Source organism: Onychomys torridus, chromosome 10, assembly GCF_903995425.1.
Source record: "Onychomys torridus chromosome 10, mOncTor1.1, whole genome shotgun sequence".
NCBI classification, from domain to species: domain Eukaryota; kingdom Metazoa; phylum Chordata; class Mammalia; order Rodentia; family Cricetidae; genus Onychomys; species Onychomys torridus.
Window position 1 is genome coordinate 61,260,137 of NC_050452.1, and position 288,358 is coordinate 61,548,494.

At 37.6% G+C, this 288,358-nt stretch overlaps 1 protein-coding gene across 11 annotated transcripts in view; it reads right to left on the reverse strand.

Moving 5' to 3' along the window:
• The window catches only part of Slit2 (slit guidance ligand 2), a 344,297-nt gene extending 330,201 nt beyond the window's left edge, over positions 1-14,096 (reverse strand). For all 11 annotated transcript variants that reach the window (XM_036200674.1, XM_036200672.1, XM_036200673.1 and 8 more), the window contains exons 1-3: positions 12,037-14,096; positions 9,301-9,372; positions 8,068-8,139 (exon numbers count right to left, since the gene is read on the reverse strand). In XM_036200674.1, the coding sequence (XP_036056567.1) occupies positions 8,068-8,139; positions 9,301-9,372; positions 12,037-12,215 (323 nt within the window). In that variant the 5' untranslated portion in view covers positions 12,216-14,096. The remainder of the gene's footprint in view (positions 1-8,067; positions 8,140-9,300; positions 9,373-12,036) is intronic.
• Between the last annotated feature and the right edge of the window lie 274,262 nt (positions 14,097-288,358).

A 288,358-nucleotide genomic window follows, 5' to 3' on the forward strand; every position in this document is an offset into this window, starting at 1 on the left:
ACACACACACACACACACACACACACACTCACACTAATTATATTTTTTCTGAATTTAGTTATTTCTTCATGAAAGTGAATGTGTCTAAAATCATGATGTATTTTGTTTTGAACATGAGGCAAGGCAATATCACAAAAATGGCAGGTATACTAAAGGAAGAGGAAAAAATTGAAAATTTGCTTTTCTTCCTCCATCAAAAACATGGATACACACACACACACACACACACACACACACACACACACACACATAATAAGGTTAATAGAAGGAAGCCCTTTTCAATAAAAGGATACCAGATTCCTTCAATTTCAATGAAATATTTAACTGTAAAAGTTCTTGTCGATGCCCGAAATTATATCCCTAAACATTATGTTTTTAATCTATAATTGCTTTAAAGACTAGTAAGATACAAAACAATCACACTGGAGAAAAGGCAGTCCTATTTCTAATACCACAAAGAAAACATTATAGGGACTTAAAAAGGGGAGTGTCATAATGTGAACTCTAATGTAAATGAGATGGCATTTAAAGTGATGGTCCCAGGAAAGGACAACAGTGAAAGGCTGTTGATTAGGATTATTGATGGGAGACCACACAAGGTACTCAGTAAAAAGCCTTAGTTGTGCCCAAAGACAGAATATAGTCACACCACTTCTGTGTCATCACTCTGGGATATAGTCTGCCCACATGATCCGGGGACAATTTGAGGATTCTATGAATGATGATTCATGTTTTCAGAAAGATGTGTGCCATGTGTTTCTCTGAGATAGCTTTTTTAAGACCAGAGATAATTAAATCTCCTAGATCTATGCAACCTGCTGTTTCTGAGTGTGACTTTCAGATGAACAAATGATCTCAGAGCTATCAGAACACTACAGGCCTCTGAAATGCTGATTAACAACTACCTGGATCATGAGTGAGATGCTTTTTCCTAAATATTATCTTCCATCTGCCCCAGTGATTTATCATTTGATGAACACTAGAGTATCTTACTTTTCTCAACTTTCATATCAGCTCAATTAATATTTTAACTCAAGATAACCTTCAATCTAATTCAAAATGCAAACTTAAAACAGTTTTAACAAAGTCCATGAGAAAATTGTGTTTCATATCCACAAATCAATGCAACTATACTTCAGTATACATACCTGGTCTGAAATTCAGTAAATGTTACCTTAAAATGTATCATTGCTCTCCTACTCTTCATACATAAATAATGAATGCTAAGGCAAATATTCTCTCTTTTGACTCTTCAAGTGAAATTTCTACTTGCCCATTTAAAGCAATGTTTTCTGACATTTGTAAAGCAAATGCTTATATCTTACATAAAACGAAAGTTTAAATTTTCAGCAGTTTTATCATATAGCTTGTTTGAAATAGTTGAAGGTTGGGTTTTTTTTTTTTTTTTTGTAGTTGTTTGGTTTGGTTTGAGCAGCAATCTCAATGATGATTTCATCCTCTGTGACACATGTTAGAGAAGCCAATACTTTTTAATAAAAATGCTGTTTCTTGCTAATATCCTTCAGTTAATGTTACTCTACATGTTAAGAGAGAATATAAAATACTCTTAAAAAATCATAAGGAGAAGTATGCACTTTCTTCGTATCTTCTGATCCCATGAAGAAACTTAAAGTGAAAATAACAAATATAGATGAACAATATATTCATATTTTAAGTACAAAATACCCTTAAATTCAACTTTGGAAAAGAAGTTGTGTTAAAATCTATAAGTGCAGTTTTGTAAGCACAGTGTACCTACCATGTGTTCCTAGAAACTGTGTACCTTATCTCACTAATGCCAGCATTAGTAATTAGGTATTACTATCCCTATTTTAAAGGTGAGCAAACTGCTGATTTTAAAGATGATGCAAAGTAATCAAGGTTGCACATGGGTGTTAAAATTTAGGGTTTTCTGAAGTCTCTCTTTTGAATGTTTTCAAATTTAGGACGGAGGAGAGTTCATACTTAGCTAGACAACACCAGCAGCAATACAAGGGATGAGTACTTTGCATTGGTGATCTAGCAGATGATATTACAAGGCACCACAAAGAAAGAATGGCTAGATAGTCCACATGAATACCATTATCATCACAATCTGAAATATTGTGGCATAACTTCTGCACTAGAGCAGTCTTCCTGAATCCCAGGGTGGATGGATGCTATAAAGAGGAAAGGCAACAGATTGTGTAGAAGGCATTTTAAAATGATACTCAGCACCCATAACTTGAAGTCAACCTTTTTGTCCCAAAGATTGCATTATTACTAATGTCCCCTGCTGTCCAGCAGATATAACTTGTTTTGAAAACAGGACAATTCGTATAACATCCATAAAGAAAAAGAAAGAAAGAAAGAAAGAAAGAAAGAAAGAAAGAAAGAAAGAAAGAAAGAAAGAAAGAAAGAGAAAGAAAAAGCTCCCCTTCTATGCAAGATTGTGAAACACACTCTGGAAGGCATAATTCAAGCAGAAAGGTATCCAAAAGCAATGAAAGACAGAACTAAATGGAAAATATTTGACATTCACTGCTTCCGCAAATACACTGAAACAGTGCAAACTAAACTCCTCATTTCAAGGAAGCATAAAGGAAACAGCGTCCAGCAAACTGTGTCACAAAGGAGGAGCCCAAAACAGATGTGGGAAAAATAAACACCCTTTGCTGCTTTGGAATTTATAAAGTAATCCACAGTGGCAAAGTGTCTTCTTAGCACCCTTTGACTTCAGTGCCCATAAAAACACATTGCAGTGATTGTTCCTCTAAACTTATAGCAGCACCCTCTCATGAAAGCTTCGTAAGATCACAGTCAGTAGCACAATTTAAAATAGTCCATGTATTTCTTAGACATGCATCAGAACTGAGGCATTTCACAACTATCAGTCATTTAGCATATTTTTACTTTATGGGATGTGCATACTCCAGTTCTGATGTATTTCTTTAAGGAAAAAATGTCTATGAAGTTAACAACAGGGATTTTAAACTAAGGTGTAACATACCAGAGAAGAGTCCCTTGAGATGAACTTGGATTCTTTGCCACAGAGATTAGCGTAGTGAGATTCTCTTTACAATAACAAGTATGTATGTGTTTGGTTGCATATAAGCTTTCAGGATTAGAGGGAAGAGGGGTCCTCTATAGCCTAGACAAACAGGATAAACAGTGCTATCCTTCAGACCTGTTCTACAACATTTTCTCCACTTGAACTCATGTGTTACAACCTACAATACAACCACTGTGTATGACACAGCTTTCAGCCTCACATTGTGACTTGTTTATAAATGATATGTTCATGTCAAAAAGAAAAATTCAGTACCGTAATATAGGAAAACATATCTTTTAAGTATTTGTTCATGAAATACAGTGTTTGCTCAAATAGAACCTTTATCCTAAAGGGATCTAAATTTCTATGTTAAAAAGTGAGGAGTTTCATGATTATGAATTTGGTGGAAACTTCAAAATATTTAAGTTATCAGATTTATTTCCCAGGATTCCTCCATTGCTACATCACAATATTATAGAATTATATTCTTTAAGCAAACCATCCAGTGGCAAAACCACTAGAACTAAAAATGTTACTTAAATATGAAGAGAAGAAAAGCAGGAGTATTTGAATGAAGTATTTGTCCAAAAAACAGACAGTTGTAGTATTGATGGAAGAGATGGGTCTTAATAACTATCCCTATTTTGAAGAAAAGTAAACAGAAGATTTTTAAAGAGGAAGTTGTGTTATAAAGATCACACAGGAGAACTGAAATTCACTGTCTGTGGGAGTCTCTCTTGTCCAATGTTTCTGAGTTTAGAATGGAGTTGAGTTTATATGTGGCTAGAGAAACAACCAACAACACAAGTGATGAGAATTTTTCAGTTGATCCATCAGAGGATATTAAAAAGGTGCCACAATCCCTGGATGGCTAGAGAATTCATTCAGACCCACTCCCCTCTCTTTTTCTGTCTCTCTGTCCTACCCTCATCAGCACAGTCTAAAACAGCATCATATAGCCCACACTCTGAAACTGTCTACCCATCCACAGTGCCTTCCCACTTCTGTAATTACTGTAGGATGAGGATTTGGTACTTAGGATGTCCACACAAAGCCACAATTTCCCGTTCCTGGCTGCTGCTGCCCCAGGAACATAAGCTAGACAAATGTGTATTTTATTTTGACAGTTTCAGTGTATCAAAATTTCCAATATTATTCCACTCATGTTTTAAGAAAATTTTCAAGATGAGAGGAGTTGATTTTAACAGTAGAATACTGAAGTCCCCACAGACAGCCATAAGAAGCCAAAGAGCAGAACTCAATGGGTACAGCATGACCATAGCTGTGAATAGATAGCCAGTGAGCAGCACAGGTTTCAGCAGCCTGTGGAATTTCTGTGTTGGAAAAACAAAAAAAGAAAAAGAGGGACAGAGGGACAGAGGGAGGGATAGAGGGAAGAAGAGAGAAAGAGACAGAGACAGAAAGAAAGGAAGGAAGGGAGGGAGGGGAGGGGAGGGAGGGAGGGAGGGAGGAAAGAAGGAAGGAAGGAAGGAAGGAAGGAAGGAAGGAAGGAAGGAAGGAAGGAAGGAAGGAAAAAAGGAAGGAAGGAAGGAAGGAAGGAAGGAAGGAAGGAAGGAAAGAAGGAAAGAAAACTAAGACATTATATACCTTGAATAAACAGCTTTTAAAATAAGACTGAAGTCTTCCGTGAAGTATAAGAAATAGCACACTTCAAGTATCCTAACTTCCTGCTGTAACTTACTTGTATGTACTTTGGTTTTTGCTTAATTGATTTTGATTGGGTGAGCTGGTCAAATAATTTCATTATATTCCTCTATAACTTTCTTATCAAACAATAGGAAGATGCTGTATTGCAGTGTGCATGATGACTATTCTCCATAACCCCCACCCCCAGATAAATAATACTACTGACAAAACAAAGCATTCCATTCACCCACCCTGGCATGGCGCATGTCAGGCCTGGGAGTATGGCAGCAACTGTGCCAACATGTGCTGATAGGGGGGCAAATTCCATTAAAAACTATCCCATTCACAGTGATCCATAACCACATGCTGATGAAATCTTCATCATCAGATGCTGTTTTCCCCATAGCAAAAGGAAGTGATTTGAAAGGAAGGAAGGAACAGGAGGAAGAGAAAAGTTTTCAGAAGGTAAGAAAGTAAAGGAATAAGGACAGGAGGAAGGAGGAAGCAGGGAGCAAGGAGGAAGGAAGGGCATCTTAACATTTTGACTGACACTTTTTTTTAACCACATCTATTTAATTAAGTGAAGAATATCTATTTTGCACTGACAGTGCTTTGATTTACAAGTATGTCTTTCTAATCTCACAACATTTAATTTAAAATGGCCTCCTCTTTTTACAAATTTAAAACCAAATGCAGAAAAATGTGTAGATGTTATTTACAATTTTCAGATCTGTCTTTTCCTCATCCAGTTAAAACTTCACCAACATTATGCAAAATGCCTAACTCTGAAGTTTTCACAAAATACCTTCACACTGGCAAAAGCTATTATTGTTATCATTTTAAAATGAAAACAACTCAGAACCATAACTTGTAAGTGAATAAAGATGACGTTTTTTATTCTGTTTTGTTTTACATACAAAGAAAAAAAACACTGAGGTCATGCTCTACTTCATGAATGGCTGTTACAACATAAACTATTTCTATTGCATCTTTTCACAATTTGGAGTTCAATTTGCAATTCTGCATCCAATTTATTGACAAACATGTAGATTATACAATCCAATGTTTAACATTAATCCATTGATTATTTTCTGTTTCTTACATTGCCCCTTGAAATTTTGTGAGAAAACAATTTGTGTGACAATAATAATGACTCTATATAAAATAAGGATAGATGCTATAAGCCATAGTAATTAGAATAGGAAACTCACAAACTAAGGTGGGGTTTTTATATTTTTATTTCTTAAAAAATAAACTGAATGAAAATTAAAATAGTCTTTTTCACAATGATTTTGAATGCCTTTCTTAGCAAAACTTCTTTGGCATTTAATATATTTAAAAATAAATATTTGAAAAGTGTATCCACAATGTTCCTAAGAAATGGCTTAGAATTCCAGAGTCCCAAGGAGATGAATTGGCTGTCAGATAACAAAGCGCTTCCATCTGATGGACTTGGCAGTTGTAAACAAATGGAATTTTCTCAGCTTTCCCTCACAAATATGAAATATTTGCTCTCAGCCAACAGCTGGGGTGATTTAAAGAAGTCTTGCATATATATTAGTTTTCATTCAAAATTACAAGGCCTCCTCCCACCCTGCAACATCTGACTTAGTCTTTGTAGAATAGAAAATTGTTCTGAGATGAAGTGACATTCTCGGGGGAAGTAAAAGTCAAAAATAGTATCCGCTTACAACTCTAATCAAATTTCAGATTATATGGCATCTGTAAGATTTTTTGGGAAGAGCTAATTTATTTCAGATGAGAGTTCATATGAAATTCTGAGGTGGCTTTAAAAAATAAGAAAAAGTGTGCATTGCTGGTATGTTCCTAAAGATTTAAAATTACAATCCAAGTGAAGGTGAGCTGCAGAAAACACCAAAGAATCCTGTGATTTAAATCAATTTTAGAACCATAATATGACTAGAAGACACTCAACAAAATTGCTAATGTTCCAATAAACATTTATATATCTACTCATCTAAATTGTTTCAATACATTTAAAACATATGTAGTTTAAAATATCTTTGAGAGTTACTCACTAGGTTTATCAGCTATGGACAAACATCTAGGAAGTAGCTGAAGAATAAATGCTTTCAGAGTACGTTTATATATTCAACATAGGTCACAAACATAAGAACTTGGGTGTGGATTCCATTAAATATTTATCTTGATTTCACTTCCTCAGAAAATATCTCAGTGTACCTAAATCAATTTATGTATTATTCCACAGTTACAGTGTAATGGACAGATTTTTATAGTAAAATATAGTAGACATGATGATGCTTTGCTTGAGGCAATAAAAACTTAGGCTGAATAGTCACAAATCTATCACAAAATTACAGGCCAATTTTCCACTTTTAAACAACGACAGAATTAACCTTTGCTCTTGGGCCCAGTGAATCTGAATATATGCTATGTCAAAAATTGACGTATTTAGATAGAAGTATAAATTTTATTTTTGCCAAAGTGACTATTAGGGCAGGCATGGAAACTTTTTAAAATAATTATTAGTGCTTTTAATACAGATTTTTGCTTGCCCTAAAAATGAAAACATACTGAACTTGAATAATCAAGACACCGGAAATCTGTAAATCATATTTAATTTTACAGAGTCTATAATTTCTCTGATTTCAGATATAAATTTCCTATATTATACATACATACATATATATAATGTGAATAATATATATTCTGTGAACACAATAACAGTTAACACTTATATCTATAAGATTTTGTGTCTAAATATTTTTTAAAGTGCAAAATCTACTCTCAAACTTCATGAAAAAAAAAAAAACGTGATGAATGTGATGAATGACCACACATCCCTATCTTAATAATCTGTAGCTTACCTTTCCCAGCTGTATCATTTTAGAAGCTATTAGAAAACATTTAAATAGAATTGGAAGTAGCAAGTATTATCAAGGTTCACTGGAAGTATTAAATATCAAAAACGTAAATCATTCAAAAATCCCTTTTTTAAATATTCTAAAGCTTCAACAACAGTGCACACTGTAACAACATGGATGTTTACAAGGCTCTTAGCCAAGCCTCTCTTTCCATAAAAGACCATGAATGCAAATACAATTTCCAGCCATTCTTTCTGCAAAAACCACAGATAACAGAGATGAACACATGTACCCATTTTAGTGCTAAAACAATGATTATGAAGGAAATAAGTATCTTAGGAAAGCCCTGAACTTTTATGCTTTAATACAAGTTCATGTTCTTTACCCAGGGATTTTCGCTTTGACGTTGGAAAACACTTATTTGTGCCCTTTCTTCTTAAACGTTAAAAGCTAAGCCATGAAACTGAAGACATAATCCTTGAAACTCAAGTGGTTTTAAACGTACAGACATGCTGTCATAGGTTTGGAACTAAAAAGACTTACAATCTCTCCAGCTCCTTAAGATCCTGGAATGCTCCCCTCTCGATGGTGCTGATCTTGTTCTCCATGAGCTGGCTGCAATGCAAAATATAACAGGCTTCTTAATGTTGCCCTCTGAGGAGGCTGTGACCTAGCAGCCAAAAACCGACAGACTCCCTCACTTTCCCAGTATATTTTGCTCTGTACTGAGTCACTAGCAAATGTGAGAGAACCCAGAGAGGGAAAGCAGCTTCCATACCACAGGAGTTGATTTTTAAAAATTACTAAAGAAGTTTCTCACACGTTACTAATGAAAAGTAAAATCTACACCTTAAACTCCAACGTACGTTGATAGTGGAAACTATCCTTTGAGAGCTTTTTTCTTCTACTGATTTCACTGGTGTCCCTAATTAAGAAATTTAGTAGCTCAGCACATGCATGGTTTAATTCTGACTTGTGGATCCACATCACCAATTGGCACATGTCATAAAGATCAAAATAAGCCCTTAAAAGGTAACATGGTATGCACAGTAGTCAAAAATATATGGCCACTGGGTATAAATATTTACAAACCTGTGGAGTAATGCAAATTTACATAATATTGACTCAACTAATGGTTAACTCACAGCTAATTTAAACCACTAATTAGTGCATTAATCGTGTAGTAACAATGAATATCAGTTACAAAACGTCAAAGTAAGGACGACAACCCAAATGAGAACAATATAGTTGATACTTAAACACTCCACAAAACCTGCTGAAAAGGGGGTTGCATGATTTTAGTGTTAAAGTGTTTCTCTACTTTTTCTTAGCAGAAGAGAAATCTGGATACTTTTACTTCTGTAAGAAGAGAAAGCAATCTACTGACACACACACACCCCAGTCAAATCTAAGTCCTCGAAGCATCAGATTTCTTGCATTATTTGGTTGTATAGTGAAAATAGTGATTCTACATTTCTGTGTGTAATGAATGCCCTGAAAGTGGAGATCTGAGGTCCTTTCTACTGTTACTCCCATCACTCATCCACTCTCAAAAGCACAAGTTTCACTAAAAGTTCTACAGTGGAGAACAAAAAGAAATACAAGATGACCTTCAGTTGGTGGTGGTGGTGATGGTGTTTTATTTTTATTTTATTTTATTTTTTTAATGCTCCTGTCTTCAGGAAAGTTTTAAAATCTCCGAACATTGAGTGATTATAACTAAGTAAGCCATCTTAGAAACAAAACTCTCAGGACTCGGAGGGAGAAGACACTTACAGAACTCTGAGGTGCCTGAGACCAGCAAAATCTGTCTTCGTGATCCTTGTGATGTTATTTCCGTTCAGATCCCTAAGAGACAACCAAAAAAAAAAAAAAAAAAATGAAAGTTCCTTTTGATTTGTATCATATTTGGTCTAACAAAGTAAAGCTTAAAGCATGTTGGAGCTTTACGGAAAACAAAACCCTTAATTCAATTAGTGTGGCTTAAAAAGTAAGCTGGAGAGCAAAGGGAACAAAGTCTTTGAAATAATAGTTTATAAATGTCTCATGTTTACAGAATTCTTGCTGACATACGACAAGAAAATGAAGTGATGATGTCATCACAAGCCGTAGCTTTTGTTGTGTGTTTGTGGCGTGTGTGTGTGTGTGTGTGTGTGTGTGTGTGTGTGCCTTCTATTTAGGTTTCCCAAAGCTTGTGGGTATTTATTTACTGAGGTATTGCACAGTTTGGTTTTTATTTTTAGCACAGCCCCCAAGAATTTTCTTACAGGAAGATTAATGAAAGAAAAAAAAATGTACTATTCTGAGAGAGATTTTTAAAATTAGAACACTTTGAGGTAGCATTGTCACCAGAATTCCTGAGGCAAAGAAAAGCGTGTGTCAGGGAGAGTGCAGCACCTCAAAGACCTTCATCTCCCCACAATTCTAAGTCGCTGGGGGGCTGAACTCTTTATTGCGTCCCCAGTCCCCACACTGTGACTGTAGATTCAACCACAGGTGGGAAGAATGGTGGAAGTAGGATTTGGCATGTTTGTTCCGTTTCAGCACCACTTTTTCTTCAGTCACAACCTTCTTTTCTGGCCAACGACTAAATTTGCATGGTCTCATTCATTCCCAATAAAACTAGCCTTTGGGAGGTTTCACTGTGTCCCTTTCTGGAAGTTCTCTTACTTTGGACTTCCAAACTTCCTGCTAAAATCTGTATTTAAAGTGTTTACTTTGCTAACGATAGAATTTTATAAACAAGCACTGAGTATGTGGTTTCCTGAAAACGCCACAAATCTCTCCTAAGGACTTTTTCTCAACCACTAGGTACTCCACAGCCATTTCTGGAAACCCAGTGCTTTGACAAGTTAGTGTTTACACTGTTCTGAAGGGCGTGCAATGAGGAGAGCTAAATTAGCCTTTCTCATCTTCCCTAGCCCCCTCCCCCTTCTCCCCAACCAACCGCTTGGAATTGTCTCTAAAGTCGTGGGGGTCCTTCTAGGACTATTTGTTATCTCTGGCGATCCCGACCCCAACAGCACATAAATGTGCTGGATCACATCCTGATGAGACACCAGCGCGGGGAAAGGCCCCAACTAGCTGGGCACCGACGGATTAGAGAAATAATCAAGGGGGAGCCCCAGTGGAGCTGGGGTTTGGCAAACCTTTCCTAAAAAAGAAAGTGCTGGACTTAGACCCTAAGGCTGGGGGAAGCGGGGGGGGGGGGGGGGGGCATGAACCAAGAGGAGGGCAAGTGTTGGCATTGATGACTTTGAGTACAGAGGTCCTGTCCTAGGGTCTCCCCTTAAGGCACCTTAACTCAGTTTTAGCAAAGAACCCGAGTCTCTGCGCAATCACCAAGGCACACCAGCCCAAGCCACCCGCGCCTGCCTGACCCATGCGCAACCGGGAGAGCCTGGCGCATCCCGGGCTCGTGGCAGAGGGCTCCGCTTCACAAAGAGAGTGGCTTCCGCGCTTCGCTTCCCTAACTCGGGAAGTGTCCCACCAGGAGCGCGTGGGCAGTCATCCCCGGATCTGCGTTTATTTCTTCATTAAAGACTGGCGCAGACAGGGAGGCGGGGATGTCTGCGGGCGGCAGAGCGCGAAGAGGGGTAGGCAGAGCAGCTGCCACCACGTGAAGGAGCTCACAGACTGCCAGCAAGGTGCCCGAGGGCACACAGCCGCAGCGGGGAGAGCTGGAGGGGGCAGCCCAGGGCCACAGGGTCACTAAAGCAGTTGGACCCGGCCCAGTGGGTTCCAGAAAGAGGAGCAATGCTAACTTTACTTAAGCCCTGGGACGCAGTCCTCCCTTAAGTCTCCTAAGTGGATTCGCTTAAGGACGCTACTGTTGCCGCCTCCTCCCTGTAAATAAGAGGGGCTTTAGAAAGTCGTAGCGGGGAGATGAGGCGTGTTGCTACCGAGCCTACTCTTGTTGTACTGGGACACTCATCCTTCACAGACTATGCAAAGATCCCCAGGACACCCCAAGACTCCACCTCCCCTCGGTATTTAGAAGGGTACACAAAGCCCGAGAGAGAAAGCTTCTCTCTTTTGAGCAGCCTGCCACCTCCCTTTGCCCCAGTCTGAAGCAACAAGGTCCTCAGATAACCCATGTTTGCAACACTGCAAGGTGACTCGTTTTGCAGAGTCTGGGAAACAGTCACACCTCCCTTGCCCCGGGCATCCTTGAATTCTAGTCCCAGGCGCCTCTCTCTCCAGCCAGAAAGAACTGGCCCACAGTCCACAGGCAGTCGCAAGTGGCAGGGGGAGGGGGCGGGAGGGTGGGAAGGACACGTAGCTGCCAGTGATCCGCCCTTCCTTGGCAAAGGCTCCTCCCAGTTAAGTGCCCGCCAATCTTTCACCTTTTCAGAGGGCCCACCCCTGGGATGTGCTTGCTGGAGAGCCTCTGAGAGCTGCCCCCAGAACTGGTTTCAACCGCACGTGGACTTTCCAGGCTGGACGCTTGGGGATATGCTACCGCGATGGGGAGTGAAGGAGAATCGGGGTGGGCGAAGCGCCCGTACTCACAGTCTCTCGGTGTTGCGGGGGATATTCCTGGGCACGCTGCGCAGTGCCAGCCCATGACAGTCCACCGTGCTGCCTGAACAGGAGCACTGGGCCGGGCAAGCCTGCGGCGCTACCTTGTTCAAAATTGACAACACTAACCCCAGCGACAGGGACAGTGTTTGCCAGCCAATGCTGCTCATCTTCCCCAGCAGGCTCTTTGCTTTGAGGGACTTCTCTTTAGCTCTCTGTTGGGTGAGAACTGGGCAGTGTCCAAGGCCCGGTGCCTGACGCTGGGCACACACAGTAATACGGAACAGTAATATAAGGCAGTAGAGCTGGCAGAAGCACACGCCTTTCCCCTGATTTCCACGCTTTTCGAGCAGAGCAGAAGATCCGTGGGCAACTTCAGATCCTGAATCTCAGTAGGCCCAGATCAGACTGCGAGGAGACCCCAAGCAGCTGTGAGGACGGAGTGCGTCTTCAACTTGGCGGTAAAAAAGCTCCTACTCGAAATGACGGCAAAGATGCAGGGGCCGGTTGCTTGAGGACAAGCGAGGGCTTCTGACCCCACGGACCGGACCGGACCCTCTAGCAAATCCGATTCCAGTTGGAAGAGTGCAAGGCTGAGGAGGGGGCTTCAATAGTAATGGTGGCCCTGATCAAATTGGGCTCCCTGAAGCTAGAAGGCGAAAGGGCCTGGCAGGTCCAAAGCAGAGCCCTCGGAGACACTGGGCATGGCGCGCGCGCGGGGGCGCACCGGGTGTTCACGCAGCTCTGGGGGCGCCGGGCGGCGCTGCGGGGCGCAGGGCTCTGCTCACAGGGCCTCTTCACTCCTGCGGCACAGCAGCAGCCCCAACCCGTCTTCGCCGCCTCCCGACTGCCAAGGATGTCTTGCACACACACACATGCACTTCACTGGAGGATATCTAGGCAATCCCGCCTCCCTCCTGGCGTCCTTGGCGACGCTCTGCACCAGGGCCTGCCCCTGAGGTCACACAGAGAGACAAAAGGGCAATCGGACCGCTGCAGCCCTGCAGAAATATCCAACTAGTCCGCACCTCTGCAGGGGAAAGAAAAAAAAAAAAAATCCAGGAAGCCAAGTTTAGTAGGAGAGCGAGAGCTCCTAGAAAGATTGAGTGGGAACTGGCTGGGGCAAGACTCGCAGACAGGCAAGCCAGGAGAAGCAAAGCAAAGGCTAGGTGTCCGCGCTCCTAGTTCTGCTAGTATGCCCGGGTGGGTATACTAGGTGATAGGCGGGAGAATGGGATCTGCTACCCAGGTAGATCACAGGCGACAGCCGACTGGCAGTCGGGTGTCCGCGCTCTTGTCAGCCCCCTCTGGTCTCCGGGATACGCCGCCGCAGCTCCACCGCACACACCTGACGGCACAGGTAGAAGAAACAGCAGCGATGTCCTGAGGTGCGCAGCCTCTCAGCCACCCGCCAGACAGCCCCTGCAAGTGGGTCCTCAACCTCAAAGTGCAGGAAGTTTCCCCAGGCGTTGGATCCGGTCTCCCACTGTCACGGGAGGAGTCCAACCGCGGACGCTGAGATGCTGCTTTGGCCCCGGACGCTGCACCTGACTCGGAGACCGCAGTCCAGGCAGCGCTTAGCTTCTAGCCCCTTCCCCTCTCGGGGAAGCTTTCGGCGCCGGCGGCTCCCGGGAGGAAGGTGGGAGGGGGAGAGAAGGCGGAGACAGAGAGCAGGGACTGGCGCTCCGGAGCCCCAGGCAAGTGTCTAAACAATAGGACGGACGCGGCTGCCTAAGTCTCGCTGGGCTGCTGGAAGGTGGGTTGTTGTTGTAACTCGAGTTGTCCGCTTTGGCTGCTGGGCGCTGAGCGCAGCCGAACAAAAAGACCCCAGCCCGGGCCTCTGGAGTCGCCTGTGGGCCCCCGGGACGTTCCCCTTCCTCCTCAGTACTCCCGCAGCCCCTGAAAAGCTCGGCAGCTCTGGCCTGCGCCCCGAAGCCTGGGCGCTCCCATCCCTCGCCGCCGCCGCCGCCTCCTCCTCCTTTTTTTAACCACCGTCTGCGGCAGCCACAGCCGCCGCCTCCAGCAACCTCCGCCGTCCAGGCGCTCCGCAAATAAATAAACCCAAGTCCGAAGTTAACGCCGTGGCCGGCCTTTATATAGCAGCGGGAAGCACCCACCCTTGGCTCCGCCCCCGCGAGCCCCGCCCCGCCCCCTGGACGCGCGCGGAAAGCCCGCACCTCGCCAGCCCGGGAGAGGTGAGGCCCAAGCTGCTAGCGCCCGGAGGAGGCGGCGGCGCGCGTCCCGGGCGTCCCCTGATCGAGCCCAGACTCCCTCTCTGGGGCAAAGTTTGTCTCAAGAAGGAGGCTCCGGGGTCCCCGCCCCTCAACTCCTTGGCCCCAAAGGTGACCCGAGCCCCCCTCCAGCCCCCCCCCCCCCCCCCCCCACTCGAGACCGAGGTTCCCAGGAAGAGAAAGCCGAGAAGGGCGGCTTTGAACGCAGCTCGTAAATAAATGGAGCCGACAGCGCCTATGCTGCAGGCTTTGGAGGCGCGATCCTGAAGGGGATCGCTCTGGGCTTGCCACGCTGCAAGAGAGAAACAGCGAGATTATGATTTTAAATTAAAACACACACACACAAAATATCCTACTGAAATAGATCTGCCTGCGCGAGTGCGCACACTTTCTCTCTTTCCCTTCCTCCCTCCCTTCCCTCTTGCCCTTCTTCCTTTCTTCTCTCTCTTCTCTCTTCTCTTCTCTCTTCTCTCTCTCTCTCTCTCTCTCTCTCTCTCTCTCTCTCTCTCTCTCTCTCTCTCTCACACACACACACACACACACACACACGTGTATTTTGGGAAGCTTAAAAGTTCAGAGTTTTAGCAAGTTAGAAATAATGTTTTCCAACTTTCCTGCTAGCCATCCTAGCCACCCTCTTCCGTAAACCCTTTCTTTACTGTCACTTACTGGAAAACACCACACCAAGGGGGTAGTTTGTATATGGAACCCTACAACTCCAAAGGTTTGAATGTGTCGCTGTGGTAAAGGAAAGGGGAAATAAATCCTAGCAACACCCATTCTGCTGAAAGATTCCCCTTATTTCAATGCGTCTCTGGATTACCCCCTCCCCCAACACACACACACACACACACACACACACACACACACACACACACACACACACACTGTTTGGAAAGTGAAATTTCCTGATTTCTTCTTGTCTCTTCAGTGTGATGTCTGAGCCACCATCTCCGGCTCTCTCAGCAAAAACCAATGCCTCTATAGGTTGGAGATAACATCTAAATGAGACAGCCTCTTCACTTAATTTTAAATTCCTCATCTTCTTTTCCTCCAGTCACAGTCCACCATGGAATTCTTCCGGGGTGTGGGTGGGTGGGAATTTGTGCAAACCCCTACCATAAAGCCGTTTTTGTAGAAAATTATCATTTGTATAATGTCTGCTACCTCCTGACTACAAAGTCTGTCCAGTTCAGTTTAGCATTTTTGGTATTTAACAATTTACCTGTCACTTAGTACGTCCCCTCATAAGTATTTTAATTCAAGAATATGAAACCTGAAATCTCTCCAACATCTTTACTTTGGCCTGTTTAAAATTTTCAGGATATCTTTTTCAGGTCATTTTGCCTGCACTGAGATCCAAAAACCCTTCGGAGGACATTTTCATAAACAAGGTGTCCCCTCATAAACTAAATTGGAACTCTTGGGATTATTCATTTAAATGTCATTTGTTTGTATGGTACCATTCTTTTAAAGCTTCAGAACATTTGACATCCATGCATTCATTTGTCCTTCTAGATTTTAGCTTAAAGGTCTGTTACATAACTTCCCTGAGGAGAAAAGAAACGCCGTAGTCACAATTCCTTATGACTTGAGACATAGAACACATGTCAGTTGGAAAAGAAATTGTCACTGAAGGATTCCAACCACCAGTGAATTCTCTTTATAATAATAAATTATGTGGTTGAGGCATGCTTTCAGATACACTAATTTATTTACTGTCACACCTTGACACTTCATTGGTAGCAAGATAAATTTTGTGCGAATTTATCCACCATACGTGATTCACTGTTCTATGTGCATTTTAATTACAAGAATATTAATCTGCATTCAGAATATTATCACTGGAATTAGATGCAACAACATGAATACAAGTTTGATTCTCTCCCCCTCCCTCTGGCCCCTGGCTTGCTTTTTATTCTGCATAAAACCTAGAGTAGGTTGAATAACATTCACACAGAAATATGCCTATGGAAACATTTTAATTAAATGAAAATTTACATAAGAAGATGTTGCCAATGAATTTCATCAAGAAAATGGATTGTAAGTAATTCTTGAAGTTTGGGACTAGTGAATGTTTTTGTGTATCAACTACTTTCAGTTAAGAAAAAAAAATGAGGGACAAAGTTTCTCATTTTTAAAAACATTACTACATCCTTTTTACAGTACTACTTCAGGATGTTTGCTAAAGGCCTTGCATGCATCCCTAACATTAACTTTCAAGGCTCAGTTCTTCCTAGGTTTTGTTGCTCCCAAATGAGTTCTGAGTTTCTCTTTGATTGTTGAAGCCAGCCTCAAGAAAGCCCTCTGTGGTGCCTCTTGTCACCACACGAGGTCTCCATAAATCCTGACCTGGATTAAGTAAGTGGAATCCACTACAGTCAGCATGCCTGTTTCTATTATTTTTAAGAGGAAATCCCATTGGTGGAAGATTGTAGGGATAATTTAGATACTTAAAAAAAAAAAAAAGCATACAGTCAAAAAACTGCAGTGTAAAATTAAAGCTTTGTGATATTAGGGCATATGGGAAAGGGGAGTAAGGAAAGAAAATTGTTAGAAAAAGGAGGTAAATACTAGTAAGACTTCTGCTCTCTTCTAACAAAGGTAAGCAGTATTAATTGCGTTGACCAACTTTGTAAAACTCCATAGAACCATTCTTTGATTTTAACTGGTTTGGCACTACTATTTTCTTTTGCTGTAAAATGTGCATAAGTTTCTAATTTTCTTCCAGTAATTTTATTGGAAATGTGAATATGAAACACAAATACCACATAGACTATAACTGGACTAAAGTGTGTCACATGCTCACTCACTGCCAAGCTACTTGATGGAGTATGGCTATGCCCACTTGCTGTTTTCCTCTCTTGCTCCAAGATAATGCTTTTTCAGTGAGGGCAGAGTGCATTGAATGTTGAGAGGTGGCTAGGACCTGAATTCTCTATCTGCAGCCTCAACTGCTTCTCTTTCACCCAAATATGTGTATCCCCTGAAACTCTAAGGTACAAGGACTGTCTAATGCTTTGAGAAAGAAAACCATCCAAAATGAGTCCCCCCCCCCCCCCCCCCCCGTAAACTCTATGGTCCTCTGAGGATGTGGTAGAAAGCTCTGGTTTAAAGCATTCCAGCCATCTTGAAAACTACCCTGTTTACCACAGGAGCTTCTGCTTGGAGATGGTTCTAAACTTCCATGGTTCTCAGAACATGGTCCTCTAATGAGCAGCCGTATAATCTTCAGGAGTAGTTGTATTTGTGAATTGAAAAAGTCAGTACAGAGACTCAGGATCAGAAACTTGGAGGCGGCAGAGCAGAAGCCTGTACACTAACAAACCCTAAAACTGATTTTGATGCTTGCTAACGTTAGAGAATCTCTGGTCTAGAGATGTGCACTACAGTATCTGGATCATCTAAGCATGGAATGGAAAAGAGGCAAGGGCAATAGCTCCTGCTAAATGGCCTTCCATCTCCAGGGATTGACAGGTGCACATCCCTGATCACCTCTAGAGGGCACCAAAATATTTTCCTCTCCAGCCCCACAGAAACCACAGAATCTAGTTTCATTTCATTATCTAAGGACATGGCTTTTAGAATTGGAAAGACCTTGTTAGCAACCTCCCTTAATTTTGATGTCCCAACTAATTAGCTACATTATATTTATATATTTATCCTGTTTATTGTTACCTATCACGAGAATAGTGGTCTCTAATTTTCTTGTGAAGATCACGATAATACCGACCAAACAACATGGGCTTCTTGCAGTTGAGTACTTACTAAATAAATGGTCATAATTCTGTTATCCTATTAATATTTATACATGAAATATTTGTATCAGAAGAATAGATATCTACTCCCGGGGCAAGTTTTAAAATTTTGTCGTTTGGGGAGGTTTTTTGTTTGTTTGTTTGTTTGTTTTGTTTTAGTTTTTTTGTTGTTGTTTTTCGAGACAGAGTTTCTCTGTGTAGCTTTACACCTGGCCTGGATCTGCCTCTGTAGCCCAGGCTGGCCTGAAACTCACAGAGATGCGCCTGTATTTGCCTCCTGTGTACTGGAATTAAAGGTGTGCACCACCACTGCCCAGCTTTGTTTTTTGATACAAGGTGTTGCTGTGTAGCCTTGACTGGTATTGAATTTACACAGATGCAACTACCTCTGTCTTCCAAGTGCTAGGATTAAAGGTATGTGCTGCCATGCCAAGCTCTTGTAGTATTCTTTTACTGAGCCCTTAATGTGCCTGCTCTGTAGGGACCCTTAAGGAACCTCAGATATTGCCAACTGGAATTTCTATTTTCAGCTAATTTATTTGTAATAATGTTGTTTTAATGTTGAGATGAGACCAGTGGAACCAGAAATTCTTCCCAGTTACCACAATAATATAACTACTGAGAGATACCTGCGTTTCAAACACTGGATTGACCACATTGTACGTATTAGCTCTTTCCAATCTCACAATAATGATATTACTTAAAGACATTTTTCTTAATTATAACTGAACACTGGAGAAAACTGATACTCATGGGCATCCGTTCAATTGTTCACATTTCTGGAGACAAAGAGCAGCAGGAAATTGGAGTTCTAATTTGATGCCAAAAATCACTCTTCAAATTTGTCCTAATGTTCTGCCTCTCAAATTCTAAGATGTGAGTATATTTTAATGATGTGTTCTACATGTAAAATTATGTCTATACATATATATATATATATATATATATATATATATATATATACATATATATATACTGGGAGAGAGGACTGTGAGATAGATCTAAGAGTAAATGCATATGCTGTATAAACCTGAAACCTTGAGCTTGATTGTTTTCTGATAAAGAACAGCCATTAACACAAAGTTATCCTCTGGCGTCCAAATCCACACTATAGCAGACATTCAGATACATCACACACACACACACACACACACACACACACACACACACACACCAGAATAATATTGTATGAAAAATTTCCTGGAGAAAGGCATGATGAAAATACTTGAGCAAGAACAAAAGAAAACATGTTTGATAGAAAAATATGCAATGAAAATAATAAAAAGAAAGATACTTAAAGTAAATCCCGTGTGGTAGTGCACCACATATTTAATCCTAGCACTTGAGAAACAAAGACAGGGGAATCCCTGAGTTTGAGGCTATCATGGTCTACAGAATGAGTTCCAGAATAGCCAGGGCTACACAGAGAAAGCCTGCTAGACAGACAGACAGACACACACACACACACACACACACACACACACACACACACACACACACACAGAGAGAGAGAGAGAGAGAGAGAGAGAGAGAGAGAGAGAGAGACAGAGAGAGAGAGAGAGAGAGATACTTAATACCCCAAGATTCAAGGTTAAAAAACACATTGACATTTAAAAATCCCAAGGGAGAAAATACAGCAGAAGTTTCAAGATTTTTACTATTGAGGAAAATGAGATACAGTGTTGCAAATAGCTTTAAATTGCTTAATCTTTTGACTCTGCTAGGTTAATCATGTCTCTTGCCTGTTCAAGGAAGACATAAATCTTTATGAGTTAGCAAGGAAAGGATTGGAACCCTTTGTACCTCCTGGGGCAGTCTTATGCTAGTCTGAAAAATGCTGATCTTCCTCATGGAGGATCATAATACACAGCTACAATTACAAAGAAATTCATTCTTATCAAACACAAGCTCAAAATCAATATTTTGTTTTAAATTCCAAAGATAATATTATATGTTTTAGATAAAAAACACACAGATTAACAAAGTCAGTTTATAACCACTATTGGAAAAATCAAGTTCAAAGTGAATGTCTACTTGATGGCCAAAATGACATTATTCATTAAATGGTCACCTTTATGTCTTAGTGCAAGAGTTGACAAGCTTTTTGTGTCAAGAGACAACTAGTATTTTAAGCTTTTCATGCAAGCAGGCAAAATCAGGGGCATCCTGTAGTCGTATGAGAAAACACATTTCCACATATGCCTTATTAATGAAATTAAAATATAATGATTGATCATTTGTTTTGTAGCAAATGCATTTTAGTTAGATTTATGTAATGTTTCTTTGTAAAGTTGACAGAATTATGCAAATAGGGTTCAAAAGAGGCATTTCCTGTCAAGTTAATAATAAAGCAACAGTTACTAACAATTCCTTTTGAGATCAGGAGCAAAAGCAAAAGTAGGGGACAAGTATGATTTGGCTAGCTGCCCACAGTTTATGGACCTTCATCTTAATCCAAAGAGGTGATTATCAATAGATTGGATTATGTTTTCCTATGTTAATATAGAAAGATTGTTTTGAAAATAGGTTTCAAGCCTCCAAAGTGGCCTCTCCGTGGCCAAGAACTAAACATCTTCCTCACTATTATCTACCAGTGTTCCATTTCTTTGTCTCTGAAATGCAATTCTTCAAAGCATTTTTCAATTAATAAATTTATTTTATTTAAATACAAAATACAATACTGTAAGATATGTGGAATATCCATTTCCTGTGTATAGCCTATGATTATCTATTGAACCAGATGGGCTTCCTGTAAACCAAAGTTTAACAATAAGAAACATAAGTATTTTTTTATGTATCAATTATTACTAGAGTATGGACTTTACTTTCTCTTTAATGTACTTTAAAAACTGTATGTCCTTGTTGATAAGGAAGAAAAGAGACAGAGAAGAATGAAGGTAAATCAAGTCACATAGAAAGAACAGAGGTAAGAGGATCCTAACTCATGAAGAGTGGACCAGAGAACTGAAACTTTCTAACTCATGAATCATCATTGGAATTTTATGATAACAAAAGAAATTTACATACACATTTGTGTATATGTGAAATACTCTCTCTTATTTTAACTAGAATTTATGGTTATTATTTTTAATTTATTATATTTGTGTTTTAATTTTACAGATCAGAAATGGGTTCCCCTGTCCTCCCCCCTGCCACCCCCACTCCCACCTTCCCCCCAGCCCCTCCCCTCCATTCCCATCTCCTCCAGGGCCAAGACTCCCCTGGGGATTCATTTAAACCTGGTGGATTCAGTACAGGCAGGTCCAGTCCCCTCCTCCCAGGCTGAGCAAAGTGTCCCTGTGTAAACCGAAGGTTCCAAACAGCCAGCTCATGCACAAAGAACAGGTCCGGGTCCCACTGCCTGGTTGCTTCCCAAACAGTTCAAGCTATTCAGTTGTCTCACTTATCCAGAGTGCCTGATCCAGTTGGGGGCTCCACAGCCTTTGGTTCATAATTCATGTGTTTCCATTAGTTTGGCTATTTGTCCCTGTGCTTTTTCCAATCTTGGTCTCAATAATTAATAATTGAACTCCTGGAGCTCCACCTGGGGCCTGGCCATGGATCTCTGCATCCACTTCCATCAGTTATTGGATGAGAGTTCTAGCACAACTGTTAGGGTGTTTGGCCATCTGATCACCAGACTAGGTCAGATCAAGCTTTCTCTCGACCATTGCCAGCAGTTTACAGTGGGTGTATCATTGTGGATTTCTGGGGACCTCTCTAGCACTTTGCTTCTTGCTGTTCTCAAGTAGTCTTCATTTATCATGATCCATTATTCCTTGTTCTCCCTTTCTGTTCTTGATCCAGCTGGGATCTCCTGCTCCCCTAAGCTCTCTTTCTCTCGAACCTTGCCCTTCATTACTCCCACTCTCATCTAGGTTGTTCATGTAGATCTCATCCATTTCTCTGTCATTGGATGATCCCTGTGTCTTTCTTAGGGTCCTGTTTTTTAGGTAGCATTCCTGGAGTCGTGAGTAGCAGTCTAGTCATCTTTGTTTTACATCTAGTATCCTCCTATGAGTGAGTACATACCATGTTTGTCCTTCTGAGTCTGGGTTACCTCACTCAGGATGATTTTTTTTCTAGATCCATCCCTTTGCCTGCAAGCCTCATGATGTCATTGTTTTTCTCTGCTGAGTAGTACTCCATTGTGTATATTACCATATTTTCTTTATCCATTCTTCAGTTGAAGGGCATCTAGGTTGTTTCCAGGTTCTGGCTCTTACAAACACTGCTGATGTGAACATAGCTGAGTAAATGCCCTTGTGGTATGATTGAGCATTCCTTGGGTATATGCTCAAGAGTGGTATAGCTGGGTCTTGGTTGAGATGGATTCCCAATTTTCTAAGGAAGCACCATATTGATTTCCAAAGTGGCTGTACAAGCTTGCATTCCCACCAGCAGTGGAGGAGAGTTCCCCTTGCTCCACATCCTCTCCAGCATAAGCTGTCTTCTGTGTTTTTGATCTTAGCTATTCTGACAGGTGTGAGGTGGTATCTCAGAGTCATTTTGATTTGCATTTCCCAGATAATTAGGTATGTTGAGCAATTCCTTAAATGTCTTTCAGCCATTGAGCTTTCTCTGTTGAGAATTCTCTGTTTAGTTCTATGGCCCATTTCTTAATTGGACTGTTGGGCATTTTGATGTCTAATTTCTTGAGTTCTTTATATATTCTGGATATCAGCCCTCTGTCAGATGTGGGGTTGGTGATGACCTTTTCCCATTCTGTAGGCTGTCGTTTTGTCTTGTTGACCGTGTCCTTTGCTCTACAAAAGCTTCTCAGTTCCAACAGGTCCCATTGATTGATTGTTTCTCTCAGTGTCTGTGCTACTGGTGTTTCCTTCTATGAGGCTACAAATATTCTGCTTCCTAAACCAAACAAAGACACAACAAAGAAAGAGAACTATAGACCGATCTCCCTCATGAACATTGATGCAAAAATACTCAATAAAATGCTGGCAAACAGACTCCAAGAATACGTCAAAACCATTATCCACCATGATCAAGTAGGCTTCATCCCAGGGATGCAAGGGTGGTTCAACATACAAAAGTCCATCAATGTAATACACCATATAAACAAACTCAAAGGGAAAAAAAAAAAACCCACATGATCATCTCACTAGATGCAGAAAAGGCATTTGACAAAATCCAACACCCCTTCATGATAAAGGTCTTGGAGCAATCAGGAATACAGGGAACATACCTAAACATAATAAAGGCAATTTACAGCAAGCCAACAGCCAACATCAAATTAAATGGAGAGAAACTCAAAGCAATACTACTAAAATCACAAACAAGGCAAGGCTGTTCCCTCTCCCCATACTTATTCAATGTAGTACTTGAAGTTCTAGCCAGAGTAATAAGACAACATAAGGAGATTAAGGGGATACAAATTGGAAAGGAAGAAATCAAGCTTTCCCTATTTGCAGATGACATGATAGTATACATGAGTGACCCCAAAAATTCAACCAAGGAACTGATAGAGCTTATAAACACCTTCAGCAACATAGCAGGATACAAGATCAACTCAAAAAAATCAGTAGCCCTCCTATATACAATAGACAAACAGGCTGAGAAGGAAATCAGAGATACATCACCCTTTAAAATAGCCACAAATGATATAAAATACCTTGGGGTTACTCTAACTAAGCATGTGAAGGACCTATATTACAAAAACTTTAAGTCCCTGAAAAAAAGAAATTGAAGATGTCAGAAAATGGAAAGATCTCCCATGCTCATGGATAGGCAGGATTAACATAGTAAATATGGAGATCTTACCAAAAGCAATCTACAGATTCAGTGCAATCCCCATCAAATTACCAACAAAATTCTTCACAGACCTGGAAAGAATAATACTCAACTTCATATGGAAATACAAAAAAACCAGGATAGCCAAAAGAATCCTGTACAATAAAACAACCTCTGGAGGCATCATGATCCCTGACCTCAAGCTCTACTATAGAGCTACCGTAATAAAAACAGCTTGGTACTGGCATAAAAACCGACATGTGGACCAATGGAATTGAACTGAAGACCCTGACATTAAGCCGCACACCTATGAACATATCATTTTTGACAAAGAAGCCAAAACTGTACAATGGAAAAAAGAAAGCATCTTCAACAAATGGTGCTGGCATAACTGGATGTCAACGTGTAGAAGGCTGCAAATAGATCCCTATCTGTCATAATGTACAAAACTTAAGTCCAAGTGGATCAAAGACCTCAACATAAACCCAGTTACTCTGAACCTGATAGAAGAGAAAGCAGGGATTAGTCTTGAACGCATTGGCACAGGAGATCACTTCTGAAATTTGACTTCTTAATAAAACCATTGTCCAAAGACACAGAAATCATCTGAGTCTCTTGTGCAAGAATAATCAAATTACAGCTTTAGCCTATACAAGTAGACCTGGAACCCTCCTGCTAAACCTATCATGCTGCCTGAGAGCTTTTAAAAAAAAAAAAAAAAGCCTTGGGTTGGAGTAGATCTATAGGCACCAGAATCTTCTAATAAAATCACCAGAGTACCAAGGATATAAGAATCACTCAATAAAGGGGGACCCAAGTAAACCACAATGAGAAAAGACGTTCAATTAGTGCCAACCATGGCCAAATAGATGTTGGAATAGAATAGCAAGGATTCTTAGATGAGATAAACAGTAAAGCAAAAATGATTAGACTTGCTAGTATACCCACCCTAATGGCTAAAGGATTTTCTTTGAGAAAAAGGAAGCGAAAGAAGGAATCTTGGGACTTCAGGAATGTAGAAAAACAATGGAAAGAGGAATGGCATTAGTAAAGACAACAGATCTCATTTCCTTCTGCTTTCTAACTTACGTTTTTATGGCTGAATCATAGTTAAGTCTTATGTGATCATCAATGCCTGTGGAGAAAAGATTGAAGACAGCTATTATAAATGCAAGGGAAAATGAGATAAAAATGGAGGTGAAATGTCACCACCAGCAGCCTATGACAAATTATGAATCTATAGTGTAACAACCACAAAATGGTGTATAAAAAGAGACACTCAAAAGCACTAGAGGGAAATCAAGCAGAAATCTAAAAGATGCTCAAATAACCTATAGGATGCCAGAAAAACTAAAATAGCAAATGAAAAACCGCAGAAAAGAAAACAAATCAAAAGGCAGAACTAGGTTCTAGTGTATCTATTATTCTATTATGTGCAAGGGTTGTAGATGTGCCAGTGATGAGACTAATAGAATGGACTGAAAAACAAGAAACTCACATGAATTGTAACCATGTAGATAGATAGAAAACAAAGTGAAAGAAGTGATGTGTTTTGTGCAGTTCTCTGTATGGTCTACTTTGGATGTTACTATCAAAGGAAACCAATAGTGGTTCTGTGAATATCAGATATAGTGGATTTTCATAACACAGACAACTGCAAGACGCAGATATGCCATTGTTGTTAAAAGAAAAAGACCAAATGGGTGAGTCCATGAAGAAGACATGGTATTTTAAAATATATAAGTGAAATTATGGAGATGGAAATGGATTAGTGCCCTCAAATGGACTACGTGTTAGCATTTAGGCATCTGTACTGGCCTGCCCTTAGGGGCCTGACAGGATGTTGTGGTGGTATTGTGTTCCCTGAAATATTGTGCACCCTAATAAACTTATCTGGGGTCAGAGACAGAACAAACACAATATTAAACTTAGAGGATAGGCAGTGGTAGCACACGCCTTTAATCCTAGCATTCCAGAGACAGGAATCCATCTGTTAAGGATACATCCAAGCATGGTGACTCATGCCTTTAATCCCAGAAAGTCAGCCTTTAATTCCAGGGAGTGATGGTAGAAAACAGAAAGGTATATAAGGTGTGAGGACCAGAAACTAGAAGCATTTGGCTGGCTAAGCTTTTAGGCCTTGGAGCAGCAGTTCAGCTGAGAGCCATTGGGGCGAGGACTGAGGAAACAGGATCAGCTGAGAAGTTGGCCATGTGAGGCAGCTGTGGCTTTTTCTGCTTCTCTGATCTTTCAGCATTCACCCCAATAACTGGCCTCAGGTTTGATTTTATTAATAAGAACTTTTAAGATTCCTGCTACAGGATGTACCTCAGCTGCAGCCACTAAGTTATCGCCTGTGTACATTCGCTGCTTTTCCTTATAAACCCCTCCCCCTGCCCCACCCCCCCACATACCTGTGTAGGGGTTGTGAAAGGAGAGAGACATTGTGGGGAGGAAAAGAAAGGATGAAGGGTAAGGAAAGGGAAGAGGAAGGGAAAGACTAGCAAGGACAGATTTAGACAGAGCAGAAAGGACATTCATTGGCTTTTTTGAATGAAAACAAAAGAACTGGGGTCACACAGTGGAGACCTGAGGGATATATGTACCCCAAAAGAATAGCACTAAATAGAAATGTGTAGTGATGTGGGGAGGAGAATTGTACAAATGGACCCAACACACCTGTTCTTAATGAGCTCTGGGACTTCATCAGGCCATTTGAGTAGCTAGCTGAATTTTGGATTCAGTCTGTAGTGATGACTGACTAGATGGTTCCTGATGTCTTTCAAGCTATTAACATCTATGACTCATTTTCACAATATGATTAAATAAGCCATTTTTTTCTTTCTTTATATGAATGTTGATAATAACAACTGCTAGAAATAATGTATATTTAATGGTTTAAGGTTTTTTACTTCAGAGAAATCAAAAAGTAGGCAAATGATTAGTAAAAAAAAAAACAAAAAACAAAAAAAAACCCTCCTGTTAATAATAAAAAGAAAAGGAGTGTGAATAATCATAAATTCCTAAATATTTTAAAAGTTTTCTCTGCATTAAAAACAATGGTTTTATGTTGCAAAAATAATAAACGCACTGTCTTATGTGTCTCATTACTTTGTTGGTCTTGTAATGAGGGCATAAAATGGTCATTCTTACTTGTTGGGTAACTGTTTCATACAAATTGAAACTTCTTTCCAGGAAGAAGGAACACTCACACAATTCAGGAGGCTCAGAAAACCTGCCAAACAATTAGGAGACCCACAAGGCCTCTCGTGAAGGTTGTATAAGCAGCATAATTGACTTGGGAGAAGAGAATCTTCAATGTAGCTGCTTGTAAGCTGTACACAGAATGTCACTGACACAGCTTTAGTTAGTCGTCATTGATGCTGGGATGGCCTTTTCAGTAATGCAGCCCCCTCATAGCTCACCTGATCCTGCCAGGAACCTGAAGAAAGTCCTCTGCGCAGCATTCTGGAATCAGATGCTATTTCTTTGTTCAGCCTTTGGTGTCCTCTCTGATATAGACAATTGTTGATGTCATCTTGGGAAAAATTATGCAACAATAATAGTATTCAGTGAGGAAAACTGAGAATTTCTTTCACAAGTTGTGGGTATGAATTAGAGTTCAGAATCAATTATAAGTGAACCCAGGATTGCTATGCAGGTTTATTAATTTATGGAATTACTTAAACAACTCCCAAACAAACAGGAATGAATAGACACAATGCCAGTCCATTCCAGGGTATCACTATATTGTATAACAGCCAAAATAAGAGTAGTAACAATAAATGTTTTGATAATTATGTGAAAACTGGATAAAATATGCCTAGTTTGAGAAACTATAGAAAGGTACAGTTACTGTGAAAAAGTTTATTGTTATCATAAAGCAATAGCAATAAGTATACACTATCCAAACATTTCAGTAATCACATTCTTTAATATTTATCCCTGGAAAAATGAGAACTTAGGTTCACACCAAAAGCTATAAACACACACACACACACACACACACACACACACACACACACACACACACACACTACACACAAACACACACATATATACATATAGTTTTATTCATAATAGTCAAACTGTAAACAAACACAATTCTCTACAACAGATGTCAAGTTTAATAAACTGAGATACATCAACACTATGGATGATAATCAACAGTGAAAAAGGAAAAATGATTGACATGACAACTTCGATGAATATCAAAGATATTAAACTGAGTAGCAAAGAAAAAAGTAAGCATCATAAAAATCATATATTTTTGCTACTGCACTTCAATGACATTAACCAAATAACAAAATTATAGTGACTGAACACATTGGTTGTTGCCAAAGATGTGATGATTAGAGTTGGGACACACAATTAAATGGTTATAAAGGCATATTACACACAGCAAATTTACAGTGATGTGTAGTTCTGTGTGTGATTTTAAATGGTGGTTTTACAAAGCAGTGACAATGAACTATAAACACTCAGTATATGAAATGTATCATGTAAACTTCCTGACTCTCTTAATAACAGTGTCTGTTAGTTTAAATAATCAATGTAAGGAGAAAAATGGTCAATTTTCTTCCACCACTTTCAGAGTCTATGGGGAGTAAGTGAAGTAGGTAGGTCATGGGGAAATATAGAAATCCATACACTATTAAACAATAAAAAGAGCATGTTCAATAAGACTTCACTTGATCATGATTTTCTTTCAGTTCAATATGGAACTTAAATCTGGGAGCACAGCTGGAAACAAATAAGAAAGCTTTACTGCATAGCTGGTTAAGTGAGTACACATTGCTTGCTTGCCCCATTCATAAGAAAACAGGGACAGTACAATAATTTGGTTGACTAAGACTGGCCATCAAACTGTGTATGGTTTCAGGATTGTTTTTTTTTTAAAAATAAACAAACATACCTCCAAATATCTGCCTGTAGGTATGTGCACCATGTGCATGCCTGATATGCTGAGGTCAGAGGAGCATGTCATATCCTCTAGCCTGGGAGTCACACCCTGAAATCAAATGGGTTATCCCATTTCTAGCCGCTGTCTATTGCTGAAGCTCCTTAGCTAAGGGTTGGGACTTCATGCTCTCTCCTTGTTGATTTTGTGCAATCTGTCACAATGTCTGTAAGTTTATACTTGCAACTGCCATGCTGCCTAAGGAAGACCAGCCCACCAGAAATTTACTTTTTCTTTCTTTTTGAAAGTAATATTGCAGTTTGAGAATTTCACATGTTGCTTATATGTTCATCTACTTGGTATATACTTATATAAATTTACATAACTGTGTATATGCATATATGGAGCACTATATATAATTATGATATAGTAGTCCCCGTTATTAGTGGGGTATTACTGGAAACCATGAAATGGTGATCGATAATTCGATAATGTAATATTATTCTTCATTTTAGTTAATTACCTTTCATAGTATCATAATTTTTGTTGTATTTAAAGGATCACAATAAAACAAGTACAAATTGCACTTTCCTTTTTCCCAATAACATGGACAGAAGTTTCATTCTCACCACAGGTCTTTGAAAATTCAGCTAATGATTTTGTTTATTACAAAATCAAAAGCTTCCAATTTCTCATTTAAAGGCAGCTTTCGCTTGTGAACTATTTTTATTTTCACTTGCCAGCATCGTTATTCATGTGCCTTGAGGCCATTATTGAATAAATTAAGAAAAGACATGGACACAGGCACTAGGATATGTCCAGGATAGTGACTAAGTTGCTCAGAAATTATTTGTGTAACCAATGCAAACACATTGGACAAGAGGGCAACTGAGTCCTGTGGAGTAGACAATAGCATGGGGACAGCTCCCATCATGTTATTCAGACTGTGTATAACTTACAACTTTTGAATTACTTCTGTGTTTTTATTTTTTTTCCCAAGATTGGGTTTCTCTGTGTATACTTGGCTGTTCTAGAACTACCTCTGTAGACCAGGTTGGCCTCAAACTCACAGAGATCTGCCTGCCTCTGCCTCCCGAGTGCTGGGATTAAAGGTATGTGCCACCACCGCCCAGATTCTGTGTTTTTCTAATTGAAAAAGTTCACACTGTTTTACTGAAGGAGAATGAAATCATAAAAAAATGAAGCAGACAATAATAAATCTTTGTATTTGTGTTTTTCCTCATTATCTGTTCATTAACTTACAGTGGTATTATTTCAAGGAATTATCTGCCAGATATCTCTATAAACTTAATGTAGTATAGTTAAATTTCCACCAATACGAGATATAACTACACATTGTATTTATTTCGAGCAGTTACATGAAAACACTTTTATTTATAGCTGTAAATTATAACCTATTAATCCTAGAAAGTCAGAAAAGGAATATAGAATAGCAGCTTCATAGTGTTTAAAATCTTTTCTAAAACTCTAATCACAGATTTGGTGGCTTCATAAATTGAAACCTGGTTAATTGGCAATTAAAAGCTGTAGGACAATGTTGTCTCTCTGTATTTTCAGAATTAAGTTCCAGCTGTTTTGAGAAAGCAACTAGAAGATTGAGAGAAACTGCCAAGAATCCTGGGGAGAAATTGGGTGTAAAGAGCCACATTAGCTTCCATTATTTTCCCTCCACCCTGCCACCTGCCATAGCTGTGAACACTGTAGGTGGAGTGAAAGATCGTGGGTTTAAGAGCCAGTTGCTTTTGCACATGGCAAACAAAGCCATTTTTTCAGGTCTGAACTTCACCATGGGGTCAACAAAATCAGCTCAAAACGAGATTTGTACTTTTGAAGTGACTTTGCTAATTTTACAATGAAGCATTTCTAATATTCATTTTTTTTTTGGAGAACTGCTCTGTTTTCATCAAAGAAGCTGATGGATTCACTGCAGTCAGGGAAGTCTTGGTTATAGTTTCAGTAAACAACTCCTATCTCCACAGAACTCATGATCACAAACATTTCTCACTTAACAGTCTGTTGGAGGTGGGCTTTGATTTTGTGATTTTTATGGATTTGTGCTGATGGACTAACCACTGTGGGAATGGTTGCTGGTCACCATGCAATCTGAACCACCCTGAAAGTAACATCCCATTTTAAGTGTGAATCCCTGGCCAGAGCTTGCCCCAAGGTCATTCACATGAAAAGAAGAACAGACATATCATATGGCCAGAAGGCTAAAAGATAGAAGCATTCAGTGAAGTGCATTAAGGTTTAATACTTTGTACTACTGATGCCATCAAACACTTACCTCACTCTGTCTCTCCTCTGTGAAGTCAATTGCAATGTTCACTTCAGGTAGGACACATGAGATTCCACAAAATATTTCAATGTGATTTCCCTTGCTAAGTAAGGACAGCAAATCACTTAAAAGTCAAGTCACCTTTCCTTCCCTCCCAAATACACTGTAGTAGAAAAGGAATGGGATGACTAGATTTCTTAAACACTCTATCTGCAAAGAAGACCATTCAAAAATGCTTTGAAGACTTGAAGCTGAAGCTAACTCAGTTCAGAAATCTCATTAGGAAAGCATGGGGAGAACCTTCTACCGTAGCAGAAAGGAGTGGTTATATGCAACCTGGTAGTGGAATAATAATATTTTAGGGTGTGTTATTTTTGTTTATATTGTATTTGTTTAACTCTATGAAGCTATGTTATTGTGCCTTTGTAAAACACCTTATGGTTTAATAAGAAACTGACCAATAGCAAGGCAGGAGAGAGGATGATGGGGCTGGCAGGCATAGAGTATATATAGAGAGGGAGAAAACTGGGAAGGGAGACCAAGGAGCCAGAGAAGGGAGAGAACTCCAGTGGCCAGCCAGCCAGCTACACAACCATCAAGCCACAGACTAAGATTTACAGAGGTAAAAGAACAGGAAAAGCCCAGAGGCTAAAGGTAGATGGGATAATTTAAGGTTAAAGAATGCTGGCTAAAAACTAAGCCAAGCTAAGGCTGGGCATTTATAATTAAGAATAAGCCTCCTTGTGTGAATTTATTTGGAAGCTGGATGCCAGGCCCCCCAGAAGAGCAAAAACCCCAACAACATAACCTGACTTTGTTTCACAAATTCGGTTAGGGAAAGTTTCAAATTCCTTCTATTCATTCTCCCTTTTGCAGTTGGGTTCTGCCCTGATTTCTCCATGTGCAGTCAGTGAAGGATAAGGAAACATCTTCCTCTGGGGCCTGAGTAGCTTTCTATATTTTCTTTGTGCCTGTAATACAACAGGAGGAGTTATTTAAACTCTTTCATACTCTCAGAATTTATTCTTTGAATTTATATTGTATCTGGCTGTCTATGTTTTTTAGAGATACTCTTTGATTTCTAACAATTTTTTTCAGTGAACGGCTTGTGAAGATGGATTCTTACATCTCTAGATCCCCATTTTAGATGGGATATATCGTTTTGCATGCTTATACTCATTTCCCTCCTTTTCAACATAACTGTAGTTAACATGGGCTTTCCGGGAGTAGGATAGAGAAACTCTTAATTTGCTTCTTAGTTTTTATTGTATAATCATAAGATACAAATGCAAACTACTACCATCCACTCAGAAATTTTAACAAGAGATATAAAAGGCTGACCGAAGATAAGAGAATATGTAAGTATATTTAGATACTTAAAAATTGTAAAGTTAATAAATTGTTTAATGGATATGCTGTATTATTATATTTTATACATGACAAGAAAAGAGTAAAATGATTGAAAGATATGTATGAAACAATGCATTTTCTTTTGTAGAAAGAAGAAACGTGTCAAGCATAACCACAATGTCCAAGATTACTGATATATAAAGAAAAGACTTTCTCTAAGATTCCATAGGTTATAAGAAGCACATGAGTTGGGGATTTAACTCAGTGGTAGAGCACTTGCTTAGCAAGCACAAGGCCCTGGGTTTGATCCTCAGCTCCAAAAAAAAAAAAAAAAAAGACCCCCAGCATTTGGGAGACAGAGGCAGGTGGATAGGTGGATCTCTATGAGTTCAAGGCCAGCCTGGTCTACAAATCGAGTTCCAGGAAAGGCGCAAAGCTACAAAGCTACACAGAGAAACCCTGTCTCGAAAAACCAAAAAAAAAAAAAAAAAAAAAAAGGAAGCACATGAGATAAACACTGAAGGTATATAGAATCTATTCACTGGAATTATAGCAGAAAATGTCCAGAATCTCGAGCTAGAAAAAAATAAATAAATAAGAAGAGGCAGATGAAGGTGAATATTTTTCTTTCCAAGTCTGTGAAGAACTGTGTTGGGATTTTGATGGGGATTGCGTTGAATCTGTAGATTGCTTTTGGTAGGATTATCATTTTACTGTGTTAATCCTACCTATCCATGAGCATGGGAGATCCTTCCATTTTTCTGATATCTTCTTCAATTACTTTCTTTAGAGATTTAAAGTTCTTGTCAAAAAGGTCCTTCACTTGTTTAGTTAGTGTTATCCCAAGGAATTTTATATTATTTGTGGCTATTGTAAAGGGTGATGTTTCTCTGACTTCTTTCTCAGCCCTTGACTTCTTTCTTAGCCCTTTTATCATTTGTGTATAGGAGGGCTACTGATTTTTTTGAGTTAATCTTGTATCTTGCCACTTTACTGAAGGAGTTTATCAGCTGTAGGAGTCCCCTGGTAGAATATTTGGGGTTATTTATGTATATTATCATATCATCTGCAAATAGTGAAAGTTTGACTTCTTCCTTTCCAATTTGTATCCCTTTGATCTCCTTTTGTTGTCTTATTGCTCTAGCTAGACCTTCAAGTACTATATTGAATAAATATGGGGAGAGTGGACAGCCTTGTCTTGTTCCTGATTTTAGTGGTATCACTTTGAGTTTCTCTCTATTTAATTTGATGGTGGCTGTTGGCTTACTGTAAATTGCCTTTATTATATTTAGGAATGTTCCTTATATTCCTGATCTCTCTAAGACCTTTATTATGAAGGGAAGATACATGCTCAACTATGTTCATAGAAGCACTATTTGTAATAGCCAGAACCTGGAAACAACCTAGATGCCTGTCAACTGAAGAATGGATTAAGAAAATGTGGTAAATATACACAATGGAGTACTACTCAGCAGAGAAAAACAATGACAACATGAAATTTGCAGGCAAATGGATGGAACTAGAAAAAAATCATCCTGAGTGAGGTAACCCAAACCCAAAAGGACAAACATGGTATGTACTCACTCATAAGTGGATTCTAGATATAAAGCAAAGAACTATCAGACTGCAACCCACAGAACCAGGAAGGTTATATATATAACAGGGGGGAACCTAGGATAATTGTGGCTTATAATAAGTTTTGGTTTTATTCAATTACTGAGCAAGCCTCAATGAAACATTTTACTATTAAGATAAGAATTTATACTGTATCAAGCTGATAATAGAAAAATAAGTAAATAAATAGATAGATAAATAAATAAATAAGAGAATGCAGAAAGAGAAAACTGGAATTGGGGAGTAGAATTGGTTGTAGAAACCTAGTCAGTGAAAACTTCTTGAAATCCGAGTGTTACCCTAGTGAGGACTCCTAGTTAAGGAAGATGCAGAGTATGACCTAGCTGTCTTTTGTAGTTGGACCGGGCTTCTTTCAGTAATGGGACTGGGTAACATTCCTTTGAGTTGTTGGGTCAAGGGTTCCCTTGGAGAAGCCAGAACAACTCACGCTGCTGCTAGGACAGAAGATTGCTCTCTGAAAACTGGCAGCTGGGCCCCATTGCTGAGGATAACATTCACACAGTTCACTGAATGTAGAGAGGTTGAGCTGGTGCCTGCATGGAGCCTTCACACCTACATTCTAGACTCTTTGGCAGGAGAAGATACTCCCATGGCTATGGAAAGAAAAATCTGACACCAACTTAATCACAAAACCCTCCACCTACAATCTGTCCTGCCTGAAAGATGTGCTGGGACAATGGTGGCCCAGAATGTGTGAGAGTGGCTAACCAGTGTTTGGTTTAACTTGAGGCTCACTGCACCTAAGGGAGTCCACACCCTATACTGTATGGATGGCCAGGACCTGGCAACTTGATAGATCAGAGAACTCGGATTGATGTCTGTCCACTTGTCATCAGAGAGGCTTCCTCTGGTAGCAGATGAGAGCAGATGCAAAGACCCACAGCCAGATTTTATGCAGAGGGAGTCTAAAATGGTGGTCTCCATCAGGTCCTTCCACTCAGAGATCTGGGAATGCCCCCCTCCAAGAAGAGGGAGAGGAAAAATTGTAGGAGTCAGAGGCTAATGAGGAAACCAGGAGAACATGGCTCACTGAATCAACTAAGCAGAGCTCACGTGGGTCAGAGACTGAAGTGGCAAGCATGGGGGCATACATGGGTCTGTGCCAGGTCCTCTGTTAGGGCTTTTAGCTTCGTGTTTTTGTGGAAGTCCTAAAGGGGAACAACATTTATCTGATTCTTTTGCCTACTCTTTAGTAGGAGCTGGTGTTTATCTTATTCTTTTGCCTACTCATGAGATTCTTTTCCTCCTATTAGGTTGCCTTGTTCAGCATTGATAGCAGAAGGAGGGGTTTTGCCTTGTCTTAATATATTTTGATTTTCCCTGTTTGGCTGTCCTCTCTTGGAGACCTGCTCTTTTCTGAAGAGGAGGCAGAGGGGGAGTGAGCCTAGAAGTGAGGGGAAGAGGGCAGGAGCTGGGAGGAGGGCAGTAAGGGGAAACTGTGCTCAGGATATATTGTGGTATTGTGTTTCCCAAAATATTGTGCAGTTAATAACTTTATCTGGGGTCAGAGAACAGACAGCCACTAGAACAAAGCCAAAAATGGTGGCTAGAAAATGGGTCAGAGCAAGCCATAGCAGAAGTTGGGCAGTGGTGGTGCACGCCTTTAATCCCATCACTTGGAAGGCAGAGCTAGGTGGACCTCTGTGAGTTCAAAGGCCACATTGGAAACAGCTGGGCATGGTGACACGCCTTTAATCCCAGGGAGTGGGGGCAGAAAGAGAAGGATTATATAAGGAGTGAAGACCAGAAACTAGAAGCATTTAGCTAGTTAAGCATTTTGGCTGGTTAAGCTTTTAGGCTTTGGAGCAGCACAGTTCAGCTGAGATTCATGTGGAGGAGGACTCAGAAGCTTCCAGCCTAAGGAAAAAGGATCAACTGAGGAACTGGTAAGGTGAGGTAGCTGTGGTCTGTTCTGCTTCTCTGATCTTCCAGGATTCACCCCAATAACTGGCCTCAGATTTGATTTTATTAATAAGAACTTTTAAGATTCCTGCTACAATAGATTGTATGAGAACATACTATATTTTCAATTTTAAAAGGTATGTAGGTCCCAATTAGACATGACCAGACAAGAACCTCTCCACTATATAGCATAGTCTAAATGCCAAAGAAGAAGATAAATAATGATGATGACGATGATGATAAAATGCTGTAAGAGGAAAGCAACTCTTAGTTCACTAAAGCAAAACCAACAGAACATTACCAGTTCTCTCTGCAGCCTGCAAAGTGACACAAAAATGGAATGATCTAGTAACTTCCACCTACAATCTGTCCTGCTTGAAAAGTTATATTTTAAAACTGGTGTGGACCAAAACTAGCCCAGGTCTAAAACTGACTTCAGTTTTTTTTTTTTTAATTCCAAATTAAAAACAACAACAAAACCAAAAACAGACGTAAAATTGTTGTAACAATAATCCTATATCAAGACAAACACAAATTAAGATAACACATAACCACTAAGTTAGCAGTGCAGATATGAGAGAAATGCCCTACACAGAAGAAAGATGGTCTCAATCACCAGATCATGGGAAAGAATCAAATCTTGAGAGGACGTAGCTGAATGAGAGAGACCAGAAATCAGAAAACCTGATAGTAAGTGAAGAAGCAGATAATAAAAAATAAGGCAACCAATGAGGGAATTGGCCAAAAAAAAAAAAAAAAAGAATTAGTAACATCACACAGTTATGACCTTAAATAGCAACAGCACAAGTAAAGAGCTGTAGACTGACAGCCTTGACTAAAAAACTTGACCCAATCACCTGTTTTCTCAGAAACACAACCCCTCCCCCAACACATCACTGATAAAATTGCTCAATGATTAAAACTCAAAGGAAAAAAAACAATCATTCAAACACTCAGAAACTGAAAATGTGTAAGTATATTTGTATATGAAGACACATATATATGTATATATAATATATAATAAAGTAAATTTTAAAACATAATTAGTCCCAAGAGATAAAGGAGGCCAGTGTGTGTTAATAAAGTAGCAATATATTAATAAGTTGGTACATATGCATTGAATTTTGGTGCTTCAAATTTTATAAAACAAACACCAATGCACATAAAAAGTCATATCTGCCTTAGAAAATAATAGTGGGTGATTTCCATTCTCTCCTCTTAGCTCTGGGTAGCTCACCCAGACTGAATTAGAATATAAATTCACACTACACATCAATCAAATAAAATACACACACACACTCACACACAAGGATACCATATTCTACCCAAAAGGTATAGAGTATGCATTCTTCTCAGCTGCACATGGAACTTTCACTAAGACAAACTACTTTCTAGAAAACAGCTATTTATTAGTATATACAGGTAAAATTGAAATAAATTCTCTTATCAGGTTACAATGCAATAAAATGAAAAATAAATACCAAGAATCACTTCAGAAATAACACCAAAACTTGAAGACTGAATGATGCACTCTTCAATGATCAATAAGTAGTTGAACAAATCAGGGACATAATTGAAAATTCCTAGAATCAAGTGGAAACAAAATTTCAACTTATCAGAACACTTTATGTCCAGTCTCAAACAAACAACCTAATGATACATGCCAAGGTTCAAGGAAAACAAAAATAATCCAAACACCAAAATAGTAGATGGCACAAAAATAATAAAAATCAGGGCAGAAATTAATGAACCTTAAAGAACAGTGAATAGAACTGAGCAGATAGTTGGTTCTTTGAAAAAGTAAACAAGATTGATTAATGCATAGTCAAACTCTTCAGAAGAAAGAGAAGACATACTTAAAAAATAGAAATGAAAGGTTGGATAGATACAATAGATTCTAATTAAGTAGGGTCATTAGAAAGTACTTTGAAATCTTTTGTTCCCCAAATCTGGAAAACCTAGAAAAAAAGTTTGAATTCCTAGATACATTTGTGTTGGGTGCTCAGTTTTGGGGTTCAGCCCTAACCTGTTGAAAGCTCTCTTGAAGGGTGTATTTGTAAGGAATTGAGAAGTGATAAATAGAAATATAGGTGCAAAGACAGCACAGGATAGCTTCAGGAGGGCCTGGGTCAATACCCAGCAGCCTTGAGTTTATTCATGATGGCCATTTTATACGTCCCCCTTTCAAGATTGAAGTACAAAGTACCAACAAGTGTGAACCCTTCAAAACACCTGGTAACCATGCTCCACTACAAAAGCATTTTGTGATTAGGTCTTGAAGTAAAAGACACCTGGTAACTGTGCATTTGCACCTTATTATGCATCCTTGGAAAGCAACATAAACTCTGACTCTCTGACCTTGAGTCAAACTATAATTTGGAATCTTTGTGGTCTTCCACACATTTGACCTTCGAAAATTAGATCAAGAAGATATAAATAACTTAAACAGCTCCATAGCAATCAACATGATTGAAATAGTAATAAAAAAAAAAATCTCCCAACAGAGAAAGCCCAGAACCTTTGGAACTTGCTGGAGAATTCTTTCAGTCTTTCAGAGAAGAGTTAATATTAATATTCCTCAAAAAGTTCCATGAAATTGAAAGAGAAAGGACACTAAGAGTCTCAAGCAATGAAGCCACAATTAACTGACATAGACACCAAAATTAGAAAATAAAATGATAAAGGAAAACTAGTGACCAATTGCTACAGTGAATACACACACACACACACACACACACACACACACACACACACACACACACACACTTCAATAAAATACTTGCAAGCCCAATTTTAGAACACATTAAGAAAATCATACACCATCACTACATTTGTTTCAATCCAGGATTGCAGATTAGTTAAACACATACAAATTGATGAGTGTAATTCAGAACATAAAAATCCTTAAGGGCGGAAATTACCTGATATCCTTAAGCAGCACAGAAAAAAACTTTGATAAATTTTAACATTTTAAAGTACTAGAACCTAAAAGAAATTAGCAATAGAAAAACACATCTAAATATAAGAAGGAATGTATATGCCAACCTACGGCAGACATAAAGTAGGGAAATATTCTGAATATTTATTCTAAAATCTGGAATGAGACAGAAGTGCACACTCCCAATGTTTTTTTTTTTTTAAATTTAGCTAGAACAGTAGACAAAAGAAAGAAATACACAGAAACCCTGTCTTAAAAAAATAAAAGAAAGAAAGAAGAAGAAAAGAAGTAGGAAAACAGCAACAACATGATCTTATACTTCCAAAGACCCTAAAATTTCTACCAGAAAACTCTGATACCTAGTGATTACTTTCAGAAATGTAGCAGTACACAAAGCCAACATAGAAAAATCAATAAGTAGTTTCTATATTTATCAAGAAAAATCTAGCAAAGGATCCCATTCACAGTAACTACAAAAAGATACAAGGAATAACCACTGAGATGAAAACTTTTAGGACACAGAGGAAAGAGACTGAAGAAGATAGAGAAGATACTCACATATCAGGGATCTAAGCATGTGAAAATGTAAATATTACCAAATGTGATATGCAAATTCAATGCATGTTGGAACAGAGTCCAGGAAAAGAGTCCTAAGAGGAGAATTATGAGGGCTTGTGAGAACACGCCAAGAACCCAAAACAAGATCACTGTGAGCTGGGTGATGGTAGCACATGCCTTTAATCCTATCACTTGAGAGGCAGAGCCAGGTGGATCTCTGTGAGTTTGAGGCCAGTGTGGTCTACACACTGAGACTCAGGATTGGCACCAAAACTATACAGAGAAACTCTGTCCTGAAAAAACAAAATATATACATATATATTTTGATATATATATATCAAAACACAAAAATTGTTCTTGGAATGTGTTTCCATGGTCCTCCAAGGTGCAGTAGATAGGATTGAATTTTCTTCAGATTACTTGTTATTGCTCACTGGTATAGTAGGAATCTTAAATAGTCTTATTAATAAAATCAAATCTGAGGCCAGTTATTGGGGTGAACGCTGGAAGATCAGAGAAGTAGAACAAGCCACGGCTATCTCACCTTGCTAGTTCCTCAGGTGATCCTGTTTCCTCAGGCTGGAAGCTTCTGAGTCCTCCTCCACATGAATCTCAGCTGAACTGTGCTGCTCCAAAACCTGAATGATAAACCAGCCAAATGCTTAACTAACTTAGTTCCTGGTCCTCACGCTTTGTATACCTTTGTGCTTTCTGCTATCACACTGGTGTTATTCAATTAAATGTTTAAGCTATTTTTATATTCGTTTATGGAAAAGCATGTTTTGCCATGTGTGGTTTGTCATTGTGATTGTGTACAGCTTGAACTCATGAGAATTTTACTCAGGTGTCCTTTCTTAACTCTGGGAGTACAAATTGTCTGAGGCTTTAAATAAAGTTGGCTATTGAAGGAAACTTTAGTCTGCCTCATTATCAGCTCCCTTCTCCCAGGTCCCACCCCTTCTAGAGCAGTGATAAATGGTCTCCTCATAAAAATCCCAAAGGCATTCTTCAAATTTTCTGATAAATTATTAATACTAAGGAATCATCTACATTAAATAACTTAAAGACACATATCTGATATTAGCTGCACATTTAATTTGAAATCATAATTTTTTACCAGTTTATTTAGGACCCTCAGTTAGGTTTTTGGCCTCTTAAAGCTGTCATACCATTCACTAGTGCTTGTTCATTAAGCATATTTTATTTCTATTTAATATTTTTAATTAATTAATTTTTTTTGAATGTCGAATGCCATTTATTGAAGGAAGGAGGAGGTCTTAAATACAGGTTTTCAGTACAATGGGAGAACCCTAGGCAGAAGTTCACTACAATGTTTTACACTCTTGCATTTAAGCTGTTAAAGCCCAATATGCAGGATACACAGACAAAGAACTTCCCTTAAGCATTCAAGAGGGTGGAACCTGGCAGGGAATTAGCATAGGGAGGATATCAAGATCAAGGTCAGCAAGCAAGTCAACAGTTTCCCAAAATGGGGCCAGGGCCCTACAGGTTCCCCCTTTTACTAAAAAATGAGCTTCTGACGTAGGTTGCATGGACTTCAGCAGGTCACCTTACCTATCATGGAGACACCTGCCCAGGCACACAGGCTCTCTGTCTTAGGTTGGTGAGCAACCCAATATTTAATTTTCTAGATGTATTTTAGTGTTTTTATGTGTATGGGAGTTTAGCCTGCATGTATGTATGTGCACCAAGTACATAATTGGTGACTGTAGAGGCAAAAAGAGGGTGAGGGATACCCAGGGATTGGAGTTAGAGGTGGTTCTGAGTTTTGCCATGTGGGTGCTGTGAATTAATCAAGAATCCTGTAAAAGAGCAACAATTGTTCTTAACCATTATGCCAACTCTAAAGACTTCCATATTGACTTTTTCAATTGTTACTTTTGCTTCACTCTTTTATAATATTTCATATCTTGTCTGATATTAAATTGTTTTAGTGGTGTTTAATTTATAATCACATATCCAAGTGTGCTCAGTAGATCAATATTTTAACTTGTTTTATCAAATGTCCAATCTTTAAGTAGATGGTAAAAAGTAAAAAATGAACAAAAAGAATAAAACTCCCAATCTAAAAAGCCTGTATGTCATCAATTTTTCTAATCAGTCTTATTTGAGTTAGCATATGTTGATATATCTTCAAACAACAGGATCTCATTATGTTCTATCTATGTTTTTGATCAGGTTTCATATTCTGACTGTAGACATTTAAATATTGCACATGGTAACAGCATGGTCATAGCTATGGAAAATCTTTTTATACTAGGGCTGAAGACTGAAAATTGTCTCTGTTATTAAGTCAAAAATTACACATTTTCTAACAGATACAAAACCAATAAAACCAACTTTATTTATTTCTTTTAAGAATTCAGCCATGCTTATAAGAAATATAATAAATCTCCCTTCTCAACATGGCCTTGTTACCAGGCATAATAAAATTGAAAAACAATTTTATCTTGGGTCTTCCGCTTCTTCCTCCACCCTGCCTTGTGGGCGTGACCATTACCGAAGCCTCAATGGGGGTTGGAACTTCTAGGCCAATGCTGGGATGGCTATCCACTACATCTCCCCCTTTTGTCTAAATAAGAAAGTTCTAACCTAATACAAGAGTATAAACAAAGAGATGGTTATCAAATATTGTCCAGGAGTAATGAAGGATAATGACCTAGATAAGTTGGAATTACAATAGGTGCAAACAAATATCAAGCAAAAAACATATAGTGAAATCCAGGGAAGTCTAGAGCATGGGTAGGTGGCATGTTACAAAGATCATTCCAAAAGGTGTTCTATCCTAAAGAACCTGAGTCTAATACTTAATATATTCTATCTAAGATATTATATATGTATATATACTAAATTGTAACTATAACTGTTAATCTTCAACCTCATCCAGGTTTTCATTCTGAGGTCAACACATCTTTGAAATAAACCGGTTGGTTTAGCTCAGGAGTTTTGTCTGTTGTCCAATGTCTCTCTGTAGCTGTTGTTCCTTTCTCATCAGCATTGAGAAAATTTAAGGTTAATAAAGCACTATGTAATCTATTTCTAGGAGTCATTGTTACCTGTTGTTGTTTATTTAGCATATCCTTTAAAGTTCTATTGACTTTCTATGACTGCTTGGCCTGTGGGATTGTGTGGTATACCTGTAACATGCTTTATATTGTAATAAGCAAAGAACTGTCTCATTTTATTGGAGACATATGTTAGGGCATTGTAGAGAGCTGCATGTAGCCGCACCCTAAAGATGGCTCTGGCTTCTACCCTCTGCCTTCCCGATGGCAAACACTCTTTATGGTAAACAGCTCCTTATTTGGCTATGGCTGGATTCGTGTGCTGCTGGCATATGAGTGAACCTGTGGACAGTGCCCACGTGGCTGCTTGGGATTGGCAGCCCAGCCCTACTTAGGTACTGGGAGAGGCTTGCCCCAGGCGAGAGAGACACAATGCAATTAATCAAAGGTCTGATTAAACTGTAATAAGAATGATCCCGGTATCGCGTCTTCCTTGCTGGTCGAGGCGGGCATGACAGGGCATTGTCTGTCTTAATTTGTACAGGTATTCCCATGATGGCCATAACTTCTAATAAGTGTGTAATCACAGAATCAGCCTTTTCTGAACTCATAGGAGTTGCCCACTGAAATCCTGAATAGGTGTCAATGGTATGGTGCACATACTTTAATCTTCCAAATTCTGCAAAATGAAACACATCCGTCTGCCAAATTTCACTTTTTGTATACCTTTTGGATTGCTCCCTGCAGGCAATGGAGTTTGGTTATAGAAGGAACAAGTAGGACATTTTTTCACAATATCCTTAGCTTGTTGCCAAGTAATAGAGAAATCCTTCTTCAAACCTTTGCTACTTACATGGTGTTTCTTATGAAATTCTGAGGCTTCTCGCACATTACCTATTAGTAACTGATCAATCTCATCATTACCTTGTGCTAGAGGTCCTGGCAGACCTGTATGGGATCTAATATGTGTTATATATATATATATATATATAGGATGTTCCCTTTTTCTGATGATTTCCTGCAATTGTATGAATAATGAAGTTAATTCTGTATTATCAGGAATAAATTCAGCAGTTTCAATGTGTAAAACAACTCTCTCTGCATATTGACAGTTAGTGACTATATTGAGGGATTCTGTGAAGTCCATCAGTACCATAAGAACGGCATACAGTTCTGCCTTTTGTACAGAGCTGTATGGACTTTGTACCACTTTACTTAAGTCTCCTGATTTGTATCCTGCTTTCCCTGATTTATTTGCTTCAGTATAGAATGTGAGGACTCCAGAAATTGGCTTGTGTCATACAATGTGAGGAAGGACCCATCCAATCTTCTTTATGAATTCTATCCTCTTGCTTTTGGGATAATGGTTGTTAATCTCTCCCAAAAAGTTACTGTAGGCTCTCTGCCAGTATTCATTATCTTTCCATAGTGATGAAATTTCCTCATTAGTTAATGGTACTACAATTTCTGCTGGGTCCATTCCTGTCAACTGACAAAGTCTTAATTTACCTTTTTGAATCAAATCAGAGATCTTTTCTATATGTCTTTAATTTCTTATTTGGTTTACGTGGTAGGAATATCCATTTTAATATAATATCTTCCCTCTGCATCAAAATACCTGTGGGGGAATGTCTGGAGGAGAATATGACAAGAATGCACTTAAGTTCTGGATCCACAAGATCCACATGTGCTTTGTGAATTGTCTCTTCTACTAGAGCCAATTCCTTCTTAGCTTTGGCTGATAATTCTCTTGGACCATTTAATTCTTTGTCCCCTTCTAGAGTATTAGTCAAATTTTGTAGTCCATTTTTGGGTATTCCCATGATACCCCATAAGTTGAAAATGCTTCCTAACAACTTTTGAAAATCATTAAGTGTCTTTAATTGATCTCTCCTCAGTTGTACCTTTTGGGTCTAATTTTTTGTAACTCTATCTTATATCCTAAGTAATTAATAGAATCTCCTCTTTGTATTTTTTCAGAAGCAATTTGCAGTCCCCAGCAAGGCAAAACTTTTTTATTTCTTCAAACATGCTTTCTAGTGTGTCTAACTTTGGATCAGCTAATAGGATATCATCCATATAGTGATAAATTATGGATTGTGGAAACTTTACACGAATTATCTCCAATGGTTTTTGCACAAAGTATTGGCATAAGGTAGGGCTGTTTAACATTCCCTGTGGGAGAACCTTCCATTGATATCTCTTGACTGGCTGAGAATTGTTATAATTAGGAACTGTGAAGGCAAATTTTTCTCTATCATTTTCTTGTAATGGTATGGTAAAGAAACAGTCTTTTAAGTCAATAACTATTATAGGCCATTCTTTGGGTAGCAGAGAGGGCAAAGGCATCCCAGTCTGTAGGGAGCCCATTGGCTGAATTACTTTATTAATAGCTCTCAGATCTGTCAGCATTCTCCAATTACCAGATTTTTTTTTTTAAATAACAAATACAGGAGAATTCCAAAGGCTGGAGAGATGGCTCAGAGGTTAAAAGCGCTGACTGCTCTTCCAGAGGTCCTGAGTTCAATTCCCAGCAACCACATGGTGGCTCACAACCATCTGTAATGAGATCTGGCACCCTCTTTATCTTGGGTCTTCTGCTTCCTCCTCCGCCCCGCCTTGTGGGCATGGCCATTACTGAAGCCTCAATGGGGGTTGGAACTTCCAGGCCAATGCTGGGATGGCTATCCACCACAAATTTATGTATAATTTCTTATTTTATATTATTACTCGTTAAACTAGTAACTTCGTCTTTATTTTGCTATCCCAAACAGAAAACATTTAATTTGTCAATTTTTATCCATTTTATATGAGCATCTAGGCCTGCTAAAAATTATTAAATACTTTCAAATAAACTGATCATTAGGTTTTTATTTTCTTTTTGCTCTTTCCTTTTTGGAGGAGGAAAGGGTTTATTTGGCTTACACTTTCAGTTAACTATAGTATGTTACTGACATGTGTCAGGGCAGGAACCTGGAAATTGGAAGCAGGAACTAGCTTCCTGAAGAGGCTGCAGAGGAATGCTGCTTATTGGCTTGATGCCTCTGCCACATACTCACCCTGCTTTCTTACATAACATAGGATCACTTTTTTCAAGGGTAGCACTGCCCTCAGTAGGCTTGGCCCTCCCACATCAATCAATTGGCATTTCTTTCTTTAACTGTTTTTTAACTGTCATGAAAATATCATTATGCTATCGTTATTTTCTACATTGGTATTTAACTTTATTGATGATTCCTCTTAGTTTATCAAATAAGAAACTTTTGAGATATTATCAATTCTACTTGTGATTCATTGTTACCGTGTGTGTGTGTGTGTGTGTGTGTGTGTGTGTGTGTGTGTGTGTTGTATATGAACAAGTGAACATGTTCATACTGAGATCAGAAGTAAATGTTACTTGTTTTAACAAACATGTTTCACTTTATTTCTGAGGCAGAGTCTCTCACTGAATCTACAGCTTATTAATTTGACTAGGCTGCCTGTCGATGAACAACATGGTCTACCTGCTCTCTTTCCCAGTGCTGGAAATACAGGAGCATGATAATAGCTTCGCTTTTGCATAGCTGCTGGGGATCTAAACTCAGGTCCCCTTGCTCACACAGTGTGAGCTCTACCATTTAAACCAACTCTCTAGCAGCTGTTAATATTTTATATTCTCTAACATCTGTTAATATGTTATATTAGAATGTGACATTTGTGGGGTTTTTGTTTGTTTGTTTTGTTTTTTGTTTTTTTGTTTTTTTTGAGACAGGGTTTTTCTGTGTAACTTTGCGCCTTTTTCCTGGAACTCACTTGGTAGCGCAGGCTGGCCTCGAACTCACAGAGATCTGCCTAGCTCTGCCTCCTGAGTGCTGGGATTAAAGGCATGTGCCACCACCATCCGGCCTTTTTAAAAAAAAATTATTTATTTATTTATTTATTTTTATTATGTATATAGTGTTCTGCCTGCATGTATGCCTGCACACCAGAAGAGGGCACCAGATCTCATTACAGATGGTTGTGAGCCACCATGTGGTTGTTGGGAATTGAACTCAGGACTTCTGGAAGAGCAGTCAGTGCTCTTAACCTCTGAGCCATCTCTCCAGCCCCAATTTGTGGTTTCTTTTAACAAACATTTAAGGTATTTCTAGGCTTGGTGCTTTCATGAGCCAAATCTGGTCTTTAATATCAGTGTAGAAGTATGCAAATATATTAACACCCTGTTTTGCCTTCAATTGAAAATACAAATGCCAATGTCTGAAACTTTCTAAATTTAAAATCATTTTAATTAAAATTAAATAGTAATTTTTCCACCATGTATATCTGATGAAAATGCATTGTCATTTAATTGAGTCAGACTGTGTTTTGGTGCAAACATCTTGCTTTTGTCAGAGGATAAGACAGCCATTTTCCAAGACAAGAATCTGTAAAACACAGTATTCACCCCTTTTGTTGCTTTATTTTCATCACTCTGCAGTGGGGAGGGCAGAGAGCCATTGGTTTTATCCAGGGTGTGAATGTGATGTAAATAATTCTTTTTGCATTCTTATTGTTTTTGCTGTGCATTTTCAGTATTTAAAGAATAGAAAACTTAGAATTAAGCTGACTGTTTAAATTCCTACTGAATGGAGGGAATTATTTACCAATTATAGATCTGATGGAGGGTTAGTATCTAGAATATATAAGGAACTATAAAAACTGAACATCAAGGAAACAAATAACCCAATTTAAAAATAGGGTATAGAACTAAACAGAGAGTTATTAAACAATGGCTAAGAAACGCATAGAAAAATGTTCAACATCCTTAACCAATTAATTATGCAAATTAAAATTATTTTGAGATTTCATCTTACTACATACAGTCAGAATGTCCAAAATTAATAAAAATAATAGCTGTAGATGCTGGCAAGGACTATGGAGAAAGGGGAAAACTTGTTTGTTGATCATGGCAATGATGGGAGAGCAAAGTGGCACAGCCCCTATGGAAATCAATGTGGAAGTTTCTTAAAAATCTGAAAATAAATCTATCACAAAATCCGGCTATACCACTCTTCAACATATACCCAAAGGACTCTGCATCTTACTAGAGAGATAGCTCATCCTTCTTCGCTGCTCTATTCATAATAACCATAAATTAGAAACAGCTTACATCAGCTGAGAAACAAATGGATAATGAACACGTGGTACATTTATACAAGGGAATATTATCCAGCTCTTAAGAAAAATCAGATTTGCATGTGAATGGGTTATGCTAGATGCAATTATCCTGAGTAGTGTAACAGAGACTCAGAAAGACAAACATTCCATGTTTTCTCTTATATGGGGGAAGTTATCTTTTAAGCTTTAGATATGTGTGTTTCAATTAGAACAATCACAGAGGTTAGGTAGCTAGTAAGGGTGGTGGGAGGGGAGGGAAGCAGTGTGCAGGAGATAATGTTTCAAGGAAGGGGGAATAGGATATAGAGGTATAAATGGAAGGAGAAACTAGAGTAGAGTTAAATAGGCAGGGAAATGGGACACTCAGGGAAAGGAGGAATACAGGACGAACAACTAACTCTATAGGCATTTTGAAAAGCCACCAGAAAAACTAATAATGTAAAGCTTCCTAAAATATAAACATATATGAAAGGAACTTAAATGGAGTCACCAAATAATTGGGGAGACAATGTCCAAAATAGACTCCCCCATTTCAGGAATGAGTTAATTTTGTTGAGTTGCTGGAAAAGGGGTTCCACAGAGCACTCCCAAATATCACAGGTTGTTGCTAATGGTATTTGTTACTCACAACCACCTGACAGTAGTTAGGGCCATATTGTTGAAGGCACCACTTGTTGGTGTCATGAAACTGAGCTGATGCACAACTAAAAGCTTCACGCCCACAGACTGTCATTCATGGTGCTGGAAAGTACTGTCTTAGCCACTCTCCTACAGCTGTGAACAGACAGCATGGTCAAGTCAACTTATAGAAGAAAGTGTTGATTGGGGGCTCATGATTTCAAAGGTAAGTCTAAGAACATTATAATGAATACAGCAGCAAGCAGGCAGGTGGCCAGGCATGGAATTGGAGTAGTAGCTGAGAGCTTTCATCTCATATACAAACACAAGGTAGAGAGAGCTAATTGGAAATCCCATGGGTTTTTGAAACCCCAAGGCCTGCTCCAAGTGATACCTCCTCCAAGGTTACACAGTTCTAATCCTTCCCAAACACTGACTATTTGGGAACCAAGTATTCAAATATATGAACCTATGGGGGTCATTTTTATTTAAGCCATCATAGTTAATATATACTACCAGAAGAGAAAGTAACCTTTGGTATCACCCAGCTATGAACCATGGAGCCTACAAAATAGCTACCTGCCCACAAGATATACTGGTGCAATAGTGCTACACATTTTATGGGAATGTCGGATCCCTTTTGGATTGACTTTATGGCCCATTCTGTAAGATAGAACCCATATCTGATACTGCTAAAGTGACCAATAGACTGAAACTAGATATCTCATGGACTCTAGGGGAAAACCCATTACAGTTATTATTTTGCTAAAGGAGCAGAGCAATAAAATAACTCTTATATGGCATATTCACATGCCCATAGAGAAGAACAACCATCAGCCCTCATCAGAGAGGTTTCTTCTTGCAGTAGATCAAATTAGCACAAAGACTGACAACTAGACAAAGTGCAGAGAATGGGAGACTTCGGTGCACACAGCCTTAAATAGGATGTCTGTATCAGACCCTCCCCTTAAGGTTCTATATGGATAAGCTGAAGGAAAGACTGCAAGAACAAAATGTGGTGGATGACTTCAAGGAAACAGTATCTTCCAGGCCCAACAGGGCTGATAACATATATAAAATCAAAGAGACTATGACAGCACGCATAAAATCTGGACAAGTTCAAGTCAGACAAAATTCCAGCATGGAGAGGTACACAATAGTCTATCCCTATTCAAGAAGCTACTTGTGGTTGATAACTGCTAGAAAAAGAGTTTTATACAGTAGAGTGACACTTAGTATACTAATCCCACTCCAAGGCTGGCCCAGTGCCCTGGAGTAGTTAGCCAACACAAAATGAAATTCATGTTTGTGTGTGTCTGTGTATGTGTGTGCTTTGTTTGTTTGTTTGTAATTTTTGTCATTTTTTAAACTTATTTGTTTTGATCTTTTTTTGAGAGAGAAAGAGATAAAGAGTGAGAGAGTGCATGATTTTGGGTAGATAGGAAGGTGGGGTAGGGGATGGTGGAGTGGAAAAATCATGATCAAATTATCTTGTATGAATAAAATCAAGAATAATAATGTTAAGGGAAAAATGGCAACTGCACTATTCAGTGCTCATCCAGTGACCAACATGTAAGATAAGCACAATATTTAGTATGTTGTGTAAATGTTTCCATATGTATATTTAAAGTATGCATTTATTTATTTATTTGTGTGATTGAGCATATAGACATCATCATCTAATGGTGTGCATACAGACATCAGTAGACAGCTTACAGAGGTCCTTCTTTCACTATTTGGGTTCTAGGGATAGAACTCAGGTTATCAGATTGCATGACTAGCACCTTCATCACCTGACATATCTCACTGGTCCCTAGAGATAAGTTTTAAGTAATATAAATTTTTATATATTGTGTAGTATTTCTGATATATAAGGGCTTTATTCAAATGTGATTATCCTTGTTTCATTCAATATTACTTATTTTCTTCTACCAATATCTGACATCATACATTCATACATGTTTATAGGTTTTTGATCATATGTGATTGGTTGAGATCACTGAATGATGGAATGATTCCAGTGAATTTAAAATGATAGACCTATTTCCAGGTTAGATTGATATTAATATATTTCCTCTTTTCCTTCATTCTCCCCTGTCCTATTTCAAAATATACTCATTCATGTGGGATTGTGAGAAATGAGCACCACCAGCTTTAGGAAGGGTATCTATTAATCCCCAATCATCAACATTTTCTAAATTTTATTTAGGATTCACTCTAAGAATGATGTGGCAGATTATTTCCTTTGAGTGAAATGCAAACATCTTAGATGTACTTACACATTTAACCACAGCAAAGATGACAGCCAATTCTACAAAATTCAGCCCCACACTCCATAAAATGAAGTTTACACTTCATCTTAAATTGTAAACAAGAAAGACAAAATGGAAGAAGATGATAGTCATATGCTTATGCCTGGGTATCTAACTTAGGGAGCACCACATGGCCTAAATTAAGCCAGATTTGCTTTTCATGAAACTTTAAATTTGACCAGAAAGCCACAAAGACAAAAATATTTGGTGCTCAATGACAGAGAGGCAGTATATACAGAGTCAGTCTTTGGTTGCTACAACCTAAAGTTGCAAACTTCAAATTTGACCAGAAAGCCACAGACAAAAATATTTGGTGCTCAATGACAGAGAGGCAGTGTCTAGAGAGTCAGACTTTGCTTGTTCCTACTTTTTGGTTGCACATGGTTTTCTTTATATGCATATCTTTTTGAGCTTTCTCTTCTGATCACTTAAGCTATGCTCTGTTAGTCGGTCCTTAATGGATGTGATACTAATTTAGTCAGTATTTTCCTTTGCCTCCTCCCATGATGGCCAGTCATTTCATTGATACTCTATTGATATTACTCTGCTCATTGAGAAGGCAGACATAGGGGATTTGTTACAAGCAGAATGTGTTTTAAATGTGCTTGGATGCTAATACTTTGTGCCTCTTGTGCTCTTAAAAATTTCCAACATGAAGTCGACCAAGACTCAATTTGTTACTTTGAAGCAAACCCAGCCAAGACTATCATAGACCATTTCAGTGATCAGTTGACCTGCAAATGCAATGGCCAGGATGCATGACTGGTGTTCTGAGAAGGAACACTGGGCTGGCATAATAAAAACCATTATTGAATTAAAACCTGACAGTTACAATCTATGTTGCTTGAAAATAACTTACATTGCAATTTCTTCTGAAAAACCAGTACTGCAGAGGCATCTAAGTCTTGAAAGCTATGTTTTACATTTGAAACAAAGCTTTAAACCACACTGTGAAACAGTCTTAGGTTCTGTAATGATTTGAAAAAGAATGGCTTTCATAGGCTTGTCTGAATACTTGGTCTCCATTTGGCGGAACTATTTGGAAAGGCTTAGGTGGTATGGTTTTGTAAAAGTTGTGTCAATGGAGGCAGGCTTTGATATTTCAAAAGCTCATAACATTCCCAGTCTTAGTCTTTTGGGCTCCTGCTTGTGAATCAAGATGCAAATCCTGAGCTATTGTTCCTGCTCCATGCCATCCTGCATGTGGCCATGCTCCTCATCATGATGGTCATAGATCCTCTGGAACAGTGGGTCTAAATTAAATGATTTCATTTATGGACATGCTGTCTTAACGCAGCAAAGAAAAAATTAAGACAGGTTCAAATTATTCTTATGTGTCTAAGACAACTAGTGAACTCAAAAGATTTGATTAAACAAAACATTTTATTGATAAATCTCCTTTTAGATCACAATCCCACCTCTCACTTCCAGAGTCCCATTACTGTGCTGTGAGAAAGTAACGTGAGTCTAAGAGCAATGTCACCCTTAAAGAGTTCTACACGGAAAGCTCATTTAGATCCATCTTCTAGAGCAAAACTTGACTCTGGTGTATCTTGGAAAAAGAGGTCAGTAGAGACTTTAATTTTTTTTTTTAAATGTGTTTATGGCATCATTTAGCTAGAGTAATCACATGCTGTTTCTATTGCTACATTATTAGTGCCCTATAATGTTCAGAAACTTTCAAACTTCAAAAGCTCTGACTGCTTTTAAATAGACCTGTCATGCCTGCTTTCTAAAGCAGCAACTCTCAGACTTTCAATCACAGCAATACTCTAAAAATGACGATGTATGCTCCTTTTATTTGCATAAACTTCATCATAAACTCAGTGGTTTGAAACATTTCTGATTATTATCTTATAGTTCCCTAGGTCAGAAATACTAAAACAAAATGATTGGTAAAATTGCATTGTCTATGGAGGCTACAGAGGAGTCCATTTCACTGACTGGAACACTTCTGTTGGCCACTTGTGTTTGTTGACTTGTGCCCCTGTCCTTCATCTTTAGAGGTAACAAGATAACAAGGTACCATCTTCAAGTCTCTCTCTCTTTCTCTCTCTCTCTCTCTCTCTCTCTCTCTCTCTCTCTCTCTCTCTCTCTCTCCTCTCTCCCTTCCCACATGAGTGTATGTGTGTACACATGTGTATGCTTTTGTGTGCCCGTGAGCACATGTGCAGGTCAGAGGATAATTTGTAGGAGTTAGCTCCTTCTGCTACCCAGGAATCCAACTTAGGTTGCCAGCCAGTGCCTTTACCCACAGAGCCATCTCACTAGCTCTCCATCTGTTTTTCAGAACGGGAGTTCCCACTGAAGCCAGAACTCATTGATTGGCTAGATTGTCTGGCCCAAGGACCACCCTGGGATCTTTTTGTCTCCTCCCTCTCTCCTCCCAGTCCTTGGTTATGGGTGAATGCCACTCTGCTCAGCTTTTTGCTTGAATACTGTGATCAGAGCTTTGGCGCAGTGTTTAAGCAGCTAACACTCTAATAACTTGCTATCTTATGAACTCCCAACTTTTACTTAAAATGAAGATTTAGAAAGGATGTATCAGTCATATTTTCAGGAATTTTGTTGCCAGAAATATTCATAAATAACTTATTCCTAAATAAGAAAATTGTTATACATTGTATGCCATGAATCCTTATAACAAATTAAAATTTCTTGACTGGTATTTATTGAGAGATAGACTATCACTGATATTAGCTGATAATAGATTTGGGGGTACTTCCATAGGCAATTCCAGTTATATGTTCCTGAAACAAAGAACTGAGCACACATACCCTATCATCATTTAAGTAAAGGTAAACTCCCAAAAGGAGGAAGCCGACCAGAGGCAAGAAAAAGTTTGACAACTCACACAGCTAATGGAGGCTTTTAGGCAACACAATACAGCTTTTTTGCATCATACCATGGGTTTTATTGTGCTTGTTCTATCTAGAACATAGACAAACAACTGCAGATGTTGTTACCATCCCTTTCCGCGTGACCTCAAAGTCCCTGCCTTCGTTCCTTTTCTATTGCTGCTGTAAGGCATCATGTCCAAGGCAACTCATAAGAAGATGTGTTTACTCTCCTTTCTCCCAAGAAGTAGAACAAAAGACACTCAATTTACCCATGCTTAATATTTCTCACGGATCCCTGAGCATGCCAAACATATTTGTTACTCTGGTTCTTAGGCTTGTTTTCTTAGTAAGAGCCTTCTTTCTCCAAAGGAGCTGAATAACCTGTTTTTCCATTTTTTCTAGTCTATTCTACTTTTGCTGCTTTTTCTAACCCTACTGAATACAGTTAGCTACCTCTCCTCTCCTTTCCTCTATATATGTATGAATGCTCATGTACACAAGTGCATTGGCACACAGATCTGCGCACATGCCTTTATCAACCTTATTTTGTTCTATAGTACTTATGTGGAACATTCTCAGTTTTTATCATTTGGTTTATGTATATATCTTCCCAAGAGAACAAAAGAAGGACTTACAGTATGCTCAGTTTATTTTTTATGTATATTTCAAAATCCACAAGAGTACCTGGCACCTTGTAGACACTCAGGAAATAATAAATTGAAGAATAAGTCAACGAGTCATGGAGCAGAATTCACAAAATGACTTAAGCGCTCTGTAACACTCTCTTGGGATAGCTTGAAGGTCAAACCTAGCAAGCTGTTGATGCAAAGGAAATAATGAGTAGCAAATCTGGAGAGGAACCCTTTTACAGGAGCTATCCATCACCATTCAAGCTTAGGCAGAAGATGAAGCAATTTATGTAGATTACATGGTTTGCAGTATGCTGGGGTATCCTGGGTTAGATTCCCAAAATTTCATGGAGAAGCATTCTTTCAAACCCAGAACTCACGAAGTGGAGGAGGGAGAATCATACATTCAAGGTTATTGTAAGTCACGTAGTGAATTCTACTCTAGCTTGGGGTGTATGGAATGGGAGAGGGAAGGGAGGAGGAGAAGGAGAAGGGGAGGGAGAAGAAATAATAAGAGAAGATAAAGAAGGGATAAATGGAAGAAGCAAGCATGGAGGGCAAGCTCGTATACAACAGCTTAGAAAGAGATGAACACTAAAATCACAAGATAGTACTGATATTTTAAAAAAAGTAACTATTCATAGAATAGTGATCACAGAAACGAACAATTGAGTCCTTCTGAGAAGGCAATAATAAGCTTTTAACTTACTGAATCTGTACATTATTTTACAAAAATTTAACTTTTTTCAAAGATTTTAGAAACATCCTATACTTGAGAAACAAAGTCAGATTATCTGGCAGACATTGAAAACTGAGTTACAACCATATACTTTTTGCTTGTTTCTTTGATTTAGACTTCACTCTCTAACCAATTTGGCTGGATGTAAGCAATGATGTAAACTATTACAGTATCTAAGATGCAGTACCAATCCCTCGGTTTTCAAAGAATAGCATCAAACATTCAGAAAGTGGAATAATGTCTTAAAGCAAACAGGCTTTCAGAACAGTGTCCTACTGCCTTCTTAACTTTCAATTCATTCTTTAGGTCAACTAAGTTGGCATTTGTGTCTTTGGTCAGTAAGATAATTTGGAAAATTTTGGAATCAGATATTTTCCTTTATTTGTGCATTTATTTGTTTGTTTGTTTGTTTTGGTGCAGAGTTTGAAGCCCTGGCATTTTCCCTTGTGTATGTTTAAATCATTGTAAATCATAGGGTCTAGGTGTTAATGGTTAGCTGTGTGGTCAACCACAGGGAGAAAGTTTTACCATTTCACAAAATGTTTCTCAGAAAATGGTGTGTGTTTGCATGTGCGTGTGTGTGTGCATGCATGTGTGTGTGTGTGTGTGTGTGTGTGTGTGTCTGTGTCTGTGTCTATGTCTGTCTGTGTCTGTGTGTTTGTTTGTCTGTTTGTCCATCTCTCTGTGTGTGCCTGTCTCTATGTGTGTGTTTATGTGTGTGTTTACATGCATACAACTATACCCTATATGGAGTTGTGGTAACATTATCACAAAATATCTCCTTGTCCACGAACCAGCTGTCAGGAACTAAATTTCTGAATTACCTCAGACCTTCAAGTTCCTAGAACTCATAAATACATTCATTAACACATGACTATCATGAAGATTTGTGTGCAGCAGGTCACCAGACATGTGTACAGCTTCTTTATGAACACGGAAGCTAGAAACTTGTCCTACTATACCATACATTATACAATTTTTTTGTCTTATGCAAATATTTCAGAGCCTTCTCAGAAAAAAATGAGCAGACAATTTTAGAGCTCTCAATCTATACATACAGCAAATTGATACTTCTTATTAAGAGGAAAGGTTTTTTGTTTGTTTGTTTTTGTTTTTGTTTTTTTGTTTGTTTTTGGCAGTACCTTCTAGAAAACCATTGAATATATATATAAATATATATTTTGTATGTGGAGTTGAGTATCGAACCCAGGGCCTTGCGCTTGCTAGGCAAGCACTCTACCACTGAGCTAAATCCCCAACCCCTAAAGTTGTTTTTTTGTTTGTTTGTTTGTTTGTTTTCAAGACAGGGTTTCTCTGTGTTGCTTTGTGCCTTTCCTGGAATTTGCTTTGGAGACCAGGCTGGCCTCGAACTCACAGAGATCCGCCTGCCTCTGCCTCTCAAGTGCTGGGATTAAAGGCATGTGACACCACCGCCTGGCTTCATTGAATATATTTTGGAGAGCAGCTCTCTGAGTTTCCTGCTGAAATTTACTTTTACAAAATATGTTCTCATCTCTATTTAAAGTTAAGTATTCTGAGGATCTAACAGAAAAATCTACATTTTTTTTTCACATGAAGATTCTTTTTGGAAAACAGAATTATAAATAAAGTTTGATATAAATACGTGCTTAAAATTGTGTTTACTTAGCCAAAATGGCTTTGGTAAATTGTGCTCAATTTTAGCTTAGGGAAAAGTTACATAACATTCTTGAGATTGGGTGGCCTCTTTTGTTGAGATATACTAGCCCTGATTGTGAAAACCATTTAGCAAATGTAACAAAGCAATCAACCGCTGTCAGCACTTGTCAACTAACTAGAAACATCAAGTGCCTTTGCTGTTGATGGTCCTTATCCCATGAAAATCTCTCTTCTCTTTTTTATACAGTCCAATTTCTAACAAGTAAGACCTATTTCAACATATTTCATACAACTTCATTCTCTCTCTCTCTCTCTCTCTCTCTCTCTCTCTCTCTCTCTCTCTCTGCACCACCTGTGTGTGTGTGTGTGTGTGTGTGTGTGTGTGTGTGTGTGTGTGTGTGTGTGTGTGTGTTTCAGGTCAAAGAAAATCAAACACATTTTTCAGATGCATAAATATCCATTTCTGCTTTAAAGCCTTTTTATTAATGACAGAAATCTAATAAGCTGACATATTCATTGGGTTGAATTCTTATATAATTTAATTTTTTTTGGAGATTAAGCACCAATTTCTCATCCTGACATTATAACAGATGAGTTCTTCTAAAATCTCCTCCTACTAAAAAATATGTAACAGAAATGTGTTTTAAAGAAACTCTTAAACTTGCAGAAATGATCTGTCAAGAAAGTAAAGGAGTTTCTATAAGGGCAAAGGGGTATTAAGAAAACACAAACAAATCACATTATAAAGCATTATTCTGTAGCAGCTACTCCAAAAATGCTAAGGACGCACTCCCACTGGAGAGCTAAAGGTCAGGACCCTAGCTTGGACTTTTGGAGGATGGACAATCACACCCCAGAAGACAATGAACAGCTAGCAGTCCATGATGCTAAGTCCTCACCTGGGAGCTGCTTGGAAGAAAAATGAGAGGAGTCATGGTGGGAATACACTGGAAAGATGGAGGGGCCTTGTCCAATCTATCTGAGAGGCATGAGTTATCTCTGTCATTGACCAATTTATGAACCACATCTTTACTAGCGAAAAATGGTAGTCAGTGTTTTCTACATTTATTTTTGTTTTGTGTTTGAGGCAGGATCTCACCAGGCTTGCCTGCAATGCAATTTGTAGACCAGGCTGTCTTTGAACTCAAAAATACTCCTATAGCTGACACCATCACCCTGGGCACACGTGCTGAGCTTATAGGCATGTGCCACCATGCTCTGCTTTCTTAGGTTTTCTTAATAGAGGAATATGCCTCATTTGTTGCATTAAAAAAAAAAAACTGTTATAAACATGCACGGTTTCAAATGCATCAGCACAACATACAAAAACATAACATGCTCTGGATGAAAATCTGTAGGGACAAAATGCAGAGATTCATGAGAGAGGAAGTTGTTAGACATTAATGAGTAAGTTAGCAGAGTTTATTGATACTTGTTCTCAAGTTAAGATAAAAATGAAAACATCTCAGAGGAGAGTGGGAAGACAATGAGAAAAGCTATTCAAAAATTATTAAAGTTTTGAATCTTTGTAGTCCTACAAATAGCTGATCAGATTTGTAGAGAGTGAAAATAGAAATGATTGTCAGTTGAACTAGAAGTAATATTTATAGATACATTTAATATTTCCTGGGAAATGTTGCTGCAGTGTAATATTGATATTATTATTGTTGTTGTTATCTCATTTTATACACAAGGAAACCGAAGCAGGAATCAGTTAGGTAAATTCTCATCAATGTCATACTGAAGTTAGAAGGTGCAGTCTGATATTGGAACATAGACTTTTATTTATTTACTTAATTAATCACAAAAATTAAAAATTGAGAATTTTAAATTTGAAAATACTTAATTGATTTATGCTTTTAACAATTTATATTTAAATGATAACTGCCAAGAATATTCAGATTTGTGAACAATAATATTTGAAGGGGGATAAATAAGAAACATATGCTTAAACTAATTAGAAAAACATCCTGCTAAACTCCAAGACACAGACACAGAAATATGACAGAACAAGGAAGAAAAATAATATATTTTTTTATTTCAATTTTTTACTTTGTTTTAATTTTAAATAAATTTATGTATTTATTTATTTTACATCCCACCCTCAGTTCCCCCCCTCTCTTCCCAGTCTATCTCCCTGCCCCACCTCTGTTCTCACCCTCCAACCTACTCCTCTTCTGTTTCTGTTCAGGACAGGGCAGGTCTCCTATGAGCATCAACAAAACATGGCAAATCAAGTTGCAGTAAGACTTAGCACTTCCCCTTGTATTAAGGCTGATTAGCACTTCCCCTTGTATTAAGGCTGGGCAAGGCTACCCAGTATGAGGAGTAGGGTCCCAAAAGCCAGTAAAAGAGTCTCAGGCAGCCAGGGGGTGGTCTGCCTTCAATCCCAGGTGGATCTCTGTGAGTTCGAGGCCAGCCTGGTCTCCAAAGCGAGTTCCAGGAAAGGCACAAATCTACACAGAGAAACCCTGTCTTGAAAAACGGGAAAAAAAAAAAAAAAAGTCTCAGGCAGCTACTATTTCCTCTGTTAGGAGTACCACAAAGGACCAAGCTATACAACTGTAACATATATGCAGTGTCTAAGTCAATCCTGTGTGGGCTTCATGTTTGTCTGTTCAGTCTCTGTGAGCCCCTATGAGTGCAGATTAGTCAATTCCCTTGAGTTTTCTTGAGGTGTTATTGACACCTCTGGCTCCTACAATCCTTTCTCCTTCTCTTATGCAGAATTCTCTGAGCTTTGGCTGTGGGTCTGCATCTGTTTCCATCAGTTGCTAGATGAAGCTTCTCTGATGACAACTGGGCTAGGCACCAATTTTGTCACAGGAGATGGCCAGTTCAGGCTACTATCCTCAGGGAAATAGAAGAGATTTGGTGAGTGGACTGAGACAGGTGAGGATGGGAACACAAGAGATCGTGTTGGAGATGTGGGGACTAAGGGGAAGAGTACTGGAAACGGGGGAGGGGGGTGTATTTTGGGCTTAGGTAAAAACCTGTCACAAGGGAATCTCCCAGGAATCTACAAAGGTGACCCCAGCTAAGACCCCGAGCAAGATAAAAAAAAAAAAAAGTATTCTTAAAGCAGACTAGCAAGATGGTTCAGAGAGTAAGAGTGCTTGCTGCCATTTCTGAAGACCGGGGTTTGAATTTTGGAAACTGCAGGGTCATTTAAACTTTCATCAGGGAGCTGGGGCTTGGTTCTGTTGGTACAGTGTTAGTATCACATGAATGAAAGAAGCCTCCATCACTGAATAAACAGGCAAGATGACTCAGGCCTGTAATCTCAGTTCTGAGGAGGTCATAGCAGAAGGAGCAAGAGTTCAAGGTCAGACTCAAATATCCTAGACTTCTTGATAGCCACTAATAAATAAATAATATGATAGAACCCTCATCCAGTGACTGATGGAAGCAGATGCAGAGATCCACCGCCATGGCCCAGACAGAGCTATGGAGTCCAATTGATGAGAGAGAAGGGATTCTATGAGCAAGAGATATTGAGAACATGATTGGAAGAAGTACAAAGACAACTAGCCAAACTAGTGGAAACAAATGAACTGTGAACCATGTGTGGACCTGAGGAGCCCCCATGGTACTGGACTAGGCCCTCTGGATAAGTGAGACAATTGTTTAGCTTGAACTGTTTAGGGGCCCCCCAGGCAGTTTGGAACCTAGTGCCTATGCTGAGACACTTTGCTCAGCCTTGGTGCAGGGAGGAGGGGCTTGGACCTGCCTCAACTGAATGTACCAGGCCCTGCTGACTCCCCAAGGGAGACCTTGCCTTGAAGGAGATGGGAATGGGGGGTGGGTTGGGGGGAAAGGCTGAGTGGTGGGAGGAGGGAGAACAGGGGAATCTGACATTGATATGTAAAATGAATAGAAAATCTCTTAAAAAAAAGAAAATTAAAAAAAAATCAGATGCCAAAAAATTTACTAATTATTGAAGCAGGTTATTTCTGACAAAGAATTTAATTTCTTTACATGTTAGTTATAGAGTTCTTGATGAGAACATTAGTAATATGATTCTTTCTAAAGAAATTAAAGTATTCCTTATAAAATAAAAAAGAAAGTTTAAATGTATGTGTCTTTTGTTTTTGAGGAGGACAATTATCTTAATTTGCTTTAGGTTAAACAGATAAATTTGCAAGTTTAAAATCCAAACAGAAAAGAAATAAGAAAGGAGCACAGTAAAAGCATGTTGAAGTAGAATATAAGATGCTAAAAATATGTTCATAGATATTAGTGTTTACAAGAACATAAATTTGAGATCTCACCCATGTAAAAGTTAGAACAACATTATTAAAATTTGAATGGAATTAATCATTTAGTTTTAAGGACCTTTTCCAATATTTCTGATGTAATAATATTCCATTTAATATGTGCACATCTTTAACCATAGCCTCAAAATGGTTATAAGAGAAGTAATATAAAATGATGTACTAGACAAGTGCTAAATGAGATAAAGCTGGTATGGCTTGTTAATGATACAAGGGTCAAGTTACCAGAAAGACACAAGAAACAGGAAGTAATATATCTATGTAACTGGAAGTCCAAACATACTTCTTTCAGAACTGTACTGATCAAGGAGATAAAAACAGGAGCCAATAAGCTTAATCAGGTGCATAGCCATGGGCATGTTTAATTCAACACAACACATCTGGACAAGACTTACTCTTTTCAGGCTCATAGAAATATTTATGATATTGACCATGCTCATGGGGATAGGCTGCAGATCAAGTCTCAAATAATTCATGTTATTAGTGTCCTTTAAGCCCCCACTCTCTATTCACAACATGACTAGTTTAAAAAATGGCAAACTGAATATGAGAACATTGAACTCCTACATATTTGAAAACTGACAGCTTACTACTAAAACGAAGGTATAACAGGGCACTTTAGAGAAAACAGGACTAACCAACAAGCACATGAAAATCTGGCTACTGTGTTACAATTAGGAAATGCAAATGAAATTCCCCAAGAATACTCACTTAGTCTCTGTAGATGGGCTTATTAGAAGAGGCCTGAAAATACCAAGAGTGATGGAAAAAGGACCTACTTAATGGGACCTGTGGGCTGGTGTGATTATTGGTATAAATGCTTTGGAAACTAATCAGTGCCATGAGATAAGGCTGAGGACACTCCTGGGTTCTCCTTTACACCTGTAAAGGAGACACAATGAGTGCCCAAACCACATCATTTCAAACCATCTGTCCACTAGTAGCAGAATGGATAAATCACAGCATTAATAGGATATAGTCATAATTCATGTGTTTCCATTAGTTTGGTTATTTGTCCCCGTGCTTTTCCAATCTTGGTCTCAATTCATACTCTTACAGTCCCTCCTCTTTCTCGACAGTTGGACACCTGGAGCTCCACCTGGGGCCTAGCTGAGGATCTCTGCGTCCACTTCCATCAGTTATTGGATGAGAGTTCCAGCACGACCATTGGGGTATTTGGCCATCTGATCACCAGACTAGGTCAGATCAGGCTTTCTCTCGACCATTGCCAGCAGTCTACAGAGGATGTATCATTGTGGATTTCTGGGGACCTCTCCAGCACTCTGCCCCTTCCTGTTCTCATGTGGTCTTCATTTATCATGGTCTGTTATTCCTTGTTCTCCCTTTCTGTTCTTGATCCAGCTGGGATCTCCTGTTCCCCTAAGCTTTCTTTCCCTCAAACCTTGCCCTTCATTACTCCCACTGTCATCCAGGTTGTTCATGTAGATCTCATTCATTTCTCTGTCATTGGGCAATCCCTGTGTCTTTCCTAGGATCCCATTTTCTAGATAGCCTCCCTGGAGTTGTGTAGCAGTCTAGTCATCTTTGTTTTACATCTAGTATCCTCCTATGAGTGAGTACATACCATGTTTGTCCTTCTGAGTCTGGGTTACCTCACTCAGGATGATTTTTTTCTAGATCCATCCATTTGCCTGCAAACCTCATGATGTCATTGTTTTTCTCTGCTGAGTAGTAGTACTTCATTGTGTATATGTACCATATTTTCTTGATCCATTCTTTAGTTGAAGGCCATCTAGGTTGTTTCCAGGTTCTGGTTATTACAAACAATGCTGATATGAACATAGCTGAGCAAATGCCCTTGGGGTATGATTGAGCATTCCTTGGGTATATGCCCAAGAGTGCTATAGCTGGGTCTTGGGGGAGATGGATTCCCAATTTTCTATGGAAGCGCCATATTGATTTCCAAAGTGGCTGTACAAGCTTGCATTCCCACCAGCAGTGGAGGAGAGTTCCCCTTGCTCCACATCCTCTCCAGCATAAGCTGTCTTCTGTGTTTTTGATCTTAGCCATTCTGACAGGTGTAAGGTGGTATCTCAGAGTTGTTTTGATTTGCATTTCCCAGATAATTAGGGATGTTGAGCAATTCCTTAAATGTCTTTCAGCCATTGAGCTTTCTCTGTTGAGAATTCTCTGTTTAGTTCTATATCCCATTTCTTAATTGGACTATTGGGCATTTCTACTATTTTGAACAAGTCAATGAGTAATAGGAAAAATGCATTACTGGTATAGTTACTTTGTGTTGATTTTTCTTCATATCCACAATGCATTAAAAATTGAGTTCCCACTAGTTCATTTCATAGTAAGATAATTTTCTATAGAATTGCCAAAATAGTTTAGACTAGAATTATGTATTAGAGCATTTGTATCTCAACCTTTAAGGTTTATTTAGGCCATTGACACAATGTTAGATCTTTCTCAGTCCCAAGATTTTCTTAGTATTTGCCAATATTTTCTTTCCTTCAAGCTTGTGGGGTCTGTTCCCATGCCATTGTTACTGTTGTTTACAAGCAAAAATATGATAGATGTGCTTGTGTGTTTATGCGTGTTCATGTTTGTATATATGTTCACTGTGAGTGCAAGTGTTTGTGCATGTGTATTTTTGGGTGCATATATGAGTATGTGCACATGTATGTATGTATATATGAGTGTGTGTGCATGCGTAGCTGTGTATTTGTGTACAGCATTAGTTTGTGTGTATATGTGTGCATATGTATGTGTGTTTGTTTGCCTCTATGCATGTGTAAATTTGTGTGCATGTGTTTGTAGGTATGTTTGTGCATGTGCTCCTGTTGTTGCTACTTTAAAAAAATTTTTTTAGACAAGGTCTGTGTATCTCAGGTTGGCTTGAAATTCATGATCCCCCACCTCAACCCCCTGAGAGCTATATTACAGGCATGGACCTTCATACTTGGCTCTAGAATATACTCTTAAATAAAGAATAAAAGAGAAATCTAACTCTACTTCCTTTCTCTAAGAAAAAGTACATTCTTTTCCAACAAGTTGCCTGTCATACTATTTAGTTTTAAAAATTTATTTTTTATAGTTACATAAGGCTTTAAAAATATTTAAACAAAAATCATCTCAAAATAGTTTTTGTCAAAATATATGTATCTGTTCTCATATTCATCCTTACAAATGAACTCTTAAAATGATTTGTCAACTTACAAACATATTTGTGGGGTTTTCTCTTATATTAAGTTACATTTGAACAGAACATACGTTTGTGTATTTTATTGTATTGACTATTTAACAAAAAAATAAGTCTTTCATTCATTGAAATTTTGTTTATATTGTCTTTTTCAAGAGATTTATATACATTTTCCTTTCAAGAAACCATCTACTCTTATTAAATTCATCACCAGATATATTTTTACCTTTTTGCTATTATAAGCAGCCTATTATTTCATTATGTTTTTTGATTTGGTATTAAAAAAAACCACTTATATTATCTTGTTTTCCATCCATCATGTTTTTAATTTCAACAAGCCTTCAATTGTCTGTACTGATATCTTTTGGTAATTGTATTGCTGGCAAGTTATGACTCTTATTTTCAACTTCAATATGTAACAGCATCAGGAAAAGGCCTACATGGAAATGACTGAACCTGTTAGCTACTTATCTCCTCATTGGGAACACAATGATTTTCTGATTTCTTTTATTTAGCTCTGTTCCATTGTGCCACTCACTGCCTGCTAGTTTAAGTTTGTAATGTGCAAAAAGTATTTGTATTCTCTCCAGAGCGTCCAATGAATGATGCAATGTGCACTATTCTGACTTGTTTTATGCTGATCTACTGTCAGCTTCAATTGTATACAGAGTCACTTAAGAAGAAGGAATCTCAACTAAAAAATTGCTCTGATCAGATTGGTCTGCACCCACATATATGAAGCATTTTCTTAATCATTCATGGGTGTAGGAGGACCTACACAAGCGCATTGTATTTACTTCATGACATTTCTGCACTAGACTCCAACTTTGGCCTCCTGATATTCAGGTTTTCTTGCATCTGTTACTTGTAATCATGAAATTAGCCCTGGCATTTTTGCCTTCTGGAGTTTTTGCTTTCTGGTTTTGAATAAGACATCTTTCAGGAAGACTATAATTTACCCAAAAGTTCTGCCTTGTGTTTGGGATAAAAAAAAAAATTAGTTAAGGAAGAAAATCTCTCCTGCTTGAGTCCTCCTTCTTGGTCTTGGGATATGCACTCTTTTGTGTCTGTTTCTCAGTTACTTATGTAGCTGACATTATAGGAAACATCTGAGCCTCCTGATTTAGTAGCATGTTTCCCAGCAATTTGCACCGGTTGTTGTCTGTCCATCTGTGAAGCCTTTTCTGGGAACTGCCCTGGTCCAAATGTACCTATAGTTAGACTCTACTGAAAAGTGGCCCATGCTTGATAATCATTCCAGCTTTAAAGCTTTACCTGCATAGAGGCCTCCTTCGATTCAGCTTCATAGAGTTGCTAGCTGCTGTCTAGATCCCTTCTTTAATGTGCTGCTGTACTATCACATTTTTTAGTTAGGATTGTTGTGATCTTCAAGACCTCATGAGAGAGTCTTGTGGTTTGTGTTTGCATTACAGTATGTTGTTTCTCCATGCATGAAGTAGAAATTATTATTGTTCTCATATTCAGAAGAAATGGAACCATAGGATAAATAGCCTGTCTGTATTCACGTATAACCTTCATATTAGTCTTCTATTGAGAAATGGGTCAAGATATAAGAAATGGGGGCTTAGGCATTCATCCCTCAAATAGCTCAAGAAGGCCAGAAAGTCACAGATGCTGTATCTGATTATGTTTAATCCACTGGAAAAAAAAATCCCAAGTAGCTGTCCACATTACTCATGCAGCAAACTCTTGACTGTAAACCTTGTTTCTCTGGATGAGGGATGGCTATGATGTGGTGCCAGAATTTTTTAATACTTCCTGCCATTCTGCATCATTTTCTTGGAAAGAGTACCATAAGTCTGTCTTTCAATCTGTCTCCATCTGTAGTACACCCGTCAAAATTCCTTGACATTTGTGTCTAACACTGTTCTTTCATTTCCCTGCTGATTAAAATGTCCTGCACCTTCTCTGTCTTTGGCTCCTTTGTTTTATTTATTTATTTTTTTTTGTTGGGGTATGGGGTGGAGCAACTTGGAAAGGTTTGAATTTGCTGTTGAAGCCTCATATTTGTGACTGAGGAGGAAACTCAATGGTAGAGCACTTACTGAGCATGCTTACAAAACTGAACTCTATTCCTAGCCCTTTAGAAAATGACAGGAAGAAAAATGATCTAAGATTTAGAAACTTTGATTTTTGTGAGCATTTCCTAATGCTACTATTATGAAAATAAAGTTCTTATATTAATTGAAGCTCTTTTCTGGTGAACAAAATGGCACTTATTTTTTCTCTCTTTTAACTCTCACATACTTGCTCTGTTGTACTTTACTAATGATGCTCATATACTTAGAGAAATGTTTATTTTGCATCTCTTTATATTTTATTCATTATGTTTATTTATAGGTCATGTTCTTGGAAATGGAATTACTGTACCAAAAGTTATCAGCCCTTTAGTTCTTAGATAAATAATGTTACATTTCTTTTCAAGGAGATACCTTTTTTTTTTCAAGGAGATGTCTTATTGTATTATCACTAAGTTTATTCCTGACATCAGTATATGAAAACAACACTGTTGTGTTTTAATTTTTCTAAGTACTGTTTGTTTTTTTATTGTTAGCTTTTGGGGATTGCATTGAGAATACTTACCTACAATGTGTCACCCTAGCCTCCAATGTGATTTTTCACTTTGCAGTGTGCCTTTTCTGTGAATTTTGATTATAATTTCTATGTATGTTTTCATTGATCTGCCTCTCTTCTTCAGTACTATGCCATTTGAACTCTTAAACTCTTACAAATTTAGAGGATACTTTAGTATCTTGGAGATAAAGATTCTCAGACTTAGAAAATTATTCCCAGTGATTAACTACCACTTAAACTTCCCTATAAGCTTCAAAATAATTTTTGCAAATTATAAATTAATAAAATTGGGATATTTTAATATATTTATAAGTATGTATATTACATCAATAAAATAGTGGAGAAAAAAAGCAGTATCATCATAGTGTCCATCAGTAGGGTATTGGAGACTAAGACATGAATGTAGTAAGGTGTTTTATAAATAGATGTATTAAAAATAATGTAGTATTTTTGGCACAGTGGATGGCTATCATAGGAAGACATGGCTTTTACCCTTAGGTCCTCAGAATTAGAATATGAATTTTCATGAAGTTTTAGATTTTTTTGTGTATTGTAAGAAGTCTTGAAAACTATGAAAGTCTTTGAAAAATGACTGATGTGGTAATGCTGATATCATCAGCAATATTTAGTAGGAGTAAGAGTCAACCTTGGTTGTGTATTACTGAATGTCAGAATCTCCTTCAAATATTTCTCAGTCAATCAAACTCATGCAAGGACTCCATGTGGTTGCTACCACTTGGGCAGCTCAGCCTCCCAAGAAGCAGTGATTCATTGAAATTCTTTTTTTTAAAGAATTGCAGAGTTGAAAAGTGGCCAACAGACTATAGAGTTTACATTCTTATCATTAGCTTAATCGTGCAGAAACACACAGAAATGATCCTCCTTTCCCATTATTCTCTATCACAGACAAGCTAAATAACAAAACTAAAGAAGCAAAACTAGTCAAAGCAATATTTTTCTATTGAGAATTTTGTGGTGGTATCGTGTTCCCCAAAATATTGTACACCCTAATAAATTTATCTTGGGTCAGAGAACAGACAGCCACTAGATACAGAGCCAAAAATGGTGGCTAGAAAATGAGTCGGTGGTGCATGCCTTTAATCCCAGCATTTGGGAGGCAGAGCCAGGCGGATCTCTGTGAGTTCAAGGCCACATTGGAAATGGCCAGGCATGGTGACTCACACCTTTAATCCCAGGGAGTGGGGGCAGAAAGAGAAAGATTATACAAGGTGTGAAGACCAGAAACTAGAAGCATTTGGCTAGTTTAGTGTTTGGCTGGGTAAGCATTTCAGGATTTCGAGCAGCAGTTCAGCTGATAGCCATTGGGATGAGGACACAGAAGCTTGCAGTCTGAGGAAACAAGACCAGCTGAGGAACTAACTGGTGAGGTGAGGTTGCTGTGGCTTGTTCTGCTTCTCTGACCTTCCAGCATTCACCCCAATAACTGGCCTCAGGTTTGATTTTATTAATAAGACATTTTAAGATTCATGCTACAGAATTTCTTTTGTTCCTGTTTCTAATCTTTTATATATATATATATATATATATATATATATATATATATATATAAATTATTAAGAAATTTTCTATTTATTTTACATACCAACCACTGATCCCTCCCCTCCCTCTTCCTACCCCTATCCTTTCTCCCCATCCCATTCCCAATTCCCACTTCCTCCAAGGCAAGGCCTCCAGTAGGGAGTAGCAGAGCCTGGTATATTCAGTAGAGGCAGGTCCAAACACCTCCCCCTGCACCAAGGCTTTGTTAGGTGTCCTACCATAGGTAGTGGGCTCCAAAAAGCCCACTATGCCCTAGGGATAGGTCTGATCCTACTGCCAGGGGCCCCTGAAGCAGATCAAGCTACATAACTGTCTTTCTTATGCAGAGGGCTAGTCCAGTCCCATGGAGGCTTCACAGCTATTGATCCACTATCAAGAATTTCTATGGAAAAGAACAGAGACAGACTGCATGGGAATACTTTTTAATCTCATCTGTTACATCTTCAAAGTTATAGATGTTTACATTATCGTATCTCTGCAAAGTGACAGTAACTCTATTTATATGGTTCTGAATGGTTCAGTAGCTTGACTTTCTACATTACTCAGTGCTCAGCGTAAGCTGTTTCACAATGAGAGAGCACCATGTGGTTACTCTTGCTTCACAGAACTCTAACATATGTTTATAAACGAACTAGAAGAATAGATTTTATAGACCTTTTCAAGTGGTTCATCTAAGCAGTTTTGTTTCCCTAGGACTGGTTTGTTAGAAAGACTCTATTTTTTAAAGATGTATAAAATTTTCTATTATTATTCAAACAAACTGTCTGCTTGTATTAGTAAAATCTCTCAAAAATCAAATAATGTTTTTAAATTTTGTTAGTTGAAAAAAATTGCAAAAAAATAAAAACTACATCTATTAATTTGAAGAGTAAATCGAACCCTAAAGATTTGGCTTCTGAATTTGTATCCTGTAATAATAATAACATATATTTCTGAATAATAATTAATACTCTTGAATTCCATTGTGTACAAAATAAGAAATGAAATGACTGAGATTTTATTGATCAATTAACACTAAGTGGTAGACAAACGAAGTCTATTCATGGGAGACACATTGTACAATGTACCAGCCCGATGGTACATAAATGATATGTTCCAGATGAATTTCCAGTCTTGGACAGAATATTCAGTTGCTGAAGGGAACAAAAGAGAAAGTTTTACCACACTTATTAGAGAATCTAATGTATAAAACCTGTAAGACTGAGGGTCTCTGCAACATTGACAAGGAGTATTCAGCATTGCCTTCCCCAGTTCCACGGGCCACAGTGTCAAAATAACTATCACATTCTCTTACAGGTCTGACTTTGACATACTGGACACTGCTTGTTTTTACAATGTCTTGTAGATGTGCTTTTCCAGTGTTCTTCATTAGTATTGTCAGTTATCTAATTATTATTACAAGCCTATAGTTTTCATCCACTCCCTTACTTCCAAATTACTGTTTCCAAAACCAAGTACTGACATTCACTCATTAGATTTCTGTCCACCATCAATTTGTCAGACATGCAAACACAGATGCAGTACCAGGAACCCTGGCTGGTTCTCTAAATTGGTTCTCTCTAATATTATCCACATGAACTCAAATGGTGTGTTTATGTTCTATATCCTTGTATATAATAGCAAAATAATCAAATCATGTTTGTGGAGTTGCTTTGGGCATTAAAGAAAAAAAATGCAATAATGTTTATTATAGTGGTTGGCATTAGAGTAAAACTAAAAAAAAGTAGCTAGCTTTCATTCATTCAAATTGTAATCATGTGCCTATTATGGACTGAACACTCTTTTGGGCACTTAAAATGTGATAAGGAAGAAAATGAAAATACCTTAGAATCCAATAAGTTCATAGCCTAGAGAAGGATACAGTTTTTATTCAAATAATCACAAAAATAAATAAGAAATACTAACAGTGTTAAGTGTTTCAAGGAGTTATAACTAGTACAATAAGATCTTATAAGGAGAATTTCATTAGATCAGCAAGTCAAATGATGGTTCATTAATGTATTTATTATCAGAAAAGCTGAACAATGAGCTAACATCATCACATTCAAAGAGGATGGGAAATTAAATAAAGGTCATGTGTTGAGAGTAGTGGGGTGAATACAGGTAGCCCCAGAATCTCAGTGGGGTTTCATGTACACTTTGTAATGAGGATGGGGACACAGAAGAGGATTGATGAGAACGGTCTTGGCAGTACAAAGTTTTAAGCAGCTTGTCCATTTTTATCAGGGGTTTGTGATAATATACTGAATTGATGAGTGGTCTGTTTTACTGAGGGTAGAGACATTGACCATGAGAAAGACAATAAATAGTTGAATTACAGTTGTTGTGGTAGAGATGAAGAGACCTGGGTGGCTTTTATAATTGCCAGCCCTTGAATAATATGGGAGAGGAGGAGAGGAAAAGTCTGCATGTGTGGGAAGGGGTTGACTTGTGGAATTCAAACAGAGCTGAATGTAAAGATGGAAGCACATGTGCATGATGGGAAATAATTGAGCATCATTGGTACCCCTTTTCCCTCCACAAAATCCTGAGGAATATTTTTTTTTTTCTAATCCAGAATTCCATGGATGAGCAGAGTTATTGTTTCTGTCCCCATCTAGGAGTTTCCCCAGTTTTGCTTTTCTACAGTTAGTTAAGATGATTTAACCACTGAACATTGAACTTGTTTTCTCTCTTTCTCATGTCTTCCTTATTTCCTTTCCTTTTGAAATGTGCCTAAAATTAATCATCATTTTGGCTTGCGCTTGAGTGGGGAAGTCTCCTCCCACTTTTGGCTGGCACAACCTTTTAGCTCTTAAATTACATGCTACCTTGCACTCACTAACACCAGGTTTTAGAAAACCTTTATATCTTTAGTATATGTGCATATTTTCCTCTTACTTGATGTATGCAATGGCTCAGATGAAGGAACAAGTCCTGTATGTATTTTCTATTTTTCTTTTATTTCTTAGAACTATGAAGAGTTACTGGGAATAAAAGAAAATACTTTATTGTCTCTCCAAAATTTCTAAGTTGGGTGGGAAAAGGGAAAGCGGCTGACTAATGTATGATTTGTCCATTGTCTTAAAGCCACAAAAATGTGTCAGCATTCTTCTACACCCAGTGCCCACTCCAACAGTCTTTTCAATGGAAGAATTCATGCAGAAATTCCAAAATGTGAAGTCAGTGTGTGGTGATAGAGTAGATATCAGTGTTGAGAACTGACAACAGATTTTATTCATCTCCTTATGGCCTCAGACATGTCATTCAACCTCTCTGAATCTAAATCTCCTCATCTTTTTGGAGCCTTGGGCTTATGAGGGGACACTTTGCTCTGCCTGGGAGGGGGGCGGGACTGTACCTGCCTGTGCTGAGTCCACCAGGTTGAATTGGGTCCCTGGTGGAGTCTTGGCACTGGAGGGGATGGGAGTGGAGGGTGGGGGCTGGGGGGAGGGTGGAGACAGGGGCGGGAGGGGGGAGGACGGGAGAACCCATGGCTGATGTGTGGAATTGAAACACAAATGTAATAAATAAAAAAAGGAGAGAAAAAAAAAACAACCAGAGTTGTTGAGACAATGTACATACTCTTTCTTGGTCAAGTTGATCTTTTCTGACCCTTGTTTAGTTACATTTCTATATATAGGACGGGAACCCACATACATTCTATGTATTGCCAATTGAATTTGTGACTGTTTCTTATATTGGTATCTGCAGAAAGCAAAATTCTAAACGAAGTTTAACTCAAAGATGTTGGGAAATACCGCTAAAACACGATAGCTATTTCAAAACTTGCTATAAAGGTCAGACAGGCATTGAAACTGCCAACACATTCTGGGATCAGGAAGTGACAAAGCTATCAGAACACCCACAGAGAAACCTTTGTAGTAAATATTTTTTCCCCTCACAAAAAGCTTGTTGCACCGAATAGAAGAAAACTGCCAAAAGTTAGAGGAAGTTAAGTACCATTGGTACTCAATTAAAACAAATCAGTCAGAGTGATGGTGAAGAAAGGGGATTTCCATACTGCCCTTGAGAAATCCTAGGCAACTAGGACTTTCTAAAAAGGATCTTAGCAGGATGACGGCACTCCACAATGACAATTGGATAACCTATAAATCTAGACACTCTGTGTGTCTATTACCAAATCATCAGTGCTGGGAAGTCTAGAATATTTTGAGTTAAATATATCGTCCAGATTTGAAATATTTTACTGCCAAAGCAATGCAATGATTGAAACAAGATTTCTTTAAACCACCTAAGTAGCAATTTCCCTTATACAGATACTGTATTCCAAATGTACTTTATGGTCCTAAGGAAAAATTTAAAGGGTGAGAATAGGGTTTTAACTTTTAAAAAACAGCTGAAACGTATCATCTGTGTGAGGTTTGTTGAAATCCAAAAAGTTTAAGAGTTTCTTTTGTGAATTTCTCCTGATAATCCAGGGGGAGTGTTCAGTGCTTTTATCTGGGGCAGAAAGTAAAGAAAATTGCCTCCATCCCTCAGTTACCAGGAATGTAGCCTGTGCTTGCTGTTCCCATAAAACCTCATCTGAAGTCTCATCACTTAGAGCATGTCCTGGGAGATGGATCATTTCACTTTTATGCTGCTCCAGTCCTGAAGGTCATTAACAACCAATGCGTTAAACTCTTAGGTTCTACTATCTACTATTGTTCTTTCCCTAAGCCTTGGCACCATACATTGCTGGCTGACCATCCAGGAGGAAGAATTTGAAAATACCAGAAGTAGGGGAAGCTGAACTATGAAGCCCCAAAGAAGGTAACAGAAAAGTTACTGAGATCTTGAGCAACTGAAGGAGTGCTGTTTGAAAAATGGATAGATGTCTCTTTCGATGAGATAAAAGACAAGTTATGAATATAGTCAAGAAGAGGCAGATAATAACTGCAAAGACTTCTTTTCTCATCACTTCTGCTTTTACTCTAAACTGAAGTGATTCCCAGCTGAGAACTGGATGAAGGAGGGGGATGAGTGGAGACGAGAGCAGATAAAGTGGAAGAGTGTAAGCTAAAGGAGGATGAAATTTGGTGATCTCTGGGAGAAAATGAAGGACACAATAGAAGAACTTGCCAAGAAGATCTGAAGAATCCATAAAGAACCTGGGACATAAAAATTTGAAATGAGATTTACCTCTCTGGCCTGTAGAAAGAAAGTTGGAATCTATTAATGACTGCAAATTCATAATTGATAATGAAAGACATAGAAGGCTTCTGTGACAATCTCCTCCCATGCCCCTCTTCAAAAGAAACAATCTAGAAAGGAAGTCATTGAAGAGAACTCTTAAAAGTTGAGATAGGAATTCTGAAAAGTATCTCTCCACAGTTGATGGCTTCTGGCAGGGATGGGGAAAGACTCAAATTTTCTTTAAGAGGTAGACCAATGGGAGTTTGACCATGTTCTAATGAGTATGTGGCCATAAATATTTGGTAATATAGTGTCTGTAGGTATTTTGCAATATTTCAGGGACTGTGTTTGCAAGACAATCATAATAAGGAATGCTCAGAAAGTGTTCCTTGACTCTCATTGCTTCCTGAAGTTGAACTCTCCTTTGCAGTTTTACCAGGTAATCTTTGCCATCGTCTGTTTTCTAGAGCAACTAGGCTCACATATTTGTCATTCCTCATAAGAGGATTTGAGTCAGCTCATGTTTTCTTTTATTTCTTTATTTTTATGTGTGTATGGAGGGTAATTGTGTGTACACATAAGTGCAGATATCTGACAATATTAAAAAAGGGCATCAGATCTCTGGGAACTGGAGTTAGAGGAGACACCAGATGTAGGTGCTGGGAATTGAGCTTGGGTCCTCTAAGAGAGCACACTTTTAACTGCTGAGCCATCTCTCCACCCCCTCACTCTCAAGCTCATATTTTAAATCTCATCTCAGCCACAGTTTGATGGCAAGAAGAAGAAAAAAAAAGTAGAAGCTGCTGAGGAATCAATGCAATGTTCCTGATGAAAGGTAATTTAGAAAATAAGACCGGGTTCATTGACAGAAAAAAAAAAATCATTTGCGATTTGCCTTCTGATTCCTGCCAGTCCTTTACATGTAGACACTGCATGCTTAGTGTAGTATGCTTTAGTGACACATGTGTGGCTGATACATAAGACACAAAAATAATTCCAGTCATTCAGAATAGTGCTGTAATGGGTTTTTTAAAGTTTGTATGGACTTACTACATACAAACTATGTGAATATATCACTCCATTCACTCCATACAAACTATATGAATATATCACTCCATTCACCTATGTGAATGTATTTGGTGATCAAGAGAATACTTTGAGTTATTTATTGCTGTGCCAATACAAGAGTAAATCAATAATGCTCTCAACAAACTTGGATGTTCATATATATTCTTTCTCTGTAGCAGATGGCTTGCTTGAAAGTTAAAAGTGGTAGTAGTCCATCAATCTTTTGACTTACCAAGGATACCTCTAAGAAAATCTATGCTTGGCATGATTTTATTAGTATACTGGTCACAGTGCTCTAGTGAAACAGAACCAATGGGGAACAGGCTTACATGATTATGAAGGCCAAGTCACAGGGTCAACAAGTAGAAAATTGGGCAACTAGAAAACACAATGTTATATTCTGTAATGTGAACTAGGGATGACAATGGGGGTAAATCCTAGATCAAGGTCAGGAGAAAACATGTGCACTTTTCCAAGCAGGCATCCTGGGATGAAATGAGTAAGCACCTTCCCCATTAATGTGTCAAGGATTAGAAGATGTTTACTTGAACTCGGGAGTTATCAGCTTTACTTAGTCTCCTGATTCAAGTATCATTTCTTCAATAGCATCCAGAATTAGCCTCACAGACACACTTTTACTCAGGGAACTTCCTGTTTTAAGTTAATATGCAGTAACTATTAACCCTGTATACATAATAATATATGATTTCTACAAAATATTTTTATGATAAAAGAAGAAAATATTGGAACAAATAGAACTGAAATAGTTTCAAGTCTTTCTGGCTCAGCAATTTAAAACCAATGGAGTTTAGCTTTTAGGAACTGGGGAGTCACAAAGAATGTGGGTTTTATACCTCAATACACCCACTAGGTACTTCATTTTCTTTTCTTTTCTTTTTTTTCCCTATCTAAGATTTTCTTTGTTGTTGTTTTTTTTAAAAGAAATTTATTTTACGCACTTTACATACCAATCAAATATCATCCTCTTTCCTCCTCCCACCCCTCCAGTGTTCCCCACCCAACCCACTTCCATTCCCTCCTACAAGAAGTTAAGGCCTCCCATGGGGAGGTACAGTTAGTAAAGGCAAGTCCAAGTCCCTCTACCTGCCTCAAGGCTGTGTGAAGTGTCCCTTTTTGGATCCCAAAGCCTGCTCATGCCCCAGGGATGGATTCTGATCCTACTGCCAGAGGGCCCCTTAAGCAGATCAAGTTACATTACTGTCTCCCTATGCAGAAGGCTAGTCCAGTCCCATGCAGGGTCCATAGCTGTTGATCCAAATTTCATTAGTTCCCACTTGTTTGGTTTGCAGGTTGCCACATCATGGTCTTGATGCCCTTGCTCATAGAATCCCTCTTCTCTCTTTCTGACTGGACTCTTGGAGCTCTGCCTGGTATTTGACTATGAATCTTCCCTAGCACCTGGTTCCTCTCTATTCCAGGATGTCTCCTCTATCATGATATCTCTTTCATTGGTTTCCCACTCCATCCCTGTTCCAGCAGGACTATCCCTTTCCCTTATGTTTCACCCCCCTCCCTGAACCTCCATTGCCCACCCCTCAATCCTAGTTTACTCTTGGAGATCTCATCTATTTCCCCCTCCCAGGGGATCTATGCATCCCTATTTAGTACATACAAGCAAAACAAAAACAGCAAAAGAATTTGTTAATTTTTCTGTTGTGTTATGTACTCTTTCATTTACCAAACACTTGCTGACTCTTCACTATATGATAGGATAGATGTGCTTCTCTATGGCATTATCAACAGAAAAGGAAACACAACTTCTGCCCATCACAAGAGTTTTGAGGAAGAGGCAAGGGAATTGCCCATAAGAATCAGGCATATTGACTGAAGCCATGTTGATGTCCATAGGCTGTGCTGCCACATGGGGCCATATTGTCCCAGGAGGCTATGTGGATTTCTGTGATCTGTGCTGCCTTCTGAAGCCACATTGATATCCTTGGGCCAACTGCACCACCAACCATATTGGTATTTGTGGCCAGTGCCCTGGATGCTATGTTGATGTCTGTGGCCTGTGCTGTGGCCAGCCAAGGGCTGTGTTGATGTCCATGATCTGTATCACCACTGAAGACCATGCTGAAGTCCATGGTCCATCCTGACAACAGGACCATGTAGATGTCCATGGTCTGTGCTGTTGGTAGAAACCATATGTGTGGAAGTCTGTGGTCTGTGCAGCAGCTGACTGTAAAGGCAAGGAAGTTTCTTTTTCAGTGGTATTGATGGTGAAAGACATAGAAGGCTTCTGTGACAATCTCCTCCCCTGCCCCTCTTCAAAAGAAACAATCTAGAAAGGAAGCCATTGAAGAGAACTCTTAAAAGTTGAGATAAGAATTCTGAAAAGTATCTCTCCACAGTTGATGGCTTCTGGCAGGGATGGGGAAGGACTCAAATTTTCTTTAAGAGGTAGACCAATGGGAGTTTGACCATGTTCTAATGAGTATATGGGCAACACCAATTGGACTTAATAGTTTTTGATCTTTCTGTTTTTTATCTTTTTATTTTTTTGAGGAATAGAAAGTCACAAGGTTTGGGGGATGGACCTGGGAGAACCTTGGAAGTGAATGTGATTGGGGTGCAATATTTGAATTTCCCAAATAATCAATAAAAATATATATTGGGAAAAACTGAGTTATTATAAAATGGTGGCTTTTGAAATTAGCAATGACATTTCATCAAATGTAAGGGTAGATTATGAAAAAAAAAAAACCCACTTCTTTCTGAGAGTGTCAGGAAGCATATTTCTGAGAAGTTGATATTTGAGCAGAAATCTTAAGATAATGGAGTAGGGGGTCATGAAGAAACTCCAAGAAGTGTTATTCCAGGAAGAACACTGCAAATACTAACACCTCGGTGAAGATTATTTTTATTTCTTCAAAGTAAGATGAAGCTTCAGAGGAGTTAGCCAGGGAGAATCAACTCTAGGAAGGCAATATCTGAATGGTTTGGCTCAGGATAGTGATGTTCTTAAACTGCTTTCCCCTCTATCTCTAAATATAGCATGAATGGCTGAATGTGTAAAATAATAGTACTCCATTACATTGTGAGAATCATATGACTTCTGTAATCATTCTACTATTACAGAGTCAAAGGAAAGACTGACTAACACAGCCATTTGTGCGTATTCTTAGTTTAGGTTGTAATTTGATAAGCCCATTTATTTACTTTTATAAATATACTTGTTATCCATTCTTTCATAATTTCATCCATGCATTCAATATACATATTCTTTTTCTCTCCTTTAGACACTCCCAATTATCCCTTTCTGCTTTATACCCCACTATGTCCAATGGGTGACATTCCTATCTTCACAAATGCTGGGCTGCTATGCACTGGAGCATGGTCAATCTAACAGGAATCATAGTCCTACAGAAAACTGGCTCACTCCTCCTGGAGCATCTGTCAGCTACCAATAGCTCCTTAGCTAAGTTGATGAGCCCCTCTATCCTCCATTCTCCACTCTCTTCACTTCACTGTCAGTTCTCCATGCTACAATGTTGACTGGCTTGATCTCATGTAGATCTCATTCAGACAAACCACAGTAAATAATGGCATCGATCCTCTAACATCTAGTCAACAATGGTTTACCTTTGTCCTCTGCAGTCTTACCTCTTACAATATTTTTTTTGCCCTCTTTTCAGTGATTTTTCTCTGAACCCATGTTACAGAACATGTTATATGACCCATTTATGCTGGAGTTCTTCATAGAAAATTATTCTGTGTACATTAACCTGTTGTAAGTATCCACATTAACCTCCAAATAGGGCACAAAGAAGTTTCCCTGATGAGGACTGAAAGGTGCACTAATTTATCCGCATAATATTAATATATATATAACCAGAGGACAGTGGAAGGCTATGTCACCATAGCAAAATAATTTTAATTAGTTCATGTGTTTTGATCATATTCACTCTTATTACTCTCCCTAACTCCTCGCCCTAAGAACACTTTCTCCCCTTAGCACCCCTCCCTGACTTCATATCTTTGTTTCTAATTTACACCCTACTGAGTGCTTCACAGCTATGGGTTCTTTCTCCAGAGTAAATCATACCATGTTGGTTGCTCTATAACATTTGTGTTATTATTGTACCCACATGTATACCTTCAGATGCTCATTAGTGTAACTCACAGGGTTAATACTTGGGTAAGATTATTGATACATTTTTTTTTCTTCCAACAGCCAACATAGCACAGTCCCATACTTTGAAATTAGCCAGCAGGGAGGAAGCTTCTCATTCAACACACCTATCAACAAATATTTTATATGTAGCTCTTTAAAAAAAATGATTATCAAATGTTTTCTTTGGTGAATTCTTCATTAAATAATTTTACAATATTTTTAAGCTTCTAGAATAAAATAACTTTCTATTATTATAGACAGTGCCAGATGAGCCCAACCAGTCTGGCAGTAGGAAAGATTCTGGTGTCCAGATATTGCTAACTTCAGTAGCTCTTATTGGTAGCAGGGAAATCATCATACTGATTTTAATTTGAAGAGCACCTGACATAGTACAGTTGTCATAGCAGAATATGGATATGGGTTTAAAAATCTTCTTGTCTCAAGTCCCCAAACCCATAGTCCAGTAACAGGAAGGCAGAAACAAAGGGGATTCTTTAAGCTCTCTGGCCAGTTAGTCCTAGTCAAATAGGCAAGCTCTAGTTTCAGTGGAAAAAAACATGTCTTAAAAAATGTAGAGAATAATTGAGGAAGATATGTAATGATGATGCCCAAATTCATACACTCAAATGAACACCCACACCCATACATACTTACATATATGAACACACAATATTCAGAAAAGTAATCCCATGTGTAATATAGTTAATAAAAATTAATCAGCCAGGCAGTGGTGGCACATGCCTGTAATCCCAGCACTCGGGAGGCAGAGGCAGGCAGATCTCTGTGAGTTCGACGTCAGCCTGGTCTACCAAGTGAGTTCCAGGAAAGGCGCAAAGCTACACAGAGAAACCCTGTCTTGAAAAACAAAAAAAGAAAAAAAAATTAATCAAGTGAAAAGCTCTTCTGACTTGTTGGGTATTACCAACATTTATTTTTAGTTAAAGATAAAAATTTGTCTTATAGGCCTTAAGATATGTGACTCCATTGTAACTGTCAACATTTAATTAAGGAAGATGGAGTATGAGAACAAAGCAATTCTAAATTCTATCATGGGAAGCCTAATGTGTTGGTGTTCTGCTTACCAGTTCCATTCCCCTGCTTCCAAGTTGTACCAAACCTGGCTTGTAGATGAAGTTAACATATTTTATGCCTTGTAATATTTTTATATAAGCAGTATTTACCAATATCTTAAAAGACACATTTTTCTGCAAAAAGCAATTAAAATATTTTCCTTCAAGTAAACACAAATGCTGAGTAGTTAAACCATTTAAACCATGTCTGTAGTTTAGAAAATTGGCTTTTACACAGTGGTTTGGCACAAAAGCCACATTTCCAGATTTGGGATTCAAAACAATTCTTTGTGCTCATGTTTTTACTTCTTCTCACTCCTCATATATCATGGCAATTATCTAAGAAGTTTAAAAATAAGAATGCCTCTACCATGGCATTGGTAGTGTGAGATACTTTTTGCTAGATATTGAAGATCTTTAAGAAACAACACACAGATAATGGCCAGAGAGAGGACAACTTCCTATGTAGATGTAGACAGATTTCTTAGCAAAAGATAAGACAAATACTTTTGAAGACAGCCTTGAGAATAAGAAGAGCAAGGGAAGAACCCAGCATGGTGACTCATGCTTGAAATCTGAGCACTTGGAGGACTGAGCAGAGAAGAGCTTAGGCTGGCCTCATCTCCAGGGTGAGTTCTGAGTTCTAAGCCAGTCTGAGTTTCAATGTCTCAGAAGAAGACACAAAAAGGGGAAGAAGTGAGTGATGATTTGGAGATGAGCAATGTTATTTCCAAGGCTCACGGAATACCTCTGGAGTTTTTTCTACACTCCTCTTGTGTCAACACTGAGACACAAGGAAACTGCATGGATCCCCATAGTAAGCAATTTTCCTAATAGCTTCGCACTATGGGAATCTTTACCTTTCAATATGAGCATGAAATTCAGAAGCAATTATTGAGCACCCAATACACAATAAAATGGGCTATAAATATGCCACCTGCTCTGTCTTTGTTCATGGGAGGAAGTGCAGGAAAAAATGCAACTTTTCATATGCTCCTGCCCATGTGGATCTCCATTCTAACATAATCAAACTATATAAAATGTAAGCTTTCTTTTCCTCTTTGGCAGAAGATTAAAAACTTAAACATGATGTTTGTAAAATAAACCAAAAGTTATCTTGCCAGACAAGCAAAGCTCTCTGTTTAACAAAATCATCAAGTGAATGAAGAAATTCAGGAGTCCAGAGAAGACTTGCTGGAAAGACTCAGCAGATACAATCCTGAGAAATGGACTCCTTGAAACAACTAAGCAAAACAACCAGAAATTCGTCTGTATTTATGGTCACATCAAAACCATCTGGATCATTACAGACCCTTCTATGATCATGTAATTCTGTTTCTGAGAAAATAAAAAAAAAGAACCTTACTGCTACCTTTTAAAAATAAACCTTCAGATAAAGAAGGAATATAATGGGCAACTGAGTTAAGCTGGAAAATAAACTAGTGACATTTGCCTGAAAATACATTAGAAATGGAAGAAGAAAGATAGCTGCTTATGATACAATTTTACGAAACGTGATGTTTATAATAAACATTGTAGAGAGTAAAGTAGAAATGATTAAAGAGAAATAACCAAGAAATAATAGTAAAAAATTTCTTTAAAGGAAGAAAATAAACAATTTTAGAAGCTTAATATGTAATAAAAGTGTAAAGCGAGACATGAGAGGTGGCTAGGATATAAAAAATTCTTGTTAAAAAGTGTTGATGAATGTGGATCCCTTGTAGCTATAGAAAAAAAATGGAGCACAACAATATGCACGTATGTTCCCAATGCTAGGAAGGATGAGGGAGGTGGATCGGTGGGGCTGGCTAGCCATGCAGTCTACACAAATTGGTGAGCTCCAGAATCAATGAGAGATCTTGTCTAAAAATGTAGGTTGGAGAGCAATTGAGGAAGATATGTGGCTTTGCTCTCTGGTCTCCTCATGCACATGTATATGTGTGCACATGCACTTGTACACGTACATGCATTCACACACATATACAAAGGAATCTGCAAGGAAATGAAATAGTTTCATAAAGTTAAAAGCTAGAAAAATATTAAAATTTATTAAGTAAGAAAAGAGGGATTCATGATGCAGAAAGACAATTATAAAAGCTATGCTTGGAGACAATGAAATACACAAAAGCAGTAGTATCCAATTGTATGTATGCATATATATGTATATAATAGTAAAAAGATGTACATACACTTTAAAAGATCATCCAAAATATACAAGAATGATGTTCAAAAGTAATAACAACTTAGAATATCATGACCAACCATCCCCAAAGGATTCTCATGTCTGGTACTAGATTTTTTTATTTTATTTTGTTGAATTGGTCTATGGTTCTTATGGGGGAGCATTTTCAGGTCATGTGGCAAAACTTCGTTTAGATATTTATTCCTTATCTTGCATACAGGGTTCATAACACTCTTGATGTAGGGACCTATGGAATGTTGCAACTCAAAATTCAGCAGCAATATTCTAGTCTAGTACACCAGTAATATCAGATACATTAGAACTGCTGAAATAGATTTAAAAGAGAAGTCAAAGGTTAGTGTAAAGACACCAGAATACAAAACAAGTTAATAAAAATATCCCATTTTATCATATTTCTTTCATGTCTTTCTACTATTATTCCTCTTTTTTTTTTTTGGTCAGGGTTTCTATTACTGTGATGAAACACCATGACCAAAGCAAATTGTTGAATAAGGGTTTATTTCAACTCAATACTTCTCAGGTCACATTCCACCACTGAAGGAAGTCAGGACAGGAACTCAAGGCAGGAACTTGAAGGCAGGAACTTGAAGGCAGGACCTGAAGCAGAAGATATGGAGGAATGCTGCTCACTGGCTTCCTTCATATAGCTTGCTCAGCCTGCGTTCCTTTTTTTTTTTTTTTTTTCAGCCTTCATTCTTATACCACCCAGGAACACAAGTCCAGAATAGCACAACCTCCAGGGTGATGCTCCTCCCACATCAATAATTAACCAATAAACCACCACAAGACAGTCTGATGAAGGCATTTTCTCAACTGAGGTTTTAGAGCTACTTTTATGTCAAGTTAACTAGCAAGCAAATAAAAACCAAGCAGAACAGTCCTATTCTTTCTTGTCTTCTCAGTCCCCTCTTGTGTTATAACAAGGTAGAGAAATTTCTCACAGTTTGGCTTCTCTGAAACTTTGACTTGCCTATTGATTGCATTTACTTGTACTCTTTCTGACAATTAAATATACTATTAACAGCCAGCATGAGGAATGAGAAAGAATAATGTTTTCTCACTCTTGGTCATAAGCAAAGCTTCAGATCATTTTCTAGGAACACTAAAAAGCATTTGTGGCAAGTAGTAAACACTTTTAAAATGTAGAAGCCATAGAAAAGTTGCTAGTAACAATTCAAACAGCTCTTTATATTCTGTATTTTCAGTAAGGAATGAAATAATTGAATTAATAATGAGAATTGTTGTCTCTGTAGGTTTCTCCATCATGATCTTGATCCCCCTTGCTCATACAATCCCTCTTCTCTCTCTTTGACTGGACTCCTGGGGCTCGGCCTGGTGTTTGTCTGTGGATCTCTGCATCTGCTTTCATCAGTTACTGGAGAAAGGCTCTGTGATGACAGTTAGGGTATTTACTGATCTGATTGGACTGGTCTAGGCCCTCTGCATAATTGAGACAGTTGTGTAGCTTGATCTACTTAGCCCGCCCCTCCCCCCATAGTAGGATCAAGATCCATCCCTGGTCCGAGGACACCTTACACAGCCTTGAGGCAGGGAGAGGGGCTTTGACCCACCTCTACTGAATGTGTCAGTCTATGCTGACTCCCCATGGGAGGCCTTACCTTCTTTTTTTTTTTTTTTTTTTTTTTTTGGTTTTTCGAAGCAGGGTTTCTCTGTGTAGTTTTGTGCCTTTCCTGGAACTTGCTTTGTAGACCAGGCTGCCCTCGAACTCACAAAGAGCCGCCTGGCTCTGCCTCCCGAGTGCTGGGATTAAAGGTGTGCGCCACCACCGCCCAGCGCCCTTACCTTCTTGTAGGGAGGAATTAGGGTTGGCTTGAGGGGGAGAGACTGGAGGGAAGGGATGAAGGAAGAAAGGGATCTGTGATTGGTATGCAAAATGAATAAAATTTTTCTTAATTAAAAAAATGAGAATTGTAATGAGTCAGAATTTTAATTTGGCAGAAATTCTGCTCAATTTTATATTTTTTTCATAGAGTAAATATTTATAAACATATTTCAGATGCGACAGTCATCAGCTGCTCTGCACAAGGCTCTTCACGATGTAGTCATCATAGACTTCTTTATACTCGCCTTTTGTCAACTTGTCATTTGACTTCAATTCCAAGTAAAGACTGGGAAGAAATATCCCCTTTTCAAGTCTCTATATCTTTGTTAGTAGCAAATTCAGAAGTTTGGGTCTTTATTTCCTTTTCTGGACATAAGGACATTCTTTAGCAGATACCAGTCAACAGCAGAGAAGGATAAACTCTGAAGAAAGCACTATTACTAAACTGCTCTTTTAAATATTTTTCTATCTGCAGTTTGTAGATTGTATTTCAATTTGATCACCATTGAAAACAGCTAAGACACAGCTAGTTTAATCCACATGAGATGCTTGAGTAAGGGAGTTCATTAAGAAGGAACACAATGAACTAAAAATGTATGGTAGCAAAAATGATAAGGCTTAAAATCAAGTAGTATTGGAGAATAACCAAGGGAGCCTTAGCAATGGTACCCAGATTGAAAGGTGCAATAAACCGAGCAGAAAAGTCCTCATCCACAAAGGAATATGGAGGTAGGAAAAATTTGACGCTTGTCAGTTGGTAACAAATTAGCTTATTTTGGCAAATACTTTTAGTATCTAATAGTTATGTGTAGAATTGCTGGTGTTTTTTACTTAATATTGTTCCTAAGTTAAGAGAAAGTGTTCTCAGGCAAATACTGTCTTACCTAAAGGCATTTGTTATCTAGCAAGCTAAAAACCAAACAGATTTTTTTTTTTTAAAGCATACAACCTATTTGGGAAGAGCCCATAATACTTTTAGGGATTCATAGAGTAGCTCACATGAGGGATTCTCTTGAAGAAAATGGAATTCTATTCTAGTGGCAGGATTTAGCTAGTCATGCAGATTAGGAATGTGCCTAGGAAAGTTTGAAAAGGCTGCTGGATGTTTTACAGGAGCACTCTTCCTAGAAGTGCAGATTATCAAGTCTCTCTAGCTTCCTAGATTGTGTTTTAGCCTCTCTACACAACTTGCACATCATTAATTTCATCAAGATAATCTCCTCCCTGATGTTCATTGTGCTAATTAACACTACTTCTGGCACTATTTAGAAAGAATGATAGTTGATTCACTTGAGGCAGGCAGTTCTGGATAAGTGAGACAATTGAATAGCTTGAACTGTTTGGGAGGCATCCAGGCAGTGGGACTGGGACCTGTCCTTAGTGCATGAGCTGGCTGTTTGGAACCTTGGGCTTACACAGGGACACTTTGCTCAGCCTAGAAGGAGGGGACTGGACCTGCCTGTACTGAATCCACCAGGTTTAAATGAATCCCCAGGGGAGTCTTGGCCCTGGAGGAGATGGGAATGGAGGGAAGGGGATGGGGAAAAGGTGGGGATGGGTGCGGGAAGGGGGAGGACAGGGTAACCCATGGGTGATGTGTAAAATTAAAACACAAATATAATAATAATAAAAAATATATGTATTGAAAAATAAATAAATCCAACAATCTACTGTCGCGCCCGCCTCAACTAGCAAGGAAGACGCGACACCGGAATCCTTCTCATCACAGTTTATTTAGACCTTTGATTAATTGCATTGTGTCTCTCTCCCTGGGGCAAGCCTCTCCCAGCACCTAAGTAGGGCTGGGCTGCCAACCCCAAGCAGCCATGTGGGCACTGTCCACAGGTTCACGCATATGCCAGCAACACACGAATCCAGCCATAGCCAAATAAGGAGCTGTTTACCATAAAGAGTGTTTGCCATCGGGAAGGCAGAGGGTAGAAGCCAGAGCCATCTTTAGGGTGCGGCTACACGCGGCTCTCTACAGTTTCCCCCTTTTTGTTTTACAAAGCAACAGGCAAGAGTAGAGGTCTGATCTCTGCTAAAATGGAACATGTACTAATGTTTGTCCAGGCGTCGTCCACCCAGAGAATGCTAGACCCGTCCGATACCCTTTTCACAGAGGTGGGAGTTAGGGTACCAACCCACATGTAATCAGACTTGTTCTTCTTAAGGTCAGCGTATCATAACCTCAAGTGCAGTGTGCAGGCCTTGCATCCTGTGCCTAAATATCTTTTAAAGTAGCCAACCAGGCTTGGGGAGACTGTCCTGCATCAATGGCCATAAAGGCTTGGACAATCATGGCTGCATGCCGACGCTGTGAGATCCTAATGCGACAAATGCACCACAAGCATACTAGGGAGGTGAGCACCAGTAAACCTACTAGGGCTCCTATTCCCGCCCACTCCTTCATGTGATCCATGGCTGTAGCAATCCAGGAAGACAATCCCTCCACCAGTCCGGTATCCACTCGAGTCGAATTCACCGTGACAATAGCCACTCTCAGCTGGTCCATCAGGTTATCAAACTCTCCGGTCCAATTACCTAAAAGATAACTAGACAACTTTTTAGATAAATCTGTAGCATAACAATTGGAAGCATCCAAATTCAAAAAATTCAGAGTAAATAATGTAAGAGAAAGTCTGTCCTTAGGGGTACGGCCATAGCCTATTCCCCCATTTTGCTTTTGAAGCAATTTTTTTAAGGAGTGATGAGTATGTTTTATAATGTTTTGACCTTGTGGATTATATGGTAGGCCATGTATAAGTTGTATATTTATTTGTTGATAGAAGGAAGTGAACTTTTGTTTAGTATATGTAGGACCATTGTTTGTCTTTAATTGTTGAGGCTTATCTTATGTTGTTTAAGTTTTTAAGTAATGAGTAATAATATGAGAGGCTTTTTTTTTTTTATTGGGGTGGCATGAATGATTTTAGAACAGGTATTAACAGATATATGTATATATTTGACATGTTTAAATTTAGAGATATGTGTAACATCTATTTGTTATATTTTTAGGGGGAGTAAATCATGAGGGATAACTCTTAAGTTAGAAGGATGATGAAAAATGACATGTTGGGAACAATTTAGTATTATCTTTTGTGTTTTTGTATGTGAGATAGAAAATTTTTGTTGTAATGTTTTTGTATTAATATGAAATTTTTTGTGGAAAGTATGTGTTTGTTGTATGGCAGAAGTTATAAATATTTATTTTTGTTTAGTATATTGATCTATTATATTATTGTCTTTAGTTAATGGACCTGGTAGACTGGTATGTGTATGGATGTGTTGTATAAAAAAGGGATTTTTATGTTGTTAGATTAGTTTTTGTAATTGGTTAAATAATGAGCTAACCGGGCTAGAAGATTTGATGGGCCCTGTATATTTAAGGCTTTTTAAAGCATTAATAACATAACTAGAATCTGACATTAAATTAAATGTAAATGGACAAGCCTTGAAAACTTTAAGAACTATTGAAAGTTTTATTTGTTGAGGTGTATCTGGTAAGAATTGATGTTTTATAGGTTTATTAGAATTTATCATATAAGTATTATAGTTTGTCTTAGACCCATTTGTAAATATAACATTTGTTTTTGGAATGGGCTTTGAAGTAGTTATTTTAGGGAAAACTATAGGATGTTTTTTAAAGAAAGTTAATAGTGGATGTTTAGGATAATGGCAATCTATGTGTTTTGGATAGGTATAACGTAGAATTGTCCGATCATTTATGGAAGTACATAATATCTTGACTTGAGTAGAATCATAAGGAACAACTAGTGTTTGTGGTGATGTTTTAAAATATTGTAAATATTGTTGAATATCTTGTTGTGTAAGTAAGGCCATAGTAGTAGGATAATATTTAATTGATTTTGTAGGTGAGATTTTAGTATAAATCTATAACAAGGGTCTTTTTTGTCATAAAATTTTTATAGGTTGTAACTGGGTAGGTAGAATATATAGGGTAATATCATTATTATTTTGTATTTTTTGAAGAAAAGTTCTTTGTAGTTTATTTTTTAATTTTGTTAAGGCTTTTTGGGCTGTATTGGTTAATTGTCTTGGTGAATCTAAGGCTGTATCTTTAATTAAAATATCATATAATGGTTAACTCATAATTGGCCATTTTTAAGCTTTTTTTATTTAATTTATATCTTTTAATAATTTTTGAAAATCATTTAATGTGTAAAGATGATTTTTTTTTAACTTTATTTTTTTGTGGCATGATATGATGTTTAGTTATTTTAGAGTCAAGATAATTGACAACTTTGTTTTGTTGTACCTTTTTAGGGGCAATACAGAGTCCCTTTTGTTTTAGCAGTTTTATAAGTGAGTTATATGTTTTTTGAAGAATGTTTTTTTTTTTTTAGCTGTTAACAGTATATCATTTATATAATGGAGGCATTTTAAGCCTGGAAAACGTATTTTCAAAGGTTTTAAAGTAGTTGTTATAAATAATTGACATATTGTAGGACTGTTGGCCATGCCTTGTGGCAATATAACCTATTGATATCTTTTATCAGGTTTTTTATGATTAGTGGACGGTAAAGTGAAAGCGAATCTCTTATTGTTTTTGTTATTTAGTGGAATGGAAAAGAAGCAGTCCTTAATATCTATCATAATAATAGGCCAATTTTTAGGCAAGGCTGACAGCAATGGCAGACCATGTTGTACAGGTCTTATAATTTTTATTTGTTTATTTATAGTTTTAAGATCATGTAATAATTTTTATTTTTTTGATTTTTTTTTTGATGACAAATATGGGTGTATTTTAGGGAGAAAGAGAGGGTTTAATGTGTTCTTTTTTTAATTGTTTTTTTATTAATTGATATGTAGTATGTAATTTTTTAGAGGAGAGTGGCCATTGAGGAACCCAAACTGGCTCCTCCGTTACCCAGGTTATGGGAATGTCCTCCTTAGCGGCCCCTAGGAAAAACCCAACCCTTGTTTGGGTTTTCTAGGTACTGTTTGTATTGGCTCTTTTTTGTCTTGTAAAAATTTTTTTAGGCCAAAATTAGGATGACATCTCATGTTTTTTATAATATTTTTAGATTTTTTGGAGTATTTATTACTTAACTGAAAGCCCATGGATTTTATAAGATCCCTCCCCCAGAGGGACATTGGAAGCTCAAGGACATAGGGTTGCATAACGCCAGAGTGACCTTTGGAATCTTGTTAATTTAACGAATTTGTACTAACATTTGGAACATTGGCATAACCCAGTCCCTGTAATGTTTGTGAGGAAGCCTGTATAGGCCAACCTCAAGGCCAATCTTTGTTAGCTATGATACTGTGATCTGTACCTGTGTTTTGTTCCAGTATCCAAATCTAGGTCTCTTTTCAATTTTTCCCAGGAAGGCATTGTGAGGCTTTTTGAAATTGTAAACTAAGGAGCAATTACATTACATTGTTGTAAAAATCGTTTTAAGGTGTGTTTTTTTATTTTTAGTTTCTTAGAGAGAAGCAGTTCGTTAAGAGCCAAAAAAATTGGGTGTGAGGAGGAGGCGCCCATGTTAGTATATATATATATATTTTTTTTTTTTTTTTTTAATTTGAAAAGTTTTTTGGAGGTTTCTTAGAGCCTTTGTAGAATTGTTCCAGCCCTCCGGTTTCCCTGTTTGTTTTGTCTAATTATCCGTTTTTTATCACGGCTCTAGAATTACCCGTCTGCTTTTATCGCAGCTCTGTTATCCCGTTCTCCCTTCTATAGGTGAGCGTTACCCGCTTTTGTCGGGGATCCCCAGTTTTTTCTGAGGACTTACCGGTATACCTCCTGACTGTAAATGAGTTCTGAATCCGGAGAGAGACGTGGTGATTGTCCCCGTACGTTCGTTTCTCTGTTTTCCCCGTACGGGCCACCACTTGTCGCACCCGCCTCGGCCAGCAAGGAAGACGAGACACCGGGATCCTTCTCATCACAGTTTATTTAGACCTTTGATTAATTGCATTGTGTCTCTCTCCCTGGGGCAAGCCTCTCCCAGTACCTAAGTAGGGCTGGGCTGCCAACCCCAAGCAGCCACGTGGGCACTGTCCACAGGTTCACGCATATGCCAGCAACACACGAATCCAGCCATAGCCAAATAAGGAGCTGTTTACAATAAAGAGTGTTTGCCATCGAAAAGACAGAGGGTAGAAGCCAGAGCCATCTTTAGGGTGTGGCTACACGCGGCTCTCTACAATCTACCCTTAGAGTATTTTCAAGATTAGGGCAACTGGATAGCCCTAGGGTGTGGCTAAAAACCAGCACACACACACACACACACACACACACACACACACACACACACACACACATGTCCCACTGGCAATGTTGAAATGATTTCAGAAAACATAACAGAGAAGTGATGTGTTTAGTTTAGCACAGATTTAATTGGAGGTGAAAAGAGGAGACAGCTCAGTAAGTATTCATATACACAAATCTGATTTTGGAGAAAAAGACTGCACATTCAATTTTGACATTACTAGTATGTAAATCTTTTTATTATTCATGAACACAAAAAAGATGTTATATAAATCCATTATTTATTTTTTATTTTATTCAGCAATTGTTTAGTAAATGTTTGTTGGGTATTTTGTGGAAGCTGGGATCACACACCATGAATTTGAGATGTCACACTTAAGAAGAGATATAAGGATGTAAGTATGAATGAAAGTACAACATACTTTACTGTGTTAAAGTTTAGTAGAGTAAATCCACGGAAGCCCCTCTTTATGATTACTAACTCAAGTGAAGAACAGACTCATTTCTTAGAATTTAACTCTTTCAGAAATGGACACAAATGTTGATCATGTTGGAAAGACTGAAAAATACAGTGGCATTTAAAATACGTCCTAGAGTACTTTGTAGAAAAGTTGCCTGAAGAATTGATTAAGATGTTCCATAAAAGGCATATTTGGAGAGCCTTAAGTACAATCTATGATATTCCATAAGCTATGGAACAGAGCCTCCTGGAATTCTAACACACAAATCATGTTTATAACAGAGGAATTTCACTTGCTGTGGGAGTGAACACTTGGAGATTAGCATCTAGGTGTCACAATATAGGAGTTGTTTGGGAAGCAACTATTTTTCCATATTTTAAAACTTCTCCCACAAATTAACTGAAGTATGATTTAAGCAATGGGACCAGGTGTACAGAACTAAGTTCTAAAAAGGGTAGGGAAATAGAAGTGAAAACTTGCTGTGTAAAATTGTAAAATTCAGCACACAAGTGAATTCACTCAAATATGCACACACATTTTCCTTCTCCATGTGTACATATTTATTATGCTTTTTAAAAATTTGAATGGAAGAACCTAGCCTGTTTCAAGTTCTGAAAAACATCTTGAATGCCTTTCAAATGTTACAAAATTTCCAAAACTGTTTTGCCAATCACTGTTTCTTAATTTTATAACTTAAGTGGATGTCAAGGGAAATTTAATCCTTATGTTTCTGGCTCTTTTATATTTGGCCCATCCAAGTATTTCATAACAACCATTTGACGTCGAAAAAGTCTTACAGGCTTTTTGTTTCAAGTATGTTCAAGATAGTTTATTCAGAGCAAAGGAGTATGTATCAGGATCATGGGGGTAGAAAACTCAAAAAGCCTTAAATTGTTTAAAAAGATTGAAGACTAGTAAACATCATCAATATCTATTTAACATTTGAAAGTATACTCTGGTCAAAATGTAAACACATCAATGAAGTCTTAAGCCTCTTTACTGTATTTATAAGATGTTAATATTTTTCCATTCTGAGAATATTACAGAAATTAGGGCAAACATCCCTTTGAATACACATCAGACTGTACCTTATGTGGTCATATAATTATCTGATATTATGAGTAAATATGTTTGTATTGGTGTTTGAGGTTGTCCTTATATTCCCTAAGCAGGAACATCCTAAGAGGTTTCCAAGGGAAGCAAGCTGAGAAGAACTGTAGATAGTAAATGATCCAACTATGAGAGCATGATACTTTGTTCTTCAAATCCAACATACAACTCTGTAACCCAAGACAATTTCATGACTCCTGCTTTTTGTGTGGAAAGCCAGTTTTGTATCACATGGATTCTGGGTTCACAATGTCTGGGTTGAATCATTTTGCTGTTTATTAACTAATAGTAGTTAGGTGACACTGAGAAACCTGCAAAATCTGTAGAGCAACATAGGGATGATCACAATTTCTATTTGTTATGATGTCTATAATTTAGCTTGAGGGCTTTAGGGTTAGTGTCATTAATATGGTTAGTAATAATATACATCAGGGAGCCATATTGGGAGGTGACCATTGTATTTTTCTGTTGCTAGTGTCTTACTGTGGAGAATGTAAGAAATTGCTCAATATTTGTAATGTGTTATTTACTCTGTAAGGGTTTCTTTTTATTATTTTATATTGTGTGTATGTGTAAATATGTTCAAGTAAGGTGTCAGATAACTCTGGAAGTAGAGGTGGTTGTAAGTCACATGATTTGAGTGTTCAGAACTAAACTCTGATGAAAAGATGCATTTCTTAACCATTGAGGTATATTTCCAACTCCATATTTCATTCTTTCATATAACAGGAAACTCTGAATGTAGGTTGAGTATTAACTAGGGTTCAGAAGGTTAAAAGGAGGATGCCTCCCGAAAGTAGAGAAAAACTATCAAATAGAAGTTACTTCTTTCTTTCAAATACTGGACCAATATATAAACTGTCTAGATGAATTGGGAGAAGGCTGATAGGCCCAGATCTTACTCATTATTAATGTTTAACTTTGAGCAGTTTTACAAAGGCAAGATGATATTTTAAGGTCAGATAATGTGTGCTTTTCATAAGCAGAAAAGGTACTGCATATCTGTTCCAAGCTATATTTTGGAAGCATTTATTCTTCTTGAAAGCTCGCCCCCCCCCCATGGCATTTCATGGAAAACAGTTGTTGCAGCCAATAAGTTATAGATTCATTTTCTTAGATTGAAAAGTCATTTATTACATGTGAGCTAATGAAGCCATGGGAATAAACACAATTAAGACTTTCTGGTTTATAATACAATCATGAAGTTGGAAGAATCTTGAAAAATCTTCTACTTTAATCCTCCCCTCTTTGCTAAAGAAGACCTCACTCCCACTCCTAATATATGGGTACTTGTCTGGTTTCAAAGCTATTTGAGAAACATTAGACAAGCCCACCAGACACATCCTCCATTCTAGTAGTTACTATGATTTTGAAGGTATTTTTTAGAATATATTTGAATATGCTTTGTGGTAAATTAAAAATATGTATATATAAGTCATTTATTATTACTCTTGCTTTTCATTTGTGATATGGCTCTTTACTATTAAAAATACATGTATATATTTTATCTGAATGTAAGGATGTAGTACACATGTGCTGATGTTGAGCTGTATCAGTGTGACCATGGTGAGTTATATTTCCCCAAAGATTTTTCTTTTCTTTCTTTTTTTCTTCTCCTTCTTTCTTTGTCTCTTTCTTTCTTTCCTTCTTTCTTTCTTTTTTTGGACATGTCACATGTTTCATCAAGGTGGAATACAAGGATAATTGTCATTGTCCGCAGAGTCAGGTGTGAGAAGACAGAGTTGCTTTGTGGCAAAGTCTGCCAATGCTGCTTTGCTGCTTCATCTCCTTGGCATCAAGTAAACCTGGCTCTGCAGTTGCTCACTTTAATAATCAGATCTTTAATTTATCTGATTTACCATGTGCAGAGTCTTGAAGAAAGGCCTGAGCTTTCATATAGTAAGCTTTCCCCATTGTCATTCACAAGAGTCAACAAGGACTGCAGATTGCCCCTGTGAAATTCCATGTTGGACTCAAGGATCTTCCAGTATCCTGAAGATTTTCACTTTTGACTGCCTGCACTGGCTTCTAGCAAGAGATGTAGCAATACATATTGAGAATTCTCAGCCAGTACCCCAAATTGAGATAGTATATACAGTGTGATAAATCTCTTTAGTGTGTATCGACAAACACATGGATTCTGCTTCTTTGCATGAGCTCTGACTTATATGTGTAGGAAAATCACCAGTAGCCAATGAATAAAGCCTTTAGAAATCAGTCTGTTTTCACGTCCTCAGTCTTGCTTCAAGCGCTTTCCAGAGGCATGCACATTTTGTGGTGGATAAAGCACTGCATCAGAGAGAAAGATGTCTGCAATAGGTGCCTTACTGGTTCCATGCTTGTAGTGGGTCAGATTTGGTAACAGACCCCCAGCTTCTTGGCTGAGGGATGGGCACTGGAGAGCCAGGCAGGCCACCAATGCAAAGCTGGGCCCTGAAGCTCCAGGGAGCCACAGGAAGATCTGTCTACATTGCTTCTTGCAGCAGGACCTACTTTAGAGCTACACCAGCAACACCTGCTGGCTGAAAAGCACTACTAGACCCAAAAACCATTGAAATGATGATAAGACAAGCAAGTCAGTGTTTTGTTTCAGGTAAGAGTGCTTGATAATTTAACACATTGAAACTTGCTAACAAATTTAGAGTAAATTCTTAAAATAAGGCTGAAAACATTACTTCACAAGAATTTAGAAACTTTTTTTTCCCATATAATGAATGACATTTTCCTGGAAATATACGACATTCCTAAGGAATATCTGGCCCGTACCATTTTGGCATTTACTGTAATAATTCACACAGCATTCAAATACTGGTTTAATAATAACAACAAAGATGAGTCATTTTTGGGACTGATACAGGCTTTAAAAGATAGCAATGAAGGCTTACATAAAAAGATTCTTTCTCTGGGCTCTGCTAACAAGGATTTACAAGATACTAATAAAGATTTACAAAAACAGGCTTCTTAGTTTGGAATCCGCTAACCTAATACAAGAACTTCAGTCCATTAATAATAAATACATAGCCAAAATTGATTTTATTGATAATAAATATGAATACTTACAGGATAGAACAATAACTCTCCCTGGAGACATTGTCGCTTTATATATATACTCAGACACTTTATAAGGAAGAAAGATTAACTGATAAAATAAGGTCCGTGGAATCATGTGTTTCAGAAGAACATAAAAAGTTGCATGATTCCATGAGAAATCTGGAATCCCTTGCAAGAGGGGAGGTTTACTCCCTAGAACAGACCCTAGGTGCTTGTTTGCAAACTCTGGAAGAAAGAAACTCTCAGTAAACATGACAAGGGACTTAATAAGCAGAAGTGCAAGACCATACAGATTGTAACATCTCCAGATGACTCTCATATAATGGCTTACCCTGTCATCATCCATGTGAGGCCAGCCAGTGATAGACACCCTGAGCCATATGTGGAATTTATATTACAACCGATTTTGATGAGGGATTTAAAAAATATGAAGGAAGTGATAATTACGTATGAAATACACTTAACATATGTAAGACAGATGTTAAATTCATGTTCTACCTCACATAGAATCATTCCAGATGACTGGCATCAGTTAATTTTAGCTGATCTAGAATATAGCCAGCAGTTACAATGGAAAAGCTGGTTGAGAGAAGAGGCAAGAAATTTAGAGTAACAAAGTAAACTCAGAGGTTTTGAGATCTCCCAGGATCAAATTCTTGGTGAGGGATGTTTTGCTGATAGGAATATACAAGTCACTTATGATGAACATACAGTATTCCTATGCCATACAGATGCTCTTAAATGCTTGGGAAAAAATTCAGAACCAGGACCAACTGAGGTATACACAAAGATATTTCAGGGACCATAAGAACCTTTCACTGATTTTTTTTTTTTTTTTAACAAAGGCTGACCACAGCTATGATGAAAGCTATTTCAGATAAAGAATTAAAACAAGTAATGACTGAGTCCTTTGCATTCAACAATGCTAATACAGAATGCACAAGAATACTTACACAATTAAAGGTCAGATCAGCTCCTTTGGAAGAATGGATTCAGTATATTAATGGTATTGAGTCTCTTAACTATAGTAATGAGGCTTGGATAGGAAAGGCAATTCCCAGACATGGAGGAAGGCCCTAAGATACCAAATGTTTTAAATGTGGTGCACCCGGACATATAAGTAAAAACTGTACATGGGGTGCTTCTAGAAGTAATACTCCCTCTAGAAATAACCCAAACAGGAGACCCCAGTCTTCTGGATTATGCAGAATATGTGACAAAGACTGACGTTGGACCAATGCAGATCAACAAGAGACTTATGAAGCAACCCTTTAACAGTGGGAAATGCCTCAGGGGGGCTCTTGTAGGCCCCCGAATTGAACACAGTACAAACATTTCCAATCACTGTAGAGGAAATTCCTCCCTAGGACAATTAAATGACCCAGTGCCTAATGGAAAGAATGATACTGCACTGGATTATAGAACAACTTTGATAGACTGATAAAAATTTCCAAAAACTAGGGTTGGGGATTTAGCTCAGTGGTAGCACACTTGTCTAGCAAGGCCCTAGGTTTGGTCCTCAGCTCTGACAAAAGAAATCTAAACAACAACATGAAAGAATATTTTGGCACACTTACATAAATGAACAAATACAAAAGCTTATAACATTATCCTTGAAGAAATAGTGGACACAGGTGCAGATGTGACTAAAATTACACCAAAATCATGGCATCTGGATTGACCTCTTCAAAAGGTCTCAAATAAAATGAGACATTCTTTTGCTTATTACAATATAAAGCATGTTATAGGTATACCACACAATCCCACAGGCCAAACAGTCATAGAATGATCCAATAGAACTTAAAAGGATATGATAAATAAACAGAAACAGGTAACAATGACTCCTAGAAATAGATTACATAATGCTTTATTAAAATAGAATTTTCTCAGTGTTGATGAGAAAGGAACAACAGCTGCTGAGAGACATTGGATAACAGAAAAACCTCCTGAGGTAAATCAACCAGTTTACTTTGAAGATGTGTTGAGCTTGGAATGAAAACCAGGATATGTCCTATACTGGGAAAGAGGTTTTGCTTTTGTTTCTGCAGGACAGGAAAAGCTATGGATACCAAAAATTTAATAAAAATTTGCTTCAAACAGGATAATCCTCTTAGTGAGAAATAATAGCTTATCCACCAATGTGACAACTCTACAAGTTGTAAGAAAAACTCAAGAAACAAGGGTTGAGGCAGGGTTCTGTTTTTTGTCTTTGCAAGACAATAGAAATACCCATCTTCAAGAAATCATAAGGCTTTGGACACCTAGACATCTACCACATAAAGGAAGGACATATTGGCACCAATATACTCTACAGGGTATTATCTCACTGCCTAACCTCAAGTATCTTTAACTGTAGAATAGTTGTGCTTCCAACTCAATGATAAAGCAAGCTGGCTTTGGAGTTGGAATGTGGCTCTCTTCTTCTCTAAACCCAAGCATATTACTAAAAGAAAAAGTAGGAGATTCTGTCTCATATCAGAAGAGCCAACTGGTGTGAGACAGAAGAAAACCAATAATCTAGGAACCATAGTTGTCAAGATTCTATTTCTTTCCATGCTTATCCTTGATTTCTGGAAATCCTTTCTCTAATTACCCTAAATCCAAACTTGCCATTTTGATATTGATAATGTTCTAGTTTTCCACAGTGAAAATAAGTCTTTCCAATAGCAATCTCTGAAATCTCCGGAAGGAAGATGGGGCCTCACATCAATGACTACTCAGTCCAGAAAGATGCTATTGTACCTAAGAATATTACTGAATGATTATCTGTGGACTGAAAACTCTTCAGGATGGTTCTAAGATGATATGGTCCATCATAGTACACTTCTAGACAGAATCTCAGACAATCTTATCCACTACTCTGAGGCTGGCTGCAGAACCTACAGCTAGTCCTATTGAGACCTAACTATCTAAGCTTTCTTATAGGACCCCACAGAGATACTTTTGGCCGCTAAATAGCAGGAACACTTCTAAGAAAATGATGCCTCTCTCCCAAAGGTTTCATTTTTCTTAGGGTTATGAATAGATGTTTATAGGTTTGGGAGTGGAACAATAAAGTTTAGATTCAGTATTCTCCTTTGCAGAAGAAAAAGGGGGATGGATAGGTATAATAATTAAGCTAGATTATTGTATCTACTAGTAAACTGTTTTAGCCTTGGATAATTTGCACTGATATGGATTCTTATATATTTGATACAGATATGTACTATTCTTGTATTCCTATTTAAGATAATTTGTATATTGATACAAATAAAAAACTATATTTGTGTATTGTACATATATTTCCAATCCTGTTTGAAATATTTGTGTATTGAAACATATTAAGGATATTGTTGTCATATTGCATATTGTACTATGCATTCCTACCTCTGTAGCAGGAATCTTAATGGTTCTTATTAATAAAATCAAAACTGAGGCCAGTTATTGGGGTGAATGCTGGGAGATCAGAGAAGCAGAACAAGCCACAGCTATCTCACCTTGCTAGTTCCTCAGGTGATCCTGTTTCCTCAGGCTGGAAGCTTCTGAGTCCTCCTCCACATGAATCTCAGCTGAACTGTGTTGCTCCAAAGCCTGAACGCTTAACCAACCAAATGCTTAACTACATGCTTTTCTCCTCTAGTTCCTGGTCCTCATGCCTTATATACCTTTCTCTTTCTGCCCCCACTCCCTGGGATTAAAGGTTACGTTTTCTGGGATTAAAGGCATGGGTCACCATGCTTAGCTGTTTCTAAAGTGGCCTTGAACTCAGAGATCCACCTGGCTCTGCCTCCCAAGTGCTGGGATTAAGGTGTGTACCACCACCGCCCAACTTCTGTTAGGGCTTATTCTTCCTATTTTCTAGCCACCATTTTTGGCTTTGTTCTAGTGGCTGTCTGTTCTCTGACCCCAGATATGTTTATTTCGGGGAACACACAATATTTCAGGGAACACAATACCCACCACATACCTCTGTTTAAGATATTTTGTGTATTGTCACAATTTTGAGGTTATTGTCCTTATACAATACATCTGTTTACAGACTGTTTATCTTGTTAATGTGAAGCCATAGCCCTTAGGTTATTTAAGTAGATAAGACGTACAGAACTATAGTCACCAATACTTTTCATTTCTATAATTATGTTGGCTAGGTTCTCCAGATTTACAGAAACATATTTCAGATGGATAGATAATCTTCAAATACTTCATAGACCTAGAGAATATGGCATTTAAATGTTTTGATAACTTAGAATTCTATTGACATGAGATACAATTGCTCCTGGAAGCACCGATATGATCCAGAGTGAATGCTGGGTTTCTAGACATTTCTGTTTGGAAGTTTGTCTTCTTCCTGGCACAAAACAGCCTGCTGGGCAAAAAACTTCCCTTGCCTCAACTCATGACAGTATGAATGCTGTCATTTCCAGATGAGCAGTACACAAGGAAAATTGACTATTGAACTCTGCCAAGACAAGTTAAGATGGTCTTTCAAAATTCCTGCTTCTGAAAATGGTCAGTCAGATATTCTAGGCCTGTAGGCAAATTGGATGCCCCAATGATGCTGAGAAACCTTAGGTAACATCCAGGCTGCCAGCTGTCTCTGTGTATTCTCGCACGAAATTCGGAAATTGCTTGCTTGTATTCCATTTTCTCAGGTATTATTATTTTCCTTTTCAGGTCTTTGATGGAGTTGAAGACTAGACAGTTACAGTTACAATCTTCTTGTATCTTAGCTAGAACATGTTAGTACTGGTGTTAGAATCTTCGAGACAGGACAGCTATTGGAGTAATCTGGGTAATTTGCCATTTACTTATGATCTGGACATTTCTGGACATTTAACATGTCTTATTTGTTTGATGTTATTCTTGTTGGTTGCAGTTCCATTTTTGTTTATGTTATTACCCTGGACAATACTTGATAATCATTCTTATTGTATCCTGTTTACATTAAGGTTAGAACCTTCTTCTTTAGACAAAAAGGGGAAATGTAGTGGTGTTTGCTACCCCCATGACCTTACACTATAGGGCCTGAGGGAGGCAGTGCTTCCTGCCCTTGTATGTGACTTCTTAAAAGAAGAGGGAGAAGAGTCACATGCCCCTTCTCCTTGCTCCTGCTGGTGATGTGGATTCGCTCCCAGTCAGATCAGAGGACAACTTCAGCTGTGTACTCCATTTTGTATTAGTGAGTATATTTCTTCATTTTACATTTCCCTAATACTTCTTAAACATCTCCTGTGGATGTATTGCTTTAAGAGAGATGAACAATTCTATTTTAGGTAAAGAAAACGTTAGGCTCAGAGTAACTTAAACCTGTTGTATTTTTGTTCTATCATTTACTGGGGTTGGTTCTTTTTTTTCCTGTTTAATTTTACAAGACAATAAAACATATATAATACACTTGAATTTCAATAACTAACAATCTAAATGATTCAGGGTCCATTTATTTATCATTCTGGTATATATTTTCAGGTATACTATTGATAGGACGATTCTGAGAAATTTTTAAAAAATGATAGAATATGAAAATACATAGTAGTAGAGCATACACTTATTTTTAATTTTACTGGGGAATTCTAAATAAGTAAATTTCTAAAAATCACATATATTGGATTTTTAAAATACATTTTCAGGAGTTCATATCATATTTCTTCTTTTTTTAGTTTGGCCATTAATCTGACCACTGTTGTGAGAAGATTTCTAAATATTTAACCATCTTTACATTTATGGCTTTAGTCATGCTTGATTTATTTATTCTCCTGGATTTAATTTACCAGAAATTTATTTTATTTTAAATCTATATCTAGTGAGTATGAATCTTGATGCACTAGCTCAATTGTGAAAGAAATATCACCATTTTATTATCTTTAAATCAATTTAATTCCATCTTTAATTATGCAAGCTTCTGGGTTGGCAGAAAACTCAATGCCAATTATTCTGGAGTCTCTTTCCTATGCCTAAGGATAGTCTAAAGTTTCAATAGTTTTACAAAGTACTATGCCATGGGTTGCAACCTCTTCTATTTAGTAGTCTTTGATTCTCACATGAGACCAAGTACCACTGCTCAGTCCCAGCTGTCCATGCTGCCATTTTTCTCAAAGGTTTTGCTGTTTCTTAGACCATCCCAGAGCAAGAAGCCCAGGTTCCTGATGTTTTAATGGATTGTACTCTCTCCTGTGTCACCAGTATGAAGGAAATTCTGCCCCTGAGTGAGAGCTGACCTTCTCTATAAAAAACACTTCATTTAATCTCTCCAATGACATTTTGTAAAAGAGAAAGGAGATTGGTTTCAACAAATGCTTGAGGCAGTGAATTACAAATTCTAACAGTTTAGGGCTGAGTGTGGGAGGGCATATAGAGAAACAGCAAGCTAATCGAGTAAGACAAAGCATGACAGTTTCCATTTCTCCCATGCTTTGTAAATGTTTAAACAATCCAAAAGTATTCTTTGCTAGAATTTCTTGCTCAAACACCTCATTTCCAAAAATTGCCCGTATCTGAGTAATTCCATTTCTAACACATTTACTGCTTTATTCAAATTTTCTATTTCATCTGAAGTCTTCTTGGGTAATGTCAATTTTTCTAGGGAAAAATACTCATTTCACTGAGTTTATGGAGTGCAGCAGAGAGAATTATATGGCTATTGTAATTTAAAAAATAAATCTTACCTGTTTGAGATGCTATATATTTTACTTATTTCTAATTTTAATAATTTTAATTTTACTAGAGTGTATTGCTTGGATGTTGTTTAGTTACTTCTCACAAGATGAGATCTTGGCTTTATTCACTGTTCTTTTTTTCTAGTTTTAAATTTATTCATTGACTCAATCTTCTTCTTTCCACACTTTTTCTTTTCCAACTCATTCCAGTTGTTAGTTTTTCAATAATAAATGACTGGCTGTCATCCAGAAAATTTGTCACATCTTATGTTTGATGGAACTTATTATTGAAATTGTGTAATCAGGGAATAGTTCAGTTTTCCTCTTGTTGGTGAGTTGTGAGATTTAAATAGATCTTTGCATATTTTGGTTTTGTTAATGAACTCGTTTTTAATATTAATACTATCTTTAATAATAATATTAATGGGTCCAGTAGTTACTTACATCTTTCTCAAGATAGACACTATCTACCCAGGGTCTGAAATCCAGGCACCAGGGGTCTATATGGTACATGTTTTAGCTAAAGCAGTTAGGGAAATCAATGAACTATTCCTCACAATTTTGTACCTCTCCTTTAGTTGTGGGCTGGAAGATGTGCACTCAAACTGGGAAAGAAAACTGTGTTACTGTGCCCTGTTAATTTACATGCTTACTCCTTCCTGAAATACACTCATTGACAACTCTAGAAATAATATTTATCTGGGCAGTGGTGGCACATGCCTTCAATCCCAGCACTTGGGAGGCAGAGGCAGGCAGATCTCTGTGAGTTAGAGGCCAGCCCGGACTATAGAGTGAGATCCAGGAAAGGTACAAAGCTACATAGAGAAACCCTGTCTCAAAAAACCAAAAAAAAAAAAAAAAAAAAAGAAATAATATTTAAAAAGATATCTGAGCAGCCCATAACTCAATCAAGTTGATTAGCCATTATAAATTCATGTTTTGTCATACATAATTTTCAAGCAGTATTTATCATCTAAACAAGGGAAATATAACACTTTTAGTTTTGACTAAATTGATATAACTATCCTAAATACAACTAAAAACATATTTAGTGCTTCTCAGATTAAAAAATTAATCTTTAAGTGATGTTTAGTCTTTTCTTTGACATTCTGTAATTTAAATAATATGATGTAAAATTAAAAATACCTATGTAATTTATTTATATCATTCTATATGATATTAGGATAGAGAACACAGAAGTATCTGCATATCCATGACCTCATGGCAATAATCATAATAGACATGAAATAGAATCAGTTTTGATGTTCATCACAGTAGAATGCACAAAGACGTTTCCTTCAGCCATAAGAAGAAGTAAAATTATATGAAGAAATTTGTTAGTAATAAGAATTGGATTAGAATTTTGAGATGTCATTGTTCTTTCATAAAATCAGAAGTATCAGGATGAATATTGATTTCAATGAAAAAGAAAGATATTGTCAGAAAAGATACAGGACTCTATCTAGAATGTTAAGTTAACAACTTAGTGTACATGAGTTTAAGAATACCATATATTTGTCTTTTATTGTGAAATGTATGCCATATTTCTCTTTAGAATTTCCCTTCTGATGAGCTTACCAAGAGGGGCTCAGATGATAGATATAAGAGTTATAAATAGTCTACAATGATAATGAGGGAAATAAGACAGAACTTGAATCCTTGTTGCATTAACTGGACCTGCTTCTCACTTCAGTGTCTGATAGCAATAAATACCTTCTCACTCCCCCAAATTATATAGTTATGCATTTAGACCATTATACATACTTTTATAGAAAATCCATTAAAAATACTAATTTACTTTATTAAGTTCTATTATGTAGGGTAGCTGTGTAAAGCATAGTATCAAAAGTTAAAGAACACTATCAGCAACTATAATTCTCAGTTGTTTGACATCTTGTTTGCTTTTATTGCTTTACTTAACTCATATGCTCTAAACTAATTAATTAGAAGAAATTTTTAAATAATTCAAAGAAGCATTTTAGCAAAATTACATTTCCCAGCTGCTTATATTGTATGATAATTAATGGTGAGACAATATTTGAAGGATTTTCCTGCTTTCATAAAAATTCTATATAATAAGTTTTTTTTTTTACTAGAAATGAAGCTATTAATAGCAATTACCTTTTTCAAAGATGTCATTGTATAGATATAAAGGAATATACACTAGTATTCATTTATTTTGTATGGAAGCTCAAATATAACATGTCCTGCAGGATCAAGAGGCAACAGGAACCAAAGAAGTGCTCTTCTAGCTAGCTGCTTGAAACCTTTCTGTGAATCACAGAATCCTTGTTGTTGATCTTGCTTTGTTTTTAATTTTTTCAAAGAGTTCTTTTCTAAATTATTAATTTTATTTATGTCATTCTATCTAGTATTTTGCTTTTAATGCTCATCAAACAAGCCTATGAAAAGTTATTTCTTACTGTGTTCATTTATTCATGCAAGTGTGCATCCATGTGTATGTGTGCACATGTATGTGGAGAACAGAGGTTGACACTGGGAATCTTCCTCAGTTACTCTCCACTTAGATTTTATTTTAAATTATCTGTTTGTGTGTGATCTTTCTCAGGGTATGTGCACATGATTGTGGGGGTTCACAGAGGCCATAAGTGGGTGCCCAATGCCCGGGAGCTGGAATTACAGGCCATTGTGAAATGCATACATGGAATTTAACTGGGGTCCGATGCAAGATCAGTATGCCCTCTCAAATGCTGCATCATGTCTCCTCCACAAACTTCTATCTTACTTTTAAGAAAATATTTGTTACCAAATCTGAAACTTGTTGATTGTGTAGACTGGTTAACAGTAGCTATGGATCCTCCTGTTTCCTCATTTGCTGGTGCTGAGGTTACAGATGCACAGTGTCATGCCTGATTTTTTTTTTTAACATGTGGGTTGGGAATCTGAACACAAGACTTCATGCCGGAGTGCCAAAAACCTTTACTGAATTAGCCATTTCCTCAGAAAAATCACCTTGTATGGCCCCAGATCAAGCATTTAAAGATCTCTTTTCTGCTGTCTAGACTTGCTGTCTGTCCTGGAACCCTTACTTTGGTAGATGGCAGTAGTATTTGGTTCCTTAGTTTCTTAAGTGCTAGTTTTTATATTAGTTAGAAGAGCAGCAGGAAATAGGAAGGGAAAGAGTAGGTAGATAGAGAGACAGGTTGATAGATCTAGAAATACATAGATGATAGATAGACAGACAGACAGACAGACAGATAGATGTTAGAGAGAGGCATTATCTATTCTTTCTTTCTAATAATCCATGTGCCAATAAAAGGGCTGGCTTGTCACCCTTAACTGGAGTCAGTTTTTATGGAATTAGTGGTGGGGATTTTATAGTATCTTCCCTATTGGCCCCAGGATTTAATCATGGCTTTCTACTATTACCAGTACATGAATGCTTCTTGGTCTCTCACAACTTTATTATTATTTTTTTAATCTCTGACCACATATTGTAAATTGCCCTTTCACTAAACTGCAGTTAGTTAGCTCCTTTTAGGTAAATCATATGTTTTTCCTTAGGATATTGAAAACTGTAAGACATTTACATGAAAGCAACTTTCTTTTCTAGAAAATGAAAATAAAAAAAGTGTCATTGTGCTACATAGCAATCTTCTGAATGCTTTACATACATGTGTTCTGCCTGTCCTTCAACTTTCCTGTCAATCCATGACCTTATTTGAAAGAAGAAGAGGAGTAAATGATTTTGCAGCTCTTCTCCTGCCTTCTAGCTCTTAGGTGATAGCAGCTCTCACTGAATCTCTGCAGCTAGAGGTTAATGAAACGAATGGTTTCAGTCTAGGATGGGTATCAGGAGAAGAGGATGCCTCAGATTTCAAGAGAAAAACGAAGCATAGTCTACACAACCCACATCTGCGATGCCTCAGAACTCAGGAGTTGTTTTTCTAGTCTAGATCAGGAATGCTCAACATCAAAACACAGTGTGCAAGCAACATATGTCCCAAGATAACTATGCATGCTGACTAAGGCAATATCATAATTTACTTAAAACATTGTGAGGTTTCCCTCTCTCTCTCTCTCTCTCTCTCTGAGACTTGACTGCAGAATCCCCAAGAATGAGCTTTGTAGATGACAATTCTTGTCACAATGTTACACAAAATAAACACACACATATAATATAAATTATACTCTCTTTATTTGTATAATTTGAGGGCATTGTACTAAAAAACATTACAAAATTCACTGTGCATTAAGGGCTGTGGCATAAAGACAAAACAGCTAAACTGGAAAACAAAACAAACAAAAGGAAGTCATTCTTCTCTACAACAGAATTTTTCCTTTGAAGTTAAAACTCAGACAACTTCTTTTGTAAAAGCGAATTATGTAGCTGCATGCTTCACAGTAAAAAGTTAAAATCCTTTTTGGATGGTGAGGTTAGGATGGCAGATACAATATGCCATGAATAGAAAAAAGATATTTCTACAATAGATTTGCCTCATCAGGTCACAGCTAGCCAAAATGAAAAACTGCAGCAAATTCTGTCAAAAGCAATTTGGGGAGAAGAGATGCTTATTTTAAATTGTATGCTTTGTTAATTGATGACAATACTGATCTTACAAACATGGCTCATTTTGCCATATTTGCTCTATGTGCTGATGGCCAATACAATGCCACTGTAAAAAGGGATTCTTATGTGCCATTGAAAGATACAACTAAATCAAGAGATTTAAACAATGCACTGGAAATATGTTGAAGTGATATTGCTTTCATGGTAGGTAAGGCACATATTTAATGAAGTATCATTTCATAGCATATCTAAACAATTTATGCACAGAAAAACATTAACATGGGTACCATAATGGTAATTATCACCAAGACCATAAATTTCACAAGAGCCAAGGGATTAAATTCTCAAGAATTCCAGGAACACTTTCAAAGCTTTAATGCTGACTATGGTATCATTTACCTTTTAAAAGATTTCTAAATCAACACCAAACGCTGAAAAATGTTATAATTTGTGACATTTTATGAAGTCTTTTATGGTTCAGAAACCAAATTTGTGCCAGTATTTCATGATGAAAACTGGCATATAGATTAAGCATTTTTAGTGGATTCAATGATTTATTTATTCTATAAAATGTTTTGTTTTTTGTTTTGTTTTGTTTTTTGAGCTGAGCCTCGAACCCAGGGCCTTGTGCTTGCTAGGCAAGCACTCTACCACTGAGCTAAATCCCCAACCCTATAAAATGTTTTAATAGTCACACTAATATTGATTATTACTGACATTTTGAAGGGTTTTGATAGGTCCTCCTTCCCCCACATTTCCACTGCCTGCCTCCCCCAATTCACCGCCGTTAGGTCCTATCTTTGCTTCTTTCATGTACTCAGCCTCCTTTTCCCCACTACCCTTCCCCATTTCCTGTTTTTTTCCTCTCTTGTCTCTTTTCTAGTTTTTTAGGTTTTTCTCACATATAGACCTATTTTATAAATAATTTGTAAATTCTAGGCTAAGATCTACATATGAGAAAGAGTGTGTTTTTGTCTTCTTGGGTTTGGGTAACCTTATTTAATATGATACTTTCCAGATTTATCAATTTTTCCAAAAAGGTTCATAATTTATTTTTTTCTTTACAACTGAATAAAATTCCATTGTGTATATGTATTATGTTTTCATTTGTTTGTAAGCATCTTTACCAGTTCCATTTTCTTGCTCTCATGAACAGTAAATATGGATGTCCAAGTATCTCTATGATAAGACTAGGGGTCCTTTGAGAAATTTCCAGAAGTACTGTAGTTGAATGTGATGGTAATTCAAATTTTGTTTGTATGTTTGTTGTTGTTTTGTTTTGTTTGTTTGTTTTCAAGACAGTGTTTCTCTGTGTAGCTTTGTGCCTTTCCTGGAACTCACTCTGTAGCCCAGGCTTGCCTCAAACTCAGAGATCCACCTGCCTCTACCTCCAGAGTGCTGGGATTAAAGGCATGCGCCACCACAGTCTGGCTGGTAATTCTAGTTTTAATTTATTGAGAAACAAGCATACTGATTTTCATGATGGCTATACTAGTTTTTATGCCTATCAGAGTGAGTAAGGATTTCTTTTGTCCCCACATGCTTGCCATTATTTGTTGTTACTTGATTTCTTGATGATAAACATTCTGAATGGGTGGTATTCCAAAGCAGTTTTAAATTTTATTATAATGATGACAGGGGATGTTGAATATTTAAAAAATTATTTACTGGCCAATTGTTTTTATTTTCTTTTTTGATAATTATTCATTACCTCAGCACACTTGTTGCTTAGAGGGCTTGTTATATGATGTTTAATTTTTGGCAGTTGTTAATTAGGAATTTTACCCCCATTTCTGACATTATCTGGTAAAGTTTTGCCACCATGCTGTGGGCTGTTTTCTCTATTAACAGCTTTCTTTGCTGTGTAGAAACTTTCAGATTTCATATAGTCACTTCTGTGCTATTGAAGTTCTGTATGAAAAGTTTCTTTCCTAAACCTGTCTATTGAAGTGTATCTCCTTTGTTTACATGGAGCATTTGTGGGATTTCAGTTACATGTTCATCTAAATGAGTTAACCATGGGTCTTCAAGGGAAAGACCAATTCATCAATACAATGTAGTAAAATAATATAACAGCTTTCCAATGAAACTAAAATCACAAGTTCAATTTAAAGCAAACACAATTATTGACACATTGGCTAAACACATTTCTGTGGAGAACAAAAACCACGTAGCCTTGATTTTTTTATTTGATGCAAAAATTTGAAAGATTTCAAGATAAAAAATAATCATTTGGGGTATTTAGGACTTTAGTAGTCCATGTAAATATTGTACCTGCCAATCTTCAAATGGAGTGCATAGAGCTATAATCTGACATGTAACTTAAAAAAAAAGTTTGAGGATGTCTTCATGGAGTTTATCTGACTCTTTCTATCCAGGAGCAAATAAATCTTGCTTCACAGTCATAGTTTAATTATGTCATAGCTTTTGTCATCTCCATGGGAGACCAGCCCGCACACTTATTTACCGTAGGAACTCTTGAAGAATGAGGAATAAGAGATTTAGTTAGAAATAGAGAGAAGAGAAACAGAGAGAAAAGACAGGATAGACTCAGGTGGGCCAGGATCCTTGTCCACCAGCCCAGAACTTTATTCCAAAGGTCTATTTATAACAATGCTAAGGGGTGGAGCATAAGACCTCCCCTTGCTAGTTACAGTCACCTGGTACCCAGGCCCATGGTCCAATCAACCTGTTATGTGGGCATGCTGGGTACAGTCACTAGGAAATCTAATGTGCTCCAACACATCTTCTACAGTTGTGAGCAACTATTCTCCAGAGTGAAGCACAGGAAGTGGAAAATCAGAAGCAAGATCCAATGAGCATCTTGGGAACTCTGAGAATCAGAGTTCCTTCCATAGACTTCAATGCGAAAGCATTAAAGTCTTACATGCAATGTAAAATAACCAACTAGTTTTATGTTGTCCTCTTTTAATTTTAGAATAAATGTATAGAAATAAATCAATGTAGTTTGCCTCTTAATATACATTCTTTTTCTATGTCTGTGAGGGTCCTACATACACTGTCCACTACTCAATCATAGTCGTATACCTGATCTTCTGAAATGTGGTAGGATATCTAGAAAGGGAATCAGAATATTGTATTCAGCAGGACACCTTCTCTACAAAATCACTGAGCTTTCAGGGAATACCTGTAGTACGAATCTAAAAAGGTCTTATTAATGAAATCAAACCTAAGGCCAGTTATTGGGGTGAATGCTGGAAGATCAGAGAAGCAGAACAAGCCACAGCTATCTCACCTTGCTAGTTCCTCAGGTGATCCTGTTTCCTCAGGCTGGAAGCTTCTAAGTCCTCATCCCAATGGCTCTCAGCTGAACTGTGCTGCTCCAAAACCTAAATGCTTATCCAGCCAAAATGCTTAACCAAATGCTTAACTAACTACATGCTTTACTCCTCTAGTTCCTGGTCCTCATGCCTTATATACCTTTCTTTTTCTGCCCCCACTCCCTGGGATTAAAGGTTACGTTTTTTTTCTGGGATTAAAGGCGTGGGTCACCATGCTTAGCTGTTTCTAAAGTGGCCTTGAACTCAGAGATCCGGCTAGCTCTGCCTCCCAAGTGTTGGGTTTAAAGGCGTGCACCACCACCGCCCAACTTCTGTTATCGCTTACTCTTCCCATTTTCTAGCCACTATTTCTGGCTCTGTTCTAGAGGCTGTCTGTTCTCTGCCCCCAGATAAATTTATTAGGGTACACAATATTGTTGGGAACACAATACCCACCCCAGATACCTTTTGTGAACTTATATATAACACACACATATCTATATCCTAACATCATGTCAGTATCTCCCTATTTATTTTTAGCCACTGCTAAGTGACTCACAGTGAATCCATTCCTGAGACCATTAGAAATTCTTCCCAATTAAGAAATTTTCCTTAATTATTGTTTTTGAAGACTTCTAGATGTCCTTATAATGCAGCAGCAATTTACTTCCAGCTGGTGTGGCTTATTGTACTAATCCATCCATAAAGATAGCTTGATATTCACTTCCTCTGCTAATGGGTTATAGAGAAGATCCCACGGGGCCACTGGATAGAAATTGGGGAAAGTACAAGGAAGGACTAAATATTCTCTGGGGGTGTGTGAACCATCTGACTGTTCATATAATTTACTTGATTTGGGGGCTTCCTCAAGTCAGATATGATGTTTTCACAAGTTCATTAGATTCTACTAAAAATATTTTTAAAGCAGCTTTATAATGGTCTATTTGATATAAAATATATTATTGGCAAACAATAAAGTATATATATTTTCAGGTCTTTGTTACTTATGAATATTAACCCTATGTCTGATAATGTCTGGTAAGGATTTGCCCCCATACTGTGGGCTGTTTTCTCAATTGATAGCTTGCTTTGCTGTGTAGAGATACTTTCAAATTCCATTTAGTGATATTTGTTGAATCTTGGAACAAGTTCCTATGTTATTGGAGTCCTGTTCAGAAAGTTCTTTCCTAAACCTGTCTGTTGAAGTATATCCCCCTTTGTTTTCATTTCATTCTCAGTATTTCAGTCAAGTATTCATTTAAATAAATTAATCATGAGTTCTCAAGCCAATCATTAATATAGTATATTAATATATGTGTAATTTATTAATATAAACATCACACACACAAACATCCTCTGAGACAACCACCATAATACAGAAAATGAATATATCTGTCACCTCAAAATTTCCTTGTTCTATGTACTGCCTCTAACTTGATGATTGGGTTTCATCTTTACCTACAGATAAATTTGGATGTTTTTACAGTTTTTAAAATAAAATTGTGCAGCTTTTCTGTGTCATGTTTTTTTCACTAGATGTAATTATTTTACAAATCACCTAGGTTTTCATATGCCTCAGTGGCTTGTTCTTTTTTGTTAATCATTGAATAATATTACATTGCAAGGAACTATAACATCCTTTGCTTCATTTCCCACTTTCGTTCACTAACATTAATAGTGGCCTTAGTATTGCACTATGACAATTAGGGTGGTGTCTTAGAAAGAAAATTTTCCCAGTAATATTCACATTATCTTTGATGACACTTTTGGTCCTGTTACCTTATGTTTCAAAACCATGTTGCAGATGTGACGAAATTAAGAGTCTTAGACATGGAAGATTATCCTTTGTAGATGGAAATTTCTCTGGTCCTGCCTTGTCCAACAGTTGGGACAAATCTCTCCTACCTGTGGTCCCATAGCCGCTTATAAAATAATCACTCAGAAGCTTAATATTAATGACAAACTTCATGGCCTGTGGCTTCAGCTTCTTGCTAGCTAGCTATTTTATCTTAAATTAACCCATTCCTATTAATCTATATGTTGCCATATGGGCGTGGCCTTACCTGTCTACTGCCATCTTGTTGCTCCTTTGGTGGTGGCTGGCTTCTTTCCCCTCTCTGCCCTTCTTCTCCTTTGTATCTCTGCTTGGATTTTCTGCCTTGTTGTAAGCTTTCTTGCCATAGGCCCAAATAGCTTTATTTATTATCCAATGGGAGCCACACATATTCACAGCACACAGAAAAACATCCCACAGCACTTTCTCTTTTCTGTCTAATCAAAAAGGAACATTTTTAACTTTAACAGAGTAAAATTATATATAACAAAACAGTTATCAAGCAACAATTTACAGTTACAATATCTAGTCTATTCATATTTGGCAAAATTAAAGAAAATATTCTATCACCTATTCTGTTTTTGTGAGTCTGAAGTTTCATATCTAATTTATCTTTTATTGTCACTAAGGAAAACTATAATTGTAACTATCTAGTCCTCAACTCAATCAAAGACTCCAGAAGGTTATTGTTTGTTTTTTCTCTTTTGGGGGGCTCACAACCCAGCTCCCAATAAATCACACTCAGAGCTTTACTCTTAATTATGAATGCCCAGCTTTAGTTTGGCTTATTTTCTAACCAACTTTTCTTAACTTTAAGTTACCCTGACTACTTTTTGTCTCTGGGCTTTTACCTTTCTATTCCTAAATATCTTTATTTCTTACTCCATGGCTGGCTATGTAGCTGGGTGGCTGGCCCATTGAGTCCTCCTCCTTCACTGGCTGCTAACTCCTAGATCTTTCCTCCCAGTTTTCTCTTTCTATCCTCTCTGCCTGCCAGCCCTGCCTATCCTTTCTCCTGCCTTGCCTTTGACTATTTAATTCTTTATTGGACCATTAGGTGTTTGAAACAGACACAGTAACACAGCTTCACAGAGTTAAACAAATGCATCATAAGCAAAAGTAACATAGCTTAAAATAATATTCTACTACAGGGTATAATATTACCTGAATAAACAGGAAGTGCATTGCAAGCAACTTCCATAATTCTAGAAATGACAGAGACATTTGGCTGCCTGGACAGTCATCCAAACTTGCTCTGTAACATTGGGGCATCTATCTTCAGCCTACGGGCTTATAATCTCTGGCATAACTTTCCGTGAAGCAGGCAATTTTAAGGACTCTTCCACCCATTCAGGCATAGTTCCTCAGACACTTCTCCCAGTGTCTTGTAGATGTCTGGCAGTTTCTTCAGCTAAGCAAGAACCTGAAGGACCACCTTATCTTGAAAAGTTCAGTGGTCACCTTCCTATACATCCTGCATGTCTAGTTTCTACAGCATTCTGTCAAGTAGTTGAGGCAAGGGCACTTTTTTTGCCCAGTGGCTATCTTTTGCCACAAGGAAAACAAACTCCATAATGAATCTCTTCAATGGCCATAATTCTCTTTGAAGTAATTGGTGCTGCCAGGAGAAGATGTGTCTAACTGTCCAGAAAAGTCTAAATTCCTAAAACATTTTTAATGCCATATTCTGTAGGTCTTTGAAGTATTTGAAGATTACCTATCTAATAGAAATATACTTTTGTATACTAACTAACATGACTGTAAGTTTGATGATCATAGATGACTATTAATCTGTATTTTTAATTACATTTTACAATTTAAATGAATTGTGTAAACATAATACCTTAAACAAGAGTAGAAATATACACACAGAATAGAATAATGAAATTAACTTTAAATTTATATCAATAAGCTAAAATCTATAACAATGTAAACTATTTCAGAGTTGTTGCTTTTTAAAAGTAGATTCAATAATCTACCCTTTTACCCTGTCATATCTATAGCCTACATTTCTACATCATATCCCTGTTTCTTCTTTTAGAAAGAGATTGACAATGATCAATAACAAATTGTAACCAACCTCTAAAACAAAGACAAACATCCATAATCCGTTTTCTCTGTTTGGAAATGTGGGCATAGTCCTCTAGGATACTTCCTGTTTACTGGGGACATTGTTAATCTTATGTGGATCCTGAGAAAATTCGAGATAATAGTCAAGTCCTGGGAAGATCAGTTGAAACCTTTGCTGATAGATAACACCTGTCAAGGTTCAGGATGTCTCCCTTGATTAAATCTGACCCGTCTTAACCTGGAACAAATCACAGCCTCTTGGTTCCTGTGGAAATAAATACAAAGTCTCCTTTCCAAAACAACATATCATTAGACCCAAATTTTGAAGTCAAGTTACTTTTAAATACATATTTTGGTTTAACTTAGCAGCCTTTACAATCAAATGTCTCTCTCCAGTTAAAAAAAACAAAGACAACATAATTCAGATTCTCCGTGTAATTTCTGTCTTTATGTGGCTTATTATATTTTTATATATTATTTTATTTTTAAGACTTTATTTTTATGACTATATCCTTTCTCTTCTCTCTCTCTCAAGCCTATGTATCTTTTACATACATTGTAAACCATTTAGAGGTTTATTCCTTCTGAATCTGTCTTATTGTGTACCTGTAATCTATTTTTGGCCAGGAGAAATTTTAAACTGTTATGCTGCATGGTTCTGAGATACCTCTGTGTACCACAGCAAGAATCCACCATGCTGTGCTCAAGCTTGAATGCTGCAACATCTCTGTATGGCAGCATCTCTGTACTGTGGCCCCTATGAGACATATGAACTAGGAAGCTGCTTTTAGCCCTATTTTAATAAGTTCTCTCAGGTTTAGGTAGAAAGTCTTGCCATCACATTTTGGTGCCAAATGTAGACATAAATTTCTCTGATGCTGCCTTTTCCAGCAGTCCTGATGAATCTCTCTCACTTACATTCCCACAGCTGCTTATAAAAAAATCACTCAGAGGCATAATATTAATTACAAACTGTATGACCTATGGCTCAAGCTTTTTGTTATCTAGCTCTTTCATCTTAAATTAACCCATTCCTATTAATCTATATGTTGCCATGTAACTATGGTATTACTGGTCTGCTGGAATCTTGCTACCCCTTTGGTGGTGGCTGGTGTCTCTCACCACTCTTTCTAGGGGATGCCTTTCTCTAAGCTGTATGTGTTGCTATGATTAGTCAATAAAGAAGCTGCTCTGGCCTATGGTGAGTCAGATTATAGCCAGGCAGAAAATCCAAGAAAGACAGGAAGAAAAAAAGGCAGAAGCAGAGGAGATGCCAGCTTGGCACCCAAGGAGCAGCATATTGGCAGACTGGTAACACTATGGCACAAGGCAATACATAGATTAATAGAAATGGATTAATTTAAGATGAAAGAGCTAGCTAGCAAGAATTCATAGCTATAGGCCATGAAGCTTGTCATTAATATTAAGCCTCTGAGTGATTATTTTATAAGTGGCTGGGGGACTGTGGATGAGAGAGACTTGCTCTGACTGTGGGCCAGGCAGGACACAGGAAGTCTTTTGACTACACACTCTGCCCTTTGTCTCCTATGTATCTCTGCTTGGATTTCCCATCTGACTGTACACGTTCTTACCATAGGCCCAAACAGCTTTATTTATTATCCAATGGGAGGCATATATATTCACAGCATACAGAAAGACAAACCACAACAATCCTTGATTTTCCAGCACGGCCCAAGGAATCTCATAAAAGGAAAAGAGAATGGGGAAGTTAGGTTAAAATTTGACTGTTTTTCATATATTTCTGGGTGTCCATTCGGCAAGTAGCCAGTTGTCCCTACAAAGTTGTTTTTCAATGGAAATACATTGTTAGTAGGGAATACTAAAGTAATCTTACACAAATGGAAGAGTTCTGCAGTAATGCTCCTTTAGATAATTCCCAGAATCTCCTTCCATGTAACTTCTTTGTCTTCCTGAACAACTTCTGATCATAAGACTCAATGTGGATCATATTTTGCCTGGAGCCCAGACATACTGCAGAGTCTGTTTTAACTCATGCCCCAAGACAACCTGAATGTTTTATGGATAAGCTGGTATGTGAACCAGACGATCATACTTATGTGAAGTAAAGTCGGTTTCAGTCATTTTAAAAGGTCCAACAAGTTTTACATCTCTTAAAAGGGGGAGGGGTGAGGTTTGATTCAGCTTAAGGACCACACAGTGTGGGGGAATTTTACAACTCTTGGCAGGAGCTGCAAAACTAGGGGAGGACAAGATAGAATCTAGGGCCTGGGATGCTTTAGAACCGAAACTTCATAGGAGCGGTCAGTGAAGGGCTTCATAATTGGTCAAGATACTTATGTATAAGAGACTGAGTACTCATCTCTAAACGAAACATCTTTACCAAAACCAATTCTGCTCTTTTAAGCTCAAGGCTTAGGGGGATCACTTCAGAAGAGTTAGAAATAATACAAGAGCAGAAGGATGGGAAAAAGTGATACGCTGTTTTCTGGAAACGAATTGGCTGTTGGCTACAGGCACAGAATCTGCACAAGATAAAACCCGCCAAATTCCCAGCATAGATGGGAAGTATTAAACAGGACCTACCCTTACCTAAGAACTCAAGGCATGTGATTGCTGCTGAAGAAGGGATAGTCATTGTTCTTTTTTGTATGGCTACTGGTAGGTTTCTCATGTTGTAATGAATGGCTCCACCTCCATGTCCCCAAACCAGTACTTATTGAAATTAGTAAGTTATTTATACAAATTAGCAAAAAGAAAAGGCATGGAGTTGTACTTAGTAAGGAGGTGTGTCAGAGGTGATGTGGAGGTTTTGGATGGGATAATTGGGTGGAAATGAATATATTTCATTGTATAAGTGTATGGATTTTCAAGGAATAAAAAATATTATAATAATATTAAGTACATCTTTCAGTAATTCCTCTTTTAACTTTACATAAAATATTCTGTTTTTTTTTTCTTTTTTATATACTTCCACGGACTATTTGTTTGGTTGTCTCAGGCTTTTGAACTTTCAAAGAGTTTATCTCTCTATATTGAACCTATTATATCTTAATCAGGCATCTAATGCTGGTTTCCTCTTATATATTCAACATAAGGCTACCAGTGTCAAAATCAGTGTGATGTTTTATGAGACAAGAATAGACTTAAGTTCTAAGTTTATATAATGAAGGAAAATACTATAGATTAATTTCTAACCACATTTTTTTTCATATTTGTTTTTCCTTGATGGAATTGGGGAGGGGAAGAATTTTATAAAATTGTGATGGAAAGCATGGAGTACATTGAATGTTAGTTAAAATAGCAATTTAGAACTTCACATCTAGAGTTTCTGATGGTGTCTGTGTGTGGCGGGGGATGAGAGAGAGAGAGAGTGTGTGTGTGTTTAAACACCTCTCTCCAGAAGTACCAGACTAAGGAAGGAGAGTTATTTCCTCATTAGTTTAGATAGGAATAAAGGGTTTTTCCATGTAGATTCTGATGGCATCATGTTTGGTTACCTCAAACTGTTATATCTGTGTGTGAGTTTAGGATCTTCAGTAGTTGTCATGGCTACATATGTCCATATGGTAGTAAAATAGATATTTCTTTGTAGCCCCTATTATCCTGGAACTTACTTCATATACTGTGCTGGCCTCAAACTCACAGAGCTCTAACTCTGCCTTCTAAGTGCCATGATTAGCTATATTCCAGTAGACTGAATACCTCTTTCATTCTTAGGGAGTACAGACCGGGAAGCTACTGACACAGGTTAATGTGGGTCAAAATATTGATGGCTAGTTCTCCAAATGACTTACTAATGTGATTTTAAGCACCTTGTGTCTTTTATTGGGGCCCTTTTATCTGACCTCTACTTTTCTGACACAGCATTATTCCTCCTGAATCATGGAGACCATTCTATTGTACTAACAATCATGTTTGGTTTGTAAAACAAATAAATACCTCCAAGAAATTCAGAGATACTTTATTAAGGGAAGTGTCTTGCAGGCCCCTTCCTGGAAAATAGAAAGAAACTGAAGAGAAATAGTAAATCTACTTTAATATTCTCATCTTCTAAATCTTTTTGATTCTTTTTATTATCCCCAGTTATTTCCAGACTTGGCTCTACTATAGAGTCACCTAGGGAGCTTCAAAACCCAATGCCCAGAAGTCTTTCAGAGAAACAAACTAATATTCTCCCCATGAGTGGGCTTTATACAGGGATGTTTTTCAAAGTCTCCTTGGTGATTCTGATGTCAACTAGGTTGAGAGTCACACTACTATATCATGTTAACTTCAGGATACCCTTGAGCTCAGGCTCCTATTATCTTTGCTTTTGCATATGAATCCCATCCCCCAGGTGCTTAAATATATGCATCACCTTTCAGATCTCAGGTGAAACACTTGGATTTGGAAGTTCAAAATTCTTACCTTTTCCTCTGTATGGCCAAGTGTTTAAGGTCATATTCTTTTCCTACGAGTACCTTTATTTTGGCATTGAGATAGCTGGCTGTCTTTTCAGATAGTTGGACTTCACAGCTGTGCAATTATCTTCAACCCTTGGACTTGATTTTTCTCATTCATATCTGCTCCATGGCTACTGGAGATAAAGCACCCTTTTAAAGCTTTCATAGAAGCTTCCTGATTTTTCATTCACATTCGGAGGCAGACCTTTATTTTGTCTCCTCCTGCTACAGTCTTTATAATAGCCATTGTTGCCATAGTGACTAAGTGCCACAGCCACTTGATCTCCCAACGCCTTCATTGCATCTGCACTTTATCTTATGCCACCACCAGTGATTATTATACCAATCACGATGTCACAACATGCCTGAGATTATCAGTGTTCCATTTCCCAAAGCAAAAAATGTTCTCTGTGAGTGCCTCAAATATGGGAGCTGCCCAACCCCAGAACCTATTTTAAGGATGTTTCCTCTGACCACTTTTGTCAATTACCAAATCACTTAAGATCCTGACAGGAAACAGAAGATACACTCAGAAGGCCCAATTAAGTAGCATTTTATAATGAAACTATTTAAAGAGGTGTGAATGGGGATAAGGGAACCCTAAAAGAGGTGGTAAATCACCATGCTGCTAGAAAATGCTAGGAGCATTTATCTTTGCTCAGCATGAACTTTATTCTACTTTCTTATGCTGTACCCCAGGGGATAGAACCCACCAGAACTAACCTGACTAGAAGTAAGAATGGGAGTTTGTTCTTACTACATTTATGGAATTGTTGTTGGTTGTTTTTTACTCTTTTGGTTCTTTGCTTTTTGGAGTCCTACCTCCCAGCTTTCAAATAAATCACAGTCTTATTATTACTTATAAATATCGGCCTTACCTTGGCTTGTTTCATTTTCTTTTCTTTCTTTCTTTTTTTTTTTTTTTTTTTTTTTGGTTTCTCGAGACAGGGTCTCTCTGTGTAGCTTTGGAGCCTGTCCTGGAACTCACTCTGTAACCCAGGCAGCCCTCAAACTCACAGAGATCCACCTGCCTCTGCCTCCCGAGTGCTGGGATTAAAGACATGTGCCACCACCATCTGGCTCAGATTTTCTTAACTTCAATTATCCAGTTTTTTGCCTCTGGGTTTTTATCTTTATTTCTGTATACCTTTCTTTACTTTTTACTCCTTGCCTTGCTTGGGTGGCTGGCCTCTGGAGTCCTTATCCTGCTCCTGATTCCTTCCCAGATTTCTCCTCCTATTTATTCTCTCTGTCTGCCAGTCCCACCTATCCTTTCTCCCGCCTGGCTATTAGCTGTTCAGCTCTTTATTAGACCAATCAGGTACTTTAGTCAGGCAAAATAACACAGCTTCACAGAATTAAACAAATTCAACATTAAGGAATGCAACATATTTTTGCATCATTTAACAAATGTCCCACAGCATAAACAAATGTAACACATCTTAAATTGTTATTTCACAACATTTCCCCTATTTGTCTAAATAAAAGTAAGGGTTTTTAACTTAAACATGGTAAGACTATATACAATAAGAACAATTAGCAAGTAAGGATTACATTCACAACATCCAATCCATTTGTGTTTGGCAAATTTAAAGAAAACACTCCAATATCTACCCTATGTAAAATATCTATCCTATCCTGTCCAAAGTTTTATACCTAGTTTATTTTCTATCATAACTGAGGAAAACTGCAACTATAACCACCTAGTCTTCAACTCCCTCAAAGACCCCAGAAGGACCTAATATTACCTGAGTAAACAGGAAATGCATTGCAAGCAACTTCCAAACCTATACAACGGACTGTCTGAACAGTTACCCAAATTTCCTTTGCAGTGTGCGGGGATCTATCTTTAGCCTGCAGGTCTACAGTATCTGGCAGAGTTTTCAGTGAAGCAGGAAATCTGAAGGACTGTCCTGCACTGGCAAAGTTAATCAGTTGCTTTCCTCTCTGTCCTGCAGAAAATCTGGCAGATTCTTCTGAACCAGGAACCATGAAGGAAACTACTTTGTTTTGAAAAAGTTCAGCAGTCACTTTCCTGTGGGTCTTGCATGTCCAGTTTATGTAGCATACTGTGAGACACTCCAGGCAAAGTAGTTTTTTGTCCAAATGGATAGCCTTGCCACATTGAAAGCAAACTCCATATGGTGTTTTTTCTAGGCTCATCATCCTTTTTTTTTTTTTTTTTTTTTTTTGCCAGAGCTGAGGACCGAAACCCAGGCCTTGCACTTGCTAGGCAAGCGCTCTATCACTGAACTAAATCCCCAACCCTGCTCATCATCCTTTTATGAAGAAGATTGGTACTTCCAAAAGCAGATGTGTCTCATTGTCATGAAAATCTCTACATTAATAAAACATTTTAAATGCCATATTCTGTAGGTACTGTAGGTCTTTGAAGTGTTGAAAATCATCTCTGTCTAAAATACACCTTTTTAATCTTGAAAATATACCTAATGTGACTATAAGTTTAATTATTATAAATTAACTACTAACCTCATTTCTTAATTATATATTGCATTTTAAAATGAGCTGCATAAGTACAATACCCCAAACAAGAGTAGAAACATATAAATATGAATAGAAAATATAAAAATATATACAAAAATAACTTTAAATTTGTATAAAATAAGCAAAAAGCCATGCCAATGCAAAATATCTGGGATTAATAGTGGTCTCTTTATCCTATATTCCTATATTCCCCTAAATGATAACAAACATCCATAACCCACCAAATAACCAAAGACTAACCAACCTATCTCTTGGAGATGTGGGTGTTGTATTCTCCAGATTGTTTTCTGTTGTCTGTGGGCAAAGATATCTTTAAGAGTCCCCAGGAAAATTTGAGATATAGGCCAAATCCTGGGAAGACTAACTATAACCTTTGGTGATACGTATCACTTGTCAAATTTCAGGAGGTCTCCCTTGGTTAAACTTCATTTATATTCACCTGGAATGAATCCATAGCCTCTTGTTTCTTGTGGAAACGAAAGCAAAACCTCTTCTCTAAACCACTTTTTTTTTTTTTTTTTTTGAGCTGAGGATCGAACCCTGGGCCTTGTGCTTGCTAGGCAAATGCTCTACCACTGAGCTAAATCCCCAACCCCCTCTAAACCACTTTTGACTTTCATTTGACAAATATATTTTTTTACTTCTCTTTTATATATAGTGCTAAAGTATCTACATCGGTTCTGTTTTGCAGCTGTTCACAAGACCATGTCTCCTAGCAACTGTCTTTTGTTCATCAGCATTCAAAACATTCATTCAAAATCAATTCAGCAATATACAAGATCCAGACTTTCTGTGTATTACCAATCTCTATGTGGTTTATTCTTTTTTTTTTTCTTTTTTGCTTCTCTCTTTAAAGACTTCATTATTTTTCAACTATTTCTTTCTATGACTGTCCATATCCTTTTTCTTTTTTTTTTTTCTTAAGCCTACACACATTGTAAAATGCACTGGAAACTTTAGAGTTTTTTTCCATTTGGACCTCTTTTACTGCATATCTTTTTTTAGCTTTTTTTGACCATGTGAGCAAACTTTAAACTGCTAAGTTGCAACTGGGTCCTCCCCATGGCTCTGTTGCTTGGCTCTGCCCTACTCTAGTGTCAGGAAAGCCAAGCCTAAAGCTTGAGGTCTGGTCAGAGGTGGTTTTGACCAGGGACTGCATTCAGCACCCCAGCTATGGAATGCTGGTATCCTGCACTGTGGCAGGCATTTTTGACTTAGTTTTTTGTTCTGTTTAGTGTGAAAAAGACTGTTTAAGTGCTCCTCTGTAAGGCAGAACTTCTTAAAGGAACCATATACATATTTTGTTTGTTTATTTTTATTGTTGTTTTTCAGCTTTCTCAGGCTCTAGCTAGGTGCATATTTGAGCCTCACATTGGCATTCCAAAATGTTGTTGGTTATTTTTCACTTCTCTGCTGTTTACTTTTTGGGGGCCCAGCATCCAGCTCCCAAATAAATGACACAGTCTTATTATTACTTACAAATAAATACCCAGCCTTAGCTTGGCTTATTTCTATCCAGCTTTTCTTAAATTATTCTGTCTATCTTTTGCCTCTGGGCTTTTATCTTTCTCCATTTCTGCATACCTTTCTTTATTTCTTACCTGGTCACTTCCTGTGTAGCTGGGTAGCTGGAACTTGGAGTCCTCCTTATCCTGTTCCTAGCTGTCTTCCCAGATGTCTCCTCCTATTTATTCTTTCTGTTTGCCAGTCCCATCTATCCTTTCTCCTGCCTGGCTATTAGATGTTCAGCTCTTTATTAGATCAATCAGATGTTTTAGATAAGTAAAGTAACACAGCTTCACAGAATTAAACAAATGCAACATTAAAAAATGCAACACATCTTTGCATCATTAAACAAATATTCTAAAGCATAAACAAATGTAACACATCTCAAATTAGTACTTCACAACACAGAACAGTCTCATTTAGGTATACTGAGAAGGGAAGAAAGAACCAGGGTAAACATATGTGAATATAGAAACAGGATATCCTAATAGATGAATCTTTGACTCTTTTGAGCTTCAGCATGCAGATAACCAACTATTTGATAACCTTAGTTGGGGTGCTTTAAGATTTCTTAGAGCCAATGTTTTGGAAAACTTACCAGTTATCACCTGCTTAAATCAAACCTGTTTGTTGTGAAAACAAAACAAAACAAAACAAAAACATCAATTAACAAAGCTAAGATGGTAGTTGTGGTGATATCTTATTTGTGATTTAACAAATAAAGATTAGCTGAAGATTGGAGTACAGAACTAAGCTACTAGTTAGCTATAGAGTCCAGGCAGTGGTGGCACACACTTTTGATCCTAGCACTTGGGATCTCATGCCTTTAATCCCAGCACCAGGGAGGTGGAGACAGGAAGTGACATGGCTGGGTGGAGAGAGGACTATAAGGTGGGTGGAGAGAGGAGCTTGAGCTCCTTTCAGCTGAGAATTTCATAAAGGTAAGAACTACTGGTTTGTTGCTCTGCATCTCTGATCTTTCAGCATTTACCCTGAAATCTGGCTCTGGGTTTTTATTAAGACCAATTAGAACTTGTGCAACATCCGACACCCAGTGTGGAGTGTAGTAGGCATAGTGGCATGTGCCTTTAATCTCAGCATGTGGGAGGCAGAAGCAGATAGACCTCTGAGTTCCTAGCCAGCCTGGTCTACAGCACAAACTCTAAGACAGTCAGGGCTACACAGGAAAACCCTGTGTCTAAAAACCAGAGATAGAAAGAGAGAGAGAAGCTAAAAGTAATCCTATCACATATTCCCTTCCAATTTACTTCAAAGTCTTTAAAAGATTGTTTTAAATTTATTTTTGAGAATTGTATGTATGAGTACTATATTTACTTCTTTGTCTCCCTTCCTCTTCTTTCTCCAACTCTTCCTGCAGCCCCTGCTTCTTCTCAAATTCATTATCTCATTAATTGTTATTGGTTTAAACACACACACACACACACACACACACACACACACACACAGAGAGAGAGAGAGAGAGAGAGAGAGAGAGAGAGAGAGAGAGAGAATTTACAAATGCAATCTGCTGAGTTCATTTAATGTTGCTCATATGTATATGTGTTTATAGCTAATTGCTTGGGAATAGGAAAACTATCTGAATCTGGTCCCTGGAAAAGACTGGTTTTTCCTGTCTTAGCTGTCATTAACTACCCATAGTTCTTTATCTAGGGCTGATGCCTTGTCAGATTTCTCCCATTTTTGATGCTTTGTCAACTATTGTTTTAGCTCAGGTCTTGGTTAGGCAGCCATATTATTGGGATTTCCTAGGTGTCATATATGGAAGACAGGATCTTGCTGCAGATGTCTGGTTATTCTGTCTTTTGCAGTCTTTCCACATCCTTTTCTGAAATGATCCCTGAGACTTAGGGTATAGGGGTTGTGTTGTAGATATGTTATCCCCGACTGAGTACCTCATGATCTGTTGTTTTCTTCCTTTTGTGCAGTTGTAGCTCTCTGTAACAGTCTCCATCTGCTGCAAAAAGAAGTTTCTTAGATAAAAGTGAGAAACCACACCTATCTGTCAGTATTTGGGGGTAAATATTTAGTAGGAAATTATAAATATACTGGTTTAGGGAAGAATCAGTGGTTGTTTCTCCTCTAGTGTCAGTAGCCTCACCAACCTCAGGTGGTGGGCTAGATTTATAGTACTAGGCATGAATTCCTCCTATTGAGTGAGCCTTATGTCCAATCTCAACAGCTTTTGACCACTGCCAGGGTATAAGTGCTGCTACACTTCTCCGGAGATCTTACTATCCTGGTCATGGTTGTGGTTCACAGGCAGGACAGCAGATTGCATAGCTCCTTCTTGAGCTAGTCCTCAGCAGGGAGACTTCCATGTCAGTTCCAGCTCCATTCCTCCAAGTTCTCTGTCTCAAGTGTACGGACAACAATCACCAATACAGTGTTGGAGGGCTGTGAGATTCTTCTAACCAACAACTGGAAAGTAAGTTTGTCATGTCTGCTTCTGTGATTTTTATCATATGGTTGATGACTTTTATGAGAACATTATCACCCTATATGGTATAACTTCATTCAAAAACTATGTGTATATACATGTACCTATATATATACATAATTTCCTATGAATGTAACTATAACCCTCATGGCTTTACTATTACTATTACTTATTCTACTTCTCTTCTCCTCCATCTGTATTTCCCTTTCTTCACTTTCCCCAGATAAGGCACCTCCATTTTTTTCAATTCCCTCCTTCACATCATGCTTTTTTGAGCTCCTTCTTGAATTCTACCCTGCACCCTATGATCTCTTTTCACTTTTGTAGCATCTACTGTTGCTAAAAATGATATATTCACACCTCAAGTTTCAGAGTTAGGGTCAACAAATAATAGCGAACTTGGTAACTTCCAGTCCTTGTTGCAATGAAAATTTCTAAATATTTCAGGCATTTCTTTTACTTTATCCCACTCACTCGACACAACTGCAGCAGGAAACCACCAAAACTTCTAGACTGCTTCTTTTTGTTATGGGTATTTATTTTTAACGTTATTTTAAATTATTTATCGATTGGAGAGAGCTCAGTGGTTAAAAGCACTTGCTACTCTTTCAGAGGACTAGAGTTTGTCAGCACCCTGTCAGGTGATGCACAGATGCCTGGAAATTCCATCTCCAGGGGCTTCTGGCCTCCCCAGCTCCCCTCACACAAGTATTCATACATGTTTATGCAAATAAATATATAAAATTAAAAAAAATTATTTAGACCTTTTATTTTGAAGTAAAACATAGATACAGAAAAATGTGTAAATTCTAAGTATACAGCTGATTGAATTACAAGGGCGTCACTAGGTCAAGAAAATAACATTGATGATACACTGATAGTTCCAGTAATCTGACCATTATCATCATCTGAGCTTGGCTAACAGACATAAAGAAAAACAAGTTCTATTTGGATATAAGTAATTTATTTAATAATACATCCATTTCCCCTCAAATACACTCTATCCTCTATCCACAAGCACGCATATAAGCTGACTCATCTCACTGGTCCAGGGTACCTTTTGTTCCTTCTGTTAGATGGAGACTGGTCTTTGATGAAGTGTTTGGTCTGTGCTCCTTGATTTCAGGTTTGAGTTCTGATTGGCCATGAGAGATCTTAAAGAAAGCCAAATTATTTATTTCTCCTGCTTCTTTTTCCTTTGGCCTGTGGGTTTGCTATGATGTTCTATGATATTTACCCAAATAAATTATTAAAAGATGTTCATGGGCTACAGTTGAACCTCAGTTGGTAGAATGCCTACCTAACATATAGGAGAAAACAATTTCAGCCCAAAGTACTGCATTAAACTAGATGTAGTGATTTAGATCCATAATCCCAGAGTTCTACAGAGGATTAGGAAATCAAGGTCATCCTCATTTATAGAGCAAATTTGAGGCCAATCTGAACTACATAATACCCTGTCACACACACAGACACACACAGACACACACACACACACACACACACACACACACACACACACACACACACCACAGAAGGACAAAAGAATCACTTTTCATTGTCCATTGGACAATTTATTTCAGCAACCATGTACAAAATAAATTAGCTAATTAGCTACAAAAGGTTTTTTTTTTTTTTTTTTTGGAGCTGAGGATCGAACCCAGGGCCTTGCACTTGCTAGACAAGCGCTTTACCACTGAGCTAAACCCTCAGCAGTTTTTTTTTTTTTCTAGGACTCTGATGAATGGATATTTTATGGACATATTTAATCTGAAGTCAGAACCTCAATGTTTTGATTACTGAAGTTTTAAAACCAAAGAGTGTTGGGCTGGGGTGATGGCTCATTGGTTACGAGAAGAGGAATTCTATGAGCAAGGGGTATCAAGACCATGATGGGGAAACTTACAGATACAACCAAACCAAGCCAGTGGGAATGCATGAACTTTGGACCAACAGCTGTGGAGCTTGCATGAGACTGGACTGGGCCTTCTGTATGGGCAAGACAGTTGTATAGCTTGGTCTGTTTGAGGGGCCTCTGACAATGGGAATAGGATATATCCCTGGTGCTTGAACTGGCTTTTTGGAGCCTCTTGCCTATGGTGGGACAACTTGCACAGCCTTGCTGCAGGAGGAGGGGCTTGGCCCTGCCTCTGCTGAATGTGCCAGGCTTTGCTGGCCTGCCCTGGGAGGCCATACCTTTTTAGAGGAGGGGATGGGGAGTATACTTGGGTGGGGGGACACTGGGGGGGGAACAGGAGGAGGGATGAGGGGGGAATCTGTGTTTGATATGAGGAATAAATAAAAAATTTCTTAATTAAAAAAAAAAGAGTACTGATGCTCTTACAGAGAGATGTAAGATTTGAATTTCAACACTCACATAGCAGCTCACAGCTGTTTGCAGCACAAATTCCAGGACATCTAATGGCCTGTTCTGGCCTCTTTCAGCAGCAGATGTACTTGACATACAAATACAAAAATGGAGGCAAAACATTCATACACATAAAGTCAAAATAAGTGAATGTTAAAAGAAGTTGAGCCCTCTTTTATTTTTATGTGAACTGTTAAAACCCTGTGTTTTTTCTGTAAATAATGCAGATGAGATTATGATAATTAAATGTGTACATTAATTTTAAGAATATTGCCATTAGGACAAACTCTACCTAAAATCTTTCTCTACTCACAGTTTAGTACAGTTCTCAGAACTCATAAAGTTTCTTTGTGTAAGGGACAGTGGTTGATGCAGAAACTGGTCAAAGTGAACAACTTTCTATGCAATGCACAGACAGAAACGGGTACTCTGCATTATTCCTATAACCCCAGGCTCAGAAAGTTGTAGTTGTGTATTGATGAATATATTTATACATGTACACACATGCACACACACATATAAAGAAATATATACTGTTATACATATTGTTACACGCACATACATTTGAGGACTGGGCAGGCAATCTAAGAGTTGGAGGGAAATGATTTATGTTGTAATTTCTAAAGTTAAAAAAAACCCAAGAGCAATTGAAAGAAGAACATTATAAGTGGCAATCCATGAATGTGGTCAGTTTTTCAGTTTGTTTAGGCTTTTACTTTCTTCCTGTGACGTTTTCAGGTTACTATTTTCTCATTAAGTTTTTTTTTTTTCATACAATGTAGCAGGAATCTTAAAAGTTCTTATTAATAAAATCAAACCTGAGCCAGGTATTGGGGTGAATGCTGGAAGATCAGAGAGACAGAACAAGCCACAGCTATCTCACCTTTATAGTTCCTCAGCTGATCTTGTTTCCTCAGGTTGGAAGCCTCTGAGTCCTCATCCAGAATGAATCTCAGCTGAACTGTGCTGCTCAAAGCCTAAAAGCTTAACCAGCCAAATGCTTCTAGTTTCTGGTCCTCAAGCCTTATATATCTTTCTACGCTCTACCATCACTCCCTGGGATTAAAGGCTCACTTTCTGGGATTAAAGGCATGTGTCACCATGCCTATCTGTTTCTGATGTGGCTTTGAACTCACAGAGATCCAGAGGGATTTCTGTCTCTGGAATGCTAGGATTAAAGGCGTGAATGCCACCATTTTCTAGGCTCTGTATCTAGTGGCTGTCTGTTCTCTGAACCTAGATAAATTTATTAGGGTGCACAATATTTTGGGGAACACAATACCACCACAATACAATGTATTTTGATAATACTCTTTCCTTTCCCTCAATTCTTCCCAGGTCCTCCCTACCTCTCCATGTATCCTACTGCATTTTCTTTCTCTTTTTTGCAACAACAACAACAACAAGAGCACCAGAAAAATAAAAAATCGAAACAAACAAAATTTAACAAGACAAAAACTACCAAAACAAAACAAAAAGTACACATACAGAAAACTGTAGAGTCTTTTTGTGTTGTCCGACTACTTTTGGCATGAGGTCTGCCCCAGAGTGAGTTTGATATACCCAGCGACACTGCACTGGAGAAAATCAAAACTGACTTTCCCTCTCCTGGCAGGAAGTAATCACAAGTAGTTTATTAACTAGGGATAGGACTTTGTGTCAACTTTCCTTTCTCTGTGCTGGGATTCTGTTTGCCTTGAACTTGTACAGGCCTTGTGCATGCTGTCACAATCTCTGGGAATTCATATGTATACCAGCCCCATTGTGTCTGGATGATTCTGTTTCCTTGACATCATCCAGAACCTCTGTCTCTTAAAACTTTTTCTGGTTCCTCTTCCACAGAGATCTCTGAGTTTTGAAGGGAAGGTTTTAATAGACTTTTCTTTTAGCGTTGAGTGCTCCCAGTCTCTGACTCTCTGGACACTGTCCAGTTGTGGATCTCTGTGTTAAATTCCATCTACTGTAAGGAAAAGATTGTTTGCTAAGGGTTAAGCAGTGATTTGTTCTATAACAATGTCAGTAGGAGTAATTTTGTTGCTATGTTTTTTAGCAAAATAATAATAGTGTGTTTTCCCATATGTCCCATAAGTTATTTAGTCTCAGGTTCTTGGTCAATTTTGCAGTGCCAGATTTGAGTTCCAACTCATGGAGTGGGCCTTAAATTCAATCAAAGAGTGGTTGGTTACTCCAGTAAGATTTGTGCCACTGTTGTATCAGTCTTCCTTGCACACAGGTCAATGTTGTAGATCACAGAGTTTACACTGACTGGGTCATATTGATGATTACTTTTCTCTTCCACTTCTGGGCAAAGTACCTTCCAGCACCATGAATGCTAGTCAGTAGGGGTGAAGAAGCATTTATTTGGACACTAGCTCTATTTCTCTATTTTTGATGATGTAAGTAAATTGTATCCTCTACAAGAGGACCTTACCTGCATATTATGTAGAGTAAATAACCTGTGGTATTTAGAGAGCATATGGGACTTCTTTGCCAAACACTAATCAAGATATTTTTTAGTTTCAGTCTAAGTTTTGAAATAATTCTGTTTATATTATTTATAAAAATGTAAGAGAACCAATTCAAATATTTTTTCATTGCTATATTACATATAGGAAAACAACTGATTTTTATATTTATTTATTTTATGTACTCATTTATTGGTCATAATAGATTTTTTTTTGTGTGGATTTCCCAAGAATTTTAAAGTGCAAATAGTTGTGATCTAAAAGTAGAGATAATTTTACTTCTTTTCTTTTTTTTCTTGATTTAATAATATTAAGATTTTATGGTTGTTCATTCACATAAAAATAAAGATCAAATGACTAAAGGTTTTTGTTGTTGAGGTTTAAGCATCAACATAAGGCGTCATATAATACTAAGAGAAATGTTGCTTGATATGTATTATAGTATGTTAGGCAAAATATTGCCTGTTATTAGTATACATTACTCTATTGTGTACATATTTATTGGATGATCATCATGGAGAACTGTCATACAGCACTGTGTCCTGAACCAAGCAGTGTTCAATGGTAATATGTTACTGTATGCATAGTGATCTTTACTCAGTATAACAACATCTATAGCCTATCACATCATCCTTCAATAGCAGAATATTTCACTGAGGTTTCTTCGCAGTCCATCCATATGTATTCCATATGTAAAATATCATCTTTGTTGGGTAATATTATTTTAAGGTGTGCTACTTTTGTTTAACTTTGTGAAGCTGTGATACTTTGCCTGTCTAAAACACCTGATGGCCTAATAAAAGAACTGAATGGCCAATTGCAAGACAGGAGAAAGGCTAGGCAGAGCTGGCAGGCACAGAGAAGATATAGAAAGAGAAATCTGGAAGAAGCAGGATTAGCCAGAGAAGGAATAGAGGAGAACTTCAGGGGTAACCTACCCAGTAACCCAGCCACCCAGTCACCCAGCTATACAGCCAGACATGGAGTAACATGGAAAGTAAAGGTATACAGGAATAGAGAAAAAAATCCCTGGGGCCCAAGATAGACAGGATAATTTAAGTTAAGGAAAACTGGCTAAAAACAAGCCAAGCTAAGGCTGGGCATTTGTAATTAAGAATAAGCCTCCATATGTGATTTATTTGGGAGCTGGGTAGTGGGCCCCCCAAAATACAAAAGACCAACCAATAACAATCTTGTATGGGCTGTGATGTGCAAGAGCTATACCCTATCTAGAAGTCAGCATTTCATAGTTTCACCCCTCCAGTTGCTCTCTCTTTTATTGTTTTCAGGACTCTATTCTGTGAAGTTCTCTGATCCATGGATGATGAGAGGTGGATATAGATGACCCATCTATAGCTGAGTACTCAAGCTATTTATATTATACCAGGCACTTTGACCAGTTATGAGTTTCTGCATTAACCTCTATCATCTATCAGCAAAAAGAAGCTTTTCTGATAAGAGTTGAGAGCAGCACATATCTATGGACATAAAAATCTAAATATAATTATTTGGAATGTAGTTTGACAGCATGGCCATTGAACAAACCAACAGGCGTATCCACTCAGGGCCTATGGCCTGTCTCCTTCATCATGTGCTTTTGATCAGGTTTACAATCCCAGCCATGAAATGCCTTCTGTCAAGAAGGCCTTAAATCCAAGCTTTTATTTTCTATAGGTGAATTAAAAAATTCATTCTAAATAATACTAATATTTTCTATGAGTTTGTCAATGTCATTAAATGTGTAAGATAGTCTTTACTCCTAATTATTAGTATCCTTACATTTGAGATGAATTTCTTAAGAAACAATATACATTGTAGTTTGGGCTTGCTTTTGTATTTGATCAGAAACACTCTGCCTGCCATTTGGAATATTCAAACCACTTATATTTGATATGACTGATAAGCTGGCTACAAATTTGCTCTTGCCATTTGTTTTCTTTTGCCACATGTATTATGCTCCATTTATTGTTGTTTTTATGTTAATTTCATATTTTCTGTGATTCCATTGTATCTGCTGCTTTATTCGTTATAAATTTTGGTGCTTTCTTTCGGTGATTGCTTGTGATTTATAGTATTCACATAAGCTTACAGTTGTTAAATAGCACACTTTAATGGGCTGCTAACTTCCAAGTGAAGGTTTTGCTATCTCCCTTGTAGGTGAAAACCCAACAGCAGTATTATTCAGCAGCTCAGCTGCTGCTGATCCTATCATCACACACATTACATCTGCATATGGTATAAAGCTCACTTGGCCCTGATGTTCACGATGTTTTAAACAGTCATTTATCTTTAAAAGCTCCTTAAATATTAAAACACTTCTTTCCCAAGAGCAAGCACACTTGTCTAGCTAAGGTTCTAAATGCAAATCTGTGTTTCTACCTGAGGAACTGTCAGATTCGGTAAGGTGTGTTCTCCCAGCTGTGAGTGTGCTCAGCTCTGCGTGTCTGAGAAAGTTGTCTTCTTTTTCTTGACAGTTACTTCTGCTAGATGTGACCTCCAGGCTATCTTATGTTTTCATTTCAGTGTTTTAAAAGTTCTGCTGTTTGAGCAGGCTTTTGTGCTTTCTAATGAGAGAACGCTTGCCACTTGTGTCTTTGTTCTGGAAGTAACATGCCATTTTCCACAGGCTGCTGGTAAGGTTCTCATTATCATTGCTTTTAGGATGTAACTTGTGGATTATATCAAGTTTCTTATACTCAAGTTTCTCTGAGTTCCACAGAACAAAATGTCCAGAGTTTTCTTTAAATTTTTCGAATGAGAAATTGTTTGTCCTTTCTCTGCTTTATGTTTTTTTTAATGTCTTTACTTAAATATAAAAGAGGCTTCTTTAATTTGTAATATATTTAGTATTACTGTTACTTTATTTATGCATTTTATTTTGGGCTCTTTTTTATCACAGTGGTACTAAATTAAATTTAATTATTTCTTTTCTTTAAAGGACTTACCTACAACATAATACAAATAGAAGTGTATACATAAAATTTAAAACATCATAGATTTCTTTAGATCATTCATGTTTCTCCTTAATGTAACCACTGTAGAAGAGGAAACCTGTAATATTTTAATGTGCTCATTCACTATTTTGTTACGTGTATGATTTGTTGGTTGATTTTGAGTAATTAATTGCTTTTATAAATTATGGGTTACACTTTCCCATAATATAAATGCATTACTTCTTAACATATTTATTCATATATTAATTAAATTGCATCAACTTGAAGATGGTTTTATTTTGGATATCAACATTTTGCACTTCTGTAATATTTTTATGCATTTTCCCCTTTGTGATTCATTTAAATTTTCCAGAGACAGTCTAATATTTCCTGGCTGTTGCCTTTTAAGATGTAGTCCATGAACCTATGTTTCTGTTCTCTGTATTCAGTGTCTCAGGAATTATGGAATTTTTTTTCCTGTTTTTGCCTTATCTCAGCCTTTGGTACTATTCTGACTGATTCTTTGGGGTTCTTCATTCCCGGGCATCATAAACAAGGCAATCAACACTTATTCAAAATGGGAGGGTGATCCTCTATAGATCTGACATACTCTCTGCATGCAGCTATTTCCTCTTTAATCTGTGTTCTGAAGAGTATCTCTCAGAACTCACATCACTTAGCCTTGTCTCTGCAACCTTGGGTCCTTCCTCATTGGTGGGTACCCAGTAAAGCCTATATGATAAGCTAAGGGCAATGACAGTGTTGCCTTAATTTCTGGCTTCTGTCAGGGATCATTACAGGATGGATCATGAGTCTAAACCCGATGATAGATTTGATTATAACTTGTTGTTTTGTTGCTAGGGTGGCAGTGTCAGTCTGGATTATGTGATTGCGTTTTCTGAAAGCAGAACAATGCTTCTTTGTTTTAATTGTATTTTTGTCTTTTAACCAGTGCCTCTTTCAAAGAATTTAATGCAGTACATGGAAAAAAGTCATACAAGTCTCTGTACTATATTTCCTCTTTATTGTTTTTAGTTATTTTAAAAACCTTGCATAATCATGTGTCGTAGTTAATTTTTGTCAACTCAACATAAACCTACACATGTATCTGGGAAGAAGGAACCTGGGTTGGGGAATTGCCTCCAAGAGTTTGACCTCTGGGCATGTCTGTACGTCTGTGGGGCATTTCCCTGACTGCAAATCCTTGAGGGAAGGCCCAGCTTTTTGTAGTTAGAGTCATTCCTGGGCAGTTGAAACTGGGCTGTACAAGAAAGCAGGGTGAGCAAGCCAGAGAAGCAAGCAAGAGGGCAGAGTTCCTCCTTGGTCTCTGCTTCAGTTTCTGCCTCCAGGCTCCTGCCTTGGCTTTCCTTCATGATGGACTACAAGCTGTAAAATGAATATAGCCCCACAAGCTGCTTTTGATTGTTGTGCTTATTGCAGCAATACAAAGCAAATTAGGATACTGGTCCATTTGTAGAAGTTCTTTGAATGGGGATTCATCTGATGTTTGTCCTCTATTTGGTCATTTGAGGAGGATGACCTGTGTAGTCAGCACCATTTTCATCATCTCATGGTGGGGGGGATCTATCACAATGGGTGTTAAACTCAAATACCAAGCTGAAGTAGTGACTTTGGGTTCCTTTACTATAAAGTTCTTATTTCGTCCTATTTACCAAGCTGTATTTGTAAAGAAATCACATTGGGCAGGGCATACATAAGGAAGGAGGACTCATTTTTCTGCTTCCTTGATAATGCTACATAAATTACTTGAAATTCTTCTGCACATAATATTTGTTTATCCCTCCTCTCATTTATTAATTTACTCACTGATTAATTTCTATCATTTTGTACTTATTGGCATTTATTTTATAATTTTATCAGTACCGCAGTACTGCTGGATGTATTATGTTAACCAAATGTTCCCAGTTTTGGCCAAGGGTGGCTCTTTCAGTAGACTTCTGTGTTCCTTTATAAGATCTCCAATTTTTGCTATGTATGTATGTATGTATGTATGTATGTATGTATGTATATTGTGTATGGAGAGGGAAGGGACTCATTTTATACCATTACATGTTTTAGTTCATGCTGTGTAGTATTAGAATCAATCATTCCACCAAGGGTCCTGGTTCTTGGATTATTGTTCAGTAAAATAAAATCCTCCAATATAGTTTGTAGGTGTGCTCATTTATCTTGAGGTAGGATGGTTTAATGCCTTTGCAAGAAGAAGTATATATGTTTACTATTTCCTACATATACACATTCTTATGGAAGATGATTTACATTTATACTAAGTCAAATATGAATTACTCTGATTTTTCTGTCTCTTTAATACACTATTATATGGAATAGTCTAGTTTTCTCCTTTTCTATCCCTATTAGCCCACTGTGATGGTTTATATTGATTCTCTACTTGAAAGCCTCTGGAATCACCTAGGTGATGAGCTCATTGCAATGCCTGTGAGGGATTATAGATACTAGGCTAGTTGAGGTGAGAAACCTCACCTTAACTCTGAGTGTTCTACAGGCTGGATTTAGGAGCTGAATAAAATGGAGAAAGTGATCTCACCAGCATTTGTTGCCCACTGCTTGGTCACCCAGCACACAGTGTGACCAGATTCCTCAGACCACTGGTACCATAACTCCCTGCACTTGTGGTGTGTACTTCCAAGCTATGAACTAAAACACAGTCTTCCTTACATAGCTTTTTTGTGAGATATTTTATCTCAGAAACCAGATCGATAACATAGACATTCACCCCCAAACAAACAAACAGACAAAACACTGGCGCCCATCAACTTGTATTTATTGATTATTTCCTTCTTCTATTTTAAACTAATCATTTAGCAATATCAGAATTCATAGTTTGTGTACATATATCCATGACAACTTTCTCCTCTGTAGTAAGATGGTTTTATTCATATTCAGTACAGTCACTTTTTCTCTTACAGGCTACATGTTATCCTTGATTCCATCAACTTCTTAAATGTGTTTTTCTCAAATGTAAGTGTTATTTGTGTTGCGATTGTCCTAGAATTAAAAGATAAAAAGGTGTACTGTGTATACCCTTGTCCTCTTTGGAATTTTTTTCGTCTTTTGTTTCACCACTTCTATTAAGTCTTTAATCATATTATTGTAATGCATTTTTGCAAAGAAAATTAATATATATATATATATGTATAAAAAGCTTATACATTTTCTTACCTTATGTATCAAATATCCATGGCAATCATAATGTAAGCCATTAGCATATCACTATGAATTTCATCTTAATATAATCAAAAATCAAAAATAAGAGGATGATAGGACAGTATGAACCTATTGTTCCACCATCCTTTGTCTTACTCACATCCTTTGTTGTCTGTGTTCTGTTCCTATGTGCAGTAATCCACAAAACATACCGCTTTATGTTTTAAAAGGCAGCTGTCTTTTGAGAATTTTGCTAAAAGAAAAAATAGTATTTGCATTTTTCTATGTATCAGCCATTGATCCTTGTTTTAGATCCTAGGTTATATTTACTATCATTTATTTGAGCTAAAAAAAGTTTCTATTTATTTTCAAAAATTCACTTCACCTTTAATTATATGTATGTGTTTGTGTATGCAACCATTGAATCCAGAAAAGAACAATAGATCCTTAGAAATTGGGATTATACATGTGACCCACTCAATGTGGGTGCTAGGACTTGAACTCAGGTCTTCTGGATGATCAGCATGTGCTCTTAACTGCTGAGCCATATCTTCAGGGCTCTGAAATGAGTTTCTTTACCAACTCTGTGAGTGCTGGTCTAACGGCTGTGGTTTTTCTCAACTAGTTTTTTGCTAGGTTGTTTTTGTGTTTTCATTTTCTTTTTTATATTTAATTTCATTTCACAGCTATTATTTTTCTCGGGTAGCTTTAATCTAAGTCATTTTTGCACTTTCACTAGGAATAGAATCTTAGGTTTCTAATTATATTTCAATGCTTTATAAAAGATATTCATTGCCATCTGACTCTGCCACTTCCATAGTCATTGTTTTAGGGCTCTCTAAAGGAACAGAGCATATGTGTGTATGTGTGTGTATGTGTGTGTGTGTGTGTGTGTGTGTGTGTGTGTGTGTGTGTGTATGACAGATTAATTAGAGTGAGTTAGTGACTTACAAAATATAATCCAACATTAAATGTTTCCTGACAGAAAGGTGAAGAATCCAGTAGTTGGTCAGTCTGAAAGACTAGATGTCTTAGCAGCCCCATTATGGTGCTGGACTCCCACGGAAGTCCTAGGTAGCTGCCAGTTTTCAGTCTAAGTAGGAATCCCAAAGAAGTGGGTAATAGAACCAGAGAATCAATGCTTCTGGAACTGGATTGATAAACTTGTCAGCAATAGTGAGGACAAGAGGCAAAAAGTAAAAACTTCCCCTTTCCATCTCCCATTATGTAGGCTGCTACCATAAAGGGTGACCCAGATTTAGGGGGGGTCTTCTCAAATGATCCAAACAGGAAAATTCTTCAGAGACTTGCCCAGATACGTGGATTTTAGTTGATTCCATTTGTAGCAAGATGAGACCCAAGATTAGCCATGAGAAAACACCTATTAACAATCTCATCTCCCTATGTCATGCTTGATTTCTAAATGAAAACAATAACCAGTTCAGAATTCCACCAACATAACTATCTGGCATAAAGCCACAAATACATTATATACTTTAGAATAGGTAGAAATATCCCTTGAGGAACATTCCTTTAGTGTATCATAACTTAAATATGATAACTACAGACATTCTCTCGATTGATGTTACATTACATGATAAAAAGAGGAAAGGAAACATAAACATCACTTGATACATGTGTGTATATATGCAGAAACAGGTTAACAAAATAGTACAAAAACACTCATGTCAGTTACAATCCATGTTTCTGCAATTAGTCATACGGCTTTAGCTGGTATTTATAACTACCTTCTTCTAATACCCATTCTGTATTTTCTCTACTCTCAGCCGGCATTTCAGCTGGTCTTGGCTATTTTCCTGGAGGCATGACCCATACCTTCATTCCTAAAGGTTCTTGGGCCTTTGGCATCTTCCCTGGATTGGCTTGTAGTAGTTTTCCATTGAATTTAATAATAGACATAGTCATACCAAAAGAAGGCCTAAAAGACCTCCTACACTGCAGACGTAAACTTCTATACATCCACTGTAGACAGGTAATTTAATTTATCCTTGGTTGTCTGGATCAGTAAGTACCTGTTGGCTTAAGGACATCAGAAGCCCAAAGTGGTCAAGGGAACGAATGAGCTTTCAGTACAATGTGGACTGTTGATTTTAGTTCCTGGAAGGAGTTTTCCCTTTCTGGAACCAAAACATCTAGACTAGCAGCACTTAAGGCTTCTGAAACAGAAAGTAAAAATTTTCCTAGTAGGTCATTAGGAATGATAGTGAGTGGAACCATTCCCATTTCTTACACGTGATTCTTGGACTAATGACTCCTGGATTTTGGAGAATCAATACCATCTATTAGAAGTTGATACAAAGTATATACTGTCTTCTGAAGAACCCTGTCCTAGCCCTCCAGGCTACTGTCACCAAATTGGTGCTGTAACTGTATCTTTAAATGGCCATTTTGTCTTTTTATCAGACCAACTTCCTCAGGATGGTAAAGTAGCAGATTCCTTGGTAAAACCTGTGGATTCCATGAGTGTAAGCCCATTGTCCCACTTCTCTGGCTGTGAAGTGAGTTTCTTGGTCAGAAGTAATCCTGTGTGGAATAAAATAATTGTGGACAAGGCATCCTTGTAAGTTCAGAGGTGGTAGTTTGGGCTGGCGTGTTATATGCAGGAAAGGCAAATCTATAACCAGGATAAATATTTATTCCTATAAGGACAAAGCATTGCCATTTCCAGGAAGGAAGTGATTCAATATATTCAACCTGCCACCAAATTGCTGGCTAGTCACCATGAGAAATGATGCCATATCTAGGGTTCAGTGTTGGTCTGGGCTATTGGCAGATATAGCACCTAGCAGCAGCTGTAGCCAGATCAGCCTTGGTAAGTTTCTGAAATCCATGTTGTCTAACCCATGCATAACTTCCATCTTTGCCACCATGGCCACTTTGTTCATGAACCCACTGGACAACGGCATGGATGGCTGGGGAAAGACATTGACTGCCTGCCCAATGAGTCATACCATTTACTTGACTGTTGTACTCCTCTGCTGAAGTCACCTTCATGTGTGACCCACGGATCTTCATTTCCTTTGTTCACTGTCTGAATTTCTCTAATCCCATTCTAGCTTTTTTTTTTTTTATCTTATCTATTCTTTCCATTCCTTCCAGAGGACTCATTTATGGCAAGGTAACAGAGGCCATATTTAGAAAAGAACATAAAACACATTTCTGTTTCCCTTGTGAGCGATAGCTTTGTTTTGTTATAGGAACCATAAGACAATTCCTCTCTGGGACTGTTTCAGCAAATGACACTTTTTAATGAGATCTTCTTAAATCATTAGTTTATCTCTCAAAATAGCTGCATTGTATTTGGAGCTCAGTAAAAAATTTGCTCATTCTTCAATTGTTTGAAGGCCAGTACAGTGGGTAAACTGGGACTTCCTTAGCAAAACACCACACAGCGAAGCATGTAAGCAACAGAGATTTATTTATTTATTTGCAGTTCTAAAAACTGAAAGCCCATGGGAAATATGCACATTTGACTTTTGGAAACCAATCTCTTCTTCATTTATAAATAGTCTTCTCTTTTGTGTGTCTTCACATCGAGTTTCATTTTCATTCACAGGGCCAGGAGAGGAGAATATAGTAGAATGAAGGAGAGGCTAGGAAGAGCCAGGGTCTATTCTTTTAATGAGATCCCTAGATTTATATGATTCAAGTCCTAACCCTAGATTTTATTTAACCTTAATTACTTCTATAAACTCCTTTTCCATACATATTGTCACACTGGAGCCAGGAGTATCAGTATATAAATTCTGGGGAGAAAAAAATAGGTTCATAATATCTTGTAATGTTATGTCTGAAATGCAACTGTATATTTCATTGGTAACCCTGCATTTCTGAAGGCAATCTAGCATCACTTATGTATGGTTAGTCATGTACCTAAAGACTTGGGTGTGGTCATTCTTCTGGTCTAGTCAATGTTCTATAACCTCCCAAGAACAAATGCATTTGCTTTAACTGGTCTCCAGTAAAAGGTTGAGCACTCTTCATGTTTAGTCATTTACTCAGACTCATTGTGATTCAACTGCAATTAAGTGAAGTGAGGAAGTCCTCTGTGTGACCTCTTTGTACTGTGGTAGGGAAAATTGTCTCACCAATCTTCTGTAATTTGGCATATCTAGAAGCCTGCCTAGAAGAGGATCAATGAACTCTTAACGATTTATTTGATTGTGCCTCTCCATTTGCTTTCCACTGCATCTTCAGTTGATGGAAGTTTGTCAGTAATCCTTATATAGTTCCTTACCTATACCATAGACATTATGATGAATTTTCAACATCATCTACTCTAGAAACCATATGCCATCTCCTGGTCTTCTTGGGCATGAGGCACACAGATATGGCACATACAGACAAACACAGACCCAGACATAGATAACACACACACACACACACACACACACACACACACACACACACACACACTCACACAGAGAGGGGGGCAAAACACTCACATATAAGTCTGATTCCATATTATTATTTTATCAAAACTTCTCTTTGAAGGCCTTCTTGTCCTCCTGAGATGCCCTTTATTATACCTAAAAGATGGGTGAGTGGTCATAGAGCTGAAATCCCAGCACTATCAAGGAGGAGGCAGGCTGGTCATGAGTTCCTACCTCAAAACCAAACCAAAACATAAAAACAGCAACAATAACTAAAAAGAACAAAAAGGAAAGATGTTTACAAAGTCTAGTGCAGCTCTTATTCAGAAAACCTACTTTTTATATTTTCTCAAGACAAGTAAACCCTCTAGTTACCTTTGCACAAATTGTTCTTTCCCTCCCATGGCACCAAGTCACCTTGTCTGTCATTTGCCATTTCTAATTCTTATGCACCATGTTGCTTTCTCAATGAAAATTTATGTAACTCCTCAAAGGAGATCAAATTCTCTTTCTGTGTACCTTCAGAGATACCCAGGGGAGAATGCGGCTGCATTTAATTTGTGTCTCATTATTTGTATATTACCTTTTCTTAAAGAGGTTATTTAAAAGTTGAAGTCCCTGTACATTGGCTCAATATTATACTCTCAGTAACTAAGATTATTGATTACAGAAGGTAAAATGGCTACTTATAAGTGAACAAATATATTGGTGGACTTTCCCTGATACAATTTAAAGAACACTACCATCCTGTTGTGGTACCTTTTGTCTTAATCCCAGCACTAGAGAAGCCGAAGTGGGAGTTTTGAGTGTTCAAGACTAGCCTGGCATCCACTGCAATGACAGCAGCCAGAGCAACAAGATGTGGTGATATTTTATTTGTATGTTAATAAATAAAGTTGCCTGGAGATCAGAGGTCAAATAGCCATTAAGCAGAAGTCCCATGGTGCATGCCCTTAATCCAATCATATGACAGGCAGAGTCTTTATGTGGTCAAGGACAGCCAAGCATGGTGACATGAGCCTTTAATCCCAGTACCAATGATAGAGACCTGGAGGTCTGTATAGACAGGCAGTGACGAGGAAGCCATGTGGCTGGGCTTAGAGCCAATGAGAAGGCAGAACAGAAAGGCAATAAAAACATAAGTCAGGCAGGAAGAAACTCTCTCTGGGGAAGCTACTGCTGGTGGTAAGCTAAAGCTAGTTGTGGTGATTGCTCTGATCTCTTTAGCTATTTCCTCTATATTTGGCTCTGTGTTTCTTATTTTCTAAGACTGTTTAGAAATTTGTCTACAAGAAGAAAACAATAGCAACCAAGCAAAGCAACAACAACAACAACTAATCCTGTTCTACTTTGTCACTAGGGAATTTGGGACAGGGTATTGTACCTCATTAGATTAGTTGGAAGAAAGGCAAGGAGAATTGTGTGGACGAAAGTGAGGGTGTAGCTGGGTGCAGAGGGGATGTCTAAGAGGATTTGGGGGATTTTGATTTGTGTTTTATGATTGTGTAAATCACCTACTGCAGATGCGTGAGGGAGTATATGGATTAAGTTAGAGACCACTGACATAATCCAGGCAAGAGATCATCATGACAAATGACACCTTTGCCTAGAGTGTTTTGGCAGAGGTGTAGAAACGTGGTCTGATATGGGACATATTTTGAAAGCAAATCTCATAAGGAGTTGCTGACAGATACAAGACATATGTAGATATGGAGATGTTAAGGAGAGTTTCAGGATGTTTTCTCCACTAATAAACTGGTACAGCAGGGTTGATAATTACTGAGAGGGAAAATATTATTGTATAGAAGTAAGCAAGCTCTCAAGACTATACCAGGACCTTTGTTATAGATGCATGGATTTTGAAATATTAGCAATTCTGCTGTGGATACCATGTCAGGTTGACAATTTATCTGTCCAGGCTATGAGAGAGCTAGATGGAGAGTGTTAAGACATGAGAATGGAAGAGATCTACTAGGCAGTGAATGTGCATGGAAAACAAAGGATGAATAAGAGCCAAGGAGAGGAAATACTAATGGCAAGTGATCTGTTTGATGAGAAGGCATGAGAAGAGCAGCTGAAAGCAGTTGGTAGTATGTAAGGACAGACATTAAAGTGTGATATCTCAGATTCTAAGTGAAGAAAAATATTTGAGAGGGTGTGGCGATGATTTGGTCCACATATTTTTGACAGGCCCAAGAAGATAAGGACAAATAATTCACTATTGGACTTAGGAACACATAAATCTTTTTGGTGATAAATCATCAGTCTCATTGGAACTATGAGAACTACAGTATTTGTACAGGTATCTCAGTCAACAAAAGGAAACTTCCAATGACTAAACATCAGTTTTAAGTTATATCATAGTTTATTTTTCCCTCAAAATATAGTCAAAGGTAGCTGTAGTGGCAAATGCTTATAATCTTACACTCAGTAGATAGAAGCAGGAGGATGGCTGGGAGTTTGAATCAAATTTCTTCTATAAAAGAGATTCTAGGGCATCCAGAACTGCACAGTGAGACATTGTCTCAAAAAATAAAGAAACAGAAAAGCAAACCAAGCTGGGTAAAACAAGACAAAATTGTTGATTGCAGTGTGTTGTGAAGTAGTGTAGTTCATGGAAAAAGAAATCTGGCTACTGTGATTCCCAGGGAGAAAGCAAATTAATAGACTATGGCCATCAAGAGGGCAAAGTTGTGTGGACTATTTGAAGGTAGGTATGTTATGTAGTAGGATCTGGGAAGTTTGTTTAGGTGGCTTTTGTACTTGAAATTCTACAGGAACATTTTAGGTAATGAGGGTGAGACTATAGGTTACAGCTTGGAAGAAAGAGAATATGATGTGGACTTAACTTCAAGTGTGAGAGAACATCTGCCCACAGTAAATACAGCAACCTTGTTGGATGTCTATGAGGGTCAGTGATCACAAATACATCAAAGAACAAGGCTGCCTTATCTCCTAGGCATGTTCAGTCAGGAAAATACAGGAAGAAAGTGGGGAGAAAGTTGGATTTGTTTAAACCTATGTTTCTCTAGATACCAAGAATATGGGGATTAGTAAGGTAGATTTATTACAATAAATAGTTATAATAGTCATCCATGGAATGCAAACTGAGTAAAGAGGAAAGCAAGAAATAAATTTTGTTGGAATGATGAGACATTTATTCCTGAAATAGATTACTAGCACAAGATTGACTCCTTCCAGGATTTGTATCAACATGATAGTAATTTTTTTCACCGGGGTTAAGCACAAACACATATGATCTGCTCTAAATATCTCCCCATTACCTAAAAATCTCATTCATAGATGTTAAAATGATCACAACAGAGTCTAATATTTTATGCGTTCATTCACTAATTCAAAGCCACAGAATAGAGCACAAGAATGCCAAAGCATGTCCGCACATGTACAATACCTCATTCCTGTGAGCAAGCACATTGTGTGCAAAAATTTACAATGTGTTAGAGATGCACGATATGTCAGCATTGTAAAGATTCCACAGTAGTTTTCTGGGCTAATAAGAATGAAGACTGATACCTAAATAAGATGACAGGAAGTGTTCCCACGTAGTGAAGAAATCAAGACGTATTGATTAGATTACTTAGGAGGATAACAAATTGCTTCAAGAGAAAACAATCATTCATTTAAAAGATAAAATGATGCAGCACGTGAAATCCATTATTTTACAAAGAACCTTGTTTAATTTGACTTAACCAATAAATTTAGTGGATTATAACAGTTACAATATTTTTGAACTATTCATTATTTTCTCTCAATTTCATTCTCTTTTTCCCTTCGTAAACTGACAAGTCAAGAAAACTAAATTTCTCTCAGACTAGTTTTCATCATTGTACTGGATCTGATTAAAGCTTTACTAATCCACAACAACTGCCCAATATTTGACAGAAGAGATGAGCTGGCATGAGAGAGAAATGGGTCACAGAGCACTCAGCCTGCTCATATGGTGTGGATGGCCAGGAGCTGGAAGTGGTCATGAGTGGAGTATGGGCGCCTTCTTTCACCACCTCCGACTTTCAAAGGGGCAGACGCTTCCATTTGAGTCTAGATTTGGTGGGAGCCTTTGAGACTTTTTCTAGATAGTTAGCCTCTTATTTGTTTATGCTGACTCCAAATAATTCAGAATATCATTCAATACCTATTCACAAAACTTTCCTTGTTCAAAGTAACTGGAAGGAAACCTGTTCTCTGGCAGAACACAATTCTTATGGAGTCACGAATTTTATCAAACAAATGAGTGGCCTACACATCAAAATCACTTTGAATCCATGCTATAAATACACATTCTTTGGATCCATGCTCTAACTAATGCAATAGGGAACTACTGAATATGTACTGAGTTCTGTATTAGTAATCTCTAGGGCAGTGCCATTATCTAGCATTTGATACCGAGAAATAACTTAGAGACCCTAATGAAATCTGATATGTAAAATGTGCCTGCTAGTATCCCAGGAGTCACTTGAGGGAATCGGTAGGTGAATAAGAGACACATTAGGAAGTTCCATGCATAAGTGTAGTTGAATACACACACACACACACACACACACACACACACACACACACACACACACATACACACACACACAGAGCATTCTAACATTATTTTAATAGGAATCTATTTTCCTGGCCTCTCCAAGGCACATTGCTATGTACATCTGCCTTCCAATTTAAAGATACATTGGAAGAAAGAGTTTTAAGCTTGTATATACTGAGCATCTGAGCTCAAGTTTGTAAGTCTTGTTTCCTGTATTTATTTTTGTTCTTTTTTTTTTCACAAAGGAAATGGTGAAAAACGTGAGTCTAGTGGCTTTTTAGTGCATCTGTTAGACAGTCACCATCATGTTCCTTAAAGCCTGTCCTTTAAAGTTAGTTTTCTGATGCTTATTTTTTTAATATATTCAATCATTATTATAAAACAATAGAAGTCAAAGAAAACATACCAAAAATTTTGACATAAAATTATTACCAAATACCTCAAGTTTTCAGTTTGCCTACTTGCTTATATACATGTATGTACGTGTGTATATACATCCCTATAATTCCTATAGTTATATCACATCTCATTCTTAAGTCTACATAGGAAGATATTCCCAGAACATCTAGCATTTGCTGAACATACTTTTTTAAAAAATTTTATGGCGTGTTCTACCAACTTATGTCATTGTTATTCACATTTGTCCTGTACACATCAGTTTCCTTCATATTGCACCTGCATTTTAGCAGCCAAATAGGGACTTCTCTGATGAAGAACACCACATATTTAAGAGCCTCTGATAGGAGGTCTCCCTGTCTTGCTATATTTTTGGAGTTGTATTTTAAATACAAATATGCACTTTGTTAGGAACATTTTAAAATATGTAGTATGTGATGTGTTTTAACCATCATACTAATGGCTTTCTTCACCACCTCAGGTTTTCCTGACTATTCTTCTTCAGGGAAAAAGAACCTGTTGAGCTCTTTAACAGTGAATATTAGTTTATTCAAATCAAGGCATGATATGGAGAATGAACCTCAAAATGTGAACCTTTTAAGAATTTGGACCAGTAAGTCCCAAACACAAATGCAAAATCAGATTTCAAATGTATGGTTTTGGTTATTTCTTTGATTTTTGACAAGAGAAAATTTAATTTAATAATCTAGTTGATATATAGAACTGGTACTTCAAGGTGGTTTCCTTTCTCACTGTCATCAGTAGTGCACTCAGTCTTTCTCTCATTTATGATCAGTTTTTTTGTGGTTGTTCACTGATAACATTTCCCCATATAGAAGGCAACATCATATAACAGAGAGGAAATGGTCCTACAACAGACCTATTAACTTCACCAAACTTATTTACAATTATTTAACTTTATGCAAAAAAACTATAACATTATCAGGATGTGAGATAATATTTAAAAATCTTTATGTATATGCTTCATTAAACATAATCTAAAGTGATACTTGTCCTTCCTTGTTATAATTATTTTTGTATCTGTGTCTGTGTCTGTGTGTGTATATGTGTGCATGCATGCATTTCTTTGCAACCTATGTTCACTAGAGTTTTACAATCTGTGTAATTTCCTAATATCATCATTGAGTTTTAGCTATTCTAGGTGGAGGAAGAGAGATGCCTTGCTTTACATATGTTTTGAATTGGTGATAGGAAAATGGTATTCATTAAAATTTACTCAAATTACTTTTGATTGGGGAGTAAATTGCAAGCAAATCAAACAACTTCTTTACATGTTTATGCCAATTAAACTATAGTGGATCATATGGAAGTTCTAATTTTAATTATTTTACTAATTATATACCGGTTTACAAAATGACTTGACTAATTTACATTCCAAAGAAGAGTGTGCAATGCTCCCCTGTTCTCTACATGGTCACCAGAACTTCTTAAATTGAGTTCTTTTGGTATTAGCTATTATTACTGGAGTCCAGTGACTAATCATAATGATTTGATTTGCATTTTGCTGTGTTTAACATTCAACATCTTTGGCATTATTTTGACAAATATTTATTGCTCATTTCTAATAAGACTTTTTATTTAATTTTGAGATTTCAGGCTTCATTATAGATGCTATATATTAACTCTTTGTCAGATGTATAATGTGCATAGTTTTTTCATATGACTAGCAAGCACAATACCACACACATATCCCCTAGAAATGAAATCAGTATGTCAAAGAAACAACTCTTACTCATGACTTAATTGCAGTTCTATTCACAACAGTCAGGTGAAGTGTCCATCAAATGATAGGTGGTTTAACAAAATGTGGTACAAATTTACAGTGAAATACCCATTAGTCTTGAAAGTGAATGGGAATCCTGATATTTGTAATAGCAAAAGTGGAACTAGAGATTATCAAGTTACTTAAAATAAGACAGACAAGGACGTAAGTAGTACATGATTTTACTCATATGTGGATTCTAAAATGATGGTGTACTCTCATAGATGTTGACTGTCAGAGGCCAGTAGAGAATGTTGATCAAGGAATACTATTTTATAGAGATATAGGAATGAAGGTCCCTTTGTGCTTCATCAGAGTAGTATGATTACAAATTGTCCAAAATGTGCTGCACATTCTTTGTGTAAGTGCTTATGTCTTATTATATTTCTAGTATTTAAAACAGTTTTGTAGACAGATTTCTAAATGGTCTTATTAAATAAAAAACATGGAGCCAGAAATTTGGGTTAAAGCCTTAGAAAGATCAGGGAAACACAGAAAGCCATGAGCTAACCTTACCTCACCAACTCTGCAGCTTCCAAGAAGAATGACTTCCTGTCTACCCAGACTTATATGCCTTGTTTTTATTCCCTCTTATTGGCTCTTAGCCCAGCTACCTCACTTCCTCTTCCTACACAACTCTGACACTATCTGTACAGACCTTCAGTTCTCTATGGTTTGTACTAGGATTAAAGGTGTGCGTCACCACACGTGGCTGTGGCTCTGTTACCTAGTGTGGCCTTGAACACACAGAGATCCTACCTGCTAAGGGATTAAGGGCATGTGCTGCCTGACCTGTTGTTTACTTAAAACGGCTGGCCTTTTCCCCCTGGTCTCCAGGCAAGCTTTATTTATTAATGCACAAATAAAATATCACCGCACAGTTTTGAAATTTAAATATATATTTGATCGTATTCCTCCCTTCTCTCAATTCCTGATAGATCCTTTCCTTCCATCCTTACCTAACTTTATGTTCTTTTTCAACAAACACCCAAAAAACCAATACAACAACCAAATCCACAAAACCCCAAAAAGCAAAATAAAACCAACAGACACCCTCCATCCCAAATCTGTAATAAAATAAAAGCACATAAAAAACTGCGGAGCCCATCATATATTGGTCAACTACACCTGAACATGAGGCCTATACTGGAGTAGTTAATATACCGACTGCTACTCTATGAGAGAAAACTAATTTTTCCTTCTCCCAAAAGGTATGTGGCCATTCAATTGCTAACCTTATCCTAATGGTTAGGTATTCAATGATTCATTCATTCATTCATTCATTCATTCATTCATTCATTCATCCATCCATCCATCCATTCATTCATTCATCCATTCATTCACTCATTTACTCATTCATTTGTTTGTTTTTAAAACTATAAAATAAAATACAAGATAAAACAAAATCCAACAGGAAAAAAAAATAGAGCCTAAGCAAAGGCTCAAGAATCAGAGATCTTTATACACTTATAAACTCCATAAAAACACTAAACTGAAGCTATAAAATATATGCAGAGGGCCTACTACAGACCTGTGCAGGCCCTGCCCATGTTGCTTCAGTCTCGGTAGTTTACATAAGCTCTGCTTATGCTGATTTAGAAGCCTTGTTTTCTTGATGTCCTCTGTCCTCTCTGGCTCTTACACTCTTCTGCCTCTTCTTCAGGGTCTCCTGAGATGTGAGGGGGAGGGATTTGGTGGAGACATTCCATTCAAGGGTGAGTGTTCCAAGGTTTCTCACTCTGAATAATGTCTGGCTGTTGGGCTTTATTTTTGTTCTTATTTTATGCAGGAAGAAGTTTCTCTGATGATGGCTGAACAAGGTACTGATTTATGAGTATAGCAGAATAGCATTATGGGTAATTTTATCACTACATTATTATTTGGTTTATTCTAGGTCCATGGGCCATGTAGTCCTGAATCCTTGGTCACTCAGACAGGTTCCCTCTCATGGAGCTACACACTGTTAATAAGTCAAAGAAAAGGATTCTTCACGATGAAGAAATAATAAATGCTTGAGGAGATAATTATTCTATTTTAAATATTACAAAATGTTCATTTTTATCAAAATTGCTGTGGTACTCATGAGTTTGAATACTTTTTACAATTTTTAATGCACATATTAAGAAGCATTTATAAAATTTGATTTACTAGTTTCATAATAAATATTCTTCTATTAATAAGTTTGAAATTGTAAAATCAACTTTAAGATATATTTTGCATAATGAAACAGAATAAAATCATACTAATAATTTTTAAAATGGAAGGAATGAAATGTGTCTTTTGTACATGTTTTAAGTAAATTGAGGGGTCAAAATTAAAAGACTATGTTAGTAATTATCAGAGAGTTAAAAGTGAAACTGAAAAAAACAAAACACTCAATCTCAATTATTTTGTCATGTCATAATTATAGTTTTCTCCGTCAAAGGAGGACAAAACCTTTAGTGATGTAAAATCTACAATTATTTTCATTATCATCATATCATTTCAATGGACAGATTTTCTTTCAGTTTATCCATCCAAATGTATGAAAACTGTATGCATATAAACACTCTGATTCTATCCTTAGCACTTTACAACATTCATGATTCTCAAATAACTTCTCTTTAAGTTTAATCCAACAATGCTTCTCTCAAAGACAGCACCATACCCCCAGATGTAAACACTGCTTTAAGAGCCAGCCATATGCTGACAGATGGCATCCCATCTGTGGCTCGGTTATTAAAAATAAATTTCTTGGCTATGTTCAACAAATGTAAGATATTCTTATCCATTTTCCCCAAGAAATGTTTAGTTTTCAACCCCAAGTTTAGCAAACTGAACCACAAAACTCAATTCTATATAATGCCTTGAGTAACAAAATAAGCTTCATGCCAGATTAAAACTATATATTTATGCTAAGAGTCTGAGAAGAGAAAAACTAGAATAAGAAAATGTAAATTAATTTCTCCAAGTTAATATACTGTGGATCTGCCTTGGCACTATTATATAGGAAAGACAAGACATTTTGGAGTCAGTGTTAAGACTTAAGCATTGGTGGATAGGAACATGCAATCCAAAAACACTTGCAGTGTTTTGCACACTGCTCAGACTCCAAAATGCTTGTCAGTGGTTCTTTTACTGCTATGTCTTCAAACCTTCAAAACAGTATTTTTTTTTTCATAGTTTTCAGTGTTAAACAACACTTTGAGGAAAATATGAGAAATGCCAGTAATAAATCTCTGCTCACCGTAAAGAGACAAAATTTTGAAAAAGGTGAAGAAAAGCCAGGGATGTCAGTGACAGCATTTAATAAGGTTGATTTCACCCACTGAACTGGATATTCAATCATCTTGTAGACAGAGGTTTCTAGACAAAATGATTGAGAAAAGAAGAACAGTTCTTGTTCTTCGAGACAGGATTCTCTGTGTAGCTTTGTGCCTCTCCTAGAACTCACTCTGTAGATCAGGCTGGCCTTGAACTCACAGAGATCCACCTGGCTCTGCCTCCCAAATACTGGGATTAAAGGTGTGCGCCACCACCACCTGGTGAACATCATTTTTTTAAAGGTGATAAAACAAATCAAAATGACAATGACAACACATACACAAACACACAGGGAGGGAGAGGGAGAGGGAAGTGCTGTGAAATAATCTTTTTGTACACTGTGAAGATGTGTCATGCTGGTTGGTTTAATAAAGAGCTGAAAGGTCGATTGCTGGATTTCCAGGCATGGAGGATGCTGGGAAGAAGAAAGTTGCAGACATGAGGAGATAAGGAAGAAGCAGGGAAGCAGGATGGACAGTATGTAGATGAAGCAAATGAGCCTTGGAGCAGCAAATAGATGAAATGGGTTAATTTAAGTCATAAGAGCCACCTAAAAATAAGCCTGAGCTATCAGCTGAGCTTTCTACATTAACATGGCTCTGTGTTGTGACTTGAGAGCTGGCAGGTGACATAGAAAACTAGATACAGGAAAGAGAAAGGGGGATGGAGTGAGGGAAAGAGGGAGAGGGGGAAGGGAGGGACGGAGGGGGGGAGAGAGAGAGAGAGAGATTATTTGTCAAAGTCTTTAGTGACCATATCTAGGTTCCCATTTCTGTGGCATCCTGGTCCTGGTAACTGGAAGTAGAGATACTTTTACCCATTTCTTCCTCAATTTTTAAAAATCTATCTTCTCTTTTGTATGTTATTACAGGTGATCAGTGAAGTGTCTACATGGTGACTGACTGACAAAGAATGTTAAAAAGAAAAAAAAATCACTAAAATCTAACATGTTCATATACACAGTCCCAATACTTGTCAGATGGAGCAGGAGAATTTTGAGGCTAAGAAGAGCCTATGCTGTGGTGTAAGAACTTTTCCAAAAGAAGAGAAAAATATTTGAGGAGGTCTGTACATTCAATCTCATTTGAATTCTTAATTCTTGCCTGCATTGGAAATCACACATGTGCTGCATAACTATGTGTGATTCTTAGGCTGTTAAATCAAAAGTAGAGACCCATATCTCCTACCCTTATAAAATTTATAGTCTGTTGGTGAAAGTAGGCCAGTGAGTAGACAAGTAAAATAGATCAAATATCTCAAGTGGGAGTTCTCTTGTGGTGTGAAAGAAACATGAAGAAGTGAGTGAAGAGGAATATTTAAGTAACCCTTGGACACCTTCATTAGGAATGCTTGGCTTCTTTGCTAATAGGTAAGATATGAATTTAATTTTACTTCAGCTTTTAAAAATAATTTTTAAATGTCTTAATTCAAGTTTGCAAGGTATTTCTTCGTTTTTGGAATATCATGTCCCTATTTTTCTCTAAAACAGTAAGATATATAGAACCAGACTTCTTATCATGATCTCACTATCCTGTAGACATATAGCAAGTAAGCAGAAAAGCATTGTTTTGCACAAAAATAAAATGTATGGAGGGGAGAAAATTTGAGTAACTGACACTTGCAACTTTAAGTATTGTCTTGCCTCTGGGAATACAAAAATTTTCAATACCTGTTTGTCTCTCTCTATTTCTCTTGGTGTGTCTTGTGTATGTGTGTGTGTGTGTGTGTGTGTGTGTTCTGTTCTGGGTGCCTGTTCTTGGGTGTGAAGGTCAGAGGAAGATATCAGGTATCCTGTTCTATCACACTATGTCTCAATCCCTTGATAGAGTCTCTCACTGGACCTGAACCAGGTTTTCATCTAGCATGTTCCAGCTAGATGCCTATTTCTACTTCTCAGGTGTTATAGCCATGTGGGTATCCAACTCAGGCTTTGTATGTCAGTGCTAGTGAACCCAGGTTTTCTTGTTTGTGTGGAAAGCACTCTTACTTGCAAAGACATCTCTCCAACTCTTTTACTGCTTTTCTATCACTGCATGTTGTTCTGGCTAATTTTATATCAACTTGATAAAAGCTATGGTCATCTGGGACGAGAGAACCTTGATTGAGAAAATGCCTCTATAAGATTTTCTTCATTAGTGGTTGATGGGAGAGAGCCCAGAACATGGTGGGTGGGTACCACCCCTGGGCAGGTGGTTCTGAGTTCTATAAGAAACCAAGCTGAACAAGCCATGAGGAGAGAAAGCCAGTAAACAACACTCCTCCACGGCCTCTGCCTCAGCTCTTGTTTCTAGGTTCCTGTCCTGTTTGAGTTCCTGTCCTGGCTTCCTTTGATGATTGCTAATGGTGGTAAAGTGTAAGCCAAAGAAAGCTTTTCCTCTCCAAGTTGCTTTGGCCATGATGTTTCATCACAGCAATAGAAACCCTAACCTACTCTATGAAAGTCTTTTCAACTGTCTCACCAGGACAACCCATATGACAACTGACTATGAAGTCCTCTTTTGAAGTAGAAGGAAAGGTCTCTCCACTGGGGTGAAGGCAAAGAGCTCTGTGGCAGAGTAAGTATCTGTCTCTCTGGAGCAATGTACTACTTCAGGCATCAAAGCATACTTGTCTTTCAGTCAATGGTTTACATATATTCCCAGATACTTTTTTTTTTTTTGGTAGAAAGCCCATAGCATGCAGAAATATAAAAAGCCCAGTGAAAACTATCTCCTAACAGGAATTAGAACGTGATTTAATTACCAATTATGTAATGGCACAACACAGCTAAATGGAAACTAAATCTTAGTTCCTCGAGTATAGATTCCATGAACTCTGGACTGCATAACATGTGTATCATATTTATTTACAAGAAGAAAATTTTTGGTGATTGATGGAACTGTGAGGTTTTTGGATGATATTCATGTCGTCCTGACAGTGTGGATCTAATTAATGGTCAGAGTGCTTCACAGTAGATCAATGAAAGAAACTATGTAAGTTGCCTATTGCAGCAGGAACAACATTCAAAACTAACATAAATGCAGATATCCAGACCAAAGAATAAAACAAGCAACAACATTCCCAATATACAATGACTGGGCTAATTTTTATGCACTACACAAACAAGGTTAATGTAAAAACTGATCCATCACAGGGAAAAGTCCATGATACTCCAACCCTACACAAAGAACTAGAGGCATGTAAGGAATACTGAGAATAGGAGAGAGAGTCTTTCCCAGGAAGAGCTCACCAATTGGTCATCTGATACCAAATGGTCAACTGTGAAAACATACATGAGTCATATTATGCAGAACCATAGTGATATGCAGGTTATAGTTAGAAATATAACATATATGTGTGTTTGTGTATGCACGTGCATGCACACATGTGTGTAACAAAAAAAAATAATGAAAAAAAAAAAGGCCATGAATTGAAAGAGAGCAAGCGTAGATATGTGAGAGGGTTTTGAGGGAGGTAAGGGAAGGGGAGAAATGATGTAACTTTATTATAACCTCAAAAATTAAAAAAATAAATTGTGAAACATTCCTTGTATACATGTTTAGACTGTTGTAGTTCTGTGTTCTTTTATAGAACATACCAACAGGGTTGGGGCTGACATCTCTGGGGAGAAGAATAAAGTTATTTGAAATAAAAAATAATTATCCATTAATCTCATTTCAGTCAAGCTCACTTCCTGAAGACACTAAGAAAAATTTCAAATACAGATATAGAATTGTGTTTGGCAGAGATTTAAGATAGCTCTCAGAATTCTCACTGAGTTTTATTTCCTCCCAATGAGTCTGAGCACATCCTATGAACATGTAGTTCACAATTCTCCTGAATTTGGTAGCAACATATGACAGTCAAGAAGATCAAAGTCCCTCTGTTATGACTCTGAGTTAATAAATTCATGTTAGACTAGCTATTATGTGGGTGTTGAGCCCCTAAAACCTTAATATCTGGAAATGGTGTTCATTCAGAAGCTGAGAAGAAAATAATATATCAACATTATAACCTCATAGTCATGACTTCTTCTAACAACCAGCGTGCTGAGCAAACATGTCCTTAGTTTCAGTTGAGATCAATTCCCTGACCAATACCTTTAACATAGGTATATCTAACTGCTGATAACTGGTGGAAACCATGGGATCATGCTTTTATATTCCTTTTGGCTACTGCACTTGCTAGATAATTTGTCATCATAATTGTTAAAGAATGAAGTTCTCATCCTCAGCTCTGGGAAAAAAAAGAATGAAGTTCTCCCTTTTGAGGCTCACATATTGAAGTTTTGAACCTCAGTGATTATAAAAAGGGGGGATGTGATCTTCAGTGAGTTAAAATGCTCATGAGTTTATACTGAATAGACACTGAAGAATTAAGATCTAGATGTTACCAAAAGCAATCTACAGATTCAATGCAATGCCCATCAAAATTCCAACACAATCCTTTACACATCTTGAAAGAACAACACTCACCTTCATATGGAAAAACAAAACAAACAAAGAAAAAACAGGATAGCTTAAACAATCCTGAACAATAAAGGAACTTCTAGAGATATCACTATCTCTGATTTCAAGCTCCACTGCAGACCTATGGTCATAAAAACAGCATGGTATTAGCATTAAAACAGACAGGTAGATCAAAGACCCTGACATACATCTACACACCAATGAACACCTGATTTTTGATAAAGAAGCCAAAATTATACAATGGAAAAAAGAAATCATCTTCAACAAATGGTGCTGGCATAACTGGATGTCGACATGTAGAAGAATGCAACTATATCCTGATAGATCATCCTGCACAAAACTCAAGTCCACATGGATCAAAGACCTCAACATAAATCCAGTTACACTGAAATTGGGAAATAGCCTTGAACAAATTGGCAGAGGAGACAACTTCCTGAATAGAACATCAGTAGCACAGACACTGAGTTCAACAATTAATGGGATCTCATGAAACTGAAAAGCTTCTGTAAGGCAAAGGACAGTGCCAATAAGACAAACAGCAGCCTACATAATAGGAAAAGATCTTCACCAACCCCACATCTGGCAGATGACTGATCTTCAAAATATATAAAGAACTCAAGAAACAAGACATCAAAAAACCAAATAATTCAATTTTAAAAATGAGGTACATATGTACACATAATTATTAACAGAATATCAAATGGCTGAGAGATACTCAATGAATTGTTCAACATCCTTAGCCACCAAGGAAATGCAAATCAAAATTACTCTGAGATTCTATCTTACACCAGTTGGAATGGCTAAGATAAAAATTACTAGTGGCAGCTCATGTTGGAGAGGATGTGGAGTAAAGGGAATGATTATTGGTGGGAGCGCAAAGTTGTACAACCACTTTGGAAATCAATACAGAGGTTTCTTAGACAATTGGGAATCAATCTACCTTAAGACCCAGCTATACCACTCTCTTGGGCATATACCCAAAGGATGCTCCTTCCACATGGACACTCATTCAACAATTTTCATAGCAGTTTTATTCTTAATAGCTAGAACATGGAAACAACTTAGATAACTCTCAACATAAGAATGGATAAAGAATATATGGCACATTTATGCAATGGAGTACTACTTAGCTTAGCTGTTAACAGCATCAGGAAATTTGAAGGCAAATGGATTGAACTAAAAAAAAAAAAAAACAACCTGAGTGAGGTAACCCAGACCCAGAAAGACAAATATGGTCTCACTCATAAGTGGATATTAACTGTAAAGTAAAGGATAACCATGCTACAATCCACATCCCCAGAGAGGCTAGGTAGAAAAGAAGGCCTATAGGGGGACAGGGATGAATAGATTTTCCCAGGAAGGTGTGGAACAATTACCCACCAACCCCACAGCTCCCCAGAGTTTTCTTGAGTATGAGCAGCAGGAAATATTAGATAGAAGGATTTAGATTACAGAGATAAACAGATAGAAAATAAAGGATAGCCTTGAGAGGGCCTGGAATGAGCCCTGACTGTCTCTGCCCCAGGTTATTTATAAAGACACCAAAGGGTGGAGAAAAAGACCTCCCCCAAGCACAGCCAAGTGCAGACCATCTCAGACACTTGCACTCAGGTCCGTGGGCCTAATTATTCTCTCTAAGCGGACATGCTGGGTAAAGCCACAAGGAACCTGAAAACAGGTTCCCACAGGAAAGGAAACTAGAGAAGATCTCCTGGGTAGACTGGGTGCCAGTAGAGATGAGAACATGTGTGTAGATGTAACCAGCTTGTTAAATAAGAAACAGAACCAATTGCAGAGTTAAAAACCACGAGGTCAGAGCAAGAGCGGAAAACCTTATCCTTCACTGCTTCTGCTGTTCTTCCTCTCTGCAAGAGAGCTACCTCTGTGTGTCCTATCTTTTTTATAGATTTTCTGTTCTGTTTTCTCATTGGTTGTAAACCCAGCCACATGTCCTCCTTGTCACTGCCTGTTTGTACAGACCTCCAGGTCTTCTATGGTTGGTATCGAGATTAAAGGCATGTGTCTGCCATGCTTGCTGTGTCCTTGAACACACAGAGATCTACCTAGCTCTGCCTCCCAAGTGCTGGGATTAAAGGCTTGCACCACTACCACCCAGCTTCTGCTCTAGCTTGCTCTGACCTCAAGGCAACTTTATTAACATACAAATAAAATCACATTTCAATACAAATAAAATATCACTACATTTCCCCTTTTCTATTTTAATAAAAAGAAAAATAAAGGAAAAAGTTATAACTAATATAAGAAAAACTATCTACAAAAGTACAATAACTATATATACCATATATACAAACAATAAATACCTAAACAATGTCTAGTCCATTTGCATTTGACAAATTCAGAGAAAATAATTCCATTATCTACCCTATTTTGGTAAGTCCAAAATGTACCTGATTCACTTTCTATCCTAACTTATATTGCTAATGGAACTGTCTTATAATGTCTTTCAAATTTATACACTTACAGCTCTTAGTGAGTTTTTCTGAAATCCTTAACAAAGATAATTATAACTATAACTAACTGATCTTCAACTCCCTCAGAGACCCAAGAAGGAAATAATACTACCTAATAAAAAATAGAAACAGGAAATGCATGCAAGCAGCTTCCAAAAAAAATGTGAGTTGACAGAAACAGCCAGCTGCCTGGACAGTCACCTGAGGTTTCTCTGCAATGTTGGGGCATCATCTTCAGCCTATAGGCTTAGCGTATCTGACAGACTATTTTGTGAACTAGGATGTATATAAGGTCAACAGTTTGACCTCACATTTGGTGAGAGCAGTCCATGTACCAGAAACACCTGAATTCCATTAGTGTCATGTCATGATTCAGGATTTTAAATTCTGGAAATTATTGATGTTTTTTCAATTCAGCTGTCCATTTTAATTGGCTGTTTATATGTGGCTTCATCTCGGCATCCCGTTCTTCTCCGCATCCCTCTATGAAATGCCAGTCTACTATTGAGAGGGGTGAGCTTAGTTATTCTTCAAGAATAACTGTTTCCTCTGCTGTTCCATTGCACATCAGAAGATACTGGCCCACTCCCTGTTCAGCTGCCTTCGAAGAAAAGGGCACGGTAACTTTTACAGATTGCAAAGGCCACTCACTTCAGGGATGATGCCATATTGTCCTGGCTTCAGAAGATGCCTTTTGTTAAAGCCACAACCACACTTGCTTTGGCAAGAATTGGTAGTCCTTGGTTTCATGTCCTGTCTGTCCTGTTTGTCAGCAGTTGATTCAAGGATACTTTGTTGTCCGGTGGCTAACTTTTGCTACAATGAAAGTTAACTCCATATGCAGTTTCTTCAATGCCCATATTTTCTCTGAAGTAGATTGGTACTGCCAGGAGCCGACATGTCTTATAGTCATAGCAAAAAAGAAAAATTCCTAAGTTATTAAAACATTTTAAATGCCATATTCTGTAGATCTCTGAAGGGTTTGAAGATGACCTGTCTATCTAAAATATATCTGTTTGATCTTGAAAACACACCTAATATGACTACAAGTTCAATTATAATGTCTAACCACTAACTTTCACTTCTATATATCCTAATAGTTGGTAATACTAATATGCAAGGATTAGCAAATTGCACTACATTGTTAAATGAATGGTATAAATACAATATCTTGAGCAAGATTAGAAATATGTATATGGCATATTCTAACAATCCCAATCTCAATAATAATAATAATTTGTATACAATATAAAACAATCCAATCCAATGTAAAGTATTTAAAACTAGTAATTGTCTTTTTCTTTTTTTTTTCAAAAAAACAAGCACCTTTTGCCTAGCCCTTTTCCTAACCCTTAACAACAACTTGTAACCAACCCTCCTAAACAATGAAAACTATCCCATACCCAAAACCCTTAAAAAGACCAAAAAACGACCCACCCCACACCACCCCTTTGGGAATGTGGGCATCGTATTCTTAAAATTGCTTCCTGCTGGGTATGGGCGAAGTTATCTTTATTCTGAAAAGAAAAATTTTGGGTTAATTGACAAATTCTAGGAAAGGTAACTATATTCTTTGTTATCCATAATGTCAAAGTTCAGGGTTTATCTCAAGTCCTTATTCAAGTAGTCTTTGAAACTGGATCATCTCAGCTAGCCATCTCAGAATTGCTCTAAGCACTTTATAGTCCAAAGCTGATCTGTAGATGATGTTTGTCAGCTTAGTGATATTATTTTCCACATGGAATTGTCATTGTGGGGCCCCATCTTCTTCTTGGAGATTTCAGTTGATGTTAGGCCTGGCCGAGATTTCCTGCAGAAAACTGAAAAGAGACTCAAAGACAAAGACATGTATAGGCAGCTAATCGAAGCCTTTTCTCTAGAATTAATTAGTACTCTATATGACCATCATTATCTTAACAAAGTTTAATATATATATATATATCTTATAAATTTTGATATAAAAATTCATACTTTAAGAAAAGTTTAAAGAATCAGAATAGAATCAAAGAATTGAGATTAGTAATAGAATAGTCCCTTAAGTAATTTGGTTTTTCTCCTGTCCCATGTCAGAAGATGGCTCTTTCTTCTGGTATGATACAGGGAGTTCTCATTTTCCTTTTAACAACATGCTTGAGTTTAAAGGAGGAGAGAGTCATTCTCCAACTCCAAAATCAGCTTCAAACTTTAGTTGAACTGTGACTACAAGAAGACCAAGAGTATTAATTTTTTTAGAGAAGAGCAGAAACAAACGTTTAGGAAGATTTATGAAATTTTGTAGATGATATACCAATAGGCCATTTTACTCCTTTTCCTGGGATATATGATTTGTCCTTTTTCTTCAGTTGTCTCATTTGTCCAGTGTTCTTCAGATTCCTTAGCCTTCATTCTCCTAAAAGACAAAAACAAAAACCTTCCCCAAGACTAATTTTGGGGAGGTTCCCTTTTGGCAAGTTACATCTGATTAAATGAAAAGGCATGTATTAATGGTATAAGTGAGTTTAAACTGGATGGTCATGTTGGTTGATGAACTATCACCTCCTCTAATTAAGAGGTCTCTCTTGTTCAAATCGAACCTTTATCAATTTTGATGGTACCCACAGCTTATCTTCTCCTGCAGAAACAAAAGCAAAACCTCGTCCCCAATGTAACACATACCCTGGTTTCCACTCTGAGGTCAGCACATCCTTGAAGTATATAGGCTGATTTAATTCTGTAGTTTTTTCTATTAACCAATGTCTCTCTGCAGCTGTTGTTCCTTTCTCATTAGCATTGAGAAAATTCAAAGTTAATAGAGCGTTGTGCAGTCTATTTCTGGGGGTTTTTGTTACCCCTTTCTATTATTTATCATGTCCTTTAGAGTACTGTTGGATCTTTCTATAACTGCTTGGCCTGTAGGATTATGTGGTATACCTGTAATATGCTTTATATTATAATAAGCAAAAAACTGTTTCATTTCAATAGAGACATATGCTGGAGCATTGTCAGTTTTAATTTTTGCAGGTATACCCATGATGGCCATAACTTCTAGCAAATGAGTGATTACAGAATCAGCTTTTTCAGAACTCAAAGCAGTCGCCCATTGAAATCCTGAATAAGTATCGATAGTATGGTGTACATATTTCAATTTTCCAAATTCTGCAAAGTGAAACACACCTATCTGCCAGATTTCATTCCTCTGAGAACCCTTTGGGTTACATCCCGCTGGTAATGGTGTCTGATTTTAGAAGGAACAAGTAGGACATTTCTTTACAATTTCCTTGGCTTGTTGCCAGGTTATGGAAAAATCCTTTTTTAAACCTTTACTATTGACATGATGTTTCTTATGAAATTCTGAGGCCTCCAACACATTTCCTATCAATAATTTCTCAATCTCATCATTACCTTGTGCTAGAGGGCCTGGCAGACCAGTATGGGATCGGATGTGAGTTATATATAAAGGATGACTCCTTTCCATGATTGTATCTTGTAATTGAATAAATAGAGAAGTTAATTCTGAAGCATCAGGGATAAATTCTGCAGTCTCAATATGTAATACCACTCTTTCAGCATACTGAGAGTCAGTAACTATGTTGAGAGGTTCTGAAAAATCCATTAATACCAAAAGAATAGCATACAATTCCGATTTTTGAACTGAATTATAAGGACTTTGATCCACTTTAATTAAATTTTCTGATTTGTAACCTGCCTTTCCTTGTTTGTTGGCATCTGTATAAAATGTCCGAACTCTAGATATAGGTTTTTCACATACAATTCAAGGCAAGATCCAATCACCTCTCTTTGTAAGATCAATTCTATTGCTTTTAGGATATTTGCTGTTAATTTCTCCCAAAAAATAACTGCAAGCTCTTTGCCAAGGTTCACTTTCTGTCCATAATTTTTCAATGTCCTCTTTAGTTAAAGGTACAACAATTTCTGCTGGGTCTATTCCTATTAATTGATGAAGTCTCAATTTTCCTTTCAAAATTAAGTCAGAGATTTTTTCCACATAAGTTTTTAATTTTTTGTTTGGTTTATTTGGTAAAAATATCCATTCCAATATAATATCTTCTCTCTGCATTAGTATTCCTGTAGGAGAATGCCTAGAAGGTAAAATAACCAAAATGCAATCCAGCTTTGGAACAATACGATCTACATGTCCTTCATGTACTTTTTTTTTCTACCAAGGCCAATTCTTTCTCCGCTTCAGGTGATAATTCTCTTGGACTATTTAAGTCCTTGTCACCTTCTACGGTTTTGAACAAATTATTCAGTTCATCCTTTTTTACCCCAACAACAGTTTGTAGATGAGAAATGTCCCCAAATAATCTTTGAAAGTCATTAAGAGTCTGTAGGCGATCTCTCCTAATTTGTACCTTTTGAGGTCTAATTTTTTGTAGCTCTATTTTATATCCTAAATAATTAATAGAATCTCCTCTTTGTATCTTTTCAGGAGCAATTTGTAATCCCCAGCAAGGCAATATTTTCTTTACTTCTTCAAACATTCTTTCTAAAGTATCTGCATTTGAGTCAGCTAGTAAAATATCATCCATATAATGATAAATTATAGATTTAGGAAATTTTTTATGTATCACTTCCAAAGGCTGTTGTATAAAATATTGGCACAGGGTTGGACTATTCAACATTCCCTGTGGGAGGACTCTCCATTGAAATCTTCTAACCGGTTGAGAATTATTATAAGTAGGCACTGTGAGAGCAAATCTTTCTCTGTCTTTTTCTTGTAGGGGTATTGAAAAGAAACAGTCTTTTAAATCAATAACTATGAGAGGCCATCCTTTAGGTAACAGAGTAGGCAAAGGAATTCCAGATTGTAGAGAGCCCATTGGCTGAATTACTTTGTTAATTGCTCTAAGGTCTGTTACCATTCTCCATTTACCAGATTTCTTTTTAATAACAAATACAGGAGATTCCATGGGCTAGTAGATTCTTCAATATGCTGAGCATTTAACTGATCTTCTACCAGCTCTTCTAAAGCCTGGAGTTTCTCTGTTGTTAAAAGCCATTGATGAACCCATACAGGCTTGTCTGTTAACCATTTTAAAGGTAGAGCTGTTGGTGTATTTGGAAGATCATCAGTTTTTGTGCCCTGTTCTTGTATAATATGGATGGCTGGTGATGACTCATTAGAATAGTACCTTCTAGTATTACTCTCAGAAACATGTGCTAGTTTATGATTTATTTCTGAGGTTGGAGGGATGTTAATCTGAGTATTCCATTGTTGTAACAGGTCTCGACCCCACAGGTTCATGACTATGTTAGCCACATATGGTTTTAATCTGCCTCTCTGTCCTTCTGGGTCTATACATTTGAGCCATCTTGCACTCTGTTTAACTTGAGATAATGTTCCAATTCCTAACCGTTGAACATTTACCTCCTGAAGAGGCCAAGATGGAAGCCAAAATTCTGGTGCAATTATGGTCACATCAGCACCTGTGTCTACCAGACCAGACAACAAAACACCATTTATTTTTATTGTTAATTTTGGTCTTTATTCATTTATAGAAGTTTGCCAAAAAATTTTCTTTATGGTTTCTACTGAATTTTCTGTTTTCTCAGTCTCAGTTGTTCCATTACTCTGAGTAGCCTAGTTTATTCCAATAGGCATTTGGTTATTTATCTGCTCTGAGTAGGTGTCTCCTCTATGATTACAGGAAAGGTCTGAACTGGATTCACTGTAGGGGCCTGCCTGAGGCCCCTCTGGGAGTTTCTCAAAGACTGAGGCAAAGTATTACCTTGTCTGTCCCTTGTTGACCTACATTCATTGGTCCAGTGTCTTCCCTTACCACACCTTCTACATACTCCAGAAGGAAGGGGCATTCTGTTGCCATTGTTCCTTGAAGAAACATTGTTTCTGGAAGTGCCCTGTTTATAGTCCCTTTTCAAATGTCCTTGCTTTCCACATCCAAAACATCTGACATTCCTCAAACCTCTTGAAATTGCTTCTCCTACCTACATATTATGATGATCATGAGCCTCAACATTAACCGTGTCTCTAATCCAATCTTCCAAGGGTGCAGATCTTGCCTTTAACGGCCTGATTATTTTCTTGCATGCTGCATTTGCGTTCTCAAAAGCCAAAGATTCAATTATTATCTGGCTAGCTTCTGAATTTGGGACCATTCTCTTTACTGCTGAAGTCAGTCTTTATAAGAAATCTGTGAAAGATTCTTTTGGGCCTTGTATAACCTTTGTAAATGACTCAGTTTACTTCCCTGGTTCCTCAACTCTCTCCCATGCATTCAAGGCTGCCATTCGACATAGAATTATAGTTTGGATATCATATAAACATTATGTTTCTACTGCAGCATATTGGCCTTCTCCAACAAGCTGATCCTGGATGATTTGTATACCTCTATCCCTACATTGTTTTGCTATGTTTTTAGCTTCCTCTTTGAACCACATTTGCCACTGGAGCTGCTGTCTGGGTTCCAGTATCGCCTGTGCCAGCTCCCACCAGTCCTGTGGTATAATCCTATTATAAGTTGACCAGGAGTTTAACATTGGGTTTACATATGGAGAATGCATGCCATAAGATATTATTGCTTCCTTAAACCTTTGTAAGTCTAATATTTCAACTGGAGTCCAAATATTTTGCGTATTCACTTGACCAGGTTGCTGTTGTATGGTTACTGGATGAATTAAGGGTGATTGTGTGAAAACAGGCTTTCTTTCTGTAACCTTATAATCCAATCCTGAAACAATTACACTGTTAATTCTTTTGTCTGAATCTGAATTTCTCTATAAATCATTTTAACAGGTTTAACAGGTTTTTCTGAAATTTTTATCCTGGCACTTAAATTGACCATCTTTTTAAATAGTAAAATAAGGATAAGAAGATTAATAATGTACATAATTCGATCAACATTAATCTTCTCATATAGTTGTTCCATTATCGGACTGCCTAAAATTTCAAACAAAGCCCAATTTTCTTCCAATGTACACATAAAACCCATTTTTTTAAAAATGTGGAAAAAATCTCTTTTAAATAGTTTCCTTTAAAATATCTGATATAAATGACTTACCAATTCTGCATAGAACAGTAGAAATCTGAGGGAATTTCAAAACAGCTACCTAGCGTCCAAGGTGGGAATCCAGAGAGAGAGAGAGAGAGAGAGAGAGCAAGAAAGCAAGAAAGCAAGAAAGCGTAGCCACGTTCTGGCTAAAAGCTTGAATCCAACTGCTTCAGTGTTCCCGTTTGAGCTGAGTCGAGCCTGGGCTCTGGCTTCCTTAACCTCTGACCTACCATGTGCACTGGCGTTTCAGCCAAAAGCAACTTATCTGCAGTTGTGTGTAGCTACTGCAATTAGCGGTAGCTCCTGCAGGCCTGAGTTGTTTGTAGCACCGGCTTTTTAAGCAAGTAACTCCAGCTGCAGCGGTAACTGCTTGTAGCTAAGGTAGGTTGGGCCTGAGTCCCAAGCTGACCTAGGCCCAGGTTAGGCCGGGGCTAGGCCAGAGCTAGGGAGCCGGGCCCGCCCAGGCGGGGAAGCTGGACCCACTGCTAAGGCAAGCGGTTTTTTTTAGTGAATTCTTGCCCCACATTGGGTGCCAATTGTAGATGTAACCAGCTTGTTAAATAAGAAACAGAACCAATTGCAGAGTTAAAAACCACGAGGTCAGAGCAAGAGCGGAAAACCTTATCCTTCACTGCTTCTGCTGTTCTTCCTCTCTGCAAGAGAGCTACCTCTGTGTGTCCTATCTTTTTTATAGATTTTCTGTTCTGTTTTCTCATTGGTTGTAAACCCAGCCACATGTCCTCCTTGTCACTGCCTGTTTGTACAGACCTCCAGGTCTTCTATGGCTGGTATCGAGATTAAAGGCATGTGTCTGCCATGCTTGCTGTGTCCTTGAACACACAGAGATCTACCTAGCTCTGCCTCCCAAGTGCTGGGATTAAAGGCTTGCACCACCACCACCCAGCTTCTGTTCTGGCTTGCTCTGACCTCAAGGCAACTTTATTAACATACAAATAAAATATCACTATACATGTGGGATTGGGTTGGGGGCATAAATGGAGGGGAAGAGTAAAGAAAGAGATGTCTTGATGAGGAGAACATTTTGGGGTCAGGTAGAAACCTACTGCAGGGAATACTCTCAGGTATCCACAAGGATGACTACAGCTAAGACTCCTAGCAATCCTAGCAATAATGGGTACATTGCCTTAACTGGCTATCTCCAGTAATCAGATTGGTAACTATCCCAATTGTCATTAGAGAGCCTTTATCCAGTGACTGATGCAGAGATCCTTAGTAAAGCACTGGGCTCAGAGAATCCTGTTAAAGACAGCAAGGAATTTATGTGCCAGCAAGGGTCAAGGACATCACAAAGAACCCACAGAAACAACCCACCTGGGCTCATAGGAGCTCACAGACTCTGGAACAACAGCTAGGGCACCTGCATAGGACTGGCCTAGGCCTCTTACACACATGTGACTGTAGCTGAAAGGTTTCCTGTGTCCCTGCCTGCTGGTGATTGGCACAAATCTCTCCCACCATCCTCCCCCAAATAAACACACAGAAGTTTGTATTAATTATAACTGCATGGCCATGGCTCAAGCCTTTTGCTAGATAGCTCTTATATTGTAAATTAGCCCATAACTATTAATCTATATATCGCCACATGTTCTGTGGCTTTACCTGTGTCCAATTACATGTGCTTCTTGGGTGTCTCACTGGTGTCTCTCCCCACCTTCTTTTTGTCTCTCTCTTTGAGTTTCCTGCATGCCTCTAAGCTGCTTTGCCATAGGCCAAATGGCTTTATTTATCAACCAATCAGAGCAACACGTATTCGCAGCATACTGAAAGACATTCCCCCATCAAGTGACAATTGTGTAGCTTGATCTACTCATGGGATTCCTAGTGGTGGGAGCGGGGCCTATCTCTAATGCTTTGCCTGGCTTCCAGGAATGTATTTCTCACACTGGGTTGCTTTGTCTAGCCTTAATACAAGGGGAGGAGCTTAGTCCTACCTCAACTTGATATGCCATGCTTTGTTGACACCCATGAGAGCCCTGCTCCTTTCTGAACAGAAACAGAGGAGGATTTGGGGTGTGGAAGGGGAGGCATGGGGGAGGGAATGGGAGGAGAGGAGGGAGGAGAAACTGTGGTGTGTATGTAAAATAAATGAATAAATTCAATTAATAAAAAAAGAATTAAGACCTAGATCAAAGTAGTGAGTGGACAAGGACATGCCTTTGAAGGGGGTACATTTTCCTCAGCCTCTCTCTCCCAGTCCTTCTGGAACAATCCATTTCCTTCTACTGGTGCTCCCCGCCATGGCATTCTCTTTCAACACATAGCAGCTCCAAAGCCAAGGAGCCAACTGTCATGGGACCAGGACCTTTAAAACTGGCACAGAAAATAACTCCTTCTTGCTTTAAGGAGTTTTATGAAGGCAATTAAACGCTGACAAACAGAATGATGAAGTGACAGGAAACTGACACATAACTAAGTGCAGAACCATATACAATAAACTTTGTGACTGGGGACTGTAAATACTTATAGAGAGTTACTAGTATGATTTATCATCTAAAATCATAAATGAATGTCCATCATTATCTATATAAATGCAGGTAAACTGACATTTATGAATAGTCATGATATAGGTTGCAACATTATACATAGAAGAGGAGAGGCTTCTGATTATTGATTTTATTCAGTTACAGTCATGTTGGCAGCACACAGCAAAAGCACACAGGACTCAAACTCCAGAAATTTAAAGTAAGAAATTACACCAAGTTCTTGTTTGCAAATAATATGCTGATTACCATGAGATATTCATAAATCTTTATATTAGCTTATTTATAATAAATCAAGTAACTGAACAGCCTTTATGGGAACAAGAATAATATACACGAGGTCTTCTGTAACTTAGTGCAAGAGCATTAAACTTTATAAAATATGAATCACATTGAAAGTTACTTGAAAGAAAACTAATGAAAGCATGAAAACAATAAAAGTATACCTAAATGATTTAAGTGTCATGCCAATTTCTTGGTAGGAAAACTTAAGAATTATAGGCATAGCAATTATCCAATAACTAACATTTCAATTTCAGTAATATTTTCAAAAATATTTTTCATGGAATATGAAACTTTAAATATTAAAATGAGGGTGTAGAAGTACATGAAGAACCCTTAAAGAAGAACAGTGAGGAAAAGTCACATTCAACAGTGTTGTAACTAAATTAAGATGCTATTTGTACTAGTATAAAATATATAAATTTGTAAGAATCCTAATGTGTATGAATATATATATATATATATATATATATATATATATATGAATATACAGCGTCAGGGATGACAGCCTATAAACAATTCAAAGCTAAATGACTGACATAAAATTATACCAGATTTCACATATCTTCAGATAGAAACACATTTCCTCTATATTAATGTGAAGGCTATATTCATAATGTTAGCATACACATTATTTTAAGTAAAAATGAGGAGAAGTTAACAAAATATATTGCGTTGATAATAGTGATAGTCTACCATGAGCCTACCTATCATGAAGTTCACAACCAAGTCACAAACTAGAAAGTAGGCTTATCATATGCACAGGCAAAATTAGTACTTATAATGCACAAGGAATTCTACCAATTAATAAAACAAACCCCCCAGGTATGAAAAAAATGAACAAGGGATATATAAAGACCTTAAGAAGTGATTAAATCTCACAAATAATTTTAAAAATCAATTTCTTGGTCAGTACATGCTAAAAAATAGAACAGTCTGAAAAATACCAGTGTTCTCAAGGACATGGACAACAAAAAGCTTTATACCCTGTGGTGCAAGTTATAGTACAATCACTATTTCAATTCTTTCAATGTTAAATCTATCCAGTGGACAGGAGGCAGATGCATGTCACTCCCAGAAGTCTAAGGTACTGAAATTCTCCATTGCATATGTTTAGAAGAGAGAGGGATGATAAGAGTAATAGTGGTTGTGAAACAGCCTAACACTCTCACATGGGATGGAAGACACACATGAAAATAGAACAAGATAGAACCTGTTCAGTCTGTAATGTTGCCATTTTATAAGTTTTTTTGGGTGATCATTTGGCACCGACAACCAACTGATGTGCTGTTCTAGCTTTCCTCAGTTTCCTCTAGGTTATTTATTTGATTTATTATTTATTTATTTTGAATTGAAGTTCCCTGGGCTTCCCCCTCTCCATTTTGCATGTTTATTAGTATCATCCTTGTTTTATATACATATACATAACGTGTGCAATACTATTGATTAAAAAAAAAGATACCATGGATTTGAATGAAAGTGGGGAGGGCTGTATGCAATGGAAGGAGGAATAGAAAGGGAGAAATGATATAATTATATCATAATATTAGATTTTTATGAAACTTAAAAAATATAAAGAAAAAGTCACCCCAATAACCAACATTTGAAACTGTGCATCATTGAATTGCAGGGAGATAAATACATAATGCAATTATACAGCTTCATGTGAGACTCCAAATTTCAAACAGTGGTTGCTTCCAGAGAAAGGAATACAACAAGGCAAAGCAGATCCTTTGCAGCTGCTTTAACAAATTTCCCTTGGAGATGAAGTCTGCAAGCTGGGAAGGAAGTGATGCAGCAGGGTGAGGGTTTGTGGGACCATGGAGACCACAACCAGTCAGTTTGTCTGTGTCTAGGTCACCGCTATTATTGTTTGTTATCTTTTCTAATGTAGAACATTTCATGACCATGAAAAACAATTTTAACCCCAGTTAAAGGGAAGAGATAATGAAGTACTTTAGGCTAAAAGAGGTTATTTTCTTTTGGAAATGTTAAAGAGCAATTAGTGAAAACAAATGACCTACTGTAGTGGCTTTCGAACATTTTCTGCTATGACCTAAGGTGATAAGAACATTTTCCCTCATTGACCTAACATATATAGAAGTTTTACAAAATGTCCCTTAAGCCTTATTATACTTGATACAATAGCTTTTTTTTTTGCCTACTTGATTTTCTAGCCTATATTGTATTATTGTGGGCTGTTGTCCGTGTTCATATTCTTCAATTTCAATTTCACCGAGAAGTAATAATTTCTTACCAATTATACTAATTTTTGGCCTCCATAGAAGATCATGACTCAAAGTTGGAAACACTAGTCTCATGCCAAGAAAAAAATGTTTACATTCGTTCTGCACATTGGTATTATTTGTGCAATCTTACATAACTCTTTAATGTGTTGCTTCAGTAGAAATTGTGGAAATGAAAATGACAAGGTCATTAGGTCCATTTACTTACTATTTATTTACTGAGGACCTACCAAGTGCCAAAGCGATTAGTGAAAACGTTTACAATCATTCATGGTTATTTAAGATCTTCCATTAATGTAAGAGCCTATAATATTTTCATCTTTTCTTACAATGTAACACAGTAGAGAATCAGAAAGCCACGGACAACAGCATATAAAATCTGTATCAATTAGACCAAAGCACTTTTAAATTCAGACTTGAGCCCTTCAATGTAACTCTCTAGTGAATATAGACCATGCAATCATTGGAAATAAAATGTTTAACAGAAAAATTGAACATGCTATATATTAAACATATATTATTTTTTTGTTCTGATGTATGAAACTGTGCCATTTGTTTAAAAAAATCATGTTAGGTCTCACTTCCAGCTTTCACTTCATGTGCAATTTTAGAGAATTTTTCCACTTCTTTCTTTTCTTTTTTCACATCACATTGAACGTAAGTTTCATGTTATATTTAGGATACACAGAAGAGCTTCAGTATTCTAGGCACAAGGCTTGTCAGGCCTCTGGTTGATTCTACTCTTTCTTCCTTCTGCCAAAGCAGGGCAATGAGATTCTTGAACCTCCTACTCCAAAGGTTCTTAGATGACATGAACCTATGTGCCTACATCCCTCCCTATTAGAAACTTTAATTTTGACTCCCCATTGTATAACCTTTACTATACAGTTACCACCATGACAACTGTAGTGGTTTGAATGAGAATGGACTCTATGTTCCCAGTTGGTAGAACTGTTTGGGAAGAATTAGGAGGTGTGTCCTTCCTTACTGGGGGAGATATGTCACTATGTATGAGTGTGTGTGTATGTGTGTGTGTGTGTGTGTGTGTGTGTGTGTGTGTGTGTGTGTGTGTAGAGGGGAGGATTGAGGATTCAGAATCTCCCTATCAACCCTAGTGTGCCCTCTGTTTTCTGTTTGTGGACTGGATGTGGGCTCATAGCTTCTGCTGACGCACTATGCCTGCCTCCATGCTACCTGCCATGAAGATAATAAATTCCTGTATGTCTGGAACTGTAAGTCCCAATTAAACACTTTCATCAATAAGTTGATTATGTTTTATCACAGCAATAGAAATGTAGCCAAGACAACAAACCACAAGCAAACACCATCTGCTCATCTCCTGGCTTACATTAGGCTCCCTGGAATTTTGGCCTTGAATATGAATCCTTGCCATTCTTAAAAGTTATTGTCTTCATCAATAAAGGAATTTATGTAAATCTCTTATCATAACAGTTTACTCAGCTACATCAGATCTTGCTACTGAGTGTCTCTTAAGCTTCCTTGACTGTTACTAAACGTTATCTGGATTTGGATTTTCATCTTGTTCTTTTTTTCTACAATTTTAAAGTTATGTACCAGCTTTTGTTCCAGAAGTTAGAAGGACAATTTTATTCCTTGAAATTCTTATAGTTATAACTCCATTATAATATTTTCTGCTGACTCTTTATGGTGCTTTATTATTAATTATTTATTTTCCCAGTACTCAGGACTACCATAGACTTCAGAACAATTTTAAATATTGACTTATCCTGGAGGGTTTTTTTTTTTTTTTTTTTTTGAATTCTAATCAGATAGAGCAACACTTCAATATCCTGGCTCAGGAATTCCCAGAGAAGACAATTCCTCTAATCTTAACCTGGCTCAAGTTAGAGAATCACAAATCTTTATGATCCAGCCTTGAGTTGCTCCAATACTTTCTAGTCCCCTATAACATATCATTTAGATATATTATATCTAAAAAAAAAGCTGAGATCAGGTGGGACTGTGAGTTCTAATGGAGATGTACTAACTGCAGCTTGGAAAATCAGTGAGTTTATTAAATGAAGCATGCACAAGGAGGAGGCATGTTTGCTAACCTGGTTAGGAGTTCTCTGTAGGAGAGCAGCTGCAGGTTGCAGTCATCTTAGAGGAAGATGCTGAAGTTGATATTTTCAGTATGCATTCGTTTTAGCTAACATTGCAGACCATTTGCAAACATTGGTACTTATTCAAACCAAAGTAAGGCATTACTGTTCTCATGGATCTGAGCCATTGGGGATGTTAACATGGCTATAGTCATGTCCATATTAAACATCCACTCAGGACTTCATCCACTTCCAATGTATCTTCATCTTGAACAACATCTGTTATTCACTGGATATTTTTATCCAAACAAACAAACTCAGTGATTGCTTTTTCTCTGAAGATTTTTTGGTTGAGATTTTAAAAAACATATTCCCTTTTAACACGATGATAAAGTTCTTCTGTTTTCTACAGCATACGGAATATTGAATTTTTACTTTTATTATTTGTTTGCCTCTACATTTTCTTAATTTATTTTGTACCATTTCCATAGAGTCTATGCCCAACTCTTTCAGTCTCCTTTCATGAACCCTCAATTGTTGTGTTCTTCTTATCCTAGCTCTCCTCATTGTCTCTCTTTACCCAATAAGAATTTGTTTGCCTTAAATGGATCACATAAATTCCTCTTGATGCTGTCTGTTGATTGTTTGTTGTGTTTCTTTGTTTTCATGAGACAGAATGCAGTGTATCCCAGTTTTGGCTCAAACTCACTATGTGGCTGAGAATAATCTTGAAATTCTGATCCTCCAGCTTTCACCTCCCAAATACTGGGATGGCAGGCTTGTGGACATTATGTTATAGAGTGCTTGTGGTCAAATTGAGGGCTTCACTTATTCTAAATGAACTGTATCAACTGAGCCACAGCCCATCCCTTTGTTTTGGTTTAAATATCACACTTGAATACATCTTATCTCCCCCATCCCCAATAAATAGGCAAGCCCTGGGAATGACGATTACTTGTGGTTTCCATTTCTGAGCATGAATTCTAAAACATAATTAATTCTGAGCATAGATTTTAAAATATTAGGCAAATATATATTTCTTTCTTTGTAACTATAAGTTCATGCTAAAACAAAGGAACTTTAAAAGCCTTAAATTTAGAAAAGGAGCTTAGAAAACAGGTTTTAATGTGGGCACTTTCCCATCTTTTTCCTAGATTTTAAGCTCTGCAGAGACAAGGGAGAAGGTTTTGTGATAATGCAAGTTGAAGGTTATACTGAGATTCCTGAACCTCCACATAAAGCAAAGAATACTATATGGGTTTCTTCATTTTCCTGTCACCCTAGTGAGGTCAATCTTAAAGCTGTGCAAGTCACAGCAGGTTCAATAAGATTTCATTGGAGATATAGATGATCCTCTGTGTGTGTGTGTGTGTGTGTGTGTGTGTGTGTGTGTAAGGAAAAGCAAAATTTTATAAAAGCTGAAAGCATAACCTTTTCAATAAAATTAAGTAGCAATTTCTTAAAGTCAATGTAATAAAAATACATGTATTGGCATATCATTTAGAAAATGGAAGAAATTAGGATATGGAATTTGCAGGTGAAAAAAAACGGGTTATGAATAATTTCTCAGAAATCACTCAACAAGAAAAACACACTATCATCCCTAAGGGAGAATTTAGTAATAGAACTTACTGAGAAAAAAATTGTTTAATGTTTATAATAAAGAGGGTAAGGATGAATGAGAATTTGAAAGATGTAAGATGTCCTTCACAGCATGCAAGTTGGGAGGAATAAATACATGCTGTGGAATCCCTGCCATGAATATACTCACAAAAGTCTTGTTATGGAGAAAGCAATAGAAGCCATAACATACCAAGTTGAGGCTCATCCTGGGAACTCAGACCAACCTGGCAGTGAGTCATTTCTTCCACACATGACTTGGAGACCATATGTAAATTAGGAGGCCTGTCTTAGCTGGAGACTCCTAGTTTTGGGAAATGTAGCATGAATAAATAATGAAAAAACACTCCAAAATGTGAGACAATGTATATGGCAAGTATATTTTGATCTCCGAAGTTGTCAATAAAATGCTAGGCCATGTGAGTTATCACATGCTGGTTATTGGTATGCAATTCCTTTAACTTTTACTGTGCAATGAGATTTGAATACACTGAAGCATAATTTTGTAACAAAAGATAATAATAATTGGAAGGTTTTAATATAAACTTATGTGGAGATCGTAAATGATGACAGAAATGAATGCTGCTTTTGTGTCATTTCAGAAAAAGCTATTTCTACTGGAAAGACTATGATGGTTGGATCATCAGTGAGAAGTTTTGAGTCTTAGGAGCTAAGGTAGATATTCTGTCTGGTTTGTTTGTAGAGAAATGAAGTGGAGTTCTGGCTGATCTTGAAGCTCTGAAAATATTTAAGTGTTTGCTAACCAATTTATTATTTTTCATACATCTACTTTTGATGAAATTGCATGTAGATTATTTTTGTAGTTTTACCAAAGAGACATGAGAGTCCCCTCTCTTCCCTTGCTTGAAAATTTACATCAGGCTTCTATTTGCTAACCCCATGAAAACCTTGATCTATGAAGTGTGATTATATTTACAATTTTCTTTCCTTAGGTATACCTTTTTGTCCTTCATACTGCTATGCCCATAGCATCTGCAGTTCTGTCCACATTAAATGGTTTTTCTCCAAGAAAACAGGCACTATAACTAATTTTTAATGTTACTACTTAATAAATATTTTGTAGATACCTATATATGAGATATCATTAAGGAGCTGGAATCAGTTTTGCACCTACAGCTAGTTTTGTGCTAGAAAATGGGGGTAAATGTTAAAAAATATTTCTTTTTTTCCATTCTAACTTGTAGGTATACACTCATTATTTTAAAAATAAAGAGCTTTCTATTGAGATGTAAAAAATCTAAACTTCACTGATAATTTTCAATGGTTTGGGAGATGATGAAAACATAGCAATATCAAATAATTGCTCCTCCTGAGAAAAATACAGTCATATTCTCATTTTCTGTGACTTAAGAGCCATTTGGACACCAGGTTACCCATCTTGAAATTTTAGAGCAGGTAGTAGTTCTAATTATCCAATTTTCCTACTTTTGGTCAAGGAAAACCCATCTAGTCATCTGATGATTTTGATTTAATCTTAAACAAATTTTACCATATTGTATTTTGCCATGGAGAAAGATATATGTTAATTTTATTATAATTATCAGTATTCATGAGGATGTTGAGAATGATGAATCTTACTGTGAATAGAAATCTATGGTGTATATTTTAGAATCAGATCATTAAATCCTTAAGGAATATATTTGATGTTTTGAGTTTCTTTACATCCTTACTTAAAAATGCATCTTATATTATTAATCTGTGAGGGTGAATAATGAAGGGTTTTATTCAAACTTTTACTCTCACTGCTACAGATAAATATTCTGTACTCATTAAATTCCTATAAAAATCATTATTAGATGAGTCAACAAATATATGTGGATCTGCATAAGTTTTTTAATTATCACAACAGAATAGATAGATCTCCTCAATCTTAGATTGGTGGTGATTCAATAAGTTCCCTAAATATGTTAAGTTGTACTAGAATAAAATACAAAGATAAGATTTTACCTGGCTTTATCTATCTTAAATATCATATTGCTAAAACTAAATGATTTAAGATGAGATGAGATATATTGAGCAAAATTGTGCCAACCAACTTGCAGAAGTGACATTTCCCATGGTATGTAGGTGGTTAATGTGATCAGATAGAGAAAAGACATTTAAAAAAATGCATGATCTGACAACACACATTTCCACTGTAATTATTTGAAGGAGTTTCAGTCTGAAGAATTCACTGTGTAACCAATTAAGAGCTCTTCTGACAGGATGTATTTCTTGTGTAAGTATTTATATAAATCTGTTTCCATAGCATCCAGGCTCTCTGAAACCTTGTCTTAGCAGAAGACAAATGAAACATCCAAGAAAAAAAAACAGTGAGTGCCATCGCATAAAGTCCCTGAGCACACCTGGCTAGTATCATAATGGGTTGGGGCGATCCAGCACAATAACACAGACCAGGGTAGAGGTATTCCATAGGAGAGTTTATATGGTAATTGGGAGTGAGCAAAACTTCTGAGATACTGATTCAGTGGTGGTGCTTTATCAGAGGCTTCACTGATCCTTCTGACAGAGAACTCCATGTAAAGGGGAAGAATTGAAAGAAGTGAGTCCATCGAGTTCTGTAGAAGTCCTTTCTCAGATGACAACCCAGTTCTCTGATGATGAGTTTTGAAGTAGTGGGAGTAGAGGTGAGGGGTTTGGGAGTGGGAAATTGTAGATAATCACTAATATGCTCAGAGAAGAATTACTTCCAAATGTACAGAAATGGTAAAGGAGACAGACTGAGGGAAACAACTGAATTAGTAGATCCAATCCTTTTGTAATATGAAGAAATTATGAGAACAACATACACTCTTAAGACATGTTAGCATGGGCTGCCCATCATATTCCTCCAAGTGCAAACAGTACTTCTATGGAGCTGACTGAAAAATGCCTCTAACCTGTTACTATAGAATCATAGCTCTAGAGATGATCAGATGTGCTTCTGAAAGTTGGAACACACTGAACACAAAACTTCTACAAAGACCACTTTTTTTTTTTTTTTGATTTTTGAGACAGGGTTTCTCTCTGTGTGTAGCTTTGCCCCTTTTCCAGAACTCACTTGGTAGCCCAGGCTGGCCTCGAACTCACAAAGATGTTTGCCTGCCTCTGCCTCCTGAGTGCTGGGATTAAAGGCATGCGCCACCACCACGCAGCTTCAAAGAGCACTTTTTAATTAGACCTTTAAAATTTATCCTTTGGGAAATGTATACATGCATCCAGTGCATTTTGATGGCATATACCTCCAATTTCCCCTACAACTAAGCAAAGCCCACCTCAACACACCCCTCTTCCAATTTCACCTCTTCTTTTCTTTCTTTAAGCCTACCGCCAACATGCACAGGAGCAATGATAATCCCCTAGGAACATGTTGAGCCTACCAGTGGCCATACTCCTAGAGAAAATGACTCCTCCTTCAAAAGCCAGAAACTACCAATAGCAATCCAAACAGAAATGAGACCCCAGGAACCCTCCCCAAACCATGCTAAAACTGATCTTGCACGCATTTTGTGAAGTTAACCACGGCTGCTGTGAGTTTCATGATTATGATAGCCATGTTATATCTAATGGAGAACATTTTATAGTATTCCTCCCCATCCTCTGGTCTTCACATTGTGAGCTCACCCTTTGGTGACTGAAACAGCTCTCCAGCCCGTGATGTTTACATTCTTTTCTCTCCATTTTCTGAATATTATCCTTCCATCTTGGGTGATGAAATTGATGTAGACGTATTATTTAAGATGAAATACTTATGGTCATATAGTCTTAGCTTTTTGACTAGTTATGAATCTTCATTAACTGCTGCCCCTTGTGAAAAGAAGATTCCCTAACCAAGGTTTAGAGTCATACAAATCTATGAAAATAAACATAAATGTTTAGAAGGCTACTTGACAACATGTCCATTAGCAAAACAACAAATACTCCCCTTTAGGACCTTCTCAGTTACAAGGATTTTGTTCTTTGTTTTTGTTTTGTTTTCTTAAATAGATTTATAGTACTAGGAATGATTTTAATTCCCCCATAGAATGTCCTCAAATCCAATGAGAAAGCACCTTTTTTTAACCCCCATAATAACAATGTCACTGTTGCTTCAATGGGCGCATCTTGCCTGGCAGGTCAGTATGGTAGCATATATTATCTAGGTTTTGTAAAGACCACTGTATAGCTACTTCCATTCCTATGAAAGCTAGCCTGTGTTGAAAGTTTCATCCTAGACTGAGGTTCTACAACTTCAATGTAGTTGTAGAAATACATATACAACACTATATGTAACATCTTCAGCAATATATTCTTATGGTTTAGTTATAGTAGCTAACCAAGAATTATAATTGGTTGTGTTGTTTTGGGGCACCTTGAGGCCTCATTGACTAATGAGTTACAGGGAAGTATTTCAGGCTTGGCACTGAGATTTTCAATAATAACCCATGTTTTCTGGGAGAAGCATTGCACCCCAGACTCTTTTCCTAAAAAGTATATATATATATATATATATACTTTTTAATTAGCTTGCAAAATAGTGACTTCCCATAAGGGTTTTTCATACATCCATAGGTTTTGTTAACCCACACTTTCAACCACTCATCTCCAAGACCACCTATCCCTATTCCAGATTATTATCGCATATGTTCTATTGCCCTTTCCAATTGTATTTTAGAATAGGATTGCATAATAATAGGTGTGACTATTTCTTTGTCATACACATTTCATTGATTTAACTCACACCATAACTCCCCCACACCCCTACTATTCTCACTGATTAATACTTCCTGCACCTAGCATTCCCCCTCTCTGCTTCAATTTCCCTATACCCTGTCATTGTGATGCTGCAATCTCTTAACACTCACTCCTACTTCCTGACTTTATACTCAAAGTTAAATATACAAAACAAAAGATATGAAGCTAGGATTGACAAATGAGAAAGAACATACAGCATTTTTTCTTTAGATCTGGGTTACCTTACCCCATAAATTTTTTTTTCTATTTACCTGTAAGTTAAGATTTAGTAATAAAATTTCATTTTTTTTATAACTGCCGTATTTTTTCTTACCTAGTCATCAGCTGATGGACGTTTAAGCTGATTCCATTTCCTAGGTATTGTGAAGAAAACAGCAATAAACATGAATGTACAGGAATTGTTGAATTAGGATTAAGACCATTGAGCATGTGCTCACGAGTGGTATAGAATCATCAGCCAGTTTTACTTCTACTTGGAGAAATCTACAGACTGAGTTAACAGTGGCTTAATTGGTTAGTCTTAATAACAACATATAAAGGTTCCTTTTCCCTCATGTCCATACCAGGATTTATTGTCATTTGTGTCCCTAAGGATGGCCTTTTTGGACTGGGGTTCTTAGTACTTTTAGTCTGCACTTCTCTGATGACTAAGGGTGGACAGCAATACCCTTCTCATGATTCTTGTTGCTTTGTTTGTTTCTATGCATGAAACCTGCTATTCTGGTACTCAAAGATTGTTGTTATCTGACTATCTTTCTTACCATTTTTATGTGATTGTTTCGTTTTCTGTTCACAGTTGGCTTCTAAGATCTGTCTAAGGAAGTTTATTACCCCCTGGCAGAGATGTAAGGGAAGAGCCAATCTTACTGATTAGTCTAAGATGCTGACACACAAGAACAGAGCAAAGGACAAAAATTAGTGTTTTACTGGATCCACATGATTTGACATAATATGGTAGATATTTCCTCCACTAATAAAATACAGTACTTTGGAGAAACCACATGTGTTTACATAAACACTAGATAAATACAGTTAAATAAGCATTCCATGAAAACTTCAATGCTGATGACCCTCTAAGAGCTCTATGTTATGCTTCTTCATGGTGCTTCAGTACCTTAGAGCTTGTATGTTCTTTGAAGTGTAATCGCCATCTGTGACTTAAGCCTTGCCATATCACAGTCTTTATGACACCTTTCCTCAAAATGAGTCACTGAATTTTTGGTTGCTACATACCAAATTGGATCACAACCATCTTCTTCATTATTTTAAATTATGCCTAGCTGTTTCATCTGGGATTTCTAGAATGCAGGGACAAGCTCTTGCCACAGAATGCTGAGTATTTTAGCTTTGCAGTGGTATTTGCGAAATTCCAAAACTTCTGGGAAAAACTTGGATACATTTGTTTTCACAGGCATTCTGAACAGCTTTCACCTCTTTCTTTTTTCCACAGTATTAGTCACAGGCTCTTCAGTTCATATTCAAGGCTTCCTTTTCTATGGCCACAAGCTGACTCTTATATTAATCATTATATCTCACTAAGAATCTCATTACTTATCTGATCAATCACCTATGGCCATCCTGCACACTGTCCTGTGAGGTTCTCTAGCTCCATCCATTGGGGAAATGTGCATGGACTCTGCCTCACTCCCATTCAACACATTTCTTCTTTTTGTAGTAACTGTTCTTAGCTCTTAATTTTGTATTTTAGGGGAAAACTATAGAATCAACTCTGAGTTGTCTTGCATATCCCATATCAAACTTATTAATATATCCTGTTTGTTTTATACTCTCTAAAATATTTTTAGGAAGTACTGTTTTAACTATTCGTACTGATGTTATTTTAATCTGTTTGACCATCACCTTCAATCTGGATTTCGATCACTAACAACATGATTGGCCTTTCAATTTTGAGCCCTGCCATCTCTTCTACCTATCATAAAAGCAGTCAGATGTGTGAACATGTATAATATGATACATCTCAACATTCATCCATCTGTAATTCACATGATTTAAGATGGCCCTACAAGGTTTTGTAATCTTGTGTTGATATGTTTGGTGTGTGTGTGTGTGTGTGTGTGTGTGTGTGTGTGTGTGTGTGTATGCCATAGTGCATGCATGGACATCAGAATAGAATCTTAGGTATTGTTTCTCACCTTCAATAATGTTTGAGACAAAGTATTGTCCTGGTCATTACTGTACACACCATGGTATCTGGCCTGCGGGTTCCTGTATTTACTTCCCATTTTTCCATAGGATTACAGATTCCTTCTTTATTACCTGGCTTTTTCAATAGTTCTGGGCATCTTAAATGAGGTCCTCACGGTTGTATGGCAAATGTTTTACCACTGAGACATCTTCCCATCTCCTAAAGTATTTCCTTCCAGTCACCTACTCCACTCACATTGATATTTGTTCTAGTCAAAAACATTAGGGGAATATCTTTGTCTGCTTTTTACTGCTGTGACACAATACTAAAGACTGAGTATTTTATAAAGAACAGATATTTATTAAATATAGTTCTGGAGGCTATGAGCCCCAAATTGAAGTACCTTGTAATGGTTAATCTTGATTGTCAGCTCGAGTTGATTTAGAATCACTGGGGATACAAAAGTCTGGTTATGTCTATACAGGAGTTTCTAGGTTACTTAGCTGAGATGAGAAGATCCACAAATATGGGCAGCACCATCTTCTGGGTGGGTCTTGGACTGATTAAAAAAGAGAAGGTAAGCTGAGCACCAATAGCCATTTCTGATAACAGGCACAGTGTGACAAGTTGTCACATGCTCCTAGGGCTATTATTTCCTGCCACGATGAGCTATATCCTTGTAAAACCATAAATCTTAATAAATCTTCAGGAAGTTGGTTTTGTCAAGTATTTTGTTAGAGCAATTAGAGAGGTGACAATACAGTCTCACATAAGCAAAGTTCTTACAACATCATCCCATGGCAAAGGGTGAGAAGACAGAGATAGAGGGGGAGAGGTAAAGACACACACACACTCAGACAGAGAGAGAGAGAGAGAGAGAGAGAGAGAGAGAGAGAACCATGTGGATGTCTCCTGTACCAATGTGCATTAATTGAACTCAATGAGCTTAACTAAAGAAGGAACACAAGTAGTTTGGAGGTAACTATAATAGGGGTCCTGTGGAGGAAGGGCCTGAGGGGTATAGTGAGAGATGGGTATAGTCATGATTCATTGTATACATGTATGGAATTTTCAAAGAATAAACGGAAGTAAAAACTATAAGAAAATTTCACTTTTTATTTATGACAACATAAAAAACTTGACTTACTATTGATTTGCCAAATATTTTATGCAGAGTTCTATGTAATTTTTCTATTTGCCTTTCTGTGACAGTCAAAAGATATAAAGAGACAACTTTATGGCTACACATCATTAATCCTCTCAAAGCTCTTATACCAAACATACAATACTGGACATAGCCAAATAAGACTGGGTTGAAAGGTTGGGGATTCAGCTCAGTGGTCGAGTGCTTGTCTGGCAAGTACAAGGCCCTGGGTTCAATCCTCAGCTCCAAAAAAAAAAAAAAAATACTGGGTTGAGCAGTCCACATGCAGAGTGTAGTCCTTCAGGTTCAAATGTACATCTCAAGTATAGGAGTGGCTGGAACTTTGCACTGATGTTAGATGAGGAAACGAAATGTTGATATAGATAAGCAACAGAAGAAGAAGCCTGATTCTGACCTGACATTTAAAGAAGAGTCATATAGAAGTGTGCACTCAGAATGCTATTCTGCTCTCCTTTAAGATTTTTTTTTTTATAAAAATGTGTGGGAAGGCATTAAAAAGATGAAGATTACATTTTGCATATATGTGTGCCATGTATAATGAAAGTAAGCTGATAGCAAAGAGGGATTCTTATTTAGATATTATTATCATCATGCATTACCATCAAATCTCTACTTTTAGTTTGTACAGCAAATGGGTGATCCATTAGATGACAGTGTTGCATTTAGTCATCTCTACTGGCCTGCCCTTAGGCTCCTGATTATATCCTCAGCTGCAGCCACTAAGAGCACCCCCTGTGCACATTTGTTATGTTTGCTTATAAAAGGTGGCCCTTGCCTGTCTCCCATCTGTCTCTTACTCTTCCTTTCTCTTGTCCCCAAGAATCAGTCTGTGCCCCCTTCTCTGCCCCTTCTCTCCCCTCCCCTCAATAACTTCCCACGTGTGCCCTATTGTATGGTGTGACTCCTTCCTGCTGTTTTTAAAATATAACAGATAGTACTTTTGAAAAACAATCATATAAACTATATATATATATATATATATATATTCTAATTATTATGATTATATAATGGGTGGTAGGTCCAAAGAATGGGATCAACCAGTAATAATTTCTAGTACAAATTTAATTTTGAGAAAATATTGGAGCCATGGAAAGAAATGCTGAAATGACATTGATAATTATTATTCATTAGTGCAAATCTAATTTAATAATTATTTATTATACTCCTTTAGCTTGTCAACATTTTATTTTTAAATAAATAAACTAAAATTATTGTAACAACTATGGCAGACAGACACACACACCTCCCCAATAGAAAATCTAAGGGAGATTTAGCCTAGATAAACTTCTATTGTCTTCCTGAGTAGATTGACATAGTGAAAACACCTGAAAAGACATAAATGGCCAAACACCTGTGCCAGTCTAGCTGCCTTAACAGATGGGAGGGAAATGAGTGAGTATGAAAAAAAGGATACAAAAGAGAATAAAAAGGAGGCGCATTTGCACCTGAGTTGGCAGCAGAACTAGGATGTTTGAAAAAAAATCAATTTAGTACTAATTAAGGACAGTGAATCCCTTGGTTTACATAGATTGTTCATTGTTTATTCTAAAATTCCGGTCTTAATTCTCCACTCCCAGCCTACCCACAAAGGAAACCAATGCTGAAGGACTTGGAAAAAATAGTGTTTTAATAAAGATAATTTAAATGATAAAAGGGGGCAAATATACACTGAAAATGAAAAACAAGGTATAGAGAGGGAAATCTGATTTTACAGAACTGTGCTGCAGTATAAAGCCAGATTTGTATACTTGTAAATATAAGTTGTGTGCTGTATGCCTCTGCCAGGAAACTACATTAGACACATCTGTATAAAATATATTTCCAATTTAACCAGTCTGGAATGACCACATTCATTTTCTAGTTCACTGCAAGGGTAAGTAACATAATAAGCACAATGTATTCTCCAAATTTAATAATTTAACATGCTTGCTTAGTTAACTTATTATTACCAATGAAGTATCTTCGTCTCTTATTTCTTTCTGCCTAAAATGTGAACCCCAAAGAAGATATTGGGAAAATTTGGATAAATTTTTTATTTTCTTTGAATCAAATTTGGAATCAGGTTTTGTGTGTGTATGTGTGTGTGTGTGTGTGTGTATGTGTGTGTGTTTGTGTGTTTTGTTTTTTATTTTTATTTTTGCCTCTTATAAAACATTTAAAAAATTTTAAATAATATCCCATATTTAATACATAAACATAAATATATAAATACCTTAAAACAATTAAAATACTAATTGAAACAAAATAAGTCAAAAGTAACTAAGACCTAAAGATAAGTTTATGATGTTTACATAAACACAAAAATTACTTTAAAGGTTTCATGCGTGTGTTGTAGTTGGAAGAGGAGCTGTTTGATTGAACCCAGACACTATGGAGTTACTTTTTCTTGTGTGTTTTTAAATACAGGAAATAAATCCCATAGAGAAATAGTATGTCATTCCCAGAGGGTCTCTTCTGGGATACAGCTGAAAGACTAATATTTAAACACACAAAATATACAATAGAACATGAAAACAGGTGGAATATTCCCCTGCAAATTTCTCTTCTCTGTTCTTCTTATATCCAAACTCAACATGCACACACACACACATGTGAACACAAGCACACACACACACACACACACACACACACACACACACACACACACGAATCCACATGTGAGGATAAAAACCAGTATTATAGAAGCTTCATCCAAATTTATATATACTGTGCATTTCTAGACCCCTCCTTTCTGAATTTAAAAAATTACTAGATTCTTCATTCACATTTACATGTGCTTTGTACATTTATAGACTCTCCCTTTCCGATAGAGATTGAGATTCTTGATGCTTTGCTTTCATTGTATTCAGATTTTTGCTCAGCTCTGCGCTTATCCCTGAGAATATCCAGGTATCTCTCTGTATAAAACACAACTCCTCTTCTTCATGTTGTTTTCTTCTTTTTTTCTGCATCTTTCTTCTCAATGCATGGTGCCAATTTCCTTACTAAAATATTCCTGAAACTTCCTTTCTGTCATAAAATTTTAAACATTTGTTTCTTTAAACTCTTTAGCATCCACTGAGAATTTTACTGCCTCTCTCTTTTCATCATCTTTTTCTCTAAGTTTTCCCACTGAAGCTGGATGACTTTGTTTCTTTTTTTTTGGTGTGTAACCAAAGGGGACTACTATTTGTTGCTGAGCATAGATCATGACTTTCTAAAATAGAAGTGATTTGTATAAGCCCAGAAGAGCAAGTACACCAGAGCATGTTTTACTAGAGGAATAACCATCTGTCTTTAAGTTCATGACCATATTGATGTCAAAAAGATTTTATAATTATAACACTGCATAGAATTTTATCTCACTGCTTCATAATTTACTAGTAAACTCTTCAATAATCCATAAATTTAACTCTCAATGATATAGGTATGGTGATGATAGTATTTTGTCTTGAAAAGTTGGGGAATGATTATTATTGTTGAGGGTTGCCCAATGTCTTCCTGGATAATTTGTTAATCAAAAAAGATCATGACACCATTTTCTCTACATAGCAGCAGCAGTAACTTTGTTTTTCTTTTGGTGGTATTAGACACTAATTCTTGGCCTTCTTCATGCTACATAAGTGCTTACCACAGACCTATACCTGACTCCCCATGGCATGAGCTAATGATGAATATTCAGTCAATGTGGAAGTTTGAGGAAGCTATGGAGTTACTAATCTAAAATGGTTCTTGGGGCAGATGAGATGGCTCAATTGGTTAAAGGAACTTGATACCAACAATGACAATCTGAGTTAGAATCCCAAGACCCACATGGCGAAAGGAAAAAAGCCCCATTAGTTATTTTCTGACTCCCACATTTGTTCCTTGTCATGTGCATGTCCATATACATAAACACATGCACAGCAAAGAATGAATTAAAATGTAAAAGAAAATTTAAAAACTGGGTCTTGGACCTCCAGAAGATAAGTAAGGCATAGTTCTGTGTCTATCTGACTTAGTCTAGAGACTTAGTACTTCAATTTTTTCTTCATATATTTATTTTATCATGTTAATAAAAATTTATAGTCTATAAAACAGAAAAAATAACATTATTGGAATACCAAGAAAGTATAGACATTAAAAATGAGAGAATTGTTTTCCTGAAAGAAATTTAATTTGTTTTAATGTAGGGATTAAGCCAACAATTATGAGAAAGTACAAACATTGCAATCTTCATAGGTAATTTTACAAACACATATAACCTTTTCTCTACAGATGTTTTACTCTGATATTCCCACTGGAAAATCCATAATCTTTTGAGTCTGAAGCCATCCTATTCTGGCCATGGATGGATAGTCAAAGCAGATGGAGTCATAGCTTTTGGTCAATTTATTCCAATGGCTCCAAGGGAAAGCATGCCCCAGTAGCATTTGTGTAAAGATTATTTCTTGTCACAATAACTCTACAGGGGAACTCTCTGGGGCCACATCTTGTAAATGGTATGTCTGCCAGCCACATTCATTTATTAATCAATGTGTTAAATATTTATTCAACATCTACTATGTCAGATAAGCCCTAGTACAGGCACAAAGTCACACTAAGAGAAGATTCTGTGAGGAATTAAATGGTCTTTGAAGAGCTGAGACTCAACAAGGGAACAATGATATAATAGATACTACCTTAATCTAGGACATGGAAGAAAGAACTTCAGTTGCTAAAAATCAGAAATCCTTGATTGAAGGCAATGTAGAAAAGATCAACACATTAAAAATATATTTTATTAATATATATATTAATTATGCAATCATGCACTTAATAAAATAACTTTTTCACAGTTGTATAAAAGCATATTTGATAATGTTCATTACCCATTGACCTCTCTTGTTCATGTCTGATTCTCTCTGTTCCTTTTCCTCTTTCAAACCAGATCTACTTTCTTGAGACCAATCCTTCAGAGGAGAAGATGTCATCCTACTTTATAGAGAGGATAAGTGTCTGAAGTGTAGGACTTAACAAGGAGGAGATCTGAACTTTGTCTAGAGACTTTTGCTTGAATGCTGTTGGTCTCTCAGACAAGTTTCTATGCAAATGTTTCCAAGTTCCAGAAAAAAAAAATAAAAGAAAACAAAACAACCACAAACCAGGAAGCTAGAATCACTTACTGATGCCTTACCTGCATGGAAAGCACAAAAAATAAGCCCATTCTCTTGTTGTTTGGGATTCTAACTTCCAGCATCAGTGTCCCTGGCTTTAAAGTCTAACATCCATCCATCTGGCAATGGAAATGCAAATTGCTCAGGCACAGGCCATTGAAGAAGCATATAGAAAGATGGACTTAGAGTCAGGTAGTGGCCATGCATGCCTATTATCCCAGCACTTGGGAGACAGAGGCAGAAAGATCTCTGTTAGTTTAAGGACAGCCTGGTCTGTGAGGCAAGTTCTGGGACAACCAGAGCTGTTACACAGAGAAACCCTGTCTCAACACACACACACACAAACACACGCACACACGCACACACGCACACACACACAAAATGATATACTCAGACCAGAGACCTTTGCTAATCTTCTGTGTATCTCACAAATTCCGAACAGGGTATTCTACAAGATGCAACACCTCTGCTTTTGTCCTTATACTCTAGAAACAATAAAGTGAAAGAGTACAGAAAAATAATAAAACAAAAAGGGAGAGAAAGGAGGGAAAGCATGGAAGAAGGAAAGGTATACTAGACATATGTCCTGAAGGAAGAATGATTAAATAATATTCAAAAAAGAGAGAAATTCTGTAAGGATCTACTATAACCCCATCCAAGACAAAGGGAACAGTTGAAGTGAAGATGTTAGTTGGAAATTATCTTAGTATAAGAAGAGCAGTTTAGAAATGTGGGCATGCAAGTGATCATATAACTCATGAAATTATGCTTGATTTTATACCAGGGGACATAGGTATTGAAAAATTGCAACCTGATTTGTGCATTCAGAAAATCCCTGTCTCTGTTGTGTTTAGAATGGGCTATAGCTTGAGCAATAGATAAAAATCTAGACAAAGATGTGTTTCCCTTGGCTTGCATTGAACTGAAAAATGAAATGACAGAAACACTGGTAAATGTCGAATAAAATCTATTTTTGGCTTTGATGGAAATATAAAAGTAACATAACATCTCTTACAACATAGTGATGACCTGTTGGTGCTAAATGACAACATTTCTCAAATGAACGTGTTAATATACCACGATGCTGTATTCAGCTTTCAGCTGTCACTGAAAACTGTGTCGTACCAATGTGACTTACCTGGCTCTTAAAGGTATACAATCTATTTTTAATTATCCCTCTATTAATAGTCACTTGTTATCCTTCATCCTTTTGGTGCTCAGGGTGGAAAAAATGTAACTTTTTCACTGTTGGTTCATACAGGGGTGACACTTTGACGTTAGAAGTGAAAACTCCAATTTCACAGCAAGCTTGGTGCCTCCTGCCTTAGACCAAGAGTATCCTCATGCAATGATATTTCTAAAGATGTACAAAGAACTGTGGGTGTCTTCTTAGTCAAGGTGTATATGTCTCTGTGTGTGTTTTCTTAGTCTCCTATGTAGGCCTTAGAGCAAAAGGAGGACCCAGAACTAGAAACACAAACTTACAGAAACACATCATGCTTACTGTAGTTAGAGTTTTCCTGCCTGGCCCAGAGTCAGGACAAATCTCTCTTATCCTCCAGTCCCACAGTCGCTCAGACCCAACTAAGAAAACACACAGAAATTACATTGTTTAGAAACTGTATGGCCATGGCAGGCTTCTTGTTATCTACTTCTTCTATCTTAAATTAACCCATTTTTGTTAGTCTATACTTTGCCACATGGCTTGTGGCTTACCAGAGTCTTTACACGTTGCTTCTCATGGCAGCAGCTGGCGGTGTCTCTCTCCAGCCTTCTACTTCCCAGAATTCTCTTCTCTCTTGTCCCACCTATACTTCCTGCCTGGCCACTGCCCAATCAGAACTTTATTTACACAGAGCGATATCCACAGCACTCCCCCCCCCCTTTTTTTAAGGAAGGTTTTAACTTTTACATAGTACAATTACATATAACAAAACAATTATCAAGCAAGAATTATAGTTACAATATTAAAGAAGATAGCCTATCTATCTTACATTTGTGAGTCTAAAGTTTTATATCTAACTTATCTTCTATCATAACTGAGGAAATTATAACTATCTAGTCTTCAACCACATCAAAGACCTCAGAAGGATATAATATTATCTGAGAACCGGGAGAAGGATGCAAGCAACTTTCGGGAGTCTTGCAGGGTAGACAGAGACAGCTGGCAGCCTGAATAGTCACCTAATGTTCCTTTGTAAAGTTGGGGCATCTGTCTTCAGCCCACAGGGCTAGAGTCTCTTGGTCACTTTTTTTAGTGTCCTGTAGAATGTCTGGCAGTTTGCTCTGTGAAGCAGGAACCTGAAGGACCATTTTGTCAAGCCAAGTTCAGTAGTCACCTTTCTATGGGTCCTTCACATCCAGTTGATCAAGCAGTCCAGGCAAGAACAGTTTCTTGCCCAAATGGCTATTTTTGCCAATGTGAAGATAAACTCCATATGAAGTGTCTTCAATGCCCATCCTCCTCTCTGAAGTAAATTGGTGCCGCCAGGAGCAGACATGTCTCACTGTCCAGAAAGTCTAAATTTTAAAACTATTTTAAATGCCATATTCTGTAGACCTTTGAAGTGTTTGAAGATTACCTGTCTATCTGATATCTCGGTGTATACCTAGAAGACTTAACTAACATGGCTCTGAGTATGATTATCATAGATGGCCAATTATTAATCTATTTTTAATTATCCATTATAATTTTAAATGAGCTGTACAAACATAATACCTTAAACAATAGTAGAAATATACACACAGTATAACAAAATTAACTTTAAGTTTGTATCAATAGACTAAAGTCTATACGAATGTAAAACTTTTTAAACAAGTTGTTGCTCTTTAGAAGTAAGTTCCTTAATCTACCCTTTTATCCTATTATATCTATATCCTATCCCTTTTCTTCTTTAAAAAGAGATCGCATTTATAATCAACCTGCTTTAAAGAAAAATACTGGTTTTTCTGTGTCCCACACCAGAGAGCTCTTCTGATTTGGGACACAAGAATCTCTTAACCTTTTCTTTTAGCAATATGTCTGGGTTTAGAGAAGGAGTGAGCCAATTCCATCTCCAAAGCCAGCTTGATAATTTTGGGAATGTGGGCATAGTTTTTTTTTTACTACTTCCTGCTGGAGGGGGGCGCTGTATCTTATGGGGACACAAAGAAAATTTCAGGATTATGGAGTAGTCCATTAGGGTGAACCTCTGAGCCAGTTGCCTTGAAACCATTCTGGATGTCAGATCATCTGGGCTATGGTGTCATTAGAGACCTTTCAGGCGGTCTTGGCTGATCAAACCTGATGTATCTTAATCTGGAACAAATCCATAGCCTCTGGCTTTCTGTGGAAACAAAAGCAGAGACTCCTTTCCAAAGCAACATATCCTTATATCCAAATTTTGAAGTCAAGGTACCTTTAAAATTTACATATTTGTTTAACTCAACAGCTTTTACAATCAAATCTTTTTCTGCAGTTAAGAATTCCAAAGACAACACAAACCAGATTCTCTGTGTAATATCCATCTTTGTAAGACTGAAATGCTGCTGTGGCTGCAGGCTCCGCCCACCTCAGCTTCCCAACATGGCGGTGGTACAGTTTACCGCCAGCTCTGGGTCTGGAGTCATGTGCACCATCAACTAACAGAAGCAGTTCTATCAAAGCAGCACATAGCCCAGAAACTTTTTTTTTTTAAACTAGCAAAGGCTAAATCCAATATGCAGCAGAGTAAAGTGTTGCTTGTAGATTCCTCATTTCCGCTGCACTGCAGGTCAGACATACATGCCAGGAACCCGCCATAGTAGCTCAAACGGGCAGGCTGCCACTAACTTGAGAGAGACAATTAGGAAGCTGTTTTTAGTTCCATTTTGGAATCTTTTTTTCTCAAGTTTTAGGTGGAAACTCTTGCCAACACATTGGACACCATTTGTAGTTAGAGTTTTCCTGCCTGGCCCAGAGTCAGGACAAATCTCTCTTATCCTCCAGTCCCACAGTCGCTCAGACCCAACTAAGAAAACACACAGAAATTACATTGTTTAGAAACTGTATGGCCATGGCAGGCTTCTTGTTATCTACTTCTTCTATCTTAAATTAACCCATTTTTGTTAGTCTATACTTTGCCACATGGCTTGTGGCTTACCAGAGTCTTTACACGTTGCTTCTCATGGCAGCAGCTGGCGGTGTCTCTCTCCAGCCTTCTACTTCCCAGAATTCTCTTCTCTCTTGTCCCACCTATACTTCCTGCCTGGCCACTGCCCAATCAGAACTTTATTTACACAGAGCAATATCCACAGCAGCTTACTAAATAAGATATTATCCCACCATCATCTGGAGTTGTTTTTAAAATATCAGCAACCTTAATGAATTAGGTGACACCAGAAAATTATATATATATATATATATATATATATATATATATATATATATATATAATAGTAATTTTAATATTGGAAGCTGATTCAGATGGCTAAGGAAGTCAAGAAACACCATGAATTAGGCTAATCCTACCACTGGAGATGCTGAGGCAGAAAGAGGATCATGAGTTCAAGATCATCCACAGCTACATAATGAGACTATGTCTTGAAAAATTAAGGACTGGGGAGATAGCAGAATCATATAATAGAGTAGGTGCAAGGTAGTTCAGACTCTGACAAAGAAGTCACATGATCTGGTTTCTGCAAGCTGAAGAAAAAGGAAAGTTGGTCACATAATTCAGGTTTTACAAAAGCCTGAAATAGTGTTCACATGGGACAAAGAGGACAGAGTCCTGGTCCTGTCATGAATGCATAACATGAGCGCAAGCAGTACTATACATCAGCTTAGTCACTGAGGCTGAGTTGACTCTTCTGTTATTTTGATCCTCTTTAGTTCTCTCAGCGAAGGATCTTTATCCACAGTGGTGAGCCTCTTCATCTAGAGGCTACCATTCAAATGCTGAGCTCTTCTAAAAGGCTCCTCAAAACCACCTTTGCAGACCACTCTCTTACCAGATATTTGGCATGCCTTAGCCCTGCCAAGTTGTCAAGTAATATTAACCATCAGGAAAGAAGCTTTGGTAATTTTTTTTTCTTTCTTTTTCCTCACTAAATACTTTTAAGGAACTTGTCCTTATAGGTTAAAGGGGCCAGCCAAAGAAATAAACCCTGACCCTGGAACCAGACAGCCAAAGAAAAACACATTGGCTCTGAAACCAGAGCCAGTGAAAGAAATATACCCTGGCCTTGAAAACAGAGCCAAAGAATCACACTGTGCCCCTGACCAACTGAGCAGGAAACAAATCAATCACTGAGCACAAAATCCAGCCAATCTCTGAGCTTGTCCAAGCTCAGGGATCAAAATCCAACCAATTCCCACCCTTAAAATATTCTCCCTGGAAAAACTCCACCCCTAAGAAGCCAGATATAAGCCTTGTATGTGTTCAGTTGGGAGCTGCCCTTTTCTACCCTGACAGAATCAGTCACTCTCCTGGATTTCTACCTCCCAATAAATCTCTTGAATGAGTTTTGGGTGAAGACCTTCTTTCCCTGAGGTGGAGCAGGGCAGCAATGGACATCTCTGATGGAAAACTCCCTTGGAGTGGAGCAGAGAAGTAATAATTTTAGCTGGAGGAGGAGCAGACTGCTACATTTCTGCAAGGGTTTCTCCCTTAGCAGAGTGAAGCAATGAAGTAACAATTTTAGCCAGAGCAGGAAAGCAAAGGATATCTTGGGTGGGGGAATGGGGGCTTGGTGGGTGGAAGGGTGGAGGGTGGCATGGTGGAAACTGTTAGCAGAGTAGAACAGTGCTGTGGATATCATTCTGTATGCTGTGATGTTGCTCTGATTTGGTTGATAAATAAAACTCTGATTGGCCAGTAGCCAGGCAGGGAGTATAGTATAGGCAGAATAAGAGAGAGAATTCTGGGAACAGGAAGGGGGAGTCAGGAGTTGCCAGACAGACACAGAGGAAGCAAGATGTGAAGGCAGAACTGGGAAAAGGTACCAAGCCATGTGGCTAAACATAAATAAAAATTATGAGTTAATTTAAGTGTAAGACCTAGCTAGCAAGAAGCCTGAGCCATTAGGCCCAACAGTTTCAATTAATATAAGTGTCTGTGTGTTTATTTGCGTCTGAGCAGCTGTGGGCCTGGGTAGCTGGAAAAAACTCCAGCTACAGAGTAGAGCTGAGCTATAATGGCTTTCCTGGAGAGAAGCATAATCGCCACATCCTGTGGGGAGACTATGCCCCACTGGAACACAGCTATAGTTATAGCAGGTATAGCCTGACTCTCCCTGGCAATCAGAATACTTTTCTCTTCATAGCTGTAGGTATCCAGGATAACTTCCCTGAACAGCTGTAGAAACACTTTTGGGTTTGGTTTAGGTAATAGTTTTGCTTGTGTTATGAAAATACACCATGATCTATGGAAGAATAAATCTATTTTGACATACAGTTCCAGAGAAGTTAAAGGGCCTAGTGGCAGGGACAGCATGGCAGTAAGGGACAGACATTGGAATCAGAGCAGAAAGCTGAGAGCTCACATCCCCAAATGCAAATATGGAGCAGAGCACAGTAGAAATGGAATGAGGCCATAAACTCAATGTCTACCTCCAAGTTAGGTACTTCATCCAGTCAGCTTACACTATCAGAGGGAGAAAAAAAAAAACAACTGTGTAAACCTTTCTCCTGCCCAGTGATTTCTCACCCAAAAGAGGCAGCCACCTAGTGTCTCTCCCAATAAATCTCTTGTGTGAGGTTTGATGTGTGGTGTTACTTGGTGCTATTCCTTTGTTCCCAACTGTCAGGATGCCTCTCCCTTCAGAGCTGGAACATGTCCAAAAGGGAAACCTTTCCCTTCAGAGTTCTAACACAACTTTCCTTACATTTGAAATTTTACTAATCAAGAAGTATAAACACAATTAAAATGATTAGAACTTTAAAAGTAAAGGTCATGTGTGGTGGCTTAAATAACAATAACAACCCAAATAGACCAATGCATTTGAATGGTTGGTTCTCAGTTATTGGAACAATTTGGGAAGGCTTGAGAGGCATGGTCTTACTGGAGGAAGTGTGATACGGGGGTTCAAATGCCCCTACATTGTCAGTTGTCTCCCTTTTTCTCTGCCTTATGGGTGTTGTCTCAAGATTTAAGATCTCAGCTACTGCTCTAGGGCCATGCCTACCTGCCTGCTGCCAAGTTCCTTACCATGATGGTCACAGAATCACCCTCTGAAAGTGCAAGCTGAATAAACATTTTCTTACATAACTTGCATTGGCCATGGCGTCTTTGCATAGCAATAGAAAAGTGACTAAGACATCATGAGTTAAAAATAACAATCTAGGTATGTTATGTTTCTTAAATGCTATGCTCAGTTCATTAATTTTGTAATATCCTAGAAATGAATTGTTTTGTATGAAATCTCATCTTACATGAGAATTTTGAAGAACAAAATAATTCAATAAAAATAGTTCACAGAACTTAATCACATCTCAACCAGATCTCTCCACAAGTATTACAATTAACTATCCAGAGATGTGACAAGGATTTGTCATGATGATTAATATACTTAGTATTTATTGACTTTCTGTTACTATGTTAAAATAACTGATAATGTAATCTCAGAGGAGAAAAGACTTATTTTAGTTCATAGTTTCAGACATTTAAGTAGAAGATGACTTGCCTGTAGAGGAGAGGAAGGGAGATGGAGGGAGAAAGGAAGAGGGAGAGGAGAGAGTTCACTTTGACAGCAAAGAACTTTCTCTGAAAAACCACTTGACTATGAGCTTATGAATGCACGGATCTGCTGACCAGGTCAGAACACTCACGATTCTACCAACACCCAAAAGTCCCACTTCTGAACAGGCAACAGTAAATCTTTTCCTCCCCCAAGTTACTTTTGTTCAGAGCATTTTATTACAATAGCAGGAGTGCACATTAAAATGGGAACTTAGATATTAAGTAAAACACATCTTGATCTCATTGCCTTGAATTTGAATAGACTTTTTTCATTTATTTTTAGAGTATTCTAGACAATTAATAGCATCTCTTTCCACAAGATTCTTTATCTAAATAGATTTTAGAAAGAAATGGGATTCCCTTTTAAGCATTTGTTCCAGGTTTTATATATAATTGATAGTCTAGTCTCATTCTATAATGAAGTGGCTAGAGTTCCAAAGAGAATAAAACAAACAAAAGTCTTGTTATAAGCAGTTGGGCTTTCTTCTAGTTATTCAGTTTTGATCCGAGGATCCTAAAATGGAAAGTTAGAATCAAAGCAGTCCTTCCTTAAAATAAATTGCTGTAAGTTTAGAGATCACTGAATTTAAATAATGTATCATTTTCTAAATCTTTGTAATTTGACAAGGACAATAAGGAAGATGTCAACTTTTTCAAGAGTAGAAATTACTTCTTCATTGTTATGTTCCTGCTGTCTAATATATCTAATTTGTACATGGCAGTTATTCAGGATATATTAATTAGATGCCTGACTTAAATTGGTCTTAGGTAGCTGTAATACCTGTCAATGAGTAAGTTCAGTACTGGGTTCAGTATACAGAATTGTTAGCTGCATGTGCCCTGCTCTTTATAGATTTATTTAACTTACCTTGTAAATTTAGAATTGTCTTTCCTCTTCTTATAAGTTTTAAAGTTTAGATTGCACTTAATTAAAATACTCAAGTACATAGGTACACAAATAAACACATTTCTATTCACTTTCTTCTTTGGTTATAGGGCTCTTTCTCTTCCCTCAATTATCCGCTGGTTATTTTCTCATGCATATTCATGAGTTAATTATAGATGATGAAATCTTAGATAATTAAATTTTCCAAATAGTTCATTCTCTTATCACTCTGTTCTTAATATTTACTTCTACCTTTCAGGGGAGGGAGTTTTAGTACTAGAGTTATATTTTGTTGGGAGAGTCCAAAATTTTGAATTAACACTTTTGAAAAGTGTTAGGCATCAGAAGAGTTGTGTGTTCAGAATATTGTTCTGACCACAAGGTCACTACAAAGGCAATGAAGCATTCTGCGAAGGAGGGATCTTCACTGTGCTAGCCCTGAAAGCAACATACTGCATGAATAAAAGCAGAGGATTCAATCCCATTCTGGCCCAAGATCAGACTCTGTTTATTTCTTTTCTTGAGCTTGTCACTTGTATTTATTATTCTGAAGAAATTACACTACTTCAGATACAGCCAAAAACTATGTATATTCATTTAAATATTTATAAAGCCTTGAGGTACAACACCATGCTAGAATATCATTCAATTACTTGGGCAAACATGATGTAATATGGTTCACAGTTAATGAGAAAAAAAAAATCCCTTGAACAGTTACTCTGTAGGGACAGGGTATCTCAAGGGGTACAATTTAAAGAAATGAGGCTGCTATTCACTATCTCTACATGTAGTATATAACCGTAAGAAACAGCTGTGTAATTTGATCTCTCCCTAGTAGAGCTATAAGATATATCAGTATAGCCATGCAAACTGCTGAGATTAATTTGTGCTTATTTAACCATATATAGTTACCCTTCAAGACTTTTTTCAATAGCTAAGTGTAGTCTGGAAGTTTTCTTGTGTCCTGGCTGGCTGGTGGTTCCCCAAGTAAGCATACAGAGGCTTATATTAATTATAACTGCTTAGCCATTAACTCAGACTTATTACTGACTAGCTCTTACACTTAATTTAACCCATAATTCTTATGTATGTTTAGCCAAGTGGCTTGGTACCTTTCTCAGTTCTGCCTTGTCATATTGCTTCCTCAGTTTCTGGCTGGTGACTCCTGACTCAGCCTTTCTCTTCCCAGAATTCTCCTTGTCTTCTTGCCCCACCTATACTTTCTGCCTGGCTACTGGCCAATCAGCATTTTATTAAACCAGTATATAAAAGCATTATCCCACAGCAGCTAAGTGTCTGAATGTTTTTATGATTTCACCTCTCACTTGACTTGGGCCAAAAATTCTTTTAAAGAAATAACCTTGTTGGAACACACTTGAGGGGTTGGGGAGAGGGAGAGTATGGGATTGGGGAGGGAGATTTGTAAGCTGGTACAAGGTGTACTATCTCTTTCTCCTTTTGGTTTGAAATAAAACATGAAATCATCTTGCCACTATACAATTGCAGGTATTTCATATAGCATAAATTTAAATTTCTTAGACTCTAACTAAATATTCAATTACGTATCATCCATGATTTTTCTTCTGGTTCTTTGTAGATGTCCATAACAGAATATTCAAGAACAACAAATAGGGACTTAGATCATTTCCCTTATGTTTACATTTTACTTTTATTCAATAACAAATTCTTTAGAATAAGACAGAACACATTACCACTTTTTTCCTAAAAGTTTGAATAGCTCAAAGGGGCACAAGTAGATTGAAGAGCCTGCCTTTGCCGCAATATATGGACAGCCCTTTAAGATCATAAATATGCCTCGGTACTTCCCACACAATCCAAAGGTGCATATTTGCCCAGAGTTAACAAGAAAAGATTTCAACCCACATATTATATTTTACAGCTTTTCAATTTAACCCTTTAAGTAAGAAGCAGAGTCCTATTTCATGAAAGACTGGTGTGTTCCCAAGCCAAACCTTTGCCATTATTTACAGGCAAGGGTGGCTGTCACACAAATTGCCTTTGCTTTCTTTTCAGTAAAATGAAAAATTAAATGAATATGTGCCATTGTAAACTCTGTCATCAGTATTTGAACTGTATTTTTATGATACAGTAGCTCCATAGTTTGAGTGATTTATCTCCTAATTATCTGTCAAATCACCATGATTAAACACCATGCGCCATCATGGGTTTCATGTAAATTGCCTAATTAGCCACACTCTGGCTGCAAAGGGCACCTCTGCAGAAATTTTGGGCTTTGAAGAGAGTACCGTTTCCCTCTTGCTCCTTACCGGAAGGGCCGCTGTTTTCTCTTTCATCTGCAGGAGCACTGGGGATTTTAACTTCCATCCCAAAGGGCAGGAGATTAGTCCACATGCTTTCATTTATGCATAAATGTTACTGTACCACTTTCTGCTTTAACTACCTTGACCTTCTGGATGCCATAGGTGGAGTCACATGACTCAACCCTTGGAATGACTGCTTAGCTGTAAGGACAAAATATTTTCTTTAGCACTGGAAGGTTTTATTATTATTAATGCACTGACAGTGCCATAAACCTTCTGCTGGAGAATGTGTGTGTGTGTGTGTGTGTGTGTGTGTGTGTGTGTGTGTGTATGTGTGTGTGTGTGTGTGTGTGTTTGTCTGTGTGTGTTTGGTTTTATTCTAGTAGTGGACTTAGGGACAGACTAATGATGATATGGGAGAAATGACTAATAAAGTTTCATGTAAAAGATATATATATATATATATAATCCTGGACCTTGAACATTTAAATAAATTATCTTGGAAGCTAAATTATAGATCTCTAGAAATAATCAAAATAATTGAGAAGTTGTGTTAAGAATTTCTAATGGTGGCTTTAGTTTAGACAGATTAAAGGGTTTATAATCCTGTTCTATCTAAGTCTTCCTTTTAGCTTCTGAAGTCATTTAAAGTACAGTAATCACAGAGAAAGATATTTAAATTACAGACCATAATGATGCTTGTGGTGGTATTGTGTTCCCTGAAATATTGTGTACTCTAATAAACTTATCTGGGGTCAGAGAACAGAACAGCCACAATATTAAATATAGAGGCTGGGCAGTGGTAGCACACACCTTTAATCCTAGCATTCCAGAGGAGAGATCTGCCTAGATCTCTGTGAGTTCAAGGCCACACTGGAAACAGCCAAGCATGGTGACTCATGCCTTTAATCCCAGGAAGTAATGGCAGGAGGCAGAAAGGTATTTAAGGTGTGAGGACAAGGAACTATAGCCTGGTTAAGTTTTCATGCTTTTGAGCAACAGTTTAGCTGAGATTTATTCTGGATGAGGACTGAGAGGCTTCCAGTCTGAGGAAACAGGATCAGCTGAGGTATTGTCAAGGTGAGGTGGCTGTGTCTTGTTCTGCCTCTCTGATCTTCCAGCATTCACCCCAATACCTGGCTCCTGGGTTTGTGTTTATTAATAAGAACTTTTAAGATCCGTGCAACATCCTTAGACAAAACTGAAGGTCTCAAACTTAAGAAGCTCTAAAGGAAGCAGTAGCCATCTGCCCTTCCTGCTCACAATAACTCCAGTTGACATTGTTATTCAAATCAAATTCAAGAGTTCCTTTGAGATACAATTTAACTTTTACTTTATAATGGAACAACTTCTTTAGTCATGCTGAAGTTGTAGGTTGAAAAACAGTTAAGGCTACCACTTGTTCAAATAATTTAGATATTTTTATTCTGGTTTTTGTTCCTCTAAATTGCTTCCAGATTAAATGTGATTTGTTTCTTTGCATAAGGCCAAATAATCACAATCTAAATCCCAAGAAACTTTACAACTCCCTTTTCCCTGCCCACAGGAGCCAGAAGAGGAATAGACTCAGCAGAAAGCTTTTCGTAACATGAATGTTAAGTACTTCAGACATGGGAGGAGCAGAGTCAACAAAGCATGGAACAAGGAAAACATATCAGTGAAATCTTTGAGTTTCATGAGAGGCTACAGGGCTGATTCCACTTCAGCAAGAACTTTTGTTTATTCTGCTTATCTCTGGTCAGAACTAATAGTCTTAATAGTTTTTGAAAAGCCCTAACTGGTGCTGGGTTGATGAGGCTAGTTGAAGATTAATGTACCTATTTGCATTTGCTCATATTTCCCTCCACCATTTGTAACATATAATCTGTAAGTTGTTACAAGATTTGCAGCCGAATGAAGTAAATATCAGCCCTTTTAATTTCTTGCAGCATATTGTCATTGCATCAAGAAAACTTATGCAAATGTCTTTCCAGTTTGGCTGCTCACTCACAGATATCTTTGGGTCTCCTAGCCAGAGCAGATATAATAGCTACACACAAATAAAAATGAGCTACATTCCTAGATTTTGATGGCATGCCTTCCATTTCAGATTTCATATATTTTAAACAAATTATTGCAAAGAAATGGAAGCTAGAGAAATGTAGTTATAAGGAGACAGATTGGGTAGAGCAGAAGACAGTTGTTTACATATAATTAAGCATTTCTAAGGACTGGCTGGAGGGAAGAATCCCAGAATTCTATAGTTTGGGGTCTCACTGCACCAAAACAGCCAGCAGTTCTGTCCTCCCCCGAAGAAGCTCAATAAACAATACTGCAGCCAAATGGCTCAGAATCTTGGGTATTTGTTTGCTTCTTCCATGGGCAAGAAACCTTAAAACTTTTACTAGTGCTTGAATTAAGCAGAAACAGGGATCGATGGAATTGAATATGGGGCTCCAGAACTGGATTTAAAAAGAATCCTAGGTGATTCTGATATTAATCCAAGGTTGAGACCTATGAACTGGAAATAGGAGATTCTAATCCTTCCGCCCTTGTTGGTAGGGCTTGATCGAGGCACACAGACTGCAACCCAGAGTTGTTGTTTCAATTGGTCTTTGGAAGGGACTAAGAATTTATGTCTTAACAGGTCTTGGAGGGGATGATGGGTGACACAGATGCTCAGGATTCCGGGATGACACTTTAAGAGCCATTGCTGTTACTTAATCTGCCATGTTTGAGAAAAATACACAGTAGTTTTGTCACTGTACACATTTTTGTTGAGTAAATCGATTATTTCCTCTTAAAGTATAATAAGATGACAATTAAAGTGAAGGGTAAGAGATTGACTATCTGTTTGAACTTCTAAAAAGCGACTGTGAAATCACTATAAAACCCTTATTAAGGATGAGATAATGGGGTGAATCAAGATTTAACAAAATCTTTGGAGAGAGCATACTAAGAAATTTAACCCTTACCTCTAAAGAATTAAAATGGCCATGTGTTGGTTTGCCAGGCAAAAGAGACTTCCCAGAGCTGGAAATTTCATGAGCACAATCCCTAAGTAAAGCCTGAACAAATCAGGACAGATGTTCTCTATACAGGTGTATCTCATAAGCAATGTAATAAAAGCACTTTGGAGGACTGACACATATTCTGAAAGTGAGACCATGGGATCTTGTATGAGGACAGCCTCAGAATGCTAAGGGTTTAAAGACTTGGGTAGTGGTTGATGGAAAAGGCAATTGGAAAGATGACTAATTTCAGACTTTGGAATTAGTCTGGACCCCCAGGATATATAGGATGAATTAGAGCTGTGGAAAACATATGACTATGAGTTACAGGTCCCTTTTGGGGTTATAAAGGGGCTGGATCTAAACTGTCTTAGACTGGTAAATGAGCTCCAGCAGAGAGATAGTAATAGATTTCTGTGTCTACTGATAATGGAAGAGATGGTTCATGAGCTGTGGAAAAATCACTGGCAATGAGCACCAGAAGGCAAAGGTCCAAATTATAAAGAAGAGAAGGCTTAGAATCACCCATAAGAACCTAAATGAGAGAAAGAGCATCAAGGATGTGAGAAAGGGTGAGTTATTAACAGTCATTTGTAAGTGTATTGAATTACTCCAGATTCCTTACAGGAAGAACCCTGGTGAAATTTGTAGTATTAAACCTCTGGCTTATAGTCCTCTGCATCACCAACATTTTAATAATGTGTTGATTTGACAATGAAGGCTTCTCATAGGTGCCTTAAGGACCTCTGAATGTTTTAACTTTCTTAATTTTCACAGTACTTCTCTTTACATTACAATCTTATCAAAGAACTAATAAGTATATAGAATTTCATGATGGCAAAGATATTAGCAGGGAAAGCAGAGTGTTTTGTGTAAAGTTATGGAATCACTGAGATAACATGGGGCAAAGGCTGCTAAAATTAAGGAAAGAATGTAATGGATGTGAACCAGAAAGAGCTAAGGCCACTTGTAATTCTTTCAAAACAGATTGATGACTTTTTATCAGACATTAGCGCAATCTTGATCAAATATGGCTAGTATCTAATGCATTCATCATACATTTAAAAAACTATTTCATTATTTTATTTTAAGTGTATGTGTATGGGTCTGAGGCATTGTATGCATACCATGTGTGCAAGTGCCTGTGAAAGCCAGAGGAAGGCGTTGAAACCCCTGGATCTGGAGTTACAGTTGTGTGATGCTAGCAACTGACCTTTCAGCCTCTGGACAGAGCGGCAAGTACTATAACAGCCCAGCCATCTCTTGAGCCTCCATACATCTTATCTTGTGTATGGTTTTGTGTTTCTGGTACTATATCTTGGAACATTTTCTGAAGAAGTATCTCCTGAAATTAGATCAGTAATGCAACTAAAAATTTGACAAAAATTTGGGATTGTCTCCCAACTGAGACATGCATATGAAAAGAATAGTCTTTAAATGTGTGCAAGTGGAGAAATTCTCTATTTTTAGGTGTGTGTGTGTGTGTGTGTGTGTGTGTGTGTGTGTGTGTGTGTGTGTGTTTCTATTAGTTGAAGTGGATAAGGAGTAAAATGGTGGCTTAAAAGAATGAGGATGACCTTGAGGACAATTCTCTTTGGTATGCATATTTTTAAATAGTAGTTGAGTATTAGTTTTCTAGTGCTGGGGTAACTAACTACATAAGAATATTCTGTCTCCTCATGATTCTATCATCCAGGAGCAAGGTGGCAAAAAGGTGGCAGGAATCTTTGGTATCCTTCATTGCTTTTTCAAAGACCTTCTCTCCCAACAGGCTCTCATTCCCGTGTATGTGATGTTAGGCATTCAATATCTAAATTTCAAAGGGACAGAATCCAGTCCATAATACACTCCATGTCGCAATGACTACAGTCATTGACTGATGGATTATAGAGATACTATTTGTTATCTACTCAGAGATGTTTCTTCTGAATTATTTTCTTTCTGCCAGTGAGAAAACTCAGATGTTCAAAGGTTAAAAACTTTATCCAAATTCTCCTATTTTTCAAGAACCAGAACTTGCATTAGAAGAATCCTACTACCTCTTAACACTTTTTCTACATCACCAAGGTATGACATATGAGTTTTCCACTTTTAGCCAAAATAAAACTGAAATGGAAAATTGGGAAAGGAAAAAGTAAGGATGCAGCAAGACAATGTAGAAGGAGGGTGACTCCAAGTAAGAGTGACACAAGGTCTGTGTGACACATGTACCGAGCAAGGACACATCTTCTCATGACAGATTGTGCTAAGATGAGTCAGCAGTTTGCCTTAAAAATTTTGCAAGACTTCAAAAACTATTTAAGTTATACTTCCATTTATTTATTTATTCCTATCTTTGAAGGAAAACAAAATATAACTCCAATTGCATAGCTTGGTACCATACAGAACTAAGAAATTGTCAATGTTTATTTGTATCTTTCTGTTTCTTGCCATCTTCTTGGTTTAGTATATTTAGAGATAACATCAAAACTAAAATGAAATGATGAGCAGACCTATGTGCTCTTGTTTTACATATGTGCTATATTGTTCTTAACACATTTGAGGGCCCTTATTAAATTTTTTTGAAAATTTTCTATCAATCAGTGCTGTTTGAACTTTAATCAAGACAAACATACATTTCAATTATGTGACATCACTGAGTCCCTCAGATCTTCTCTGAGCAGTTGGCCCCATATTCAAGGGTTGATGATTTTAGTGTGTGAACGATAATTGCTGTTTCTTCTTGACAATCTGTTTTACATAGTCCCTAAGAAAATTTTAAGAAACACATAGTATAGAACAATATTACCTATAGAATGTTTTGTCTGTAACTAAGTTATTCTAAGAGATGTATAATCTAAAGAATACTAAGCTAAGAACCAAATGTAGAGTTCCCACTACAAGTTATATTTAAATAGATGTCTGCTGGCAGTCATCTGAGTTAGAAAGCCTCATGTTGACATTTTCCCAGTGCAGCTGAATAACAGCCCATCTTACCTGCAGCCTTTACAGTACATGAACATTACAGTTCTGACTCCTAAAGGTTAAGCTTTTTTGTCTTTGTTTCTTCCATACCTTTATATAGTCTTGTGGCAGACTCTTATGGCCCTGGGAAAACTTTTGTACTTAACTTATTTTGATGCCAAATTTCATTAATTAAAACATTATGTTTATGATGAAATAGTTACATGCAGCTTCTGTGGAAGCAAAACTTTACCAATTCTTCCTTGTTAAGTTAGGGAATTTTGGGTCTTTCACCCATGTCTAATAAGTGTGTTTTTGGTCTTTCTTGTCATTTGAGTATCTACTCTGTACATAAAAAAAATTAAAGTCTGAACTAACTTGGAACTACCATGACTTCTCATAAACTACTCTTTTTAAGGAGTTACTTTAAAATAAGCAAATAAACAAAAATAAGTTATTTTCTTTTATAGAAAATAGACTTTTTTCTCTCATAATATATCCTGATTACAGTTTTCCCTTGCTCTACTCCTCCTATTTCCCCCCAAACTCTCACCCATCCAGATCTTTATGTCTCTTAGAAGACAAACAAGCTTCTAGTGGATAATAATAAAATAATATAAAACAAAACTAACGTATCTGAATAAGATAAACAAGCTAACAGAAGGAAAAGAGTTCAAGAAAGGGCACAAAAACAGATATAGATGCAGATACTCATTAATTTATACACTCAGGAATCCCTTATAAATGGAAGCCTGGTGTTTTATATATACCCTAACATGTACTCACAGAACATTCTGTCTGACTTCTCTTCTGCTGGGTTCCCTGAGCCCTCAGGGGAAGCATTCCATTTAGGGCTGAAAGTTCCAAGGTTTCTCATTCTCTGCATAATGTCTGACTGTGGTCTCTGTATTTGTTCCCATATGCTGCAGGAGGAAGCTTCTCTGATGATGGCTGAGCAAAGCACTGGTCTGTGAGTATAGCAGAATGTCATTAGGAATCATTTTATTTCTCTGTTCTTTTGGTAGAAATGTAGTATTTTGTTTCATCCTAGATTACTGGGCTGTCTAGTCTCATGTTTTATGAATTCTGTCTCGTTGAGTGGGCCTTAAGTAAAATCAGATATTGACTGATTACTCCCACAAACTTTGTCCTACAATTGTCCTAGCATATTTTGCAAGCCAGACACCATTGTGGCTGGGTGGGTACTTACATTTCTCTCTTTGTAGCATGCAGAGTACTTTCCTATATCAAAGACACTAGAACATAGGGGTGAGGACTCTATGTAGGTACTAGCTCTACTTCTCTATGCTTAATAAGTTATGTAGGTGTTGTTTTCAGCAATGGGGCATTGTAGCTGGAGTTTCCTCCAGTCCTGCCTGGGCTTGCAGCTGCTCATACCCAAATAAACACACAGACACTTATGTTAATTAAAACTGTTGGGCCTAATGACTCAGGCTTCTTACTGACTAGCTCTTATACTTAAATTAACCCATAATTCTTATATATGTTTAGCCATGTGGCTTGGAACCTTTTCTCAGTTCTGCCTTCACATCTTACTTCCTCTGTGTCTGGCTGGAGACTCCAGACTCAACCTTCCCATACCCAGAATCCTCTTGTCTCTTTGCCCCACCTATATTTTCTGCCTGGGTACTAGCCAATCAGCACTTTATTTATTAACCAATGAGAGCAACACATTCACAGCAAACAGGGCAATATCCACAGCAGGGCCTTGCTGTCAGTTTGTGGAGAGAAACCTGTAGTCTTGGCTACAGCCCAGGATATTTGGGAATTGTATGGGACCACTTTGGCCAATAACTCAATTAAATGTAACTTAATTACATTACTAGAAGCTTCATTTGGGATGAGATTTCCAGTTCAGGCTCTATCTCCCTCATTGTTTGGCTATTTCATTTAGATCACCTTCATAAATGTAGATAATTTAAGAAACTTCTACTATATGAGATGCCCATACTATCCATCAAATGCTCTTTAATTTTAGCTGTCTCTCCTCATATCTTCTTCCTTGTCTTACCTTTATTTGCTACTAATCTTCTCTTTATTCTCCCATTCCAGTACCCTCTTTCCATCTATAACTATCTATTGCATTCTGCTTTAGTAGGGAGATATTTCTGTCTATTCCCCAATTCCTTATTCTATAACTACCTCTGTGGTTCAGTGGATTGTAGCTGAGTTATCATTGATTTAACAGCTAATATCTACCCAAAAGTGAATGCACAACATATTTGTCTTTCTGGTTCTGGGTTACCTCACTCTGGAAATTTTTTTCTAGTTCCTTCTACTTACTGTGAATTTCAATTTTGTAAACAGCTAAGTAATAATCTACTGTGTAAATGTATCACATTTTCTTTATCCATTCATCTGATAAAGAATATTAGGTTGTTTCTAAATTCTGGCTACTATGAATAGAGCAGCAATGAGCATCATTGAGCAAGTATCTACATGGTAGGAAGAGAAGTTCTGTGAGGGTATATGCCTAAATTTAATTTTCTCTATGTACATGAGCTAAATAAAAAGTGATTTCTTCCAAAAGAAGAAATTCTAATTTACTGGGCAATTTAGATCATTGAGAACTAGGAAGAATACTCTCTGTGTTTGTCAGAATCAGAATTCCTGAAATGCAATAAGTCTGCAATAATTGAAACCTAAAGAAAATAGAGCACACAATGTTAAACTACTTTCTATCTGATTCTTCTTTGTATTATTCTGTGACACAATAGAGTAATAAAATAAATGGTGGCATTGTTAGTATTATTTCTTAAAATCCCCCCCATTAAAAAATATAATACCCAGAAATGTCATGGTTAATTTTTCTTTATAATTAAATCGAATTCTACAACTGTACTGACTAGCTTTAATGTCAACTTGACACATTCTAGAATCATCTGAGAGGAGGAAACTGCAATTGAGAAAATGCCTCCATAAGATCAGGTTGTAGGCAGGCCTGTAGAATAATTTTAAAATGAATGATTTATGTGAGTGAGCTCAGCCCATTGTGAGTGGTGTCCTTTAAGGGGGCTGGTTGCCCTGGGTTCTATAAGAAAAGAAGCCAAGTAAGCCATGTGAAGCAAGCCAGTAAGCAGGACTTCTTCATAGCTTCTTCATCAAGTCCTGCCTCCAGGTTCCTGCCCTGACTGAGTTCCTGTCCTGACTTCCTTTGAGGATGGACAGTGTATACTCTTTTCTCCCCAGGTTGCTTTTTTTAAAAAAAGATTTATTTATTTATTATGTATACAATGTTTTGCCTGTATGTATGCCAGAAGAGGGCGCTAGATCTCATTACAGATGGTTGTGAGCCACCATGTGGTTGCTGGGAATTGAACTCAGGACCTCTGGAAGAGCAGCCAGTGCTCTCAACCTCTGATCCATTTCTCCTGCCCAAAACTTTTTAAATGTTTGTTTGTTTGAGTGGTCTGGAACTCTCTTTGTAAACCAAACAGGCCTCGAACTCATGAGATCTGCCTGGCTCTGCCTCCTGATTGTTGGGATTAAAGGCGTGAGCCACCACTACCTGGCCCCAGGTTGCTTTTGATCATTGTGTTTTATAACATGAATAGTAACTCTAATTCAGACAATACTACACTTTCATGATCCATTTGTCAACTGAATATTAAGATTGTTTCCATTTTGTAGCTCTTGTGCAGAGAGCAACAGTGAACATGCCTGAGCTAGTATCTGTTGAGTAAGATGCCAATTCTTTTGGGCAAATGCCGAGAAGTGGTAAAGCTTGGTCTTATAGGAAACAGCTTTTTTAGCATTTTGAGAATTCTCCATTTTGATTTCCAGAATGGTTGGACCAGTTTGCAATGCTACCAACAGTGAATGCTGGTTCCCAACAACTGCTCCAGCATTTGTTATCCATTTTCATGTTGAGCTTGACATTTTGACTGGAGTAAGATGAAATCTGACAGTTGTTTTTTTATTTGTATTTCCCAAATTGCTAGGAATGATGGACTTTATTATTATTATTATTAGTGATAGTGGTAGTAGTAGTAGTAGTAGTAGTAGTAGTAGTAGTAGAAGTAGTAGTAGTATCAAGATATTTCTTAGTCATTTTTTCCTTCTTTTGAGATCTCTTGGTTAAGGTTCTAGTGCCATTTTTTTTTTTGATTCTTTAGTTTTTGAGTTTTTAGATACTCTGGGTGTTAACTGTCTGTCACCCATAGCTTCTGGCCAATGTGACTGTTTACATATGAGTTAAAGAAGAACAACAGTAGACATGCTCATGCCAATGATGTGTTTATGTGGGGGGTGGGGGAGCGCAAGGCCCCAAGAGGCTTCAGCTTCCACCTATGCAAACAACTATAAACAAGTAGAAATGCTGAGGGCAAGAGGAGAGCGCACCAGCTGGTTATCTGTGTGTGTGCGGCTACCCACCACCTCCACACTTCCCTAGAGTGCTCTTGAGTGTGAACAGCAGGAAATATTAGATAGAAGGGTTTGAGGGGTGTGATAAAGACAGAAAACACAGGATAGCCTTGAGAGATCCTGGAATCTATTTCAATGGGTCCCAACTCTCTCTGTCCTAGGGTATATAATGGGAACACCAAGGGGTGAAGCAAAAGACCTCACCCTAGCACAGCCAAGTGCAAACCATCTCAGACACCTGTGGTCCAATCATCCCCTATGCAGTCTTGCTGGGTAAAGTCACTAGGAAACCTGAAAATGGGCTCCCACAGTTATCCAATACCAAACTATAAGTCCTGAAAATATCTAAACATGTACATAAATAACATTATACAGACTGAGACAATTGTACACACACACACACACACACACACACACACACACATTCATATATAGATCCAATTATACCTTTCCCTGGCATATGACCAAAGGACTTACAGACTTCTCAAGAGATACTTGTTCAGTGCTGTTCGTTGATGCTCTATTCACAAGAGATAGAAAATGGAAACAGCTTAAATATCACTCAATTTTCATATATACATATATATGAATATACTTATATAGAAAAGTAGATCATAAAGTTGAAGGCAAGCAAGAGGGTATTTAGGAGGTTTTAGAGGGATGATATGGAAGAAAAAAATGATATAATTATATTAAAATCTCAAAAAATAAAAGACATGATAAAATTTATATGACACACACACACATAAGGCTAGATAGTTTATTCCTTTTGATGCAATGAGCAGTAGCATGAAGTGAGATTATGAGGTATTAATATATAAATTGTGAAATGGTAGCTAATAGAGTTCAGTATTAGAATGAAATCTTTCAGATGCCTGTTGGGAAGGGCTGAGGAAGAGGTTCAGAATGAATGCCATCCCTGCTGCAATCACAGAAATAGTGTCGTAACCATGTGCACATTTGTGTGCTTTATACGTTCTGATACTAATCACTATTTACTCTATACATGTAAATAGCAGATAAATGAAATAAACCTCCATGTGTGTCTATTTAGCTCCATGTGCCTATTCAGTCAGATATATAGAGAAATAAACACTGAGAAGGTAATTGAATATGAATGAGGATCTACACTGAAATACATTGGGTCAAAAATTGGCTGAACTAGGTTTGGAAATGAAGTACTTATGCCTACAGGTTGAAGCATTTTTCTTACTAATTACTGAAACTAGTTTTGGTCCAAAGCATGAATTGCAAAGGACTTACTGCAACCTGATCTAAGAGATATACAGGAAGCCACCACCATGAAGCTCCAAAGGAAGAAGTCTCTTTCTATAGCAGAATAGCTAGTATAGAATCAGATGGGCAGAGTGGCCGCCATGGCATCATTCTTTTCCCTCCCATCAGACATTTGATTTACTTTTTCATTTGTTTGGTACTTAGGAGCAAATATCAGTCCTTGAACATTCACAGCAAGCATTTCGCTGCTGAGATACGTCTCTGACCTCACTCTGAGGTTTGGAATCTTCCACTAGTGAACTACAAAGTAATATGCTGAAACACAGCCTCCTAGAAGGGAGTGAATGAGTGAACTCATGAACTTGGTTTTCCCATTTCTAGAATTTTTCTTTCCTGGAGAAAATAATTTTGGACCTGATATCTCAAGTTCTTTCACATGTGATGTTCTCTTTTTATATTAATCTCTACCATATACCTTTCTGCAGCAATCCAATTCAAAATTGAGAATAGATGACAGAACATTTCCCAGGGGAAAAAAAAAAAAGCTTTCTCACTGATCTTTCATCCCTATATTAGAACCACATGAAATGAAATTAGTCCCTGGAAGATGAAGACCATTCAGTAGGATGTGTATGGATTCAATGGCTGAGATAATTTACTTCCTGGTGGAGGTGATTCAGTGATATGACTGTACCTTGAACATAGGTTATTTTGGCTTATTTCACATGATGGAGTTCATTAGTTTTGTCAGTTACGCTGGAAGTGTGTGAGCAAAACCTGTTTTATATTGTGGGAAGGCAGGCCTCAGGAAATAGCATCCTTCACAATGCTTACTTGAAACATAATTTTGAAAATTTAATAAAAAATGTGTGCCATATTTATTTAATGTGATCATGATTGGACTGAAACATACACTGCTTTTGCAAGCACATTCATTTTATAGTTTAATGTAACTGTTGAAGTAAAATAGTTTCTTTACTTCCGTCTCTACTTTCTCCCTGTGCTCCAAATGTCATTAGATCTTTCACTCATAGATTTAGAGAAATCCCAAAAACTGTTTGTTTATGAGATGCATTTTTCTTTGTAGTATAAAGTTAAACAGAAAACAGGATTAAAAAAAAAGCCCAAGTATTTATTCTTCATAATATCAGCCACATAACTCTGTAATGACTTGAACAATTCCTTTGGAAGAAAATTCTTCAAAATAGGCAGACACAGAAATACAAACTCCTCAGAAATGGGGATTTTCAAGACTCTTACTTTGCTAGAGGCGGGGATGTGGAAAGTGTAGGAAGCCCTGAGTGAGTGAAGAATGTGTGCTGTTCTCATGTGCATGGCCATGTCAAGAGCTCTTATCTCAAACTTGTGGAGAAGAGGCAAAACATTCTCCCCAGAAGATGGGGCTCAGAGGAAAATGGAATTGCCTTTGGTCTGTATATGGATTTTGATACTGTGTACAGATAACATCCTTACAGATTTATCCCTTGGGTATTTATAGCCTAAAGACTATGCCCATTCAGAGACTAGCCACTCCTTGTTTATTTTTGTGTAATAACCCTGGTTCAGCTGCATGCAATAACTCTGCCTCCCTGTTCAATTCTACATAATAAACATGCTGACCATCTCTGAGTGCTGTGGTTTCTCCAGGAGAAAGACCAGCTCACCCAATCTCAGCTTTCTGTCCTTGTTTCCATCTGTCTTTTCTTTACCCCCTTGCTGTCCCAATCAAGTCTATCCCTGGAGCTGTGCAGAGAAGCAGCCCATGTCCTAATCCTTTCCTCTTTCAGTCTGAGATCAAAAGTGGCAGAAGCAAGTGAAAAAAAGAGGTCCATGTGGAATTCCCTGGGATAGCAAGTAAGTATATAGAACTGCGATTTCCAAACACAGAACATGGAGACACTTTGCATTGTTCCACATTTAAAAATAACGTGTATAAAACAACTCACTTGGTGTTTGCTTCGTGACATTGAACTTGATAATCAGTTATTGGTCTTCAGCTTATTTTTTTTCCTATGAGCTCTCCCATGTGGTTCTTAAATGTAGGCTCACCATGACTTGTATGTACATATAGAGTTGTTTGCCAAATGTGCTCACTGCTGTCCACTTCTTGTTGTCAATTGCCACCTGCCATCTACATTTAGACTGGAGAGGAGAGAGGTCACTGACTTCTAAGTCTATAGGTAAAATGAGAGTCTGTCTTCCTTGCATGAGGTTGGCTGCCTTGTTCTGGGATCAATAGAAGGACACTAAAGGAAAGGCCATCAGAAGATAGAAAATACCATTGTGCAGGAGCACTTTTGCCAATTGTAGGGAAAGTGTTCTTTGTCTTTTTAAAGGTAAAGTCTGTCATCCTAGTACTAATTTAGCTTCCAAGATTTGACAAGATGTGTTAAAGGTGGTATCAAACTCTTTTCTCTTCTCTTCTTTTTCTTTCTTTCTTTCTTTCTTTCTTTCTTTCTTTCTTTCTTCCTCTCTCTCTTTCTTTTCCTTCCTTCCTTCCTTCCTTCCTTCCTTCCTTCCTTCCTTCCTTCCTTCCTTTCTTTCTTTTTTTTTGAGACAAGGTTTCTCTGTGTAGTTTTGGTTCCTGTCCTGGATCTTACTCTGTAGACCAGGCTGGCCTAGAACTCACAGAGATCCTCCTGCCTCTGCCTCCTGAGTGCTGGGATTCTTAAGGCTTAGGGATCTATGCTGAAGAAGATGTGGAATGATTTGAAGAGCTGAAGATGGTGGTTAACTTCAAGGACAGTTTCTTCCAGACATAAGAGAGCTGATACACATATTACCTCACAGAGACTGTGGTAGCACACACAACACCTGCTCAGGTTCAAACCAGATGGGGACCTAGGACTGAAAGGGGGAATTGGTCCTAGAGTTCTACCCCTAACCAAGAAACTATTCGTAATTTATACCTGCTAGCAAATGGAATATCATTTAGTATATTAACCATGCTCCAGGACAGACCTGATGCCTAGGAGTAATCGATTAAGACAAAAGAAATGAGTTTTTTTTGTGTGTGAGCTTTTTGTTTAACATTATTTTATTTTAGCTTATTTTGTCTTCTTAGAGTATTTGTTGTTTATTTGTTTGGTTTTCATTTTTTGTTATTTTATTTGAGAGTGAGAGTAAGAGATCAAGACCTAGAGAGATAGATAGAATAGAGGTAGAGATAGATAGATAGATACATGAGAGAGAGAGAGAGAGAGAGAGAGAGAGAGAGAGAGAGAGAGAGAGAGAGAAAGAGAGAGAGAGAACAAAGTTGGGTGGGCAGAGAGGTGGGGAGATCTGGGAGGACTTGGGAGAGAGGATAGCATATTGTATGAAAATATATTGAATGCAAAAGTTTTTTAAATGAAAAATAAAGGTAAAGTCAAATATAAAAGCTAAACAAAGGACAAAAGGTTTAAAATATGTCAGAAGTAATATTGAAACATTGATGTTTGATTGATTGTTTTTTTTTCTTTTTCTCATGGCACATTTTGTGAACACATCTAATAAGGACATGCTGACTCACATTCCCCACTCATTACCAGGATTTATTGAACCTAGAAATTAATATTGACTAGGGCAAAACAGCCACTGAGTTCTCCTGCAGGTCAATAAATCTGGTGGTAGAGGAACACCAAACAGGAATCAGTACCTTTTCCCTTGGCAGTTTGCTTTTTTGCCTTTGCCCTTAGAAGAATGTCAGTACAGCTGCCTGCTTCCAGTGGGCCTATCATGTTTTTTTAAAAAAAATTTAGTAGCTGGCCATTTAGAGTCTGTTTCCAATTTACATTGTGCACTAATAAGGACCCGAATATAAAGTTTCCCTTAGAAGCATTAATATGTGTAGGTATAATGAAGCCAAAGCATATTTATCACAGTGAAATTTCATAAATAATGCCAGAAGAAAGGAAAAGGGAAAATAAGAGAAATTACTATGTACAACACCAAAGTAAAAAAATGTGTATAGTTCAATTATGCATATGAAAAGACACAACTGTGGTATGTTCAAGGCACTGGGCATTTATGGACATCACTTCTTTCTTTTGTAAATTAAAGTTCTGAATTGACCTTTCAGGCATCTGACACTTCTATGATTGAAAAAAAAAAAAAAAAAACAAACAAACAAAAAAAACCAACCTTTCAAAAGTATAATTTGTAGGTCTGGGCTTTTCCTAAAATCTGAACTCTATGGAAAACCACTTAAGACTCAAGGACAAGAAGTCACAAAGAATTGGTGCTTGTCTTTACTTTTTAAATGTTTTCCATTTTTAGAACATTTGCTAACATATCAATGGGTGGTGGATAAAGTCTTTCATATTTAAACCAAAAAGTGAATTTCAGCAAAATAATAGTTTTTAAGCTTAAGATTTATGTTTAAATCCTGATCTTTGTGTGGGGACACATACATACATACATACATACATACATACATACATACATACACACACACACACACACACACACACACACACACACATACACACACACAGGGGAGAAGAGATTGACTCTATCATTTCTGAAATCTGAAGATAAGACTGCCTTGGTTTTCATGGAGAGAGCTGATGTCCAGCAACACTGAGTTGCATGGCCGAAGTGAATATGCAAGTTGTCCTTGGACTTCATGCTCCTCTGACATCAAAAGTTGATTCTCTGGGCTTTCACTTGGCTCCTTTGCCTATCTGTTTTCTCATTAATGAAAGTAGCTGTCCCTCTTAGGAAAGAAGGCACATGGAGATGGCTTCACATAGCCTGCAGTGGCTTGCAGAGATCGGAAATGCTGTTGCTGCTCTCATGGAAGAGATGCCATCGTAAGTCTTGAGTGACACTGAGATTCAAACTGCAAGCAGATAGAGAACCAAAGTTTGCATCTGTATAGATACACAAAATTAAGGGATAAGGGAGGTATAGAGAAATGGAAGTCTTTCTCTCTTCACTCTGCTAGGCTCTATCTTCACTAACCCCTGGCCGGCCTAATACTGTATCTTTTATAAAAGTTCCTACATCACCACCAGGAATTGCTTGAAAATCCATCTGCAGCACCCAGTATTGCAGTAGATTATAGCAAGTGAGCTGCCATATGGGATTTTCTTTTCAGAAAGACAGATTCGATCTGTTTTGCAACTTATTCATTAAATTATTAGAAGGAGCATTCTAAAGTCTGGGTTCCCTTCCTTGTAAAATGTTAATCAAGTTAGAACCAGATAAAATAGACCAATGGTTCTCAACCTTACTAATTCTGGGACCCTTTAATGTAGTTTTTATGTTATGGTGACCTGAAACCATGAAATTATTTTTGTTGCTACTTCATATTATAATTTTCCTATTGTTATGAATTGTAATGTAGTCATTTGATATGCAAGATATCTGATATGAGACTCCCATGAAAGGGTATTTCAACTCCCCCCAAAATTGTGACCCACACGCTGAGAACCACTGACACAGGGCTATAGGAGGATGAATTAATCATTGGCACTTGTTTTCCAATGGTAGTTTGGGCTCAGCCATGATCTCATGAAATGTTTCTCACTATCGGGAAGAACCAGGGAACTTTCCAATCATTTTTAAGAGACATCAGTAGCTTGAATATATAGTCAAATTCAAGAGTAAATGACAGAGGAATAGTAGATTATACTGGGATCACAGAGGTATCTCCTGGTCTGTAGTTGTTTTATTTCATTCTTTTGTATGTGCTGTATATGTGTGGTATGTAGATTTGTGGTGAGTGAATGTGAATTTGGAATTGCATATATATATGCATTTTGAGGCTAAAGGAGGGTATTGGCTTCTTCTATTTCTCACCATCTTATTGCTGGATGACAGTCACTGAGCCAGATGATCAAAAAAACCACCTATAACTACATTTTTTTCAGGCAACACCTTCACAGTATAATTCTATGAGGACTTAGAAAAAAATTGAGATATGCTAGATCTCTGCCAAATGTAAAGCAAGTCAGAAAACAGATATACAAAGCTCAAATGCTTTGTATATACATACACACACACACACAGAGAGAGAGAGAGAGAGAGAGACAGACAGACAGACAGACAGAGACAGAGAGACAGAGACAGAGAGATCAAAAGCAGGGGAGTTTCCATCATATTAATGGGTATATTTTCGTTAAAGAACATTTTGTAAATGCCTGTTTCCTTGCTTTTTCCACTCAGTGGGATGAGTAGCTCATGTATGAGATAAAAGGAAAGTCAGCTCTGATATTCTCTCTGGGAAAATACCCCATGCTGCTCACTCTTGGGAATGTACAGGCTGACAGGGATAAGGACGAGGGTCCATATTTCACTACTAAATAGGAAAAAATAATTCATGCTGGATGATTTTTTTTTTTATTCTTGTTAAAGAACTTGGAAAGTGAAGGAAACATGTTTTTGCTTACTGTTCTATGTGTGTGTGTGTGTGTGTGTGTGTGTGTTGCTTTTCTAGAAGGAAAAAAAAGTAGTGCTCACACTAACACCTTGTTCTGTCATTTCCTCCTCTGTAACTTGCTGTGTTTTCACACTGATGTTGTCAGTAGGGAATCTAGGGAAAACTTTTAGAGCTCTCTGTGAAACTCCTAGCACTAACAGACAGCAAGCCAGCTAAGTGATAAGATAACGGAAAAGGCGACAGGAAAGGCACATGAAGTGGCTGGGTGTCAATGGTAGAAAGAACAGAGAGGAGGGGACTAGAAGATGTGGTGTGGAGACCGTGGGAAAGGGCACTGCCTGAGGTTTTTCTTTCTATTGGAACATGAACTTCCCACGATGGAAACAGAGAAGTCAACCACAGAAAATTAATCATTCTGATAAAGGGAAATATAACATGGCTTCTTAAAGGGGAAGGAAAAGCCAGGACATCATCCTGGAGTTTTGTAGGTAGTTTCACTTCTTCCTGACTTAACTCAGTGAGGCAAGCATGATTATCAAATGCTAATTGTTGCCAAAAATGTTTTAAAGGTTTGCCTCCAGAGTGGCACTAATGGGAATAACTGTGGAAGGTAAAGCAGAGCCATATAGGAAATTCTTAGATTATTGGGGTCATGCCCTGGAAAGGAGAGTGTGGGACTCAGTCTTTCTTTGCATCTTGGCTCATGAAGTGAGCAGATTAATTTAGAATGTTCTCCCTGCCATGGTCATGGGAAACTCCCAGAAGAGTCCACACAAATGAGGTCTCTTGATTGAGGACTGTCACCTCCCAAACTATGAGCCAATTAGACCTTAAAAAAATAACTCAGTCAGTTCAGGTATTCCATCACAGTCACTTAGAACATTAATGAAGAATGAAATCAAAGTTTTCAAATGTGAGAAGCAATTAAAATATCATCATGTTGGACTAGAGCCTGTCTTTTAATGAGTCAGGTTTCTCCAATTCTACTTTCCAGGTCACTACTGTGGCTGGGGCAACTCTCTCAAATGTAGTCATTTAGTGAGCTCACATGAGAAGTGTGTAATCATAAAAAGTGATGGTTGCCTATTTTAATAAAAAACTTCGGGAAACATTCTGGGTGGTGCTAGCCAGAACACTATCTAGTTAATTTACAGGTGGGGGTCTCAATTAGCCACTCAGTGTATTTGCCCTTCAGTCCATGTGTGCTCTTCATTTACTTTTGGCTGAATCAGAAGGAAGGATTTGTGACCCTCAGAATGGAATGCTGAGGCTTTTGTGTCAGCTGGTTTCAGTTTGGATTTCAACAATAGGAAGTCTGGGTAGATTGGAGATGGGAAGGAAAGAGAGAATCCAGAATATTCCCCAACCTCTCAGTGTCTTTTTTTAGCTGGAGAGCTTCTCTCCAGCCCCCGCCAAGCGTTGTTAGTCCAACAACCCACTTATAAAACAAACACACAGACATTCATATTATTTAAACTCCTTGGCCATTAGCTCAGGCCTACCATTGTCTAGCTCTTACTCTTATATTTAGCCCATTTCTATTAATCTATACTTTGCCACGTGGCTTGTAGCTTACCATTACCTTATCTCTTTCTTGTCATGGCAGCGGCTGGCAGTCTCTCTCTGCCTCAGCCTTCACTTTCCAGAATTCTCCTTTTCCTTGTCCCGCCTACCCTATCCTTCCTACCTGGCTACTGGCCAATCAGCACTTTATTTCTTTTAACCAATCAGATCAACACATTTGCCATACAGAACATCCCACAGCATCTTTTTGTTAAGGAGAGCAAAAGTTTGGACCTATCCTTATTAATATGTCATAAGCAACACAGTCTGTCTCACCTGCCAGTCTTTCACATTTGGAACAATAAGTGCATGTCTCCCCAAGGGCTCAGGTGGCTTTGTGCATTGATAGTCATAACTGCAAAAGGAGAAGCCCTTTGCCAAAGTGAAGAAAGGGTGACATTTGTGTGGCTGAGACTTGTTCAATCACATCCTTGTTGAAATGTCGGCCAATCCTTGCCCTCCTACTCAGTGCTTTTTGGCCCCTTATCTTCATTTTGTAACTTTTCTCCCCCGGAAAATCTGTAACCTAGTCAAGTAGCAGTTATCAGAAGTGATTGAAAATTGCTTGTAATGAAGACCAACAGCTTCAATATAAAGTATAAGCACAAAGGGAAAAAAATTCCTTCCATCAGTGGGTCATGGAAAGAATGCCAAAACTTAACTGTACTTTTAACCCTAGCAATGCCAGTACCTAGGGAACAATTTACATAAGTGTGATTCTGTCTTTGACCTGAATGAAGGATGAGGAGGGGTAATGTGGGGGTAATAACACAAACTACAGTGCTCCAGGGCAAGCCCGTGCAGAAGTGTGTTGGAAATGAAACACTGAGGAAACTGGTCAATAGCACGTCTCATATTTGGTACAGAGCTGTAGTGCAGTAGGCTCCATTGGTGAATTCAGATGAGGAAACAAGTCCAGAGGGTAAGTATTTAGGTCAAGTCACAGTTAAATTCAGGATACAACATTGGGGCTCAAATATTTTCTACTGCATGAAGCTTCAGTTCTGTGACATGAAATGTGAACTTTGAAAGAAAACAAAACAACTAAAAAGTCACACCAGTCTAGGGACTGACTATAGCTCCACAATGTTTAGAAAAACTAGTTTAAACAACTAGTTAGAAACTGATCAATTACAATTGAAGATTTCTGACTTCTCTTGAAAAAGTGGTAAGTGCACCAGAAGCTGAACAGCATCCTGCCAGCTGTGTTAGCCATTGACTAACTAAGAGGCATGTGCCTCCAGCTTACAGTAGACTTGCCTTTTGTTTGTATTCCTGACATATTCTCCCACATGTCTTCATTGCCATGTTGTCTACTTGTGTATTTAACACCTGGCATCTTTTCTTAGAAGACTAGGGCTCAAGATCCATTGCCATGAGTAGTGAATATTTAGGAGATTGCTGGGAAGAGAGGATGATGGGTCAAATCTTAGCAATGTGGAATTCTAGTTTTGTGACATGAGAAGTGAGTTGATATTATTGAGTTACCCTATTCATGAAACGGATACTTTGCTACACTGTTTTTGTGAGAAGAAAGAAGTTATTGATTATGAAAAGCAAGTAATGGTTTCTGCCGTCAATGTGTATGCATGTATGTATAAAACATACATATATATGTTATAAATAGTGTATGTGGTGCATATGATTATCTTTTTTTGTTTTGAGACAGGGTTTCTTTGTGTGACCTTGGCTGTCCTACACCTAGCTCTGTAGACCAGGATGGCCTTGAACTTCTGGAGGTCCACAAGCTTCTGCCTCCCAAGTGCTGAGTGCTGGGATTAAAGGGATGTACCACCATCACCAGCCCAAATATTATTATCTTAATATCAGCATGTCCTAGCGAAAATCCATTATTCAGAGTCAGGTAAACTAGTAAACATTGTTTGAATTGGGGTGGGATGGATTTCTCCACCTGTATTGGTCTGAATGTATTGACAAACTTTTTAGGGAAGTTGGAACAATGTTTAGCAAAATCACACAATGGTAAGGTGAGCATATATATGTGGTGATAATTTGTTTGTGCTCTAACAAATCAAGCTTGCCTGGAGATCAGAGTTCAGAGCTGGCCACTAGAGGCCAGGCAGTGGTGGCACACACCATTAATCCCAGCACTTGGGATCTCATGCATTTGATCCCAGCACTTGAGAGGAGGAAACAGGAAGTGATATGGCTGGGTGGAGAAAGGAAGCGATAAGGTGGAGTGGAGACAGGAGCTCAGCCCTTTCAGTTTGAGGACTTGGCAGAGTTAAGAAGTCTCTCTAGTGGCTGGCTCTTTTACTTTCTGATCTTTCATCATTTACTCCAATATCTGACTGTAGGTTTTTATTAAGACCAATTAGAATTCATGTTATATCTGGTGCCCAACTTTGGTGGCATGAATTCACAAAAACGCTGCTTACCTGTGGCTTTCTAGCCACTGACATATTCCAGAGCTCCATGCAGAGGCTCCCAGTGGAGTCAACACCTCACCAGCTAGGTTCTCCTCTCTTTTTTGCCCTAAGTGGGTCTGAGATTTTTCTGTTACAACCTCTCTGCCACAGACTCCACACACAAGCATCTGGCTCCAAACACTACAGGATTTAGCTGCTTTCACATGTTCCCTTGTGCAGATGGCTGACTCTTTGGCTTCTTTTTTTCCTGGTGGGTTGTGGGCTTTCCCTGGACCTGGCTGCTGCCAAACTAGGTAGCTGCCTTGAAAAACTGATCTGGCTACTACTATTCTATGCAGAAGCAGTCAGCCTTACATCTGAACAGTCATCGCTGGCAGATTTGGTTAGACAATTGGGAATTCCTAAAAGGGAGAATTAGAGAGAGAGAGAGAGAGAGAGAGAGAGAGAGAGAGAGAGAGAGAGAGAGAGTTTTTCCCCATTAAAAAATGGGAAACACTATTATGATGGAGAGTTATTTCTCTATATGATTACATAATGCACAATTTGAAAATGAAACAATTAAATGAAAGGATAATTAATTTAGTGGGATTTATGTAATGTCAATTTGATCATTTTGCTTCATCATTAAAAAAGTTGGTTAATGTGAGTGCCAAGATAAAAGTTTTAGAATTACTTATTAAAACAGATCATAGACATATTCAGACCCAGAGAGAGGAATTTAAAGGAGAACCAATCTCATCATTGTATTATAAGGTAAGAGAGGAACAGTCTAAGGCTTTCAAACAACCAACTTTAATTTATCCACTAACCTTATAGGAACTGCTAAATGATAGATACCCTCAAGGCTGTGTAGGAGCTGAATGGACTCCTGTGCAAAAGTTAGATTTGGGGAGATTCAAAGAAGTGATTGTCTCATATGGCATGCATTTACCTTTTGTGAAGCAGACGTTAAACTCATGGTCAACTTCTAATAGAATTATCCCTCAAGACTGGAGAGACTTGGTTAGAGCTGTTTTGGAACCTGATCCTCAATTGCTGTAGAGGACCTGGTGGAAAGATGAAGCTAACACCATTGAACCACAAAGTAGGACTAGAGGTATGAAAATCTCCCAAGACCAACTTCTTGGAGAGGGAGATTATGCTAATGTAGATAGTGAAACCCTATATGATGACCACACCCTGGCTTTATGACACATGATTAGGACAGAATTGAAAATGTAGGAAAAATTTGAGTCATTACTAAAGTTATACAGGGCCCAAAGGAAACCTTCACTGATTTCTTACAAAGATTGACTTCAGAAGTAAATAGATGATACCAAATTTGGAAGCTAGACAAATAATAATTTAGTCTCTGGATTTTCTAAATGCTAATGCACAATGCAAAAGGGTAATTAGGCTGCTAAAGGCAAGATCAGCACTCCTGGAGGAATGGATCCAAGATATAATTAATATTGAATCTCATAACCATGATGATGCTTGAATAGGAGAGGTGATTGCCAGAGTTTGAAAAAAAATAAAAATGTCAAGTTTGAACTACAGTAAATAAGGCCACCTAAAAGGGATTGTTCCTAGAAACAATGTTTTGTTTTTTTTTTTTTTTCCTAAGCATAATCCAAGCAGAATGTCCCTCCCTTCTGGAGTATGCAGATGGTGTGGCAAGGGCAGGCATTGGACTAATGAGTATAGATCAACAGGGACTTTTTTTTGCCATTGTAAATCAAACACATTGAGGTGCCTCTTGAAGGCCCCATTTCAAATTTGGTTCAATCCTTTCCTGTCATCCTGGAGGAAACTCCTTCCCAGAGCAACTGAAAAATCTAGTGCCTTTTGTAAAAAAACATACTGCTTTAGATGATAGAACAGTTATAGAAGAGAGAACAAAAATTTTCAAGAGAACCCATAAATCATAAAGGTTCAATTTGAGCAAGAGAGACTTCTTACTTAGAAGAGATGATAGTTTATCAAACAGCATGGCTGTTCAATCTGAACTAACTTATAAGATTAACAAATGTTTCTTATTTGATCAGATATAACTTGCCAAAAGGGAACCTCCCCAAAGTTAGAGTTAGGGCAGGGTTTTGTTTTTGTTTTTTAGGAGAATGAAGGCATTCAGCTAAGGAATCTGAAGAATATTGGACAAATGAGACATGTGAATAAAAAGGACAAATCACCCAAAAATAGTCACAATAAAAACAATAAATTGGCCTATTAGTGTAGCACATCTCCAATAGGATGAAATTTCATAAATCTTCCCAAATGTTTGTTTCTGCTTTTCTCTGAAGACATATAATGCAAATGGTCTCTTTTGTGGTCCAAGTTCAACTGAAAATTAAAGGTGGATTTGAAGTTGGAGTATGGCTCTGTCCTCTAAACCTAAGCATGCTTGTTAAAGTAAAATCCAAAATTACTGTCTCATGTCCATAGAGCCAACAGATATGGGACAGAAGGAAAAAAAATAGAAACTATTCTTTGCCAATAATCTCATAATCCTTGGGTTTTATTTTGACTCTTTAACACTTTTCTTAAAGTATAAATATTATCTGAAAATTTATAAGATCTTCATCTATTTATATATCTATCTATGTCTATATTTTAATGGTAATATAGAGTACTAACTAATTCTAGAAAAAGAGAAAAAGACGTCATCTAGCTTCCTGTACATGATTTCAGGTTTGAGTCTCTATCAGGTAGCTAGGAATTAAGATTTTGTACTCTGGATGTACATTACAAATATTTATCCTTTAATCTAGTTAAGATCTGCTTCACATGACATTTAAAATGTTTATGTTTTCTGCAATTAACCAGGACCATCACTAACAGTGACCTTTGAAGTCTCCAAAGGATGGTGGGGGTCTCACAACAATGATTCCATATGGACTATGATAGTGCCACTAAGCTGACAAACACCAACCAAAGATTGGCTTTGAACTACAAACTGCTCAAGACAACTTGGAGATAACTTGCTGAGATGATCCAGCCTCAAAGACTACTGTAGCCAGGATTTGGGACAAGCCCCACCCTTTCCCATTATGCAGAAAATGGACAAGAAATGTTACAGCTACCTCTCCCAGGACTTGACAATTAACCCAAATTTTTCTTTCCAGGATCCCCTAAAGATGCTATTGCCCCTAGACAGCAGAATATAAACTTAACAACATGGCACCCACATTCCCAAGAGGTGGAATAGATGGTTTTTGGTCCTTTAATGGGTTATAGATATTTGTAACTGTTTAGGGTGGTTGGTTGCAAGTTGTTATTGGTGATGGTTAAAAAGGGGGGTATATAGAAATGATAGGATAAAAGGATAGATTATTGACTCTACTGTCAAAAAGCAACCACTAATTTGAAATATTTTTCATCAATATGGATCTTTGTATATTGATACAAATTTGAGATTATTTTTGTTAGAACATACTGTACATACATTTCTACTCTTAATCAAAGTATTGTACCTATACTATTCATTTAACAATGTTATGCAAATTTCTAGTCCAACTAATTAGGAAACAATGCAAGTTAGTAATTAGTCATTATATTAAAACTTATAGTCAGGTACTTGTAAAACAGGTAGTCAAGGTCAAACAGAGATATATTTTAATTGACAGGTTGTTTTCAAATACTTCAAATACCAAATATGTCATTTAAGGTGTTTTAATAACATACTTTGCTCCAATGTTGCAAAGGAACCTTGGGTGACTGTTCAGGCAGTCAGCTGTTTTAGTCATTTCTCACTTTACACCTCTTTAAGTGAATTTCTTTTCTGAATCTTTTAACAAAGAAAATATAACTATACAATCTTCAAATCCCATCATAGACTGGAGAAGGAAATAATATTGCCTGACTAAGCAGGAAATATAAGCAAGCTACTTTCAAAAAATGTGAGAAATGACTAAAACAGCTGACTGCCTGGACAGTCACCCAAGGTTCCTTTGCAACATGGGGGCATCCATCTTTGGCCTACAGTTCTAGAATATCTGACCAGGCCCTCTGGATAAGTGAGACAGTTGATTAGCTTGAACTATTTAGGAGGCCCCCAGGCAGTGGAACCAGGACCTGTCCTTGGTCCATGAGCTGGCTTTTTGGAATCTAGGGCCTATGCCACAACACTTTGGTTAGCCTTGGTGTAGAGAGGAGGGGACTGGACCTGCCTCAACTGAATCTACCAGGCTGGGCTGACTCCCCAGGGGAGACCTTACCTTAGAGGAGGTGGGAATAGGGGGTGAATTGGAGGGGAGGGAAGGCTGGGGGAGTGGGAGGAGGGAGGACAGGGGGATCTGTGGCTGATATGTAAAATTAAATTAATTATAAAATAAAAATATTTTTTAAAAAAAGAGATATAAAGCATATAAGGTTGTGAGACAATGAAAGGTACTTTTGGTAATGAAAGTTCAAATAGAAAGTAAATTAGGTATAATCTTTTGGGTTCACCATGATAGATTAGATATGGAGTATTTTCTCTAAATTTGTCAGTTGTTAATGAACTAGAACTTGTTGATGTATTTGTTGTCTGTATATATTGCTTAGAGTTATTGTACTTATTTTATATATTTTTCTTATATTAGTTATAACATTCTTTTTTATTTTAGATTAAAAAAAGTGAAATGTGGTGATATTTCTTTTGTGCTCTAACAAATATAGCTTGCCTGGAGATCAGAGTTCAGAGCTGGCCACTAGAGGCCAGGTAGTGGTGGCACACACCTTTAATCCCAGCACTTGGGAACTCTTGCCTTTGATCCCAGCACTTGGGAGGAGGAAACAGAAAGTGATATACTGGGTAGAGAGAGGAAGTAATAAGGTGGAGTGGAGACAGGAGCTCAGCCCTTTCAGTCTGAGGACTTGGCAGAGTTAAGAAGTCTCTCCCGTGGCTGGCTCTTTTACTTCTTTGATCTTTCATCATTTACCCTGATATTTGACTGTGGGTTTTTATTAAGACCAATTAGAATTCATGCTACATACATATGCAAAATATAATTTCAATTACAAATTCAGGTCTATAAGTGAACAGGTCTATAAGGGAACATCATTGTTCCATATATATAAATTACCTGTCATCAGCTACATTACTAAATCTTTCACAAACCTACTCTTTCTTTTCCATGAGACCTTGCAAATTCAAAGGTATTCAGTACCATATTCTTTTTATTACATTTAGAATCTACCAGACAATGATGACTACTCTAGCTTCAACATGTTCTCACTCTAGTCAAGAGACTGGAGAGTTGGAGACATCAGAAGATATTACACTTTCTTCTCTTTCTCACATCTAATTTCTTGAACATCAAGGGCTTTATTTTAAAACAAGGAAAAAAATAGAACTGACAGAACATTAAGAAATATCCTTCAAACAATCAGGATGTTGGGATGTTTCTTTGTGCATCAGACAGGATTTGATATACAGTTTTGGCTAAGATACACTCACCACTTGATTATCATCCTCAGAAATAAGAGCATGTCCAACTGAAGATTTCCTATAAGTTTCTTCATGGGTATTATTATTTTTTTAGTAGAGATGGCTTTGAGAGGGTAGACAGCAGAAAAAGGCAATTATAAGCTGGAGTATCTAATGAGTGAAAGAAGTATTTAAATTCCACTAATTGCATGGGATTGGGTGAAGCCCAACAATATGCTCTCCTTATGCAACTTTTTCATCAGAGTCCTCTGAGCCTTCCATACTCATCATAACACTGGCTAGCTTTAGGTCACTCCCAGTTATCTGAGTATACTTTAAATCTGTCCAAATTCTTCTATTTTGTATATTGTCTTATCTGACCTCTCTGGCTTGCCTTCATTAAGGGTGATTGAGCTTGTTTGTTTAATACCAATTTCAATTTTATATCCACTCATCTCATCTCCCCTCTTTCCAAATCTGATCACTGAGTGTAAACTCTGTCATTGTGATATTTGGAATTGAGCCATCATTTTTACTGAGGGCTCTCTTTTCCTCTTGACACAAAGCCTCAATAAAATCTATTTTTGTTGCTTCAATCAATGTCTAGCTTTGATTTTCATTGGCAGTACTTGGTGACCATCTAACATGGGAAGACTTTTTCCATGTAGATAATGGAACTTGGCTTTGCTTGCTGGTGAACTTCAGCAAGTTCTTAATGAAAGGGTGATATAACTCACACCTCCATATAAAGTGAATTTCACAGTGACTGGTAAAGGAGGTTGAAATAAGGTAGACTGAATCTGATTGTTAGGCAGAGGAGACATTTTCCTGACATTCAAATGGAGAACATCTTGAATGCAGTGAGGAAAGAGGGATGACAAAGCATTTAGAAAGGAAAATATGCATTTCTTGTATTTGCACTGGTTATTGAGTCTGAAAATGAATGACCAGTTGAACATGATAAACTGCTGAAACTTGGTAGTTTGGAAAAGACACACTGAACCCTGGTGAGGCAATTTTGGAATGAAAATAAAAATGATTTCAAGAGAAGATAATGGACACACTAAAACCAGGGTAAGTATTGAACTTCTAAAGAGATCTTTGAAGTGGAAGTGGACATATGAAGTAGATGAAGAGAAGAGAGATCTAGAGATTGAGTCTGGTATGGCCTTCTGCAGAGCAGAAGTGGGAGTGAATATCCCCTCAATTACTCTGTCATATCTTTGTCTGAGACATAAGCTCATTAAGATGCAAAATCTCAGGCTTTTTTCTGTCAACTATACTCTAGCTGAGTTACTAGAAAGGCAGCTATAGGTACAGCCTCCTAGTGAAAGGCAAATTCTCTCAGCAGCTGATGTAACTGGGCTTATGTAGTTTCTCCTGTTTTTTAAATTCGTTTCAAAAACCCTGACATTATTCACAGTATTATGTGACATTTGTAGAAATCTAAGGGGTTATCTATGTATACCACTTCAGTCTAAAGGGAGTTTATTTCAATGACTCTGAAAAGGATTTCATGATCTGCCCTATGTGCCCACCTGAATACATCTTGTAAGACTTATATTTTCTAATTTTTATATCAAAAATTATAACTCTGAACCAGTTGCTTAAGAGACAATTAGAAGAGTCTTTTCAAAAGTCTTAATGTGTTTAATTTAGTAAAATATCCAATAGTGTACTTTCATTCCTATTACTGTGAAACAATTGTCATTGATGACAAGACCCTGAGTTACTTGTCCATCCCATTTGATCTCATCTTCTAGCTCAAGGACTTACATTGGCTCTGGCCTTTGTGAGAATGATTCTTGCACCAAACGCACCAATGGCCTCTCTGTCTAGCAAACAGACAAATCTCATTGAGGTCTTCCTCAATACCATACAAAATATGGCAAGCCTGCTACTCCTGTCTCATTTTCATTCTGTCAGCCTATTTTTGTCTTCTCCCCACCCCTTATCTTTCATTTCACTTTCCAAGCCTCTAATTTTCACCCATGATTTAAATGTAAAAGTACATAAATAAAAAAAGACAAAGTTTGAACTGTAACCTCTTCTGTTCAGGAGTACAGATCATCTCTATGTTTGAGGTATCTGTACTGTACACTCTACCTTCTCTGCTTATTACAAAGTCACTGATCCATCTTTATTCTCTGTGTCTCTGTCTGTCTGTCTCTCTCTGCTTTTTCAAAACAAGGTTTCTTTGCATATCCCTGGATATCCTGGAATGCAATCTGTAGACCAGGCTGACCTTAAACTCAGAGATCTGTCTCTGTCTCCTAAGTGCTAAGACTGAAGGCATGTGCCACCATCATCTAGCTCATCTTTATTCTCAAATCAACTTTTGCAGTGTTGTTTGGCTTGTGTACCAGTAACTAAAGGCCACTAGAGGCTAAGGATATAGCTAACTGGATATAATGTTTGCTGCACAAATATAAAGCCTTATTCTTATCTTCAGCATTCAAATGTAAGCTGATCAGGTATGGTGGACCACTTGTAATCATAGTGTTCAAGATGTCAATACAGGAAATATACACAGCAAATTGGCTAGATAAACTCTTTGAATCACTTAGCTTTGTATTCAGTGAGACTGTAACTCAGTACACAAAGAAGAGAGCAATTAAAAAAGTGCCTGAAGTCAAATTCTGGCCTCCAAACACATGTACATGTGTATTCTATGCCCGTGCACCTCCCTCCCCACAAAGGGACACTATACACACTGCATCCAAATATATATACAAGAATAGGAAGAGGAGGAAAAAGATGAAGAAGAGGAGGAAGAATAAGGGTCAATAAAGTATATGAAAATATTTAGAGACAAGAAAGATTGGAGTGGGCTAATAAGAGAGAGCAATAGTGAGTGAGAGACCACATTTATTCAGCTTTTAAATAGTGTATTGTGACTTTCTATGCTATTATTAGCTGCTTTATTTAATCTCTTCCTATTCCTAATTTACAAATTGCACCTTGTAACAGTTATGTAGACATAGGAATAAACAGAGCATACAGAGTTCTGTTGTTTCTGCAGTTTCCAAAACCTACTGCACATCTTGGAGTCTGACCTTGAATTGGAATCGTACCATTTTCATCTTTTAAAAGTTAAAATTTAGTGTGCTATGTATTCATTTGCATACTGCCACACTTCTTTCTCCAGTAGAAGGACTGTGAGCATGCAGATGTTGTCTATTAATATAAATTAGACTCCAGTGCAAAGGCAGGGTTTGGCACTGAGTATCAATGTATGTTTCACAAATGAATTCATTGAATGAATGTGTGGTAAGGCAAAAATCCAGCTCTTTGTCCAGATGGTAAATCATTTACTTCTCTTTGTTACAAAAATTATTGCTTCAAGCAAGAGTTCACAAATAAGACCATCTTAATATTTCTATGACATTTGAGCTAGAGTGGGCAGCTTTTCCCTCTGAGACACCATGCCTAATTCTAACATTGCATTTTCATGTTTTTCATGACAGTGTAGACATAGAGTGTTAATTTACTAGGGGCTTGCATTTTGTCATCTGAGAAGTGGATAATACCTCTTCTCTCATGGAATTACTCAGGCATCATGCTTGGCATGTGCTATGGCGAACAGTTTAGTAACTGTTACCTATTATCACCAGTTTCAGGCTCTTATAGAATAGGCATCATGAGTATGGGCATTGGAAAGGGTAGGGCATCTTTTTGTAATCATAGCTGAGGCTGCTTGCAAAATGACTTCCTGATTATACAAAAGGACAAGGATCTTAACATGTGTGTTGTAGTGCTCATGATCTCAGAGCTTCCAATAACTTCAGCAGGATGGGAATAGTCTTCATCTACAGCAAAAGGGATTTTATTTCAGTCTTGGAAACATCCTGGGCCTCAGTGCTGGTTGTTGATGATTTAGGTTTCTCCACCCTACCCCAGAGATGGATGGCTTGTTACTTTTTAGTCTTAAAGAAAACATATTCTAAGGCAGCCTTATCTCCCAATTTTAGGTCTGCCAGGGTAAAAACTCAGTCTTCAGGGTGATGATCACCAAGCATTAATTTTGATGTCCTCCCTGGAGACTGTACAGGAAGCAATAATGTAGCAAAATCTTAAAAATTCTTATTAATAAAATCAAACCTGAGGCCAGTTATTGGGGTGAATGCTGGAAGATCAGAGAAGCAGAACAAGCCACAGCTTCCTCATCTCGTCAATTTCTCAGCTAATTCTGATTCCTCAGACTGGAAGCCTCTGTGTCCTCATCCAAATGGATCTCAGCTGAACTGTTGCTCAAAGCCTAAAATGCTTCTAGTTTCTGGTCCTCAAGCCTTATATATCTTTGTGCTTTCAGCCATCACTCCCTGGGATCAAAGGCTCACTTTCTGGGATTAAAAGCATGAGTCACCAAGCCTGGCTGTTTACAATGTGGCCTTGAATTCACAGAGATCCAAATGGATCTCTGCCTCTGGAATGCTAGGATTAAAGGTGTGAGTGCCACCATTTTCTTGCCTATGTATCTAGTGGCTGTTCTGTGCCATGACCCCAGATAAGTTTATAAGGGTACACAATATTTTGGGGAACACAATACCACCACACAGTAACATACTGTGAATGTCTTGAGTTTGTTAACAAAAAGGTAGTTAGATAAGAGAGAGGGCACTGGCTCAGAGGACAAGGCACAAAATCAGAGCAACCAAGAAAGGACTGCTTAAAGAATCTTGAAGATCCTATAGTGCTTTCTGATTTTTACCTGATAAGAGCTCAGATCTTGACACCTCAAGAGTTTGACTTGTCTTCAAATCATATAGAACTATTACAGTCCATCTGCTAGGCACAAGTCATACAAGGAAACTTAAATTGAGGGAAAGCCAACTGACAACAGTCTCTCACTTCTAGCCAAAAGAAGCACTATCAAAAAAATCATTAGTGATGCTTGCATTCCTCTGTTGATCACATGACTGCTAATAGCAATTTTCAACTTGAAAGGACCCAGAATCATTGCGATAACAAGCCTCTGGACAAGGCTATGAACTGTTTTCCTGGGTTGAATTAATTGAGATGGGAAGACCCATCCTGATTGAGGGTAGCACCACTCCCTGAGCTAGAGTCCTGGACAGAATTAGGAAGAGAAAGTGAGCAGGGCATGAGGAAGGTAACTTTCCCTGTTTCTTTTACTGCCTGTCTTTTGGATGCTGGCCAGAACCTAAGTCTGCTTTGTCTGATACTTCAGGATCCCTTACTTTGTCACTAAGTTCTGTGTTCCCATGGCCCTACTGTGTGACTGCCTTATGCCATGTGCCTGACCTGTGTGCAGTCACTCAAATGGCAGAGCTACTTTCCTTCTCTCCTGTTTCAGGCAGTTACTGATTGTCTGCCCTGGGGTTTTTTTTTTTTTCTAAACTCTAATAAAATTGTCCCCAGTCTCCCACTTAAGTCAATTCTTAGATTCTTTTATTAGTACCACAAAGAACCCTAGGAGGGCACTCTAGTTTTCCCTAAACCAGCAGAAACTAGGAAAGTAACCAATACAGTTACCAAAGTAGCATATATTCAATCTGAGTATATGGATCATATGATTCTGTGCTCTTCTCCATGACAAGGCAAGTGTCTTAGTTAGGGTGTCTATTGCTGCATGAAACACCATGACCACAAAAGCAAGTTGGGGAGGAAAGGGTTTATTTGGCTTACACTTCACCATTGCTGTTTATCACTGAAGGAAGTCAGGACAGGAACTCAAACAGGGCAGGATCCTGGAGGCAGGAGCTGATGCTGAAGCCATAGACAGGCGCTGTTTACTAGTTTGCTTATAGTTTTAGAGGTTTAGTCCATTATTATTATGACAGGGAGCATAGGGGCCTGCAGGCTGAGTAGCTGAGAATCCTACATCTTGCCGACAATAGGAAGTTAACTGAGACACTGGGCAGTATCCTGAAGATAGGAAACCTCAAAGCCCACCCCCACAGTGACATACTTCTTCCAACAAAGCCGTATCTCCGTCAATAAAGCCACACCTCCAAATCGTGCCATTCCCTATAAGATTTTGGGGTCTACTTACATTCAGACCATCACAGCAGGCAAGCCTTTTCCAAACTATATTACAAGACAGAAGATATGGAAAAGATCTTCTGGGTTAAAAGTCACAAACAAGGGAAGGGAATCTGCTCCATGGGGCTGACAAGGGCTTGCTTTTCTCCTTGTGCAGCAGCCCCTCCACGAAGAATCAGGAAACACAAACCCTTCGATCTCAAGTTTGCTATGACAAAAGAAGTAAATATTGAATTTTTTTTTTCAGTTAGAAATGTGTTTTGTAGGTAGAAATGTACCTCATTAAACTAGCAACTATTTTCTTAGCACTTACAAGGTTAATTCGCCGTTTCAATGTTAGCCTTACTTCATTCACTTCTCTTCATCATTTCCCTAGATTAGGCAATAACAAGACAGCAGGGTCGGGGGAAGAAGGACAAGAGAAACTAAAATCGCTCTCAAGCAGTGATCAGGAGCAAGATTTAAGCTAATCAAATAAACATGCCTCCTGGTGTCTTGAAAATAGTGTCTAAATACAAAATATTGAATGAGGAAAGCAGTTGAGATCCCCAAGGCTTTGTCCTCATTCATTTTAGCAAGACATTCCTAAACATTTAATTTAAGGCAGGCACTGTGCAGATGCCTGGTGACTTAGAAAGACAGATGTGTTCACAGAGTAGCCCAGTACAAAACAGAAGGTAATGAGGTCCACATTGACATAATAAGCAGTGGGGGGGGGGGGGCACCTGCAAAAGAAAAACTGTTTTCATGGCATCCAGCTCTTATTTGCTGATTCCATTCACCTCACTGGTAATTACTGATCCAGTGTCAGTCTCTTCTCTGAACTCTTAATTCCAAGAGAGAAGTGTGCACCTGCTTTTCATGGTTGTATTTACCAACATCTAATTTTAGTGACAGATTTCACGAAGAATGCAGCCAGAGCCTGCCAGAGAAGTACCCTAAACTGTCTCCACTATCTCCTTTGCTATAATATTTGCAGTAAGCTCCCAGAGAACTGTGCAGTTGTTGACACTTGCTTCCACCTGATGGCTGGAGGCCAGAGAAATGAATCTACAGAACAGGAGGAAAAGCCAAGAGGGCAGGGAAAAATCCCCGAAGGCATGGAAAATGGAGACGTGCAAAGTACCTGATGACATTCTCACCCCATTCATGCAATGGAGACTGAAGTAGATCCCCTTCCTGGTGATTGGAGGATGGGAGTGTTTGCCTTCATAACTGCTTATTCTACTCAGCTTCCGGGTTTACACAGCTGCCCTCATAGAGTCAAGTTCATGAATTCTTCACTGACAAGAAAGGAACTTGTATTCTTTGCATTTTAATAGTTTTCCCCCAGCATAAGTCATCACTTATGAACACCAACCGAGACACTTAATTAAATGTTCAGCATGCACCTTTTGAATTCAGGAATATTAGATGGACAAATTCTCTGATTACAAAAGTCCTTTCTTTACATGTTTAACATTCAGAGAATTTGAAAATACAGTGCAGACCACTTAAATGTACCCCAACCTCTACAAGTAAATTGAAATTCAGTTGTATTTAATTGATGCCATCTTAAATACTTTTCATTGCATACAGATAAATGCATATGAAATAAAAATTAACAATACAATTCATATGGCTGTAGATATTCTTTTAAAAGATATGCTAATATTAAATAACTAAAGTAATTGAATTCTATTATTTAATAGCTAATTGAGAAAATATTACTAAGAAAAATGTTTAAAATACTTGGTTAGTATAAGCTTGCATCATGGTCATCAAAATGTCTCTGATATTAGTTCTTGGCTTTAATTTTTGTTTTGTTTTGTTTTTTTTTGTTTTTGTTTTTTGTTTTTTGAGACAGGGTTTCCCTGTGTAGCTTTGCGCCTTTCCTGGAACTCACTTGGTAGGCCAGGCTGGCCTCAAACTCACAGAGATCCACCTGCCTCTGCCTCCCGAGTGCTGGGATTACAGGCATACACCACCACCGTCCGGCTTGGCTTTAATTTTTTAAAGATTAAGAAACATGTCTGTACCAAAATGCCTATGGAGACAGCAATTTTTGTCAGGTTTTCCAGGGTTTTGGACAACTTTGACATCTAGGGAGAAAAAAGGTTGATGGCTGATCACTTTAAATTTGACTTTGCACTGAACCAAAGTTGCACAATACTTGTGTGTGAATGCTTAAAACTGTTTGAAATCAGTATTGTCCACCAGATATGCTGACAGATACTCATAATCCCAGCACCTGGGAGGCCGAGGCAGTGTGGTTGTGAATAAAGAATAGACTGGGCTACACATGAAAATGTGGACTACACAGTGAAATTTACCAATGCTCCTAATCCCATCCCAAATACACAGCAAAAAGAAAGGGGGAAAAACAAAAGAAACAACACAATTCAATGCTGACAATAACAAAAAAACGCAGCATTTCCATTCCCATTACTTTTGAATTTGGTGAACATCTTCCTTTTTTATTTTGTTTTCTTAAGTTTAGGAACTTCTCAACCTTTTATTTTTTCACACACATTTTCCATCAATAAAGAGAGGACGCATGTAATATTGTAGAGTTTTTCTGCAAAGACTAAATTAATCATGATCTGTAAATGTGGACAATGTACATGATGTAGTGCTGGCCTCTGCTTCCTTGGGAAGCATTTATTAATTTGTGGTAACACCAAGAATTTTGTACTTTAATAGAGAGTTTGAACTGCTGAGTTTCTTTATTGTTAGAATTTATTTGGTTTGTCTTTATTGTAAGTCCTTAAGCACAAAACAAAATACTTACTTTCATTCTTCAGCTCACCTCGATTTTTATTTATTTGTATATGTGTATATGCACAGAGTTGTTTGATAATTTCTAACCAATGGTTATTGTTAATGCAGTGTCAACTTTTAGTTCTGTGTTTCTGAAGTTTTTTTTTTGTTGTTGTTGCTGTTTGTCATGGAGTTATGTTAATATATATACTTTATACACACACACACACACACACATACACACACACACACACACACACACACGAATTTAGATAATTATTGTTTTCTATAAGAATTTATGCCTGGCGGTGGTGGCACACACCTTTAATCCCAGCACTTGGGAGGCAGAGCCAGGTGGATCTCTGTGAGTTTGAGGCCAGCCTGGGCTACCAAGTGAGTTCCAGGAAAGGCACAAAGCTACATAGAGAAACCCTGTCTTGAAAAACCAAAAAAAAAAAAAAAAACAAAACAATTTATATTGTTCTTTATTTTCTAATATTTATGTTCAGTGTTGTCTTTTCTTTATTTGATGGTATTTAAAATGACAGAAGTAAAATAGCTTTGCTTACTAAATTTTGTACAAATTGCAATATTGAATTTATAAAATATTTCTATTTTTGAGCCATTGATTTTGAGTTATGTTGGCATTACCAAAAAATTTCCAAGCATACCCCTTTGTGTAGCTGTGTGGGTAGGTTCTTTTTCTGAGAATTGATATTATTCTCAAATTTCTTTATTTTGGCTTTTGTATATTGGTGAGATCTTCTAACACTGAACTTGTTATGCATCACAACTTTAATTTCCTGTCAGTGTAGTCTATGTTTTCTAGAGCATTGTGATATTCAATATTACAGAGATGCCGAAGGACAGCCGGGTTTATCTCACACATTTGTCTGTTACCTTCCACTTTGCATTTTGTGTGCAGGAGTTTTTCCTTCAAGTCATTCTATCAATGCCTTTTATAAAACACTGATTGTTTTTGTCTACTCTCTTAGGACCAGTTCTAAGTTCTGATTTTCTCAGTTGCGTCATTTATGTTTTCTCACTGAGTTACCTTGGGCATATGCAGGCCTTGGGTACTTTCTTTTTTTTTTTTTTCCCCATCCACAGTCATGAATGTCTTCCATGACTTCATCATTCTTTTTCTAATTTAATTCTCTTGTATTCATTTCCTCCATTAAAAGTTCCATAGAGAATTTATTATAACATTTTAATTTTTTTAACTTCACTCTATATTTTTCTGTTTTTAACCTTGTGTTGCACTCAATTATTTCCTCTTATTATGCTTCATTTTTATGCTTTCCTGTACTCTTTGAGGTTTACAATTTATCTTTTTCTCACAGAGACCAGGGTTTCCTGCTTTTCACCAATGCTGTCTACTGAGAGTTTTGTAGTTGGCCTGAACATGACTCTGTCTTGTTTAGGGAATTCCACAGACCTATTCTTTGGGGGAAATAGTTCTTCATATTCCATCACATCTACTCACACACTGTGGTCCAGAAAGAAGTCATAAGTTTCAAGAATGACTCTCCTCTCTAATATTCAGCTACCTCTCTGACTATACCTTTTACCAGAGCTCCTGATTACCAATCTTCCATATTTTTGATGTGTTTTCATCCTGTCTAAATATCTTTGAGAGGAAAATATCATTCTGGTATTTATTTCATGTATTCTCAAGGACCTAAACTTCTCTCCTCCCAAATCTCACAGGATTTTCTGTCTTATTATACAACAAATCTTCTCTGGATAAATTAGAAGGCTGATAGCTAGTAGATGCATGTACTATAAAGGAGTGCCTATCCATTTTCTTTCAGCTGGACAGGGTATTTCCATGTATGGAGAGACATTAACAGAAATATTAGCATATTCTCTTTGTTAGGGACTATCTGCCTTAAATGCTTTAATGATATGACTCTAAGTCTATGGGTAGGTGATTAGTCAGAAGGAATTTGGGGAATTTCCTATGTTTTAGTTTATGTGCCTCCAAATGGATAAATTGTCTGAAGGCTTTTCATTAGAAAGGAAGACTGTCATGAATTCTATGAGCCAAACTCCATGTGCCTGTGGTAATCAGAGAGCAGGACAGCTTCATGACATGATGCTATTTTAACTTAAGGGAGTTGAAAGACTGAAAAAAAGTAAGACTCTATGAAGCAAGACAAGCATTTCAGACCATATGTGGTTATCTAAGTCTTGATTAAGGACATGGAAACATGGGAAAGAAGAAAAACCCCAAGAGATATGCTGAAATATTTGAGGTTTTATAAATCTATATAATCATAATCATATTGTAAGTTAGAATTTGCAAAAACAGAATTGGGTCTCAAACATTTAAACATGTAAGCATTTTGTGTCTTATATAAGTGCATTAAGCAAAAATAAAGCAGTTTCAGTCTCATTTATATTACACACAGAGATTTTGGTTTGAACACCCTCTTAAATAAGGATAAATCTTCTGTGTTCAGGTGCTTTGTGCATACAATCCTTGTAATTAGATGTGCAGTCTCTGCCCCTATCAGCAATATACTGAAGCTCTTAGGATTTTATTTGAAATTTTGAATTTTAAAAATGGAGTAGTCCTCTTTAAATTCCACACATTCTCCATTTCTGCTGCATGGTTTTATAGTCAATCACTAGCTTCTTGTCAGTTTTAAATGATTACTTTATTTAAAACTGAACCTAATGCCTTCTGGTAGAACCAAAATGTTCACTCATTGAAACTGGTGACATTAAGTCATATCGTTTTCATTGCATTGGTTGCTAAGAAAATCATCCGCTTAAGCAATACCAACTGGATTTCAATGGACAGATTAATCTTCTCTTGAAAGCCTCATCTAATCTCCCTTGTTCGACAGGAAGTTTTCTGCCTTGTAGGCATTTGTGATCTTTTGGCAGTAAAGAAGAAATATGATCTTTATAAGTAGAACTTTAAATGATTTTTTTAAAAGTAGGAATGCATAAATGTTCTAAAAATAAGATTGACTCTACTTGAATGCAAGCTTCAGAAGGACTGGATTTATAAAATATTTATTTCTGCTAGAAATATCATTTGATGGAAAAAACACTTTGTTATATCAAAAAGAGAGGCAATTATGACAAAACCTTAATTTATGAAAAATAACATTTGTATCTTTTCAGACTTTTGACCTTGAACAGAAATTGACACAAATTATTTTTGTCTGTAAACTACATTCATCCTAGGTGATTTTGAAGTCTATTTATGAAGACTAATGAAGGATTTTCAAAGATAACTTCTGCATAACTTCTTTTAACAGAAAAGTATTATTACTTCGGTTAAAAAAAAAAAAAAAGAAGAAAAGCTGAAGTAGGCCAACTGGTTATGGCACCCACTGGTGTCTCTCCATGGATGGGGAAGTTCCGGGAAATCCCTCGTGGCTCGCCTTCCCACTTTGTAACCATTTCTTAAGGACAATCTCAAAACAAGTCATTCTGCTCTTAATTATGCTTGGCATTAGTGCCTGTCAGCTCTTATGATTTCCTTGGAATCTTCAGCCAAAAATACATGTGTGAAGTTATGCCTCAGTGTGCTAGGGATGCTTCCAGCTGCACCACACAAGCTCAAGGGGCTGATGCATGGATGTACTGGGTCAACCTCGCCCCAACTCCAGATTTCTAACAAGTGTTCTAGCAGTGTGACTGCATCCCCGAGTCCATTTCAAGTTTTCATATATCATGTGAAGCAAAGCTGGAAAGACCCACCAGTATGAATTCTGATAAAAATAAAATGTCTTGTAAACACCCTAATAGATTGGGAGATTTGGTCTTTCTACAGTTCTGTAGTTTGGACAAGGTTATAGATGTTGGAAAATAGGAAAAATAATTACAGGAAAGATGTAATTCTGTACTAGACCCATGAGACTCAGAATACAGACCATGAAGGTCAGATTTAGGTCATATCTGACCACACTGAAGCATGTGCTATTTTGTGCCCCATTAAAAATTATTATGAATATGTGTGCTTATTTTGAAAAAAATATAAAATGAGTAAACCTCACAAATATATCAAGACACAGAAAAAATATATGACATAAAAAATTGGGTACATTACTGTTTTCCTTTCAAAACGTCTTTTTACCTCACCACTCTCCTGTTTTTGCTGCTTTATATAATTATAATTTTGGAGAATTTTATCAAAAAATAGGCAAGTGCTGATGTTTCCTTTAGAAGGTTGTCAAAACAATGTGTTTTGTTTAGAACAGTAAATTGTGAAAGAATGCAAATTCTCAATCTGAGCATCAAATCACCTGCATTACTAGGATGGGGAGATGGCTTACTTACTGGGTAACAATGACACATGCCTGACAAGTATAAGGACATGAAGACCAAGTTTCAATCACCAAGACCCATGCTAAAAACAAAACAAAACAAAACAGTAACAATAAAAATCTGGGACAGCATTCACAGCTGTAACACCAACAAAGGGCTTCAGAGACAGGTGGATTCCCAAAGACCGCTGGCCATCTATCCTAAGCCCACAGTTTGAGCTTCCCCTCCAGGGCAGAAGGTAGAAAGGAAGCAAAGAGGATGTCTTGAATCTTGCTTGGCCTCTGCATGCATATGCGTGCATGGCACGCTCACATGTTTTTACTATACCATACAGTCATGGAACACACACACACACATACACACACACACACACACACACTATTACTTTTCAGCTGGTTTGTGCTTTTCTTTCTGAAATATGATCATTTTGAAGGACTTGTATTGCCTTAAAACCATTTCTAATGATGAGCTACAAATTAGTAAGCCCTGGTTGATATGCGTATGTATTGTATCATCAAATGGAGTGACTTCATCTGTTCTGTGTGGCTTTAATTGAAAAGTGTGAGACAAGATACTTCATAAATAGGTTTGGCACGTCCAGTAGTGTGGCACTGACCACCACTTCTGAGGAGGGCATCCTTTAGCATGACTTCATACACTAAAAACACATGTGCAAAGAGAGAGGTATGGGAGGTGACAAGATTTTAAGCTGAATTCACTTTCTTCCAACCTGCTCTCATTCACCAATCCTGTACCAGGGGATATAACACTCCTAACAGATAAGTTAATCTCTTACTGGACTGATGACTCCAACACCCCACTCTCTTCTCAACAGGCTCCACCTCCCAAAGTTTCCACCCCCTTCAACATCACCACATTGGAGACCAGGCTTCCAGTGAGTGCAACTTGGGGGGAACAAATCAGGTTGTGCTACCTCAAGGCAAATTGCTTCTTTGGAAAGGTTTAAGTCTGATTCTGAGAAACTGAATGAAGAAAGAGAACCGAAGAAGAATCCCGCGAATTAACAACAACTACAATGTATATGGGGAGGAGATGTGGGAAGGGAATAAAGCTTAAGCTTCAATATGCGCATCTCACAATAGCGTGTCTCACAGTACGTATTCCTGATTTCACAGATTAGAAAACTAAAGCTCAGAAAGTTTAGTTAGCTTGTATACTCTCATGAATCTGGAGAGTTGGAAATGTGACTCAAGTTCATGTTACCTGACTTAGGTCATTCCCTCAATTAACATTCAGTATAAACCTGCTATCACTGCTACTCTTTGAGGAGTTGGGACATAGAAAGAAAATATTTATACACTCAGATCAGTGGCTGTTTTCAAGGGAAAGTACTTGGAGAATGGATAGTTTTGTTATTATTGTTCTTTCTTTAAAATTTACCAATAGAAAAAAAAAGGGTAAAGAAATTCAAGCAAGAAAAGGATGAACAAATATTAAACACACTGATTAGAAGCAGTGGAAGTGTTTCTGCAAACATTGAGGTTGGGGTAGATTCTATTGTTGAAGCCTGCAGTCTTAAGGACAATGCAATGCACACATTGTTCTATCATGAATTAATCTTCCTTGTCTTGATTTTGGTATAAATAAATACTAAAGTTTATTTCAGTGAATAAGTCATACATCATATTTCTCAAACAGGAGTAGATGTATACTGATGGAGTAAATGCTCATTCAGATTAATTGTCACTTTTCTTGTGTGTAGATACTGGTATCATTTTCCCTCAAACAGGAAGCACTTAGAAGAATGCCATGCTTCCATCTCATGCTTTTGACTAATTTAATAATGATAGTAAAGATGGAAGTGAGAACCATAATAATGCACATTTAATAATATTTGTTCCATTACTGTAAGCCTTGATTATCTGAAATGTGAACAGAGTAATGGATGTCATTTTGATTTTTATTCTAGGACAAGTGAAACAGTTTCATATCAACTAGGATGAGGTATGTAGAATGTGTTAAACCAATCTTGTCATTTAATATCTCATGAATTTATGAGTGCTCATCCTTCTTGAATTTGTCAGTTTCTCCTGGTAGAACAGTAAAGATTGTCATTAGAGCTGGTACAAATTGCTGTCTAAATGTACGTTCAATTTAACAAGTGTCTATTAAAGTTATCAACACATTCCAACATCCATTACACAAAAGTACTGCTTGATGAATTAAGGCAGCAGTGATTATTAAAATGATTCAGGAAATGGATATCCATTGGTTTACCTTGTAATAGCAGCACATGCAATAATTTGAAAATTGGGCATTCTTATTTCATGAGGGTATATGGAATCAGGTTGACTTTAACAGTAAAATATTTAAAGAGACAAAGAAAAATAAATAAAAACATTTTCATATTGAATACAGGCTAAATCCTGCTCCCTGACACCATAAAAACCCAGCAGGTGTTTTAACCTTAATTAGGTTAATTGGCAATAAATTATTATTGCTTATTTTAAAATGCTGAAAAGGGTAATATAAAAGGTATGTTTAGACATAATTGTTATGGGATTTTTAAAAGTAAATGAAAAGCAAAATTTGGTGTAATTGGATGAATTTGTTCACAAACAGCTATTACTAGCATTTTGAAAGATTGGAAACTTGGGGTCGTAACTCATTGGTTATTTAAGAAGTTAAAGGTGAGCCAGGTGGTGGTGGTGCATGCCTTTAATCCCAGCACTCAGGAGGCTAAGACAGGTGGATCTCTGTGAGTTCGAGGCCAGCCTGGTCTCCAAAGCGAGTTCCAGGAAAGGTGCAAAGCTACACAGAGAAACCCTGTCTCGAAAAACAAACAAACAAACAAACAAACAAACAAACAATAAAAGAAAGAAAGAAATAAAAAAAAGGAAAAAGAAGTTGAAGGTGGATGTGGATTGGGGACAAGTAGAGAGAGCTATCAGCTACATCATGTACTCTAGGAATAAACTGTGTTAGAATGGACATACAAATAATGTTCTAATATACTGTAGTTTGTAGGTATCTCATCCATGGAAAACAAGGAAAAACAGAGACTACAATATAAATTCTAAGCTCTCCATCTCTTCTGAACTAATTTAGATACAAGGTAGTACATAGTCATCCAGTACCCAAAGGTTGGCTAACCATGGGAAATAAACATAGTAACTTTTCACTCTTCTTTAAAATATATACATATGATTACTGCCATTCGCTACTTTCTTCTACTTTTTGGGGATTTGTAAGAACTCATAGAAAAACTACATATAGTAGAATTGATTACTATTTAACTTAGGAAAATGTAACCATTCTATACCTCAGTTATTTCTTCTATACATTGTGTACAAAGGCTTTTAGCCAAGTAGACAAGGAAGATTAACGAACATATAGCTTTAGTACAGGATCTAGGACTTCTGGAAGTCTTAATAAATGAGGTGGATTATCCCTTTACTTGACTGCCTTAACAAATGAAGCAACACTTGAGAAATGTCTGTACTGAAGAATAGATCCTTGTTTATCTTAACCTCAGTCACTTAACTGGTGCTTGATGTACATTGTGCCTCTTTCAATACCAATGACATCTAATTTGTAGAATAAATTCATAAATATATTTTACAGAATATCCATGTTCATTAGCAATGTATACATTTGCATCAGAGATTTACATTGAACTATTTAATTATATATGTGTATACAACTTGTATACACACTACTTGAAGGAGAAGAAGGAAATTATCTTTTCAAAATAATTTTATCATTATTATAGATTTTTGGAATGAAATTGTTGCCTTGAGATTCTACACCATTTGAAATATTGAAGAACCAAAAAGGAAAAACAAATGATATGTTAAGACATAAAGACTCAGCTGGGCAGTGGTGGTGCACACCTTTAATCCAGGCACTTGGGAAGCAGAGCCAGGTGGATCTCTGTGAATTTGAGGCCAGCCTGGGCTACCAAGTGAGTTCCAGGAAAAGGCACAAAGCTACACAGAGAAACTCTGTATCAAAAAACCAAAAAAAAAAAAAAAAAAGGCTCTATTGAGGTTGCTACTTTTAAGGTCATAGCGTAATCTAAGTACTCTTATATTCCACTGTGTTTGTGTGAAGCATATATATAAATAAGGACCCCCAAAAAAAGAAAAAGGAAAAAAAGGGTTGGGGATTTAGCTCAGTGGTAGAGTGCTTGCCCAGCAAGCGCAAGGCCCTGGGTTCAATTCTCAGCTGAAAAAAAAAAAGGCACACCTCTACCCCAAACTAGACCCAGATAGGTGGGAATAAATATATGAATTTTTGAGGGTACAGACTGATAAAGACAAAAGCCTATGACTAAGTAACTCCTCAGTAAACCTTTTGACATTAAGTTTAATTATGAGCATTTTGTTCAGTTCATCTGCACCTACAATCTGTAATTGCAACCTTGAAACATTCTTCAATAATACAGTTGGAATCAAAACAATGCTTTAGGTGTTGTAGCTAATGCCAGTAGGGTCAGTATATTTATTTATGTTACTAGATTTTGAAGAGTGATTTCCACGACTACATGGAAAATCTTCAGTAAAAGAGCAAAGAGTAGCTTGATTTTTCAAGTCTGTTAGAATTCAAATTGCAGGTCATCAGTAAAGTTAAACCATAGGCCATTGGCAGAGTTCTACTGTAGCACAACCGAATTGATTCTTTCTATTTCTCTTTTACAGGAATTTGATGGAAGGAAGAAAAGCATCCAACACATTTTTCAGTGCCATGTCCCATAAAAGTGCCATCGTGTCTGCTCATAGTTTTCTTCACAAGGAACACTAAATGCGAACTTGAACTGATATTTCTCATAGTTGAGGAAGTGAATTCAGTTGACCAGCTTCAGCACTGTATGTGTGGGGGTCTCCCTACTAATTTCCCATTCAACCAGACTGTGCAATATTTTTTAGTGAAGTCACACACATTTTTCTTTTTCCAGCTGATAAAATGTGTGTAATAAAAAATTAAATCAATTGAGAATTAAAAGAAACAAACAAAAATCAAGCAAACACACTAGCAACAAAATACAGAAGGTAGAGGTAAGAGTATAGGGTACACTGTGCACATGGTAGCTTCTAAAGTCTCAAAGAACAAATATTTTTGTTCCTCCATTTTCAACACATATTATTTAGCTCATTGCTGAAAATCTGTTAAATCTCAAATATAGAGAAATGGCCAATGCTTTTAAAAGAATTTCTAATAATTTCACAGTATTTTAATTATTGATCAGGTTTGTGCAGATGGTTTTTTTCATAGCTTTGAGAGGAGTTGAAGGATGTGATATCAGTTCCTTAGAACCATAAGTCAAGTAGAAATTGGTGGAGTCCATCACCAAAAAGAATAATGAATATGGACATCAGAGAGTCACAGCCTCTGCAACAAGGAAACTATAACATAGTTGTGCTTCCAACAAAACTTTTTATAACTTTTCCTACATTTATTATTAAAAGTGAGAATATATATGGGCACTCAGTAAGAATCAGTCTAACTGTTTAAAATTAAAAATATAAGATATACATTACATATTAGAACAGCAAATACTATATCCAGTGTATGATCATTGGAAGAATGTGCATGTGGAAACAATAATTGTTGAGTTCTGAATTATAAAAGAGACTAAACAGAACTGGTTAATGCTACTCTGGATAGTGATGGATTATGATACATTTCTTTTCTTTTCCTTTTTTTTTGTTTTTTGTTTTTTCAAGACAGGGTTTCTCTGTGTAGCTTTAGTGCCTGTCGTGGATCTTGCTCTGTAGAGCAGGCTGGCCTCAGAATCACAGAGATCTGTCTGGCTCTGCCTCCTGAGAGCTGGGATTAAAGGCATGCACCACCACCTCCTGGCTATGATATATTTTTAATTACATTCTCTTAAAATATTGAACACATGGTTAAGTATTTCTTAATTAGTATCATTTAAGTGGAAAATGAAGGAACAGACAACTATATGAAAGCTAAGAGTGTATCCCTAATAAGGGGATAAATAATTTCTGGATTTTGAATTCATTTACTGGATACATATTAGTAAAGGATATGGGAAAAGTGTGATTTCACTAACAGTTAATGCTAGAATGTTTCTGATGGAGAAAATTGTCATCCTGGGAATGCATTTTTCTGATGTTTTTGGGTGGAATTTGGGGATACAAATCCCACCTATGTAATTTTATCAAGCCTTCTACAAATTCAAAACAGCAGAAATAATTCAGGAACATTTTTAAATAGATAAAGGAAAGTTTCAATGGTGCAGGTGGGGAAACAGCATAATGCATGAATGAACAGGAGCTGCAAACACTGTAAAACTATGGAATCTACAAGGCCTTGAGTATATTCCAAACATTTTCTCCAGGTCATTGTCATGAGCGTTTTCTGTTACTTCCATGACCCCATATGTGCTTGCACTGTCATGGAGCGACTTCAGGAAAAACAAGGAATAAATACAAGCAAGAATGCCAAAAGAAGGAATTGCATAAAAGAATGAGAAACGTGAGGTCATTGTATGATGCAGAGACATCTATAGTTCTTCAGAAGATAAAGGTACTATTTAAAAAGCATTCAGTAAAGGCTGACTACTAAAAGTGGGCTAGTTAATATTAGATGTCTGTGTCACTAAATTTACTTCTGCATCAATTTTGTTCAACTCTCATTTTGAAATTATTGTAACCTCATAGGAAGTGGGAGAATTAGAATACAGTACCAACTCCCTTCACATACATATTTAAAACATAATATGAGGGTTGGGGATGTAGCTCAGTGGAAGAGTGATTGCCTAGCAAGCACAAGGCCCTGGGCTCGATCCTCAGCTCAAAAAAAATATGGTAATCAAACTGGAACTTTCTTTTTTTAAAAATTATACTTGTGTTTTAGTTTTACACATCAGCCATGGGTTCCCCTGTCCTCCCCCCTGCCCCCCCAACAACCCCACCTTCACCCATCCCCTCCATTCCCATCTCCTCTAGGGCCAAGACTCCCCTGGGAATTCATTTAAACCTGGTGGATTCAGTACAGGAAGGTCCAATCCCCTCCTTCCAGGCTGAGCAAAGTGTCCCTGTGTAAGCCCAAGGTTCCAAACAGCCAGCTCATGCACTAAGGTCAGGTCCCGGTCCCACAGCATAGATGCCTCCCAAACAGTTCAAGCTATTCAATTGTCTCAATTATCCAGAGGGCCTGCTCCAGTGGGGGGCTCCACAGCTTTTGGTTCATAATTCAGGTGTTTCCATTTGTTTGGCTATTTGTCCCTGTGCTTTTCCAATCTTGGTCTCAACAATTCACACTCCTACAGTCCCTCCTCTTTCTTGACAATTGGACACCTGGAGCTCCACCTGGGGCCTGGCTGAGGAACTCTGCATCTACTTCCATCAGTTATTGGATGAGAGCTCCAGCTCGACTGTTAGGGTGTTTGGCCATCTGATCACCAGACTAGGTCAGATCAGGCTTTCTCTCGACCATCGTCAGTAGTCTACAGAGGATGTATCATTGTGGATTTTTGGGGACCTCTCTAGCATTTTGCTTCTTCCTGTTCTCATGTGGTCTTCATTTATCATGGTCTGTTATTCCTTGTTCTCCCTTTCTGTTCTTGATGCAGCTGGGATCTCCTGTTCCCCTAAGCTTTCTTTCCCTCAAACCTTGCCTTTCATTACTCACACTGTCCTCCAAGTTATTCATGTAGTTCTCATCCATTTCTCTGTCATTGGGTGATCCCTGGGTCTTTCCTAGGGTCCCCTTTTCTAGGTAGCCTCCCTGGAGATGTGAGTAGCAGTCTACCCATCTTTTTTTACATCGACTATCCTCCTATAAGTGAATACATACCATGTTTGTCCAACTGAAACTGAGTTACATCACTCAGGATGATTTTTTTTTCTAGATCCATCCATTTGCCTGCAAACCTCATGATGTCATTGTTTTTCTCTGCTGAGTAGTACTCCATTGTGTATATGTACCATATTTTCTTTATCCATTCTTCCGTTGAAGGGCATCTAGGTTGTTTCCAGGTTCTGGCTATTACAAACAATGCTGATATGAACATAGCTGAGCAAATGCCCTTGTGGTAAGTTTGAGCATTCCTTGGGTATATGCCCAAGAGTGCTACAGCTGGGTCTTGGGGAAGATGGATTCCCAATTTTCTAAGGAAGCACCATATTGATTTCCAAAGTGGCTGTACAAGCTTGCATTCCCACCAGCAGTGGAGGAAAGTTCCCCTTGCTCCACATCCTCTCCAGCATAAGCTGTCTTCTGTGTTTTTGATCTTAGCTATTATGACAGGTGTAAGGTGGTATCTAAGATTCATTTTGATTTGCATTTCCCAGATAATTAGGTATGTTGAGCAATTCCTTAAATGTCTTTCAGCCATTTGAACTTCCTCTGTTGAGAATTCTGTTTAGTTCTATAGCCCATTTCTTAATTAGACAGTTGGGCATTTTGTTGTCTAATTTCTTGAGTTCTTTATTGTAGTTAGAGTTTTCCTGCCTTGCCCAGTCAGGACAAATCTCTCTTACCAGCCAGTCCCACAGTCGCTCAGACCCAACCAAAAAAGCACACAAAAACTTATATTGCTTACAAACTGTATGGCCGTGGCAGGCTGCTTGTTATCTACCTTTTCTATCTTAAATTAACCCATTTCTGTTAGTCTATACTTTGCCACATGGCTTGTGGCTTACCAGTGTCTTTACATGTTGCTTTTCATGGCGGCGGTAGGTGGTGTCTCCCCAGCCTTCTACTTCCCAGAATTCTTTTCTCTCTTGTCCCACCTACACTTCCTGCCTGGCCTCTGGCCAATCAGAACTTTATTTACACAGAGCGATATCCACAGCACCTTATATATTCTGGATATCAGCCCTCTTTCAGATGTGGGGTGGGTGAAGACCTTTTTCCATTCTGTAGGCTATCGCTTTGTCTTGTTGACCATGTCCTTTGCTCTACAAAAGCTTCTCAGTTTCAACAGGTCCCGTTGATTGATTGTTTCTCTCAGTGTCTGTGCTACTGGTATTATATTTAGAAAGTGATCTCTAGTGCCAATGCGTTCAAGACTACTTCCTACTTTCTCTTCTATCAGGTTCAGAGTAACTGGATTTATGTTGATGTCTTTGATCCATTTGGACTTAAGTTTTGTGCAAGGTGACAGATATGGATCTATTTGCAGCCTTCTACACATTGACATCCAGTTATGCCAGCACCATTTGTTGAAGATGCTTTCTTTTTTCCATTGTACATTTTTGGCTTCTTTGTCAAAAATTATATATTCACAGTTGTGCGGGTTAATGTCAGGGCCTTCAATTTGATTCCATTGGTCCACATGTCGGTATTTATGCCAGTACCAAGCTGTTTTTATTATGGTAGCTCTATAGTAGAGCTTGAGGTCGCGGATTGTGATGCCTCCAGAAGTTGTTTTATTGTACAGGATTCTTTTGCCTATCCTGGGTTTTTTGTTTTTCCATATGAAGTTGAGTAATAGTCTTTCCAGATATGTGAAGAATTGTGTTGGTAATTTGTTGGGGATTGTGTTGAATCTGTAGATTGCTTTTGGTAAGATCGCCATTTTTACTATGTTAATCCTGCCTATCCATGAGCATGGGAGGTCTTTCCATTTTCTGACATCTTCTTCAATTTCTTTTCTCAGGGACTTAAAGTTCTTGTCATATAGGTCCTTCACATGCTTAGTTAGAGTTACCCCAAGGTATTTTATATCATTTGTGGCTATTGTAAAGGGTGATGTATCTCTGAATTCCTTCTCAGCCTGTTTGTCTATTGTATATAGGAGGGTTACTGATTTTTTTATTTGATCTTGTATCCTGCTTTGTTGCTGAAGGTGTTTATAAGCTGTATTAGTTCCTTGGTTGAGTTTTTGGTGTCACTCATGTATACTATCATGTCATCTGCAAATAGGGAAATTTTGACTTCTTCCTTTCTGATGTGAATCCTCTTAATCTCCTTATGTTGTCTTATAGCTCTGGCTAGAACTTCAAGTACTATATTGAATAAGTTTGAGGAGAGGGGACAACCTAGCTTTGTTCCTGATTTTAGTGGTATTGCTTTGAGTTTCTCTCCATTTAATTTGATGTTGGCTGTTGGCTTGCTGTAGATTGCCTTTATTATGTTTAGGTATGTTCCCTGTATTCCTGATTGCTCCAAGACCTTTATCATGAATGGGTGTTAGATTTTGTCAAATGCCTTTTCTGCATCTAGTGAGATAATCATGTGTTTTTTTCTTTGAGTTTGTTTATATGGTATATTACATTGATGGACTTTTCTATGTTGAACCACACTTGCATCCCTGGGATGAAGCCTACTTGATTATGGTGGATAATTATTTTGATGTGTTCCTGGAGTCTGTTTGCCAGTATTTTATTGAGTATTTTGGCAACAATGTTCATGAGGGAGATCGGTCTGAAGTTCTCTTTCTTTTTTGCATCTTTGTTTGGTTTAGGAATCAGGGTAATTGTAGCCTCATAGAAGGTATTTGGTAATATACCTTCTGTTTCTATTGTGTGGAACAATTTAAAGAGTATTGGTATTAAGTCTTCTTTGAAGATCTGGTAGAATTCTGCAGTGAAACCATCAGGTCCAGGGCTTTTTTGGTTGGGAGACTTTTAATGACTGATTCTATTTCCTTAGGTGTTATTGGACTATTTAAATGGTTTATATAGTCTTGGTTTAACTTAGGTATGTGGTACCTATCCAGAAAATTATCCATTTCTTTTAGATTTTCCAGATTTGTGGAGTAGAGGTTTTTGAAGTATGACCTGATGATTCTCTGGATTTCCTCATTGTCTGTTGTTATGTCCCCCTTTTCATTTCTGATTTTGTTAATTTGGATGCTCTCTCTCTGTCTTGTGGTTAGTTTGGATAAGGGCTTGTCTATCTTGTTGATCTTCCCAAGTACCAACTCTTTGTTTCATTAATCCTTTTTATTGTTCTCTTTATTTCTATTTTATTGATTTCAGCTCTCAATCTGATAATATCCTGATGTCTGTTCCTCCTGGGAGACTTTGCTTCTTCCTGTTCAATGGCTTTCAGGTGTGCTGTCAAGTCACTAGCATGAGATTTCTTCCATCTTCTTTATGTGGACATTTAGTGCTATGAATTTCCCTCTTAGCCGTGCTTTCATAGTGTCCCATAAGTTTGGGTATGTGGTGTATTCATTTTCATTGATCTCTAGGAAGTCTTTAATATCTTTCTTTATTTCTTCTTGAACCCATTGGTGATTCAGTTGAGCATTATTCAGTTTCCATGAGATTGTAGGATTTCTATAGTTTTTGTTGTTGTTGTTGTTGAAATCTAACTTTAAACCATGGTAGTCCAATAGAACACAGGAGGTTATTCCAATTGTTTTGTATCTGTTGAGATTTGCTTTGTGGCCAAGTATGTGGTCGATTTTAGAGAAGGTTTTATGGGGTGCTGAGAAGAAGGTATATTCTTTTTTGTTCTGGGGAATGTTCTGTAGATATTGATTAAGTCCATTTGAGCCATAACATCAGTTAAGACCACTATGTCTCTGTTAAGTTTCAATTTGGCCAATCTGTCCAGATTTGAAAGTGGGGTGTTGAAGTCTCCCACTACTAATGTGTGGGGTTTTATATGTGATTTAAGCTTTAGTAATGTTTCTTTTTTATATGTGGGTGCCCTTGTGTTTGGGGCATAAATGTTCAGAATTGAGACTTCATCTTGGTGGATCTCTCCTGTGATGAGTATGTAATGTCCTTCATCATCTCTTTTGATTGATTTTAGTTTGAAATCTATTTTGCTGGATATTAGGATGGCTACACCAGCTTGCTTCTTAAGACCATTTGATTGGAAAGTCTTTTCCCAGCCTTTTATTCTTAGAAGGTGTCTGTCTTTGAATTTGAGGTCTGTTTCTTGTATGCAGCAGAAAGTTGGGTCCTGTTTTCCTCTCCAATCTGTTAGTCTGTGTCTTTTTATAGGTGGATTAAGTCCACTGATATTAAGGGATTTTAATGACCAGTGATTGTTCGTTCCTGTTGTTATTTTTATTTTTAGTTGGTAGTGTGTGTGTACTTCTCTTCTTTGGGGTTTACTGCTGTGGTATTATCTATTGCCTGTGTTTTCATGGGTGTATCTGCCTTCCTTAGGCTGGAATTTTCCTTCTAGTGCTTTCTGTAGGGCTGGGTTTGTGGATAAGTATTGTTTAAATCTGGTTTTGTCTTGGAATGTCTTTTTCTCTCCATCTATGATGATTGAAAATTTTGCTGGGTATATTAGTCTAGATTGGCATCCATGGTCTCTTACTGTCTGCATTATATCTGCCCAGGTCTTTCTGGCTTTCAAAATCTCCATTGAGAATTTGGGTGTTATTCTTATGGATTTGCCTTTATAAGTCACTTGGCCTTTTTTCCTTTGCTGCCCTTAATATTCTTTCTTTATTCTGTATGTTTACTTGTTTAATTATTCTGTGGTGAGGGGACTTTTTTGGGGGGGGGGTTCTAGTCTGTTTGGTGTTCTACAGGCTTCTTGTATCTTCATAGGCATTTTGTTCTTTAAGGTGGGAAAGTTTTTTCTTCTATGATCTTGTTAAATATATTTTCGGTGCCTTTGAGTTGGTATTCTTCTCCTTCCTCTATCCCTATTATTTGTAGGTTTGGTCTTTTCATGGTGTCCCAAATTTCTTGGACATTTTGGGTCATGACTTTGTTGGTTTTAGTGTTTTCTTTGACTGATGAATGTATTTCTTCTACCGTATCTTCAACACCAGAGATCCTCTCTTCCATCTCTTGCATACTTTTGGTTATGCTTGCCTCTGAAGTTCCTGTTTGTTTACTCAGATTTTCTATTTCCAGCATTCCTTCTGCTAGTGTCTTCTTCATTATTTCTATCTTCCTCTTCAGGTCTTGGACTGTTTCCCTTGCCTTTTCATCATTTTCTTTCAGGGACTTATTGTTTTCTTCTGCTTTAATTGTCCTTTCCTCTAGTTTTTTATAGAGTTCTTCCCATTTTTTGTTTGTCTGTTCCTCCACTTTATTTTTGATTTCTTCTGTATAAGGCTCTAGCCTCTTCATGATGTTACTTATAAGGTTGTTCTCTTCTTATTCCATTCTGTGATGTTCAGGTCTAGCTGTTAGAGAGGGCCTAGGTTCTGGTGATGCTGTATTGCTCTTTATTTTGTTGTATGTACTTCTGCCTTGGCGTCTGCCCATCTCCTTGTGGATTCGTTCTTGGTCTTATCAGTGTACTTGGTCCAGACAGAGCTGATAGATTTAGGGAGCCTCTCTGTAGTCCACATGGAAGCCCTGGGCTAGATGGAAGCTTGGTTCAGATGAGAGTGCTGGCCAGATAGGAGCTGGAGGGTTGAACTCTGTGTCTCAGGAGGTCCCTGGAGTCTCCTTATCTTGTCCAGATGGGAGCTCCTCTTGTCCAGTGGGAGTTCCGGGACAGATGCAAGCTCTGGTCCAGATGGGAGTTCTGGGGCGTATGGTAGCTGGGGGCTGTCTGGTACAGATGGGAGTTCCAGGGTGGATGGGAGCTTGGAGTTGGTCTCTGAGTCTCAGGAAGTGGCTGGGGTCTTGGGCAAATGGGTGTGGGGGCAGGGTGTGGAGACTGCAGCATCTGTCTGCAGTCTTGGAAAAGGGGAGCCTTCCTGCAGGGTCTGCTGAATGGCCAGAAACTGGGGCCAAGTTGGGCAGGTTCTCCCAGGATGGTTGGTGCCCAGGGGTGGGGCCCAGAGGTGGTTGCCTCTCTGACTACAACCCCAGGCACTCACCTCTTGTCCAGATGGGAGATCCGGGGCAGGATGGAAGCTGGAGGCTGGTTTCTAAGTCTCATGAAGTGGCTGTGGTCTCTGGTAGATGGGTGTGGGGGCACAGCGTGGAGATTGTAGGGTTCACCAGCGAGTCTTGGAGAGGGGGAACCTTCTCAGTGTGGATGGGGGGTCCTGCCCTATGGCTAGAACCTGGGGCCCAGTTGGGCAGGTCTTTCCTGGAGTGGCTGGTGCCCAGGGCTGTGACCAAGGTGCGGGCCTCTCTGAGTGTGATCCCAGGCACTCACCTCTGGTCCAGGTGGGAGTTCCAGGGCAGGATGGAAGCTGGGGTCTGGTCTCTGATTCTCAGGAAGTGGCTGGGGTCTTGGGCAAATGGGTGTGGGGGCAGGATGTGGAGACTGCAGGATCTGCCTGCAGTCTTGGAAAAGCAGAGCCTTCCCACAGGGCCTGCTGAGTGGCTGGAAACTGGGGCCAATTTGGGCTGGTCCTCCCAGGATGGCTGGTGTCCAGGGGTGGGACCCAGTGGCAGTTGCCTCTCTGACTATCTTAACTGGAAATTTCTTAATGCTAAATGCATCCTTATAGTACCATGCCAGTTTATATGTATGGATTCATGTGATTAACAAGCACAAAACTATCACATTGTTGTTGTTTTAATGTCTCCCTCTTCTGAAGATTTCCTCTCCACAATATTGTTCTTTTCACAATGTGACAGAAGTGGAATGATGTAGGCTACAGCCTTTAGAAACTGGTTCTTTTTCACTTAGCCTAACATCCTTGTACTTCAATCATGCTGTAATATCAACAATTCATTCTCATTTATGGCTCAACAGTACAGCATTTTATGTAATTCTTGGCACTGAGATTTTTATTTGTTAGTCATTGGTATCTAGTAGAGGCATTGTTGCCCTGTTATAATTTTAACTCTCTTAACACATTCATTTCTATAGTTTTATTGTGCTTTTACAGTTATAGTTTTTCATATATCATTTTTGTAGGTTCTTTGGTGTTGTTTAATCCCTTAAATATACTTTATCCAGGGGATTTTCAGTTGAAATTTTAGGGTTTTGGAAACTCTAATATGAGACTGTATAATTAATGTGTGTGTGTGTGTGTGTGTGTGTGTGTGTGTGTGAGAGAGAGAGAGAGAGAGAGAGAGAGAGAGAGAGAGAGAGAGAGAAAGAAATTTTAAACACCTCTCCCCAGAAGTACCAGACTAAGGAAGGAGAGTTTATTTCCCCATTAGTTTAGATAGGAATAAAGGGTTTTCCCATGTAGATTCTGATGGCATCATGTTTGGTTACCTCAAACTGTTTTATCTGTGTGTGAGTTTATGATCTTCAATAGTTGTCATGGCTATATATGTCCATGTGGTAGTAAAATAGATATTTCTTTGTAGCCCCAACTATCCTGGAACTTGCTTCAAATACTGTGCTGGCCTCAAACTCACAGAGCTCTACCTCTGCGTTCTAAGTGCCATGATTAAAGATGTGCACCACTACCCCGTCTATTCTTGTTCCCTGGACAACTTCTTTAAGAATGACTGTAATGCCACCATTAATTCTGGCTAATGACAAAATGGTATTTCCCCATTATGTTTCATCTGAGTGCCTTGCTATTGACAAATGTGTACATCCAATATTTCTGTGTAGTCTATATAGATGTGATTGGAGAGGGCATAGGTCTGCATGTTTTATAAGAAAGTCTAGGTTCACTCTTCACAGTTTTGGACACATATCAGCAAAAGACTTGGGGTACCTTGTTACAGTCTGGGAGGGTAAAACTGTGCAGACTTGAACTACATAAACACAGTTGAAAAGGATGCTGTTCTACTCTCTGTGCCAGTTGCCATGGTAGAGCAGTTGTTTAAAAGTCTTTCAGCCAGCTATGTTTTCCTTTCCCTGCTTGTTTGCTGAAGGTACCTATTATTACTGGGTTTTCTTGGTCTACATTTCTTGATGTTTTCAATTGGCTGGTTTCATTATCAGGTAAGATCACATATATAGATGGAAAGAACAAAACCAAAAACAAACAAGCAAACCCCATCATCTCTGATGGTCCTTGAGTCTCAAATTTCCTAATTCTTTGGCCATTTCTCTTCACACTTGAGTGCTGTTCTGTTTTTTATATTATTATTATTATTATTATTATTATTATTATTATTATTATCATTATTATTATTATGTTAGCTGTGGACAAAAAACGATTCTTCTCTGGAGGTAAAATTGTTTTGTATAACTAAATGTTAGATTTGATGAGCAATGGCATCAGTGGTTTTCTCTAGGCCTTGGTACAGTTGTTTGCTCTGCTTTGAATAGTTTTTTTTGCCTTCTAGAAAGACATCTATTCTCTGTTTTATTTGCTTATTCTCATAGGAATGTTCTATACCAATATGTTGTAGAGGATGAAATTCAAATTAGGCATATGCAATGGCATAATTTTTATAGATAAAATAAACAGGTTTCTATAACAAACAAAAGAACAAACCAGAAAATGCACCCCTCCCCTGGACTTGACAATTAAGCAAGAATTTATTGTATCTACCTCAGAAGGAAAGAGTATTACTACATTATGAGAAGTCTTTATTAGAAGGTTATAGAGTGTTCCGGTTGGTTTCATCAACTTGACACAAACTTAGTCATATCTGGGAAGAGAAAATCTTAATTGAGACTATCAGACTGGTCCTTAGGCAAGACTTAAAAGTCTCCATCAGACATCTCTATGGGTCAATCTGCTGGTCATTTTCTTGGTTAATGGTTGATGGGGGAGAGTTCAGCTCAATAAAGGTGGTGCCACCCCTAAGTAGTTGGTCCTGGATTGGGTAAGGAAGCAGGTTGGAGCAAACCACGGGGAGTAAGACAGAAAGCATCACTCCTCCATGTTCTGTACTTAGATACCTCTCTTGAGTTCCTAAATCCAGACTTTCTTCAGTGATAGACTACATACTTTAAACTGAAATAAACCCTTTCCTCTCCAAGTTGCCCTTGGTTCTGGTGCTTGTCACAGTAATAGAAACCTCTGAGTGAAGGACCATGACATATGGCTATGGAAATGTCTCAATGGCATTTTAGCGGATACTCTGAATTTGATAATAATATCTCTTCTCCAAGAATAGTGGCATAACCTGTTGATTCAACACCCTAAGCCATTATAGCAAGTGAAAGCATTCATATAACCAAATAGAGAATCAAGAGGAGGAAGCTTACAAGGATTGGGATATGGAATCAAGTTAGTTCATATGGATCTTTCCAGGTGGGAACTGGAGAAAAGTTCATGAACTGTTGGTATAGATAAGGAAATGCTAGGTTAGTTGTGTGGGTGTCAGGCACTTTGTTCCAGTGAATATTTTATTATATTTACAGAACAACCATACAAGAGGAAGTTCATTGTATGGATAGCTTGTTTTGCAGGAATTTCCTATAATAAATGGTGAAGTTGTTTGTGAAGCTTACAGCATTATCTTCTTATGGAAGAATTTTATGGGGGGGGAAGGGATTTTTATGTAGACCAGCGGTTCTCATCCTGTGGATTGTAACCCAAGCAGGGGTCAAATGACCCTTTTACAGGGGTGGCCAAAGACCATTGGAAAACATAAATATTTACATTTCAATTCCAGACAGTAGCAAAATTATAGTTATGATGTGTCAACAAAAAAATTTATGGTTGGAGGTAACCACAACATGAGGATCTGTATTAAAGGGTCGCAGCATTAGGAAGGTTGAAAACCACCAATATGGATAAAAGTAATCTCAGATCTCTTTTGTAGTACCTGTTATGTAGATGAATTCAAGATCAAAGTAGTTAATATGAAGCTGCACTAGCGATAGCAAAGGAAACAAAAACAGACACAACATCCAGCCACATCATAAGAGATCACAATTTTCTGTGGATAGTCAGAACTCCAACACAGATACTTCATGCTTATCTTCCCCTAGTCTTTCAACTTAGGTAGGATTTCTGCTAATTTTCTCATAATCTTTATAGTTCAGATATAATAAGCATACATTTTAGTAGAAGGTTTCAAGTCTCTAACTTTACAGAAAAGGGGTAGACATTTAATCTTGTCATCACCAGCACAGAGATATTTTTTCAATAAAATTCTAGTTCATCTAAGACACTTACTGAATTGTATCATTTGTTTACATTTATATATCACAATATATATGTTTTATATATATATATATTATAGACGAGGTGTGACACTGTAGCCCAGGATGTATGAGGAAATTTAAATAAATAAATTTATATGTAATGAAAATTATATAACGTATAAAAATGTCTGCATATACACAGGTTTGTACATACATATTTCAGTTTGGTCTCACATTCATCTCAATTCTTCATCTTACACTTCGTGCCTTGGGCCTATAGGCTAGAAGTGTCACTGTGGTACTCTAATATTATATATAATATCTAACTTCAGAGAAAGCATTGCTAATTTGAGCTATATTTTGATAGCTTATTGATTATTTTAACTTTGCTTAAGTTTTTCACTTGAGTTGTACTTTTTATTAACTAATTTTATATAACAACCATACCTATGTAGTTAATTTAATTTAATGTTTCTCCAAATCTGCTCTATCTCTTCCCAGTTGTTACAGTGACTTGTCCCCCCCACCTGTATTTCCTCAAGATTTATGACTGTCAAGGTTATTTTTTGTCACCTGTCTGAGCAGGATCATTTTGTCACCTGTCTGAGCACTGGATTGCAACTATTTCAGAATACAGGACAGGACTGCTCAGACAAAAGGTACATGTTAAGTTTATGTTTTCTTTAAATGGATGAAATTCTCAGAAACACTTAGCATGTTTTGAGGATATTAACGATTCAAGTGATTATACCTGGGTTTCTTTCTCCATGTGTAATTTTCTAAAGAGCAAATCACTTGATCCAACTGTTTCTCCTTCCTCTTCCACCTCATGCCTGATCCAAGAAAGCACCGATTTTAAAGTGATAAATTAGTACACACAACTTATTTTGATGTTAATGACATGTAAACTTTCTTAGTCTGTGAATTTCACCAACAACTTTGGAAAACAAGCAGTTCTGATTATTTGAGTTTAATCCCCAGGACCTAGATAGTAGGACAAGAAAAAGACTCTTTCAAGTAGTCCTCTGATCCCCATATTTGTGCCATAGTGCTAACACACACACACACACACACACACACACACACACACACACATATACACACACATACACACATATACACACATACACACACACACACACACACACTTTCTCAAAATAAATAAATGTCATAAAAATATAAAAAAGCAGGCATTTTATAACCTTACTTCATTGAATTATTGTTCTAAAGTTTATATCATGTAATGAAATACATAGAGACCTTTTGTTGGCTTCAGGGTGATTTCATTTTAGGGATTAAGTTATTGAAATATGGTTGCTATAGAAACTGTATGTGTAGTCACCCTTAGAGACAGACTTGAAAACATTTACTAGTTTGCAAAAAATATTCGCTATCCTCTCTTATTGTGCGTTGGCAGTGAACTTAAAGGTCCTAAGTTAAATCCAATACAATTCTAACTCTGCAAAGTAGAGTTTTATGAACAAGTATCCCTCATTTAGCCAAAGAACTATTGTCACCTCTTCTGATAGAGGTGAGTTTTGTGAAGATGTCTTTGGACTAGTATGTAATTGCATGACACATCTTCATTTTAGAATCAAACCCTGAGGTCAGTGTTAATGCTTAGAATTGTTAGTGGCTTAAAATTCTGTGTGTCATGTATTTGTCCTCAGGATATTTGGAGATAATTTACACTGAACTGTATGTGATAAAATGGTTCTCTTTATATATAGTTCATGCTTAAGTTTTTGACAGTCTTTACATATTCCTTAATCATTTGTATGAACTTAAGTTTAGATGCTAACTTGAAGTAATTAGGAAAAAAACAGTGTGATTAAAGAATCAGTATCTTATATCATAAAGTCATTATTTTAAAAATATAACAATAAATTGTGTGTATCTTATCAAATATTAGACATCATGCATGGTAGATTTAAATTCAAAATAAAACCACAAATGAATAAATACCTTGAACTTCTCTCTACCAAATGGTGGAAACTACATTTTCTTTTCTGGTCTGGATTTTAACTGGGAGACTTGTGGTAATAAATGAAACATTGGCAAAGACATATGTGGCTTTTGTGAATTCACAGAATATTTGAAGTATAATGATGATCAAATTACTGTCACCCTGATGGAGCAAAAACTGGGAAATTTGGGGCTCCCACCTTCTACACATAGAATATCAGCTATACAAGTACCAAGATACTTCCTTCTTGAGTGAAGAATGAGTAGAGAGTAAGACTTTTCTCTATTCAAGAAAAAAAATGTGTTAAAGAATAATATGGATTGATAGCACATGCCTGGATAGATTTTCCAAACTACTTTTTTTTTCTCCTTTGTTTATTTATTATATTTGTGTTTTAATTTTACACATCAGCTATGGGTTCCCCTGTCCTCCCCACTCCAACCCCCCCCCCCATCTTCCCCCCAGCCCCTCCCCTCCATTCCCATCTCCTCCAGGGCCAAAACTCCCCTGGGGATTCAATTCAACCAGGTGGATTCAGTACAGGCAGGTCCAGTCCCCTCCTTCCAGGCTGAGCAAAGTGTCCCTGTGTAAGCCCAAGGTTCCAAACAGCCAGCTCATGCACTAATGATAAGTCTGGGTCCTACTGCCTGGGTGCCTCCCAAACAGTTCAAGCTATTGAATTGTCTCACTTATCCAGAGGGCCTGATCCAGTTGGGGGCTCCACAGCTTTTGGTTCATAATTCATGTGTTTCCATTTGTTTGGCTTTTTGTCCCTGTGCTTTTCCAATCTTGGTCTCAACAATTCACATTCTTACAGTCCCTCCTCTTTCTTGACAATTGGACACCTGGAGCTCCACCTGGGGCCTGGCTGAGGATCTCTGCATCCACTTCCATCAGTTGTTGGATGAGAGTTCCAGCACAACTGTTAAGGTGTTTGGGCATCTGATCAGCAGACTAGGTCAGATCAGGCTTTCTCTCGACAATTGCCAGTAGTCTACAGTGGATGTATCATTGTGGATTTCTGGGGACCTCTCTAGCACTTTGCTTCTTCCTGTTCTCATGTGGTCTTCATTTATCATGGTTTGTTATTCCATGTTCTCCCTTTCTTTTCTTAATCCAGCTGGGATCTCCTGCTCCCCTAAGCTTTCTTTCCCTTGAAACTTGCCCTTCATTACTCCCACTGTCATCCAGGCTGTTCATGTAGATCTCTTCCATTTCTCTGTCATTGGGCGATCCCCATGTCTTTCCTAGGTTCCTGTTTTCTAGGTAGCCTCCCTGGAGTTGTGTAGCAATCTAGTCATCTTTCTTTTACATCTAGTATCCTACTATGAGTGAGTACATACCATGTTTGTCTTTCTGAGTCTGAGTTATATCACTCAGGGTGATTTTTTTCTAGATCCATCCATTTGCCTGCAAACCTCATGATGTCATTGTTTTTCTCTGCTGAGTAGTACTCCATTGTGTATATGTACCATATTTTCTTTATCCATTCTTCCGTTGAAGGGCATCTAGGTTGTTTCCAGGTTCTGGCTATTACAAACAATGCTGATATGAACATAGCTGAGCAAATGCCCTTGTGGTATGATTAAGCCCAAGAGTGATATAGCTGGGTATATGCCCAAGAGTGGTATAGCTGGGTATATGCCCAAGAGTGGTGTAGCTGGGTCTTGTGGGAGATGGATTTCCAATTTTCTAAGGAAGCGCCATATTGATTTCCAAAGTAGCTGTACAAGCTGGCATTCCCACCAGCAGTGGAGGAGAGTTTCCCTTCCTCCACATCCTCTCCAGCATAAGCTGTCCTCTGTGTTTTTGATCTTAGCCATTCTGACAGGTGTAAGGTGGTACCTCAGAGTCATTTTGATTTGCATTTTCCTGGATAATCAAGGATGTTGAGCAATTCATTAAATGTCTTTCAGCCATTTGAGCTTCCTCTGCTGAGAATTCTCTGTTTAGTTCTATAGCCCATTTCTTCATTGGACAGTTGGGCATTTTGATGTCTAATTTCTTGAGTTCTTTATATATCCTGGACACCATATAAACAAACTCAAAGGAAGAAGAAAAGCACATGATCATCTCACTAGATGCAGAAAAAGCATTTGACAAAATCCAACATCCTTTCATGATAAAGGTCTTGGAGCAATCAGGAATACAGGGAACATACCTAAATATAATAAAGGCAATTTACAGCAAGCCAACAACCAACATCAAATTAAATGGAGAGAAACTCAAAGCAATACCACTAAAATCAGGAACAAGGCAAGGCTGTCCTCTCTCTCCATACTTATTCAATATAGTACTTGAAGTTCTAGCCAGAGCTATAAGAAAACATAAGGAGATTAAGGGGATTCACATCAGAAAGGAAGAAGTCAAGCTTTCCCTATTTGCGGATGACATGATAGTATAAATGAGTGACCCCCAAAATTCAACCAAGGAACTGATACAGCTTATAAACACCTTCAGCAACAAAGCAGGATACAAGATCACCTCAAAAAATCAGTAGCTCTCCTGTGTATACTAGACAAACAGGCTGAGAAGGAAATCAGAGATACATCACCCTTTAAAAAAGCCACAAATGATATAAAATACCTTGGGGTAACTCTAACTAAGCATGTGAATGACCTATATGACAAGAACTTTAAGTCTCTGAAAAAAGAAATTGAAGATGTCAAAAAATGGAAAGATCTCCCATGCTCATTGATAGGCAGGATTAACATAGTAAAAATGGCAATCTTACCAAAAGCTATCTACAGATTCGATGCAATACCCATCAAATCCCCAACACAATTCTTCACAGGCCTGGAAAGAACAATACTCAATTTCATATGGAAAAACAAAAAACCCAGGATAGCCAAAAGAATACTGTACAATAAAATAACCTCTGGAGGCATCACCATCTCTGCCCTCAATCTCTACTATAGAGCTACAGTAATAAAAATAGCTTGGTACTGGCATAAATACCAACATGTGGACCAATGGAATCGAATTGAAGGCCCTGACATTAACCCGCACACCTGTGAACATATAATTTTTGACAAAGAAGCCAAAAATGTACAATGGAAAAAAGAAAGCATCTTCAACAAATGGTGGTGGCATAACTGGATGTCAATGTGTAGAAGGCTGCAAATAGATCCATATGTGTCACCTTGCACAAAACTTAAGTCCAAGTTGATCAAAGGCCTCAACATAAATCCAGTTACTCTGAACCTGATAGATGAGAAAGTAGGAAGTAGTCTTGAACACATTGGCACCAAAGATCACTTTCTAAATATAATACCAGTAGCACAGACACTGAGAGAAACAATCAATCAATGGGACCTGTTGAAACTGAGAAGATTTTGTAGAGCAAAGGACACGGTCAACAAGCCAAACTACTTTTTAAGAAAAGCATATATATCTTTCTTCTTAGAAGCATACATAGGACAGCATGGTGACATGATGCCTCATTTATGTGCAGATAATTTTCTTTTCATTTCCATTGTCCTAGGTCAGAAGTAGGTAGATATCGAAAGCTCTGTCAACTTTAGATCCTCTAGAGGTCATACTATTAGAATTAAAAGGCACTGTTCAAATGACCTACCTCCCTGGAAGAGCATTACTGGGAAGGTGTGTGACTTTGACAATGGAAGGAATAGAAATAATTGCAGCCATAAGACAGACTGGACCATGGTCAATTAAACAAAAGACAATCTTGTTTTTCATTCCACCAATGAAGAAAAGAGATGGTGCTTTTTCATTCTTTATGATTTATGTCAGTCAGTGGAATATTTGAAAATATTATCTGCAGAGGCTGTACATTAATGCTTTTCTTATCTTTCTTGACATTGTTTCAACACAATTCCCTCAGACAAAACCAGTGATCAGTCTGCAGGCTGATGAGCAATGTGTAGAGAGTCATCCTCTTTCCTCAAACAGTTCCAAGCCAGTGAGTTCAGTCTGCTGGGACAAGTAAGAAAAATGTCACAGAAGTTGTGACTTACCACTTGAAAACTTACAACTAGTGCATAAATGTGCAGAACTGACAACAAAAATGAGACAATTTTGGCTAAGCACTAACCAGTCTATTAACCAATAGAACTATAAGACACAAATAGTTATTTCTTCCTGCTATCATGTTTTTGAAGTTAGTTTTTAAAAGTCTGGCAATATTTAACTGAAAATTGTTGCTAATGCAAATCTGTCGACTTTCTCAGAACTTTTTATTATTTAAATACTGTGGCTTTTCTGTGCATTTTATATTGAAAGCATTTCATAAGCTAAGATTACTGTTTGCTGCTAAAACTTAAAAAGTAACCTGAATTCTAAAATCTATAAGAAAATTATTTATATGTATATATGTAGCTTGAGATTGACCTGAAAAAGCATATGTGTTTTCATAGTAAAAGTCCAATAATTTTCAACAAGAATTTTCAAATCGCCAATGTGACTCTGTGTTGGAGTTAGTTTTTTACCTATCTCTTTTTAGTAAGAAAACCCCCAATCCAGAGGGCTAAAATGCCTCTATAAAATGTTATTTGGTGATGAATACACAATACAATTTAAGTCAATTTTTGTGGGGTTCAGGAACTTCCATTGGGTTTTTCTTGGCAAAGAGAAAAGTTGTCTTCATAAGCAGCAGAGCAAATAAGAAAGTTCTTGCTGTAATCTCACCATACTAACAATTTAGAATGTATTTACTTAGCATGGACTCTTGGAAGAATGGTGAATTCAAATGAAACGAGTGAAACTGAATGCTGATAGCAATATTTGAGATCCTAAGCCCAACTTTTCTTGAAACTTCATTTCTTTTAATTCCAAATTTTTTCCATTGTCCAAATCAAGTTCTGTGAAGTCAATTTACATCAGGTTTCAGGATATGAGTCAAAGTTGTTCTGCCTACTGAAATAACCTGACATGAATGCATGTTTCATATCATTTGAGTGGTCGAATCATATTTGCAAACAAGGAACATTCTTTTCCTCTCTCTTTTGTTTATTATACTAGAAGACAATGGACAGTCCTTTCTGGATTTGGAGCAGTTAGTTCATTTTTCTGTACAACACTGTGTAATCTCCATCTCGTCCTTCCTAAAGATGTTGTCCTGGCTCATTAAAAAGAAACCTGTAGTATCTGAGGTTTTAAATGAAAAGCATCTATTACAATTTTTAAATCTAGGGGCTTATGCTTGGAAAGGTTCATAGAGCAATTAAAAATGTTTACATCTCTAGGTCATTATGTAAACATAAATTTTATGTAGAGAAAGTAAACCTATCTAGACACACAAAGCAAAAAATGATTGGCTATTTAAAAAGTTCTTGAATGCATAGAGGAATTGATGTCAGAAAGCTGTGCTGGACTTCAGGTCATTATCCTGTAACTTGATGACAGGAAAGAGGAAAACATTGTTACTGCAGGAATTACTGCTACCATTACTATTTCCTCAGTCATCAGAAAGTAAATGTAGAATTTGGTAGCTTAAAAGTCCTGTGGATATTATTATTATTATTATTATTATTATTATTATTATTGCTTTTTCTTTTTAACTTCTTCAATTCTTTCAAGTTGCATTCCAATTGCAAATAAAGTCTTAGCTGAACTGTATCGGAAAATTTTCTCTTTGCAAATGTTGTGCAATCATATTGCTCAAGGTTTATTTTTTAAAATTTATTTTATTAATTAATTGATTAATATTTTCCAGCCTGATCACAGTTTTCCTCCCTCCTTCCTATCCTCCCAGTCCCTCTTCCCAACCTCCCCTCTTCCTCCCATCATCTACTCCTCCTTTCTTTTTAGAAAAGGGCAGGTTTCCCATGTATATCAGCCAGCCATGATATATCAAGTTGCAGTAAGACTAGGCACCTTCTCTCCTATTGAGGCTAGATGAGGCCACCCAGTAAAAGAAAAGGCTCCCAAAAGCAGGTAACAGAGTCAGAGACAGTCTCTGTTCCTACTGTTAGGAGACCCAAAAGAAGACCAAGCTAAACAACTGCAATATATATTTAGAGGGCCTAGGTCAGTTCCATGTATTATCTCTGGTAGGTGGTTCAGTCTCTGTGAGCCCAGGTTAGTTGATTTTGTGGGATTTTTATGGTGTCCTTGGCCCCTCTGTCTCTCACAATCTTTCATACTCCTCCTCTTCCACAAGATTCCCTGAGATCTGCTTACAGTTTGACTGTGGGTCCCTGCATCTGTTTCCATCTGTTGCTGGGTGAAGCCTCTCTGATGGCAATTAGGCTAGGCACCAATCTTTGAATATAGCAGAAAATCACTAGGAATTATTCCATGGACTTTTTTTGTCAGTTATGTTTGGTTCTATTCTAGGTCTCTGGGCTGTCCATCTTCTAAGTCCTGGCTCTCCAGGCAGGTTCAGGGTTGGACTCCCTCTCATGATATGGGTCTCAAGCTGGACCAGTCATTGGTTAGCCATTATGTAGTAGAACTTTTTCTGTGTCCCGCCTGGCCCGCAGTCAGGACAAATCTCTAACTCACAGTTCTGTGGCCTTCTACCACACCATTACCATAATGTCTGTGCCACCTTTACCCCAGCATATGTTATAGCCACAGCAAATTGTAAGTCAAAGGATATGTGGCTGGGTTGGGGTTCCAATCTTTCCACTGGAAGGCATTTCTAGTTACAGGAGATGTTCAGTTCAGGCTTCATTTCTCCAATTGCTAAGAGTCTTAGCTAGATTCCTGGGAGATTCCATTGTACTAGGATTCTAACTAATAGGAGAGATGCTCCTGATTCTAGCTGCCTTTCTTAGTACTCTTTCCTTCCATCTTCCCTGACCTGTTCCCTTGCCCAGCCCTCCCCATGCAAACATCCGCATTCACTTGTGATATCTATTCTATTTCCACTTCACAGTGAAATTCACGAGTCGCCCTTTGAGCCCTCCTTGTTACTTAGCTTCTTTGGGTCTGTGGATTATAGCATGGTTATTCATTTGTTTATGCTAATATCCAACTATAAGTGAGTACATACCAAGTTTGTCTTTCTGGGTCTGAATTTACTCACTCAGGGTGATCTTTTCTGGTTCTTATCTATTTGCCCACAAATTTTCTGATGTCATTGTTTTTAACAGCTGAGTAATAGTCCATTGTATAAATGTACTGCATTTTCTTTATCTAGTCTTCAGTTGTTAATCATCTAGGTTGTCTCCAGTTTCTGGGTATTACAAATAAAGCTGCTTTAAACATAGTTGAGCAAATGTCCTTGTGGTATGGCAGAGTGACCTTTGGTAGAGCTGGATCTTGATGTCGGTTGATTCCCAATTTTCTGAGAAACTATCATAATGATTTCCAAAGTGGCTGTATAAGTTTGCATTCCCACCAGTAATGGAGGAGTGTTCCACTTGCTTGAATCCTTGCCATCAAGAGCTGTCATTTGCATTTTTTTTTATCTTAGTCATTCTGGAAGGCATCAGATGGATTCTTTTTTAATCTCAGAGTCACTTTTTAAAAAATGTTTATTTCATTCAAAATACCTTCAAAGATAGACACCCTGAAACCAAAATAAAAAGTTGTATCATAGTCAGTTAATATATGCAAGTCTAGGCTCTCTGGTTGGTAATAATACGTTTCACATCAGGTTTGAATGGAGGTCTTCTCCTGGTTGAAAGTTACAGTTGATAATACAGGACAGTATTCATTAGTATAGCTAAATATCTTCTGTCTAATATAGCTACTAGCTACCAAATTAAATGTGGTCAGTTTGAAGTATAATATGAGTTCTAGGATATAACAAATATACAATTTGTCATTAAAAAAATGTTGATTATATGGTGGATACATTAAGTAAAATAAACAGTGATTAAAGTTAATTTCAACTGATTCTTGTATGACTTTTAAACTTTGGATGCTAATATAGTTCACTTTACATTTCTGCAGGATACTTCTGGGATAGATGATTCTATAATAAAAAGGAAATGGCAATAATACAAGAAACAGAGGTCCAATGACTTAATGCAATGATTTTTTGTCCTGATATCATTAAAACATTATAACACACCTTATAATTATAGCAAACATTTATAATGACTACTTATTGTAGCTACCTTCCATACAGTGGTTGCTTCAACCCTATTTTCACCAAGGGACAATGTGATCTCTTTGGTTTCTTGGAAAATAACAGTATAGTATCTTACTCTAACAAGTTCCCCACTTTACCTCTGAAAGTGAAATAGCTATTTTTTCCAGAAGCTAAATAAGCCACATGGCATTCCTTAACTCTCTTGAGTTTGCAAAAAGCAGGGTAGCTCATAAAATATTTGGTGGGCATCACTCTTTCTGTCAAAGTCTTCCCATCTGCACTCATGATACACTCTTCTCTGCTCTACCATACAGAAGACCTTTAATCCCTTTCTAAATGAGAAATATTCAAGTGCCTTACGCGATTATTATACTAGCTCATGTCCTGCAGCTCTGAGTGTTAGGAAACAGTCTTTACATCAATTTTGAATGCAGTTTCTTTTAGATTTCAAGGTTACAAAGTGAAAATTATACTAAATCTCTCATCACCTAACTAATATATATTAGTGGGTTGGGTAGTATATGAACAATACAGATATTTAGCAAGGGTAAGAATGGGAGACATTCAAATCACTAATCCAAGAAATTCCACCCCTGTAGGGAGGTGTTAATCAGAGCTCTTTCTTGCTGCTGGTGAATATTCTTCAGTTAGTTCCTGATTCTGCCGTATGGGAGAAGGTCTCTATTTCTTGGTCCGATATCATCCAGACTATCTCCCTTTCTGTTGTCTTCCTTGCTTCTCAGAAGTGTATTGTGGGAATAAAATTGTCTTTAGGGGTTGCTATTTTCTCTTTCTTGCTGGTGAAAGCATAGTTTGAATATGTATACATTTCAAATAAACAAACTTGGAATCTTTCATTGCATGCAAATAGTTTCCTGGCAATCTAACTTTGTAAAGGACTTAAGTATGCTTCTCTGATTGATTTCAGCCCTATAAGACAGAAACCATGGTCAATGTTCATTTAGGAACAATTTTTTTTTTTTCCCAGAGCTTCCCTCCCATCCCCATTGTATAATATTTTGTTTGTGTTCTAACAAACAAAGCTTAAAGCTTTCCTGGAGCTCAGAGGACAGAGGTAGCCACTCCTTATCCACAGAGGCCAGGCAGTGGTAGCACACACCTTTAATCCCAGCACTTGGGAGGAGGAAGCGAGAAGATCAGGAGTTCAAGCCCACCCTGGGCTATAGGAGATTGATCCAGTCTAAAAGAGATAAAGAGCTGGGTGGTAGTGGTTCATACCTTTAATCCCAGCACTAGAGAGGAGGAGACAAGAATATAAGTGGGGTGTAGACAGGATCTCAACTCCCCATTTTGGTCTGAGGATTTGTAGAAATGAGACGTTTCTAGTGGCTGTTGCTCTACTGCTCTGATCTTTCAGCTTTCACCCTTGATATCTGATTCTGGGTTTTTATTGTTAAGACTAGTTAGGATCATGCTACATTTCCTCTATTGGATTAATTATAGGTCTTTTCTACTTAGTATGGGGCCATTCAGAGAATGAAGAAGGTTTATGGCATGGTGTCTCAGTAATCCCAAACTCTCCTTAAACTAATTTACATCAATGCAATGCGTTGTGCTATGCGTTAGTTGGTTTTCTTGCTGCTGTAGCTGAATGTCTGACAAGAAGCACTTTGAGGATGGACTAGTTTATTTCGATTCACAGCCCAGGGACTCCAGTCCATCCTGGTGAGGAGGGGAACAGCTTCTCTCTGTGCCAATAGAAGCTGTTTGCTCACATCTCAGAAAGTCAGTAAGCAGAAGGGAGAGAAAGCCAGTGCTCAGATGGCTTTCCCCTTTGTCCATTTTTATTCAGCTGAGGCTCCCAAGCCACATTCAGTTAAACCTCTCCATAAGCAACCATGGAGATATATTCCAAGGAATACTTTACAAATACTATCAAGGTATCAATCAAAATATGTCATCGCCCTGTGGATTTCTCATCCTTGTCCTGAGAGCATTAAGTCAGTTCAAAGTGTTATCAAACATTTTTTACTTCAGAATCCTCACTTTTTTACTTTTAGGATGTAATAACAGGTATCTCTTCCAAACTTGCATAGTTCTATATTAATAAAATTTATCTTTACATTCTCAATTATGATTGAAAAATAGTCAGTTCTTCACTGACCTTATTTTTCTTATCAGACACTGTCATGTTAATGAAAAGCCAGGCATAGTAATATATATTTGTACTCAGTGCTGGGAAGGCAGAGACAAGTGGATCTCTGAGGTCCACCACCTAGCCATTCTAACCCACTTTAGCAAGTCTGGGGCTACTGACCATCCTTGTCTCAAAACTAGGTGTTTTAGGAATGACATCCAAAGTATTCTCAGGCCTCCATTCACACACAGGTATATCCATATACGTTCAATAAATAAAAAACATAAATAATAGCATAAAACATTCCCTGGGTATGTTCACTGCTGGCAACAAGGGCAGTCATTTACGTTGGGCGTACTCCACCACAACTACCTCCACATGTTCCCAGCTGTGCTCTAAGAACTTCACATGCATGGTTCATTTGAGTCTCAGTTTTCCCCCATTTTATGCAAGAGTAAAGTAGAGAGAGCTCATGAACTGTGAAGGTCTTTAGCAAGAATAACCATGAAGCTATAAATCAAAATGAAGCAGCAAAGAAGAACTGATGGCATCTACTCACTGGAAGAGCACAGAGACTCCAAAGTTTAGGAAAAGCTACAGTTAGAAAGTTTTTGGAGTACATAAACTCATTGTGTTTTTACTCATGCTTATCTCTGAAGGTTTTTTTTTTTCTTTTTCAATAAAACTTAGAAATCTCCAATGCAAAGGAAAGGACTAATTACTGTAATGTCATTAACCTTTTGTTATGATTTGAAATGAGGAAATGGCTAAGATATACAAAAGAAGATAAATTGCAGTTTGTAAAATATCACCTGTGTGTTATTGACCAAACCCAACAAAACATCTATCATTACTACCCAAATACTACCTTTTTCAAATTCTCACATGGAGGGATATTTTGATAAAATCATAGTTATTAGCATCATTCTTATGTAAGTGAAGAGAGACACATCAATATATTTTTACATACTAATTTGACCAACAATTCTAACATTTTAATGGACATGTCATACTTTGAATCACCTAGATGTTTTCAATGGTCTGCTTACCCTTATTTCAGAAGCCTAACAGGGATGTAGTAATTTCTTTGAAGACTGACAGTTGTTTTTAAGGGCATTTGAAGGTTTCTACTGAACCAGGAGCAAATGCAGAGGAGACAGATATGAGTTTGGCTGAACAACTTAATGAATTTCTCAAGGACCTACTTTCCTGAATGTCACACATTATGCAACAGTTGTTCCTTGTGACTTGAAGGAAAGCACAGCCTCCCCACTTCCTTGGTCATTTTCTCTAGAAAAGAGAAAAGGATTCATTGTCATGACCCTCAGGACACTCTCCCATTAGATGGAAGCAGCCACTTCTGTTCTTTCAGTGAAGCCTAAGCAAATGTCTTTTCTCATATTCTGCCTTGAATTAGATCCCTTTATCCTTCTGAATAAATTGCTATGGTAACTGTCACACCTCTGAGATAGCTACCATGGTAATAGAGATAAGTTACCATGATGGGTTTAGATTCTGTCCCTGAACTGTCCTTAATTCTCCATCCTGTAACACTAGGGAGCAGAGTGGAATGACTGTGATGGAGTCAAACACAAGGTCAGCTAGATGTCAGCACACACCATTTCCTTGATTCCAGAGTGTTTTCTGTAGCTCACCATTCTCTACAACCTGAAGTCCACAAAATAAACTGTTGACATTCCATTGTTTGTTGGTCTGAAGTCCGCTATATGCATTTAAGTAGTCAGCTGAACAATGTGAAAGCCTACCCCACTCTAGAAAACTACAATATTTCCTGGAGAAGGATTCCACAGCCCTCTCACTATAGTTCCACAATGACTCCTTTTATGATGATGACAGACACTAAGCAGTATTTCCTGACTGTTGGTGAGTTTTAGTGGTCTAGGCTGGAAATAGAATCCCGGATGCTAATAAGAGCTTTTATGCTCCAAGAAACACAATGAACCCAGAACAAGTGACGATGGAATAAAGAAACAGAAGGAAGATGCCAAATACACAACTTGACAATTTACATTTCCCCTCTAACATGGCCCAAGTCCATGTTTATGGAAAATGAACAGTAATTGATGATAAGTATTGTTCCCACTCCTAGCCTGGTTTCTGGGTAAGGTTATCTCTCACAAATGTTTAATCATTTAGTCAATGGTAACAATCATATTTATATACAAGTTTCAAGACAAATTTAATTCTTATGTTGCCTTGATGCAGCATTAATGCAAAAATCACAGCTCTCACCTTGAAGAGAGTGAGACATAGTTTATTTTGGAGCCATTTTGTGAGTGACCATGGTCTGAAAACACAGATTTAAGTTGCCCTAAATTCTATGTTCCAACGTGGAAACATTCATGAATCAAGGCAAGCTTAAAATACATTGGTGGGACATCAGAGAGGTCATTACCATAAGATGGGGAGAGGTACTAGGCTTCAGATGTTATCTAACATTCTTCTTTTGGGTTGGGGGAAGCTAGCAGTCTGCTATGTTAGTAGACTATAAAGGATTTTCTCTAATAGTCACATGATATTAGTTCTGGCACGGAGTTGGCAGGGATGGCTATTCCATGGATGTAAAGCTACCCCAAGATAGGAGCCTGCAGCATTCCAATCTGCCCACATCATTGAAGATTTAACCAGTTACCCAGTCTTTAGAGAAACAGCTTTTTCCTCCAGGAATTCTCCTTCACAAGTGATGCGAGAGAGAAGGGGTGTGTGTAGGAGGGGTGCTGGAAGCAAGGCAGAAGTGATTCCTAAAGTAGTTTCTGCAAAGAAAATGAAATAAAGAACATGCATATTTCCTGAATCCAGATCAGTGAGAACTGTGTCAAAATGTATACAAGTCTAGAAATTTAAGTGGGACAACTCTAAATTCTACATCATCATTCTCAAGTGAGGGTGTTTGGATAGCAGATATGCTCTGGAGCATGACTGGCTTGTTCTGCCCTTTGCTGCATCTGGCATGAAAAAGCAGGGCTGAGACAGGATTCCTCAAGTATTTGAAAAGTGGACTCTGTGTACAGGACCACAGGTGACTTTTCTTTAACACAACTATGAGGAATTTGATTTATATATACAAGCAGTTAAAAAAATGATAGCATCAAAAAAACTCCACCTTTCACAATTAGAATGTTTATACACAACTCATACATCTAATGAGTACTTAACATGATCAAGATCATTGTAGGAGGGTTGACAGCAATGGACCAGACACCTTGTTCAGAATAAAGGCTGCTTCTTACTCTTGGAGTTATTGCTGAAATGCTGAGATTAGTCTTTTAAGACACAAATAAATGCATATAGACTATAGCAATATCTTAAGTGTCTCAAGCATAGTTAGGAATTGGAAAATATGCAAAATACCTCAGATCAGGTGTGTCATTTAGGAAGGTGAAGTACTCACAACTAATTGATGCTAAGGTGTCAGCACAATACCAGTTTCTCATCTACTTGAGTCATCAGTGTTGGACAGCTGGGAAGCTCCTCTTCACGTCTCCTTCCCTCAGGGTTGCATTGCACTGAAGCTGTTGACTTTGAACTGTCCATTCCATAGCAGAAGAATGTGAACTCAACAAATTTCATAATGACTCTTAAAACTTAGGCTGACAGACATCACTTCCATTGACATTCTGTTATGAAAAGATGTCTCTACCTCCAAGGAGACAGAAACATCTCCTCCCTTATTTCCATAACTACACCTGGACATTTTAAGAAAATAGCATTATGGCCACTCTTCTAAGCAAAGCAGATCTGCATTAATAAAAACAAACCTGGAGCCAGATATTGGGGGGAATTCTGAAAGGTCAGAGAAAAAGAACAAGCTACAGCTAAACCTCACCTCAACAACTCATATAATCCCATTTCCATGAATCCTCAGCCTGAACTGCTGCTCAAAAGCCTAAAAGCTTAACAGACCTAGTTCCTGGTTTTCATACCTTATATACCTTTTTGCTTCTTGCCATCACTTCCTAGGATTAAAGGCATGTGTCACCATGCCTGGCTGTTTCCAGTGTGGCTTTGAACTCACAGAGATCCAGATAGATCTCTGCCTCTGGAATACTAGGATTAAAGGTATATATGCCACCATTTTCTGCCCTCAATGTCTATCTAGTGGTTGTTCTGTTCTCTGACTCCAGATGAGTTTATTAGAGTTCACAACATATTGGGCGACACAATATCACCACAGTTTCCTATAAATAAGAAAAGAGGGTGATCTTGAGCAAGGAGTATTAAGTGGACACTTTTACTTTGAACAGACTAATAAATAGTTTGGTTACTTGATTTCCTAACTCATGATACAATATAAAATATTTTTGGAGGTGGAAATGTTTTTATGATATTTATTAGTTTGTTAGAACATACAGAAAACCTTATTGTAAGACTCAGGTGATCTCAACAGCAAAAGTTTATTTCTTTGTAGTTTTGACCCAAGGTCAACCTATTGGCAGAGTCAATTTATTCTGAGGCTTCCCTCTGATTTATTCATAGCTGGTTTCTGTCTTTGATTGCTTTTCTCTTTATTCATTGGTTCTCAACCTTCCTAATGTTGCAACTCTTTAACACAATTCTTCATATTGTGGTCACCTGCAACTAAAAGATATCATAACGGTAATTTTGCTATTGTTATGAATCATATGCAAATATCTGTTATGAAGAATATCTAATATGTAACCCTTGTAAAAAAGGTTTTCTGACCCTTCAAGACACACAGAGTGATAAAAACTGCACTGTATAGTCCTTATGCTCTGATCACTTCTGTTTATAAAGAAACTAGTGCCACTCCCATTAAGGCCACACTAATGAACCCACTTCAGCATAATCAACTCTTTTCAAAACTCTGTTTCCAAAGAGTCACATTCAGAGGGCTTAAGGTTTCAACTCTCCTTAAATATAAATTATTATCTAACTTGGTAGTAAAATAAAAAAATTAAAATAAGAATACAGAATTTAGATGTAAGAAAATCAGTGAAGTGGTAAATATTTTTAGGTCAAAAGAGCCTCAAAAATTTCCACTCTAGAAATTGGATGCTGCACTATAGACTAATGGGATAAATACTTTTTCAGTTGGGAAGTAATAGATGACTAATGAGTATGATCTATACCCAAGATATAATCAATTACATAGATTTGTTATTCTTTATTGGCATTTCCTTAGTTATTGGAGTCCCATTGAGTGAGTTCTTCATAAGCTTTTAAGACACTTTCCTGGATTTTCTTCAGTACTTTCTGTTTCGGGTTTGACATTAATTATTTTGATACATATTGAATTGATTACAATATAACCAACAATGGAGGGGTTATACTACAGAGAAATCTGCCTTTCTTCCATGATGCATATGCTTTCTGAGTATTTGAAAGCAATTTAATTTTAAGGAGACCTGTTTTTACCAGTAAATCAAGTAAACATGGGAGATAGCTAAGAAAATTATTCAAGGTGCAAGAAACAATAAACTTAATGCCCTCAAAAAACAAATCAGAATGGTTGGAATTCAAGGAGCAGAGAGGACAAAGGAGAAGCAGAGAGGCAATGTAGCAAGACAGCATAGGAAGAACAAGTGGCGGGGGCTGCTGCAAGAATCTCATCTTTTGGCTGTAAAAACACTGTAGTGGAGTGTTAAATGGAATACTTTGGCCACTGTGTTGAGAGTGATTTTGAGGAAGGCAGATGACATAGCCCTTGAGGGGCTCAAGAAAGTAATGTGTTTTAACCTCAGTTAGTAGAGAGGAGGTAAGATTCAGGATGTATTTAGAAGCTAGTGAGGGTTTCCTGTCAAATAAAATGTGGGCATAAGAAAAAGAGCTGTGGTTGATGCTATATGTTCTTTCTGAATGATTATAATAATTCTCTTGCTGTAGTGTAGAAAAAATAGCAGAAAAGGAGAAAATTAGCAGAAAGCTCAAACCTTTGACATTCTGTTAACTTTGAAAGTTGTAAATGCCTTCTCACCATCCTAAAAAGAGTATTATTTGAAATTCCTGGAAAATTTAGTCTATAGACTTAGATTTCCACCAGAGCCGGACTAATTTATATTTACATCAATATTGTATAAGAGTTCATTTTCTCTGCCTGTACCTTTGACATGGTTTCTTTTTTTGTATAGGATGTCTCTCTATGTTTTATTTTGTATGGGATATTTTAATTTCCAGTTTAGATGACTAATTAGAGGGCTTTACACATTCTGATTAATCACAATATGCTAAATATATCCTTGGCTTGATTTGTGTTTTCCTAATGACAGATATTCTGAGTTGAATGAGATGGAAGAGACTTGATGTAATATTTACTTGTATCTACCCAATTCTATTTTTTTCATTTATTTATTTTCCACGTATCTCTTTCATTTGAGAAATGTCTGTTTGATTCATTTTTGTATTTACTGAATGGATTACTTATTCTTTGTGTGTTTGATTTTTTTTTTATATTTCTTTATATACTCCTCAAAAAAAATCTATGTAAGATGAGAAACTGAAAACCAATTTTCCATTCTATAGGTAGTTGCTTCATGTCATTGTTTGTTTCCTTTGGTATGAAGATGATTAGTTTGACGCAATTAGATTTGTTATTCTTCATTGGCGTTTCCTTCATTATTGGAGTCCCATTGAGTGAGTTCTTCATAACCTTTTGAGACACTTTCCTGGGTTTCCTTCAGTACTTTCTGTTTCAGGTTTGACATTAATGACTTTGATACATATTGAGCTGATTATCATTCAATGTGAGTGATGTGGACTGAGTGCCAATCTTCTACACTCAAATATGGTGGCTTTAGTTTGTTTGTGAGTCATCAAGCTGAGTCTTGACTTGAAAGACATTGCCTATATTTGTAGAATCCCATGTTAATTTTGATACTAAGACTTCTATTACAATTCAAAACCATTTTTCTTTGTTCTTGTTGCCTCTAGTATTGCTCTTCTTGCTCAGGATTATCACATCTATTCAGAATTATTCCATATGAATTAGAGGCTATAGTGAAAATGACAACATGGCATTGGTACAAAAAGATATGTTTACTGATGGGAAAGAACAGACGACCCAGACATATACTAATGTAACCATGAATCTGTAATTTTGATCAAAAGTGTCAAAATGTAGTAGTGAAACAGAGCCTACTCAATAAATAGTTCTGGTAATGCTACTATCCACTTGTAAAAGATTTAGACCCATATCTCTTACAATGCACAAAATAATAAATAAATACAAAGTAGATCAAAGATCTTAACTTTTAACCCAAAATACAGAAACTGTTAAATAAAAATAAGGAATACCTCTTCAACAAAGATATTTTTTTTGACACAGAGTTCAGTAGCACAGGAAATAACCCCAAGAATTAAAGAATGGGCCTACATGAAATTAAGATGTTTCCCCATAGGAAAGAAAATATCAGCAGAATAAATAACAAAAAATGAGGGCCTTTAAAAGTTATCACATTTATTTTTCTATTTATATTATTTTGTGGTGGAAGGTGGCATGCATATAATCACAACCCTTTTCTCCCCATTACATTGGTCCTTAGCTGACTTCAGAGTCACTCTTAGACTACTAAAAGGGTAAACTTGAGCTCATAATTCTCTTCTCTCAACTTCTCATGTTTGAATACTTTTAAGTACATATTTAGTAATTTTCTGTATTCTATTGAGAATTGTCTGATCATTTCATTAACTCATTTGTTTATTGGCAAAATAATATTTTGATGTTTAATTTCTGTACTTCTAATATAGCCAAGATATTAAGTGAACCTTTGAAGTATAGCTTTCAAAGAATTTCTTCCATTCTCAGACCAGTGAGATGTCTCAATGGTTGAAGATATCTGCTTCCAATCCTGTGGTATCACAACCTGTGATAGTTCCCCAGGACCAATATGATAGAAGGAGAGACTCTCACTGCTGAGCCATATTTATTGCCCTGGCTTTGTATTTTTAAGAATCACTTTGTGTCATCACATATGACACATTTTATAACATGTTCTATTAGTTACTGAAAATAACCTGTGTTCTGTAGACTCAAGTAACATTCTATAGATGCCTATTAAGTAATTTGACCTAAAATGTACTTTCATTCTGAAGATTTTTGATGATTTATTCATCTAGATGGCCTTTCTGTTGATGAAAGTGAAGCATTTGAATCATGCACTATTATTCTATAGAACCTTCTCTATCACTTTATGAACTATATCTATTGCTTTATAAAAGTGAGTGTATGGATGTGTGAGGCATATGTTACAATGGGTACATTTTCTGATGCATGTTTTTTTTTTATTTTTATTTTTTTGGTTATTTTTGTGACCTCTGTTTCTTTTACTAATTTTGGCTTAAAGTCTGCTTTGTAAAATATGAATACATCTGTGGAATAACCTTTTTGTACACTGTGAATATGTAGTACTCTCATTGGTTAATAAAGAGCTAACTGGCCAATAGCTGGGCAAGCAGAGGATAGATGGGACTTGAGGGCAAAAAGAAAGCATGAGGAAGGAGGAGGGTGGTGGAGTCACCAGAAGAAACAGAGAGAAGAAAGATGAACATGCTGTACTGAAAAAACATACTGCCATGTAGTAGAGCATAGATAAGAAATATGGGTTAATATAAGTTATACTAGTTAGTAACACATCTATGATATCAGTTGAGCATTCATAATTAATATTAAGTCTCTGTGTGGTTATTAAGGAGCTGGTGGTTCCAATGGAAACCTCTGCCTACACAATATAGCTACTTCCCTACTTTCTTTTCTCCAAGACCCCATTCACTTGGAATGTCACGCTATCATTTCTCTTTCAGTCTATGTATGTTTTTATTGTTTTGTGTGTTTGGTTTTCTATTGTTTTGTTTTCTGTTGATGCATATTTCTTGATGGCCACACAATGTTGATTTTTGAATTTTTAATCTAATCATTCAGTTGGTATGTGTATTTAAATTGGATAGTTGACTATTTGCTCTCATGGCTATAATGGAAAGATATGAACTATCTAATTTCTCTGTGTAGCTGAGGTGCTTAAGTAACTTCTATAGTGGTGATGGAATAACAATGAATATTTTAGCTGGTGCTAATCTTGGAAGGGACTTACTTTTCTATTATTGTCTTTGAAGGTTAAATTTGCTGGATAATTTTATTGCCATTCTAGGTTGTCAGAATTTACTTTTTAGGGAATAAAATATGTCTTTGATGATTTCCTGGCCTTGAGAATTTTTGCTATGAAATGTGCTTCTATTCAAATGGGTTGCATTTCTAAGCTGTTATTTATTTTCTCACAGCTTTAAACATTCTTTGTTTATGTTGTAGTCTTTTCCCCTTTTATTAATAGATTTTTTTTCTCACATAATATATCCTGATTACAGTTCTCTCTACTCCTCCCAGTTTTGATTGACTTTCCCTCCCATCCAAACCTACCCTTTTACTGTTTCTCATTAGAAAACGAACAGTGATAATAATATAATAAAATAATATGAGGTAAAACAAAAACTAAGACATCAGAATAGAACAATATTAACAAAAAGAAGGAAAAGAGTTCATTAGAAGGTACATGAAACAGAGTCATTTATTCACACTCGCAGGAATTCCACAAAAACATTAAACTTGAAGAGATAATATATATGCAAACACCTGAGGATAAATATATATATATGTGTGTGTGTGTGTGTGTGTGTGTGTGTGTGTGTGTGTGTACATATATACATATATGTGAAATAAAATTGTAAATAAAAACCACAAGGGAAATTCTATACAGGACATTTTGAGGTAAGGAACCTCAAATGATGTTGTGGAGCTCATTTCCTGTTGGCCATCTACTGTTGGGCATGCAGCCTACCCTTAAAAGTAGTTTGTTTTTTTTTTTCTCCAGTGAGACTCCCTTGGAGTAAACTGCATTTTCATTTGTCAGTGGTTATCAATTGGAAATTGCTTTTGGGTTAGGCATGGGGCAATATGTCCATTTCTCCTTTCCATCTGGTGTGGATTCCTGCAGGCCCAGTATATGCTTCTTCAGTCTCTGTGATTTCATATGCACATCGATAATGTTTATTTATAGGTCCTTGATTATATATGTAATGTTGATTATATACAATGCTGATTTATAGGTCCTAGTTTTCTTAGTGACCTCCATCTCTTCTGTCTTTTACTCTTCTTTTATAAGAATCCCTGTACTATGAGGGGAAGATTTTGAGGACAGTATCTCTTTTAGGGCTGAGTGTTCCAAGGTCTCCCATTCTGTGTATAATGTGTGGCTGTGGGTCTCCGTATTTGTTCCCATTTGCTGTGGAAGGAAGTTTTTTTAATGATGGCTGAGCAATGCACTGATTTGTTTTCCTGAATGGAGTATATTCTGAAGTCTTTACGTTTTAAATATAATATAGTATGTAAGGTTCTTTAGGGTTCTAAGTACCTCTGGGTCATATTTCTGATAGATCTATGTTGAAATTTGTTCATCTATTGGTATGGACATCTCTCCCACTTTTATATACATAACTTCTAAATGGAATAGCCTTCTATTGTTCATGGATCATTTGATGTTGTATTGGGTTTTAGTGTTGAAGATATGCCGGGAGCCATCCCAGGCAGTGGATAGGTCCTACAGAGGGTGTAAGGAGTCAGCAGGGGAAGGAAGTAAGCCAGGACATGGTGGCTGGGAGAATCTTGCAGCCTGACTTTCTAGTAGCCAGATTGTTTCTTTATTTATACAGAATTTAGTAAGCAGAGATATGTTCATGATGTTCCGAAAAATAGATCATATCATTTTTGGTTTTGAACATGTATTTCACTTCCTTTTGCTCATATTTTAGTCATCATTAATAAACTATGACAGAACAGAGTTATCATTTCCAATAATTTACCATCAAGTTTTGACATCATTAATAAACAGACTTATCATTATTACTCATTAACCACATAACCTAATTTTTGAGAATTTAGAGGCATATGACAGTCTGTTCCCAAGCTTTGGTTGCTTCAAGGACATGAGACCCACACAAAATCTTCAACTGCCCTGGGCATTTTGCTATGTCCCAAGTAGTGTATTATTAACTCTTAGTGGTCAGAGTGCCCAGGAAAAATCCTCAGGCTAAAGCTGCTGTAGTGATTATTCAAATTTTGGAATAATAAAATGTTCACATTTATATTTTTATAGAATTTGTGTATATGTCTAATTCTGGCATTCTGCTGTTTCTTGGTCATATCACATTATAGTGGCTCTGCTTGAGCTAACTTTTCTAAGAGAGGGAGATCCTGACACCTCATACTTTTATCATCTTTCCACTTCATCCTTTGCTTATCAATATGTCTCTGTGTAGGACAGAGTTGTATACCATGCAATTGTCTGAGTGTACAGTGGGAAGAGGCCTGTAATCTGAACTGTGGCCAACTCTTCAAGCCCACCGAGTCTTGTTGACCTTTTTAATTTTACTTTGTTTTGAATGTCTTGTTCCTGTGTAAGTACAAGGATAAATATTTCAAAAATGTCTCCTGGCCTCAAGAAGAGACCTCTTGCTTCTTTATTGTCACAATCTCCAATGTGTAAGGAAAACCTTCAAGTAGATAAGGATATCTCCTTAAAAGCAGGGGGAATAGTATGTTCAGGACTGTCCTGGGGGAAGCTTAGTTGTAACATTCCTGGGAGAAGGCATTAATAATTCATAAATATTTTTCCATCAATCCAATATCCCCAAATTGTAGAAATATTAAAAGTACCTCTAGTTTGTAACAGGTGGAGATGAAAACCAAAGGTGGCATGGCAGCCATCATGCAGCTCAGCTCTGCGGGATCTTTCTCAAGCAGCTGTGCTGGCTTTATGACTTCTGCCATTCCATTCAGATATGTCTGTGCCATTTATACTATATTTATATTTGGATTTTTCACATAATTTCCCTGTTAACTTCTTTGGAATTGTGTAGTTTGGCACAGGTGGTATTGTTCTAGAGCCTGAATATTGTCCTTTATCTGTAGGTCTCACAATATTGAGTAGGTCTACTAAATCAGAAATATGTAGATACCAAAATACATTGGCGATACCATTTATGCTGAATTTTATTTTTGTAATCAATATATCATTTGAAAGTACATGTGCCCAATCTATGCTGCAGCATCTCGTCTCCCATATTTTTTGTTAATGACATTCAGTTAATATAGAGCATGGTGTAGTGATTCTTAGCTGAGTGGCTGGCCTGAGAATGTAGCTAAGCAGCAAGATAGAATGCATATTCAAAGTTTTTGTTCAATTCCCTGTGCCACATAGAAAATAAAAAAACAAATTACAAACAAAAGCAGTACAACAGGTATGGATTTTTACATTTACCTGTCCTATGTATTATCCATCTATCTGTCTGTCTATCTATCTATCTATCTATCTATCTATCTATCTATCTATCTAATCTCTGTATATGAAGCAATGAACAAATAAAATGAAATCTTAATTAAAAGAAAGTAACTTAAAAGGAAATGTAAAAAAAAAAAAAAAAACAGGTTTGCCACAATGGTCAGGTTAGGCATTTATTTCCTCTGCCAACTTGCACATCTTCTGGATTTTTCTTAAGTTATATTCTCCTTAAAAATGAGTAAAGGTATTCAAATTTTATGATACTCGATCATTGGTCAACATGACATGGTTGGCTACTGTGGACAGTTGGAATAGATTATTTCCCTGCTTGCTGATATGTGATAGCACAAAACTAACTTTTCTTTATCTAGAGTCTAATAATTAGCTCAACATACTTCCTATACAGGATGGCACAGGATCTCAGGCAATACATTTGGAGCCACAAGAGGAACAGGGTGACAAACAGTACTAGAAGAGAAGATGAAACAGGTCCCACACTCCCCACTCTTTCCAACTGTGACTTTCTTAGGTTCAGTGATTACAGGCAATTGTACACAATGTCTCTGGATTCTGACACAAAATGGTATCCTGGGCTATCATTCTTGAAGGGAATGTTCACTCTACTACCATCTTCCTTGTTCTTGACCTGAATTCTACCAAATAAGTTCTTTAATAGATTTGCTTCTGTGGCCTTCCACTAGGACCACAACGGGCTACAAGTCAGATGCAGATGCAGGCCACTAGGGCCTGGTCAATGATACAATATTTACTATGAATTCCAAGAGAATGGAAAATATAAACATTTATATTTCCCAAAGCAGTAAGCTTGTACACAACTGTCTCAATATAGCTTTCCAGGGTATCACCAAACATTTAGGGACTGTCTAAATAGACAATCCTTCTGCAGTCCCTACTTCAAACTGCCTTTCTTTACTGAATGTCTTCCTGCCAATTTCGCCTATCATATCTCTTCTCCTTTCAGCAATCCACCTTGCTGTCTCATGTCTTCCAACTTCTAGCAGATAAGCATTGATGAACTCATTCTTGCCCTATTGTAACAACTACAGGCTACGCGTCTTTCTACCTCAATACTAAACTGACTGTGTTCTGCCAACTGTTCACGCTACAGAAAGGCTAATTTCTGACTATTCATGGTCCTGGATACACAAAATCTGGACTGTCACAGCTTGTTTTAACCCATAGCCTTGTTTTATTGGTGGTCATAATTTTCGAAAGATAATGCAAAGAAATTTCATATCTGTGGTGTTTTATATAAGCTAGTTTAATTATTTAGTACTAATGCCCATTTTTGCTTGTCCTAATTTTTACTTGATGTTAAAACTAAAATATATTTTTGATGCTAAATATGATTTAAGATCAGATTTCATCTCACATGGGAGCATTCAAGCACCTATATACTTCTGCATTAATTTTATTAGCTAATATTCAGACAATGAAAAATGCTTGTGAACATCAAACATAATCCTTGAACAAAGATATATTTGGATTTCCTATCAAAATGAATGACATTATTTACAACCGTATAGTGAGTACCCTAGGATATATATAAAGTGTATTCTATATAAGGCTATTGGTTCTGCTTTAAACATGGTCCATATTTTAAAAATAGAAAGGGCCGTGAGCACAAAATTATAAGGCAGTATTATCTATATTTACAAGTGCTTATCAATCTCCTGAATGCTTCATTCTGTCCTTTGACCTCAACCTTCACCTCCATCTGCCATTTTCTCTGTCATTGATTTCTCATCAGAATTCTCCTCCAGAGCCATAATATTTTTCCATTCCCCATTATTTTAATAGTTAAAGGGTTATACTGATACTTCTAAAACTAATTTCATGATTGCTTTACAGATATTTCATGAGATTTGAGATTTTAAAAAATAATAAATGTTCTAGTAAATAGAGAAGAAAAATTTCCCAAACATGATGCAATGTAGTAAAGGAGACTGTAATTGGGCTTCAATGTGGTCAGTTTACCCAGCTGTTCACCTATCTACAGTGAAAGAAATCCTAATATTGGATGCATAAAACTTCAAATGACAGAGCTGGTTTTCAAAATCAGCACTCTGTACTAGCAGAAAGGGCATCACCCTGGAATATGCTAGCAATGAAATTCTTAAACTTGGACACTTTCTCTAGGAAGCTTCAAGGGAGAGCCTAGCAATCTATCTCCATAAGATCTCAGAGAATTTTGATACACAAACTATTTGAGGAAAACTTTAATCAAATAATTTTATTTTAAGAACTAAAAGGTTACTGTTCCCCTCAAATTTAATTCATTATCTAGTTAACTCATTTATTTAAAATCTATTGGCTTCCCCATAAAGGTAGAGATTCATAAAGCCTAGGATAATGTGATAGGGAACTTGTGATTATTCCCATGTGCCACAAAATAAATTTAAATATTTGGGGGATGTTGCCTAGTTGTTTTTGTCTTTTGCTGCTGTTAATAAAAATAATTGTAAGATTATCTTTCAGAATATATTTTTTTTTACTATAACTGGAATTTCTCTATATACCATAGCTCCTCCTGAGGCCATTGTGTTTGCAACATTAATTTTTCAAGTAGTCAAATTAAAATTCACTGGTCACTTACCAAATACTTAAATACTGTGGTTAAAATGAATAAATACTAGTTGCTTGTTTTGAGATAGTTGAGTAAAACAGAAATGCTGAATTACAATGCACAAAACAGAAAGAAAAAATCTAGAACAAATTCTACAAAGAAAATATGAGTACAATTCTATATCTCTATACACACACCCACATATTAATATGTGAATATATATTTATATGTTCTAAATATATAGTTTTAAGAAGTAAGAGGTACATTTTATTGCTTGGAAAATTATAGTAGTCAGGACCAGTCATTCTTTGGATTACTATAACACATTTTTATCTTCTGGAATACTAATGCAAGGATTCTGTATAGTGATTGGTTAGTTGAATATATCAAGTTGTTTGCTCACAGGATATGCTTGGACCACAAAGCATCTTAACCATTAATTTCTTCCATTTCAGTGGTTACCACAGATTCCTACAAGTGACATTGATATATTTCTTAAAAACTGATTTTGTTGGCATGAGTTTCTGTAAAAAATTGTGGTTCACATTAAGATTAAAGCTACATGGAAATAATATTTATGAGATAGAACTATGAAAACAGAGTCACATATTACTATAGCCGATATTCTGCTGATGGTATGAGCTTGGTAAGTAGAGTCTACTCAAGGGAATTAAGGGAAAGTCATCATTGCTCTCCAACTGGTTATAATGTATTATCCTGAAATTATATTCTCACCACATATTCCTTAATCTTCATCAGTTCCCTTTGGCTTCAGGAATAGGCTCAAACTAGTTCTTCATTTGAGTTGAATCCATGCCAATCACAAACTTTACTGATGTCAACTCCTTCTGAACAATGAGGTGATGTGTGAAATTTTACATTTGAATATTTTATTTTATTATTATTGTTATTGTTATTATTATTATAATTATTACATTTGTGTTATTATTTTACACATCAGCCATGGGTTCCCCTGTCCTCCACCCTTGTGCCTCCACCACCAGCTTGCCCTCAGCCCCTCCCTTACATTCCCATCTCAACCAGGGCCAAGACTCCCCTGGGGATTCATTTAAACCTGGTGGATTCAATACAGGCAGGTCCAGTCTCCTCCTTCCAGGCTGAGCAAAGTGTCCCTGTGTAAACCAAAGGTTCCAAACAGCTAGCTCATGCACTAAGGACAGGTCCCGGTCCCACAGCCTGGATGCCTCCCAAACTGTTTAAGCTATTAAATTGTCTCACGTATCCAGAGGGCATAATCCAGCTGGGGGCTCCACAGCCTTTGTTTCATAATTCATGTGCTTCCATTCATTTGGCTATTTATCCCTGTGCTTTTTCCAATCTTGGGCTCAACAATTCACACTCCTACAGTCCCTCCTCTTTCTCAACTATTGGACATCTGGAGCTCCACCTGGGGCCTGGCTGAGGATCTCTGCATCCACTTCCATCAGTTATTGGATGAGAGTTCCAGCACAACCTATAGGGTGTTTGGCCATCCCATCACCAGTCTAGGTCAGATCAGGCTTTCTCTCAACCTTTGCCAGCAGTCTATAGAGGATGTATCATTGTGGATTTCAGGGGACCTCTCCAGCACTCTGCCTATTCCTGTTCTCATGTGGTCTTCATTTATCATGGTCTGTTATTCCTTGTTCTCTCTTTCTGTTCTTGATCTAGCTGGGATCTCCTGATCCCCTAAGCTTTCTTTCCCTCAAACCTTGCCCTTCATTACTCCCACTGTCATTCAGGTTATTCATGTAGATCTCATCCATTTCTCTGTCATTGGGTGATCCTTGGGTCTTTCCTAGGGTCCCGTTATCTAGGTAGCCTCCCTGGAGGTGTGTAGCAGCCTAGTCATCTTTGTTTTACATCTAGTATCCTACTATGAGTGAGTACATACCATGCTTGTCCTTCTGAATCTAGGTTACCTCACTCAGGATGATTTTTTCTAGATCTATCCATTTACCTGCAAACCTCATGATGTCATTGTTTTTCTCTGCTGAGTAGTACTACGTTGTGTATATGTACCATATTTTCTTTATCCATTCTTCAGTTGAAGGGCATCTAGGTTGTTTCCAGGTTCTGGCTATTACAAACAATGCTGATATGAACATAGCTGAGCAAATGCCCTTGTGGTATGATTGAGCATTCCTTGGGTATATGCCCAAGAGTGCTACAGCTGGATCTTGAGGGAGATGGATTCCCAATTTTCTAAGGAAGTGCCATATTGATTTCCAAAGTAGCTGTACAAGCTTGCATTCCCACCAGCAGTGGAGGGGAGTTCCCCTTGCTCCACATCCTCTCCAGCATAAGCTGTCTTCTGTGTTTTTGATCTTAGCCACTCTGACAGGGGTAAGGTGGTATCTCAGAGTCGTTTCGATTTGCATCTCCTGGATAATTAGGGATGTTGAACAATTCCTTAAATGTCTTTCAGCCATTTGAACTTCCTGTGTTGAGAATTCTCAGTTTAGTTCTATAGCCCATTTCTTTTTTTTTTTTTCTTTATTATTATGTGTTTCAAATTTTATACATCAGCCATGGGTTCCCCTGTCCTCCCGCCTCCTGCACCTATCCCCCTAGCCCCTCCCCTCAATTCCCATGTCCTCTAGAATCAAGGCACCCCTGGGGATTCATTTAAACCTGGTGGATTCAGTACAGGCAGGTCCTGTCACCTCCTTCCAGACTGAGCAAAGTGTCCCTGTGTAAGCCCAAGGTTTCAAACAGCCAGCTCATGCACTAAGGACAGATCCTGGTCCCACAGCCAGGATGCTCCCAAACAGATCAAGCTATTCAATTGTCTCACTTATCCAGAGGGCCTGATCGAGATGGGGGCTCCACAGCCTTTGGTTCATAATTCATGTGTTTCCTTTCATTTGGCTATTTGTCCCTGTGCTTTTTGCAATCTTGGATTCAACAGTTCACGCTCTTGCAGACCCTCCTCTTTCTCGACAGTTGGACACCTGGAGCTCCACCTGGAGCCTGGCTGAGGATCTCTGCATCCACTTCCATCAGTTATTGGATGAGAGTTCCAAAACTAATGTTAGGTTGTTTAGTCATCTGATCACCAGACTAGGTCAGATATAGCCCATTTCTTAATTGGACTGTTGGGCATTTTGATGTCTAGTTATTTGAGTTCTTTATATATTCTGGATATCAGTCCTCTGTCAGATGTGGAGTTGGTGAAGACCTTTTCCCATTATGTAGGCTGTCGCTTTGTCTTGTTGACTGTCTCCTTTGCTCTACAAAAGCTTCTCAGTTTCAACAGGTCCCATTGATTGATTGTTTCTCTCAGTGTCTGTGCTACTTGTGTTATATTTAGAAAGTGATTTCTGTTGCCAATGCATTCAAGGGTACTTCCTACTTTCTCTTCTATCAGGTTCAGAGTAACTGGATTTACATTGAGGTCTTTCATCCACTTGGACTTAAGTTTTGTGCATAGTGACAGATGTGGGTCTACTTGCAGCCTTCTACACATTGACATCCTGTTATGCCAGCACCATTTGTTGAAGATGCTTTCTTTGTTCCATTGTACATTTTTGGCTTCTTTGTCAAAATTGTGTGTTCATAGGTGTGCAGGTTAATGTCAGAGTCTTCAATTTGATTCCATTGGTCCACATGTTGGTTTTTATGCCAGTACCAAGCTGTTTTTATTATGGTAGCTCTATAGTAGAGCTTGAGGTCGGGGATTGTGATGGCTCCAAAAGTTGTATTATTGTACATGATTCTTTTGGCTATCCTGGGTTTTTTGTTTTTCCATATGAAGTTGAGTATTATTCTTTCCAGATCTGTGAAGAATTGTGTTGGTAATTTGATGGGGATTGCATTGAATCTGTAGATTGCTTTAGGTAAGGTCGCCATTTTTACTATGTTAATCCTGCCTATCCATGAGCATGGGAGGTCTTTCCATTTTCTGACATCTTCTTCAATTTCTTTTCTCAGGGACTTAAAGTTCTTGTCATATAGGTCCTTCACATGCTTAGTTAGAGTAACCCCAAGGTATTTTATATCATTTGTGGCTATTGTAAAGGGTGATGTATCTCTGAATTCCTTCTCAGCCTGTTTGTCTATTGTATATAGGAGGGCTACTGATTTTTTTGAGTTGATCATGTATCCTGCTATGTTGCTGAAGGTTTTTATTAGCTTTATCAGTTCCTTGGTTGAATTTTGGGGGTTACTCATGTATACTATCATGTCATCTGCAAATAGGGAAAGCTTGACTTCTAACTTTCCAATTTGTATCCCGTTAATCTCATGTTTTCTTATAGCTCTGGCTAGATCTTCAAGTACTATATTGAATAAGTATGGGGAGAGGGGACAGCCTTGCCTTGTTCCTGATTTTAGTGGTATTGCTTTGAGTTTCTCTCCATTTAATTTGATGTTAGCTGTTGGCTTGCTGTAGATTGCCTTTATTATGTTTAGGTATGTTCCCTGTATTCCTGATTGCTCCAAGACCTTTATCATGAATGGGTGTTGGATTTTGTCAAATGCCTTTTCTGCATCTAGTGAGATAATCATGTGGTTTTTTATTTGAGTTTGTTTATATGGTATATTACATTGAGGGACTTTCGTATGTTGAACCACACTTGCATCCCTGGGATGAATCCTACTTGATCATGGTGGGTAATTGTTTTGATATGTTCTTGGAGTCTGTTTGCCAGGATTTTATTGAGTATTTTGGCATCAATGTTCATGAGGGAGATCGGTCTGTAGTTCTCTTTCTTTGTTGCATCTTTGTTTGGTTTAGGAGTCAGGGTATTTGTAGCATCATAGAAGGAGTTTGGTAATATTCCTTCTGCTTCTATTGTGTGGAACAATTTAAAGAGTATTGGTATTAAGTCTTCTTTGAAGATCTGGTAGAATTCTGCAGTGAAACCATCTGGTCCTGGGCTTTTTTTGGTTGGGAGTCTTTTAATGACTTCATCTATTTCCTTAGGGGTTATTGGACTATTTAAATGGTTTATCTGGTCTTGATTTAACTTAGGTATGTGGTACCTATCCAGAAAATTATCCATTTCTTTTAGATTTTACAGTTTTGTGGAATAGAGGTTTTTGAAGTATGACCTGATGATTCTCTGGATTTCCTCATTGTCTGTTGTTATGTCCCCCTTTTCATTTCTGATTTTGTTAATTTGGATGCTCTCTCTCTGTCTTTTGGTTAGGTTGTACAAGGGCTTGTCTCTCTTGTTGATCTTCTCAAAGAACCAACTCTTTGTTTCATTAATCCTTAGTATTGTTTTCTTTATTCCTATTTTATTGATTTCAGCTATCAATTTGATAATTTCCTGGCATCTGTTCCTCCTGGGAGACTTTGCTTCTTCCTGTTCAATGGCTTTCAGGTGTGCTGTCAAGTCACATGAAATTAATCCATCTTCTTTATGTGGACATTTAGTGCTATGAATTTCCCTCTTAGCACTGCTTTCATAGTGTCCCATAAGTTTGGGTATGTGGTGTATTCATTTTCATTGATCTTAGGAAGTCTTTAATTTCTTTCTTTATTTCTTCCTTAACCCATTGGTGATTCTGTAGAGCATTATTCAGTTTCCATGAGATTGTAGGATTTCTGTAGTTTTTTTCTGTTGTTGAAATCTAACTTTAAACCATGGTGGTCTGATAGAACACAGGAGATTACTACCATTGTTTTGTATCTGTTGAGATCTTCTTTGTGGCCAAGTATGTGGTTGATTTTAGAGAAGGTTCCATGGGGTGCTGAAAAGAAGGTATATTCTTTTTTTGGGTGGAATGGTCTTTAGATATCGATTAAGTCTATTTGAGCCATAACATCAGTTAAGACCATTATGTCTCTGTTAAGTTTCAATTTGGCTGATCTGTTCATAGGTGAGAGTGGAGTGTTGAAGTCTTCCACTATTAACGTGTGGAGTTTCTTATGTGATTTAATCTTTAGTAATGTTTCTTTTACATATGAGGGTGCCCTTGTGTTTGGAGCATAAATATACAGAATTGAGACTTCATCTTGGTGGATCTTTCCTGTGATGAGTATTTCATGTCCTTCATCATCTCTTTTGATTGACTTTAGTTTGAAATCTATTTTGCTGGATATTAGGATGGCTACACCAGCTTGCTTCTTAAGACCATTTGATTGGAAAGTCTTTTCCCAGCCTTTTATTCTTAGGAGGTGTCTGTCTTTGAATTTGAGGTGTGTTTCTTGTATGCAGCAGGAAGTTGGGTCCTGTTTTCGTATCCATTCTGTTAGTCTGTGTCTTCTTATAGGTGAATTAAGTCCATTGATATTAAGGGATATTAATGACTAGTGATTGTTCATTCCTGTATTATTTTTTGGTGTAGTGTGTGTGTACTTCTCTTCTTTGGGGTTTACTGCTGTAGTGTTATCTATTGCTTGTGTTTTCATGGGTGTATCTGCCTTCCTTAGGTTGGAATTTTCCCTCTAGTGCTTTCTATAGGGAGCTCCTTTTGTCCAGATGGGTGTTCCGGGACAGGATGGAAGCTCTGGTCCAGATGGGAGTTTCCGGGGCAGGATGGAATGCTGGACACTGGTCTCTAAGTCTCCGGAAGTGTCTGGGGTCTCCAGCAGATGGGTGTGGGGGCAAGGCATTGAGGTTGTAGTGTCCACTGGAGGGGTTTCTCTGGTTCAGATGGGAGTTCCGAGTGGATGGGAGCTGGGGGCTGGTCTCTGAGTCTCAAGAAGTGGCTGGTGTCTCCTGCAAATGGGTGTGGGGGCAGGTTGTGGAGGCAGGGTGTGGAGACTACAGGGTCTACCTGCAGTCTTGGAAAAGGGGAGCTTTTCCACAGGGCCCGCAGATTGGCAGGAAACTCGGGCCAAGTTGGGCAGGTCCTCCTGGGATGGCCAGTGTCCAGCGGGGGGACCCTAGGGCAGTTACCTCTCTGAATATAACCCCAGGCACTCAGCTCTGATCCAGATGGGTATTCCAGGGCAGATGGGAACTGGGGGCTGGTCTCTCGAATATTTTATTTTTACTTTATTTTTATGTATGTGTTTGTGTGTGTGTGTGTGTGTGTGTGTGTGTGTGTGTGTATGTGTGTGTGTTTGCATACAGGTGCAGTGTTTGTGGAGGCCAGATGAGACTATTGGAGCTCTGGAAGTTAGAGTTGCAGGAGACTGTGAACCACCAGACATGGGAACCACAGCTGAGTCTTCTGCAACTGCTGCACTGTGAATTGCTCATACCTGTTGAATAACATTTCAAGCTCCAATTTTTCACTTTGAATGAAAGAAAGGGGAGGTGTGGGTGAGCCAGCCAGATATTGTGAGCCTGGTAGAGCTGCCTCATTGCTCAATTGTCATGTGACAGCATTGGCAGGGAAACTAACCCTCTCTGCCCCCTCCCATCAATGAATGAGGCAGGTGGAGGAGCTGGCCCTGAGGTCATAAGAAAGGGAGAGCTATCCCTGTCCTTTATAAGCTGCAGCACTCTGGAGAGTGGTCCCTACACCATACCTGGGCAACACAGTAGAGCTAGCTCTGAAGGTGTAGGAATGGGAGAACCAACCATGAGCATGTGAAAGCCTGAGAACTGGCTCTGCCTCTTGCTCATCACTACAAGGGAAGCAATAGCCAGGACAATGCTGGAGAGCTCACCCTGTTGGTGAAGACAAGAGAGAGCTGGTGGGCTGACAATCTTGCAACTACCCAGGCCCTGAACCAGTATTATATGTTGGCCCACCCCAACATCTACCCCATCTGTGATATGCTAAAGTATGGGTGGGGGTGGGAATGAGGGTTCAGTCCTGCAGACCCAGGGTTGTGGGATATTCACTATTCAGGACAGCACTAGGATGTCCAGAAAGAGTCCCACTGAGGGCCCAGCATGGATGGTGTAGTAGAGACCAGGGACCTCAAGCTAGACCACTGATTGTT